Here is a 285534-nt window from a genome sequence, read left to right as displayed (position 1 = left end):
TAGAGAGATGACCCCTCAGACAGCTGGTTCAGGAACTCTGTGTACATACGCAAATCAAGCAACCAGATAGAAACCCCACTGGACTGAATAAAACCAAAAGAAAATAAAAACTATCTGATACACAGGAAAGAAACAGATTAAATTAGAATGCTATTTGGCCCTCAACAGAAAATACATGAAACTGACCCAAGGCTAAGGAAATCCTTGACTTGGTACAGACTCAGTGAACACAGCCTTGCCATCGAGAGAGGCTGTCACAGACAGACCTGGCTCCCAAGAGAAGACAGAGATGGAAACAGAGCTACACTTTCTAACTACCTACTAACTATACCAAAACATCAGAGACACATACTTCCCACGGATTACAAACAGCCAAAAAGACTTTGAGAACATGACAAATGACAAGAAAATCCAATATCTTCTGGGTGAACTACGGGAATGTGCAAACATAAGATTTGTAAACTGCGGCGACAAGAAAAGAACAACCACCGCGACACAACCACCATAAAGACTATAAAACATCAGCATACTTACGCTGCAATGTACAGAAGCCTTGTACAAAGACACTGTAGGCCTACTGCACTTGAAAGACAAAGTGCTCGCAAGTTGACAAGTTATTCAAAGATTGTCTTTGTGTATCTGCACAGCTACAATTGCTTAGCCTTAACGTACTGTACGTAATATTTTAACTCTCATTTTGTGTTGATTAGTATTGTTTTGCACAGGTGCTTTGGCAATGAAAATGTATATTTCCCATGCCATTAAAGCTCATTTGAATTGAATTGACAAAATGACATCATAGTGTTGTTGTTTATTGAGTATGTCATAGTCCGTTCCATATCATACATGTCGTACATAATATACATACATAAAGTATCTCCAGTGAACAGTCTTGTGCTCAATGGCAATATTATTATTGTCAGGACGTGGACTATGGCGCAGTTTCCTGCGTGGATTGCTTTTCCGAGATGCAAAACAATTTGACTGGACATCGGATGAAGGTAGATACAGGATTTAATCTCTAACTATAAAAAGAACAAACAAATGGCGCACACAAGGCGGAGATACAAACTTAGCTATGAGAACAAAAACTAACACTTAGACAGAAACTATGGACATGAAACAAAACTAACTTACTATGACGTGAAAAAACTAAACTTACGTGGCATGGCATGAAGCATAAACTATCGAATAAACAGGGCATGGTAATGACAATGTCGCCAGGAAGACCAACAGAAAATGACCGGCTTAAATAATAGTGACATGATTGGCAACAGGTGCGTGAGTCCAAACAAATGACAGGTGAAACTAATAAGTAACCATGGTGACCAAACAAGGGAGCGTAAACATGAACTAAAAGAGTTTTAAACAACCAGAAAATAACAAAACATAATCCAAACCCCAGAACATGACAGATCCCCCCTTAAAGGGGAACATTATCACAATTTCAGAAGGGTTAAACCATTAAAACTCAGTTCCCAGTGGCTTATTTTATTTTTCGAATAAAGTCATTTGAAGAGTCAAAGTGAGCTTGAGATCATTTGAATTGCTTGTGCTCTTAGAGTCCTTATTGAAACTGTTTATGTTGACAAAAGTGCAAAAAAAATATTTATTGTCTTATTGTTTCTAGGAGAGCTCAAACGTTGGCGTGAGGCGTCGCTATCAGTTTCATCTAGCACACCGCAGCTCTTTTCAGATGTGACTGTAAAAGCGTGGTGGAGATGGCAAGGCCACGAGGAGTCACGTCAGAAAGACGCCGCACTTCCCTCAGACAAAATGGATGATAAGGCGGATGAAAAAAAACAGCGGAGAGAGGATTAGAAATGTATAAGCTCTCCCGGGAAAAATGATGAAAGTCTGGGTAGCCGGGAAATGCAATCTGCGTCACGGCTTTGTAATCCTTTCACATTTACGTTTTCAGCCTCTTCCATTGTAAGAAGACACATTAATGATACGCTGGAACCCATTTATGTCCATATTACGTTGATAAGCTGTTGTCTAACACAGGGGTTCTTAACCTTTTTGACCTCGGGGCCCAACTTTGCCACGACAGAGGGGCCTCGGGCCTACAATATTAACACTGAATTCGTAATCTCACTTTTCATTTTAACCATATTCAATAATTATATCTAACCTACTTACAGTTTACAACCTTGTAAAATGATATGAAACCTTGTGTTAATCACAAAGATTATTATTTATTTAACACACAAACCTTATACTTATAGTACTTACCAAATATACTCCATAATAAGGGACTCCTAAATAACTGACAAAAAATACAATTAACGGTACATACAATTATGTTGTGCCACAATAAATAAACAAAAGTGATAATATAAATTTTTCTTAGCTAAACTGTCAATCAAATTAAAATGCAAAAAAACCCCACAGCTTTACCATTTTAGTCATAATTTTTGCACTTTTTTGGGGAATTTCGCCTATCATTCACAATCATTAAAAACAAAAACACGTCTTTTTTTTTCTTTTTTTTTTTACGATTTTAAAGATGATAAAAGAAACGCTTAAAAAATGCGGTTAATGGGAGTCACCCTTCAAAGCAACTTCAAAACCCTCCATCAACGTTTTATATACACACTGCAAGTATATATATAATGTAGTAACAGACACGTTCATAACAATATGTAATATGTACAATATTTACCACATTTTGATCATTTCCGGGACTGAATTTTTATCGCGCATTGATTTCTCTTTCCACAGCAGCGCATGTCTGACTTCTAGCAAGAATGTGTGTTCCTACTTCCGGAATCAAACACGAGTGTGTTTTCTAACCATGGCAGACTTGGTTACAGACAACGAAGACTACTATTTTTGGACAAATGAGGATTTACAACCTTATCTTTTTAAAGCTAAATATACTGCTGCTTAAACAAGCCAACACGAAGAAAGAGTGAGATGTTAGAGCAGACAGAAGCTAAGAGAGGGAGATGAAAGCGATTTTGAAGCTATAAATATGGAACTTGGAGACAAGCTATTTTGACATAAATGGATTGCTTACCGAAAATCAACAGGAAACGTCCCCAGCCAGCTGGACCAGACAAACAACTTTCCATCGAGTGAGTCACTTTAATATTGATCATGATACACTCACCCCGCCATGCGTGTTGTTACAACTACAGTACATACACTGTCTGGCTAGCTCAGCTGTGTACAAACAAAACACGAAATGTGGGCTAATACTTTACAGATACTGTAATATGATTGTTCATGTTTTTCAGTCTGTACAAATTGATGTTGTGTCGCATTGTTGTGCATTACAAACTAAAACGCGTTGTGTGCTGACGTAGAAGCTAGCTTATCTCTTGCTGTAGTTAGTTTTTGCGGCTAATACCGAAGCACGACGATGTGTTACTATACTAGAAAAAGAGTTCCTCAGTGTTCCTTCTTACAATAACAATGTCGTTACAGTTTGGTTATTATACAGTTTACGGAACGTAAATGAAGTGTTGTTGACGGTTTTTAAACACTTTTTTAAAGCGATTTAGAGGTAGAATTGATTGCTCCCATTAGGGACGGCGTGGCGCAGTGGAAGAGTGGCCGTGCGCAACCCGAGGGTCCCTGGTTCAATCCCCACCTAGTACCAACCTCGTCATGTCCGTTGTGTCCTGAGCAAGACACTTCACCCTTGCTCCTGATGGGTGCTGGTTAGCGCTTTGCATGGCAGCTCCCTCCATCAGTGTGTGGATGTGTGTGTGAATGGGTAAATGTGGAAGTAGTGTCAAAGCGCTTTGAGTACCTTGAAGGTAGAAAAGCGCTATACAAGTACAACCCATTTATCATTTATTTACATTGCTCACCACCTAGAACGAGCCGATGTTTATATGTTAAAATGCAAAAACAACAAAAACCTTTTGTCTTCTTGTCTCTCATAATGATTGTGAACGATAGGCAAAATTAAAAAAGAAAAAGTGCAGTTCCCCTTTAAGAAACTTCTCTGTGACTTTAGCTCCAGACTTCTTCTGTTTGTTTGAGATTGTCATTACTGCCACAAGTGGTGGAAAAGTGTATTACAACTGAGTATTTTTTCTGGCGGCCCTCTCGAGGGCGCTCGTGCCTCAACAATGGACATATTGCGATGACAATAACCCTTTGGTTAAGTACGTGGCAGAATCAATATCAATTGCTTGTTGGAACTCTTTCAAAATAAACTTAGATTTTTGTGTTCTTTAAACTTTAAATCTGATGATTAGCCCTCCCCGGATGTCCCTATGTGGTGTCAATTTACCCAAATTCCACCAATCTATTAGGCAAGGCCTAGCAACTTTGATCCAAAGCCTTTTGTCATTCATAAAACCCCAAGTTGATTTAATGTTACTGAATAAAAAGAAGCCTCAAAACATCTCAACTTTTGCTGCAACTTTCTGACAAAGGACGTGAACTCAGGCAATTTCGGCCACAACAATCACAAAAAAGGATGATACTGGATGATACACATACTGAATTACGTAAAATGCATACTTTATTACATTTTCTTTCCATGTTCCAAAGGTGAAGATGATTTATCGGAGTAAGAGCGCTGAAAGTAGTAACAAGAGTGAATTTTTAGCATATAATCAGCAAATAGTACATAAAATATTATGTTGACACACCCAGCACATTATATTGATTCAACAAAAATAAATCAATGAATAAATAAACAATTAAAATTAAAAACAAGTAATTTAGGTAACTGGACTGTGCTGAGAACCTAACCATAATTGTGGAATATTCAAAATAATATTCCAAGGCATGAGTAAAAACCCACAAAACAATGAAAGAGTAATTAACCACGGTAATGTCAGGCTTGCTACTGACAGTTTTGCCATGTTTGTGTTTTCCTGTGTTTGGCATTTTAAATCCTGTCCAGTGCTCTTATTTCTAATTTCTACTTACTGTGTTTTTGAATCACTTCCTGTCCCGGTGCTCTTGTTTTGTCAGTATTTCCTGTTAGGTCTCTGTGTTTCGAAGCACCTTCACTTTGTGTTCCATGTCCTGCCAGCCCACTTGATTCACATTAATTAGTTGTATTTAGTTTCACCTGGGTCCCTCCTTCTGTGCTGGATCATTCTACGTGTTAGACGGCTTCCTGTGCATCTCCCTGTTGCCAATGAATATACTTCTACCTGCACGTCGTCTGCAATTTCTGCATCCTTGGGGTCACGCTACAAGCAACGCTCACCAGATCGTGACAGGTAAATTGTTTTGTGTTTTTTATAATAAATGTAAAGTTTAGTCGAGATAATGAATACAGAACACAAATATGTAAAGAATATGTAAAAAAAAAAAAAAAAAGTTTCTGAAGGATTAAATGACTATATTTCATGGCTATGGTATTTATAGTAGTTTATTTCAAACAGTTACAATATGGCACATCACATATTTACATTTTCACATTTCAACATGTAGTGAAAAAGGGAGCACGAAGAAGCAGAGCTTATTTCCATTTCATAGCATTTCTTCCACACATTTGTTTGTTTACTTCCTGGACTCAATCTGTTACACAAACAAATTAAATAAAAAATTAATACATGTCACATTAATTAATATTTTTTCACTTAATTTGCTAAATATGTTTGAAATAATTTATAGTTTATGCCTCAAATATAAGGTTCAATATGTTTATCAGTGTTATTCTTATACTTTAACACGTTGGGCCTAAAGTACTGAAGGTTGGCGTGTATTAAAACATGCGCACACTTGATCTACTAAAAGTGTGGGTAAAGTGTCTTGCCCAAGGACACAACGGCAGTAACTAGGATGGCGGATACGGGGATCAAACCTGGAACCCTCAAGTTGCTGGCACGGCCGCTCTACCAACCGAGCTATACCGCCCCAACAATACTGTAAAGAGTAAATGCATGTATACTTATTTTGCACACGCAGTTTGATTTATCAAGAATAAAACTCAACTGCAAACGCTATTTTCCGTCTTTAATTAGCACGCCTGAAAAGTATGTGCAAACTGACACGCGGCTGTGAGAAAGGAGCTGATTGCCCTGCAGCTCCATCCTGCGTATGCTTGTCAACACAGATGGACTGTCAAACATAAAAATATCAGACATATCTATTCAGCAATATCATTTTATTATTTTAGCTACTGGATGACTTAAGTGACTGATTAAAACAAATTCAACTGATGCGTATTTGTCTGCTGGTGTTTTTTTTAGTTTTTTTCAGACATACATTTTTTTATACAGTATATAGAAGATATATTATCATATCTCCTATGTGGGGGAAAAAAACTTGCAATATGCATTTTCTTGCAGATCCTTTTTCACGTTGGCATAGTCTACCATAAGCGCATCTTTGTGCGCAAAAAAAATGAAAAGTGGTCTCAAAGTAGATGCATCGCAGGACTGCTTCTAAAATGCCCATAAAAAGTGATACATGTCTTCTGCTTGTTTGAAAACATGATAAAACGCAATAGGGAGGAGCATGAGAACATGAATGTGTATTAAATGATTGAGCATGTCCGTGGTCAAAACCAAAATGTACTTCATAGACCAAAAATTACTTCACATTCTCTACTGCTTGCTCATGTTACCATATCTGAGTTATTTTGCAGAAATATGGGGAAATAACTAAAAAATGACACTTCATTTACTAACCGTGTTACAAAAAACATCAGTCAGAATAATACATAATGTTTGATATAGAGAACATTCAAACACCAATTATGAAATCAAAAATATTGAAATTCAATGATTTGGTGCATTTGCAAACAGCTAAAGTTATGTACAAAGCAAACTATAACCTGCTACTCCAGAACGCACACCAATTATTCTCAACAAAAGAGAAATATTAACCTTAGAGGAAAATGTGGTTTTAAAACATTTGTATGCACGTACAACACTCGCTGAGCGCACCTCGGGACATGCCCACGGGCGTTCCCCTCCGGCTGTGGTCGCGTCGCCACGCCGCTGCAACCCCTCTGCAATCAACACACCTACCAGTGATGAGAGACCTGTCTACATAAGCCAGCGCGTCTTGCGTTCCAGTGCCAGAACGTAGCTACTCGTACCCGTACAGTAAGCCTTATTACGTCTCCAGCTTTTCTTGCATGTGCTTCCTCGCTCTTTGTGTTCTTCCCCCGTCGTGCTCATTGTGTCGTCATCCAGCTTCCCGTTGTCGAACTGTGTGTCTCGTCTTCCCGGACCCCCTCTGGACTCTCTGCTGCCTCTCTCGATCTCAACCTTATGTACACACTCCACACACATTTGATTATTACAATAATCACACTGCCAGCCAACGACGCCACTGTCTCTGTGCCGTCTCCTTCTCCCGCTGTACCGTTACAGAACTGATGTATTTAGAACATCATGATGTAGTCCTGGGTTCAATCCCGGGCTCGGGATCTTTCTGTGTGGAGTTTGCATGTTCTCCCCGTGACTGCGTGGGTTCCCTCCGGGTACTCCGGCTTCCTCCCACCTCCAAAGACATGCACCTGGGGATAGGTTGATGGGCAACACTCAATTGGCCCTAGTGTGTGAATGTGAGTGTGAATGTTGTCTGTTTATCTGTGTTGGCCCTGCGATGAGGTGGCGACTTATCCAGGGTGTACCCCGCCTTCCACCCGATTGTAGCTGAGATAGGATGGATGGATGGATGTAAATTGAGTACAAAATGAGAACAGGAAATATGTGTTAGTGATTGCTATGAAGAGAAAAAGGGGGAAGATTAGATAAGCCTTGCTTCTTTCATCTCTTGTTGTAAAGAAAATATGTGATGTATTATGTTGATACTGGATATATGTTCGAAAGAAATTTCAACCAACCAACCATGTAGTTCATGCAAAAACCTAATTTGAATAAGGCGGTCTGCATCACTTATGAATTGTACACAGTCTTAATAGATCACACGCAACACGCTCACTATTAGTACACGTAATTGTATAGTTTGCACACACTGTTGGCGTGTTAACAATTCAAAATAAGAGTCCCATTTTTGATCAAGTCCTGACAAAACAGAGGTTTGCACTAACCTGACTCTCACCAGATCCTTGTAGTTCGCTGAGCTCCACTCAAGGATCTGGGACTTCTCAGTAGAAAATGTATTTCAGAAGACTGGGCCTGTCATGTCTGTATTATCATGTTTTGTTTTAAGTCATGTTTTGTTTAGTTTCTGTCTTTTCACTCCCTTGTCTGGTCACCATAGCAACCATTAGTTTTCACCTGTCACGTCACGCACCTGTTTCACGTCTTGAGTCACGCACCTGTTTTCGTTAATCATGTCCGTAGTATTTAAGTTCAGTGTTTTTCAGTTTGTTTTTCTGACGACCTCGCACCCCATACCGCACCACATTTATGCTCTGTCCATGCCTCTAACCCTTATGATCCTTGCTGTCCCTTTTTCATGCCGGTTCCATGCCAAGTAAGTTTTTGTTTCTCAAGCCACAGTTAATGTTTTGTTTAATTGTTCATAGTTTCCGCCACTGTGCGTGCTTTTCATTTGTACTTTTTTGCTATAGTCTTTTGGTTTCATAGCTTATTCTCCGCCATTGTGCGCGCTTTTTGTTTGATCTTTTTTTAATAAATAAATCATGTACCTCCATTCCCGTCTCGCCCGTGCCAACTTTCCGCTGCATCCTGGAAAAGCAAACTCTCAAGATCAAGTCCTGACAGTAGGTCGTCAGCAGACCCGCTCTTCCGCACCTAAGTTGGCCGAGTTGGACATTCAGGACGAAGCTTCTTGGGAGGTGCTGCGCGCCATGGAGGCAGAGACGCTGCGCTTTTCCCCCAGGGAGCGCAGGGGGATGATGTGGGGGAATGAAGGCAAGCTGGTGCCGATCGGCGCGTCGCTCCCGTCCCGGAAACGTCGCCAAGGACGGGGAAAAACTTCCTCGAGCCAGCAGGACACGCCGCTCCCACAAGCCCCGCCCTCTCCGGGCGGAAGCAAGCAGCAGTCTGCCCGGCTTCCCCATGATGACATCACAGACCAGGATTTTTGTTTCAATACTTTTTCTTCAAATCACCCGCCTCCAGCTAAAAACTCTGCCATGTCTTTGATAAAGCATTATCAAAACATGTTTTTAGAAATCAGGTCTAGTCAGTCACAGCCATCCCAATTTCATGCCCCGCCCCCCAAGACTCATGCCCCGCCCCCCAAGACTCAAGTCCCGCCCCCGTCACAATTTTTTTCTTTTTTACCGCCCACACAACCCCAGGTGGGGGATAAAAAAACAAAACAATTTGGCCAAAATAAAGGGGACATTTCTGCCCTCCCCCGCCCACCCCTACAGAGAGGTCCAGACCGCAGGGAGCGCGTCTGGTATCCGCCCCTTGAGGGGGGGGCTGGGGTCGGGAGCTGTGTTGGTGGGGTGGCTCGGCATCACCATGCCAAGCCACAGCCTCCCTCACGGCCGCCATCACCAGTCCTCCGACCTGCCAAGCCGCAACCCCCAGCTAGGCCACCTCCACCTGCACCAAGGCTAGCACCTGTTGCCGCACCAGCTCCACCATGCCAAGTTCCTCGCCAAGCTCCGGTACCAGCTCCACGACGCCAAGCTCCGGTACCAGCTCCACGACGCCAAGCTCCGGTACCAGCTCCACGACGCCAAGCTCCGGTACCAGCTCAACAAGTCCAAGACCAAGACCCTCCACGCCAAGACCAAGACCCGCCATGCCAAGACCAAGACCAAGACCCGCCATGCCAAGACCAAGACCCGCCATGCCAAGACCAAGACCCGCCATGCCAAGACCAAGACCAAGACCCGCCATGCCAAGACCAAGGCCAAGACCAAGACCAAGACCCGCCATGCCAAGACCAAGACCAAGACCCGCCATGCCAAGACCAAGACCAAGACCAAGACCCGCCATGCCAAGACCAAGACCCGCCATGCCAAGACCAAGACCCGCCATGCCAAGACCAAGACCCACGCCAAGACCAAGACCTATACCAAGACCCACGCCGAGCTTCGCCGCCTGACGCGCCACGCCGAGCTTCGCCGCCTGACGCGCCACGCCGAGCTTCGCCGCCTGACTCACCACGCCAAGCCACGCCTGCCACAATGACGACGCGCCTGCCTCCTCGTCGGCCACGGATATGGCCGCTACCTGGTCGCCCGCCACGCCAAGTGCGCCCACCTCCCAGTCGGCCACGAATGTGGCCATTCCCTGGGCGCCCACCTCACCTGCTGCAGCGGCGTTCCACTCGCCGCCGCCACCTAACTCTGCCCCGGTGGATACGGGGACACGTGGTCTGGCGACCCACCGCCATGTCCCCCTCCCGCCCTCCCATGACTTTTGTTAAGTTTTTTTTCTTGGACATCTGGTATCTGTCCTTAAGGGAGGGGTTCTGTCATGTCTGTATTATCATGTTTTGTTTTAAGTCATGTTTTGTTTAGTTTCTGTCTTTTCACTCCCTTGTCTGGTCACCATAGCAACCATTAGTTTTCACCTGTCACGTCACGCACCTGTTTCACGTCTTGAGTCACGCACCTGTTTTCGTTAATCATGTCCGTAGTATTTAAGTTCAGTGTTTTTCAGTTTGTTTTTCTGACGACCTCGCACCCCATACCGCACCACATTTATGCTCTGTCCATGCCTCTAACCCTTATGATCCTTGCTGTCCCTTTTTCATGCCGGTTCCATGCCAAGTAAGTTTTTGTTTCTCAAGCCACAGTTAATGTTTTGTTTAATTGTTCATAGTTTCCGCCACTGTGCATGCTTTTCATTTGTACTTTTTTGCTATAGTCTTTTGGTTTCATAGCTTATTCTCCGCCATTGTGCGCGCTTTTTGTTTGATCTTTTTTTAATAAATAAATCATGTACCTCCATTCCCGTCTCGCCCGTGCCAACTTTCCGCTGCATCCTGGAAAAGCAAACTCTCAAGATCAAGTCCTGACAGGGCCTTGTAAAAAAAAATAATTGTATGTGATTGGATAAACCACTTGTCCGTTATCTTGAATGACGTGCTACTTCAACCACTCACATCGAAGTCAACCCATGACGCTGATGAAAGGGACGCTGGGTAATCCAAAACAGAACAGCCGACATATTGGATAACGACAGAGCGAAAAGTTAGAGAACTTTTACTGAAACAACGCAGCAATGTCATTTGTGCAAAGAAAATATGCAAATAAAAGCCTTCATTGGGAACAGCAAAAAAATATTGCACTCGTCCCATTTCCTTCACCACCAGTGGAGCGATTTGGTAAATCAAGCTCTTGCCAAACCCGGTCGGAAGAAGAGCCAAAACATCCTTGCCACCAATAAATGCCTTCAAAACCGTTCTCTGTTCATCTTTTAAATAATTAATATTCGATAGATTCGACAAAATAGTTGCAATAGCAGAATCAATGTCAGCACACGACTCCTCGCTGCGTGCCGCCATTGTTTGAATTAAAACAGTCGCTTGGACGCTTCGTCACATCTATGAAATCCCGCCCGGCGATCCTGATTGGTTCATTATGTTTTGCTATCTTGAAGGAGTTTGCAGATCCTTGTGTGGAGCTCAGCGAACTACAAGGATCTGGCGAGGGTTAGGTTTGCACCATCACCTAACAATAATAATAGTACACTTATTTTATACAACTTAATCATCTGCGTACAACACAGCTCTCCTCCAAAGATTGTCTCATTCCACAGGAAGAGTAGTCACCAACCAGTTAACTGTCCTATTGTTATGAAGGACGGTCAAATTTTACATCCATCCATCCATTTTCTACCGCTTATTCCCTTTGGGGTCGCGGGGGGCGCTGGAGCCTATCTCAGCTACAATCGGGCGGAAGGCGGGGTACACTCCGGACAAGTCACAACCTCATCGCAGGGCCAACACAGATAGACAGACAACATTCACACACTAGGGCCAATTTAGTGTTGCCAATCAACCTATCCCCAGGTGCATGTCTTTGGAGGTGGGAGGAAGCCGGAGTACCCGGAGGGAACCCACGCAGTCACGGGGAGAACATGCAAACTCCACACAGAAAGATCCCGAGCCCGGGATTGAACCCAAGACTACTCAGGACCTTTGTATTGTGGGCAGATGCACTAACCCCTCTTCCACCGTGCTGCCCCAAATTTTACATATATATATAATATTATACATATTTTATAATGTTGGTCTATTGTGACAACACAACAAGCAGACACAAGCAAACAATGGGAGAGAAAATGATGAATTCCAATGGTTGTTCTTTTGCTTTGGCGGAACCGAACCCGTTGATTTGTGTGCACGCCTCCTTCCTCCTCGCACATTTCCCAAACTAATTGTCTGGTGTCGCCGCAGTTCGTTCCGGCCTTTGCCAACTCCATTATTCTGGGAGCGCCTTCATCCCGTCAAAGATGCGTTATTAATTCAACATCCGCGCTAGCTGGAACACGTGTTGGCGTCGACACAAGACAAGCGTATTAATATCTCTGCTAACAAGATCCCGCCGTAATAAACAGCAGCTGCGTCCATGCATAAATAAAGGCGAATTGTCTCACTGAATGGCGGCGGATTCAAAGCAGTCAAATAGAACTCCTGGTTTATTTTGACAGACTAAATTATAACTCTGCTTCTTCGATGACGCGTACGCTACCTGGAGCGCTGGCAGCTGCGCTCGGTGAAAAAGACGCTTGCTTTTACATTCCACGCCCTTGGAGAAGGCGTGCGTGTGGTGAATGCGCTTGATAGCCGGTGAATGGAAGCTAAATGCGCCTCTTAAGCACCTGACTTCCCTCAAAGCGCATTTTAATGCTCCCATTTGTAGGAATTCAGAGGCGGTTGTTGAAGGCGCTCTTAAGCATGCGCACTAAAACTACACAGCAGATTGCCTTTCAATTCGACATGGAGGCACCGTGCTGATCTGCTGGAATGTAGCCAGGAAAGAAGAAGACATTTTTATAAGAGGTGTGGCTTAAACTCAGGTTTATGTCGGAACTCGCAAGGAAACACGACAACAGCAACGTTGAACGATATTCCAATGAGCTGAGATGTAATATGCATGCCCGGCCTCTAGGTGGCGAGGACGACAAAGGGCGTCTAATCAGAAGTCATCCTCTAATTTGCATAATTGAACATGATGTAAAACCGCTTGTGTGGGGAGGAGAAAACCTGCGCTTTTTGGTTTGTGTCATAAGAAATGTGCATTATTATCTCATTTTATAAACCAGGGGTCTCAGACACGCGGCCCGCGGGCCAATTGCGCCCCGCGAGACGTTATTTTGCGGCCCCCACCTTAATATGAAAGTTTAATGTTAGTGCGGCCCGCGAGCATACTTGCCAACCCTCACGATTTTCCCGGGGGACTCCCGAATTTCAGTGCCCCTCCTGAAAATCTCCCGGGGTAAACATTCTCCCGAATTCACGATTTTCACCTGGACAACATTATTAAGGGCGTGCTGTGATGGCACTGCCTTTAGTGTCCTCTACAACCTGTCGTCGGGTCTGCTTTTTCTCCATACAAACAGCATGCCAGCCCTGTATATTGTAGCCCGGAAGAGTTAGGGCTGCAAAGGATTCTGGGTATTTGTTCTGTTGTGTTTATGCTGTGTTATGGTGCGGATGTTCTCCCGAAATGTGTTTGTTATTTTTGTTTGGTGTGGGTTCACAGTGTGGCGCATATTTGTAACAGTGTTAAAGTTGTTTATACAGCCACCCTCAGTATCACCTGTATGGCTGTTGATCAAGTATGTCTTGCAGTCACGTGCGTATGTCTGTAGAAGCCGCATACAGACTGTGCCGGCACGCCATCCCGGCACGCCCTCAACATTGTTGTACAGGTGTAAATCGGGAGAGTAGTTGCCCCGGGAGATTTTCGGGAGGGGCACTGAAATTCTCTCCCCCTTTCCCGTTCGCGGCTAATTATGCTACCGTAATTGTAAACTCCACAGAGCCCCCCTACATAAATGTTATTAAATGTATTATTACTTAATTTTAGTACATTTATTATATAATCACTTAAGGGGGGCAGCTCGGTGGAACAGGGGTTAGTACGTGTGCCTCACAATACGAGGGTCCTGGGTTGGATCCTGGGCTCGAGATCTTTCTGTGTGGAGTTTGCATGTTCTCCCCGTGACTGTGTGGGTTCTTTCCGGGTACTCCGGCTTCCTCCCACCTCCAAAGACATGCACCTGGGGATAGGTTGATTGGCAACACTAAATTGACCCTAGTGTGTGAATGTGAGTGTGAATGTTGTCTGTCTATCTGTGTTGGTCCTGCGATGAGGTGGTGACTTGTCCATGGTGTATCCCGCCTTTCGCCCAAATGCAGCTGAGATAGGCTCCAGCACCCCCAGCCACCCCAAAAGGGACAAGCGGTATAAAATGGATGGATGGATCATTTAAGGGCATATATTAAACGCATGCTCACCTCACAGTGACTTCTAAAAACACACTCCTGTCACTTTCAGTCCTGTTACTCAAATGAGTCATCAAGTCAATACACTTATCTACTAAAATCCAAATAACACGCACCAAACGGTGTGTATAAAGTATACAATTGTTTGTACTATTAATGGGGGTGTTGCGTGTGATCTACTAAGACTGTGAGTACAATTGATAACAAGTGCATAAGTGGTGCAGCCCGCTTTATTTAAACGGAAACTATTATGAAAAAACAACTTCTCTTACCTATTGGTACCTGTTTTTGTGTATTTGGGAACTGCATAAGTCCCTAAAATGTCAAATGAAACCATGGAGGCATTGCAGAGATATTTATAAAACAATATTGCCTTCCTTAATACTTTCTCCAAACAAGCCGTTTGGAATTTGCCCAACTTGTGACATTTTTCCCAGTGGTGAAGTCAGCAGATAAACAGGATACATATCTACATATATGGTAAAGATTTACCCGAAGAGCTTTGTGCAAGTCTACCATTGTAGTCCGGCCTTGTTGTCAATACACTGCCACCTTTTCTCTATCCACTTGTTGTGGGGTATCCTGGCTCATATATGCAAATGCACCCTCCACTTTTGCCATTCCTAACTCAAATTAGCGCATAGTTCTCTTTTATCTGTCAGTATACTCCATATGGAAGCACTGAAAACTACAACAAGGCTGACAGGGAGCATACGCAGTCGAAATGGAGGCACGCAAAAATGATCGCCCACGAAACGGCACATCCTGAAGAGCCGGTCAGAAAGTGTCTTGAAGATGGTCTGTAAAACATTCAATACAAAATGTTGACTAAAGCAGTGTTTTTCAACCTTTTTGGAGCCAAAGCACATTTTTTGCGTTGGAAAAATACAGAGGCACATCACCAGCAGAAATCATTAAAAAACTAAACTCTGTTGACAGTAAAAAGTCGTTGTCGCAATTGTTGGGTATGACTTTAAACCATACCCAACCATGCATCACTATAGCTCTTGTCTCAAAGTAGGTGTACTGTCACCACCTGTCACATCACCCCCTGACTTATTTGGACATTTTTGCTGTTTTCCTGTGTCTAGTGTTTTAGTTCTTGTCTTGCGCTCCTATTTTAATGGCTTTTTCTCTTTTTTTGGTATTTTCCTGTAGCAGTTTCATGTCTTCCTTTGAGCGATATTTCCCGCATCTACTTTGTTTTAGCAATCAAGAATATTTCAGTTGTTTTCATCCATCTTTGTGGGGACATTGTTGATTGTCATGTCATGTTCGGATGTACATGGTGGATGCCTTCTTTGCTCCACAGTAAGTCTTTACTGTCGTCCAGCATTCTGTTTTTGTTTACTTTGAAGCCAGTTCAGTTTTAGTTTCGTTTTGCATAGCCTTCCCTAAGCTTCAATGCCTTTTCTTAGGGGCACTCACCTTTTTTGTTTATTTTCGGTTTAAGCATTAGACACCTTTTTACCTGCACGCTGCCTCCCGCTGTTCCCGACATCTACAAAGCAATTAGCTACCGGCTGCCACCTACTGATGTGGAAGAGTATTACACGGTTACTCTGCCGAGCTCTAGACAGCACCGACACTCAACAACAGCACATCATTTGCAGACTATAATTACTGGTTTGCAAAAAATATTTTTAACCCATATAGGTGAAATTAGATAATCTCCCACGGCACACCAGACTGTATCTCACGCGCGGCACAGTGGTTGAAAATGACTGAACTAAAGAACCACCATTACATAGGCCACAAGTACCGTATTTTTTGGACTATAAGTCGCAGTTTTTTTCATAGTTTATGAAAGTCGCATAATGTTTTTTTCCTTCTTTATTATGCATTTTCGGCAGGTGCGATTTATACTCAGGTGCGACTTATACTCCGAAAAATACGGTACGTGTTTTAAGTGTAAAAAAAATAATCATGTTATGACCCCTTTAAATTACGTTTTTGCATCTTCTAAGCGGCTTTCACAATGGAGACATTGATTTTCTGCATATATGTTATTATGTTCCTGGATGTGGTGTTTTACTATGTTTTGAACCATGCTGCGGACGATAATGCACCACTTTTTATGGGTATTTTAAAAGCAGTCCCCATCTACAATGGAACACACTTGTTTTAGTGCGTTGAAGGTTGTTTTGATGATGTCATTGGGGGAAACTCCTCTGCACTCTGCCCATAGTCAGCAGATCAGTCATACTGGAAATACGCAAACATGGGAAAGATGTGCTGTTTATCATTCACAATGCCTTTGTAAGACAAGAACATATACTGTATGTTTTTCTTTTTTTTTATGCATTTTAAATCGTAAATAAATGTTGGCGAAAGTCAGCTAACAATGGAGTCAACGGAGGCTCTTGTATCCTGCCCACAAAGCCTTCTAAATAACCACCCAAAAAGCGTTAATACTCTATTTACATGTTGTGACATGAATATCAACCAAGTATTAGTGACATTGTTATTATAAGCGCAAATGCAGACGGTCTATTTTTGATCACAGAGCGCTAAATAGCTTATGTTGCTATACTGAGCCGGCCCGTGAACTGCTGCTGCTTCGCCTCTGAGTTGGTGAATCATGGCTCTCAGCTGTATATTAGAAGTTTTTATCCATAAACCGAGAGTTGGTCAACTTTGACATTCAACTTAGACCTGGAGATGGCATGAAAGACACAAAAATATGCTCATTTAGTGTATATTTATGTTGCCAGTGCTTTAAGTTCTTCCTTGTTTATTTTCCAGTTTCTAAGAGCACTGAGCTTCTACACCAGGCTCTATTTGGTGATTAGGACACGCCTGCTGCCAATCCTAAACATACCCCTTTTTATGCTCGTTTCGCTGTTCATCCAGCGCAGGACCATTGTTCGCTCTGTGACCGTTTGCGTTCGTGTTAGCTTCATGATTGTTTTCATGCTATATTAAGAGCTACTAGTTTGCCTTATTGAAGGATTAAAAAATGTTTTTACCTGCAGGCTGCTTCATGCTCGTCATTCGCATCCAGGGAAACACGACAGTCACGACGACGCGACCGGAACGTAACAACCTTTTTGTTTTTTTTAACACTTTGTAGGGATTATGATTATTTCTTATTTTAAGCACGGACATCTCCTCAGTCGGCATCCCAGTGAGATTGTACAGTATGGGATTGTTCCTTTATGTTCATAGCTTGTATTTCTTGTTCAGCACTTAGCAATACTGCTACATGATGCTTAGTGTTTCACTAAAGCTGCGTCTGTTTAGCACAACTTCTAAAACTTGTAGCTCATCCTCCTTATATTCAGGCTCAAAACACAAAGTTTTGAATCATTTGTCCCAAATTAGTCTCTGTTGTCTCTCAAAAAGTGTGCTGCAAGTAGTTGGTTTGTTGTTGTTGAAGTAAACTGTGGTCCCCCCATGCACGTCACAGATCACGGGACAGCTCATGCTCATTATGCCTCGGTAATCTCTGTGAGATTTATTATTTTGATCATATCTATTTATTTACAAACTTTAATAAGTCTTCTGGTGTTATAAATCAGAACTATTTGATAATCGCTTTAATATAGTCAACGTGTTTTCCCATTGTACTGGTGCTTTAAGTCATCCAGCAGCTATAAAATAACAAAATTATATTGTTGAATAGACTATATGTCCAATATTTTCATTTTTGACAGTCTATATAGGTTGACAAGCCTACGAAGGACAGAGCTGCAACACAGTCGCCTCCTTTCTGCGCAACTGCCACGTCCTTTTGAGAAGTACAAAATAAAAACGCAATGAGCGGATGAGTGCATGAACATTATTTGCATATTCATGATGACAGACACACTAAATGGATTGTGCTCTTTATTTTGCTCACTTAAGAGACGCAATCTTCAGGACAAGCTTTGTCAATCAGCTCAGTGTGTGCTATCAAGTTTGCATATTTTTTAATACTGGAAAAACCTTTAGTAGATTAAGCCTATAGGGTGCATTTCAAGACCCCGGGGTACTTGAACTGCTCCACTTGGGGCAGGGTCTCCTCCCCAACCAGGAGATGGCACTCCCCCCTTTTCCGGGCAAGAACCATGGACTCGGACTTTGAAGTGCTGATTTTCATCCCAGTCGCTTCACATTTAGCTGCGAACTGATCCAGAGAGGGCTGAAGATCCTTGCTAGAAGAAGCCAGCAAGACCACATCATTCGCAAAAAGCAAAGACCTAAGCTTGCAGCCACCAAACCGGATCCCCTCAATGCCCTGACTGTCCTTGTCGCCCTCCCCAGCAGTCTGCCTTCGTCCCCGCGTCGACGAGCTATGCGTCTCGTCAGTCATAGCTTTCTTTGCTTTCCGGACTGCCTCTTCGATCCTCGACCCCCGCTTGGACACGGACCTCCTACGCCTCGCCATTCGCCCTGACCATCTGCCTGCCCCCATGGACTGCCTTCATGTCTTGTCCCTCCTCTCGAGTCAACACTAGGTAAAACACTCAGGTAATTACCCACACCTAGTCTAACACCACACACTCTTGGTTTTTGGTCACACTCCATTCTCTAGCCCAGTTTATTTATTTATATATATATATATATATATATATATATATATATATATATATATATATATATATATATATATATATATATATATATATATATATATATATATATATATATATATATGTATGTGTATATATATATATATATATATATATATATATATATATATGTGTGTGTGTGTGTGTATATATATATATATATATATATATATATATATATATATATATATATGTGTGTGTGTGTGTGTGTGTGTGTGTGTGTGTGTGTGTGTGTGTGTGTGTGTGTGTGTGTGTATATATATTTAGTATTGTGTATTATTATATGTATTGTGCATGTATATAATAAAACCTAGAGCAAAATCGGCTCCTTGTGTCTGTGCCGTCAACTCCCTACTGCAAAACATAACAATAATTGGTTCTGTACCTCAAAAAGGATCGCCCCTTGAAATTAATAAAAATCTATCTAATCCGTGCTTGGCAAAACATCACAATTTTAACATGTAACATGCCTTTTAAACAGAAAAACTAAACTTTTATATAATAAATATTGGTAATTTAAGGTACACCTATTCACCATTATTACCGGTAGTTGCTTAACATGCAAATTAGTAACATATTGGCTCTTAATTAGTCATTATTAAGTACTTATTAATGCCTTATTCTGCATTGCCTTATTATACAAGCAGGAAGCCATTAACTAAGTCTTCCCTAACCCCAACCCTAACCCTAACCCTTTGTTAATAAGCAACTAATTAATGGCGAATATGTTCCCCATACTAAAGTGTTACCCAAATATTATATACAATGCAGTATAATGTACTACTAACAACTACAGTAATTTTATGAAGTAATGTTACAATAGTATACTGCATTTGCCTTGGAGAGTGAACTTATACGGTATCTCCTTCCAGCTGTGTCTCTGGCAAACACACCATTAGCAGCTTTTGCATATTTTCGTGGATATATGTCGGCTGTCTTGAATTGCTTTAACATCCTTGGCTGGAATTAGACTCATTCTTCTTCAGTATGGTGCAGACTCGCAGTCATACACTGAAACAGATTCCCCAAGCCGGCTACACACTAGGTCATGTTTTTTTTTAGCATGCTACACTTCTTGGACTTTTTATAGAGAACGAAATGTCTTTTTTGCCACATTCATACCTGAGGATAAGAAGCTGCCCTCTATCAAAGTGTGTGTAATTAGTAGGCAGCTTATTATCCTTACACTGAATGTGGCCAAAAAAAAGATATTTCACTCTCTCCGAAACGTCACAAATGTATTTATTTCATGGCATCGCATAATTATGTACACACACAGTTGGTAATTTCCGAAGAAAGACGAAATGTTTGCTTAAATATTCAGCTTTGAGCTTAATTCATATTCAAAATTGACAGCATTAACAAACATTGTTATTCAAAATAGCATTCATCATTGGGGACAGTGTGCACTGCATATAGTACTAATGCAGTAGATGAGTGTTGCATGCATGTTCTTAAAGGCCTACTGAAATGCGATTTTCTTATTTAATTGGGGATAGCAGGTCCATTCTATGTGTCATACTTGATCATTTCGCGATATTGCCATATTTTTGCTGAAAGGATTTAGTAGAGAACATCGACGATAAAGTTCGCAACTTTTGGTCGCTGATAAAAAAGCCTTGCCTGTACCGGAAGTAGCAGACAAGTAGCGTGACGTCACAGGTTGTGGAGCTCCTCACATCTGCACATTGTTTACAATCATGGCCACCAGCAGCGAGAGCGATTCGGACCGAGAAAGCGACGATTTCCCCATTAATTTGAGCTAGGATGAAAGATTTGTGGATGAAGAAAGCGAGACTGAAGGACTAGAGGGCAGTGGGAGCGATTCAGATAAGGAAGATGCTGTGAGAGGCGCCGTGGCAGCCGTGGGCGTGGCAGGACCACTCGGCCAGGCCCAACCGCAACAAGGGATAGAGCCATACCACTTTGAACCCGACGCTGACGGTGACGGTCAGGAGGACGCTGCTGATATTGATGCTGGAGTAGCACACGACATAGATCGCCTTCAGAATACAGAATGGTAAAGTGTTATTTATTTATAGACTAGTTTTAGCTTGTGGCCTAGTCTTGCACTGTTACTGTTAGTGTTACAACTTACACCCCAGGCCTATCTATAGACTAAGTATCTATCATTGACACAATGTCAAACCTAATTAATTACCCATTATTTCTATGGGCCACAGCTCCATATACCGGCAATACTAAAAATATGCATGTAGACTAATAAGATCCACAACAAGACAATGATAATATTTATTAATAGCACATGTATGCAGATTGCAGGTGTCAATAATATGAATTGATTTACAAATATTATGAATATTTCTATTTCCAGGTGTACATGTCACAACTGTGTGAACATGGAGACAGTGGCTGAGTGTGCCTGCTGTCATGAGCTAGAGGCAGTGGCCAGGACAATGGAGCAGGAAGGGGTGGAGACGTGCATCATAGACCACCCTGGCTTTCAATCTGTGTGTCTGGATGAATGGGTGCTGCAGACAGCGTATTACGCCTACAAACAGCAATATGGCGTGCTGCAGCAACAGCAAAATGAGTGGGGCACTAATAAGTTTAAATCATTCTTTATTCTATCAACCTTTGGAAGATAAGTCAGAATGAGCACTTTCTTATCTTATTCTTATTCTGTGAAATGTACTGTGCTACAATGTACATGACATTATATATCATAGAAGTATTACATACATGGACTGTAGATGTCAACAATATTTACAATTTACTGCAACAGTAAATGACAAATGAATAGAATGCATGACAATGTCTTTTGCATCTCAGAACAGTGAGTCACTGTGTATCCATGTCCGGATAATAACAGGTGCCATAATTTGCTATCAACTATTTTGTACTTGCAGGCGGAGACGATACACAGCATATCGACAGTTTGTCCGCTTCTGCTGGGGATATCTGGGAAAGGAGATAAGGGTGGCACTACCAGCTTGTGTCGTACATAAGATTAGAACAACATTTCCATCGATGGACTACACGGCGTTCCAAGACGTGCAGTGACTGCAACAGAATCCACATGGCCACTGTAGTTAACGCTTAGCGAAGCGACTCCTGTGCTTGGCGATGTCTTCTTCCTTGTCTGGCTTCTCCAGTTCATCGCAGAGGAAGGGAGGCACATCCACGGTGACGCTGACTGGTGTTCTCTCGTCAGGGGTCTGTCTGCAGCCAGCAACAACCTCCCTGATCAAGTCATCTACGTAGCCTGCAAAATACAATTGTACATGTTCCTGCTCACAACATAATATACTCATGGAGAGTGAAACCTGACAGTATTATTATCATGATACAAAGTGTCGAGTGTTTACATGTTTTGTGTCCTCTACACTTACGGTATGTTGGCTCTGTCGCGATTTTCTTGACCACATGGCCCCCTGCTTTATACTTCGGGTAGCGTACTGCATAGCACTCAGCACCCGCTTGTGTAGTGGCTATAGGGCGGCTCGAGTTTTCATTCCAGTGCAGCCCACCCAGCAAGCAGGTTCCTAGGTGTGGTAACAGAATAATGTAATAATTAGACATCGTGTACTTTACTCAGCAGGGAGAACAGATACATTTGAACGTGTGTGTTTAATGATGTCATATAATTATATGCAAAAGTACTAAAGTATGGCACACACTAGTGACACTTAGATTAGTGTGGAAACATACCTGCACAGCATTCCGATGTATGAGAAGACATACATTTTCGGTGCGAACTGTATAAGATAAAAGACACTTTATTCAGTCATGCGTCCATACAATGTGTGTGTAAATTTATAAATTGTTTGTAAATTTGAATACAAATGTTTGTGTATTAAACTGTTTATAGTCAGCTATTAAAACTTGATCTCCTGCAATAATGAAGCTGTTTTGTTTTTAATTTTAACACCACGCCAGAATTGTTTGCAATCTTTCTCACCAAGATGCCTAGCCACTATGTTGGACCTCTAACATTCTCTTGCTTACACTGACTGTATCAAGGCTACATTTAGTATGCTCTAGTATTTTTCTCCCTGGCCCCCAAAGTCCTAGTGGCAGGTGGTAACCACCGACGCCACCTACAGGCGATCAGCCTGATTCTTACCTGTATGATAAGGCTATGGAACGCCTCCACCTTGGAAGTCTGGTGTTCACCCGACAGCATGGTGATATCTTTCAGCAGGGACTTGTTGTTGACCACCTCCTCCAGTTTCACTGCTGAGCGTGAACCTAAACATAAATTTAAAATAGAACAATGTTTCTACAAAAATGTTCCAGTCAACTTGAAAACTGTTTTTTTACTTACAAGTTTATCTGAATGTTTTGACTTTCAAAAGATGTGCAGGAAAATACTGCTAGTCCCTCACTGCTTTCGGGCAACTTATTTGCCTACTCACTTGGTTTGAGCCATTTCTTTTGCAGCCTTCTACCGTGCAGTTGTCCATGAGCACAATTTGGGAAGAAGTCGCCATGGTCCTTGTGGATGTTCTGAATGTGTCGCTCTACAGACTTCCACTTGGCAACCAGAAGTTCCCCCTCTCCAGGCTGTGTAGACACTGCTGCCCAGTAGAGGTGGTTGATTATACTTAGCACCCAGGGCTTCAGGTCTTCACAGTCCTTGAGCTTGAGGATGGCCTTCAGTTTCTTCCCGATGGCTACAAACAGAAAAAAGCAGAAATTTGTGGATTAAATACAATATCGCATTCATCTGATCACTAATATGTACACACTACTTCACAACTTGTCATGCATACAAATAATCCAAATAACATTTTGCAACATGCCAAGTGTCATAGCAGTGCCGTGTATTGGGCATGTTTTCGCGAATCCATTTAGCGATCTGTCTGTCTGTCTGTCACCAGCACCCCGACATCCAGGTCCCAGCTGATCAGCAGCTCCACCATCCTCTTCAGTCCTTCCATCTCCATATGGTAGCTGTCATGACATTCGTTGCTCTGAAATATATATAACAGAAAAGGAATGAGCAAAGAAAAAAATGAAAAATGGGCTTAGTATAAACTTAATGCAAGCTTGTGATTCATTGAAATGGTTAATGTTATTAGACAAATTTACTAGGATAATTCTGGAAAATCCCTTATCTGCTTATTGTGTTACTAGTGTTTTAGTGAGATTACCTGTATATGGTCGTACCTGTACAACCTGAAGGTCGAGAACCACATTGGCCTCAAGCTCCATTGTGGTGTAGGTACCGAACTTGGCGCTGTGACCAAGGACGAGTGGTCGGCCTTCCACCTGCAGCATGGTGAGGTGCGTCCGTTGCTGTGCCTCCCACACCTTTTTGATGGCTGGCTGCAGAATGAGCTCCTGGTGGTTGAAAAATGTTCTCTTCACATACGTGACCACTCCGATGCTGTTCAGCACTTGCAACACCTTGCCAGAAGATGCGCCAGCAAAGAGGATGCCAGCAGATAGCAGGATGTTGCCCACGGCATAAGGGCCAATGTTTGGCTGGCTGCTCCACCTACTCCTCTGGTCACATGATGCACATTGTATAGTCATGGTCAGCTGTGTACCGTTCAAATCCCAAGAAGGGCTTATGTCCTGGCTGCCACAGGCTGGACAGTGACACCACTTGACGAGACTCTGGAGGCACGACTCAAAGATGATGTACTTCAGTTCCTTGTGGCAGCCCTCTTCCCGCATCTTGGGAGTACGTGTGGGATCTGGCGACCCGTCAGATTGACACGGATCCGATGTCGATGACCCACTCGGCACATAGCTGACATCGGAAGAACCACTAACAGAAGGCACAGCGGGACTTGATGCTGGTCCTTCATCCATACTTGCCAACCTTGAGACCTCCGATTTCGGGAGGTGGGGGGGCGTGGTCAGGGTGGTGTGGGGGCGTGGTCGGGGCGGGGGCGTGGTTAAGAGGGGAGGAGTATATTTACAGCTAGAATTCACCAAGTCAAGTGTTTCCTATATATATATATATATATATATATATATATATATATATAGGAAATACTTGACTTTCAGTGAATTCTGGCTATACATATATATATATTTATTTTATTATATATATATATATATATATATATATATATATATATATATATATATAAAAATAAATAAGACAAATACTTGAATTTCAGTGTTCATTTGTTTACACATATACACACACATAACACTCATCTACTCATTGTTCAGTTAAGGGTTGAATTGTCCATCTTTGTTCTATTCTCTGTCACTATTTTTCTAACCATGCTGAACACCCTCTCTGATGATGCATTATGCTTCGTCCCCTTGTTGTGTGCGCAGTTGTGCACTGCACTCTCTAAAAGCCGTAGATGTTATTGTCACATATGCATGTACAGTAGATGGCAGTATTGTCCTGTTTAAGAGTGTCACAACATTGCTGTTTACGGCAGACAAACTGCTTTAAGGTAGACGAAAACGTGACTGCTGTTGTGTGTTGTTACCGCGCTGGGAGGACGTTAATGAAACTGCCTAACAATAAGCCCACATAAGAAACCAAAAACTCGCCCTCGATCATTCTACAGTTATAACGTGATTGGGCAGGCACGCTGTTTATATTGTTGAAAAGCGAAGTGAAAACAGGCTGTTGACATGTCACTCGGGTCCGCCTGAATTTCGGGAGATTTTCGGGAGAAAATTTGTCCCGGGAGGTTTTCGGGAGAGGCGCTGAATTTCGGGAGTCTCCCGGAAAATCCGGGAGGGTTGGCAAGTATGCCTTCATCAAACAATGCAGGAGGTGGTCGTAGCTTGCATTCCAGACGCGCTTGGAGTTGCTATGTTGGGCTGCATCTCGGGGCTGTCAGATAGAGCTGCTACATTTGACGATGGGGCTTCACTAACCCTGGCTGGCCGAGCTCTAACCCTCTCGAGGATCTCTGGGGTCACCTGGTGTCCTAGCAATGAAATAAAACACAAGTTGTTTTATATAATCTGTTAAAATTAAACTAGGATCACATACTAATTATTGTCTTTGAATCACCTAATTTATCTGTCTACTCTACTCTGCACAGGCAGCTGTGCAATGTGTACTGTGATGTGCAGAATCATGTTCATCACCGAAATAGACATACCCTTTGATCTATGATGTATTTTTCCTGTTTGGGTGCTCTTGCTACTAGTCATTGCCGTTGGGGCTGTCCCAATCGGTACCCAGTCCGTCTGGCATCCTTGTTCTCTTGTATTTCCCTGGAAATGGAGAAACATCCATCCATCCATCCATTTACTACCGCTTATTCCCTTCGGGGTCACGGGGGGTTCTGGAAACAGCTACATGTTATATGGATACCTCATTTACATAAATTATGAATAGTTTCTCTATTGGGCTTGAACTGTAATCCATTTGAACATTGATTTGGAAAACAAATCGAACCTGATCTTGATCGCCCTCCTCATCAGGCAAATCTAGTGCCATTGCCATTAGTTTATCCACCGCATCCGCCACTGATGCCGTAGTCGGCATTGTTCTGGCCATGATCTGATCTATTTGTCTGTAAATGTACAAATGTACAATACTATATATTATTGTCTATTGTAATCTATTGACAGTATTGACACTATTGACAGTAATGTCAGTAAATGTACGATACTTTATACTGCAGAAGAACTTGATTAGAACTTGAAGCAATAATTATATGTAGACTATTTTATTGTTAATTTATTTCATTGTTCATGGAGTAGTCTATGACTATGTCTGTGAGTATGACTATGGAAACTCGAAATCAAGATCCTTACCCTCTTCCTTTCCCTTTTGGCAAATGCAGACCTCATGTGCACGGTCTGTCCACTTGTGGAGGGAGTGGGGTGGTCTGAACTTGTCGAAGCACTGGCACTGGGAGCACTGACAGTGACACTGCCACTGATGCCTGGCCGTGGTCTGTTGAAAATAGTTGGCCCTGCACCTTTCTTCAGCACCAGTCGACGGGTGGTGGCGATGCCTATCTCTGCCCTTCGCAAGGGACCCTCTTCGAAACACGATCTTTCGAAATGATCGCTGCATAATACACTGTACGTTGTGTGTGTGGTCCAATCCAACCGTGTTCGCTTGACCTCTCTGTTCCATAGTAAAGCTTGACTGTCATCTTTCGGGAATGTAAACAATGAAACACCGGCTGTGTTTTTGTTGCTACAGCCGGCCGCAATACACCGCTTCCCACCTACAGCTTTCTTCTTTGCTGTCTCCATTGTTCATTGAACAAATTGCAAAAGATTCACCAACACAGATGTCCAGAATACTGTGGAATTTTGCGATGAAAACAGACGACTTAATAGCTGGCCACCATGCTGTCCCAAAATGTCCTCTACAATCCGTGACGTCACGCGCAGGCGTCATCATTCCGAAACGTTTTCAGCAGGATATTTCGGCGCGAAATTTAAAATTGCTCTTTAGTAAACTAACCCGGCCGTATTGGCATGTGTTGCAATGTTAAGATTTCATCATTGATATATAAACTATCAGACTGCGTGGTTGGTAGTAGTGGGTTTCAGTAGGCCTTTAATGTCAGTGTGCACTATAGAAGCTGACACCTCAGCAGCAACAACACAAGGCAGGTGTGGCAGGGGGTGAAGCACATCACCGGCTACAAATCTAACAACCTCGCTGTGGCTGACAGAGGCGCCTCGCTGGCGGAGGAACTGAACATCTTCTTCGCTCACTTCGAGGTGGAGTAACCGCATGCAGTCACATCACAACCCTCAACCCGTGACAGCGTCCTCATGTTGGAAGAACATGAGGTGCAGCGCACACTAAGGAGGGTGAACCCAAGGAAAGCTGCTGGACCGGATGGCGTACCTTGACGTGTACTCAAGACCTGTGCAGACCAGCTGTCTGTTGTTTTTATCAGGATTTTCAACCAGTCCTTGTCCCAGTACATCGTCCCACCCTGTCTAAAGGACTCTGTTATTGTCCCACTGCCAAAGAAATCTGCAGTAAACAGCCTGAATGATTACCGTCCAGTGGCACTTACACCAATCATTATGAAGTGCTTTGAAACTCTGGTTCGGGGGCACATCACCTCAAATCTGCCACCTGCATTGGACTCTCACCAGTTTGCGTACAGGGCCAACAGATCTACAGAGGATGCTATCGCAACAGCCCTCCACACTGCTCTGAGCCACCTAGAGCAGCAGGGGAGCTATGCAAGGCTACTTTTTGTTGATTTTAGCTCTGCGTTCAATACCATCCTCCCCCACAGACTGGTGCCCAAACTGACGGGGCTGGGACTGTCTTCCTGCATCTGCCACTGGATCCTGGACTTCCTGACAAATCGCTCTCAGAGGGTGAGAGTAGGCTCCCACCTCTCAACATCCATCAGCATCAGCACCGGCTCCCCCCAGGGCTGCGGGCTAAGCCCCGTACTCTAGACACTCTACACTCATGACTACACCACTGCTCATGCCAGCAACACCACTATTATATTTGCAGATGTGCAGCGGCTGACTGGGTGGTGTAGGGAAAACAACCTGGTCCTTAACACCACCAAGACGAAGGAGCTGATCATAGATTTCCGGAAGAAAAAAACAATAAACATCCAACCACTGTACATCAACGGGGACTATGTGGAAATGGTCTCTAACTTCAGGTTCCTGGGGATCCAGATCAAAGAAGACCTGTCGTAAAGTATGAACACGCGTGGCGAAGTTGGTAGAGTGGCCGTGCCAGCAATCGGAGGGTTGCTGGTTACTGGGGTTCAATCCCCACCTTCTACCATCCTAGTCACGTCCGTTGTGTCCTTGGGCAAGACACTTCACCCCTTGCTCCTGATGGCTGCTGGTTAGCGCCTTGCATGGCAATCAGTGTGTGAATGTGTGTGTGAATGGGTAAATGTGGAAATAGTGTCAAAGCGCTTTGAGTACCTTGAAGGTAGAAAAGCGCTATACAAGTATAACCCATTTATCATTTATTATAACACCTCAGTGACCATCAAAAAGGCACAGCAGAGACTTTACTTTCTGAGACTCCTCAAAAAGAACAACCTGTCACAAAAACTGCTTGTGTCCTTCTATCGCTGCTGAATAGAGAGTGTGCTGACATACTGCATGTGTGTATGGTATGCCAGCTGCACGGCAGCAGAGACAAATGCACTTCAGAGGGTCATAAAAAAACTGCCATGAAGATCACTGGCTGCTCTCTCCCCTCCCTAGATGAATTGTACAGTGCCAGGTGCCTCAAAAAGGCCCAAAACATCATAAGGGACCCAGCTCACCCTGGACATAAGCTTTTTGAACTGCTGCCCTCGGGCAGGAGATACAGGACAATAAAATGCCGGACAAACAGATTTAAGAACACTTTTTACCCGAGAGCAATGGTGTCGCTGAACACAAAACGACAATGACTGTGCATGTGAGCTGTGTGCTTGCTATTTTTATGTACTTTATGTATTTTTATCTATTTATCTATGTTCTTATGGTTTTATGTGTTATGAATTTGCACTAAATTAGTTTTGCTTACAATTGCGTTGTACAACGTACCATGACAATAAAGATATATTCTATTCCATTCTATTCTATATTCTATTTTTAAACATAATGAGTGCTCCTTGTACTTCAACAAAGTAAAAACGGCCTTGCTATCCTTCTTTTGTGACCTCCTCACTTGTGCTCCCCGCACCGCACTCCTCACATCTCCTTATCCTCTCGTCTCCACAACTACCCTCACTTACTCACATCCATCTCTTGAGTTCCCCACGTCCCCACTGCCCTTGTGGCGCCTGTATTCGCATTCAAGACAGTGTTTCTCCTTCTGACCAATAAGGCACTTCTGCAATTCTTTGTTTCGCTTATCACTTATTTTATTATGCAGGATTATCAGGTATTGTTTTAGTGGGGATTAGTACCAAATATTAAAATATGCTCTCTTACGGTACTCCGGTCGCAGTGGTAGTTGTGACTCCACAATGCAGGAGACAGCAGGCAGCGTGAATGTGAAGAGTATTTAATAGGGTGTAGCCGGAAAGTACACCAAACTAGCACAGGGAAAGCTGTACATCAAAAAATACAAATCCACAAATGCACAGAAAAGCTATGTATGAAAAAAATAAGCTTTTAGGAAGAGCTTACAGCAAACAAATGCTAAGCAATAATCTGAATACTACTATCCATGTTGGTTTGTAACTCCAAACAATGATCCCACACCGACTAAGAAGCAGTGGCGGGCCGTGCGTTTCCCACCTAGGCCTTCAGTGATGTCCGACTTCAATGATTACCTCTCAAAATACCATCATTGATGTCCCCACATGACCATTGCTGGAGAAATACTATACAGGAACACATTTACGCACTACTGGGCATTGTACAAAACAAGTAATTTTCTGGCGCATTTAAAAAATCAATAAACCCGCATCAGCAATTAAAACATACCTTGCTGGCCCTGACGGCCCACCACTGCTAAGAAGTGACACTGACTTTTAAAGGCCTCAGGAGATGCTTAACAGCAGGTGAGACAAATAATTGCTTATCACCTGCAGGAGATGAGAATGGCGCAAGGGTGAAGCTACTGCAGGACAACACAAATTGATCAAAAAGTAGGAACAAAATAAGATCGCAAAACAGGAAGTCAACCCAAGACACAGGAAACAACCAAAAACTAAACAAGTTTTGATTCATGGTGACAGGTCATGACACTCACCTCAGAGTGGCCCGTCAGTGTTCGTCTCACATGGCGTCGGTTCTTTGCTACCCCGGCTTGACCTCTTGAAGGGTCAGAACCCGATTAGAATAGTCCATTTGTGCTCCCGACCGACTCATCACTTTTATCAAGCGTGACGTCAGCCGCCACTAAAAGCAAAAACGACGCTGGAAGGTTAAAATTATTTTCTACGCGTGCGTGTGGGACAAAGTGGATTAAGACAGCCTCTTCTCACCCTGCAGGCATTTAATGTGTGCGAGTGTGTTTCACTTTGTTTATATATGCAAATGACAAAAGGAAGCCGCCCTACCCACACACACACACACACACACACACACACACACACACTTAGACAGTACTTAACGTAACACCTGCACCATCCTCGTGTTTGCAGCAATTCATCATCTCAGCCTGCCATCACTTCTAATTATGAAACCATTAGCCAACACACACACACACGCACACACTCAAAAGACCACCATCAAGGGGATCGACACTTTAGGTTGTGAGGTTGGTTTCATTGATACATTTAAGCGTCCAGTAGGGTATTATTAGTTAAGATGAGGAGGATCGAGATTGTTTGAGCCTGGAACAGATCATTTATATTCCCCATAGAATAAGAATGTCTCCCAATTGGACATAAATGTAGCATGATAGTTGTCACGCCACAACACTACATGCTCTCCACTTAGCGGCAGTAAAACAAGAAGTATAAGGCGTGCGCATGAATAAACATTACCCACGCTGAGTCGTAGTTTTTATTTATTCCTAAATTCCTCCTCCCTGCTGACTTGTTGAGGATGAGGTGCAATGCAGTAATTGCTTCCAACACTTTACTGCTCTCCATACATGTCTCTGAAGTATTGTGTCTGGCAGCACACACTTACACTTATGCTATTAGCTAGCGTTTTATAATGATGTACTTCAAAGTAGTCAGTGTACAACTTGTAGGAATCTACCATCTAAGCCAGAGGTGTCAAAGTCGTTTTCACTGAGGGCCACATCACAGTTATGTATGGCCCCAGAGTGTTACGTACGGCGGGGGAAGGGTTTATTGATACTGATGAATAGTTGGGGGTGTATGCTACTGTACTTTAATGCATACTTGCCAACCTTGAGACCTCCGAATTCGGGAGATGGGGCGGGGTTGAGGGGTGCGGGGTTTGGTGGGGTGTATATTGTAGTGCCCCGGAAGAGTTAGTACTGCAAGGGGTTCTGGGTATTTGTTCTGTTGTGTTTATGTTGTGTTACGGTGCGGATGTTCTCCCGAAATGTGTTTGTCATTCTTGTTTGGTGTGGGTTCACAGTGTGGCGCATATTTGTAACAGTGTTAAAGTTGTTCATACGGCCACCCTCAGTGTTACCTGTATGGCTGTTGATCAAGTATGATTTGCATTCGCTTGTGTGTGTGTAAAAGCCGCATATATTATGTGGCTGGGCCATCACACTGTTTGTATGGAGGAAAAGCAGACATGACGATAGGTTGTAGAGGACGCTGAAGGCAGTGCTTTTAAGGCACGCCCCTAATATTGTTGTCCGGGTGGAAATCGGGAGAAATTCGGGAGAATGGTGGCCCCGGGAGATTTTCGGGAGGGACACTGAAATTCGGGAGTCTCCCGGGAAAATCGGGAGGGTTGGCAAGTATGCTTTAATGGTGCAAGACAATGTGTAGAATTAATAGTGTAAATGTTACCAGAGTTTGTTGTATTGCGTGTTGGATGAATCCTTCGTCAGACCAAAGGAGCAAGCGAGAGGTCGGGTGCTAGAGAGAGGCAACGAGGTCTGTGTCCAATCAGGGGTCGAAGATCGAGGGAGGCAGTCCAAAATCCAGTGGGAAGTCGAGGCACACAGCTCGATCACGGGCAACCGAGGGAACACTACGAGGAACACAGAAGACATAAGACACGGGCACAGGGAAAGCACAGAGAGAGCAAGTACACAGAGGGAAGCCAGAGACGGAATACTTACTATGAAGAGTGAGCTACGTCCCGGCACTGGATCTTCGGATCCCCAGGTCTGCCCTCATCAGAGCCAGGTGCGCTGATTGATGATTGCCTGCAGCCGTGCAGGCGCGTGGGCGCGATGCGGGAAGAGCAAGCAGGGGCGTGTCCCAGCGCGCTTCTAGCGGAGGTGCAGGCCGCGCTTGTAGCAGATGACATGCAGGATTGCGCATGCGCCGTGACACAGAGGGCGGCTTACAACAGTGAATACTGTTATTACACAATTTTTTTATGCATTTTATTGGTAGATTTTTTTTTAACTAAAATGTAAAAAAAATATGGTAATTTGCAATAATTTCATCTCAAAATGTATTGTATATTACTGTATGTGGAACAACTGTACTGCTGTTTTTATGATTTAAAAAAAGCCAGCTCAGTTGTCAGAATTTTACTATAAAATTTACATTTGTTTTTTACTGTAAATAAAAAACTGCAATTTTACAGTACAATTTTGGCACTTGAGCTGCCAGTTTGTTTGTTTTTTTGTTGTTTTTTTTACCGCAAATCAACCACAGTTTATTAGTAAAAAAAAGTACTGTTTTTTTCCATATAGAGAAAAATGCTGTAAAAACCACAGTAAATTTCACAATATTACCATGAAATCTATTGCTCCTTTTACATTACACAATTTGATGGATAACTTGCTTTGAAATCATTTTTATTAGTATTTATTTCTATTTAAAAAAAAGGTTTCAATTAGACAATATTTAAGTTAACATAATTTGCGATTACATGGAGTACATCTTTTTTTTCCTCCCAAAATAGAACAAAAGAATACATTTAGTAAGAAAAGTTACAGTATTTGATTGATACATACTATTTCCAGGCTTTCGAGGGCCAAATAAAATGAAGTGGCGGGCCACATCTGGCCCCCGGGCCTTGTGTTTGATACCTGTGATCTAAGCGGGCGACCGCTCAAAATTAGTCAACACAGAGTCAAGATTGTCTAAATACATAGCATTATATGGTTGGGATAGGATAGAACACATGAAAACAAGAGGGAAACATTATAGAACACAAAGGACATAGCAACGAGCAAAATAATTGTCCATCCATCCATCCATTTTCTACCGTTTGTCCCTTTTGGGGTCGCGGGGGGCCGCTGGAGCCTATCTCAGCTGCATTCGGGCGGAAGGTGGGGTACCCCCTGGACAAGTCGCCACCTCATCGCAATTAATTTGCCAGCACTGGGAGGAAGCAGTGGTTCATTTCTGTGAAAGATACATTTCAACAATACATTTTAATGCAACAGCGTTGGTAAACGGTGACACATGCTAGTTTTATACTATAGAAAATAAACTTATATACAGTTGTGCAGTGGTGTGCCGTCAGGGCTAGCAAGGCCTTCTCTGCTGGCCTAACATAACCAGAAATCATGATCATAATGGGCGGCGTGGCGCAGTGGAAGAGTGGCCGTGCGCGATTCGAGGGTCCCTGGTTCAATCCTCACCTAGTACCAACCTCGTCATGTCCGTTGTGTCCTGAGCAAGACACTTCACCCTTGCTCCTGATGGGTGCTGGTTAGCGCCTTGCATGGCAGCTCCCTCCATCAGTGTGTGAATGTGTGTGTGAATGGGTAAATGTGGAAGTAGTGTCAAAGCGCTTTGAGTACCTTGAAGGTAGAAAAGCGCTATACAAGTACAACCCATTTATCATTTATAATTAAAGATACAATTATTTTTACATTTACTTTCCCTAAATATCTAAAAGTATTCATATTCTCTTCATGTCATATTATGCTCCTTCCAGTGCTGTTGTTTTTAGTTTTAGTTTGTATCCAATCAGAATTCAGCAAGCTTATGTTGCCATGCTGTAGCATATCTGCCGGAGGCCTTCAAAATCAACAATGCGGGCGTACGTGCACTGTAAGTGATCGGGGACATACAGGTGATAGACAGTTGTGATAGCCAATCAAATTACGAGTTGTTGTCAGTAAGGCCTTCTAGATGGCCTCACGTTGAACGTGACATTTACACGTCCTGTGATTGGATACTCACCGTTCGTGGATGAATTTGAGAACACAGAGATGAGAGACAGTTGCGATAGCCAATCAGATCACAAGTTGTTGACAGTAGCCTATCTAAGTAGCCTGATGTTAACGAGACTGTGATTGGATACTCACTTGTCATTCCAAAGTGAGTATCCAATCACAAGTTTCAATTTAGCAGGAAGCAGGAAGTGTTGCGCCGTAGCCGTACCGGGATAGTAGAGAAGGAGAACAAAACGTTGATTAGGTAGCAGATATATATTTGCAAGGCCATTTTCAAGAAGGATATTTAAAGAGAAACTACATCTTGTGAGACGATGTCGGCCAACCCCGGAAGCTAGCTCAGCTGTTCTGGCGATGAAATGGGTAAATGCTCGCCATTTCCACTCGAATAAGCCGACGACGAGGGGTACCATTGGCTTATACGGCGTTGAATAAATCATACTAATTGTGAGTTCAAATAACACTATATTGCCAAAAATATTTGACCACTCATCAAAATGATCCGAATCAGGTGTCCTAATCACTTGGCCCGGCCACACGTGTATAAACTCAAGCACTTAGGCATGGAGACTGTTTCTACAAACATTTGTGAAAGAATGGGCCGCTCTCAGGAGCTCAGTGATTTCCAGCGTGGAACTGTCATAGGATGCCACCTGTGCAACAAATCCAGTCGTGAAATTTCCTCACTCTTAAATATTCCAAAGTCAACTGTCGGCTTTATTATAAGAAAATGGAAGAGCTTAGGAACAACAGCAACTCAGCCACGAAGTGGTAGGCCACGTAAACTGACAGAGGGGTCAGTTGCTACAGAGCTCCAAACTTCATGTGACCTTCCAATTAGCCCACGTACAGTACGCAGACAGCTTCATGGAATGGGTTTCCATGGCCGAGCAGCTGTATCTAAGGCATACATCACCAAGTCCAATGCAAAGTGTTGGATGCAGTGGTGTAAAGCACATCACCACTGGATTCTAGAGGAATGGAGACGCGTTCTCTGGCATGATGAATCACGCTTTTCCATCTGGCAAACTGATGGATGAGTCTGGGTTTGGAGGTTGCTAGGAGAACGGTACATTTCGGACTGCATTGTGCCAAGTGTGAAATTTGGTGGAGGAGGAATTATGGTGTGGGGTTGTTTTTCAGGAGTTGGGCTTGGCCCCTTAGTTCCAGTGAAAGGGACTCTGAATGCTCCAGGATACCAAAACATTTTGGACAATTCCATGCTCCCAACCTTGTGGGAACATTTTGGAGCGGGCCCCTTCCTCTTCCTACATGACTGTGCACCAGTGCACAAAGCAAGGTCCATAAAGACATTGATGACAGAGTCTAGTGTGGATGAACTTGACTGGCCTGCACAGAGTCCTGACTTGAACCCGATAGAACACCTTTGGGATGAATTAGAACGGAGACTGAGAGCCAGTCCTTCTCGACCAACATCAGTGTGTGACCTCACCAATGCGCTTTTGGAAGAATGGTGGAAAATTCCTATAAACATACTGCGCAACCTTGTGGACAGCCTTCCCAGAAGAGTTAAAGCTGTAATAGCTGCAAAAGGTGGACCGACATCATATTGAACCCTATGGGTTAAGAATGGGATGGCACTTCAAGTTCATATGTGAGTCAAGGCAAGTGGCCAAATACTTTTGGCAATATAGTGTATGTTATTTTTTCACTTTTAATGTTTTTTGCCATTTTAATTTTGACAGTACCACATAAGATATGTTTTAATTGCTGTGACAACATGAAGCAAAGCATCATGCCCTCCGTTTGGAAAAGTGGGCCGCATGCTCGTTTATATTACAAAATGTCTGTCAAAGGACAAAACTATAGAAATTGATGTACTTTAGTCAGTGTAAAGCTTGTATATCGGTAAAGATTTACTGACTACTGAAAATAAGTCATCACATAGATATTGACTACATTTCTGACAACCGAAGCAAGTTGTAAAATAATTGTGTCTTGCCTACAAGCATGGCGGTAGTAATGTGCACGAGTGCTACCAGTAATTGTGTCTGGGGGGCTGCGGTTACTTTCTGGGAAATATAGATTTCATCATCGATTGTGACACATTGGAAAACTGGGTCGCTTCGTAGCACAATTTTAAAAGTACACGTTTTCTTTTCTCATGGAGCTCTGAAATGTCTGGGTGTGTGAAGATTGACTGCGAGCCGGCAACTGCACCCTGGAATACATCAGCTTGCTCATTGTTAGCAAAGCAAGCGTGGCCCGTGATAGCGAGTCCTAATGCGGCGTACCGTGTCCTAATTTTGGCATTAAACGGGGTGGCCGCCTGACGGCGCGCACTGATATCAGCAGGAGCTAATACCCAAATTGTCAGAGTAGAAATGAGGGATGGATTAATCAAGTATGGAAAAAGTAGTAGTTACGGAGTTTTAGAAAAAAAAGCTGTTTTCAGCAACACCCAAAAAAATAAATCACCAAGACTAGAATTTACACCAACTCTGCACTTGTAATAAAAGCTATGTAATATATCACAAACAACAACATAACATTGAGAATTGGGACAGTAACATATCTATGTGATGCTACATGCTAACATTACACTCACATAATAACAGCAACAGCATGCTCTTCGACTTCAGCAAAGCCCAAGAACGCTACTGCTCCGGAAGATGCAACAAAAATAGGTTTCTGGTCTCGATTTTGTCTTGGTTGGCCGTTCGCTAACATTCAAAGAAAGTCTAATACACACTCCACACATACGTACCGATGTACATATGTGTGTAATGTGTATTATATAAATAAAAAGACTCAGTTAGCAAGTGTAATGCTCAATCGGCCAGTTTGTAGTCAAGTGACAATGAACTGAAACACATTTAAGCAAGATGTGTTTTGCACACAAACCCGGCGCAATGGAGTGACGTCAGACTGCAACCGGAGACCTGTCAGTCACATGTATATCAGTGACAGCTGAACTGAATCGGACAGTGTGTCATAATAATGTTGGTCAGCTGAAACAAAAAATACAGATAGCAGTATCGCTAGTCCAGAATCTTCACGGTCTTGATGGACCGACGCAATTAGGAACCGGTACCAAAAAATACTGGTAATAGGTATACATCCCTAACCGGGACAACAATGCGATCCACAAGGCCAATGTACACCAATGAACAAGCCAGTATGGTGATACTCCGGGGACAAGAAGTCCTTCATAGATGACACGCACCAACCAGGTGTTCATAGCAGTTCCTTCTAAGCAGAGAAAGCAGCACTTGAAGCTGCCTTAACCTGGTTTAAGAGTAGAGACAATTGGATCTCAGCGACCATCGCCTGTGATTGCAAATCACTCGTTGAAGTCGTTGGTAACCCAAACCAGCAAGATGCAACTATAGTCTAGCTCCTAAACTCTGCCACTCAAATCGCCTCTACAAAGACACTGCAAATTGTCAGGGCACTTAAAAGCTTCAGGATAACGAGATGGCAGATGAAGAGGCAAAATTGGGGTGCCTTTTTCCCAATCTGCCGAGGTGGACCCGGATCCTTCAACTTGTAAGGCTGTAATCCAACGAGGAGATAAGCTCCTTCCAAGCCCTGTTTACATGCAACGCAACATCACAGAAGAAAGTATCCTAATGAAGGAGGACTTCACCCATCTCGTCCGATTTCGCAGCGGTCATCATCCAGCCCTTTGCAGATGGCTGCAACTCAGGGAAGTAAGACTCTGATATCTATCAACTCTGTGGAGAAAAGGTTGAATCTTCAAAGCATCTTTGGCTGAGATGTCCCGCTTTTTGAAACCTCTCGCCATCATGGGGGGATAGAAACATCCTTTAACTCCTACGCTTTCCACAGCCAGCAACAGTGCATCCGAGTTCCATCCTCAGGCGCCTGCGGTGATGCAACAGCAACAGCATGCTAGGTTAGCTTATTCGCTGAAGAAAAACTAAATGATCAAACTTAAAATTTCCATGTCTGTAACTGACAGATAGTTGGCAGAGCTCCTGGTGTCATTTTGAAACGTGTAGTGAAGCCTGGGGAATGTTTTTAGCCCAACTTTAGTGTTTTAGATTATTTTTTTAACGTATATTTTGCTTAAACAGTCAGGGGGCACATATTACTGTTAGAACTTCATTCAACTTAATCAAAAGGTCACATTGGTATTCATTTGAAATATGTAAAGCATTGAGACCTCTGTTTTCAATTCAAAAAGCCAGATGAAAAAGTATTTTTTACACAATAATGTCAATCCAATTATTCCAGACACCTGATATAGATATATATATATATATATATATATATATATATATATATATATATATATATATATATATATATATATATATATATATATATATAAACTAAATAAACATATAAGGACTCTTAACTTTAATAAAGACTCTTGTGGACACTCTTGTGATTTGGATAACATCAGACTGTCTGCCCCGCAGGATGAATTTTGAGTATCAGTCATAGACAATTTAGAGTGAAAACCTAAATTTGTTTTCACTCGCATACAAGACATTCTAACTTGGATTGTTTCCCTGGCTTCGAGACTCTCCCGAAGGACAGTGCGGCAAAGACACAACAAACTCCCTTCTTGTCTCTCATGGACACACACCTGTTGTTGTTGACTTTGGACTGACTAGCGGCTGCACAACATCAAGGCCGCGGAACAGAGACACGCGGCAGGCTTACACACACACATGTATCCATAAAAAACATACGCCACACACACATACCCCACGCCCCATCCAACGCCCTTAACGCGAATCCCTTAGGGGTGATGGACGGATGGGCAGAGCCTGAAGAGCTGCAGCCTCCCACCGTAGTCTCGTCTCCCTCCCCTCTGTTGGAAGTCTTGAGATGTATGTTGTAATATGTATATGTGCTTTGCTATGGAGGTTTTTTCCCACTCCAGACTGGGCCCCCTTAGGAGCCCAGTCTAGATTGTATTTTTTTACTCATCCTCCCCCAGCGTTTACCTTTTTCCCATCTTTTATGGGGCGCCTTGTGACGACCCATCAGCGTTCCTGTTGTGTAACCTTGTACACTGTTTGTTTGTCTAATCTTGAACGGGTTTGTTGCTGAAAACAAAGTTTTGTTGAACTTGTGCAATGACAATACAGACCTACCTACCTATCTTGTTGATGCAGACGGCGATGAGCGGAGAGTGAGGAGGGGAGAGGCCATCTTAAATTCAGTAGTGTTTCACACATTCTTTATTAAAGTGCTGACACATACAGCTGTTTTGGACCCCATGGTGGCTTACTTTGCAGTTGTACTTAATATAAAAAAAAAAAAACACGTACTTGATTTTTTTTGTTTGGCCCCTTAACTCCACAGGAAATAGTATAATAAGCATTCTGGGGCAAACCAGGCTTGCTGATGAGAGACGGCCTTCACCCTAACCAGGAAGGCGTTATCATCCTGTGTAAAAACATAGACTACTGTTTAAGTCACATTTGACTAACTACACTAGAGCAAGCCCGGTCACAGGCAATTACAGAGCCTGCTAGTCCGGGTGAGCAGTCAGAACTAGCCAGCACCAGGCTGGATAATTCCTGTACGCATAGCAATTTTCTTAGAATAATACACAACTCACATAATGTGTTTTCTGTTGTGAATGTGTCAGAGGTAGATATGCATTCTAATGAGGTGGCAAATCATAATGCGTTCAGTCGATCGCAGCATCAAGCAAACAATCTGAAAATTCCCGTCGTATCAATTCCTAGATATGGTCGAAACTATTTAAAGTGCACTACGTATAATAAACGCAACATTATTAATATTGCTACTACGGATAATTTAAACAAAAACTCGTCAAAACAGCCCAATACTTATAATATGGGCTTTTTAAACATAAGATCATTGTCTCCCAAAACGTTATTAGTTAATGAGGTCATTAGAGACAACAATCTTAACGTCATTGGTCTTAGCGAAACCTGGCTCAAACCAGACGATTTTTTTGCGCTAAATGAGGCATCTCCTCCTAACTATACGAAGGCGCATATTGCCCGTCCCCTCAAAAGGGGTGGGGGGGGTCGCACTAATATACAATGAAAACTTTAACCTTACCCCTAACCTAAATAATAAATACAAATCGTTTGAGGTGCTTACTATGAGGTCTGTCGCACCGCTACCTCTCGATATGGCTGTTATCTACCGCCCCCCAGGGCCCTACTCGGACTTTATCAATGAATTCTCAGAGTTCGTTGCTGATTTAGTGACGCACGCAGACAATATAATCATAATGGGGGACTTTAATATCCATATGAATACCCCATCGGACCCTCAGTGCGTGGCGCTCCAGACTATAATTGATAGCTGTGGTCTTACACAAATAATAAATGAACCTACGCATCGCAACGGTAATACGATAGATCTAGTGCTGGTCAGGGGTGTCACCACCTCCAAAGTTATGGTACTCCCGTATACTAAAGTAATGTCTGATCATTACCTTATAAAATTCGAAGTTCTGACTCATTGTCAACAAACTAATAATAATAATAACTGCTATAGCAGCCGCAACATTAATGCTGCCACAACAATGACTCTTGCTGACCTACTGCCTTCGGTAATGGCTCCATTGGGGGTTAAATCACCAAAATGATTCCCGGGCGCGGCCACCGCTGCTGCCCACTGCTCCCCTCACCTCCCAGGGGGTGATCAAAGGGTGATGGGTCAAATGCAGAGAATAATCTCGCCACACCTAGTGTGTGTGTGACAATCATTGGTACTTTAACTTTAACTTTTTAACCATTCCCAAATTATGTCGGCTCTATTGATAACCTAACTAACAACTTTGACAATGCCCTGCGCAAAACCATTGATAGTATAGCACCGCTAAAACAAAAAAGGGCCCCTAAAAGGCGCACCCCATGGTTTACAGAAGAAACCAGAGCTCATAAATTATCATGTAGAAAGTTGGAACGCAAATGGCGCGCGACCAAGCTTGAGGTTTTCCATCAAGCATGGAGTGATAGTTTAATATCGTATAAACGCATGCTTACCTTAGCTAAAGCTAAATATTACGCAAATCTCATCCGCCTCAACAAAAACGACCCTAAATTTTTGTTTAGTACAGTAGCATCGCTAACCCAACAAAGGACTCCTACCAATAGCTCCACCCACTCTGCAGATGACTTTATGAATTTCTTTAATAAGAAAATTGAACTCATTAGAAAGGAGATTAAAGACAACGCATCCCAGCTACAACTGGGTTCTATTAACACAGATACAACTGTATCTACGACGGATACTGCAATACAAAATAGTCTCTCTCTTTTTGATGAAATAACATTAGAGGAACTATTACGGCGTGTAAGTGGGATAAAACAAACTACATGTTTACTTGACCCACTTCCTGGGAAACTTATCAAGGAGCTTTTTGTATTATTAGGTCCATCAGTGCTAAATATTATAAACTTATCACTTTCCTCTGGCACTCTTCCCCTAGCATTCAAGAAAGCGGTTATTCATCCTCTGCTCAAAAGACCTAACCTTGATCCTGACCTCATGGTAAACTACCGACCGGTGTCCCACCTTCCCTTTATTTCGAAAATCCTCGAAAAAATTGTCGCACAGCAGCTAAATGAACACTTAGTGTCTAACAATCTCTGTGAACCTTTTCAATCCGGTTTCAGGGCAAATCACTCTACGGAGACAGCCCTCGCAAAAATGACTAATGATCTACTGCTAACGATGGATTCTGATGCGTCATCTATATTGCTGCTTCTTGATCTTAGCGCTGCTTTCGATACCGTCGATCATAATATTTTATTAGAGCGTATCAAAATACGTATTGGTATGTCAGACTTAGCTTTGTCGTGGTTTAACTCTTATCTTACTGACAGGATGCAGTTCGTCTCCCATAATAATGTGACCTCGGACTATGTTAAGGTAACGTGCGGAGTTCCTCAGGGTTCGGTTCTTGGCCCTGCACTCTACATGCCCCTAAAGCTGACCAACACGCTGGATTGTAGTCAGCTGGAGGCGTGTCTTAATGAAATTAAACAATGGATGTCCGCTAACTTCTTGCAACTCAGCGCCAAGAAAACGGAAATGCTGATTATCGGTCCTGCTAAACACAGACATTTATTTAATAATACCACCTTAACATTTGACAACCAAACAATTGCACAAGGCGAATCAGTAAAGAATCTGGGTATTATCTTCGACCCAACTCTCTCGTTTGAATCACACATTAAGAGTGTTACTAAAACGGCCTGCTTTCATCTCCGTAATATTGCTAAAATTCGTTCTATTTTATCCACTAGCGACGCTGAGATCATTATTCATGCGTTCGTTACGTCTCGTCTCGACTACTGTAGCGTATTATTTTCGGGTCTCCCTATGTCTAGCATTAAAAGATTACAATTGGTACAAAATGCGGCTGCTAGACTTTTGACAAGAACAAGAAAGTTTGATCATATTACGCCTATACTGGCTCACCTGCACTGGCTTCCTGTGCACTTAAGATGTGACTTTAAGGTTTTACTACTTACGTATAAAATACTACACGGTCTAGCTCCGTCCTATCTTGTCGATTGTATTGTACCATATGTCCCGGCAAGAAATCTGCGTTCAAAGAACTCCGGCTTATTAGTGATTCCCAGAACCCAAAAAAAGTCTGCGGGCTATAGAGCGTTTTCTATTCGGGCTCCAGTACTATGGAATGCCCTCCTGGTAACAATTAGAGATGCTACCTCAGTAGAAGCATTTAAGTCCCATCTTAAAACTCATATGTATACTCTAGCCTTTAAATAGCCCCCCTTTTAGACCAGTTGATCTGCCGTTTCTTTTCTTTTCTCCTCTGCTCCCCTCTTCCTTGTGGAGCGGGGGAGGGGGGGGGGGCACAGGTCCGGTGGCCATGGATGAAGTGCTGGCTGTCCAGAGTCGGGACCCGGGGTGGACCGCTCGCCTGTGCATCGGCTGGGAACATCTCTGCGCTGCTGACCCGTCTCCGCTCGGGATGGTGTCCTGCTGGCCCCACTATGGACTGGACTCTTACTATTATGTTGGATCCACTATGGACTGGACTCTCACAATATTATGTCAGACCCACTCGACATCCATTGCATTCGGTCTCCCCTAGAGGGGGGGGGGTTACCCACATATGCGGTCCTCTCCAAGGTTTCTCATAGTCATTCACATCGACGTCCCACTGGGGTGAGTTTTTCCTTGCCCTTATGTGGGCTTTGTACCGAGGATGTCGTTGTGGCTTGTGCAGCCCTTTGAGACACTTGTGATTTAGGGCTATATAAATAAACATTGATTGATTGATTGAGTGATGTGCAATGTTTGGCCATTCTTGAACTGAGACGGTATATACAAAAATGTTTGTTGGAAACTAAATCCTACGAAAAATAGTGCGTACAACAACCGAGGTCCTATCCTACTGTATATTATAGTGCTAGTACAAGTACACTGTATCAGCCGTAGCTATGTCTCTAATATTCTGACCTTCTCTAGACAATGGTTTATTCTAACGGTGTGCAAAAAGCTCTGCTGGTCATGTAACTTGTAGCGTCTCATCCAGCCATGACATTCCTCACCAGCTTACTCTCTGCCCCTGCGTCATGTGTCTCCTTCTCAGCCTCCGGCCTCATGCTCGGGTGACTTGCCTTCTCAGTCACTGGGGTGTTAGCCTGTGGTCTGGTTCAAATCAACAGGCATGTGATGTGTGGGTGGACAAGCACTGTCACTTCTTGTATTATTCATGAGTACATATGCTTTGCTCAGTTAATTATTTCCATACTAAAACGATGAAACTTTACACTTATGCACTTCACGTGTGTCCTCAGTTTTGCCTCATGCTAGCATGTCTTACAAAGACTTTTGAAAGCAGCCCATAGGGGGCACCACATATGTCAGAAGAGTGAAGTTCTCTGACAGTTAAATAACATCCTTGTTCTTGTTTGTAACGCAGAAATAAAACGTGAATGAAAAGTTCTTTACCTCCACCTCAGCTGCTCATTAAGGAGCACGGAGATGAAACGCATCATCAGCAGGTGACAGATGCCTGCCGCCATATTGCGGTCCTCATCGGCAGACGTGGTAGTGTGTAAATGACGACACGCGCTTGTGTGATTACTCTCTTCCCTTCCGAGGTAAAAATTAACTGTTGGCTGAGACGTGGCGTTGCGACACCAAACCAAGAGTTCGATGTCAACATTTTTGACAAGCACAGACATCATTATCCAACAATCCTTTGTGCTGAGATGTTTTATTGTTATAGAGGCTGAAGTAGCTAAAGGCACTTTTAAAGAATCAAACTCAAGAAAAAAATGCTCTCTGTGGGCTCACACATGATAGACCTTAATTCTGAAGTCTTTCTATGCTCATGAAGACATCTAACTCTTTGTTGCCGTGCCTTTTGCTTCAACCTGTGTGGAGGAAAAATAATGTCCACACCCAGCCACTACAAGGCATTTAGTTCATTAATAGTGCAACCGTTCTTATTTGTAGCCACGCCCCCATCGGGGCTGTGCCAGCAACTTTAGGGTTCCAAGTTCGAGCCCCGCTTCCGCCATCCAAGTCACTGCCGTTGTGTCCTTGGGCAATATACTTTACCCACCTGCTCCCAGTGCCACCCACACTGGTTTAAATGTAACTTAGATCAGTGTTTTTCAACCACTGTGACGTGAGATACAGTCATGTGTGCCGTGGGAGATTATCTAATTTCACCTATTTGGGTTAAAAATAGGGCAGCACGGTGATACAGGGGTTAGTGCATGTGCCTCACAATACGAAGGTCCTGAGCTAATTGATTTGTAGATGTCGGAAACAGCGGGAGGCAGCGTGCAGGTAAAAAGGTGTCTAATGCTTAAACCAAAAATAAACAAAAGTTGAGTACCTCTAAAAAAGGCATTGAAGCTTAGGGAAGGCTATGCAGAACGAAACTAAAACTGAACTGGTTACAAAGTAAACAAAAACAGAATGCTGGACAACAGCAAAGACTTACTGTGGAGCAAAGACGGCGTCCACAATGTACATCCGAACATGACATGACAATCAACAATGTACCCACAAAGAAGGATAAAAACATCTGAAATATACTTGATTGCTAAAACAAAGTAGATGCGGGAAATATCGCTCAAAGGAAAAAATGAAACTGCTACAGGAAGATACAAAAAAAGAGAAAAAGCCACCAAAATAGGAGCGCAAGACAAAAACTAAAACACTAGACACAGGAAAATAGCAAAAAACTCAAAATAAGTCACGGCGTGATGTGACAGGTGGTGACAGTACACCTGCTTTGAGACAAGAGCTATATTGATGCATGGTTGGTTATGGTTTAAAGTCATATCCAACAATTGCGACAATGACTTTTTACTGTGAACTGAGTTTTGTTTTTTAATGATTTCTGCTGGTGGTGTGCCTCCGGATTTTTTCAACGCAAAAATGGGCTTTGGCTCAAAAAAGGTTGAAAAACACTTACTTAGATAATGGGTTTCACTATGTAAAGCACTTTGAGTCACTAGAGAAAAGCACGATATAAATATAATTAACTTCACTTCACATTAACTGTTGTGACAGCACGTCGCCACTGGCAACAACAACAAAAAAACAGTTTGTCTTCATACTCGTAGTAAAGACGCTAAACAAAAATGGGGTATGTGGATCAAGAGAAAAACACACAGTCACTGTAGCAGTAACAGTTGTACAGTGGAAAAGCACAGTGTGACAGTTATCATCTATGTTCTTGTTTTGGCTTTAGGGTAAAATGTTGTGGTTTCTTTCTGGCACCATACCTCAAGTCCTTTAGTACCGAGCCCCTCTCGAAAGGAGTGCTTTAAGGTTTTTAAAGGCAACATTGAAAAAAATACGGTAGTCAAAGATTTACCGGTCGATCTATGTTCCCTTCCTCACCTATGGTAGTGATCTTTGGGTTATGAGCGAAAGGACAAGATCACGGGTACAAGCGGCCAAAATTAGTTTCCTCCGCCGGGTGGCGGGGCTCTCGGTTAGAGATAGGGTGAGAAGCTCTGCCATCCGGGAGGAGCTCAAAGTAAAGCCGCTGCTCCTCCACATCGAGAGGAGCCAGATGAGGTGCTTCGGGCATCTGGTCAGGATGCCACCCGAACGCCTCCCTTGGGAGGTGTTTAGGGCACGTCCGGCCGGTAGGAGGCCACGGGGAAGACCCAGGACACGTTGGGAAGACTATGTCTTCCGGCTGGCCTGGGAACGCCTCGGGATCCCCCTGGAGGAGCTGGACAAAGTGGCTGTGGAGAGGGAAGTGGGCATCCCTGCTTAGGTTGCGGCCCCGCAACCCGATCTCGGATAAGCGGAAGAAAATGGATGGATGGATTGATGGATGGATAGTCAAATATCTTCTTTGTGACAAGAGCATGCTGCTGTTTTTAAGAAATTACGACAAAAACGTCAAAGATCCTACATTACAATTATTTATATTTTTAAGGGCCTTTACTTAAAATAAACAGTCAGAGATCCTCTATGTGACAGGTGTGTACTGCTGTTTTGAAACAACTACAGCAAAATAAGCTAGTCAATGATCCTCTGTGACAGGAGTGCTCTGCGGTTGTTAAGAAACGACTTTAAGAACACAAGTCAGAGATCCTCTATATATATCCTCAGGAGGGCTCTGCTGTTTGGAAGCAATTACAACAAAAATGTTAGTCAAAGATCCTCTGTGACAGGAGTGCTCTGCTGTTTCAAAGCAACTGCATCAAAACATACTAGTCAAAGATTCTCTATATGTTACGGTGGCAAAAGCGTCAGCCAAAGATCTTCTATGTGACAGGAGCTCACTGCTGTTTTATACAAATGAGGGCAATGATAAAGATTCTACATTAGAAAAATGTTCTGATGTTTTTAAAGGGGAGCTGCACTTTTGGGGGGAATTTTGTGAATTTTCATTCACAATCCTTTTTTTTTTTTTTTAATGCATTCTAAATATTAAATGAATGCAAGTTTGCTTACAATGGAGCCTATGGGAGTCACTCTATTCTGCCTATAAAAGCCCCTAAAACACATCCAAACACCTCCATTAAGGTTTTATATGTGTGATGTAAGTATGTAATGTAGAAACGGGCACATTGATAATAACATTTAATATTTACGTATCTTGATAATTTTAAGCATACGCGGCGCATTCATTTCAAAAATGCATCGCAGCGTTAGCTTATTTTTCCCACTAGATCACTGATTACTGCTCACTGCAGACTTCATGAGAGCCAACAAGCATAATAAAACATCACTTACTGTACAATGTCTGCTGTCATTAGGATGCTAGCTGATAGAATATTGTTATATTCTCGTTTAGATGAAGAATGACTCACAATGGGATATTAACTTTCTTCGTAAAGAAAAGGGAGGTAGAGCCAAGCGTGTGTTCGCGTCATTCTTGCCATTCCCGGGTCTAAATTACATGTCAAATTGTACCAACTTGTTGGAATACGTCTTCAGCTTTCTTCGATCCAGGTGAGAGGCACGATTTTATGACCTACAATAAACTTCCACGAGCAGGGAAGCATACTTGCCAACCTTGAGACCTCCGATTTCGGGAGGTGGGGGGGGGGGGGGCGGCGTGGTCGGGGGTTGGTCGGGGGGCGTGGTTGGGGGCGGGGGTGTGGTTAAGAGGGGAGGGGTATATTTACAGCTAGAATTCCCCAATTCAAGTATTTCATATATATATATATATATATATATATATATATATATATATATATATATAAGAAATACTTGACTTTCAGTGAATTCTAGCTATACATATATATATATGTATCTTATTTTATATATATATATATATATATATATATATATATATATATATATATATATATATATATATATATATATATATAAAAGAAATACTTGAATTTCAGTGTTCATTTATTTACACATATACACACACATAACACTCATCTACTCATTGTTGAGTTAAGAGTTGAATTGTCCATCCTTGTTCTATTCTCTGTCACTATTTTTCTAACCATGCTGAACACCCTCTCTGATGATGCATTCTGCTTCGTCTCCTTGTTGTGTGCGCAGTTGTGCACTGCACTCTCTAAAAGCCGTAGATGGTATTGTCACATATGCATGTACAGTAGATGGCAGCATTGTCCTGTTTAAGAGTGTCACAACATTGCTGTTTACGGCAGACAAACTGCTTTACAGTAGACGAAAACGTGACTGCTGTTGTTGTGTGTTGTTACCGCGCTGGGAGGACGTTAATGAAACTGCCTAACAATAAACCCACATAAGAAACCAAGAACTCGCCCTCGATCATTCTACAGTTATAATGTGATTGGGCAGGCACGCTGTTTATATTGTGGGAAAGCGGACGTGAAAACAGGCTGTCGACATGTCACTCAGGTCCGCCTGAATTTCGGGAGATTTTCGGGAGAAAATTTGTCCCGGGAGGTTTTCGGGAGAGGTGCTGAATTTCGGGAGTCTCCCGGAAAATCCGGGAGGGTTGGCAAGTATACAGGGAAGCGAGGAAACAGCTGTCGATGATGTAAACACAGCAGCACAGACTGGTGATCAAGTCGCCACTATAAATAGTTTGTGTGCGTTAGCGCTTATAATAACAATATCACTAATACTTGGTTAATATATTCAAGTCACAAAATGTAAATGCAGTATTGTTGACGGTTTTTGGATGGTTATTTATTGGGTTTTATGGGCCGAATACAGGACCTCACATTGGCTTCGCTCAAGGCGGACTTTTATTTACGAGTTAGAATGCATTAAAAAAATACAACTATCGTCATGTCTTTCATAAGGATTTTGTGAACAATAGGCAAACTTTTACAAAAAGTGTAGTTCCCCTTGTTTTTAAGGCCCTTTACTTAAAAACAACAGTCAGAGACAGGACAGTCCAGGAGTGTGCTGTTGTTTTGAAGCAATTACAGCAAAAAGAGCTAGCCAAAGATCCTCTATATGGGACAAGAGTGTTTTGCTGTTTTGACAGGAGTGCTCTGCCACTTTGAAGCAACTTGAGGAGAAAACACTTGTCAAATATTCTCTAAATGAGCAAGTAGCAATAACGTCAGCCAGATATATTCTATGTGATAGGAGCATGTATATATGTGTGTATATATAACAGTGGCTTTCATTAGCTGCATCTTCCAAGTGTTTTTTTATCATCTTTAAAATCCTAATAAAAAAAGACATGTCAAATCAAATCAAATCAAGTTTTATTTGTAAAGCGCTTTTCATACATAAAAGAAATGCAACGCAAAGTGCTTTACAAAGTTAAAAACAATACCCCGCTGACCCATATCCCCCATTATCACATACGCACGGATACAGATACCAAACACAAACACATCCACACATCATACACACATATGCAACTATATGGACCAATGATTGCATGGCTGACTACAGAGGAGACATGTGAGTAAACACTATCACAGGAGCCATCTGCACCAGGAGGTCATCAGACCATGGCCACCAGGACGCTGACACAAAAGCGCCCCCACAAGCACGGCCGATAACCCCTGAGGCAGATGGCTCATCTGAGGAACGTTGGAAAATAAAAATGATAACACTTGTAAAATAGTAAGAACCATGTGTGGAGATAAAGAATAAAATACAAGTAAGACATATGAAGATTAATTGAGAAAAACAAAACAAAAAATAAATTAACAAAAAAAAAATTATTAAAAAAAATATACTAAAAAAAAATAAATATATATATATATATATATATATGTATATACATATATATTTTTTATTTTATTTTTTGTATTTTTTTTCTCAATTAATCTTCATATGTCTTACTTGTATTTTATTCTTATATATATATATAAGGGACGGCGTGGCGCAGTGGAAGAGTGGCCGTGCGCGACCCGAGGGTCCCTGGTTCAATCCCCACCTAGTACCAACCTCGTCATGTCCGTTGTGTCCTGAGCAAGACACTTCACCCTTGCTCCTGATGGGTGCTGGTAGCGCCTTGCATGGCAGCTCCCTCCATCAGTGTGTGAATGTGTGTGTGAATGGGTAAATGTGGAAGTAGTGTCAAAGCGCTTTGAGTACCTTGAAGGTAGAAAAGCGCTATACAAGTACAACCCATTTATCATTATCATTTATATATATATATATATATATATATATATATATACATATATATATACATATATACATATATTTATGTATGTATATATATATATATATATATATATATATATATATATATATATATATATATATATATATATATATATATACAGTAAATAAATAAATATAACTAAATAAAATATTGCATTACTAATAGGATAAAAAGTTAAATACAAATGACTTCAATAAAAAAATGTATATCAGGTAAAAGCCAAATCAAAAAGTTGGGTCTTAAGCCTCCTCTTAAAAACATGAATGTTCTCCGCAGCCCTGAGGTTTGATTGATTGAAACTTTTATTATGTGTTCTTGTCTCTCATGTTTGTGAAATTTCCCCCAAAAAATTTCCCCCAGAAAAGTGCAGTTCCCTTTTAATCATGCAATATGCACGGTTTAACAACGCAATTCATTTTGATTGTATGTGCTGTTCCTTAATTTATATTTATATACGTACGTGCATACATGAAGCCACGCCCCCTCCCTGCTTTACTTCCTCACTGATCGAAAGGTGATTGGCTGGTTTGTGCTGTCAGTCAGTGTCTGGTCCTGCCCTTTCTCATGCTTGCTCTGTTCAGCGTTGTCGGTCTTGTCGCCTCCAGTATGGACGACACACTTCAGCCGCTCCTTCTCAACTTTAAGTCGGCTCTTTTTTTAGCCTTCTCCCTCTTGTATGATCCGCGGGTGGACGTCTGAGCGGATTACGCCCGAGCCGAATTTGCCGTGATCTGAATTTCAGCCCAGAAAATATCTTTTTTTTTTTTTTTTTGTGTTTGTGGGAAGAAGAGCAACATGCCTGTCCCAACTCTGTTGCCTTTCACCGCCACTCCGAGTCGGAAGTCCGCCAGCCAGACCTCCTTCAGGTTGACGGAGAAATTCATCCTGCTTCTGGTCTTCAGCGGTTTTATCACGCTGTGTTTCGGAGCTATCTTCTTCCTGCCGGACTCCTCCAAGCTGCTCAGCGGAGTTTTCTTCCATTCGTCCGCGGTGGAGACCAACACTCGCACGGGTCTGGACGGCGTCGGTGAGCCCGGCGTGCCGGGAAGCGAGGAGAAGGTATTGGCCAAGATCAAGAAGGACCACGAAAAAGCTCTGCTGGAGGCCAAAGATACTCTTCAGAAACGTCCCGATGAAATCAAACAGGACATTTTGAAGGAGAAGGAGAAAGTTGCCAAGGAGAGTTTGGGTCAAGGTGGGAAGACGACCAATGATTTACCTTACATCGAGTACCGGCGGCCCCCGGGGGCCACTGGACACGAACCCCTGGACCCTGCCACAAAGGACAGACGGGGGAAAATCAAGCAGGTAAGACAGCGTCAACTTCACGCCGAACATCATGCTAGACCAGTGTTTTTCAACCACTGTGCCGCGGCACACTAGTGTGCCTTGAGATACAGTCTGGTATGCCGTGGGAGATTATCTAATTGCACCTATTTGGGTGAAATTTTTTTTTGCAAACCACTAATTATAGTCTGCAAATTATGTGTTCATTCATTGACCAGGTGTGAATGAATGATGGGTTCCCACTTCTCTGTGAGCGCTTTGAGTATCTAATAATAGAAAAGTGCGATATAAAATCGAATTCATTATGTGTTGTTGTTTAGTGTCGGCAGAGTAACCGTGTAATACTCTTTCATATCAGTAGGTGGCAGCCGGTAGCTAATTGCTTTGTAGATGTCGGGAACAGCGGGAGGCAGTGTGCAGGTAAAAATGTGTCTAATGCTTAAACCAGAAATAAACAAAAGGCGAGTGCCCCTAAAAAAAGGCATTGAGTTGAGCTGAGTTTGAGTTTATTGAAAACATTCATGCATACAACACGATACATCACAATTTCTAGTTTCTCTATTCAACATGTTCGAAAAGGAGTAAGAAGAAGCAGAGCTTATTTAATCCTACCCCTTTTCCTTTACATAGCATTTGCTAAAACTTTTGTTCACTTTCTGTTCTCAATTTATTCACAATTAACTCCATAAGTAATAACAATAACAATAAATAAATAAATAACACTTGGTGAAGTAAATTACATTTCATATGGTGAGATGAGTAAGATTATCTTCAAAATGAATGGATGGATGAGATAAAATCAGAATGTTTATCATGGGTCTTCTTCTTTGTACTTTGTAAACACTTTAAATTTTAAAAGTTTCTTGAAGTGGATAGTTCTTTGTTTGATTTCTTTGCTTAATCCATTCCATAATTTCATTCCACATACTGATATACTGAAGGTCTTAAGTGTTGTACGTGCGTACAAATATTTTAAATTAAATTGTTCTCTAAGATTATATTTCTCCTCTTTTGTTGAGAAGAATTGTTGTATACAGGTAAAAGCCAGTAAATTAGAATATTTTGAAAAACTTGATTTATTTCTGTAATTGCATTCAAAAGGTGTAACTTGTACATTATATTTATTCATTGCACACAGACTGATGCATTCAAATGTTTATTTCATTTAATTTTGATGATTTGAAGTGGCAACAAATGAAAATCCAAAATTCCGTGTGTCACAAAATTAGAATATTACTTAAGGCTAATACAAAAAAGGGATTTTTAGAAATGTTGGCCAACTGAAAAGTATGAAAATGAAAAATATGAGCATGTACAATACTCAATACTTGGTTGGAGCTCCTTTTGCCTCAATTACTGCGTTAATGCGGCGTGGCATGGAGTCGATGAGTTTCTGGCACTGCTCAGGTGTTATGAGAGCCCAGGTTGCTCTGATAGTGGCCTTCAACTCTTCTGCGTTTTTGGGTCTGGCATTCTGCATCTTCCTTTTCACAATACCCCACAGATTTTCTATGGGGCTAAGGTCAGGGGAGTTGGCGGGCCAATTTAGAACAGAAATACCATGGTCCGTAAACCAGGCACGGGTAGATTTTGCGCTGTGTGCAGGCGCCAAGTCCTGTTGGAACTTGAAATCTCCATCTCCATAGAGCAGGTCAGCAGCAGGAAGCATGAAGTGCTCTAAAACTTGCTGGTAGACGGCTGCGTTGACCCTGGATCTCAGGAAACAGAGTGGACCGACACCAGCAGATGACATGGCACCCCAAACCATCACTGATGGTGGAAACTTTACACTAGACTTCAGGCAACGTGGATCCTGTGCCTCTCCTGTCTTCCTCCAGACTCTGGGACCTCGATTTCCAAAGGAAATGCAAAATTTGCATGGTTGGGTGATGGTTTGGGGTGCCATGTCATCTGCTGGTGTCGGTCCACTCTGTTTCCTGAGATCCAGGGTCAACGCAGCCATCTACCAGCAAGTTTTAGAGCACTTCATGCTTCCTGCTGCTGACCTGCTCTATGGAGATGGAGATTTCAAGTTCCAACAGGACTTGGCGCCTGCACACAGCGCAAAATCTACCCGTGCCTGGTTTACGGACCATGGTATTTCTGTTCTAAATTGGCCCGCCAACTCCCCTGACCTTAGCCCCATAGAAAATCTGTGGGGTATTGTGAAAAGGAAGATGCAGAATGCCAGACCCAAAAACGCAGAAGAGTTGAAGGCCACTATCAGAGCAAGCTGGGCTCTCATAACACCTGAGCAGTGCCAGAAACTCATCGACTCCATGCCACGCCGCATTAACGCAGTAATTGAGGCAAAAGGAGCTCCAACCAAGTATTGAGTATTGTACATGCTCATATTTTTCATTTTCATACTTTTCAGTTGGCCAACATTTCTAAAAATCCCTTTTTTGTATTAGCCTTAAGTAATATTCTAATTTTGTGACACACGGAATTTTGGATTTTCATTTGTTGCCACTTCAAATCATCAAAATTAAATGAAATAAACATTTGAATGCATCAGTCTGTGTGCAATGAATAAATATAATGTACAAGTTACACCTTTTGAAAGCAATTACTGAAATAAATCAAGTTTTTCAAAATATTCTAATTTACTGGCTTTTACCTGTATTCTTGGGTAGCAGATTATAGTTTGCTCTGTGTTTAATTTTAGCTGTTTGCAAAGTCATTATGTCGTGGAATTTCAGTATTTTTGATTCAATAAATAAGGGGTTTGTATGTTCTCTATATCCAACATGATGTATTATTCTAACTGATCTTTTTTGTAACACCGTTAATGAATGAAGTGTAATTTTGTAGTTATTTCCCCATATTTCTACACAATAACTCAGATTTGGTAACACTAGTGAACAGTAGAGAATATGGACTGATTTTTGGTCTAGAACATCCATCCGTCCATCTTCTTCCGCTTATCCGAGGTCGGGTCGTGGGGGCAGCAGCCTAAGCAGGGAAACCCAGACTTCCCTCTCCCCAGCTACTTCATCCAGCTCTTCCCGAGGGATCTTCCCAACGTGTCCTGGGTCTTCCCCGTGGCCTCTTACCGGTCGGACGTGCCCTAAACACCTCCCTAGGGAGGCGTTCGGGTGGCATCCTGACCAGATGCCCGAACCACCTCATCTGGCTCCTCTCGATGTGGAGGAGCAGCGGCTTTACTTTGACCTCCTCCCGGATGGCAGACCTTCTCACTCTATCTCTAAGGGATAGCCCCGCCACCCGGCGGAGGAAACTAATTTCGGCCGCTTGTACCCGTGATCTTGTCCTTTCAGTCATAACCCAAAGATCATGACCATAGGTGAGGATGGGAACGCAGATCGACCGGTAAATTGAGAGCTTTGCCTTCCGGCTCTGCTCCTTCTTCACCACAATGGATCGATACAGCGTCCGCATTACTGAAGACGCCGCACCGATACGCCTGTCGATCTCACGATCCACTCTTCCCTCACTCGTGAACAAGACTCCGAGGTACTTGAACTCCTCTACTTGGGGCAGGGTCTCCTCCCCAACCCGGAGATGGCACTCCACCCTTTTCCGGGCGAGTACCATAGACTCGGACTTGGAAGTGCTGATTCTCATCCCAGTCCCTTCACACTCGGCTGAGAACCGATCCAGTGAGAGCTGAAGATCCTGGCCAGATGAAGCCATCAGGACCACATCATCTGCAGCCACCAAACCGGATCCCCTCAACGCCCTGACTACGCCTAGAAATTCTGTCCATAAAAGTCTAGGTCTAGAACATGTTTTGTTTTTTTCATTATTGACGTGTTTCTTGCTACTTTGTGTTGTATATTTTGTGTTGTATATGAAGCTTAGGGAAGGCTATGCAGAACAAAACTAAAACTGAACTGGCTACAAAGTAAACAAAAACAGAATGCTGGACAACAGCAAAGACTTACTGTGGAGCAAAGACGGCGTTCACAAAGTACATCCGAACATGACATGACAATCAACAATGTCCCCACAAATAAGGATAAAAACATCTGAAATATTCTTGATTGCTAAAACAAAGTAGATGCGGGAAATATCGCTTAAAGGAAGACATGAAACTGCCACAGGAAAATACCAAAAAAAGAGAAAAAGCCACCAAAATAGGAGCGCAAGACAAGAACTAAAACACTAGACACAGGACAACAGCAAAAAACTCAAAATAAGTCACGGCGTGATGTGACCGGTCGTGACAGTACACCTACTTTGAGACAAGAGCTATATTGATGCATGGTTGGTTATGTTTAAAGTAATATCCAACAATTGCGACAATTACTTTTTATTGTCAACTGAGTTTCGTTTTTTAATGATTTCTGCTGGTGGTGTGCCTCCGGATTTTTTCAACGCAAAAAATGTGCCTTGGCTCAAAAAAGGTTGAAAAACACTTTTCTAGACTATGGCAAATGAAGTGTGCATTTTTTTCTTTATTCCAATTTTTACTAAGTATTTACTATTTTATGCAAGCTACTACACATGTATTGTTTGATTCGACGGACACATCAAACCCCCAAAACTAGCGTAGAACAGAACCAGACCAGTCATAGGCGCCGATCCTACATGGGATTGATGGCAACTTTCAATCTTTAAAATCATTTTTGAAAAATCAATCTTGTTGTAGTTAATTTTGTGGCGAGTTTGGTCCGTTTTACAAAATAATAAAGACCTGAATCATATGGGATATTAACTTCACTGAACGTCTTTTTTTTACACACACACACACACACACACACACACACACACACACACACACACACACACACACACACACACACACACACACACCGAGCACCCATTGGCAGAAATGTAGATCGGCCCCTATGAGAGTTACCAGACCCATTCTTAATGGACCGCCTGTTGTGTGGAGTCATATCCGACCCACACATACCTGTACGAACTGTATACAGCATGGGTGTCAAACTCTGGCCCGCGGGCCAAATTTGGCCCACCGCGTAATTTCACTTGGCCCTTGAGGCGATATCAAATTAACACTAGAGCTGGCCCGCCGATTATATTCAGCGGCGGTGCCGCGGTAACACCGCATTCTACTTCTCATACCTGCCAACCCTCCTGGGAGACTCTCAATTTCAGTGCCCCTCCCAAAAATCGTCACGGCCGCTATTCACCCAGTCCAGCCACTGCTGGCCCAGTTACATAATGTGTGCGACTTCAGCACGCACACACACACACATGAATGCAAAGCATACTTGGCCAACAGTGATACAGGTTACACTGACGGTGCCCGTATAAATAATTTTAACACTGTTAGAAATATGCACCACACTGTGAATCCACACAAAACAAGAATGACAAACACATTTCGGGAGAACATCTGCACCGTAACACAACATAAACACAACAAAACAAATACCCAGAATCCCATGCAGCCCTAACTCTTCCGGGCTGCAATATACACCCCCGCCACCACCAAACCCCGCCCCCCCAACCCTGCTCACCTCAACCGACGCACAGGGGGGGGGGGGGGGTATATTGCAGCCCAGAAGAGTTAGGGCTGCATGGGATTCTGGGTATTTGTTTTGTTGTGTTTATGTTGTGTTACTGTGCGGATGTTCTCCCGAAATGTGTTTGGAATGTATGAAAAGCAGACGTGACGACAGCTCGTAGAGGACGATAAACGCAGTGCCTTTAAAGCACACCCCCAAGACTGTGGTCCGGGTGCAATACGAGACAGTGGTCCGGGTGGACTACGAGATATAATGACTGATGAACACCTTCGTTGGATAATGAAAGATGCCTCAGCTCAAAGCCTGAGCCCCGACATTAATGAACTAGCATCCAAAAAAAGATGGCAGGTATCTGGCTTGGGCACATCAGATTAGATCAGTGTGTTGCAAACTGAGCAGTTTAAAGTCCTGAATGGTTGGTTTATTCATTGTTATTTTATTTTCAAATTTATTAGCCTGTGGAAAAAGTTAATTTTGATATTTACCTCAGAAGGCTGCAAATAGAAAAGAGGCATTCAATTTTTATTTAAATTGTATTTGATATGCCATTGATATTTTGTAATTATTATTATTATTTGAAACTCGATTTTGCATGTCACTATAAAGTTATATAGCCTTGCTTGTTCAATATTCAATGCAAAACTTGTTTGGGTCCCTATTAAAAGTTTAATTTGTTCAACCTTGGCCCGCGGCTTTGTTCAGTTTTAAATTTTGGCCCACTCTGTATTTGAGTTTGACACCACTGGTATACAGGAAGACAATTAAACATGCTATTCAACCCAATTTAAAATGGATTACACTGACACAGCTTGTGGCCGAGTTGTGTCAGAAATCCACATAAAACATTTGAAAACGCCATCGATACCTTTCACGCTGACTGTTAGACCTGTGATATTAAATGTGTTCCATTCTTAGCCAGATTTGCTTGCGCTTCTTTCTCGACACCTCCATTTAATTACCGGGTATCAGCCTCAGGGGAAGGACGGAATTTTATCAAGTTCGTCTTCCTGTGTGTCATGTTTTATGGTGAGGCCTGTGCTGAGATGGTTTAGTTGTTTTAGACATGTGTTTACATGTTGGATTAAGGAATATCTCGTGGGTACTTTTGCACAATTCTATATGTTCAAAAAGGAGCAAGTAAAAATGAGTTGTTTAATCACCCTCTTCTCCATGCGTATTGCTGATAATTCATTAACATCATATATTTTATATGTTGACACAAATGTTCTGTTTGTTTTAATTTGCATTTTGTTCACATTGCGTTTAAAAGAAAGAAAGGTGTTAAAATGAATAATTCAATTTACAAGCTTATTAATTAGTTCTGTGACTTGGCTCTGTGGCTCTTAACTCAAAACACTTGTATCTCAAATCATCATATCCTACTGACATTAATTAGAATAATTTATGGATGCTTGCCCACACACCATAACGGCACAAGTTGTAACATGTAACATTCTATTTAAAAACAAAACAAAACAACAACGTTCTAGACAAGAAATATTGTATTAAAACCAATACAATAGAATGTGGTACTAACAACTACAGTAGTTTTATGAAGTAATGTCATTATAATGTACAGCATTTACCTTGGAAAGTGGGCTTTTTATGGTATCTCCTTTCAGCAGCTTCTCCATAGTTTCATGGATAAATGTCCACTGTTTATTTTAACATACGTGGCTGTAATTAGGCTCCTTATGCTTAAGTATGGTGCAGACAGTAATGCGCTCAAATTGCTTTGGCATGTTGGCGACACGCTTGGTCATGTTTTTTGATAATTTATTTTTTTAATTTAATGAATAGGCTCCAGCGCCCCCCGCGACCCCGAAGGGATTAAGCGGTAGAAAATGGATGGATGGATGGATCATCCACTTCTTCTTTTCAGCACTGTCCTTCACACACACTCTCTTCATTCCCATGGTTGGAAAAAAAACGTATGCCAATCTCTAGATATAAACTAGCGAGGATCTTGCAAGGTTCGCTGTGCCATTGCTACACCAACTGGATGCTTGTAACTAAAATTTTTGCTTGCAACTTAAAGCACAGCAATTAGCCGAGAGAGAGCTTTTCTCTTAAAACCCTCCTAATTTGGGGTAATATTCAATTTAGGAACCACTGTATCATTAAATGCCTACTGAAATGTGATTTTCTTATTTAAACGGGGATAGCAGGTCCATTCTATGTGTCATACTTGATCATTTCGCGATATTGCCATATTTTTGCTGAAAGGATTTAGTAGAGAACATCGACGGTAAAGTTCGCAACTTTTGGTCGCTGATAAAAAAGCCTTGCCTGTACCGGAAGTAGCAGACGAGTAGCGTGACGTCACAGGTTGTGGAGCGCCTCACATCTGCACATTGTTTACAATCATGGCCACCAGCAGCGAAAGCGATTCGGACCGAGAAAGCGACGATTTCTAAAAATTAATTTGAGCGAGGATGAAAGATTCGTGGATGAGGAAAGTGAGAGTGAAGGACTAGAGGGCAGTGGGAGCGATTCAGATAGGGAAGATGCTGTGAGAGGCGGGTGGGACCTGATATTCAGCTGGGAATGACTAAAACAGTAAATAAACACAAGACATATATATACTCTATTAGCCACAACACAACCAGGCTTATATTTAATATGCCACAAATGAATCCCGCATAACAAACACCTCCCCCCTCCCGTCCAAATGACCCGCCAATACAACTCAAACACCTGCACAACACACTCAATCCCACAGCCCAAAGTACCGTTCACCTCCCCAAAGTTCATACAGCACATATATTTCCCCAAAGTCCCCAAAGTTACGTACGTGACATGCACATAGCAGCACGCACGTACGGGCAAGCGGCTTCCAAATGTTTGGAAGCCGCAGCTGCATGCGTACTCACGGTACCGCGTCTGCGTATCCAATTCAAAGTCCTCCTGGTAAGAGTCTCTGTTGTCCCAGTTCTCCACAGGCCAATGGTAAAGCTTGACTGTCATCTTCCGGGAATGTAAACAATGAAACACCGGCTGTGTTATACGGCACAACAGTCAAGGGGTGCATTCTACGGTGGGGGTGCGTTATCCGCACAACACCTGCCGCAATACACCGCTTCCCACCTACAGCTTTCTTCTTTGCTGTCTCCATTGTTCATTGAACAAATTGCAAAAGATTCACCAACACAGATGTCCAGAATACTGTGGAATTTTGCGATGAAAACAGACGACTTAATAGCTGGCCACCATGCTGTCCCAAAATGTCCTCTACAATCCGTGACGTCACGCGCAGGCATCATACCGAGACGTTTTCAGCAGGATATTTCGCGTGAAATTTAAAATTGCACTTTAGTGTTGCAATGTTAAGATTTCATCATTGATATATAAACTTTCACACTGCGTGGTCGGTAGTAGTGGGTTTCAGTAGGCCTTTAAGGCAGTAGGAATTTAATAAATGGCAATGTATGCTTGTACTGTGTTAATAAAAAAGAAATAATAAAAAAGGTTAAAATAACTACTTTTTAAAAAAAATGTTGCCTATCATTCACGATCCCTGTGTAAAAAAATCACACCTTTTCTTTTTTTATGCATTTTAACTCATAAATAAACGCAAGCGAATGTCAGCTAACAAGGGATGAAACAGGATTCATGAAGTCATGAAGCCCTACGCAACAATCAAGTACATGTAGGGGAAACCCTGCCTCTGAGTTGGTAAAAGTTAATTCTAGATTATAAATCATGCAGCTCACCTGTATAGTAGGTTGTTGCTAAAAACAGAGAAGTTGGTTAACTTTGACATTCAACTTAGACCCGGAGATGGCGAGAAAGACTTGAAAAGACGCTCGTTTATGAACACTTTTTTTTTTTAACCTGCGTGAAGATTATGATTATTTCTTATTAAAAACAGGAATATATAAATATCCCATTAGTCTGCATCCCAGTGAGAGACAACAATGTAAACTAAGTGATTGTTTTTTTTTTATAATCATAGTTTGTATTTCTTGTGAGCAATACTGCTACTTGTTGGATCTGCTCATCAGTCAGCTTTTACAACTTGTAGCTCATCCTCCATTCAGGCTCAAAAATATAAGGTTCTGGATAATCTTTTGTCTTTGGCTCACATGAAGTCTGCCATGATTAGTAGTAGTTGTTGTTGATGGAAATAGCGAACGTTGTAATGCGTCTGTGAAATGAATGTGCTGCTGTATGCTTAAAATGACAAAAATACATAAATATTACATTTTATGAATGTCCTTATTGCATATATACTTACAGCATGTATACAGTATCAAACGTTAATGAAGGTTTTTAGAGGGCTATATATGCAGAATAGCGCAAATCCCATTACCTCCATTGTTAGCTGATTTTTCTTGGCATTTATTTAAGAATTTAAATGCATATAAAAAATAAAAATGTGTGCTTGTCTCACATAGGGATTGTGAATAATAGATGGAATTCCCAAAAAGTGCAGTTCCCCTTCAAGCCAGTGGTTACAGCAAACATTTCTGTAATTGTAGTGTCGATCCATGTTAAACAAAAGTGTCAAATAGTCCGAAATGTTCGCAGCGCCACAGAGACCTTTTTAAGTGAAGATCTCAACGGAAGTGACGAGAAAAAAAAACCCTCCTGAGTGGCAAAAACACATGCGGCTTGTGCAAAAAAATGTTTTGCTAACCAATATGTTGTTTTTGATGTACTATATAAAGGCATTTGTATCTGTATCAATTTCATGTTCATTGTTGGATTTGTGTGTGTGTTTGCGTGTATGTGTGTATATGCATTCCCCATGGTGTTTGATTGCAGTCAGTGTTGGAGTGTGTATCTGTGCACAGTACACTTGTGATGAAATCCTGTGGAAAGTACAAAAGGTGGTTTCAGTTGACAACTCCACAGGGACACATGGGAGCACAATAGGTCGTCCTTTGCACCGCGCAAGCCTGGACACATTTCCATACAGTGGAACCATTGAGGTTGACCTCTGAGTTGATAAATTTTGACCTCAGGAATTAATGGAAATGTAATTTATCAATTACATGGTTAAACTGTCTCTTTCTGGAATCTTTGTCAGCAATAGATGCAATGGTTTAATACTGTATAAGCATTTGTTAGTATAAAAATAAGTTAGGACAATAGTCAAAGTTGAACTCTGGTTCAAACTTTTTTGTGTAAAGGCACATTTTTCTAGAAAATGTTTATAATCGCCACATATTTACGACTGTCAGTACTTTAAACTTCAGTGGCTTGATGTTTTCTAAGCCAAAGTTAGGGTTTGAACTGGGATTTTGCTTCTATGCATTTAGCTTGTTTGCTTCAATGGCAATTGAAGAGCGACGAGGAAGATTGTTGTTGTTCAGTAATCTAATCAGAAGCAGAGTCAGATCCAGCTTTATTGGCCAAGTATGTTTAACAGACAATAAATCTGACTTTTAGACTATAACTACAGCAGTCACTTTTATTGACAATGTTGATCTGAAATTGGAGGAGAACATTAACGTCAAGCTAGCCAGGAAGCTTTGGAAGGGGAGGAGCGAGCTGTTTGTCAGAAATCTACATTTTTATAAATGTTTGCCATTCCACAATAGCTGCGATGTACTGGTTTTCATTGTAACGTCCACGTTGCGTTTTATTTCGCACTTTCCATCTATCTACCACTATAATTTTTAAAACAACAACAGCAGCCGCCAAGGACTGACTGAGGCTGTTTTTGTAAAGAGCACTGGTGACACGAATGGTCTTGCTGGGGGATATTTTGTTAAATCATCAAATATTAATAAAGCCAAAGAAACATCGCTCTTTTGGGGGGCAGTCCATTTTTCATCAGTTGACAGCAAGTGGGATTCTGTCTGGGTGCAGTATATTTATGATTGTGTTGCAAAATGGATAAGAGTGTTCATTAATTCATCAATACGAGGCTGGATGTCTTCATTTTATCAAGACATTTTGGACAAAACGCCCATACAACACTTTTGGAACGAACAAGAGTGGAGATGGCAAACTAACAGACCCTCTCTCTTGGGTCCAACATCAAGGACCTACGACCCCCACAATTGGAGCAGAATTTCCCCTAGACATAATCTAAAATCTGCGCAGATTCCGCATTTTTGCCACTTCCTGTCGCAATATTTTTGCCCATCTAGGGTATCTGTAATATCAAGTTGGATTAACACAAAGGAGTTTTAAGCAATTCCAAGACATTATCCTGAAGCCAACAGGAGCAGATAAATGGATTAGCATGGATATCACTCCCAGATTGGCGTGATTCATTGCGAGAATAAATCGCAAAGAAAGGTCACGTAGTTGTTCCAACTGGCGAGGCTGAATGTTGGTGTCACAGATGGTGAAATGTTAACAGGGATGAAGTTTGAAACACTGGTGTTAATAAAAGCTCAGATCAGCAATATTGGTTCAAATGTTTTTCACCTTCACTCAGCCACTTAGGTAACTTCTGCTCTAGGCACAGAAAAGGACAGAAATCACAATGAATGTAGCATTTACAGCGAGCTGCACCCTCACTAAAGAGATGTACAACCAATGAAAATACTGTTCTGGAAGTAGATTTTTTATTTTGCCTTTATTGCTCCTGCTAGATCAAAATGGCAGCTGGCTAATTTGTACATAATGACCACACCGATAAATGGAGCGTGTGGTCCATTATCATCCTATTGATGAGACCTACGTCCACAACAACCCTTTTTTTAGCTGATTCATTTATTTATGAATTATTTTATCATGTGATTTGGCTGTCTCCTTACGTTTTACATTGCCATGACAGCCGTGCTAATGTTTGAACCCATTTCCTCAGCGTATCAGCATATTGAGAACGAAATAGGCACTGACACTACCCATATCCACATAGGTTTTGTTTGTCAAAAATATATTTTGCCCTGTCAGTTCGATTACACATCGACATACAGGCTAACAGGCATATATTTCTCTCGTTAGCCTATATGTCGATGTGTCATTGACCGGGCTTGCATGCTAAAAGCATTACACTAGGATCTAAGTACCATCACACTAAGCATTCGTTGCACGAACATACTTGCTTTGTTTGACAAGATCATAGACAGTATTGGACAATATAGTTTACATACGAAATGTCCATTTCCATTTACAAGTAATAAGAAAACGTAAATGCCTGACTTAACTATCAAGTAGGAAATTAGCAAATTTGGCGTCGGATGAAAAAATATTCTCCGCTTTCAATCGTCTCCATCTTTCAAAGGCTTCCCCGATACAAATCCTTGTTTTGTTCCTGGCTTTGTCATGAATAAATTGAGAATCGTAATGACGCATTTAGATTTACTAAGGTCTGACATGTTTAGCAACATTACCAGTGGCAGTAGCCAGAAAAGAGGGCGGTGCCTAACTAGCAACCTGGATGTGACACACTCACTGACTTTCTAACTGGTCAAACGGTAGAGGGCGGGACATCGAAATGAAAACAATAACAAGATTTCAGGGCTGTAAATCTAATTTTTAAATGAGCATGTCCCGGCTGAACTACTGTTACCAGTTATAGAGCTATTCAAAAAGAACATGATTTATTAATGCCTTTTGACATATCAGGGCCATTTAATGATGACTTTACATGAAATTATTACATATGGCTCCTTTAATATTCAAAGGTAAAAAAGACATCTGGATCAATATTTGTAATGTGAATTTTATGCACGGTAGGTTCAGGATTTATTTGACATTTCTACCATTGCTCAATGCGCTGTACAAAACAACCACTGTAACTTTACGTGGTTTAGTCCATTTACCACAAATGTTCCTGTCACATTATGCATTTTTTTTAAATTATGCATGTTTTCTTTTTTCTAACAAATATTTTTTTTTCTCGTAATGCTAGCGACGCCATGCTCACGTTCATGTTTCGCTTTAAGATGTGCGTCGATAACAAAGTCTGTCACTGCAATACTAACTAATTACCTCAGTTTTGTCTAAAGGTCTGTCAAAGTTAGTTTAGTTTAGTTTATTAAGGATCCCCATTAGTCCACACCGCAGTGGAGACTATTCTTCCAGGGGCAAAGAGCACATCACTCTAACTATTATCACTCTGGCACGTGACGTGATCACTGTCTGTGCAATGTGTGCTGCCTTCAAAACAAACACCGTGTTTAATCTTCATTCATTTATGGTAACACAATCCTTTTAGTTTTTTGAACGGTTCTCACAGCCTAAAACTTCCATATGGAAAAAACTGGTTATTTTCTGTCTTGCAAACCAGGCCGAAACCATCTCTCTGTCATCTGTCACATCAACAGCAGCAACACAGTGTACATGCCAGGTCGTTACACTATAACTCCTTAAACAGATTTGGGATTTTTCTACTGTCATTAATTAAGAATGTTAATATATGGATATTAATCATGAAGTGCTGTTACTAGATTACAGAAATGCTCATAAAAAGATAATTTTAGAGACAGAAAGTTACAACTACTAACCTTTTTGGTGGCCTTGTGGTTAGAGTGTTCGCCCTGAGATCGGTAGGTCGTGAGTTCAAACCACGGCCGAGTCCTACCAAAGACTATAAAAATGGGACCCATTAGATCCATGCTTGACACTCAGCATCAAGGGTTGGGATTGGGGGTTAAATCACCAAAATGATTCCCGGGCGCGGCCACCGCTGCTACTCACTGCTCCCCTCACCTCCCAGGGGGTGATCAAGGGTGATGGCTCAAATGCAGAGAATAATGTCACCACACCTAGCGTGTTTGTGACAGTCATTGGTACTTTTACTTTTAACTTTAACAACAATGTACACTTTATCCCATGCTTATACCTCATTGTGCAACGTGACAATGTTTTAAGGGGAGCTAAATGTGATCTCTGAAAGGGGTACAAATTATTTCCAAAGAACGACCCCCACCCAGATATTCATCACTAATACAAAGCTCACGAAAAATATGATTTTATTTTGTCATTTTCATGGTTAGGTGGCCAAAATCACTTATATCAGAAAATAATCTCATGAAAATGACTGCTGTCATTTCATGTTCTCCCTGTGACTGCGTGGGTTCCCTCAGGGTTCTCCGGCTTCCTCCCACCGCCAAAAACATGCACCTGGGGATAGGTTGATTGGCAACACTAAATTTGCTCTAGTGTGTGAATGTGAGTGTGAATGCTGTCTGTCTATCTGTGTTGGCCCTGCGATGAGGTGGCGACTTGTCCAGGGTGTACCCCGCCTTCCGCCCGAATGCAGCTGAGATATGTTCCAGCACCCCCCGCAACCCCGAAAGGGACAAGCGGTAGAAAATGGATGGATGGATGGATTTGATTATTATTAAGTGGCAAAATCACTTATATTAGAAAATAATCTCATGAAAATGACTGCTGTCATTTGATTATTATAATAAAACATTTCATTCAACAAACAGGTTTGATGCTGGTGTAGCCGCAGTGTGCACGTCTGATGTTGTTCAACTGAGTGCTCTGGGAGTTTTTGTGTTTGCTCAGACACATGGAAAATTAGAGGGAAAATTGGTCATGAGCGTTTTTTTTGTATACCTCGGTCTTTGTGCTCATGCGTGTTTGCAAACAAACACACGGGAGTACAGTACAAATAAAAAGTTTGTCCATGAGGGTTCTTTGCCCCCACTATCCGAGCCTTTCATGTGTGGTAACTTTCCCGAAGAGCAGGGTTTTCCCTTTAATGTAATTGAATGTGGCGCACCGCCACACCTTGAAAATAGGTGGAGGTTTTTTAACGTAAAAACAAGTAAAGTAATTGGGGATGGGAATTGATAAGATTTTTCCGGTTTCGATTTTGCTTCACGATTTGGTTCCTTAACGGTTCTCTTATCGATTCCTATTTGGGAAAAATAAAGACAAAAAGGGGTGTATTTGTTATGATCCACTGCCCGGATCATATTTCTGTTTGGGTTTTCGGGTCACGTGTGTTTTCTGTTAGTCTTGGACTCATTTTGTTCCTGTCTGTGCACCTTTGAGTTGGTTACCATGGTTACATATTAATTCCACCTGCCGCTTGTGTTTCTGACGCGCACCTGTTGTTATCACTGACATTATTTAAGCCTGACTATTCCAGTCAGTCAGCCTGGTTTCTTTATTTGCGTCACGCGACTGCTACATAAGTTTTTGCTTGTCTCCTAGCCCCTGCTAAGTTTCAGTCTTTGCTAAGTTGTAGCCTTAGCTTCCGGTGCGCTCGGCACCTTTTCTGTCTGTTTGTTCCCTGTTTTGTACCTGTTTTGTGTTGTTTTATTATTAAATCAAGTGTTACCTGCAAGTCCTGTCCGGATTCGTCCTTTGCATCTTGGGAGACCAAAACCCCGCATCATCATGCGCCCTGATCGTGACAGTATTAGCATCAATTTTGTTAAGTTTAGAGGTAACATGACTTTACAAAACCTACAGTGAGGTCTCAAGAGGCACATATGTAGCATAGAAGAAAAAAAAAACTTATTTTTGTAAGTATAAGAAATTAATATTCTTCTGTAGAATTTAATCATGTGCAAATTACACAAGAATGTAACATTTAGTAACGTGATATTTACTTATTACATGCAAAGTGAGATATTATAAGCTTTATTGGTTCTAATTTTGATGATTTTGGTTTACAGTTTATGAAAACTTTGAATCCCAGAAAATTTAAGGTTTCAAAAACTTTAAAACATAATCAAATTATAACATAGGCTTGTTATATCTCACTTTGCATGTCAATTATGTATTATATACTTTTATATATATGTGTGTGGAAATGATGTGTGTGTATATATATGTATATATATATATATATATATATATATATATATATATATATATATATATACATACACACATATATATATATATATACATACACACATATATATATATATATACATACACACATATATATATATATACATACACACATATATATATATATACATATGTGTATATGGTTATATGTATATATGTGTATGTGTATGTATATATGTCTTTTATGTATATATATATATGTATATGTATGTGTGTGTGTACATCCATACATAAACATACATACATGTATATGTATACATGTGTGTGCAGATGTGTATATGTATATGTATATATTTGTTTACGTATATATATATATATATATATATATATATATATATATATATATGTATATGTGTGTATATATATATATATATATATGTGTGTGTGTGTGTGTGTGTGTGTGTGTGTGTGTGTGTGTGTGTGTGTGTGTGTGTGTGTGTGTGTGTGTGTGTGTGTGTACGTGTGGGTTTATTATTATATTCGGGCAAAAAGTATGTGCTCCAATCACTCTATCACAAAAAAATAAGAGTTTTACAAATTTTTGGAAACTCAAGACAGCCATGACATTATGTTCTTTACAAGTGTATGTAAACTTTTGATTGCGACTGTATATATATATATATATATATATATGTATATGTAACATTTTATTTTGTTGTTGTTTTTTTGAAGACAAAGCTTTGTGCTATTTTTGACTGATGTAAACATTTTTGTTTTGTCTAATTGTGCTTTATTGCTGTTTTTACAATTTTTGCTGTTTTTGTTGTAATGTGTCGAGCCAGTGACACACGAGTCACGGGTCACACTTTGGACATCTCTGCTGTAGAAGCTTACTGTTAATGGTCACTATATTCTAAATACTTGTGTTTATTTGTTCATCCTATGCGCGAGTCACACGGTTGTCTTACGTCACCGCTGGAAGTAGTAAAATCAGCTGTTCACCTGGCGGGTTTTTCCTGGGTGATAAAAGAGGGATGAACAGGGAAGTCCTTCTTTAGCTGCCACTTTGTTTTATCATATATTACTGCCTTTGCACATGTCAATGTTCACTTTTGTATATAAATCAACACAAATCCCTACTTTGGAACAATGCTCAAGGACTCAATTATTTGGCTTGTTAGCTTCCCGTCGCAGGCAAGCGATGATGGTTGTGGTTGAGGGAAGATTTGTTTGATGTTGGATGCTGGAAAATGTTCGATGCGTTGCAACAGTCAGCCTTAACGCATTGTTGCAGCTCTTTGATTTTTGTGCACGTCATGCCATGCGCGTGAAAGACGAGCGGGTGTGGGGAGCGTCGAATGCGAGGCTGAAAAGAAAGAAAGGAGGCGTGCGGGCTTGTTCATGGATTAAAATGCATGCCAGTGTGTGGGTCTGCTGATTACTCTCCGAGTGGGGGTGTTGCTGATGATATATAAATATTATGTTTCTAAGATTTTCGTGATCGACCTGTAGGGTCCCAAAGATTGACTAGTCGATCGTGATCGACGGGTTGGCGACCGCTGCTCTAAACACTTGAAAAATTCTTAAAGTACGTTGTACAATAAGCAGCAATAATTCAAAATGTGCCAAAATTATACAAAACATGTTACGGTAATACTAATTAATAACAGATTTAAAAAAATGATATATACATTTTTTCCCATCCATCCATTTTCTACCCCTTGTCCCTCTTGGGGTCGCGGGGGGTGCTGGAGCCTTTGAGCCTTTTAAAAGAAAATGATTTCAGATTGTTTAAATGATGCGATGACCGTGCCCATAACCACATCTCCACCGCTACAGGTATCTTGGAAAACTAGGGAAAACCTAGGGGATAAAGAGAATAAACATCTTGTTGCCAGCGCGTGCCGCGATCTTAGAATACAGCACTTGTGTTTGCTTCCTCCGAATCAAAGATTCTCCCAAGAGAGCCCGTCTTGGCGTCTCGCTCTCAGAAAGCCTCTGGAGGCGAGACCAGCGGGGGGTCACGATGAAAACCACAACTGATAAACGGGTATAATAAAGGCAGATAGAACTGCTCGCCACTGCTGCAAGGATGGTCTTATTTGACGCTATAATCTACCCTTTTTTATCTGCTTGCAATGTATTTGTGAGCTCCTGGGACTAGATACATTTTCGATCTGGTGTAGAATAAAATAAACACATACTTCAGTCTGGTTACGTATTAAAACGGTTTGGTGTTTCCATGTGGGCCTTTCTGCACGTGTATCCTACAAAAGGTTTTTAACCACTTTGCTAACCTTTTTTAAAGCCTGAATTGGAATTTCTCTATCAGCCTAACCTGGTTGTCCCATTTCTGTATCGAATATTTAACTAATTACCTCTGGCTTCTAGACTTACTCTTTCTTCTGTGTGTGTGTGTGTGTGTGTGTGTGTGTGTGTGTGTGTGTGTGTGTGTGTGTGTGTGTGTGTGTGTGTGTGTGTGTGTGTCTGCGTGCGTGTGTGTGTGTGTGCGCGCGTGTGTGCGTCAGAGTTACTGCTGAACCCTGAAAAGGCTCCGTTTAATCGTCTAATGGCTATAATAGCGTTGACTCCCTGCCGTATAGGGCCCTTGAGTGGTTTTAGTGAACTAAAAAACTAACATTCGTCTGTCACCAAGCTCGACTTCATGTGCACGACGTAAACCGATGGTTATTAGAACAATTTAGCAGGATTTTGGTCAAATGGTAAAATACCGTGTGATTATCAATGACTTACAGGCTTCTAATAAAAATTGCTCACCCTGTCTTGTTGATTTTTCCTGATTTGACCGTGGTATCTAAAATAGTTTCAGAAAAAAATTAATCGGGAATAATTTAAAATGTGTAACGTTTTTAACGTCCATCCATCCATCCATCCATCTTCTTCCGCTTATCCGAGGTCGGGTCGCGGGGGCAGCAGCCTAAGCAGGGAAGCCCAGACTTCCCTCTCCCCAGCCACTTCGTCCAGCGCTTCCTGTGGTACCCCGAGGCGTTCCCAGGCCAGCCGGGAGACATAGTCTTCCCAACGTGTCCTGGGTCTTCCCCGCGGCCTCCTACCGGTCGGACGTGCCCTAAACACTTCCCTAGGGAGGCGTTCGGGTGGCATCCTGACCAGATGCCCGAACCACCTCATCTGGCTCCTCTCGATGTGGAGGAGCAGCGGCTTTACTTTGAGCTCCCCCCGGATGGCAGAGCTTCTCACCCTATCTCTAAGGGAGAGCCCTGCCACCCGGCGGAGGAAACTCATTTCGGCCGCTTGTACCCGTGATCTTGTCCTTTCGGTCATAACCCAAAGCTCATGACCATAGGTGAGGATGGGAACGTAGATCGACCGGTAAATTGAGAGCTTTGCCTTCCGGCTCAGCTCCTTCTTCACCACAATGGATCGATACAGCGTCCGCATTACTGAAGACGCCGCACCGATCCGCCTGTCGATCTCACGATCCACTTTTCCCTCACTCGTGAACAAGACTCCAAGGTACTTGAACTCCTCCACTTGGAGCAAGATCTCCCCCCCAACCCGGAGATGGCACTCCACCCTTTTCCGGGCGAGAACCATGGACTCGGACTTGGAGGTGCTGATTCTCATCCCAGTCGCTTCACACTCAGCTGCGAACCGATCCAGTGAGAGCTGAAGATCCTGGCCAGATGAAGCCATCAGGACCACATCATCTGCAAAAAGCAGAGACCTAATCCTGCAGCCAGATCCCCTCAACGCCTTGACTGCGCCTAGAAATTCTGTCCATAAAAGTTATGAACAGAATCGGTGACAAAGGGCAGCCTTGGCGGAGTCCAACCCTCACTGGAAACGTGTCCGAATTACTACCGGCAATGCGGACCAAGCTCTGGCACTGATCATACAGGGAGCGGACTGCCACAATCAGACAGTCCGATACCCCATACTCTCTGAGCACTCCCCACAGGACTTCCCGAGGGACACGGTCGAATGCCTTCTCCAAGTCCACAAAACACATGTAGACTGGTTGGGCAAACTCCCATGCACCCTCAAGGACCCTGCCGAGAGTATAGAGCTGGTCCACAGTTCCACGACCAGGACGAAAACCACACTGTTCCTCCTGAATCCGAGGTTCGACTATCCGGCGTAGCCTTCTCTCCAGTACACCTGAATAGACCTTACCGGGAAGGCTGAGGAGTGTGATCCCACGATAGTTAGAACACACCCTCCGGTTCCCCTTCTTAAAGAGAGGAACCACCACCCCGGTCTGCCAATCCAGTGGTACCGCCCCCGATGTCCACGCGATGCTGCAGAGTCTTGTCAACCAAGACAGCCCCACAGCATCCAGAGCCTTAAGGAACTCCGGGCGGGTCTCATCTACCCCCAGGGCCTTGCCACCGAGGAGCTTTTTAACTACCTCAGCAACCTCAGCCCCAGAAATAGGAGAGCCCACCACAGACTCCCCAGGCACTGCTTCCTCATAGGAAGACGTGTTGGTGGGATTAAGGAGGTCTTCGAAGTATTCCCTCCACCGATCCACAACATCCGCAGTCGAGGTCAGCAGAACACCATCCTCGCCATACACGGTGTTGATAGTGCACTGCTTCCCCTTCCTGAGGCGGCGGATGGTGGTCCAGAATTGCTTCGAAGCCGTCCGGAAGTCGTTTTCCATGGCCTCACCGAACTCCTCCCATGTCCGAGTTTTTGCCTCTGCGACCGCTGAAGCCGCACACCGTTTGGCCTGTCGGTACTTGTCCGCTGCCTCAGGAGTCCTATGAGCCAAAAGAACCCGATAGGACTCCTTCTTCAGCTTGACGGCATCCCTCACCGCCGGTGTCCACCAACGGGTTCTAGGATTACCGCCACGACAAGCACCAACTACCTTGCGGCCACAGCTCCAATCAGCCGCCGGAACATGGTCCATTCGGACTCAATGTCCAGCACCTCCCTCGTGACATGTTCAAAGTTCTTCCGGAGGTGGGAATTGAAACTCTCTCTGACAGGAGACTCTGCCAGACATTCCCAGCAAACCCTCACAATGCGTTTGGGCCTGCCAGGTCTGTCCGGCATCCTCCCCCACCATCGCAGCCAACTCACCACCAGGTGGTGATCGGTAGAAAGCTCCGCCCCTCTCTTCACCCGAGTGTCCAAAACATGAGGCCGCAAATCCGATGACACAACTACAAAGTCGATCATGGAACTGCGGCCTAGGGTGTCCTGGTGCCAAGTGCACATATGGACACCCTTATGTTTGAACATGGTGTTCGTTATGGACAATCTGTGACGGGCACAAAAGTCCAATAACATAACACCGCTCGGGTTCAGATCCGGGCAGCCATTCTTCCCAATCACGCCTCTCCAGGTTTCACTGTCGCTGCCAACATGAGCATTGAAGTCCCCCAGTAGAACGAGGGAATCACCCGGGGGAGCACTCTCCAGTACTCCCTCGACTGAATCCAAAAAGGGTGGGTACTCTGAGCTGCGGTTTGGCGCGTAAGCGCAAACCACAGTCAGGACCCGTTCCCCCACCCGAAGGCGGAGGGAAGCTACCCTCTCGTCCACTGGGTTGAACTCCAACGTACAGGCTCTGAGCCGGGGGGAAACAAGAATTGCCACCCCAGCCCGTCGCCTCTCACTGCCGGCAAGGCCAGAGTTGAAGCGAGTCCAGCCCCTCTCGAGAGAACTGGTTCCAGAGCCCTTGCTGTGCGTCGAAGTGAGTCCGACTATATCTAGCCGGAACTTCTCCACCTCGCGCACTAGCTCAGGCTCCTTCCCCCCCAGCGAGGTGACGTTCCACGTCCCAAGAGCTAGCTTCTGTAGCCGAGGATCGGACCGCCAAGTGCCCTGCCTTCGGCCGCCGCCCAGCTCACATCGCACCCGACCTCTATGACCCCTGCTATGGGTGGTGAGCCCATTGGAGGGGGGACCCACGTTGCCTCTTCAGGCTGTGCCCGGCCGGGCCCCATGGGGACAGGCCCGGCCACCAGGCGCTCGCCATCGTGCCCCACCTCCGGGCCTGGCTCCAGAGGGGGGCCTCGGTGACCCGCGTCCGGGCAAGGGAAATCTGGGTTCCTTGCTTGTTTTCTTCATAGAGGTCTTCGAGCTGCTCTTTGTCTGATCCCTCACCTAGGACCAGTTTGTCTTGGGAGACCCTACCAGGGGGCATAAAGCCCCCGGACAACATAGCTCCTAGGATCATTGGGACACGCAAACTCCTCTACCACGTTAAGGTGGCAGCTCAGAGAGGAGACGTTTTTAAACGTAAAACAAAATAATAAATTGTGATATATAGGGGTGCCAGAAAAAAATATTCACATCGGAATCACGGTTCTTTTTTATGACGATTGTGAATTGATTGAAAATGCTTTTTTTTTTAGGGCGTACCTGCATTTAGTTTCCAAGAGACCAAGAGGAGCTTTTGAAACCTGTTTTGAAAAGGTTTTCTTTATCATCTTCAGGGTGTACCCCGCCTTCCGCCCGATTGTAGCTGAGATAGGCTCCAGCGCCCCCCGCGACCCCAAAGGGAATAAGCGGTAGAAAATGGATGGATGGAATATAAATTTGTTGAACCTATTGGTTAGCATGTAGGCTGATATATCTGGGTTTGACTCTCTGTTGGGTCATCACTGTCTATGCAGGATCCATGCACAGGAAGTCTATGAGAATGCACATGGATGTACACTACACAATCACAGTTATTGTGAATTTGATATTGATTTCTGTAAAAACCTGTGGTAGTCATCGTGTATGCAAGATATTAAAGGCCTTCTGAAACCCACTACTACCGACCACGCAGTCTGATAGTTTATATATCAATGATGAAATCTTAACATTGCAACACATGCCAATACGGCCGGGTTAGTTTACTAAAGTGCAATTTTAAATTTCGTGCGACATATCCTGCTGAAAACGTCTCGGTATGATGACATCAGCGCGTGACGTCGCGGATTGTAGAGGACATTTTGAGACAGCATTTGGGCCAGCTATTAAGTCGTCTGTTTCATCGCAAAATTCCACAGTATTCTGGACATCTGTGTTGGTGAATCTTTTGCAATTTGTTCAATGAACAATAGAGACAGCAAAGAAGAAAGCTGTAGGAGGGAAGCGTTGTATTGCGGCCGACTTCAGCAACACAAACACGGCCGGTGTTTCATTGTTTACATTCCCGAAAGATGACAGTCAATCTTTACCATTTGCCTGTGGAGAACTGGGACAACAGAGACTCTTACCAGGAGGACTTTGAGTTGGATACGCAGACACGGTACCGTGAGTACGCTTCCAAACATTTGATCGTTTACCCGTACGTGCGTGCCGCTATGTGCATGTCACTTACGTAACTTTGGGGACTTTGGGGAAATATATGTGCTGTATGAACTTTGGGGAGATGAACGGTACTTTGGGCTGTGGGATTGAGTGTGTTGTGCAGGTGTTTGAGTTGTATTGGCGGATTATATGGACGGGAGGGGGAGGTGTTTGTTATGCGGTATTAATTTGTGGCATATTAAATATAAGTCTGGTTGTGTTGTGGCTAATAGAGTATATATATGTCTTGTGTTTATTTACTGTTTTAGTCATTCCCAGCTGAATATCAGGTCCCACCCGCCTCTCACAGCATCTTCCCTATCTGAATCGCTCCCACTGACCTCTAGTCCTTAACTCTCACTTTCCTCATTCACGAATCTTTCATCCTCGCTCAAATTAATAGGGAAATCGTCTCAGCGCTCTCGCTGCTGGTGGCCATGATTGTAAACAATGTGCAGATGTGAGGAGCTCCACAACTTGTGACGTCACGCTACTCGTCTGCTACTTCCGGTACAGGCAAGGCTTTTTTTTTCAGCGACCAAAAGTTGCGAACTTTATCGTCGATGTTCTCTACTAAATCCTTTCAGCAAAAATATGGCAATATCGCGAAATGATCAAGTATGACACATAGAATGGACCTGCTATCTCTGCTTAAATAAGAAAATCGCATTTCAGTAGGCCTTTAACAACTGTAATAAAATGTGACTATATCAAAAAGGGGTAGGTGATTATAAGTAGTTTTACTTCTTCTTACTCCTTTTGAGCTCATGATGCTTCCGCTATGCAACTGTGTACACGCAACATTCTTGTTGCTTATGCTGAGTAAGGATATATATGTATTGTGTTTATTTTTTAGCTCAAATAAATCATCTGAACTGAACTGAGGATGTGAGGAAGCAGCTTACCACTTGATAATGTCAACATAGGCACGCAAGCTTTTGATCATGGTGCCGCTCGCTATATTTCATCTGCCTTAGCGCTTATAATAACAAGGTCACTAATACTTGGTTAATATTCAAGTCACAAAATGTAAATGAAGTTTTTTTTGTGGTTTTTTTATTTTTATTTTTTATTGGGTTTTACGGGCAAAATAGAGGACCTCCCATTGGCTCCGTTGTAAGCTGACTTTTTTTAACGTTTATTTACGAGTTAGAAAGCGTTAGAAAATATGTGCGTTGTCATGTCTCCCATAATGATTGTGAACGATAGGCTAAATTACAAAAAATATGCAGTTCCTCTTTAAAGCAGATCGTCTGAGCAGAGAAAAGTTTTGTCTCTTTAACATAATCATTGTGTATACATGGTACTACAGTTCACCTGACTGACGTTACAAGTGACAATCATGGGTAGACTGGATCAAAAAATTGTCCCTGGACTTTTTGATCCAGACTGGCCCACTACAATCCACTTGCAGATATTGTTCCTAATCACCCAATTGATGTACATATCACAAAACTCTTAATATGACCACGGTGCTGAACAATATCCCTTTACATTCTGGAGCTGTGAATAAACTAATGATAACTACAGTGTAATGTTGTCCCGATACCAATATTTACCAAACATATACCAAAATGTATTTCGATACTTTTCGGTACTTTTCGATACTTTTCTAAATAAATGGGACCACAAAAAAATCGCATTATTGGCTTTATTTTAACAAAAATTTATACGGTACATTAAACACATGTTTGTTATTGCAAGTTTGTCCTTAAATAAAATAGTGAACATACAAGACAACTTGTCTTTTAGTAGTAGGTAAGCAAACAGAGGCTCCTAATTTAGCTGCTGACGTATGCAGTAACATATTGTGTCATTTTCCATTCTAATTTTTTATCAAAATTATTAAGGACAATTGGTAGTAAATTAATTATTAATCTACTTGTTCATTTACAGTCAATATCTGCTTACTTTCTCTTTCAACATGTTCTATCTAAGCTTCTGTTAAAATGTAATAATCACTTATTCTTCTGTTGTTTGGATGCTCTACATTAGTTTTAGATGATACCACACATTTGGGTATCAATCTGATACCAAGTCGTTACAGGATCATACATTGGTCATATTAAAAGTCCTCATGTGTCCAGGGACGTATTTACTGAGTTTATAAACATAATATAATTTTTTTTTTTTAAACGAAAGTCTCCCAACCGGCGTGGCCCAGTTGGGAGCGTGACCGTGCAACCTGAGGGTTCCTCGTTCAATCCCCACCTTTTACCAACCTCGTCACGTCCGTTGTTTCCTTGAGCAAGACACTTCACCCTTGCTCCTGATGGGTTGTGGTTAGAGCCTTGCATGGCAGCTCCCACCATCAGTGTGTGAATGTGTGTGTGAATGGGTGACTGTGGAAATAGTGTCAAAGCGCTTTGAGTACCTTGAAGGTAGAAAAGCGCTATACAAGTATAACCCATTTTGTGATGCTAAAAAATATCGATGTAATCATAGTAGTATCGACTAGATACGCTCCTGTACCTGGTATTATTACAGTGGATGTTAGGTGTTGATCCACCCATGGCATTTGTTTACATTCAGGAACGGCGACATTAGCGGTGACGCCGTTGAGCTACGGTGTGTAGTGAAGCATGTTTAGCTATTCCTCGTCCTGCAGGGATGATACTTTATTTGTCGCCTTGGAGGCAAGGATTAGTGATTTAGAAGTAGCTACAACACTGCAGACGGCCGATAGACTTTAGCCGCTAACTGGCTGGCCATGTCTTAAAGCAGCTCTTTCTGAGGGCGTTTCAGTGTTATAACTTCACCTTTTTCGTTAGTTTTTAAGCCAAAATGCGTCCATTTTCCCTTTTCTGTCTACACACTGTGTCTGCTTGTAAGTACTCCGTGATTGTGCGCTGCCGAACATGCTCGTCTGCTCGTAAACTAGCAATGTCATGACAAGACGACGACGTGAGGGCGGGCGGACTGGGGAACCGGTACTTTTTAGAGGCGGTATAGTACCAAATGTGATTCATTGGTATCGTGGTACTATACTAACAACGGTATACTGTACAACCCTACTACCGTGGGTTGCTTACTTGTTCTTAAAAATGTACTGGAGCAATTGCCCATCCATCCATTTTATACCGTTTGTCGGGGGGTGCTGGAGCCTATCTCAGCTGCATTCGGGCGGAAGGCGGGGTACACCCTAGATAAGTCGCCACCTCATCGCAGGGCCAACACAGATAGACAGACAACATTCACACTCTACGGCCTGGAGCAATTGATTTAAGATTTATCACTCACCCATACAAAACACATTGCATCAAGCGTGTAGATCTGCAATGTGGTGTTATTTGAGGTAAATATTAAATAGGATTTAAATGGTTAATTTTAGCAGTCTGTATCACTAAAACTTTTCTTCTTAATCTCTTCATTTCCCTGCACCACCACCAAATTCTCTCATTTTTGTTTTTCATGTGTTGTTTCTCTCTGCACTGCGCACATGGAATGATCACCATTAAAGATGATTGGACAAGGAAGGGCTAAAACATGTGTGAGCGGGACTTCTAGGCCTCTGTCACTTCTCATTGGGCCATTTCGCCAAAGAGCCTTGACAGACAATACATGGACTGAGCCGATCAATCAACACCTTTCTGTCGCTGTTGTCTGTCGGACTAGAGCAGGGGTCGACAACCCGCGTCTGTCGCTGTTGTCTGTCGGACTAGAGCAGGGGTCGGCAACCTGCGGCTCTTTGACCACTCTGATGCGGCTCAGCTGCATACTTGCCGACCCTCCCGATTTTTCCGGGAGACTTCCGGATTTCAGTGCCTCTCTCGGAAATCTCCCGGGGCAAACATTCTCCGATTTTCCCCCGGACAATGATATTGAGGGCGGGCCGTGATGGCACTGCGTTTAGCGTCCTCTACAACCTGTCGTCGCGCCCACTTTTTCACCATACAAACAGTGTGCCGGCCCAGTCACAAGTTGTATGCGGCCTCTGCTTACACACGTAAGTGACAGCAAGGCATACTTGGTCAACAGCCATACTGGTCACACAGAGGGTGGCGATATAAACAACTTTAACACTCTTACTAATATGCGCCACACTGTGAACCCACACCAAACAAGAATGACAAACACATTTCGGGAGAACATACGCACCGTAACACAACATAAACACAACAGAACAAATACCCAGAATCCCATGCATCCCTAACTCTTCCGGGCTACATTATACACCCCCACTACCACCAAACCCCGCCCACCTCAACCAACGCACGGAGGGGGGGTTGATGTGTGGGGGGGCAGGGTTTGGTGGTAGCGGGGGTGTATAATGTAGCCCGGAAGAGTTAGGGATGCATGGGATTCTGGGTATTTGTTCTGTTGTGTTTATGTTGTGTTACGGTGCGGATGTTCTCCCGAAATGTGTTTGTCATTCTTGTTTGGTGTGGGTTCACATTGTGGCGCATATTAGTAAGAGTGTTAAAGTTGTTTATATCGCCACCCTCGATGTGATCTGTATGGCTGTTGACTAAGTATGACTTGCAGTCACTCATGTGTGTCTGCAGGAGCCGCATATAACATGTAACTGGGCTGGCACGCTGTTTGTACAGGTTGTAGAGGGCGCTAAATGCAGTGCCATCACGGCACGCCCTTATTATTGTTGTTTGGGTGAAAATCAGCAGACATTCGAGAGAAAAGTCGCCCTGAAATTCGTGAGTCTCCCGGAAAAATCGGGACGGTTGGCAAATATGATGCTGTCAAGCGCCATTCATATAAAACTTGCGGCCCGCACTAACGTTAAATTTTCATATTAAGGTGCGGGCCGCATGTCTGAGACCCCTGGTTTATACATAGCACAAAGCAAAAATTAACTTTGTATGCATTGTTATTTCATTTTAAATTTCAAGAGTTTTGTGGCTCCCATTGTTTTCTTTAATTTGTGAAACGGGTCAAAATGGCTCTTTGAGTGGTAAAGGTTGCCGACCCCTGGACTAGAGTGTCGAGAGAGGGAGATGTAGCAAGCTCCGAATGAACAAAGATCGCTTATTGAGAGAGAATTGTCTACCGCACAGTGATTTACAGCACACACTATGTCTTACACAAAGTATATTTGCAGTCAGTCATATCATCATCTTTCTGTCACTCTAAAAAATAGAGGACATGGCATCGGTGTCAATGGTAGTTACGGCCATGGACATTGTTATTGCATCAAAACACATTATGAATATATGCATTGCCTGGAAGCAAAAGCAACGTCTGTTTACATCAATGTGAATTGTCGCAGCAACACTTTGCGGAAAGTCACAGTGGGTCCTGGATGGCCCATTGGTTGCGCGCTTATGTGAGAGGGTGTTGGTGGTTTAAGTAGGTCTCACTAGGGGAAATGTTCTCTTTCCACATCTTATGTGTGCTGCCCTCTGGCTTGCAGGGCGCTACATACACTTAAATACATACATAAACTTTCTAAGTGACTGATGGGGTTATTCTGTGTGTGTTCTTATGGCATTTGACTAGGGCTGCAACAACTAATCGATTAAATAGATTAAAATCGATTACAAAAATAGTTGGCGATTAATTTAGTCATCGATTCGTTGGATCTATGCTATGCGCATGCGCAGAGGCTACTTTTTTTTTTTTTTTTTTTTTTTTTTAACCTTTATTTATTAACTGCAACATTTACAAACAGCTGAGAAACAATAATCAAAATAATAGGGGTGTAACGGTACGTGTATTTGTATCGAACCGTTTCGGTACGTGGGTTTCGTTTCGGTGCGGAAGTGTACAGAACGAGTTTCCACACGGACATATTAATTAGCGTACTGCACGTTGTGTAAACGATACTCAAAATGCCGGACATTTCAGGCATTTATGAAACTCCGCCCTGACAGCCCCGCAAAAGAGGACATGTCCGGTGGAAAGAGGACGTATGGTCAGTCTATCCTAGCCCGTTAGCTGCTAGCATGCTAGCAAAAGAGGACTAGCAGCGATCGGTTTCACCGGACGTGAAACCGATCGCAGCTAGCATGCTAGCAGCAGCGACCGGGCTAGGATAGACTGACCATACGTCCTCTTTTCACCGGACATGTCCTCTTTTGCGGCGCTGTCAGGGCGGAGTTTCTTAAATGCCTCAAATGTCCGACATTTTGAGTTAGGGTTGCGTGTGTTTTTAATGTACGTTCAGGGTTAAGAAGGGGTTAAAAACAAAACAAATTGTGCGTGCAGCAGCATTGGTGAGGGAGGGGCAGAGACAGAGAGAGTGAGAGAGTTATGATAAACGCGCATGCGTCGCCAGGCTCTGCTTTTTATCCATAGATTTATCACATTTAATTTTTATTATCTATAGCAGGGGTGTCAAAAGTGTGCATTTTTGTAACATTTTCCTTGTTTTATTTGGCAAGTTGAAAGAACATGGCGCCAGTATGCTGTTTTTTTTCAATAAAATACTGGAAAGGATAGAAATGTAGTTTGTCTCTTTTATCCGATTATTAATTGAAGTAATAATCGACAGATTAATCGATTATCAAATGAATCGTTAGTTGCAGCCCTACATTTGACCAGTTGAGTTGTAGCCCAGAATGATCCCCAGCAATCCACACGGCCCGCAAGTCAATTGGAGGACGCTGCTTCATTACAGCCTATACAGCGTGTCCCTCCAGTTAGATACTGCTCTTAATGTATCGCCTCTTTGCTTCACTCGCGTTCATGCATAGTCATCGAGCATTGATTCAGAAAGGCCTGCAGCAAGATTAATTGTATTTAGTGTTTGTAGTTTAAAGCCAGAGCGAGACTTTGAGAGTGAATGGGTAACCCTACGAGTCTATAAAGCCAAACGTGAGCATGTGAGCCTGAATGTGCTCAGAAACGTTCTCATTAATTCTATCGATTTTACAGTCTCCATTGTCATTTCAATAAAAAAACATTTACACTCATATGTTGTTGGGCTTACAGTCCATCTTAATTCCTATTCGGTGCCTACATTCAATTGATCCATAGCAATCCTATTTAATATTAATGTATCATTACATTCATTCAACTCCTGAAGCAAACCGCATGTGCGTGTAAACAACTACTGTACAGTGTACCCCAAAGACTGGCAATCAATTTGGGCGCCGGGAGCTTGGCCAAGGGTGCGGGGGGAGCGTGGCCGTGTTTTAGAAAAATGTTTTTGAGCCTTTAAAAATTGTATACATACATTTAAAGACAAATACAGTATGTGTTAATCGCTATTAGTGTCAACATATATTTTTCTTCTTACATTATATTGTTTTACTGTATTTTTCCATTGTTGCCCAATATAAAGGGTTTCCCTCAGCTTGCCAATATACATGTGCTGATGGGGGCGTGGCTATGGGTGTAGTCATTATGACGTTGTCATACAATTTGCATAATTGGCGATGATGCATATCTTTTCTTTAAAAAGGCTTAAAAGGTTACACATAGATACATTTAAAAACAAATCTGTTATTTGTATTACCATATATGTTTCTAATATCGTTTTGCTCTATTTCGTAATTATTGCTGCTTATTATACAATGTACTTTGTTGAGATTTTTGTTTATTTCTTGTACCGTATTTTCCGCACCATAAGGCGCCCTGGGTTATAAGCCGCGCCTTCAATGAACGGCATATTTCAAAACTTTGTCCACCTATAAGCCGCCCCGTGTTGTAAGCCGCATCTAACTGCGCTAAAGGAATGTCAAAAAAAACAGTCAAATAGGTCAGTCAAACTTTAATAAAATATTAAAACCAGCGTGATGTGGGCGCGCATGGAATCGTATATCAACATGGACGGAGCTGCGTGAAAAAAGCCACCCGGCCTCTTCGCGTAAACTTAAACTTACCTTAACCACTCGCTCATCTTTTCTTCATCCATCCCTTCGAGTTAGCTTTTATGATGACGCCGGCTGGAAAGTTCTCTTTTGGCAAGGTCTTCCTTTTGAATATCACCATGGGTGGAAGTTTCTGGCCATTAGCATGGCAAGCTAGAACCACAGTGAAGGATGACTTCTCATTCCCTGTGGTGCGAATATTCACCGTACGTGCTCCCGTTGTATCCACAGTGCGGTTCACAGGAATATCAAAAGTCAGTGGAACCTCGTCCATGTTGATAATGTTCTCTGGCCGGATCTTTTTTTCAGCTATCTTGTTTTTACAATATGCACGGAAAGTAGCCAGCTTTTCTTGAAAGTCTTTAGGCAGTTGCTGTGAAATAGTAATCCGTGTGCGGATGGAGAGATTGCGTCTTTTCATGAACCGGATCCCTGTCGCTTAGTAGGAGCCATTTTGTGGTCTTTACAGATGTAAACACACAAAGGAAATGAAACGTACGGTAATATCCGCGCGCTTTTTCTTCTTCTACGCGGGCGGGTGGTTGCTTACAGTAGAAGAAGAAGCGCTTCCTGTTCTATGGGGGCGGGTGCTTACCTTGGCGGTTGCTTGCGTAGAAGAAGAAGCACTTCCTCTTCTACGGGGAAAAAAGATGGCGGCTGTTTACCGTAGTTGCGAGACCGAAACTTTATGAAAATGAATCTTAATATTAATCCATGTATAAAGCGCACCGGGTTAAAAGCCGCACTGTCAGCTTTTGAGTAAATTTGTGGTTTTTAGGTGCGGCTAATAGTGCAGAAAATACGGTAACTTCTTCAATCGATTTAGTGACTTTTTCTTTATTTAAAATAACTAGTTATTAGAAACTGTACTCGTGTTTCGAGTCTCTTTACTTCTGTCGCTCAATGTCTGCGACGAACAGCGAGAGATGCAGCAAGCCTGACGTCACACTTGCTTTGCACTGCAGCTCCAACTGCATTTTCTCTCCTTAAAAGCTGCAACTGTCCTTCATATTTGCACATTGCGTCTTTAGTGTGTTGTGGAACATAATTGCCAGAAGATTGCCGGGTGGGCTGCCACAAGTATATGAATGTATAACAAACACTGAACTACATGAATGTCAGTGTGCACTTAACTATTTGCGTTGCTTATGCTAACATAGGTGTGTCTTGCACAGTCATGTAAAAACAAAATACACCCAGTGATGTCCCAAACCGCTTCACACAATACAGTGCAATTTAAGCCACGTACTGTGTCGCATGTGCTATTACTTTACTGACAAATACACCATATTGTTATGCTGTTATTAAACCCCAAAGTTCGGATTGACTTGAAAAGGTTTACATAGTTTGACAAAAACCGCCATAACTTAAAGATGTTGAGCCTAATCACCAGGAAATTTGGTTCATACCTCAAGGGGACAAACTAGAACGTGTATAAAATTTGCAATATTGGTAAAAAACATGGCCTTCATCCTGCAAAACATCTTGGTAGGGTGCAAGGACGACTACAGGTAATTATCCATAAATCATTATTTGTCTAATGATGATAAAACTTAGAGGATACTTGTATTATATGTGTGTTTGCATATCTTCCAAAGCATTTCTCTTGTGCCTTTGTGCTCACTTTGGGGTGTTTCGATGCATGCAAGTTTGGCAGGTGATTTCGTTTTAAACGTTTAGGATTTAATGTTTTAAGTGCTCAACGTGCGGAATTAAAATTAAATAGCACATTATGGTTTCGTGTCTGGCTGCCTTTGCTCCTGCAAACTCCGCAAGAGAGGTGATTTGAAAGGTGCCCGCCCCTCGCCCACTTGTAGTGGTTTAACACTCACTAATACAAACATGTTCAGATTTATTCTACGATTAACTGAATAAAACCAGTCTCTTTGAGATCATAGCCGTTTTTTGTGTATTCAGATGACTTTAAACTGATAGACATCCATGACCTAAAACACTCGGGCAGTAAGACTCTGCACACCGTTAAAATATTTTTATTTAAAGCTCCTCTACTTGTTTTTACAACCAAACGTAAATGACTGAACAGGAATAGGAGGGTACTTTTCGCCCAACACAACAAAAACCTTGTGGTGATCTAGAGGTGTCTGAATATGTGCTAAATATAGCGATAAAGTTGCTAAATTGGCAAAGCGCACAGTACCGAGGATGTCGTTGTGGCTTGTACAGCCCTTTGAGACACTTGTGATTTAGGGCTATATAAATAAACATTGATTGATTGATTGATTGATATGAGGTGTGTTAAAGCAGAGTGACGATGCCATGCTGATTTTGATCTACTGTACGGAAATGGAACAACAAGCTACATTCACACATTCCTAACATTCCTATTTGTTTGTGAATTAAATTAATACGTAGCGCTGTTGGCAACACAATCCCTCTTGCTCTGTCTTCTTATTCACTCAATGACCAGATGTGTTATAATTTGTTTATGAACGAGGGCTAATTTTTTGCACCCAAAATGTATCTGTGGTGAACCACCACATATAAATTTATGTATGGGAAACACCAGTTTAGGTTTGAAGTATTCAGTAGAACTCTTCTATTGAAATTGTCTGTTTTACTGTGCTTTCAGTGTGTTTTTTGTCGTGTCGAGTGTAAGAGTCACAACTTTATTGCAAACCTTTTTAAGAGTGTGGTCACTAGAAGTGTCTTCTCTGCAGAGAAGTAAATAAAACAATGCATCTTGCCTCAGACAACACATTCACATTGCCTGTTGCATCATTAGCAGTGCATAGCGAGGCTGCAGGATTACGAGCGTCCCTCCCCATTGCTGACACTGACAGTGATGTATGCCAAGAGGCGCGACCCCCCCACCCCATCGAGTGAATGCAAGCATGTAAAATCCACGATGCGGGGTCGCCAATGACCGAGCCTTGTGCGTTTGTCGCCGCTGTTGGATTAGTGAGGCGAGGCGATGCCATTTGTCTTGTCTCGCTTGCGGCTAACAAACACGGCTAGCTCATTGGCATTCAAGAGGTTATCCATTACATTGTGTGTAGCACCGAAGAGTGCACATATTTAAAAGTGCTCATAAAACCAAGGCAAACTGTAAAACTTTAATTTGTTAGGATTTTAAAACTCAGGCTTTATCAAATATGTATTGATAAAAGAAAAGATGATTCATCTCCCGTTTTTTTTCCTTTCATTTGGACATATGCTTTCTTCCAAAGGTCAGTTTCTCTCCTCTTTGATACTTACAACATCGTCTGAGGATTTCTTCTCTGCACGTCAACAAGTGGCAACTACAAGGTTTTGCATTTTGGGACAAACAAGCTCTGAAATACTTGAGCTGGTTTTGATTTGAAGCCCCTCAAGGGTTTGTCTTGGGGTGGATATGTTATGCCTGCTGATGACATTGCAGAATTAAATGGTCTGGGATATTCAATATTCCTGTGTCCCGAATACTTCAGGGGTCATGGCCAGTTGATTTTCTTTCTCAAATTCAATTCAGTCTAATACCACGATCCAGCGGCTGTCAATCACATAGTCAATTTATTTTTCAATCTGCCCGTGCATGTGAGAGCTACTTTTTTGGCATTGCAAGGCATCCTTGCATATTTTATAACGTAAAGAGGACCGCGTAATCTCATGCTGGGAAGGCTTGATGTTTGGGGTACCGAGTTGCACAAGCTAAAGCTCATGGCTTGTTATTGCATTTGCATTTTTTTCGAGTGTAATTAGCATCTGAGTTGTTGGAGTCGCAGATAGTTGCGTGGTCAGCAAACAGCGCTTGCCTCTGGGCATAACGCGATGGAGAGCTGAAAAGATGCAGTACAGAGGCAGACTTTGTGTGAAATCAGCCAGAACGTAAGTCAGAATGCACCTTTAGTAGAAAAAGCACACAGTGGTACCTCAACTTATAGGTATTTTGAGATACAAGCTGTCTTTTGGCTTTTTGTTGCTTTAAGTTACGAGCATAATTTGAGTTATGAGCCTTCCCGCCGGTTCTGACATGGAGAGTGAGATAAGCTGCAGCACTCGGTACATGTACATGCACTAAATTATTCCGATTTCTCAAATAGTTTGGCCCTAAATAAGCATTCTACAACCCAAGATAACACCGTAATACGATTGTGTTCGGTTTTTGAAAAGTCGGAATCACACACCTGGATTTTGCGATTGGAAGCCAGATCTCTTGAGGGGGACCTTTCGTGTAGCGCACGCGCCAGTCTCAACGGGCGAGATATAACCCAGAAGCAGATACCATTCAATAAAAACAGCAATAATTGCAATGAAGAGGAGACTGTTTATTTGCTTCACAAATTAAAATAAGATAATATTTTCAAGTGCATCGGTGGGAGAAAAAAAAGAGATTTATTTAAGAAGGTGCACTTCAAACTGATTAACAATAACTCTTTATTTCACACAACTAATACGATAGTCCAGAAAAATAGCAACCTTCATCTGGAACAGTATCAGTCGGGCACAAACGGTCTTTTCCATCGGATTTAAAACTCCTTCCATCAATCCACAAAGCCGTTGCTGCCTTATGAATGAACTTTGAGACATTCAAAAGTTTTGTTTGAAAGATTCTCGCTTCAAAAATTCCTTCGAAAAAACATTGCTGCGATACATTGTAGGTACTAGCATCATGTTTGTAGCGCAATCCAAGATCATTTCCTAATGCTGTTTGCAATTTAAAATCAGCATAGACATTAGAGACATAGTATTTGTAATCTGAGTCAATATTACAGCGGACATCACAACAGAGCTCGGCTGTTAAGTTGTTAGGAGCCACAGTTGCCTAGTGTGATGTCAAAGGTCAACCGGAAAAGCAATACTAAAAGGAAATAAGCGCCCCCCCAGTGTATGGGAGGCACACAGCGTATGACCAATAGTCACATTAGAGAGAGTGCATGGACACTTGGACTTCACACATAGGTGTGAAAATACAAAACAAACAAACTATTTGAGAAATCAGACTAATTTAACAACAATAGCAACCATCATCATCATCAAACTCTCTTTTCCTTAGGATTTAGAACTCCTTCCTTCAATCCACAGAGCTTTTGAATGAATGTCGAGACATTTGAAGTAATATTTGTAATATGTGCCAATATTACAGTAGACATCAGGTACAACAAGCACTACATTTCCATGCACTGAATTAGTCTGATTCTCAAATATTTTTTTTTAATTGTATTTTCACACCTATTTGTGAAGTCCTAGTGTCCATGAACAGTCTATAATGCGACTATTGGTCATACACCGTGTGCCTCCTGTACACTGGGGGGCGCTTATTTCCTTTTAACATGTCCTGGGTCTTCCCTATGGCCTCCTACCGGTCCGACGTGTCCTAAACACTTCCCCAGCAAGGCGTCTGGATGGCATCCTGACCAGATGCGCGAACCACCTCATCTGGCTCCTCTCGATGTGGAGGAGCGGCGGCTTTTCTTTGAGCTCCTCCCGGATGAGAGCGCTTCTCACCCTATCTCTAAGGAAGAGCCCCGCCACCCCACGGAGGAAACTCATTTCGGCCACTTGTACCCGTGATTTCGTCCTTTCGGTCATAACCCAAATTTGTGAAGTAAATAAACAGTCTTCTCTTCATTACAAATGTTGCTTATGTTTTTATTGAATGGTTTCTGCTTCCGAGTTGTATATCCCACGTGTTGAGACTGGCGCATGCGTTACACGAAGGGTCCCCTGTGGCGGCACACACCCCCTCGGGAGATCTGGGTTTCAATCGCATAATTCAGGCGTGTTACTTACATTTTTTAAAAAACACAAACACGATCTGATTAAGGAGTTTCTATGGGTTGTAGGATACTTATTTAGAGCCAAACTATTTGAAAAAGCGCACTAATTTAGTGCATGGACACGTACTGAAGGACTGTGCTGTTGACTTGTATGGACTCCGCAGATGCCTTGTTTTGTTATGATGTCATAAATCAACAGGAAAAGTGATACATAGCACAATCCGCGCTAAAAGGAAAAGGGCACTCCCCAGTGTACATGAGGCCAATAGTCGCATTAGAGAGTTGGCATGGACACTGGGACTTCACATGTAGGTGTGAAAATACAAAGAACCAAACTATTTGAGAAATCAGACTAATGTAGTGCATGGAATTGTACTCACTGTCAGCAGCCAGCCTCCGAGAAATGCAGCCACAAACGTCCAAATGACAAACATTTAACCATGAAAATATGGAGTTGCTGCTGATGCTGTGTTTGCCGTATTTTAATTTGTTCTGTCTCCTGACTCAGCAAACTGGACGGTCGAGCATTACCTTTGGTAAACAGACATACATATTGCTTCCTGTTAGGGATGTAACAGTAAACGGTACAATGATAAACCGTGATAAAAGTCCAGATGGTTAGTAATACTGTTTACAATTTTAATTATCGAAAAAACTTCACTTATTAATGCATTTTAGGCAACAATTCCTGGAAACAAAGTCGCCGCATGTGCATCAGCGCCGTTTTACTCGACAAAATATGGTGGAGATATCACGGACCTTGCTCCAGGAGATTTTTCTTTGAATTAAACGGAGCTGAACGCTTCGTTTCACTTTATTTCCCTCACTTCACTTCCTTCCATACTGTAGAATCTCGGCTGTTAGATGGCGAGTGTGACAATATTGCAGACTGACGCATTTGTGTCACATAAAAATATACAGCAGAGGAGAAAAATATTTGAAGTTGCTTTCATTTCCTCAACACAGTGTCCTGCTGTGACTGAGAGTTAATGACAAGAGGGAACATGCAGCAGGCGATGTGTAGGGAACGCCACAACTTGTTTATAAAGTCTTGCCGTTTGTTTACTGGGATTGTCACTCCTCCTTTATTTAACTGCTAACTTTGTCAGTTTTCCAATGATATCAATACTATCTAAAATGTTTTGTCATCTCATCGAATTGAACGCAGGCTGTGAAGTATCAACACGCTGAGGTATGAAGATTGTGTATTGGATGCTGGAGGTATCACTCCTGTTTATTTTTGTTGGCCAAACTGTTGCACTGTACCACATGGAGAAGAACAAAGCTTGTTTATTAGATGTTATCTTCATTAGCCAAACTGCTTTGTGTTTTATATTGTTATCAAAAAGTAAACACCATGTTTTTTTTACATTCCTTGTGGGTTTATATTACTTAAAAAAACATTCATGTGACATAGCATTTTGTTTAAATATGGTGTATTGTTAATTTCTCTACGACATATTTCTGCTCAGACTAATGAATCTGTCCTGATACAGCAAATTAACATAATTAAAAAAAAAAAACTTCTTCTATCAAAATGTAAAAATAAAGATAACGGCATTATGTAATGAGAAAAAGCTGACACGTTGATACTATTAATGAACAAAAACACAAATATTTGTCTTTAAATATATGGATAACATTTCCACGACAGAGTGAATTTGTAAACAGCTACAATTATACACAAAGCAAACTATGACCTGCTACTAAAGAACGTACAACAGTTCTTCTCAACAAAAGGGAAGAAATATAACCTTAGAGAAAAATGTAATCAAAAACATTTGTATGCACGTACAACACTTAATCAATCAATCAATGTTTATTTATATAGCCCTAAATCACAAGTGTCTCAAAGGGCTGCACAAGCCACAACGACATCCTCGGTACAAAGCCCACATAAGGGCAAGGAAAAACTCACCCCAGTGGGACGTCGATGTGAATGACTATGAGAAACCTTGGAGAGGACCGCATATGTGGGTAAACCCCCCCCCCTCTAGGGGAGACCGAAAGCAATGGATGTCGAGTGGGTCTGACATAATATTGTGAGAGTCCAGTCCATAGTGGATCCAACATAATAGTAAGAGTCCAGTCCATAGTGGGGCCAGCAGGACACCATCCCGAGCGGAGACGGGTCAGCAGCGCAGAGATGTTCCCAGCCGATGCACAGGCAAGCGGTCCACCCCGGGTCCCGACTCTGGACAGCCAGCACTTCATCCATGGCCACCGGACCTGTGCCCCCCCCCCTCCACAAGGAAAAGGGGAGCAGAGGAGAAAAGAAAAGAAACGGCAGATCAACTGGTCTAAAAGGGGGGCTATTTAAAGGCTAGAGTATACAAATGAGTTTTAAGATGGGACTTAAATGCTTCTACTGAGGTAGCATCTCTAATTGTTACCGGGAGGGCATTCCATAGTACTGGAGCCCGAATAGAAAACGCTCTACAGCCCGCATACTTTTTTTGGGCTCTGGGAATCACTAATAAGCCGGAGTTCTTTGAACGCAGATTTCTTGCCGGGACATATGGTACAATGCAATCGACAAGATAGGACGGAGCTAGACCGTGTAGTATTTTATACGTAAGTAGTAAAACCTTAAAGTCACATCTTAAGTGCACAGGAAGCCAGTGCAGGTGAGCCAGTATAGGCGTAATATGATCAAACTTTTTTGTTCTTGTCAAAAGTCTAGCAGCCGCATTTTGTACCAATTGTAGTCTTTTAATGCTAGACATAGGGAGACCCGAAAATAATACATTACAGTAGTCGAGACGAGACGTAACGAACGCATGAATAATGATCTCAGCGTCGCTAGTGGATAAAATAGAACAGATTTTAGCGATATTACGGAGATGAAAGAAGGCCGTTTTAGTAACACTCTTAATGTGTGACTCAAAGGAGAGAGTTGGGTTGAAAATAATACCCAGATTCTTTACTGATTCGCCTTGTTTAATTGTTTGGTTGTCAAATGTTAAGGTGGTATTATTAAATAAATGTCGGTGTTTAGCAGGAACGATAATCGGCATTTCCGTTTTCTTGGCGTTGAGTTGCAAGAAGTTAGCGGACATCCATTGTTTAATTTCATTAAGACACGCCTCCAGCTGACTACAATCCGGCGTGTTGGTCAGCTTTAGGGGCATGTAGAGTTGGGTGTCATCAGCATAACAATGAAAGCTAACACCGACTATTTTCATTTATCAGGTTATGTTTTCTAACCCTAACCCACTTAAGACCTTTAGTATATCAGTACGTGGAATTCAATTATGTAATGTATTAAGCAAAGAAATCAAACAACGTACTAATATGATCCATTTCAAGAAACTCTTCAAACTTAAAGTGTTTACAAAGTACAAAAAGGAAGAACCATGATAATCATTCTGAATGTATTGATAATCTTATTTATCTCACCATACCTTATTTTTTTTATGTTATTACTTATGGAGTATATTGTGAATACATTTAGAACAGGAATTAAACAAAAGTTTTAGCAACTGCTATGTAATGGAAAGGAAGCGCTGCTTCTTCCTACTCCTTTTCGAACATGTTGAAAAGAAAAAATGGAAATTGTGATGTATCATGTGATATGCATGCATGTTCGAAATTAACTCAAACTCAACTCAATGTTTATCTATAGCCTTTTTATTAGATATTCCAAATTACATGATTTCGTCACATTCACACCCAACCCCGTTACTGTTTTACCCGACGTAATGAATAATCGTGATTAATAATCGTGTTTTCAATATTGATAAAAATAATCCTAAATATTATTTTGGCCATAATCGAGCAGCCATATGTTTAAGACTAGATTTCATATAAGAACACTATTTTTATCTACAGGTATAGGGACAAACCGTGTAGTTACGTCTTCGGTAATAATGATAACCGTGATCATTTTGATCACAATAACTGTGATAAGAAATGTTCATACCGTGACATCCCTACTTCCTGTCAACTCTGACCTCTCCGGTCCGTCACTCAAAGACGAGACATCCGTGTGAAATATAAACAATGATATCCCAGTTCCTATTGTTAAAACGATGGAGAAGCAGTCCTGAGGAGACATTTACAGAAGTCAGCTCCCTAATACTGAACAGTATTACATTATTTCATAAAACCACTGTAGTTTGTAGTTACATAACTTTGCTGTTATGTTTTTCACACAGTATTTCTTATCTAAAAGTTTTTTGTCTTTTTTAAAAGGCATGGTACATGTTTGTAGTGAAACGAAATGTGCTCATAAGTTGAGGTACCACTATCCGCTAGGGATTGGCACAACATTTGATCGTCACTACTTCGGAGCAATCAGAGCAGTCATTTAATTAGGTTTGTTGCCAAGCTGCCGAATAATGCAAAAAAAGTAGCTACAACATAGATTAGTGGCAAGTATTTGGAGCATGGTTCTCAATGATGATAAAGTTGCCATGCCAATATGACTGCATCCCTCCTTTGTTCATGCATCTTTTCAGCTGCTGACTGCCACCAGTTTGCATTCAACTGCAAGAACACAATAATGATCTTTCCTGGTTAGATGCCTATGACTATTTTCATTTATCAGGTTATGTTTTCTCATCGCATTGTATCGATCTCAACTGGACTGTTCAGATTGTCTAAATAGACATTTCGCCTCTCATCCGTGCACTTCATCAGTTCATGCTCACACACTTGGATAGAAAAACTAGTCTGATTCTTAGTTAGCTTAGACTCGCTGATTGCCATCTCTTTCTCTTAAGCCATTCACTTTCCTCTTTTGTTCCAACAATTCAGTGGGAAAACAGGTTTTCATTCAATTTTCTGTGATTCCAAATGAATCTAAAACCTTTTCAAATTGAAATTTGTCTAAAGGTTATAGTAACCACTTTTCCTGGTTGTCAGTGGATCGATCCCTCGAATGGATAATATTGTGGCAACTTTTACAATTGTTGCAAAGTTTTCAGGTTTATTTTTTCAATAACATTGCACCGGCCTAATTAGATAATATTTAGAAAAACAAATGGCTTCAGTCAGACGGAAGGAATTGAGAGAAGAAAACAGTACCTGTTGTTCGCCTTATCATTTTCTTTACAGGACCACACATAATCTGTCCATGGTCCTCACATGGTCAGCGGTTACATGTTCTTACATGTGACTGTGGTGCAATAATGTTATTTTACTGGGGTGCATTTTCTGAGGACTTTCCCGACTAGATAATGTGGGGCGGTATAGCTCGGTTGGTAGAGTGGCCGTGCCAGCAACTTGAGGGTTCCAAGTTCGATCCCAACTTCTGCCGTCCTTGTCACTGCTGTTGTGTCCTTGGGCAAGACACTTTACCCGCCTGCTCCCAGTGCCACCCACATTGGTTTAAGTGTAACTTAGATATTAGGTTTCACTATGTAAAGCGCTTTGAGTCATTAGAGAAAAGCGCTATATAAATATAATTCACTTCACTTAGTGTGATGTTGCCCCGTTGAAAAGTGTTTGTCAATTGTAGACTTTCATTTGCTGTTCAACACATTGAACTCAGTAGCAAATGAGAGATTACATCACAAGTCAACATCTCTGTCAATATAAACAAAGTGAGGACGCAGGTTGATGATTTCGACCAATGTCGCGACACATTTGATAGATTAGACAGTGGGTGTGTGGGTTTGAGCGCTGCTCAGGGATACATTAAATTGGCGAAAAAGGGAGAATATTGGCCAAAATGTGCAGGGAAGTTGCGCGGACCGACAAAACTACAATGTCGTAAATAATTAATATAAATTGGTTTAATTTGCGGGAATTATTGGGATCATAACGTTGTGACATCCTGGAGGGTAAGGTTGATGAAGTTTCTCTTCATTGTCCATACCTAAACCGATTCAACCGTGTTAGATTAACTGAGTGCACTTCAGTAGAGTTTCTTTATTGAGTCTGTCAGATGTGGTCTGATTCAGACGTTGACAGAACAGTTAGAGTACTGACACACAAAAGCCATGTCAAATAGCTAGCGTCAGTCAAGGACGACTGTTGCGTTGCATGCTCGTCCCCGTTGATGCCAAAACGTTGCACATAAGAAGAGACTTGACCGAGTGTGTCACTGGCCTAGTTTGGGGTTTGAGCTGCAGTTTTGTTGCGGTCTTCTCTTTGTAGCCAGGTTGTGTGTTGTGGCCAGCCTACTTACCCTAGAAGTACACAAGCTAAATAATTCAGGCAGTATTTTTCAGTCAGTGTGTAGTTGACGCTGGGAATTATTCACACTTTTATACTGCTGGTCACTCATTTGCATTAACACAAGTTGTGGTGTTTGAACCATTGATGTGACTTTCATGTGCTGGAAATGCAGACAAATTGTTGTTGGCATATGAAAATCCAACAAGAGATGTGATATTTGCTTACAGAACAAGTGTGTATATGATTAATCATGCAAAGCTACTCTCAGGGAGTCCCACACAAAAAACAGAGTTGGGAATTAGCATAATATGCCCTTTAAATTCTATTTGACTGTGAGCTTCAAATTGTACGGATGCAACTGTAATGCAAATTATGAAATAATTACAGCTTGGACTATCCTGGTATTTTCAGGAAATGCAGTTGCCTAAAACTTAATGAAATATTGCAGCAACATAACTGTCCTTATTGAATGTGTGGCTTAATTGATCAGGAGTGGAGCGAATCTAATTCTATCAGCCTTAAGATGTGGCATAATTAGTGTATTATCACACCTTTAACTGTCATCCATAATCAAATAATAGACAAAGGTGCATGAAATTAACGAGCCAACACATTAAAAGAGCTGTGTGTGTTGGGTTGAAATAGTGGACCGGTGTTTTGACAAGTGGACAAAGCTTACAGCCCTGATTGATGGCATTAATGTATTGATCTTCATCGGCATTAAGTGATTGGATCGACAGTTGCGGCCATCAAGTTAATGACACCCAGCTGTCGCTTCAGCAAGGATCATTGTGCAGCTCTACTACAGGGTTTTAGCCCTCAGATGCTACTGGACACAATACTAAAACAATCTTCTTGTGGTTAGCAGAAATTCCGAAGATTGATTGACAAAACATTGTAGTTTATGTGAGCTATGTGACAGAATTAAATTCCCTTTTGCAAGCATTGCTCTTTGTTTTTCGTTTATAGAAGGTGCAAAACACCTGAGCTAGCTGTGGTCAAAAGCCAAATCATTGCGTGCTTGGTGCCACTTGTCATTATTTTCTAATTCTGTCATTATTTTCAAATTCTGTTCGATGTCCATGATCACTCATTTATCTATGTCAAAGCCAGAATTTTACTACAATACAGTAGTACAACACTTGATTCCGCAAAATGATACGTGGGAAAACAAAGTAGTTTATTTCGCAAAATGTTTGGCAGTAGGATAAGAGAGACTGTATAGGAAAACTGTGGCAACATTTTGGTGAAAGTTTTTGTCAAAAACTGAATCATACGTAAAGCGGACCTTATGAAAACCGAGGTACCACTGTATCTGACAACAGATGGCTGAAGTCGCCTTCCAGCAAACTATTATTTCAACCGTCCTGAGGCTTTTAGCGATTATAGTCATTAGGAAATCATAGTTTTTACAATTTTCAGTAGATCTTTCACAAACTGTCTTTTCCATGCAACAACATTCTTTGTTTTTTAAACGTATCACTTCACAGCGATTTTACAACTACAGTAGTCTGCAGAGAGAAAACAATTGGGAATTGTTGCTTAGTTTGATTTAAAAATTTACTCTGCCTCCAAGCAATTCCTAGCAACTTTCCAGATGTTCCCTCAGTCCAGCCAAGTCAAAATTCCCTTAATTTGAATAGAGCACAGCATGTCTTTTCTGTCTGCTGCTCATTCGCTATAGACGAATGAGTGATGACGCCGAGCCTGGTCCGGACGCCTCTCTCTGCGCACGACTAGTGGGCGTAATGGAGGGAGGGAGTGAAAAATCAATGTGTCTTTCACAAAGTCTTCATTAGTTTGCTTTTTGTCAAGTAGGTAGGTCAGACCCAATTGGTCTGCTTCCGACATGTGAGACAAAGGTCAAATCAATACTGTTGTGTGTGGTCTGATACAGTAGCACAATAGAGACCCAGCTAAGCATTTTTTTGTTGATTGTTGTGGCCTAAGAGGTTTTTTTTAGGACATGGAGGCAAAAGTTGCGACATTTTGAGGATTAATTTTTTTCAATAACGTTGAATCAACTTGTGTTTTTAGGAATTTGTATCAAGGTTTTAAGTGTTTCCAGTGTTTCAGTGCCAATATACTTCTGGCGGTGGAGGCATGGCTAAAGGCCTAGTGAATATGAGGTCATCATAAAATTAGCATAATTGGTGATGATGCTTATACAGTATTTTCTTTAAAAGGCTAAACATTTTTTATATATATATTTAAAAACAAATCTGTGTTATAAGTATTAACATATGATATGATTATGATGATGATGAACACAGGCTGCACTATATTCTGCATTCCTTGAATGTTGGAGTTTAGTTTGCCACATATGTAAGCAGTTCTTTGAACTAGAGATGGAAAAAAAACTTGAGGTGGTTTATTGATTTTTTTTCCACAATGAAGTCACGGTAAAACTAAGTAAAGTACATTAATATACACAAAGTACACATACATGTAGGACTCACGTTAAATTAATATGAAGGTTTGCTCTAATACTGCTAGCTTAATGCTAACAAACAATGGACCAGCTCATTTATAAGCTAATGCAAATTAGCAGAACGAACTTGTACATCCATTAATTTTTTATACCGCTTATCCTCATTAGGTTCGCGGGGGTAAGCTTGAGCTTATCCCAGCTGACTTAATGGTCGCAGGGCATATTTAGACAAACAATCATTCACACTCACATTCATACCAGTAGACAATTTAGAGTCTCCAATGAACCTACTGTAACTAGCATATTTTTTTGGAATGTGTAAGAAAGCTACTGTCGATAGTTATTTAAAATTTAGGGTGGTTTCACAGACTTGAACAACATATGCATAAATTAACTGGAAATACCTATCTAGTGAATGTTTTTTTCTCCTTACTTTTGCAGAGGGCCAACTCCGTTCCAGGGTCAATCAGGTGCACGACTTGCTGTATGTAGAGCTTATGTTTACAGGCGATTCAGATAATAATAATAATAATAATAATAATAATAATGGATTAGATTTATATAGCGCTTTCCTAGGCACTCAAAGCGCTTCACAGATAAGTGAGAACCCATCATTCATTCACACCTGGTGGTGGTAAGCTACATTTGTAGCTTACCACCAGCTGCCCTGGGGTAGACTGACGGAAGCGTGGGTGCCAGTTCGCACCTACGGCTCCTCCGACCACCACCCATCATTCATCATTCATTCACCAGTGTGAGCGGCATTCGGGGCGACGGTGAAATGTCTTGCCAAGGACACAACAGCAGTGATTTGGATGGCAAGAGGCAGGAAGTGAACCTGCAACCCTCAAGTTTCTGGCACGGCTGCTCTACCCACCACGCCATGCCGCCCAGATGCATGTTTCTCAAAATAAAACAGGAACATTTTAATTAAAGCTAATAGTGCGTAAATAATTGACCATATGTATTAGAGACCGACCAATATGTTTTTTCAGGGCTGATACCAATTATTAGTAGTCAAAAAGGCCGATAACTGATATTAAGAGCAGATATCCTTTTGCAGTATATGTTAGCTAACAATAATAGTATACGTCAGTAAACAGCTGGACAAGGCTTTATGTCAGGGGTGTCAAACGTACGGCCCATCGACCCACGGACAGGTTTAATATGGCCCACGGTCCGTGAGATGAGGTTGTGAAGTATAAAGATAAGCTGCAATTTTTAGAAAAAGAAACTGCTGTTCTAAATGTGTCCACAGAATGTTGCAATAACAATTCTGTTAGGCTGTTTATACCGGGGCCAAGCAAGAGGTGCACAGTAAAGTGTGGCTGAGGCTCATTCCCCTCGACATAGATGAAACCTAAAACCTGCTGTTATGTCTTCTGCTTCAAATATATCGTGCATTGACATCCTCATTGCCCCAAAATGTCTCTGTCAAAAAAGAGAAAAGTGTACACAGAGTGTAACTCAACCCTCTTGGATAGTTTCTACCTCCGCTTGTATGATTTGTTGAGTTGGCATAGGATTAATACTTGGAAATTACAAATGAGGTATTTGATAGCTCGAAGAGTTTTTATTATTTATTATCTATTTTTTGCCTGGGTTCACTCCGGGTACTCCGACTTCCTCCCACCTCCATAGACATGCACTTCGGAATAGGCTGATTGACAAAACTAAATTGGCCCTAATGTCTAAATGTGAGTGGGAATGGTTGTCTATCTCTGTTGGTCCTGCGACAAAGTGGCCAAATGTAACAATTATTTCATAGCCTGAACTCAAACAAAAGTTCTCTACTTCACAATAACTCACCATCTACTCAATAGTATAGCAGTTTATGGATTTAATACATTATAAGGTTTCCTTGTGAGGAACCCTAAAATATTGCGAACATTAAAGTAAAAACAATGCTGTGCTCCTTAACGTAGTTAATAGTTGAGAAATTTTTCAAGCTGGCTAACATAATTTTTGCCCTGCTGTTACAGAAAGTATGAGAATGTGTGAGCTGCTGTTTGTTCTTCTTTACTTATTATATAATAAGCTCCTATTCGTCAAGATATTTCCAATAGGTTTGTATTTTTGGTAGAGATATATTTTCTGTCGTCTTCAAGTCCATCTATCACTGTCGCGTTGTTGTCTTATTAAGTCACGAAACATGAAACTCACGGCACCCCTTTAACGAGGGAAAACAAACAAAACAGGATCAGGAAAGAAGGACAAACCGGATTTCCCGGCAATTTTATAAAAGTTTTAACAGGTATGCAGAGGAGACATAGAAAAGAAAGAAAGGGAGGGTGTGGCCACGTAAGCGCCGCTGTGGAAGCAGCTGAGCAGACCGGTATAGAATTCTCACAAGAACTTAAATAAATGCCTTGTCAGATATCAAAACATACTTGGGGAGAATTATTGACAATAAGATTTTTTATTCTTAAATAATATAACACTGCCATTCGTTTGTGCTACGTTTTTGCTGGTTAGTGCTGCAAAAATGGTTTGTCTAGCCCTTGTATTGCTTATTTATTTTGGTACTACAGACACTATTTCGTTTTCAGTTTAATTTTGGTACAGTAGTTCATTTTGGTGCTATTTATGTTGCTAAAAAATGCACAATTGTATTATTTTTTTATGCTATAAACTTTTTCGATCTTAAAAGGGAACTGCACTTTTTCTGGAATTTTGCCTATTGTTCACAATCATTATGAGAGACAAGGACATACGTCTTTTCTTTTTTTTTTAAACGATTTTAAAGATAATAAAAAAAACGCTTGGAAGATGTGGCTAATTGGAGTCACCATTGTAGCCTTCAAAGCCCTCTAAGACAACTTCACAACCCTCCATCAACAATTTGTATACACACTGTAAGTATATACTGTATATAATGGAGTAACAGACACAAACATAACAATATGTAATATGTTCAAGGGTTACCTTAGGGTAACCTTTGAACCCTAACCCTACCTCGACACAAAGCTGCAAAATGGGGAATTTGGAGACACGCTACTTCAACATAAATGGCGTGCTTACCCCAAATACACCAGAAAAAACGTCCCCAACCAGCTGGACCCAAGAGACAACTGTCCATCGACTAAGTCACACTTTATATCGACCATGATACACACAGCACGTCATGTGTCATGACAGACAGCAGTGTCTAGCTAGCTGTGTACAAACAAAATATGAATTTCAGGCTAATACTTTACGTATACTGTAATATGACTGTTCATGTTTTTCAGTCAGTACAGATTGGTGTCTTATCGCATTGTGTTGTGCATTACAAACTCAAAACGTGTTTCGTGCTGACGTAGAAGCTATCTTATCTCTTGCCGTAGTTATCTTTTACGGCTAATACCGAAGCACGTCAATGTGTTACTAAGCGAGAAAGAGAGTTCCTCAGTGTTCACTCTTACAATAACAATGTCGCTACAGTTTATAATTATACAGGCTACGGAACGGTGACGGAAATGGTGACGGTTTTTGAATGCAATTTTAAAGAGCTTTAGCAGTAGAATTGTTTGCTACCATTAGCTGCATTACTTGATACCAAGAACGAGACGATTTTTACATGTTAGAATGCAAGAAAAACCCCAAAACCTTTTGTTTTCTTGTCTCTCATCAGAATTGTGAACGATAGACACAATTCCCAAAAAAGTGCTGTTCCCCTTTGAATGTTATTTGTTTAATTTCAGATATATTTTTGATGAATATGAATATACACGTTTATAACCATATCATACCATACCGCCATCAAAGGAGTTTAACGTACCAATTTAAGAAAAACAAGTAAATAAGAGAGAGGAAGATTTTTTTTTTTTTCTTAAATCGGGTACCCATTACATTTCCCAGGGACCCTCTCAAATTGCTCCCTGTAGGTCCCTGGGACTCACCTATACCTATCAAACTCATCTATTTATGTGTATTTCACATTGTTTTCTGTATGCAAAATTATAATTATTCTCTATAAAAACATCAATTGTATTTACATGATGTCTTATGAGGAAATTCAGATTATTCAGATTTCGTACGATTGGGTTTTTGGAACCCTTTGAAAACCGAGGTATCATTGTACTGATATTGACAGACATATTGGATAAAGGATCAAGCCAATGATGAGCATTATTCATCCAAAGTACAAACGGAATTACTTGAAACAGATCCTCTATGCAGCGCGACGAGTCAAGTTCAATTAAAAAAAAAACATACATAATAGCTGCTCATAATAGCCAAGTCAAGGCTTTCTTCTAACATCTTTGTGGGCAATAATCGCGTCCCTGCCGGAGTGTTGGTTTACTACCACAAAACTTTTTTTTTTAACTAAACAGACATTGCGGGCTATAGATTTTTTTAACGCTTTTCTATTTCATCATCATGTGCCCCCTTCCCTCCCCAGTCAGCCGTCAGCTAATATTGATCAGTGTGTAATGTTGCTTCGCAGGTAGCCTCGTCTTGTCTGCACCGCTAAACTCCAATCAGCTAGCTGGGATTTGAAATTCTTGTTGCACCCCCCCACCATTTCTAAACCTCCTCGCCATTGGGCGGTATTGGCTCGTTAAAATGTATGATTGTTTACAAAGACTTTGATATCGCCCTGCGTGTCCCTTTGACTGATAAGTGTGGATTATGGATACTCGTGAGCTCCAGTCGTTGTTAAAGAGATATGATACTGAAGTGTATTACAAGTGACGACGATGCACTTTAATCTCTTGTCTGTCATGGTCTTTGTCCTTTGTAACGTGCCCAAGCAGTGCTGGGCCATTGTTCTTGTAAAGGGAAAAAAAGAGTATTATTACATTTTTATTGCTCATCGAGTTCATGTTTCAAGTGAACTGTTAGCATGAAGTCATTAATGCCATTAGCGTTGCAATGACCCGCATGGGGGGGATCATATTGTAGTTACCGAGCACGTCTTAAGGGAGGCTATAACCACAATTGCACAGATTGCAGTAATCAGTGCATGAATGCAAAACATGTCAAACCAGAGCCCCCAGTAGAGCACATACTACTATACTACATACTTTATCAAGGCAATCTTCTTATATTCTCTGGCAGATAATGTGTTTATAGGCAAGGGCTATCCAGTGTCAACAAATGTATCTGTGGCCGGCCTTCACAATTAAATTCATTTATCGGAAACACTATCTTCCACTCCTGCAGGTGGTGATGATGCATTTTGCACACATTAAAACAGAACAGTTACGCTGTTTGATAAAAGTTGTAATCACAAAATAACTAATTGGTGAAGTGGATTTTAATTTATGCTGCTAACTGGTACTACAAACTAATTCTGCTACAAACAGGTAAAATCTATCGAGTCATGTTTGCCCTTTAACTCTTGATTAAGGTAATAAACAAAAAGTACTGTAAAGTACATGTTGAAAGCTCAATGAAATTAAACCAAAACATTTGAAAAACATATATAGCTTCTTAAGGAGCACAGAACTTTCAAGACCTCGGCAAATCTTGCAAGAGATGTATCAAAGGATTGCATTATTATTCTTTTTGTCTGACTTATATCATAGTTAGTCTATTTTTACACTTGTATGACAGTTAGGCGTTAAAAACAATTCACTCTGATGTTACACCTCTGTCATTTTTCTATAAAATTGAGAAACAGCATGCAGCGACTAATTATGCCAGATTATGCACTTCAGTAGCCAAGCTTAAATTTTCGATTTTCGAATAGCACCTTGGAGGGCTGGGCGATATGGCCTTTTATTAATATATCAATATTTTTAGGCCATGTCACGATACACGATATATATCTCGATATTTTGCCTTAGCCTTGAATGAACACTTGATGCATATAATCACACCAGTATAATGATTCTATGTGTCTACATTAAAATATTCTTGTTCATACTGCATTAATATATGCTCATTTTAAACTTTCATGCAGAGAGAGAAATCACAACTAAGTCAATTTACCAAAACTGTATTTATTAAACAGTGGCAAACACATACATGTAATTTCAAAACAGAAAGTGCAAGATTGTCAGAGACCTTTTTGAAACAAGCTATTAGTGCACTTGTGTGCATGATGTCACTAAGATGACATATCAAAACAACACTAAATTAAAGTGCACTTTTCGTACAGAACGCCACTACAATAGTTTAAAACAAATAAAGTACACTTTTGTGCATGATGTCACACAAGATATTTCAATAACTGTCAAATAAAAATTAGCTGCATAATAGGAAATCAAATAGTGTATGTCCTTCGCTATGTGGTAGGTTCCTGCGGACGTTATCTCCTTCTGTTTTTGATTTTTTTTTTCATACGGTGTTGATCTGGAAATGGAAGACGCCAGGCTCAATTGGGTCAGTGCAGGTTAGCATTTTGTTGGCTATGGCACCGGCTGGAGATGTTGACATGCAGAGTTTCAAGCACTCTTCATTCTCTAGCGGGTGACTTTTCAAATGATGCTACAAATTAGTAGTGCTTCTACTTTTTGTAGAAGCACTACTTTTTGCTTTTGCCGCATACTTTACATATCACGGTTGTCTGTTCAACATCTTCCCGCTTGAAGCCGAAAACCGCCAGCAGACGATGGACCCCGTGCTGTTTTTCTTGGGAATTAATTATTCTTCCTCCATGTGTTACCAGATTCGCACCTTCTCTCTCTCATATTACCACTCTTAGACTTAGACTTAGACTTAAACTTCCTTTTTATTGTCATTCAAATTTGAACTTTACAGCACAGATAAGAACGAAATTTCGTTACATAAGCTCATGGTAGTGCAGGATAAAAAAAAAAGCAATAAGGTGCATATATAAATAATAAATATATATAAATAATATATAAATATATATATATATATATATATATATATATATATATATATATATATATATATATATAAAATAAATCAATATATATATAATATATATGAATAAATAAATAGATTACTGTACAGATAAATATATTGCACTTTTTCACATGCGTCCACATTTATGGATGTATGTTATATTGTCTTTTTTATTCCAGCGAGGTAATCCATTTTGGGGGGAGTTGAGGGGATAATTTAATTTAATTATGGTGCGTTCAAGAGTCTTACGGCCTGAGGGAAGAAGCTGTTACAGAACCTGGAGGTTCTGCTTTGGAGGCTGCGGAACCTCTTTCTAGAGTCCAGCAGTGAAAACAGTCCTTGGTGGGGGTGGGAGGAGTCTTTGCACCACCTGCCACAGCTAACGATACCCGTAGCTAGCCATAGGTAGCTAGCTGCTACCTCTCTGCTCGGCGAGGGCGTTTGACGTTGCACGCACAACAGTATGTGACATATGTAAGAAGGTGCGCTTGTTTTAACTCTGTGAGAAGGAGAGACAAGAAAGAGCGAAAAAAGCCTGGAGTGTAATGCCCGCATCAAAAAGCAACTGTGTGACAACGTATACTCGAATACTCGCGATATAGTCATTTTCTCCATCGCACAGAGACAAACCCGTGATATGTCGAGTATATTCGATATATCGCCCAGCCCTAGCACCTTGAGAGCCGCACCACGCATGCGCAGTGATCCGTTCGCAAATTGCAATGAGGGCCTCTTTCTGGACCTAACGCACAGGTGACACACATGTTCAAAATGTAAGGCCTTTTTGTGACAATATGCAATGTTTCTGATGTTTTTAAGTGGCAAAGCTGGAAATGGTGCACATGGGTAACGTTAGCTTCGGCAGTTTTTGACTGGCAGTATCATAGCCGAGTAAGCTGCCATTACTCCTTTGAAGTAGAGGCAGCATGGTTCAGGTGGTAGATTGGTTGTCTGTCAACCTGAAGGTTGCTGATTCGATCCTCAGTTTGCCTGAGACTATGTCGAATTATCCTTGGGCAAGATACTGAACCCCAAGTTGTTCCTGATGCTGCGCCATCAGTAGGTGGTCGCAATGTCAAAGCGATTTGAGTAAGGCTGAAACGACGCGTCGACGTAGTCGACGTCATCGGTTACGTAAATACGTCGATGTCGTTTTTATGCTTCGACGCGTCGCATATTTACGTCACACTGCCGTCATGGCGGAGCGCAAAGCAGATGATGCGAGCGGTGCGAGCGAGGGAAAAAAAGCACGCCAAAAGTCGTCAAAAGTGTGGGAGTATTTCAATAAACGGCCTAATAATGTTGTAGCGGTGAACAGCTGTCTCGTCAGCTGAAGCGCGAGCTCGCAACCGTGGCTGTTTAGCAACTAGCCAAACCCCACTTAATAAAATTATATTTTATCTTAGAGCACATCCGCATCCCTATTCACCTAGGCAACCCCAGGAAATGTATATAATTCGGCATTATTTCGGCCAGTCGGCTTATAAAATCAGAGCCGATCAGTTTACGTTCACGCGCAGGTATAACGCGGCGCGCTCCTGTCTCATCTGCTGGTGCGCGAGCCCGGTAATTAGACCGCTGTGTCAAATCAAGGAGTACAAAAGACGCCAGCGCAGAGTGGAAAAAGGTTTAGTTCATTACAGATAACCAAGAGTTGTACCAAAAGTATGTAAGATTTAATATTTCTCTTCGTGGGTGTGGCGCACCTGTTGCGCTGGTGAGATGGGGGGGGGGTTGTGTGCATGTAGCGTGCTTAGTCTGGAGGCTAAATACACACAGTGTGTTATGTAACTGTTGTTTAGTGTTGATATTCTTTGCTTAGTTTGATAAATGTTGGAGCAGTTTGCTTCATCAGGAGGGTGAAGTCGCTCAATTTAAAGTGTTGGATTTAACTGTGTTGGTGAGGGCATAGAAAAAGGGGCATTTTTCTACCAGTAGACAGCGTTTAAGATTGAGTGTTTCACTGCTAAATTAATAATATATTTATATTGAATATGGATTTTAAATATGTATCTAAATAGGTGGTTAATTGGTTAGGTATTTATGTATTTGCATATTGGGTTTTCTGTTGCATTTATCTATTGTGTTTCTGGTGTTAAATGTATTTTATATGTATCTTGGTGCATTTATGTTGAGACAATTTATTTAAAATCTGTTTTAACTTAAAGGGAAAAGATGTGTCCATTTTCTTGCACTTGTTTAATGGTTAAGAGTTTGATAGCCTAATTAATAGTTGTAAATTATGGGATTGATAATTGATTGATTTTTTACAGCATGTTAATCTTGTGGTGTTTTGTCCTTAAAGGTTTTTCACCTACTAAAGAAGCTAAAGGCTACTAAAGGCTACTAAAGACAGCTAATGACAGCTAAAGAAACTAAAGTCTATTAACACTGCTAAAGACTGCTAAAAAGACTAAAGAAGAAAAAAGAAGCTGTTTCTTGGTTGGAAAAACTGTTGCAAACTAAAGGAAAATAAAAGGAAAAAGTAACTACGGTCTGGTCTTTTGAGTGAAATCCAGAAGCCACATTCAGCATTGGTACATCCCTTCAAGTGTGGGATAAGCACAGCGAAAAAAGCAAAACACTTGACAGTTGTTGTATGCACACTGTGTCGAGCGGAAATGGCCTATCATAGCAGCACAACGGCTATGAAGGAACATTTGAAAAGAAAACACCCGACAGCATTCTTGCCATCACCATCAACTAGTCAATCGTCCGCGTGAGTATACGTTGTCATCATTACACAAAATCATGAATGTGTCATTTGTATCTGCGTTGTAAATTCATAAACTAAAACACTGTTTCGCTCTGAGAGGCGCGTTTGGCGTGCCTGTTCAGTGTTTACAAAGACGCGCTCCTCTTTAACGCTAACGTTAATTAGTTGTGCAAATACCTTTTACAACATTAACAGTTACATATACTATGTACAAACCAACAATTAACTTTCACTATAATCATACTATCATTGTTGTGTTATTAAGCAAAATAAGCAATACTTTTACTTTTGTTGAAATGTTTACACTGTTACAGAATATTTCGTTTTGCACTTTTTTGTATTGGATGTTTATCTTTATTTTTGCACATTTTAAAGCAAAATAAGCAATACTTTTACTTTAGAAATGCTTATACTATTACTCAGTGGCCTAGTGGTTAGAGTGTCCGTCCTGAGATCGGTAGGTTGGGAGTTCAAACCCCGGCCGAGTCATACCAAAGGCTATAAAAATGGGACCCATTACCTCCCTGCTTGGCACTCAGCATCAAGGGTTGGAATTGGGGGTTAAATCACCAAAATGATTCCCGGGCGCAGCCACCGCTGCTGCCCACTGCTCCCCTCACCTCCCAGGGGGTGATCAAGGGTGATGGGTCAAATGCAGAGAATAATTTCGCCACACCTAGTGTGTGTGTGACAATCATTGGTACTTTAACTTTAACTTTAATATTAAGATTTGCACTGGATGTTTACTTTTATATTTGCACATTAAAAAGCAAATAAGCTACTTTTAATTTTGTTAAATGTTAAAAGTTTTAAATGTTTACATTGTTACAGAATATTTTGTCATGTTGTTGTCAATGTTGACTGAGTGGCCATACTTTTTTTTTTGTATATAAAAGTCATGCCTTTTGAAAAAACTAGCCAACATTTATTTTTTCATCTTCATTTTAAATAAAAAAAATAATCGGTAAAAGGAAAAATAATCTATAGATTAATCGAAAAAAATAATCTATAGATTAACCGATTAATCGAAAAAAATAATCTATAGATTAATCGATGGAAAAATAATCGTTAGCTGCAGCCTTAGATTTGAGCATTTTGAAGGTAGAAAAGCGCTGTGCAAATATAATCCATTTATTTAGAAAGTGGTGTTTTTTTAATCTGGATTTTGATTCCAGCAGTGAGTTGAATTTTGCAAGGTAGGCAGTGGGGTGCATGAACCATAAGGAAAGATGGGAATTGTGCCTTTAGTGAGTGGGAGCTTACTCTATGTATCAGTCTGTTATAGCGTTGTACAGCGTACCGGTACTGGTTTAGTATCGCGGTGCTAATGAATCAAAAACGGTACTATACTCCCTGTGAAAATTGGCGGTTCCCGGGCATGACGGTGCATCGTCACGTCATGACTAGGGATGATGTTTGATCAAAAATTATCGACTTAGAGCCTATTAATCGAATCCTCTTATCGAACCGATTCCTTATCAATTCTCTTATCGAGTCCAGATAGGTTGTTGTATATGGAAAAAAACACAATATTTGGTTTAACAAATCACTTCACATTCTCTACTGCTCACTACTATAGTATTACCATATCTGAGTTATTGTGCAGAAATGTGGGGAAATAACTACAAATGTGCGCTACATTCGTTAAAGGGGAACATTATCACAATTTCAGACGGGTTAAAACCATTAAAAATCAGTTCCCAGTGGCTTATTTTATTTTTCGAAGTTTTTTTCAAAATTTTACCCATCACGCAATATCCCTAAAAAAAGCTTCAAAGTGCCTGATTTTAACCATCGTTATATACACCCGTCCATTTTCCTGTGACGTCACATAGTGATGCCAACACAAACAAACATGGCGCATAGAACAGCAAGCTATAGCGACATTAGCTCGGATTCAGACTCGGATTTCAGAGGCTTAAGCGATTCAACAGATTACGCATGTATTGAAACGGATGGTTGTAGTGTGGAGGCAGGTAGCGAAAACGAAATTGAAGAAGAAACTGAAGCTATTGAGCCATATCGGTTTGAACCGTATGCAAGCGAAACCGACGAAAACGACACGACAGCCAGCGACACGGGAGGAAGCGAGGACGAATTCGGCGATCACCTTCTAACCAGCGATTGCTATGTGTTTGTTTGGCATTAAAGGAAACTAACAACTATGAACTAGGTTTACAGCATATGAAATACATTTGGCAACAACATGCACTTTGAGAGTGCAGACAGCCCAATTTTCATCAATTAATATATTCTGTAGACATACCCTCATCCGCACTCTTTTCCTGAAAGCTGATCTGTCCAGTTTTGGAGTTGATGTCAGCAGGCCAGGGAAGCTAGGGTCGATATTCTTCTCTTGATCATCTTCGGTGGCATAAGGGACGGTGTGAGCCAAGACATCCAGGGGGTTTAGCTCGCTCGTCTGCGGGAACAAACTGCCGCCATTGCTTGCCGTGCTACCGAGGTCCTTTGTCCCTGAATTGCTCACACACTCCGGCAGATTCAATGGGGGTCTAGCGGCAGATTTCTTTGACTTTATCGTTGGAAATGCATCTGCTTTGAGTGTCGCAGGATATCCACACATTCTTGCCATCTCTGTCGTAGCATAGCTTTCGTCGGTAAAGTGTGCGGAACAAACGTCCAATTTCTTGCCACTTTCGCATCTTTGGGCCACTGGTGCAACTTGAATCCGTCCTAGTTCGTGTTGTTACACCCTCCGACAACACACCGACGAGGCATGATGTCTCCAAGGTACGGAAAACAGTCGAAAAAACGGAAAATAACAGCTGATTTGACTCGGTGTTTGAGAAAATGGCGGATTGCTTCCCGATGTGACATCACGTTGTGACGTCATCGCTCCGAGAGCGAATAATAGAAAGGCGTTTAATTGGCCAAAATTCACCCATTTAGAGTTCGGAAATCGGTTAAAAAAAAATATGGTCTTTTTTCTGCAACATCAAGGTATATATTGACGCTTACATAGGTCTGGTGATAATGTTCCCCTTTAACCGTGTTACAAAAAAGATCAATTAGACTGATACATAATGTTGGATATAAGGAACAAATAAACACTTTATTTATTGAGTCAAAAATATTAAAGTTTGATGATTTGGTAAAATTGCAAACAGCTAAAATGATGTGGAATTAAATCATGGAATGGATTAAGTAAAGAAGTTAAACATTGTACTGATATGATCCAGTTTAAGAGGTTGTTCAAATGAATAGTGCTTACAAAGTACAAAGAAGAAGAATTATGAGAAATACTTTCAACCTTATTGAAAATAAGATATTCTTCATCTCAGTATATTAATAATGACTGAATTAATTAATGACATATTACAAAACTGTTGTATATACTAATTCACATATATCTTACCGCAACTGGTAAGGCTCTGGCTAATTTGTTAGCTGCTTTACCAGTCCTAGTGAGTACATATTGCAAATTGATGCTAAATTGTGCTTCATTTCCAGCTTAGCTAGTTCATCAGAATTAACATCAGAAACACTGCATATTGTCACAAAGCGACATTTCATTTTGAACATTTGTCACCTGCGTGCTAGGAACACCTGCAGAGCTGGATGCCATCATTGCAGTTTGCAAGCGGATTACTGCGCATGTGCAGTGCTCACAGTGCTCCGCAGAAATCTAAATATTGCTGAGCTGTCAGGATTCCATGCCCCTTGCACACGCTTCACACTAGAAAAATGGCAAAGTCTGAATCTAAAAAAAAAAGGAAATGAATCCAACAAAGAAAGATGTGAAACTGGAGGAAACGGTTAACATTTTTGAAAGAGTAAAAAAAAAAGATTTAAATTGGAAAAAAAACAGACGCTCAAATATCCAAATATATGAAAGTTAAAAATTAAAGTAAAGAGTTATACGTGTAAATCAAAATTACTCAAACTGAAAAGAAATTGTGTGCACTTATTTTAGTTTTAAATATACTGATGTATTTTTCACAATTCAACATCAAACTTTGGGTTTCAAATACATTTCTTCAAGTACAAAACGTTTGGCCCTAATTTAGCTCCATAGTAGGCTCCAGTGCCCCCCGCGACCCTGAAGGGATTAAGCGGTAGAAAATGGATGGATGGATGGATAGTTGAGTTTCGTTCTGTGCGGAATAATTCCTAACACCAAGACATGTCTTCAGGGTGTCTCATGAGTACTGCTCCCTGATACAAGCGTGGCAGCTGCAGCCGTCATGATAACACTTACTTTCCTGTCTGTAACCGCACCACAATGCAACACTGACCCAAAATAAGGTGGTTAATTCCACAGGATCAAGACTTGAGACAGGCAGGGGGGACGATACCGTCCATCGTATCGCGATGGGGGTAAAGATGTGAGGAGACAAGGTGGAAAAATGCGTCAGTGCCATGGTTTTCTTTTTTTCAAACAATCAGCAGGTCCAAGGGGGAGTGTTGTAAGCACAAATGTCAACGCTGTTGTAGGCTGAACCTCATGTTGGTTTGTATGCCCTTGAATGCACTATGGAAATCCCCCCGCCCAAAGTCTCCACAGCGGAACTATGCTTGTCCAACTGTCACGCTCTCTAGTCCTTAAAGTACCAGTAGAGTGGAAAAACAAGTTGCTTCTATATTGAAGCTATTATCATATACATCTAAATTATGACACCAAAACACTTCCAAAGTCTGCGTATAAATAGATATGATCAAAATAGTATCAATCTAACAGAGATTTCCGAGTCATTTTGAGAGTTAATGAGGAAGCCAGTCACGTGATCCGTGATGTAGCGTTACGAACCACAGATCTCTTCCCCATAAACAACAATACTAATCAAGCAGACTTTATGACAGCCAACAACAATTACTTTGGGAAAAATTATGATCCAGAACCTTATTATTTTGAGCCCAAACACAAGGGCACGGAGCAAAAAGTTTTAGAAGCCGAGTGCTAAACAGATGCAGCTTTATTGTAATATGATAGCATCAGCAGCATGGCTAGGTGCTAAACATATAAACTAACCATAATCAACTATATTAAAACAAACACTTACTGTACAATTTGTACTCTTGCTGGGATGCCGACAGACAGGACGATCACATAATCCCTTTTAGATGAAGATTTAATTGCAATACTCACAAAGAGTTAAAAAGAAGTCGTGGCAACTTGTGTCTATTTCACCATCGCGGGGTATATGAAAGTCGACCAGCATGTCGGTCCATGGCCACATTTGTCTACTACCAGGAGATGCATGAATGATGATCTCGAACATGGGTGTCAAACTCTGGCCCCCGGGCCAAATTTGGCCAGCCGTGTAATTTCACTTGGCCCTTGAGGCGATGAAATTAAAACTAGAGCTGGCCCGCCGATTATATTCAGCAGCGGTGCCGTGGTAACACCGCATTCACCGCTAATTCTCATACTTGCCAACCCTCCCGGGAGAGTACCAGATTTCAGTGCCCGTCCCGAAAATCGTCACATCCGCTTCACATCCACTTTTCATCCAGTCCGTGTGCTGGCCCAGTCACATAATATGTGCCGCTTCTGCACGCACACTAAAGTCAATGCAACGCATACTTGATCAACAACGATACAATTTACACTGAGGGTTGCCGTATAAACAACTTTAAGTTTTGTTAGAAATATACGCCACACTGAGAACCCACACCAAACAAGAATGACAAACACATTTTGGGAGAACATCCGTACTGTAACACAACATAAACACAACAGAACAAATACCCAGAACCCTTTGCAGCACTAACTCTTCCGGGAGCTACAAGGTGGGGCGGGGTTTGGTGGTAGCGGGGGTGTATATTGTAGCGTGTTTATACGGGCACCCTCAGTGTGACCTGTATCGCTGTTGAACAAGTATGCGTTGCATTCCCGTGTGTGTGTGTTCATACAGAAGCCGCACATATCTTGTGACTGGGCCGGCACGTTGTTAGAATGGATGAAAAGCAGACGTGGCGACAGCTCATAGCGGACGTTAAAGGCAGAGTCTTAAAGGCACGCCCCCAAGACTGTGGTCCGGGTGGGCTACGAGATATAATGACTAATGAACACCTTCGTTCGATAATGAAGGTTGCCTCAGCTCAAAGCCTGAGCCCCGACATTAATGAACTAAGCTCTAAAGGTTAGTTAACCGAAAAGTTCGCAAGCAGACCGATTTGTAAATCGAGGTTAAGAAATAAAGAAGCTTAAAACATTGCCATGCAGCAATATGAATACTATTGATTTTTACAACATGCAATGTACATAATATCAGAAGCTTTTATCCAGGTAGAAATATCACAGATTACATTACCAAACATCTTTGACAATCAAAGCATGATTGTAACAATCCACTTTTTGTGTTATTAATGTGTGAAACTGGTATCTGAACATGGAAGTGTAGCTACTCCTCTGAATGCAAGTGTTCGTAAAGCAGGAATACACATTTTTTATTCCAACAAAATACTAAATCCGGCAAGACGCCAACGCACTGCAGGTATTTCTTTTTAATTTTCATTAATAGTGTGTTTGTTCTTTTTGTTTAAAAAGCATAATGTTTATAACATTTCATTTAAGCAAATTATTTTTTCAGTCATAGTGTTAAAACTTGAAAATTATGTGTCTATGATACATGTATTAATGATGAAATATTATATCTGTGATTAATCTAAATTAATTTTGAGTTAACTCTGAACATTGCGATTAATCGCAAATAAATATTTTAATCGTTGGACAGCTCTAATATGTAAACATCTAAATATATTTATATACAAGGCTTCCCCTTAATGTAATTGAATGTGGCGAGCTGCCACGGCCTTTTCATTACAGCCACACCTTGAAAATAAGTGTTTTTGGGTTGGACTCTCTGGGTGGCTGGGGCCGTACTCTGGCTCCCACACACACTGGGAGTCAGATATATATTGTACATACAAATACACATACTCACATACACACCGTTATTCATACATACATACATAGGTACCTACGCTCCCACATACATACACAAATACAGTACATACCTACATACTCAAAGTTCGTACATCCACACGCACATTCACTGTACAAACATACATATACACATACTGTACATATACATTCACTGTACAAACATACATATTGTACATATACATTCACTGTACAAACATACATATACACATACTGTACATATACATTCACTGTCCAAACATACATATACACATACTGTACATATACATTCACTGTACAAACATACATATACACATACTGTACATATACAAGTACATGTACATACATACACTCATGCACATAATCACGTTTCATCAAACATATATTAACGTTGTTGCCCTCGGGGAAACTGGGTAACACATGGCACACTGACAAAGCTTAACCTATTGTTACTATAACAATCTACAAGGTTAATATAGGTTGCTTTTCTTTCTTCCCTCCATTTTTCGGTATTCATTTTTTATCCCTAGTTATCATTACATACAGGTAAAAGCCAGTAAATTAGAATATTTTGAAAAACTTGATTTATTTCAGTAATTGCATTCAAAAGGTGTAACTTGTACATTATATTTATTCATTGCACACAGACTGATGCATTCAAATGTTTATTTCATTTAATTTTGATGATTTGAAGTGGCAACAAATGAAAATCCAAAATTCTGTGTGTCACAAAATTAGAATATTACTTAAGGCTAATACAAAAAAGGGATTTTTAGAAATGTTGGCCAACTGAAAAGTATGAAAATGAAAAATATGAGCATGTACAATACTCAATACTTGGTTGGAGCTCCTTTTGCCTCAATTACTGCGTTAATGCGGCATGGCATGGAGTCGATGAGTTTCTGGCACTGCTCAGGTGTTATGAGAGCCCAGGTTGCTCTGATAGTGGCCTTCAACTCTTCTGCGTTTTTGGGTCTGGCATTCTGCATCTTCCTTTTCACAATACCCCACAGATTTTCTATGGGGCTAAGGTCAGGGGAGTTGGCGGGCCAATTTAGAACAGAAATACCATGGTCTGTAAACCAGGCACGGGTAGATTTTGCGCTGTGTGCAGGCGCCAAGTCCTGTTGGAACTTGAAATCTCCATCTCCATAGAGCAGGTCAGCAGCAGGAAGCATGAAGTGCTCTAAAACTTGCTGGTAGACGGCTGCGTTGACCCTGGATCTCAGGAAACAGAGTGGACCGACACCAGCAGATGACATGGCACCCCAAACCATCACTGATGGTGGAAACTTTACACTAGACTTCAGGCAACGTGGATCCTGTGCCTCTCCTGTCTTCCTCCAGACTCTGGGACCTCGATTTCCAAAGGAAATGCAAAATTTGCTTTCGTCAGAAAACATGACTTTGGACCACTCAGCAGCAGTCCAGCTCTTTTTTTCCTTAGCCCAGGTGAGACGCTTTGCGCGCTGTTTCTTGGTCAACAGTGGCTTGACACGAGGTATGCGGCAGTTGAAACCCATGTCTTTCAAGCGTCTCTTGGTGGTGGATCTTGAAGCACTGACTCCAGCAGCTGTCCACTCCTTCTGAATCTCCCCCACATTTTTGAATGGGTTTTTTTTCACAATCTTGACCAGGGTGCGGTGATCCCTATCGCTTGTACACTTTTTCTGACCACAGTTTTTCCTTCCATTTGCCTCTCCATTAATGTGTTTGGACACAGAGCTCTGAGAACAGCCAGCCTCTTCAGCAATAACCTTTTGTGTCTTTCCCTCCTTGTGCAATGTGTCGATGGTTGCCTTTTGGACAGCTGTCAAATCTGAAGTCTTCCCCATGTTTGTGTAGGCTTCAGAACTGGACTGAGAGACCATTTAAAGCCCTTTGCAGGTGTTTTGAGTTAATCAGCTGATTAGTTTGTGGCACCAGGTGTCTTCAAAATTTAACCCTTACACAATATTCTAATTTTGTGACACACGGAATTTTGGATTTTCATTTGTTGCCACTTCAAATCATCAAAATTAAATGAAATAAACATTTGAATGCATCAGTCTGTGTGCAATGAATAAATATAATGTACAAGTTACACCTTTTGAATGCAATTACTGAAATAAATCAAGTTTTTCAAAATATTCTAATTTACTGGCTTTTACCTGTATATGTATTGTTGCATTTGAACAACTGTATTGTGGATAATAGAGGAAAATTGTTGGTATTGTACATTATCAATAGCGCTATTTGTAATGCTCCATTTGTAGTGTAAAAATGCTCATTGTCATTTCTGTATTATTATTTATTTCGCTAACTGCTTCTTTGCTATCACTTTTACCATCATATTTGTACATATCGTATGTGCTGATGTTGCTCTATTGTTGTTGTTGTTGTTGTTGTTATTGTTGTGTTTGCTGTTGTTGTTTTTGTGTGTGTGTCTAATCCCCCTCTTGTCCCCACAATTTCCCCCTCTGTCTACCTTTTTTTCTCTTTCTATCCCCTCCTGCTCCGGCCCGGCTGCACCAAATGATAATATAAATACATTTAATAAAGTCAAATACAAATAAGGCAACAAGAGAAGTATCCTGCACTTCTCTTTTGTAAAGTAAATCTGAACAGCCGATATGGACATCTACATCAACTATATGATTTGCCTGAGAAGCTGGACAGGACCAAAAAAAAAAAGAAAATAAGTGGGTTATTTTACGTGAAAACAAATGAAAGGAATGTAATATATATTGTATCCCCCAGAAGAAATCACACAAAGTCTGACTATATAAACAGCATAATTTCAACAGGTTTTAACTCTTGTGCGAACACTTTTGTCTCTGTGAATCCCCACTTCCCCAGACACACAACAACACTTCCTCATTCTCCGCCAACCACCTTTCAGGCACGACCGGTGTGTTTGCAAACATGGGAAAAACTGACATCAAATCCAAACCACACAAGCATAAAACACTGACACCAGGCGAGCAATGATGATCATAGACTCGTGGTTGAGGGGACAGTTGTTTGATGTTGAATGCTTGAAAATGTCCGATGCATTGCAACAATCAGCTTTAATGCATTGTTGCAGCTCGATGATTTTTGAGCAAGTCATGCCGCGTCCTTTTGCGAGACAAGCTGGTATAATGTGTGGCCGTGCACTCGAGGTTGAAGAGAGCGAGGCAGAGGCGTGCTGGCATGTTCAGGGATTACTTGCTTGCCTGTTGGCTGGTCTGTTGGTCATTCTCCATGTGGGGGTGTCACTGATGTCATATTAATACTTAATTTTTTTAATATTACAAGTGGTAGAAAATGGATGGATGGTTGGATTTTCACGATCAACCGGTAGAGTCCCAAAGATCGACTGGTTGGCGACACACCTGCTGTAAATTAATATTGGTTCCAAATATTGGTCATCGGCCTCCTTCACCACTAATAATTGGTATCGTATTGGCCCTGAAAAAAACATATTGGTCTATCTTTGAATTGCCCTGTGTACGAAGCTGTATAAATAAAACAGGTCCTGCGTCTGACTGATGGCAAAACAGCTGGTTTGTGGACACATTTCCTGTTAAAGTTAAAAAAGTACCAATGATTGTCACACACACACTAGGTTTGGTGAAATGATCCTCTGCATTTGAGCAGTGAGCAGCAGCGGTGGCCACGCCCGGGAATCATTTTGGTGATTTAGCCCCCAATTCCAACCTTTGAAGCTGAGTGCCAAGCAGGGAGGCAATGGGTGCCATTTTTATAGTCTTTGGCATGACTCGGTTGGGGTTTGAACTCACAACCTACCGATCTCAGGGCGGACACTCTGTGGAATAAGAAAATCTTGGGAGGAACTGTTGGGGAATTGCTTTTAGCAGACGATATCCATATCCAGAATTTGGACGTGACGGGTAAAGAATGTTAAAATGTTGCTCTACAGTTTGACCTTGGAACGGATTTCTAGTACTGAGTGCGAAGAGCATTGTTCTTCCCCTCTTAATGCTAATTTAGCTTTTATTACAGCCTCCACACGCTCAGCTTCACGTTACCTCTTCATGTTGTACAAGTGCACTTGTCAATCGGGCAAATTGCGTTTCTGCCGCTTTGTCACCGAGCGCAGGTCTGCACCGGCGAGACAAGTATTCATTTCGGCGCCATTAGACAGAGCGCTTTGTGCCACCAGGTTACTAGCCGCATTTGCGCTTTCGTACGTGTAATTATACAGCACAGCAATGGGTAATGTGCATAGGTGTGGCAGAATTCTCTGGCAACTTCATCTGCACCATGCTTAGGAAGGCTTTCCATGTCGGCAACAGAATTAGAGGCCATTTGTGACGGCAGCTGACAGGACTAGGATTGTTTGGCGGACAAGTGCCACAGAGAGATGACAAGCCTTTTAAGTACCGGCAGCTAAATCTACGATAAATCCAATTGTTCGAACGACACAACACAGTGGGACCTCAAAACTCAAATACAATTTATTGCTGGAAGCTGTTCAATCTTTGCTATTTTTGTTTCGAACTATTAAATAATGCAAGTTGAATACATCCGAATTTGGCGGTCATATGATAGTCACTATGCACCTGGGGATAGGTTGATTGCCACCACTAAATTCCCCATAGTGTGTGAATGTTAGTGTGAATGTTGTCTATCTGTGTTGGCCCTGCGATGAGGGGGAGACTTGTCCAGGGTGTACACCGCCTTCTGCCCGAGTGCAGCTGGGATAGGCTCCAGCCCCCCACGACCCTGAAAGGGACAAGCGGTAGAAAATGGAAGAATGGATGTAAAAGCACTATGCACAATATACCACTATAAAGTTAAAGTTAAAGTACCAATGATTGTCACACACACACTAGGTGTGGTGAGATTATCCTCTTATATGCAAGTAGGCCTGGGTCGATATCGGATAAGTCAATAAACCGACGATAAATTAACATTAAGTCGGTAAGTTTTCTAGCGTCGATAAATTGACATGTGCATACTTCAAGAGCATTCACGCTTTTCATCGGTTTCAGCAGCTGTACGTTAGTGTCATAGCGGAATGAAAAGGAGGTGAAATTAGGGCTGCAACAACTAATTAATTAAATCGATTATAAAAATAGTTGGCGATTAATTTAGTCATCGATTCGTTGGATCTATGCTATGCGCATGCGCAGAGGCAATTTAAAACTTTTTTTTTTTTGAATTTTTTATTTTTTTTAAATAAACCTTTATTTATAAACTGCAACATGTACAAACAGCTGAGAAACAATAATCAAATTAAGTATGGTGCCAGTATGCTATATTTTTTCAATAAAATACTGGAAAGGATAGAAATGTAGTTTGTCTCTGTTATCCGATTATTAATCGATTAATCGAAGTAATAATCGACAGATTAATCGATTATCAAATTAATTGTTAGTTGCAGCCCTAGGTGAAATCATTACCCTTTTTGATTGGCTCTTGGCCTGCCCGCAAGTATCACACCATGCAACAAGTTAGCCATGTTCAACACATGTAGCAGCTAACATGGACAAAATGATCACAGAATCAAATACCATTGCACCAATGTGGGAATGTTTCAGTTTTAACTTTGGGAACAAGATGAGCCTATCAACACCGAGAAGCCAGTTTGTAGAGTGGGCGCAAATTCAACAAACCTGCACGCCCACTTGAAGCACAACCACCCAAAAGTCCACACTCACTTCCCGTTTGGTTAAAAAAAAGTCAGTGTGTCAACAAAACAGCGCTAAAGGGTGTGCGTCTCACAGAAAATATGCTTAAATACATCACCAAAGGCATGCTGCCATTTAATACTGTTGAAATGTTAGACAGACATTTGTCATGTTGTCATGTTATGTTGGTGTTTCCTCGCTTGGAATCTGCCAGACCTAAGTTTGTTTTGCATATGACCTGTTAACACGTTTGCTTAAACTGCAGTGTTTATATTGTTACTCTGCACCAGTTTAGTATTGTACAACTCTACCTCTGCCTACATGTTCAATATTGAAATGTGCGTCTTTATTTGTTAATACTTAACTTAGCCATGTTATTTGTTTTGATTGTGCCCTCACCCACTCCTTAACATATTTTATTGCTTTTGGTTCTGATTTTTATTCAAATGAAAAATGTTGCTAATAAAGTAAATTTTATTGTTATTATTTATTTGTTTTATATAACTTGGAGTTTTAAAAGTACCATTTACATTTTACATCTACATTCCAATTACCATGTTAAAATATGCAAGAATATAAATGTATTGCATGAGGTGGCGACTTGTCCAGGGTGTACCCCGCCTTAGCTGAGATAGGCTCCAGCGCCCCCCGCGACCCCGAAGGGAATAAGCGGTAGAAAATGGATGGATGGAGGATATATATGCATTATTATTATGTATTATTACATCATTGGTTATCTGGTCTCAAAACATAACGGCAATAATTTGTAGTTCAATGTATCGTCAAGCAAATGTTATCAACCCAGGCCTTTATACAGGTTTTATAAAGCCTATGGCTAGCGGTAGTGTCAAGGGGAGGCCAGAGCTTGAAAACCCTCTTCCCCTCTTCTAAAACAGTGTACTACTATTGTTTAGAGATGTGGAACGGCACTACAAGCTCGACCTGTTAGTGTGAATGCTAATTACATTTTTTAGTAAAATAATCTTCTTAAATTTCGCGCAATTTTTATTTTTTTATTTACTATTTTTGACTGTGCACTTGCCTGCATTGTTGCACTTCTATGAAAATAAACCATGTCATATATTTCATATTAATTTTTTACTACTGAAACATGAAACGCAAAATACATTTGTTGAAGAATACAAATGAACTTTCTTCTCGAGCTTCTTTTTGTGGCTTTTTATGTCACAAGTAAAGCTGGTAAAAAAAAAAAAATATATATATATATATATATATATATATATATATATATATATATATATATATATATATATATATATATATATATATAAATCTGTTACAAATCATCTATTACTTATTGGAATCCTTTGGTTTTTACCCTCAATGTCCTCCTGCGTCCAAAGCCTTATATCCTTAATTTGTAAACATTAACAAAAACGACAAAAAAAAGATTTGGTCATTAACTGATAATACCATTGGTATCAACAACCAGTTCAGTGGCCTTGTGGTTAGAGTGTCCGCCCTGAGACTGGAATGTTGTGAGTTCAAACCCCGGCCGAGTGATACGAAAGACTATAAAAATGGGACCCATTACCTCCCTGCTTGGCACTCAGCATCAAGGGTTGGAATTGGGGGTTGAATCTCTAAATGATTCCCGAGCACGGCACACACTGCTGCTCACTGCTCCCCTCACCTCCCAGGGGTGAACATGGGGATGGTTCAAATGCAGAGGACAAATTTCACCACACCCAGTGTGTGTGTGACGATCGTTGGGACTTTAACTTTAACTTTAACTTTAACTACCCAATTAAAGATCGATCAGTCGTCCTTCCCTTTACCTGTATGCAACAGAGAAGCCCCACAGTTGTTGTCACATTGTCACATGGGCCAAATCTATCCCAAGAATGACACCAAGTCCGCATTGTGAGTTCCGTTAAAATAAACTTGGAAAACAATAGCATTTTTGCAGGAAAACACAATAGCTCTGTCATATGTGATGATAATCTTTCATCCTCTCTCATTTACCAAGAAAAATTTATTGCTATAGATCTCTCTCAAAAGTTCACAAATTCTGTTATCGTGCAGGGGTAAATGTGTTGGAACATAAATTAATGTTTAAGATGTCACAAACACTTTTCAAGCGTAAAACATAGACAGAACATATCTGCAACGTGTGGATGGTAGAGCAGGAAGCAGACAATAAGGAAGACTACAATTATAATTAATTATTACAGTACAATAATTTGACAATGAGCTGTGAGAATGTGATTTTACTGCCATATGATGTCTAATTGTAATACTGTGTAGCATAAAACGAGGAAAATGGATGGGTGGATGGATCTTTGTTTCAACTTTTGTTGAAGTCCTGTGTTTTGTTTAGTTAAGGTCACAAAGAAGACTAAAGCATTGATAACACTTTCATAAAATCACAAGTTGATTCATCCATCCATTTTCTACTGCTTTTTCCCGCTCGGGGTCGTGTAGGGGCTGGAGCCTATCCCAGCTGTATTCGGGCGGAAGGCAGTGTGTACCCTGGACAAGTCGCCACCTCATCGCAGGGCCAACACAAATAGAAAGACAAGCAATAACGCTCACATTTACACACTAGGGCCAATTTAGTGTTGCCAATCAAATAGGCCTCATAACATCGCAACTTATTTCACAGCTTTCTGAAAAAGCTGACGGTCACATTTTAGGCCGCTATGATCACAAAAATAAGCCAGCAAAATATCAGTGCACTGACAGTAATAGACATTATTGCAAGTTTTGTTTTAAATATATCTTCATCATTCAGCTAAGCATCTTATTTTGGACTTATCTCTGGTCAGCTTTTTTTTTCAGTCTACGTCGAGCATTATGTTTACTTTTGATGACACATAGCTTGATCAAAAGGAATTCATAATAAGCATCTCTCTGCTAATATGTACTTGTCTGCATTTATGCATCAGTGTTACAACACATAACAATTCAACAAAAACGTTAGAGCTGATATTTATACATGACCTGGCCAACAACACTTCAACTGTTCCTTGACATGAAATTACTTTTTAATTTGGCAGGTAGCTGCTACTTAAACAAATTTGTACCATTAATTGTTTAGTGTTGGAATGATTTTACTGTGTATATTGAGTGTTTAACACACGCATGTTAGCATTTTTGTGGCGATAAAAATGTTGTTTGACCTCAGAGACCAGTTCAGTTACAGTGCAAACAGGGTCAACGATCCTTCAACCTTTGAACGGCTGTTAATGATTTGCATGGTACTTTTTGTTTGCGCTGTACGATCATCTGTGGACATGTCTTTTTAGGAGGTGGATTAGTAAACTTTTGAATCGAGCCAGGCATTATCTTTGCTTTGTTGGCTCACATTTATTTCCATGCCATAAGAAGGATTCCTGGCATGCTGCATCAACAAGACGCCTCCAGACTTCAAAAGAGAAGTGATGGTAACCACTGTATAATCATTAGTGTTTTCTACTGTGGACCAGAGTAAATAAACAAAAATAAACGTAAGCTTATCTCTTTAAACCAGATGTCTTAATCAAATGCTGATATTTGGCCATTAACTGTTATTTGGTATCGCATTGGTAAACTTGTTAATGTTTTCACAGTTTGAATTTCAATCAACATCATTGCAGCACGACAGCATGTTACTTGCTAGTGGATTCAGTATCAAAGAAAAAAGCAACATGGTACAGTGACCTGTCAATTTAAAAAAGGGTTAGACCACATAATCATGCAATACAGTTGGATTGTATGTTTATTTTGCTACAACTTATATATGGTACAACAGGTTAGTCTGTAGTTTATTTGTAAAGCCACCATGCAGTGCATGTATTAAGAGGGGAAAGAGCAAACACAGTGATATCAGATACTGGCCACAGTTGGAGAGCCTGGACGACAGAACTTGGGGATTGGTAGAGTGAGAGGAGAGAGAGATACTGCAAATAGGGTTGGGACTAAACGCTGTACCTTAAAGAGGATTTATTATGCAAAACCAACTTTTCTCACGTATTAGTACCTGGTTTTGTGTATTTTGGATCCGCATAAGTCCCTAAAACCCCAACATCAAACCATGGAAGCATGGCAGAGATATTTGAAAAATAACCTTCCTCCATACTTCCTCCAAACGAGCTGTTTGAAATTTGCCCCATTTGTGACATTTTCCCCATTGGTAACGTCAGCAAATATCTCCATATATAGTAAAGTTTTACCCGAAGAGCTTTGCTCGAGTCCGCCATTTTAGTTCGACATTGTAGGGGTGTTGAACTCATTTTTACCAAGGGCCCCTTTCGCAATTTTGGCTGCCCTCAGAGGGCCGCTTATAACCGTGAATATTTTATGAATATAAATGTATTGGGATTCACTTAATGGTATTATTATACATTTGCCCAAGCATTTGATTGTTATATATGTTTTTCATACACTGTAAAATATTCTAATTTTGAAGCAAAAAACTGGCAGCTTTACAACATACAGTGTATTACTGTAAATGGAAAAGAGTTGCTATAGTTTTTTACAGTAAAATTCTGAGAATTGAGCTGCCAGTTTTTTTTACCGTTAAATTTATTGCCATTTTTACAGTGTACGATGTGATGGCTAACTACATTTGAAATGATAAGTAAAGCAGATATTTATTATTTTATTTTATTACTAATAAGTTTGAAATATATGATAGTATATTTGTTGCATTATTAGTTAATATTAAATGTTTCAAAATATGCAATTGCATGCAATACACATGGGTTATATTTTATATAGCGCCTTTCTAAGCACCCAACGCACTTTACACTGATGGTAAGCTACATTTGTAGCCTCAGCTTCCCTTGGGTAAGCCATATAAAAATATAATGAATCTATGTAAACAGAAATAAAGCTAAAGAAACTGGAAATGAAGCTGTACAAATTAGGGCTGCAACTAACGATTAATTTGATAATCGATTAATCTGTCGATTATTACTTCGATTAATACTCGGATAAAAGAGACAAACTACATTTATATCCTTTCCAGTATTTTATTGGAAAAAAAAACAGCATACTGGCGCCATGTTCTTTCAACTTGCCAAATAAAACAAGGAACATTTTACAAAAATGCACACTTTTGACACCCCTGCTATAGATAATAAAAAATTAAATCTGATAAATCTATTGATAAAAAGCAGAGCCTGACGACACATGCGCGTTTATCACAACTCTCTCGCTCTCTCTGTCTCTCCCCCTCCCTCACGAATGCTGCTGCGCGCACAATTTGTTTTGTTTTTAACCTTTTTAACCCTGAACGTACATTGAAAAGACACGCAACCCTAACTCAAAATGCCGGACATTTGAGGCATTTAAGAAACAAGCCCGGACAGCCCCGCAAAAGAGGACATTTCCGGTGAAAAGAGGACGTAATGTCAGGACTAACATGCTAGCAGCGACCGGTTTCACCGGACATGTCCTCTTTTGCTAGCATGCTAGCAGCTAACCGGCTACGATAGACTGACCATGCGTCCTCTTTTCACGGACATGTCCTCTTTTGCGGAGCTGTCAGGGCGAAGTTTCTTAAATGCCTCAAATGTCCGGCATTTTGAGTATCGTTTACACAACGTGCAGTACGCCATTTAATATGTCTGTGTGGAAACTCGTTTGGTACACCTCCGCACCGAACCGAAACCCCCGTACCGAAACGGGTCGATACAAATACATGTACCGTTACACCCCTATTATTTTGATTTTGTTTCTCAGCTGTTTGTAAATGTTGCAGTTTATAAGTAAAGGTTAAAAAAAAAATACAAAAAAAACATAGCCTCAGCGCATGCGCATAGCATAGATCCAACGAATCGATGACTAAATTAATCGCCAACTATTTTTATAATCGATTTTAATCGATGTAATCGATTAGTTGATGCAGCCCTAGTACAAATTTAAATGAAGCTATAGAAACACATGTAGCAATGGAAATTGACATGTTGCTTTAGAAACAGGAATGCAATTTAAAAAACTGAAAATTATGCTGTAGAAACTACAAATTAAGCTATAGAAATAGAAATTAAGCTATCGAAACGGAAATGAAGCTATAGAAACTGGAAATTGTGCTATAGAAACGAAAATGAGAACCACAACATTACCGGTCTATCAGACTGTCTTTCCCCGGGGTTTATTGAACGGATGTTAGCCAGCCATTGTGTCTTCCTGGTGTGGTTTCCGTTACATATTTTATAGGTTTCTGGTCTTGGTATGGAATGGATTTTATTGGCTACATTTCTCCATAAAGAATAACAGTGCAATTTATGTTAAAGAGGTAATATCATTATTTTTTTCTACATTTAAAACACACTAGTTATTAACAAATTGCCCGAATGCAGCTGAGATGGGCTGCAGAACCCCCGCGACCCCGAACGAGACAATCAGTAGAAAATGGATGGATGGATGGATAGTTATTAACAAATTGTAATTTATAACCAACCACCCACACCATTTCAAAATCTCCCCGAACCAGTCCCAATCGTTTGTGCTACGTTTGTGCTGGTGTGTGTTGCAAACATTTTTGCTGGGTAAGAATATTAAAAAATTATAACAGTTAGACAAAAAATGCTTGCAGCATAAACCAGCACAAACATAGCACAAACAAGTGGGACAAGTTTGGGGTGATTTGGACAAGGTCTGGGGCTGGAAGACATCCCTAGTCAGAAAATGTATTTTAGAATAACTTAAAAACCATAAGGGCACAATCAAAAATGTTTGTAGCACATACGTAGACCAAACGATAGGGTGAGGGGGGGAACTTCACACAGGTTCCTTACATGTTCCTTACATGGTTAGTGTTGGCCGCCTGGAACCGTGTCACATCTTTTAGCTCAGAGCAAATTAGCATGTCTGAAATAGCTTGGGCAAGCAAGTCCTGATAGCTGCGGTCAACCTGCAGAATCCTGAGCTGTTAATCCAATTAGAGGCAGAACATGGAGATGCTGACCATGAAGCCAGTAACAGGAATTTTTCGCCATCAGTAGCAGTTGAATTTTTTCTCTCAATTAGCGCTTTGCACCTCATTGTGTGATGTTTTAATCATGATTTCTCCGCTGAGGCCACACTTTCCACATTTTATGGAAATATGCTTGTTGGAGCCACAACAATAGTACAGCTGTACCTCTGTTTTTGTTATTAATCCTTTCCGTAAAGTCCAGCAACAACTGAATTGTCCAAAAACCCAAAGCAATTTCTCCCATAAGAAATAAAAAAAAAATCTAATAAATGTTTCAGACACCCAAAAATATTTTTGGAGAGAATAGGTTTAGATGCAAAAAAAAATAAATAAATAAATAATACATTTAAGTGGGGTGTATTGTTGACTCAGTTATTTTCAGTTCATTTTCATCTTTTCCTGATATGACCTTCTTCAGGCTGCAGATTGGCTAAAATGACCTCGGGTTTGAGACTAATGCACTACCTGTTGCTGAAGCACCGACATGACCAAGAGCGCTGTGGGTGATTTGTAAAAAGTATGAAGAGGGGGGAAGACAGAGAGATTTTCTGCGCACATGCAAATTTATCCTGATGCTCATGCAGTGTGACAGACTCTTCAATCACAGAGGGTCTTTGCTAGGTTGCATCACGCGAGCTAAATAGCTGATGATTTCATGCGCTACTCATAGTTATGTGCCGCACTGTGTTGGAGTGTAGCAGAGGATTAATTAGCAGTGAATGCCCATACTATATGTTTATCACGCCTCACTTTATACACATAATGGATGATGGATTAGCACAATATCAGGTCTTTAAGTCTAGGTTCAGTACTAGCAATTAGCATTTAAGACAGGTACCAGCACCTGGCAAGGTGGAAAACATTCACATATAAAGCTTCTTCATCTGCTAATACAGACGCACAACAAATTTAGAAGAACAAAAGTGTGCATAAGCTCCCCTGCACATCAGATAGACAGCTTCCGCACCGTTTAAACCCGCTAATTAAAGCTAGCGAGCCTGCTAATTACAGCTCTTTGCTGCGTGTCACCTAGCTAGACGTGCTCTAACGCTCTCCACTGCAACACTGGCGGAGGTCGAGAGCTCCCTTGTCGGCTCCTTCGGAATCGCTGCCACGCAGACCTGTCACGCTATCTTGCGTTAAAAGTGAGCAGTCACGTTCACAGCACGCCAAGAGATTAGAATTGGACATCTGAGTATGGATTGATACATTTAGATGCAAACAATATCCTGGTTAAGGTTCATATTCTCATTAAGACATAACCTGTTTGCATCCTCAAGCATAAGAAGATTTCTGTTTGCATGTTGATATATTGTTCAAAATAATGCCATGACATCAAAATTAAATACACTTATAGGGAGGGGGTTTCGGCCAAAAAGATGGACTCCAAAGACAAAATTTTCAGTTTACAAAATTGTGTGCTGCTTGTTGCAGTTGAGTTTTTATCCTTAAGCCCAAACTGGACTTAAGCCTGTGCGGGTCATCTAGTCAGTGATATTTCATTTTACTTGAGCTCTCCCAAGCTGCTCTTATCTTTGTTTGTGCAGCCACTGTGTGACAGGTGAGAAGCTAGTAGAGCTGAAAATGAGATTTCTAAGCTGGTTGGCACCGCCTGACTGACTGCGTGAGGGGCGGACATCTAGCAGGTGTCTCGCTGATAGAAGGACCCGTGAGTCCAACTGGTGTCTGCACTGGCCACTTATAGCTGGCTCATTCCCACTAATTACCAGCGAATGACACATGGGTGTGCTTTTTTTGTGTAGAGTGTTGTTGTGTATGACAAGAAAGGTGCTGTTGTCGAGCGACTAGAGGAGGGGCGAAGGCTGAAGGGTTTTGGCGGGTCTTATCCACAGGCCTGCTACAGGAAGCTGTGGAAGGATGCTGGAGAAGCAGGATTAGCGTTTGAGATGAGCGTTCATGGCAGCCAAATGCTGCGATGAAAATAACAGGGAATATTGGCGCCTCAGCAGAACTGGGTGGCTGCTTGGGTTTGGCTTTTAGCAGAGTTGAGCTAATTAATCTACCAGCCATCATAATTAGCATTTGAATTGGTCATTTAGCGCCCCCATTCTGGAAACATCCTATTACCAAGTCAATCTCGCCGAAATTTAGCAATGTCACTGCTCACATTTATGAAAATATACTGTAATATTGAAGCAGACCTGTACACTGCAACAGATTTACTCGCATATGCGCCTAAAAGTATATTGTGCAACTCGGAAAAAAAGTAGCACCCGTGCAAATACAAATTTAAACCATACATTCTCATTTTGCTTTTAAAATACATCCATAAAAGTATATCAAATAGAGTAAGACCTGGGGAAAAAAACATTGTTGTCATCGAACCATACAGCTGCCATGTCAACCTATTTTCTCACTGGCACCCGTCGATGGCGGACACTCCCTTTTCCTCTCCCTATTTCTCTTGTCTGCTTCTTTGTTTTGTTTTGTCTTAACTTTCTTGTTGCCTCTGTTTGCTTTGCTTTCTAAAATCGAAACATGCCTCTAGGGATGATGTTCGAAAACCGGTTCTCCCGATTGTTCAATAAGAAAAGAACAGATTCTATGGATTCAAATGCCTTTTTGAGAAACGGTTCCCGTTATCGAAACCACTATAGTAAAGAAAAAGGTTTGGTTCTGTATTCGAATCCCTGGGAACCAATCCTGTGTCACAGGAAATGTCCTGTGGCACGTCACAGGAAATGACGTAGCTCAGTCATTCGGCGGCAGATACAGAAGCAGCAACAACAATGGACCGGAAAAAACGCTCCAAGGCATGGCTTCACTTTACTAAGAAATACGACGAGGAAACGGCTATCTGCAATTATTGCCAGGCTTCTCTTTCCTGTAAGGGGAGCAGTACAACAAACATGTTGAAACATGTTCAGGCCTAAGCATAGTCTGTGGCTAACGGTAACGTTAACGTTAGCCTTTTTGTATGTGTCTGATAACGTTAACGGTATCTTGTAGCCTACACCACCACTCCAGAGTTTGCAGGTCTGTCTAATAAACTAGTGCTTGCAAGATGTGAATTAAGATAATGTTAACGTTATCCTATTTCAGATGATGACATTCATGACAACCAGAATGACCAGGGCAGTGTTTGCTCTGTTTATTTTATTTTTTTCTTAAAAAATAAAACTGAGCTTTAGTTAACCCAAGTATTGTGTGTTTTTTTCCATATACAGCAACCTATCTGGATTCGATAAGGAATCGGCTCGATAAGAGGATTCGATAATGGCATCGAAATTGATAATTTCTTAACAAACATCATCCCTACATAGCATCGAAATTGACAAGATCTCGGTTTCGGGGCAACCTGCCTGTCTTGACGAAGTGGTTATAGCTGGACACTCGACAAACTCTTGGGAGGAGAAGTGCTGCATGCCTGGCAACCCTTTCAGTCGAGAACATTGAAAATATCTACCTATTTGGAATTATGGCAACAGGACATCTGCTGATTGGAGTAAGGGTTGCTCCGGTTTGTCGACAAATTGGAAGATGCTGGCAGCCTTCAAAGTACACTAAAGCTGCCACAAATGATTGGAGGTTAAGGATAATAACATTTTTAATATGCATTACTTTCAATTAAATAAATGAAGCTGCTTATTTCACAGAATTGTGTAGTTCTTAATAATTAACATCAACATCATAATATATAGTCTTAATAATAATAATAACAATGTCTGATTTTTCATGCCAGAAAAAAACAGTAAATTCCAGTAGTACATTCAAAAAGAACCAATGCTCAGGCTAAGTGTTCCTTTTGCCCACAATGACGGTAACATGTTGGGGTTTCATATTATTTAGTGTACAGCCATAAGTGTTTACCTTATGGGGTTTTCATTCATGTTAAAGTATCAGTCTAATGGAAAAGCAAGTTGACTTGATTTGCAGAATTGTGTTTCATTGTATTCATTAATTCATATCCAATTATATTTCCAATCCGCAAAGTTTGTAAAAATACCGTCTAGACATCACAAAATACCACATTTTAAGACGGCCATTTTGAATATTCCGCTCCAAATGTCTCCGGCAATTTCCATAGATTTGGGATCTGAAGATATCACAAGGGGAACCCCTCTGCACTCTGCCCAAATCAGCCATACTGGAAATATGCAAAAATTAGAAAGAGATGTGCTGTCGATCAGTCACAATCCCTATATAAGATATGAACACATAAGTTTTTCCTTTTTTTATAATGCATTCTGAGTTGCAAATAAATAAATAAAAAGTCAGCTAACAATTGAATCAATCTTGGCTCTCTAATCCGCCCACAAAGCTCTTTAAATAACCATCCCAAACCTGCCAACAATACTCTATTTACTTATTGTGACCTGAATATTACCATATTGTTATAATAAGTGCTAACGCAGACAAGTGTGCATTGATTAAAAACTAGTTTATGCTGCTGTACTTTTGTGCCAAAAGTTGATTCCTATTGCGGGAGCGTGCAGTACTTGCGTAACCTGTACTGCTGTGGCTTTGTCTGTCGACAGCGGATTACTACGTGTGACACAAACACTTTATATTCATGTAACAATATCTGTTATAAACTAATTACAGTAACTCTTTAGTGTTGATATCAGCTAATATCAGGATACTTCAACAGGTAAACAGTACAGTAGATACTTTATTTTGTATATGTAATACTCCGAAGAGTATTCTAGTGAATTATGCACAGATGAGATGTCAATTTCAAAATATTAGTTTGAATCAATTTTTGGTAACAACTATGTGGTCGTTTGGGTAGATTTAAGCTTTTTACTGGGTACTTCAACAAGTAAACAGTACAGTAAGTACTTTATTTTGATATTTCAACAGTCAATTTTATTGTCAATTTTTCACATGTACAAGACATACAAGGAATCAAAATTACGTTTTCAGCACAGTCCCACTCAAGACAGAACAGGACCGCTGATGGGTCAGCCTACTTCCGGCGCCCCTTAAGGAATATATGTAATATTCCTAAGGGTATTCAAGTAAAGTATTCACAGATGCGATGTGTCTGTGTCAAAATATTACTTTGAATCACTTTTTGGCTGGCAAGAATACATTTAATAAATAATGTAATTAGATTAATTCATCAAAACACTTTATAAATATTGTTTATGTGCATGAACAAAGAACAGTTACAATTGTATGTAGCTTTTAAACAAGAAATAGGCTTCAGCACATCGACATCGGATCAACAACAATACTTTATGATCTCATTAACCACTACGCCACCTACTCAGTGACATAGTGGTTAGAGTGTCCGCCCTGACATCGGTAGGTTGTGAGTTCAAACCCCGGCCGAGCCATACAAAGACTATAAAAATGGGACCCATTACATCCCTGCTTGGCACTCAGCATCAAAGGTTGGAATTAGGGGTTAAATCACCAAAAATATTTCCCGGGCGCAGGCACTGCTGCTGCTCACTGCCCCCCTCACCTCCCAGGGGGTGATCAAGGGTGATGCAGAGAATAATTTCGCCACACCTAGTGTGTGTGACAATCATTGGTACTTTAACTTTAACTGATTACGATAAAAAAGGCAAACTGTCATTTTTTGGAAACACTTAAGAGTTAAATAACTAAAATACATATCGTTACGATAACCACAAATATAAAGTGTTTGTCTCACACGTAGTAATCCGTTGTGGACAGACTAGTGCAGATTCAGCTAATCAATTTTTGGCACAACACCGGTCAGTGTCCTGCTGCTGCTGCATCGCGTCTCGTCAAAGTTATTCTAGATCATAAATCATGCCTCTCAACCGGATAAAAGGTCAATTTAGCCATAAACCTAGAAGTTGTTTATCTGTGAAATTCAATGTATATCCGTAGATGGAGACGGACACGACAACTGAAGGTGGTGTCTGCTGGCAGCAACTTTTCCTTTTAACCCTTTGTGTGGATTATAAATAATTCTTCATCCAAACGGAAAGATAAAAACATTCTATCAGATAGATAGATAGATAGATAGATAGATAGATAGTACTAGTCATCATCGCAGTGAGAGCAGACATTGGTAGAGTGGCCGTGCCAGCAACTTGAGGGTTCCAGGTTCGATCCCCGCTTCCGCCATCCTAGTCACTACCGTTGTGTCCTTGGGCAAGACACTTTACCCACCTGCTCCCAGTGCCAGCCACACTGGTTTAAATGTAACTTAGATATTGGGTTTCACTATGTAAAAGCCCTTTGAGTCACTAGAGAAACACGTTATATAAATTTAATTCACTTCACATTGTAGCAGCGATCGTTTTATTATGTTTGTAGTTTATACATCTTGTTTAGCACTTAGCAATTCTGCTACATGATGCTTAGTGTGTGTGTGAATGGGTGAATGTGGAAAATAGTGTCAAAGCGCTTTGAGTTCCTTAAAAAAGGTAGAAAAGCGCTATACAAGTACAACACATTTACCATTTACCATTTACCATTTAGTGTTCCACTAAAGCTGGATCTGTTTTAACACACAGCTTCTAAAATGTGTAGCTCATCCTCCTTATATCCAGGCTTAAAAATATAAGGCTCTGGATCATAAGTTTTCCCAAAGTAATCGTTGTTGGCTCTCAAAGTTTGCATGATTTGCATTGTTGTTGTTGGCGAAGAGAACGATGGTCCCCCTGAGTTCGTCACAGATCACGTGACTGGCTTGCTCTTTATCTCTCAAGATGGCTCAGGAATCTCCGTGAGATTTGTAATGTTTTAAACTTATCAATCTATTTACTTGCGAAATTTGTAAGTTGTTCTGTGTTTTAAATAATATGTATGTATATATATATATATATATATATATATATGTATGTGTGGGAAAAAAATCACAAGACTATTTCATCTCTACAGGCCTGTTTCATGAGGGGGGGTACCCTCAATCATCAGGAGATTTTAATGGGAGCATTCGCATACCATGGTTTATATAGGGCACAGAGTGGGTGGGTACAGGCTGGCCTAGGGGCGTGGTGATTGGCTCATGTGTTACCTAGGAGGTGTTTCCGTCTATGGCGGCATGTTGTTACAATTTCGCTGCGCTTGTTGAGGGATGACAGGTCTGGACGGTAAATAATAAACAGTTTCTCTTTCAAGCATAGGTTGCATCTTTTATTACCACTATTGTAAGGTGTGCTGGATGCAAGAATTTGCCATGTTATTGAATATTCAACATTATTGTCTTTGAGGTCCCAAATGTGTTTGCTGAGTTCTGTGGTATTTCGCAGGTTTTTGTTCCTGAAAGAAGCCTTGTGATTGTTCCATCTGGTTTTGAATTCACCCTCGGTTAATCCTACATATGTGTCGGATGTGTTAATGTCCTTGCGTATTACCTTAGATTGGTAGACAACTGATGTTTGTAAGCACCCCCCGTTGAGGGGGCAATCAGGTTTCTTTCGACAGTTACATGCTTTGTTGGTTTTGGAGTCGCTCTGACTGGGGGTCGACGGCTCATTTGCAATTGTTTTGTTGTGGTTTGAGATGATTTGTCGTATATTGTTCATGCAGCTGTAGCTCAATTTAATGTTGTTCTTGTTGAATACTTTTCTTAGGTTGTTGTCTTTGGGAAAGTGTTTGTCAATCAGATTGAGGAATTTGTGTCCAATGTTCGTTGAGACGTTTTTGCTGTATGGGGGGTTGTACCAGATGATGTCGTTTCGTTTTCTGTTCTTTTTTGGCTGGTTTCCTGGCGTGGGTTCATAGGTGAGGGTGAAATTGTATCCGCTTTCATCAAGGGCTTTTTGGTACGGGGGGGTTGCTTGGTCAAATTCAGCTTTGCTAGATGACAGCATCGATAGCCTTTTATTGATTCCGGTAGGTATTCTTTTCGTGGTGGTGGGTGGGTGGTTGCTGTCATGGTGCACGTATTGGAGTGTTGTGTTGGGTTTCGTGAATGGTTGGTAGCTGTTATTTCTCAGGTTGAAAGTGACGTCAAGGGAGTTGACGGTTTGCTTGTTGGCTTCAATCGTGATCCGTAGGCCGTTCTCTTTGAAAATTTGGCATATGCACTTCTTGGTATTCTCGCTGCTCCTTGGCGAGGCGCGACACACTGCCAGTCCGTCATCACGGTAAATACCAAGGTTCAGATTGAGGCTAGCGAGCTGGGAGAGGAGGAAACTCCCAACGAGTTCACACGTTTCTGCTCCGTCAAAACTTCCCATAGTGACGTCAAATGTTGCATTGTTCTTTTTTTGCCATGGTGTACTGTTGTGGATGAGAATGGAGTTTTTTGCGTGGATGATGATGTTTCTTTCGTTGCCTGTGATTGAGTCGTAGTCTGAGGCGAAGTCTAGTGCTTGAGTCAGTAGGTCTTGCGTGATGGAAGGGTAAAATTCCTCGATATCAAAGGAGATAAAGTTGTGCTGTTGTTTGTCTTGGATGTTGTTGAACCATTTGATTACTGCTGCTGTATTTCTCCATTGGTTGAGTGGTGTTTTGTCCTTGATTTTTGTGTTGACTCTGTATATATATATGATAATAGATTCAATATAAAGGCAACTTGTTTTTTCATTAGACTGGTTCTTTTAACTAGCGTCGTCGAGTGGGTTAGAGAAACCTGCAAAACCCGCGCACATCGTCGCCTTGTGTCGCTAAATATGAAAAGTGTGTTACATGTTATATGTTGAGAGTTTATTGTATTTTATGCTTTCACACATTTATCAAACTTTCTTACTTTAGTTGAGCTCTTCCAACTTCTTCATTTAGTGCACTAGGCTTTGAGGAGTTGGAGACGTTCGCACATCTGGATTACAGGCTGCTGTGTGCGTTAGATTTCACTCCTGTTTGGCCTGGTGATGCTTTGTGTTGTATAGCACTGTACTGTGTATGGGTCATATGAGGCAGAAATAAACCCACCACTGGTCAAAGAAGCCGTACTGACATGAAAATTGCGCAGAGGAAAGTGTGGTCCTGGCGCATATCAATCAATCAGTTAATCAAACTTTACTTGTATAGCCCTTAATCACAAATGTCTCAAAGGGCTGCACAAACCACAACAACATCCTCAACTCAGATCCCATCTCAGGTCAAGAAAAAACTCAACCCAATGGGAACAACGTGAAACCCTGGAAGTCACCGCAGATGTGGTGCCTTTCCCCCCCGGTGCAATGGATGCCGAGTGGATATGGTTAATAATGTGAGAGTCCAGTCCATAGTTGGGCCAGCAGGGGATCCTCTAGCAAGTAGACACGTCGGTGCGCCGAGACGTCACCAAATGATGCTTAAAGAGAGATCCACCTGGGGTCCCGACTTCATAAGATGGTGCCGCTGTAGTGGCTGCTGTTGGCAGGAGCTCTGTGCTCTTGTGTCATCCTTTGTGTTTCCCTCTTGTTTTCATGTGTTATTATATATATATATATATATATATATATATATATATATATATATATATATATATATATATATATATATATATATACATATTGTTTTGCCTTTTTGTTCGGGACCCTTTGGGACTGTGCGACAAGGGGAGGCACTTTTGTGACTTCTGTGGTGCTTTTTTGTGGACTTCTGGATCTGCCTTCCGAGAGCCTTTTGGCCATGGAGACCAGCTGCTGGGTCTCTGCCACACCAGAGTCCGTTAAGAGGGACTGGAGGAGATGTGGATGAAGAGACAGGGCTGCGGAGCTAGCACTGAGCGCCGGGACGGACAAGCTTAACTTGGCTGAATGAGCAGATATCGGATACCTCGGTCTTCTTAGACGTATCCTCGCTCATCCATGCGGACTGGACACTGGCCGAGGGTTACTGGGCGGCCGAGGGTGGAGTCGGCTCTCTTGGTTGCTTTGTTGGGTCTGCTCCTGTCTCTGGCCATGCTCCCTCCACCCCAGCAGACGATGGTGTGGAACACCACAGAGGCCACCACAGTGTATATGTATATTTTACTTTTTATTCATAGCTATATGTAGAAGTGGCTGGTTGCATCAGCTCTGCTCTTTTAATGTCTTTAATGTCCTTTGGTTTCTTTGATGTTTGATGTTTCCCTCTTACACACATGTAAGAGGAATGTGTGCTATGGCTATGAGTTGTTTTTTTCCCTTGGCCTCAGTCTGGACCCCCTCTCCAGGGGCCCAGGCTTAGACCAATTTTTTTTCTTCTCACCCCCCCATTGTTTACCTGTTTCTCACCTTTTTTGTAAGGGGCGCCGGAAGTTGGCAGACCCGTCAGCGATCCTGTTCTGTCTCCCTGTAATGTTTGTCTGATCTTGAATGGGATTGTGCTGAAATTTTTTAATTCCCCTCAGGGATTAATAAAGTATTTCTGATTCTGATTCGGATTCTGATAATGTGAAAAACCAGTCCATTGGAAGGCCAGCAGGGGATCATCTGAATAGAGACAAGTCAGCAGCGCAGAGACGTCACCAACCGATGCATAGAACAGTGGTCCACCCCGGGTCCCGACTTGGAACAGCTAGCGCGTCCTCCGTGGAGGCTGATCCATGGTCACTTGATAACCTCTCCCCGCAGGAGAGGGGGGCAGAGCAGAAAAGGGAGCGATTTTCTTATTTAAACGGGGATAGCAGGTCCATTCTATGTGTCATACTTGATCATTTTGCGATATTGCCATATTTTTGCTGAAAGGATTTAGTAGAGAACATCGACGATAAAGTTTGCAACTTTTGGTCGCTGATAAAAAAGCCTTGCCTGTACTGGAAGTAGCAGACGATATGCGCGTGACGTCACAGGTTGTGGAGCTCCTCACATCTGCACATTGTTTACAATCATAGCCACCAGCAGCGAGAGCGATTTGGACCGAGAAAGCGACGATTTCCCCATTAATTTGAGCGAGGATGAAAGATTTGTGGATGAGGAAAGTGAGAGTGAAGGACTAGAGGGCAGTGGGAGCGATTCAGATAGGGAAGATGCTGTGAGAGGCGGGTGGGACCTGATATTCAGCTGGGAATGACTAAAACAGTAAATAAACACAAGACATATATATACTCTATTAGCCACAACACAACCAGGCTTATATTTAATATGCCACAAATGAATAAATGGGTTGTACTTGTATAGCGCTTTTCTACCTTCAAGGTACTCAAAGCGCTTTGACACTACTTCCACATTTACCCATTCACACACACATTCACACACTGATGGAGGGAGCTGCCATGCAAGGCGCTAACCAGCACCCATCAGGAGCAAGGGTGAAGTGTCTTGCTCAGGACACAACGGACATGACGAGGTTGGTACTAGGTGGGGATTGAACCAGGGACCCTCGGGTTGCGCACGGCCACTCTTCCACTGTGCCACGCAGTGGGAGAGTTACGTACGTGACATGCACATAGCGGCACGCACGTACGGGCAAGCGATCGAATGTTTGGAAGCCGCAGCTGCATGCGTACTCACGGTACCGCGTCTGCGTATCCAACTCAAAGTCCTCCTGGTAAGAGTCTCTGTTGTCCCAGTTCTCCACAGGCCAATGATAAAGCTTGACTGTCATCTTCCGGGAATGTAAACAATGAAACACCGGCTGTGTTATCCGGCACAACAGTCAGGGGGTGCATTCTACGGCGGGGGTGCGTTATCCAGCACAACACCTGCCGCAATACACCGCTTCCCACCTACAGCTTTCTTCTTTGCTGTCTCCATTGTTCATTGAACAAATTGCAAAAGATTCACCAACACAGATGTCCAGAATACTGTGGAATTTTGCGATGAAAACAGACGACTTAATAGCTGGCCACCATGCTGTCCCAAAATGTCCTCTACAATCCGTGACGTCACGCGCAGGCGTCATCATACCGAGACGTGTTGGTCAGGTCTAGGGGCATGTAGAGTTGGGTGGCATCAGCATAACAGTGAAAGCTAACACCGTATTTGCGTATGATGTCACCTAGCGGGAGCATGTTGATACTGAAGAGTGCCGGGCCAAGAACTAAACCCTGTGGAACTCTGCACGTTACCTTAACATACTCCGAAGTTACGTTGTTATGGGAGACGCACTGCATACTGTCAGTAAGATAGTCGTTAAACCAACAAAAGGCCCAGTCTGACATACCAATACGTGTTTTGAAACGTTCTAATAGAATGTTATGATCAACGGTATCCAAAGCAGCGCTGAGATCATGTAGCAGCAACATGGATGACGCATCGCCATCCACAGTTAGCAATAGATCATTAATCATTTTTGCAAGGGGCACACAGCCAAACAGGTTGGCAACGGGTGCCGTCGTAAAATTCCTGCCCTGATGAGTGCAGATGTGTGTTGCTGTGTACGTTGTTTGAGTGTTAATAATAAAATGGTGTTATTGAGGACATCATATTGCTCTTAATTTTTTTCTGTGCTACTAAATACAAACCCCGTTTCCATATGAGTTGGGAAATTGTGGTAGATGTAAATATAAACAGAATACAATGATTTGCAAATCCTTTTCAACTCATATTCAATTGAATGCACTACAAAGACAAGATATTTGATGTTCAACCTCATAAACTTTTTTTTTTTTTTTTGCAAATAATAATTAACTTAGAATTTCATGGCTGCAACACGTGCCAAAGTAGTTGGGAAAGGGCATGTTCACCACTGTGTTACATGGCCTTTCCTTTTAACAACACTCAGTAAACGTTTGGGAACTGAGGAGACACATTTTTGAAGCTTCTCAGGTGGAATTCTTTCCCATTCTTGCTTGATGTACAGCTTAAGTTGTTCAACAGTCCGGGGGTCTCCATTGTGGTATTTTAGGCTTCATAATGCGCCACACATTTTCAATGGGAGACAGGTCTGGACTACAGGCAGACCAGTCTAGTACCCGCACTCTTTTACTATGAAGCCACGTTGGTGTAACACGTGGCTTGGCATTGTATTGCTGAAATAAGCAGGGGCGTCCATGGTAACGTTAATTGGATGGCAACATATGTTGCTCCGAAACCTGTATGTACCTTTCAGCATTAATGGCGCCTTCACAGATGTGTAAGTTACCCATGTCTTGGGCACTAATACACCCCCATACCATCACAGATGCTGGCTTTTCAACTTTGCGCCTATCACAATTCGGATGGTTCTTTTCCTCTTTGGTCCGGAGGACACGATGTCCACAGTTTCCAAAAACAATTTGAAATGTGGACTCATCAGACCACAGAACACTTTTCCAGTTTGTATCAGTCCATCTTAGATGAGCTCAGGCCCAGCGAAGCCGACGGCGTTTCTGGGTATTGTTGATAAACGGTTTTCGCCTTGCAGAGGAGAGTTTTAACTTGCACTTACAGATGTAGCAACCAACTGTAGTTACTGACAGTGAGTTTCTGAAGTGTTAATGAGCCCATGTGGCTATATCCTTTACACACTGATGTCGCTTGTTGATGCAGTACAGCTTGAGGGATCGAAGGTCACGGTCTTAGCTGATTACGTGCAGTGATTTCTCCAGATTCTCTGAACCCTTTCATGACATTACGGACCGTAGATGGTGAAATCCCTAAATTCCTTGCAATAGCTGGTTGAGAAAGGTTTTTCTTAAACTGTTCAACAATTTGCTCACGCATTTGTTGACAAAGTGGTGACCCTCGCCCCATCCTTGTTTGTGAATGACTGAGCATTTCATGGAATCTACTTTTATACCCAATCATGGCACCCACCTGTTCCCAATGTGCCTGTTCACATGTGGGATGTTCCAAATAAGTGTTTGATGAGCATTCCTCAACTTTATCAGTATTTATTGCCACCTTTCCCAACTTCTTTGTCACGTGTTTCTGGCATCAAATTCTAAAGTTAATGATTACTTGCAAAAAAAAAACGTTTATCAGTTTGAACATCAAATATGTTGTCTTTGTAGCATATTCAATTGAATATGAGTTGAAATTGATTTGCAAATCATTGTATTCCGTTTATATTTACATCTAACACAATTTCCCAACTAATATGGAAACGGGGTTTGTATTTTCATTCATGAGCCACTGTGCTTCTAATGAAAAAGCTAAGCGTACAGCCCTGTCAAGTATGACTAAAGTTTACAGAATAAATAAGAAATATCCTCCTGAGAAACAGCGGTGTCTGCAGTGCACATTTGTGTTCTGCATAAAAGGACTAATTTTTGTGTACAATTTGTAGCTCTGACAGAAGACGACGCTGACTCTTTAAGAGGGTATGCAGTAAATCAGAGGTCCCCAACCACCGGGCCGTGGCCCGGTATCGGTCCGTTGACCGATTGGTACCGGGCCGCACAAGAAATTAAAAAAATTAAAAAATTAAAATTATTTAATTTTTTAAATTTTTTATTAAATCAACATAAAAAACACAATATATACATTATATATCAATATAGATCAATACAGTCGGCAGGGATACAGTCCGTAAGCACACATGATTGTACCCCCCCCCCCCTCTCGGTCCGTGGGACATATTTTCAAGCGTTGACCGGTCCGCAGCTACAAAAAGGTTGGGGACCACTGCAGTAAATGATTCAACTTATATGCTTTTGTGTTTTTGGCTGATGCAACTTTTAGAACAGGTGTCCTCAAATTAGATTTGTCCAAAGGCCTGAATTTTTCTCCTCAGACCGTCTGGGAGTGATGAATTGTTTCAAACGGATTGGCTAATTAAAATGTTATACATATATTATTTTAAGACTAATCCTTGTGTTATAGTTAACTTATTTGTAGCAATGTCATGCCAGGGATACACAAATCTACTCAAATCTTGGAGGCCCACAATTTTTTTGTCAAGAGGTCCATTTAGTTAGGTCAGGTTGCAGGAATCCTACTTGCAACTTCATCTGTTGATTTTAGTGCATTTATTTCTGTTGTTCACATTTCTAAATGTTGTGGGAATGCGTCTTTAAAATGCCTGTGCTTTGTCTTATAATGCAATTTTAAATTAGACATCTTCATAACAACAATAGTCTCGTGGCTTATTAAGTGCAGATCTTTTGCGCATTGGAGGGATAATAAATGCAAATGATTCAGTCCAATGTTATTGGAATTACCAATTTTCATTGTCCACTTTTCTTTAGGGACTGATCCATTTCCGGTGCACGGGCCGCTTATTGCTTAGATTCAAAATTACGTCACGTCCGGCTCATTGAATGCGCACGGTGGTCAAACCAGGGTCTGTTCTCAATGGGTTCTAGGCGCCATTTAGCCTTTTTCAAAGAACAATTTTCTATGCTTGCGTTGATTTTGGCTGTACAAACCGTTTAAATCACGAAAAGATTAAATGTTAAAGGTCCTCGAGAGGTAATCAAGCATAGTGCAAGATTTTAAGAAAGACTACGACAAAAGTATCACACATTCCAGTCCAAGGGAGCAAAGCCGAAGAATGCACGAGTTTGCAGTTACCACTCCGTTAAAAGTTTGTTTGATACACTTTTAATGTTTAGTGTTTCTTATTTAAGTATTACCTTGATATTATTTTTATTTCTTAAGTCACATTTTTGCTACTAGTCTTCCGTAAAGCACCAAGCACCGACAAGTTTAATAATTAAAAAAAATCAAATGTGAGCAACACCTAAAAGAGTTAAGCTTTTACCAAATGTAACAATCATAAATGAAGCTTTCAGCACATACACAAAGTTGACATTTATAGTTATATTTCGGTAAAGATGAGGAAAAGCTTACATACTCGTAAATGGTGAGTGCAACAAGGGCAGGCAACAAACATGGCAGTAGACACATAGTTAAATCATGAAATGCAACCTTACCCGAGCAAAAAACGATGCATGATGTCCTTGACCCAGCCACACACAAAGAAGTTGTAGACCTCCATGCTTTTCCAAGTTTTCACCTTATTGTTGTGTAGAATGGTGTCTGGAGCACATGATAATTCCATGTGTTTGGGAACTCTACTGACAAATAATCCTTTATCATTCAACAAATCTTTTTTTGATAAAGTATAGGGATCTATTCCATTGCATTGTTGGATTTTTTGCTCATATCTGCTTTTTGCCGGAATATATGGGCCCCTTTTGTACTCTGTGCGCGCCATGCTTGCTGTACAACAGCCATCTTAGCTTGGTTGACCACCACTGGTTTTCACTTCCAGAAATCACTTGTTGGAATACAAGCAATTGAGGGGACCTGCCATAGAAAGTTTTAACAGGGAAACGTATCAATTTGAGGCCTTTATTGACAATTTAGGAATCATGCTGCGACTGGAAAACACAACGAAATTGTTGTTGTGTGCATGCCAGACCAGTTACACACAAAGGTACTCTCTTCCAAACACTGTGACGCTGATTCATTTAATTAATTGTCATGTAAACCTGCACGAATGGGATCAACATTAAACGTTTAACGTTAAAATAGTCAGTTTCTAAGATTACCTAATGGGCCACAAATAGTACCACCTTTAAAATGTTGACACATTTAACAGGAGTGAATGAGACTGTAAGTATCTAACTTGACCACTAGGTAGAGCAGCAACACTCTTAATGGTGCTTTCATCAGCTTGTCTATTTGAATAGGAAACACAATCAAAAAGATGTACAGTAGGATTTATTATGTTGGGTCTACAACATATGCATCTCTAGTTCCGCCTGAGTTGCTCTTCATAACTACTCTCATCACATCTTCCTCCTCCTCCTTGCCGACAGATGATGAAACACGCGTGGGACAGCTACAGACGTTACGCCTGGGGTTCCAATGAGCTGCGGCCCGTCTCCAAGCAAGGCCACTCCAGCAATCTGTTTGGTGAGTCCACACACGCACGTGCACACACGCACACGAAACCACATGCACTCACACATGCATACGAAAACACACACACGCACACACAGAGGGATTGATGTGGCGTGGCTGCCACCAGCAGCCTTGGCCTTTTAGATTAGCAGTCAAATTGGCCGTCATTTAGAGCCATCCATCTATGGATGCTTCTAAATGTCAACGTTATCATATATTCATATTGGGGGCAGCTGTCTGCGCCAGTCCTGCTAATGAGGGCGAAGACGGCGCTAGGGGTTGCTGTCTCATTGTGTTTTGCTCAGCACCCAGCCACATTTTTGCCCCTCAAGATGGATAATTGACCGAATCTGTCATCCGAGCATCGAATAGATCTTTGTTGTTATACAGGATGCTAGAAAGGCATAAACACGACAATCATACCATAATTTAATGGACTAGCCGTTAAACACGCAGTGTGTTGTTGTTCCTGCGCCTAGCCTTGAGAAGTGGGGACAAAAAGTTCCGTGGCTTAAATGGGAACTGAACTTTTTTTGGAATTCACAATCCCTCTGTGAGACAAGAACACAAATGCTTTTTTTTTTTTTTATTAATTCCAATTTGTAGTACATGGTGGCTCACAATAAAGCTAATGGGAGCCATCTATTGCACCCATGAAGTCCTCTAAACACACATCGAAATATCGCCAACAATATTCCATTTACATGTCGTGACCTGCATATTAACCGTGTATTAGCGATATTGTTATTAAAAGTGTCAGCGCTGAGGAACTACTTTTAGTGGTGCCTTGATCACAGAGATATAACTGGCTTATGCAGCTATTGACATACTGAGCCAGTAAGCTGCTGTATCACCTCTGAGTTGGTCAAAGTTAAGTTAATTCTAAATTCTAAATCAAACATCTCACTTGTTTAGTAGAAGGTTGTTGCCATAAGCAGAGATGTTGCTCAACTTTGACATTCAATTTCAGGGTTTCCACGGGTCATTAAAAAGCATTAAAAGTCGTTAAATAGAAGCATTAAATTTGATGTCCAGAGGTATTTAAAAAAATCATGCAATTGTAGGCGGGGACCCATAGTGAATAAGTCAATTCATAGAACGATAAATGAAAATGAACTTTATAACTTTGCGTCATCAATAAATTGCTATGTCCATGTGTTTCTTTCTTTGTCTCTGGCTTTCAAACTGGATACAGAGGTGTCACTCTGTGCATCGCTTTGTTAGCACCTAGCATGTGTATTCGACAGTGGAATTACAGTACATAAACCTCTTGTCAGTCATCCACAATCTTTGTCTCGGCAGGAGCAGGCGGGACCCACTTTTACTTTTACTAATTTTCTTCCACACGTTTTTGGTTTCCTGTGAGAAGTAGTGGTAACGACACTCACTTCAATGTTAGAGTTGGAAGTAATCGTTTTAATACAACAGTCACATTTAACGTGCACATTGCTTCAAAACCGTAGGACAAGACGTTCGCGAAGGAGGGCCATGTGAACCCCGGATATGACGTCGTAACAAGTTGACCCATCACAGATCTTTTTTTTCTCTTAACTTTATTTCAACAACAATACGACACACACATTTTAAACAATCAGAACATACAAGTAAAATATGTAAAGTAAAATTACTTTCTGTATAATTTTCAATCAGTAATTAAGACATTGAAACAGAACTACCACACGGAACGAATACACAGAAAAACACAAAACGTGCAAGGTATGGCAAAAGAAAATGGAACAAAAAAACTAAAATCATAATTTTATAATTTTTCTTGATGGAAATGGTTTTTATAATGTCTTTTAGAGTGTGGGAAGTTTTCATGACCTTTTAGTTGTCTTCGTGACCATAAGTGAACACTGGTTAACGCCTGTCGATGGTAAAACCAGAGAGGCCGACTGCAGTGTGTACAAAAAGACCTCCACACTTTGCTAAATGGGCATCAACGTGGTGAAATCACACATGCTATTAGCTAATCACAGGTCGGTGATTAAAGGCAGGCAGCAGTCAACACTGTCAAATTTCTTTGGGCATGACCAACAAAGCAACTTCTGCTGTTTGAAATAAATGAACATAGAAATAGACCCTCACATGTAACAGTCTTGTGAGTCAATTCTAATTTGTTACAGATTAACAGTTAATGTAAACTTTTCAACTATTCAAGATTATCATTTTATAATGCTTACAATTTTGTCTATACAGACAATTGTAAGCTTTTGACTATATATAATAACTATCTGCAGTAGGACATGGGCAGTACATTCATTTTAGGTGGCATTAAAAATCAAAGCAATAAATTAGACTTGCTGATACCTGCAGAAACCTTGTATTTACTCCCAAAAACATGGCAAGGAAGACACAAGACGTTCGTTTGTTCCCATTGTCCCAATTTGTTTTTTTTTAACTTGAGGGAAAATTATGATTAATTCATCATCTAAACGGGGATCACAAGTCTTGTGCTGAAAGATATAAACATCCCATCCCACAGCATCCCACTGAAATAAGACATTGTACAGTAAGTCATTGTTTTACTATGTGTGTAGTTTATATATCGTGTTAAGCACTTAGCAATAATGCTCCATGATACTTTGTGTTTCTTTAAAGCTGGACCTGCTTAGCACACAACTTCTAAAACTTGTAGCTCATCTTCCTTATATTCAGGCTAAAAAATATAAGGTTCTGGAGCATCTTTTGTCCCAAAGTAGTCGTTGTTGGCTCCCATGAAGTCTGCCATGCTAATGCCTTTACATAACATTGCACACTGTGCATATAGATGTTTGTATGTTTATAATTGTCTTTATTCAAGACTGTGCATGATATGCTTGTAGTCTTGGATGAGTGGACATATTAACTCACTGTGCTGGCATTATGTGATCAGCGAAGGCTTGTCCGTGTAAAAAAGTTTACAACAGCTAAATGACCTTGCAGAAAGTGTATCATTCTATAATGTCGTAAAATAACCATTGGCATACAACTCCGCTCATAATTGTGTAATATATTGTTAAAGTTCATTTGGTGTTGAACACTTCTTTGACATAAAGTTTTGGGAAAAAGGCCAAACCCCCTCATTATGTCAAATTCCAAATTAATTTGCTTCAACGATGGCTTTCTCCTATCAGGTCAGCTTCTTGTAAATTCCGTCCGCTGTTTCCATTACTGGAAGTTATAATGTGTGCGGGTAGTGCAGTGAGAGAGGAAAGCATTAGCCAGCATACTAATTGTTAGCGTAGCCTGATCGAATCGGATGCTTCCTGCTCTCCTCCATTGAGGTCTCTGCAAATAGAAAATACATTCCCTTATTCATGGTAAAGAGCAGCAGCACTTTATACAAAGTCAATTAATCTTTATGCTTCATTTTAACCAAACGTTTTGGGAAGACACACTCCAAAATCTTGTAGAAAGTCTTCCCAGAAGAGTGGAAGCTGTTCTAGTTGCAAAGTGGGAAACATATCAGTATTTGCCTACTGATTTAGAATATGTTATTAGTCCTGTAGTATTCATATATTATTTGCACTTGGCATTGTGCTAGCTTTAATTTATGTGCATTTATTGGTTAAATGAGGGACGCAAACATCTGATGAAACTTCTCAGCCATCCAAGAGGTTGTCTGTCTCCTCAAAGTGATCTTAAATAATGTTTGACAAGTGCAAAGATGTTAAAGAGCAATATTAATAGAAGCGCTAGATTTGTTCAAAGTGAAAAAAAGCGTTTGATTTAAGTCCCTTCTGGAGTCTGATTGCTCTTTTTTTTTTAAACTCATCCAGCGTCTACTGGATTGTCATGCAGCATGCTTCTATAAATATATCTGGGATGGTTTGGACACATTGGACTCAGTATAGAGTAACTGTAGTAACTGTGGGATTGTACACTAGTGCTGAGAATGTCAGGAAAACACGATGTACAATGCATTGCTCACATCACAGGTCAATCGCGGAAGGTGTGTCAGTGCTAGCCAGGCATTAAAAAAAAATTGACCTAAAAATTTGCGATCATCAATCTTCATTATGATGTCACTTTCGTCACTTGATTGGCATACACGGCACCCAAGGATCTTCTGAAATGACGCTGTCTGCTGCGAGCTCAGTATTAAGGAAAAAACGACCGGCAGGAAGGCGAGAAACACTTTTTATTTCAACAGACTGTGCCGCCATACCTGCTGTCAAAAGCCTGAAGACCAACCGCACAGTTCATGTTTTCACAATAAAAGTGCTGCTTAATCCTGCCTGCGCTAACAAAATAGCGAAAGCTAGTGCACACAAGCTAGCAAGCTACGGAGTTTGCCGTTAATGTATTTCTTGTTTACCATACGAGTATGGAAGCTGGGCAAATAAGATGCCATATACCAACTACTTTCATGTGGTATTGGACAGAAAAGTTTTTTCTCCTTCACAATGTAAATTCGAAAATGTAAAAGTTAACAGCACTACTGTAAATCCGGTCTGATTCCAATCAATGCAAGTGAACATAATAAGGTAATATACCAACTTATGTTCTTGTTCTCCTGAAAGAAAGGAATTTCTATGTTAAACGTGCTTGTATTTTTAATAAACACTTTTAACATGTTAACAAAAAACTGTTTCATAAATAAATAAATCAAAGACAATTATATATAAATTATATTCTAAATTGTATATATACATACTATATATAATATATATGTGTATATGTGTATATATGTAAATATATACTATATATATAAATACGATATATGTATTTATAGTATATATGTATACATACTATATATATATTTATACTATATATGTATATATACTATATATGTGTATATATGTAAATATGTACTATATATATGTATATATATATATATATATATATATATATATATATATACTATATATATTTATATTTATACTATATATATGTGTATATATATATACTATATGTATATATGTGTGTGTATATGTATGTATATGTATGTATATATATATACTGTATATATATATATGTATATAGGTTGTGAGTTCAAACCCCGGCCGAGTCATACCAAAGATAAAAATGGGACCCATTACCTCCCTCTTTGGCACTCAGCATCAAGGCTTGAAATTGGGGGTTAAATCACCAAAAATGATTCCCGGGCGCGGCCACCGCTGCTGCTCACTGCTCCCCTCACCTCCCAGGGGGTGAACAAGGGTGATGGGTCAAATGCAGGAAATAATTTTGCCACACCTAGTGTGTGTGTGTGTGACAATCATTGGTACTTTAACTTTTTTAACTTAATATATGTATATATATATACAAACCCTGTTTCCATATGAGTTGGGAAATTGTGTTAGATGTAGATATAAACGGAATACAATGATTTGCAAATCATTTTCAACCTATATTCAGTTGAATATGCTACAAAGACAACATTTTCAATGTCTCCCATTGAAAATGTGTGGCGCATTATGAAGCCTAAAATACCACAACGGAGACCCCCGGACTGTTGAACAACTTAAGCTGTACATCAAGCAAGAATGGTAAAGAATTCCACCTGAGAAGCTTAAAAAATGTGTCTCCTCAGTTCCCAAACGTTTACTGAGTGTTGTTAAAAGGAAAGGCCATGTAACACAGTGGTGAACATGCCCTTTCCCAACTACTTTGGCACGTGTTGCAGCCATGAAATTCTAAGTAAATTATTTTTTGCAAAGAAAAAATAAAGTTTATGAGTTTGAACATTAACATTGAATATCTTGTCTTTGTAGTGCATTCAATTGAATATGGGTTGAAAAGGATTTGCAAATCATTGTATTCCGTTTATATTTACATCCAACACAATTTTCCAACTCGTATGGAAACGGGGTTTGTATGTACAGTATGTATGTACATACATGTGTATATATATATATATATATATATATATATATATATATATATATATATGTATATGTATATATATATGTATATATCAATGTATATGTGTGTATATATGTGTATATATATATATATATGTATATATGTATATGTATATATATATATATGTATATATATGTGTATATATTAGATTAGATAGTACTTTACTGATCAATTTATATATATATTTATATATTTATATATTTATATATATATATATATATATATATATATATATATATATATATATATATATATATATAAATTGATAATTTATATATATATATATATATATATATATATATATATATATATATATATATATATATATAAATTGATCAGTAAAGTACTATCTAATCTAATATATACACATATATATACATATATATATATATACATATACATATATACATATACATATATATATATATATACACATATATACACACATATACATTGATATATACATATATATATATACATATACATATATACATATATATATATATATATATATACACATGTATGTACATACATACTGTACATACAAACCCCGTTTCCATACGAGTTGGAAAATTGTGTTGGATGTAAATATAAACGGAATACAATGATTTGCAAATCCTTTTCAACCCATATTCAATTGAATGCACTACAAAGACAAGATATTCAATGTTAATGTTCAAACTCATAAACTTTATTTTTTCTTGTCTTAATAAGGTTATCCAAAAAATAGTGCTCGATACCGTAGTAGAGCGCAATATATGTATGTGTGGGAAAAAAAATCACAAGACTACTTCATCTCTACAGGCCTGTTTCATGAGGGGGTTCCCTCAATCATCAGGAGATTTTAATGGGAGCATTCACATACCATGGTTTATATAGGGCACAGAGTGGGTGGGTACAGGCTGGTGTAGGGGCGTGGTGATTGGCTCATGTGTTACCTAGGAGGTGTTTCCGTCTGTGGCGGCATGCTGATACAATTTCGCTGCGTTTATTGAGGGATGACAGGTCTGGACGGTATATGATAAACAGTTTCTCTTTCAAGCATAGGTTGCATCTTTTATTACCATTATTGAAAGGTGTGCTGGATGCAAGAATTTGCCATGTTATTGAATATTCAACATTATTGTCTTTGAGGTCCCAAATGTGTTTGCTGAGTTCTGTGGTATTCCGCATGTTTTGGTTCCTGAAAGAAGCCTTGTGATTGTTCCATCTGGTTTTAAACTCTCCCTCGGTTAATCCTACATATGTGTCGGATGTGTTAATGTCCTTGCGTGTTACCTTAGATTGGTAGACAACTGATGTTTGTAAGCACCCCCCGTTGAGAGGGCAATCAGGTTTCTTGCGACAGTTGCAGCCTTTGTTGGTTTTGGGGTCGCTCTGTCTGGGGGCCGACGGCTCATTTGCAATTGTTTTGTTGTGGTTTGAGATAATTTGTCGTATATTGTTCATACAGCTGTAGCTCAATTTAATGTTGTTCTTGTTGAATACTTTTCTTAGGCTGTTGCCTTTGGGAAAGTGTTTGTCAATCAGAGTGAGGAATTTGTGGCCAATGTTGGTTGAGACGTTTTTGCTGTATGGGGGGTTGTACCAGATGATGTTGTTTCATTTTCTGTTCTTTTTTGGTTGGTTTCCTGGCGTGGGTTCATAGGTGAGGGTGAAATTGTATCCGCTTTCATCAAGGGCTTTTTGGTACGGGGGGGTTGCTTGGTCAAATTCAGCTTTGCTAGATGACAGCATCGATAGCCTTTTATTAATTCCGGTAGGTATTCTTTTCGTGGTGGTGGGTGGGTGGTTGCTGTCATGGTGCACGTATTGGAGTGTTGTGTTGGATTTCGTGAATGGTTGGTAGCTGTTATTTCTCAGGTTGAAAGTGACGTCGAGGAAGTTGACGGTTTGCTTGTTGGCTTCAATCGTGATCCGTAGGCCGTTCTCTTTGAAAATTTGGCATATGCGCTTCGTGGTATTCTCGCTGCTCCTTGGCGAGGCGCGGCACACTGCCAGTCCGTCATCACGGTAAATACCAAGGTTCAGGTTGAGGCTAGCGAGCTGGGAGAGGAGGTAACTCCCAACGAGTTCACACGTTTCTGCTCCGTCAAAACTTCCCATAGTGACGTCAAATGTTGCATTGTTCTTTTTTTGCCATGGTGTACTGTTGTGGATGAGAATGGAGTTTTTTGCGTGGATGATGATGTTTCTTTCGTTGCCTGTGATTGAGTCGTAGTCTGAGGCGAAGTCTAGTGCTTGAGTCAGTAGGTCTTGCGTGATGGAAGGGTAAAATTCTTCGATATCGAAGGAGATAAAGTTGTGCTGTTGTTTGTCTTGGATGTTGTTGAACCATTTGATTACTGCTGCTGTATTTCTCCATTGGTTGAGTGGTGTTTTGTCCTTGAAGTGGAACATACTTCACTTCCTGCTTTATCTTTGGCTCCACGCCCCCACATTGCGGACCCATGCTGTACTTAGGATTCTGGGATATGTAGTTTATTTTCAGACCCGACAAATAAAAAAACTACACAACAAGTTTTCGTTTGATGCCGTCACGCGTCACGGCATTATTAAGAAGATTTTGAAACCGTAATACCGCGGTATCTACAAAACCATTACATCCCTAATGAATGAATAAATATTTTTACATATTTTAGCCGAATGGGACCATAGGCGGCTGATATACCATTACAAAAGATTTTGTAAATGTTTATTTACATACTTAAATTTTTTTCCAAACGGTGCCATTGTAAGTTAATAATACTAACAGACACTTGTAAATGTTTTAGCATATTCGCTAATGCTGACAACGCTAGCTTGATTACAATACGATAGCACTTTCAAATATGCATGAAAATACTCCTACAGACATCACACATGGGATGGTTTAGTAAGTATAAATCGCTTTAGTTATATTGTAAAACTTACAAACGTTGCTTGGAGTGATGAATGAAGAACCCTTTTGAGCAGGAATGCTATGGGCGAATATACTTATATACTTACTAATATACTCGTCCAAAATATGTATTAATATATATATATATATATATGGTGTCATAGCACAAAAAAATAACACACCTTTAGAATGTATCTGTCAGCGTAATATGAAAACAATTTGTTGAATATAAAACATTATGGCCATTAGCAAAGAAAGATCCATAAATTAGCTGTACTGTTTCATTAGCCACAGGCATTTAAGGCTTTGGAGTAGTAAGTAAAGTAGCGGTTTATAGTCCGAAAAATACGGTAAACAAATTTCACGTAACAAACTGTTATAGACAACTCGATAGAGTTCATAAACAAGGAATCCCAAGCATTAGTGACTCTGATTCTGTCCTTTTGTCTTGAATATGACTGCAAAATAGACCATCATGAAGCGAAACGAAGTTACAAGTTACAGCACTTTGATTGATTGATTGATTGATTGATTGATTGATTGATTGATTGAGAAGTTGATTGACATTTTAAAGAATTGAATCCATTTAATGCTTTATAAAGGCAAATAGATGGCACAAAAAGCCAAAAGGCTTGTTTCCATTGTGGTCCATTAAATATTCATCACATTTGATGCATTCAATAATAAAAGATATATAACCTGTAACATGTATATAAAAATTACGTTACATTTTTTTAAACATTTTGTATATATACCGTATTTTTCGGAGTATAAGTCGCTCTGGAGTATAAGTCGCACCGGCCGAAAATGCATAATACAAACCCCGTTTCCATATGACTTGGGAAATTGTGTTAGATATAAATATAAACGGAATACAATGATTTGCAAATCATTTTCAACCCATATTCAGTTGAATATGCTACAAAGACGACATATTTGATGTTCAAACTGATAAACTTTTTTTTTTTTTATATACACTATGTACATGACGCTATATACATGACTATGCACATGTGTGCAAAACCGAATGAGAAAATATATATACACTAGTCTATAACCACATATAAACCTGTTTGATGCTTCGAAGAGTTGCTGGGGATCAATTTTGGTTCTGATCAGGTAGAGGTTGAGCTGAGCCATGATTTTATGGCAGTTTTAAAATTTAGTAGGGAAGTTTAATAAAGAAAGTTAAAAAAAACTATTCAATTTAAGAAATAACTTGCAAAGTATGCTGTGGCTTTAAACTCCTTCCTCAATAATTTAATGAAGCTAAAAGTGATGTCTATGATACACGTATCCATTTCATTCATCAACTATACGCATTTTGCATTGTTTTCTGTTGGTAAAACTGTCATTTTTCTCTATAAAATGTTTTGTGTTCATATATTTGGGCGTCTGGACTGGAATAATTTGGTCTACTATGCATCACTTCTGATGGGAAAAAGTGCTCTGGTTTGCGTATGATTCAGTCTCTGTTGGAACTTGTAGAACGAAAATCAATGTCCCGCTGCAAAACTGTGTTAGTTATTATGGCAGTCTTTCACTTGCATGTTCTTTGTCTGCTGGTATTTGTTCATGAACTGAGGCCAGGCGCAACACTCCTCTGTCACATCATCAAACGTCTCTTGGCTGATTTCTTTTCCATATTTCATCTGGATCCCTGTATGGCTTTTTTTTGCTCGATCATCTACAGAGACAGCCAGAAAAACCTGTGCCCAAAGTACAGGAGTTAGAATGATGGGAGTCCTCCCTTCATTGTGTCATTCCGTCGGCATCTTTTTCCTTTTGCTACGATAAACACATTAGAGCTACCATACTTTTGTTCATTGGAGAAAAAATAGCAACAGACTTCTGTGCTCCAGATGCCTTTTAGAAGGAACCCTGTGGCTCTTTGTGGTCAAGTCCCTTTCATTGTAAAACAAACAGTAGCTGGATGTTCTAATGTAATCCATTTTTCATCCCTGGAATGCCGATGAGGACAAACTGCCCTAATAAGAGTGCAGTGACAGCAAGATCAGACTTGGAATAAAACACGCATTTCATGTTAGCTGCATTGAGATAATTAAAATCAAAGAAATAACATAATGTAAGAAACAGGAGGAAGTTAGCATTTTTGCAGACAGCTTTGTTGTTTTGTTAGCCACTCTTTGAGCAGTCTTGTGGACATGTATAATGTTAGCCTCTTTTGAGTCCTTCATTTATTCAACTATTCTTTATATATAAATAATCAATTTACAAACTTTATTAACATTACTATTACACATTTTTATATTATTTTTCAGCCCTGTAAGAAAATGGTAACCCGGTATATTTTAATACAGGAAGTGAACAAGCTATCAGGAAGTTTTGAGACATAAAGGAGAGGTAGGATTGTAAAAGCTCTGCTTCTTTCCTACTGATATTTGTACATGCTGCATTGTGCATGTATAAAAGTGGGGAAATTTCTAATTTGACTTGTAATTCTCTAACGCAGTATTTCTTAAACTTTTTTCACCAAGTGCCACCTCAGAACAAACTTGGCTCTCCAAGTACCACCTTAATCACCAGCATTAAAATACAGTAGCGTTGAAGGGCTAAGTATTCATTAGAATCAGAATCAGAAATACTTTATTAATCCCTGAGGCGAAATTAAGATTTTCAGCACAATCCCATTCAAGATCAGACAAACATTACAGGGAGACAGAACAGAATTGCTGACGGGTCTGCCAACTTCCAGCGCCCCTTACAAAAAAAGGTGAGATACAGGTAAACAATGAGGTGGTTTGGGGGGTGAGAAAAAAAACAACAACAACAAAAAAAAAAAACCAAGGCAGTGGTTTCATTTAACAAGTGTATTTATTATTTTTGGTCACTGTAGCATTACACACAGTTTAGACAGTAACCGTGTGTTTGAATATAGAAAAATAAAACACTTAACTTTAATCAAATGATTCTTTGGCGTACCATTAAATAGAGCCTGCATACCACAAGTGGTACACATACCACGGTTTAAGAATCAGTGCTCTAATGTTTGAAGTAAAGCATTATCATATACAACTTTTAAGAAACATTTGAAAACTTCTCTTTTTAGAAAAGCTGTTAGTTAATGCACCTTTTAACTATGAATTATAATCCACTTTGTATCCTTTTTATGTTGTTTTAACTGAATTACTGTTTTACTTTACTTATGTTTTGTACACCGCTTTGTGATTTTATCTGTGAAAATCGCTTTATAAATTAAATGTACTTACTTACTTACTTACTTACAGTGGTACCTCAGTTTTTAATAATTTGTTCCAAAAGGTCTGACTAAAACTAAATCATACAAAAACCGAAGCAACATTTTCCCATAACAAATAATATAAATTCAATAAATGTGTTCCAGAAACCCAAAAATATAAACATAAAACACTTTTTAGAGGATATGTATATTTTTGGGGCACTGCATATACCACACAGGTAATCAGACTAAGCTGTTCCATGCAGTCTTTGTCTGCATGATAATTGAGATGCCATACGAAAACTGGTGCACAATTTTGACAAAAAATTTAGTCGAAAAACAAATCAGATGAAAAGTGGGGCTAACAAAAACCAAGGTACCACTGTAGCAACATTTTGGAGCAGGTTAGTCCTAGGTTAGTGACCAAACTACATACTGTACATTAGGGCTGGGCGATATGGCCTTTTTTTAATATCGCGATATTTTAAGGCCATATCGTGATACACAATATATATCTCGATATTTTGCCTTAGCCTTGAATGAACACTTGATGCATATAATCACAGCAGTATGATGATTCTATGTGTCTACATTAAAACATTCTTCTTCATACTGCATTAATATATGCTACTTTTAAACTTTCATGCAGAGAAGGAAATCACAACTAAAAAAAATCAAAAATTTTTTCATACGGTGTTGATCTGGAAATGTTTGCCTCGGTATTTTAATGGTGTGGACGTGTGGCACCAAACGGTGATATTGACGTGTGGAGTAAGCCCTCTTCATTCTCTAGCAGGAGAATTTATAAATAATGCTACATATTAGCAGTGTAGCCGAGTGTCCTGGGTTCGCCTATACAGTGTACTTATCTAATAAAATAATAAACGGGAGACATTAGAGCAGGTTCGGTAGCCACCGCTTCTTTAATGTCGACATCACACACCTCCTTCCACAACCACACACACCCTAGGTCACAGCCCTACGGCAACAACTCTGGAGGGACAAAACTCCTCCTCCTTACCTAACACACTCCGGTAACTTGGGACACCCTGAACTGTTTGTTACAGCAGTAATGCTACTTTTTATAGCAACGCTTTTGCCCCACACTTGACAAATTACGGTTTTCTGTTCGACATATTCCCACTTGAATCCAAACCACCGCCAGACGATGGACCCCCTGCTGTTTTTTGGGGGGAATTCATTACTCCTCCATTTGTTACCAGATTCGCACCTTCTTTCTCTTGTATTAGCGCTCGCACCGCTCCGCTAGCATCACAGCTAACGTTAGCCATGCTGCTACCTCTCTGCTCGGGGAGGGCGTATACGTATGTGACGTATGTCGTGAAAGTATGTGACGTGTGTAAGAAGGTGCGCTTGCTGTCTGTGAGAAGGAGAGACCGGAAAGTGCGAGGAGAACCTGTAGTGTAATGCCAGCAGCTAAAAGCAACTGCGTAAGACATACTTGCCAACCTTAAGACCTCCGATTTCGGGAGGTGGGGAGTGGGGGGCGTGGTCGGGGGTGGGGCGGGTGGCGTGGTTGGGGGCATGGTTAAGATATATATATATATATATATATATAAGAAATACTTGACTTTCAGTGAATTCTAGCTATATATATATATATTTTTTTTATTACATATATATATATATAAATAAATAAAAGAAATACTTGAATTTCAGTGTTCATTTATTTACACATATACACACACATAACACTCATCTACTCATTGTTGAGTTAAGGGTTGAATTGTCCATCCTTGTTCTATTCTCTGTCACTTTTTCAGAACACACGCATTATACAAATATACATTATAAAATCAATAAGAAAACGGGAGCTCTAATTTGGGAGTCTGAATTAGGATCAGAAGTTCCTATATAAACATTGCGCACTCACGTCGCCTTTTTGTATTGATTACTGCAGCTGTGCACTGGATTCATTCACAAATACAAACTACAACTCACAAACACTTTAGAGTTAGGCTCCACCATCAGAATGTGTACTTAAACTTATAAAGATCACATGGATATTATTCAGTGAGTTGATTCACCAAAACTAACCTGTTATACAGGAGGAAAAAGCACACAGGACGTTTCAATTGTTCACAGACTGGTCGCGCTCATCAGAAGGACAAGACACTTCCGGTTTGCAGGTGATAGCATTCAATTGGGAAGAAACGCCCTACTGCCCCCTACTGACCAACGTGAATACTGATAAATGTGTAATGACAGCTCCAAAAATGAATTCAAACCACAAAATAAAATAAATAAATCAACACAAAAATGTGACACATTATGGAAGAACTCGCCCTCGATCATTAGCTGTTTATATTGTGGGAAAGCGGACGTGTGAACAGGCTGTCAACACGAAACTCAGGTCCACCTGAATTTCGGGAGATTTTCGGGAGAAAATATGTCCCGGGAGGTTTTCGGGAGAGGCGCTGAATTTCGGGAGTCTCCCGGAAAATTCGGGAGGGTTGGCAAGTATGGCGTAAGAACGTATACTCGATATCACGATATAGTCATTTTCTATATCGCACAGAGACAACCCCGCGATATATCGCGTATATCGATAAATCGCCCAGCCCTACTGTACATACACTAGGACTTGGGCCCAGTTTATTTGGTCAACCCTTTACTGAACCATAAGTCTTCAAAGTGACAGGAATACTTCTTGTACAGTATGTCAGGGCTAAATATCAATAAATGTACTGTTTTGAATGTTTTGTTAGTGCTATAATGACCATATGTAACCTGAATGTGCGGCACAAACCTACACCTATGCCTAGGTGTTTGTGGACTGTGGAGGCCCAGAGGGTGATATTTTGTGTTTGTTAGCTATCCCCCATCAGGTCGCATCCGTTTAAGCATAGCTTTGTTCTGATGGCATGTAAGTAACAGTAGCAGTGACAGGCAGCGGTTTGTATTGCAGTTTGACATGGATGTCAAACTCCCATCGGAAAATAAGTCAAATTTCAAGTTCGACTGCAACATTTAAGCTGGCAGGCTTGCGTGTACCTCTGCTGCTTGCTTTGTCTTGGCCAAAAACCTTCACTATTGAACAGCATTTGAATCTCATCTTTGGAGACATGCGCTGTCACAAGCAGCACAAAGAAATGATATCCATAGATCAAGAAAACTCAATGTTTTAGCCTTTTTTCCCCTCTTCTTATTCCCAGACAGGTAATTTACTCAGTTATGTCATTCAACATTGAGTCCGGGATCTCGGCTGCAGCACGGCATTGTGTGTCCGAATCCGATATTCAATCTGTGTAATTGAGATAGATGGCGTAATTCTACCATGGCCTTCCCTCAAGTTTTCACGCCAGGTGTGTGAGGAGGAGGCTGAAGGGAAATGAGGTGAACACACACTCATCTCCTTATCTTACATCATGCAACCTTTGAGTAAATACTAATATTAACCTAATTAAGCCGCACACATCACACCGCAGGATGTATTGTTGATCTCGTATATTCATGAGTAAAAAATCACTTTCGCTGAGCTCACTCTTGGTGACTGCCTCTCTGTAAGCATTGTGCACATTTGGGGTCTCCAATGGGCAGCTTGTAAATCGACACATAATTTTGAGGAGCTAATAATCGGGTCAAAGAATATTTGCTAACTAGTTTTTATAACTGTTCTATTTAGACATAATTCAGTTCAGTTCAGTTCACTTTCAGTTTATTTCGAACATACATACAATACAATGTAATTCATCACATATTTCCAGTTGTTTCATTACAGCACGTCCAAAAAGGAGTAGGAAGAAGCTGATCTTATTTAATCCTACCCCTTTTCATACCATAGCAATTTTATCCTATTTCCTTGTTCTCTGTAACATAACTGTGAACAAATAAATGATGAATAAATAATATACCATAGTAAGTAAACAAATATTAAATACATAAATAATCTTTGTCTCAATTAAAAAAAAAAAAAAGGGTTCAAGATACATCCATCCATCCATTTTCTACCGCTTGTCCCGTTCGGGGTGTTCATCATAATTATTGTTCTGTGTACTTTGTGAACACTTGTAGTTTGAACATTCTCTTAAACTGAATCATATTGGTGCTTTGTTTTATTTCTTTGGTTAATCCATTCCATAATTTAATTCCACATACTGATATGCTAAAGGTTTTAAGTGTTGTACGAGCTTACAAATGTTTTAAATTAGATTTTCCTCTAATGTTATGTTTCTCCATTTTTGTTGAGAAGATTTGTTGTATAATCTTGGGTAGCAGGTTATAGTTTGCTTTATACATAATTTTAGCTGTTTGCAAATGCACCAAATCGTTGAATTTCAATAATTGTGATTCAATAAATAAAGGGTTTGTTTTTTCTCTATATCCAAAATTATGTAATATTCTGATTGATCTTTTTTGTAACACCGTTAGTGAATGAAGTGCACATTTATAGTTGTTTCCCCATTTTTCTGCACAATAACTCAGATATGGTAACACTAACGAACAGGAAAGAATATGAAGTGATTTCTGGTCCAGAACATGTTTTGCTTTATTCATTATTGACGTGTTTCTTGCCACTTTATGTTGTATATTTTTTACATGAGATTTTCAATTCATTTTATTATCTATTATTACACCCAAAAATGTGTTTTCTTTTACCCTTTCAATATTTACTCTGTCTATTTGTATTTGTATTTTACTTTCTCATCTACTGTTACCAAATAGCATTATTTTAGTTTTACTGAGATTCAAAGATAGTCAGTTTTTGTCAAACCATCTTTTTAATTTGTTCATTTCTTCCGTTATTGTTTCTTATTATCTTCTGTGTGTTCTCTCCTGAACAAAACACAGTTGTGTCATCTGCAAATAATACAAATGTTAAGTCCTTTGTAAGTTTTTAAATGTCATTTATATAGAGATTGAACAATTTTGGTCCAAGTATTGATCCCTGAGGTACGCCACAAAATATTTTCAGCTCTGTAGAAGTGTGTTCGCCTATCTTCACGTATTGCTTCTTGTTGGTTAAGTAGCTTCTAATCCAGTTCAATATCAACCCTCTGATTCCATACCGTTCTAATTTGTTTATTAAGATGCTATGATTAATTGTGTCAAATGCTTTTGTTAAATCCATAAACACTGCAGCAGCACATTTTTTGCTATCTATTGCATAATGTCTTGTTAATGACAAAATAGCATACACTTTTCAGTGTATGCTATTGCTCCGACTGTTGGCAAAGGGTTGTGCAAGGTCTCCCGGCTAAGGCCACACATTGATGATGATGATGATGATGATGATGATGATGATGATGATGATGATGATGCCTACACACATTGACATACTGTTTGAGTGGAAATCTGCTTCAGAAATAAATTACAATTTAAATGCTGCCAGACATTTCTTCCTGAAAACCACTGCTATCTGCAGTGGACATTGGTTTTTAGTTTATGTCTTTTGTCAGAGAAAGTAAGAAAATAATAGCCTGGTCATGCAAAAAGAAAATGTCCACTGCATTGGACGCTGATTTGGATTGTGGTTGTGGTTTAAAACATTTTAAATGTTTGAAAGACTTGCTTCCATACCTGGGATAGAGTTGTCCTTTCAAGTTTAATGATCATTAGACAACCCGTTTGATGGACAATTTAGTTGCTAAATCCCTCTCAGACCGCTGCAAATATGTTCTGTCTGATGGTGGCCATTTTGTTTAACAAACCTAGCTCATATTTTACACACATATGCTTGTCAGTCCCTTGAAGGTGGGTTTGAATGTAACTGTGATTTATTTCAAATCAATCCTACATATATCCATCAGAATTAGACCATAAACAAATGTTCACGCTGGTTGTCAGGATGATATTGTGGCCAAACAGCACAATTTGTGTTTCATCTGACATCACATGGACAAAGATAAGACCTTCAGGAGGAAAGTTATGTGGTCAGATGAAATAAAAATATAGCTGTTTGGCCACAATACCCAGCAATATGTTTGGAGGAGAAAAGGTGAAGCCTTTAATACCAGGAACACCATCCCTATCGTCAAGCATGTTGGTGGTAGTATTATGCTCTGGGTCTGTTTTGCTGCCAATGGAACTGGTGCTTTACAGAGAGTAAATGGGACAATGAAAAAAGAGGATTACCTCCAAATTTTTCAGGACAACCTAAAATCATCAGGGTGTTCCAACAGGACAATGACGCCAAACACATGTCAAAATTGGTAAAGTAATGGCAAAATCAGGCTACAATTAAGATTTTAGAATGGCCTTCCCAAAGTCCTGACTTAAACGTGTTTACAATGCTGAAGAAACAAGTGCATGTCAGAAAACCAACAAATTTAGCTGAACTGCACCAATTTTGTCAAGAGGAGTGGTCAAAAATTCAACCAGAAGCTTGTGGATGGCTACCAAAAGTGCCTTTTTGCAGTGAAACTTGCCAAGGGAAATGTAACCAAATATTAACATTGCTGTATGTATACTTTTGACCCAGCAGATTTGGTCACATTTTTAGTAGACCCATAATAAATTCATAAAAGAACCAAACTTCATGAATGTTTTTTTTGACCAAGTATGTGCTCCAATCACTCTATCACAAAAAATTAAGAGTTGTAGAAATTATTGGAAACTCAAGACAGCCATGACATTATGTTTTTTACAAGTGTATGTAAACTTTTGACCACAATATGGGTTTCAATGTTGGTGTTTAATAACAGCACCACATTGTGGTGTATTTGTATTTGTTGAAATGGCACAGATAGCTTTTAAACCCAGCCTTGGTCTTTTTTGTTTGGTGCGCATCAGGTTTGGGATAACATTCACCCTTAATGGTAAATGGTCTGTATTTATATAGCGCTTTTCTATACTTGGAATGATACTCAAAGTGCTTTACATTGTACATCACATTCACTCATTCACACACTGATGGTGGAAGCTGCCATGCAAGGTGCTAAACCCCGACCTAACAAGAGCAATTAAGGGTTCAGTGTCTTGCTTTGGGACACCTCAACATGAGTTCTTCAGGCCAGAATCAAACCGGTTACCCTACAAGAGGGCCACTCTAACCACTGAGCCATGCCACCCAATCAAAGAAACCAAAGTATCAGAGCAGACGTTCAAACAGAAGGAACACACTGTTTTTTTTTTTACGCATTTAGTGGAACCTCGTTGATGCTTGGGTATTTGGGAGCAACAGAAGCACAGAGGTTAACAGACTGCATTTGTGCGCTTTCTGCCAACAATAACATGATTAGCCAACGGCTGAGCCATCACTTTCACTTTCCCCTCAAACCACTTATTGATGACCTCTCAAAATGTACAGCAGCCTGGTTGCCATATGGAAGTCATCACCGGCCGCACCAAGGACACTGGGAAGTGAGGTTAAAGATTAGACTTCAGAGTTTCAGTTAACAAGACAAAATTGAACACTTGGAACGAGAGCAGCGACAGTCTTTTTAATATTAGTGACAATTTTGACTGCTGAGTCAGGACGCAGCGCACAGCATTCATTTGTCTTCACCTTATAAAGCCGGAGAGAGGTTATGTCTACACACAAGTTATCTTTGAAAGGTATGAGGCCACAGAGAATGAGGAGGAAAATAACAGGAAGCAGGCATGAAACTGAGAGGAACTTCTGACACAATACTTTGTACTCTATGACAACCATGACCAAACATTGCACTTCTGATTTAAGCCTCGTCAGACAAAAAGTCAATATTAACACAAAGGGACCTCTAAAGTCCAATACTGCTGACGTAGCACTGATCATAATTTAGAGTCAATTTCATGCCAGTTATCAAAGTGAACACACTGTAAACGTGGTTATCTTCTTTATGCAATTGCGTGACAGATAAGAATGCTATAAAAATGAGATTCTTGAGGCACACCTGCAACTACAGTACAATTAATTAGAATCCAAATCAGCTTTATTGACCAGGTATGTTTAACACACAAGGAATTTGATTCAAGAAGAATGTTTGAAAAGTTTTATTATGGTCGTATCTCTTTACCTTGGAAAGTTTTTTTTTTATATAGCTTTCTGAAAATGTTTAAAAATACAAAAACAAACTAAGGAATTACATGTACATAAATATTTACAGCCTTTGCTCAATACTTTGTTGATGCACCTGCAATTACAGCCTCAGATATTTTGGGATGGGATGGGAAGCATTGGTGCACAGACATTTTCAGATATTTTGGCTGTGTGCTTTGAGTGGTTGTCCTGCTGAAAGATGAACCGAGAGTGTCCGAGTTCAAGAGCAGTCTGGAGCAGGTTTTCATCCAGGATGTCTCTGTACATTGCTGCATTCATCTTTCCCTAGGTCCTAACTAGTCTCCCAGTTCTTGCCACTGAAAAACATCCCCACAGCATGATGCTGCCACCACCATCACTGTAGGGATGGTATTGGCCTGGTGATGAACGGTGCCTGGTTTCCTCCAAACATGATGCCTGGCATTCACGCCAAAGAGTTCAATATTTGTCTCATCAGACCAGAGAATTATGTTTCTCATGGTATAAGTCTTTTGGGTGCAGTTTGGCTATCTCCAGGCGGGCTGCCATGTGCTTTTTACTAAGGAATGGCTTCCATCTGGCCAGATTGGTGGATTGCTGCAGAGATGGTTGTCCTTCTGTAAGGTACTCCTCTCTCCACATAGGAATGCTGTAGCTCTGACAAATCATCAGATTATTGGTCACCTGCCTGACGAGGGCCCTTCTCCACCGATCGTTCAGTTTAGACGGCCGGCCATCTCTAAGAAGAGTCCTGGTGGTTCCAGACTTTTGTGCTTATTGGAACCTTCAAGGCAGCACATATTTTTCTGTACCATTACCCAGATTTGGGCCTCAAAACAATCCTGTCGTGGAGGTCTACAGACAAATCCTTTGACTTCATTCTTGGTTTGTACTCTGCCATGCATTGTCAAGGGTGGGACCATACATATAGACAGGTGACGAATCATGTCTAATCAACTGAATTTATGACAGGTAGACTCCAATTAAGCTGTAGGAACATCTCAGGATGATTACTTGCAACAGGATGCCCTTGACCACAATTTTGAGTTTCATGAATATGTATGTACCTGTGATTTCTTAGTTTTTTTACTTTTAACAAATTTGCAAGTATCTCTAAAAATAACTCACATTGTCATTATGTGGTACTGTGTAGAGTTGAGGATAAAAAGTAATTGATTGCATTTTGGAATAAGGCTGTAACATAAGAAAAAGTGAAGCACTTTGAATACTTTCCGAATGCACTGTAGGCGGGGCCGACATAACCGAGGGGTGGCCATGGGAGTGAGGGGGTTTTGCACCCACCTCAAACCTCAACACTTCCTTTGCCCCTGTCCAAAAACACAGTTTTAAGAAATAAAAATATCATGATTTTTCTAAACAGAACAGCAACAATGCAAAAACTTCACCCATTTTACAAATAATTGTGTTCATGAATACATCTCCTGTAATAGAAGCCAGTCGAGTCCAGTCCTGGCGATCTGGGAGACTGCCTGTGTTCAGTTCAATACAATAAAAACAATGCAGTCCAGAGAGAGAGCTGGGGAGAGAGAGAAAACAAGTACACAATCGCTAGACGAGGCTGAACTGTTTGTCATTGACAGCTATGAACACCAGGCTTACCCAGGTAAGCCTGTGAATTAAGGTGGCCTTGACTGTAGGAGCATTTGTTCTTAAATACAAACAAATCAAAGCGCAACCGGCGTCCCAAAATGGATTGTCTTTCACTGTACAGTATATACTTCTGAGGAGCAGCGTCCTCTACAGTGGTCATTTGTGCAATGAATAAAACAGGGCTATATTTTTCGAAAATTTATTGGGATGCACTTTTCTTTTCAAGTTGATACCAATAACGTCCTGCTTCTCAAGACTGCTATCGATGACCAATTACTTACTTATGTCTATTTTTTTTAATAAATTCAGATTTAACTTTAGTTTGTGCACATCTGCAAGTATGAAAAACTCAAACAACTACCTGAAGAGTTGTGCTGACTAAAGACAGAATTCTTAACAGTAGTAAAGTGCACAGATTTGGATCACACTTTCGCCCTTGGGTCATCTCTGCCTAACTTTTGCACTTTTCAAACGGCACCGCAATACGAAACAAGCCCCCTTGGTTTTCTGAAGTGCAGTTTTGTTAAGCCTGTAGCTGGCGTTCTTATGGTTACGTGGCTGTATGCCATGCATTTATTGATACAAGCGTCACATAGTAATTACCATAGTGGCACAGACTGAGGCAGCTCGGTTGCCCCTTCTACTATGGTCTTTAGTGTTTTAGAGGCTCACATATACTGGCCAAATTGTACAACAAGAGCCATTATCTGATTACTTTAGAATATTTATGTTTTGACCAAAAAACAAAAAGACTCGCTGACCTTTTCTCTAGTGGCGGCGATCCAGTAAACAAAAGAGTGTGATGTTTTGTCATGCACTATAAATATGTAGCGTTTCCTTTCTGAAAGCCAGCTGCTCACTGAGATGAGGAAGTACAAAAGGCCATCGCAGATTGAGTCACATTTCATGTGACCTATAGTTGCCAGCTTACTTCTGCAATGCGAGAGCGCGGCGTCGTTGTGGAGGAGATAGCCGTGAAAAGACGATGAGCTCGGCGTGACCCGTGGCCTGAGGGCCTGGACTACACCATGAAGATGATGTCATTGCCACGCTTGATGATGCTCACCTCTTGTCACAACACAGAGCCCACCTAATTACCTAAACAGTTAAGTTAGAGTGGCGCAAGAAAGCTTTACACAAAGTGGTGAATTGTGATTAATCATATTTGGCGACTTGTCCAGGGTGTACCCCGCCTTCCGCCCGATTGTAGCTGAGACAGGCTCCAGCGCCCCCCGCGACCCCAAAGGGAATAAGCGGTAGAAAATGGATGGATGGATATTGTTTGCAGAATGCAGACTCATTGACTTATGGTACTTTTAAATAATGTCCCTGAGGTTTTTCTGAACCTCATGTAAAATTTGAGGAGATTTTTGTCTTCATCTTTACATAAAAAAGAGACCCCATTTCTGTTGTGTCATCCTTCGGTGCCTCCGTAAACAAACAGAGAATACAATGACTTTATGTGGGAATGGAAGCTATCGTTTTTAAGAGAAAGTAAATATGAATGCATCAGCAGGAAGAGAGATGACTTCACAGAAACAGCAGTGCTACAGTTGTGTTTTCTCTTTGCAGCATGCTATGCCTTTGCAGGATAAAAGAAAAACAAGCTGGTATTAGTATTCAGGTCAGTGTCTCAGCCATCTGTATCACTCTTATGGACACTCAGTGGGAAACAGGAGGAGCATTGAGGGGGAAGGAAGCACGCTGACATGACAATAGAAACCAGAAAAAAAGCCTCTTCACCTCCTCGTGCGCCTCCAGAGGTGTCAGTGCTGTTATATTGTACCTAGAAAGGACAAGTCACATGCTTGAAGGAGTATTGTGCAGACAATCGGCACAGGCTGGGCGACTAATGATCCTCGGCCGTGGAGGCGGTAGATAATCAAGCCGGAACATGACCCTCTTGGGAGGATTTCATCGTGTTAGTAATCAATCAATATACAAATCAATCTGTCAGATAGGTTCTGTTTGTTCCTCTTATCACTTTTCATATAATCATAATCAAACACAGAACAAGAACAAGTGCCTTATATGGTATCTCAAGGAAATAATACATTTGTAGGGACAGCGTGGCGAAGTTGGTAGAGTGGCCGTGCCAGCAATCGGAGGGTTGCTGGTTGCTGGGGTTCAATCCCCACCTTCTACCATCCTAGTCACGTCCGTTGCAAGACACTTCACCCTTGCTCCTGATGGGTGCTGGTTAGCGCCTTGCATGGCAGCTCCCGCCATCAGTGTGTGAATGTGTGTGTGAATGGGTGAATGTGGAAATACTGTCAAAGCGCTTTGAGTACCTTGAAGGTAGAAAAGCGCTATACAAGTAGAACCCATTTATCATTTATTTATTTATTAGTTGGGGAACGGTTAAAAAAAACACACTCTAGATTTTATCACGGTTTTTTGACACAGTTTTGGGTATGTTACGGTGTAAGTTGTTGTTATCGGTCATATCCATCCATCCATCCATTTTCTATCTCAGCTGCATTCGGGCTGAAGGCGGGGTACACCCTGGACAAGTCACCATCTCATTGCAGGGCCAACACAGATAGACCGACAACATTCACACTCACATTCACACACTAGGGACCATTTAGTGTTGCCAATCAACCTATCCCCAGGTGCATGTCTTCCAATAATCCACTCTTATCATTTATTAGTTGTGGTCCTGGGTTTGATTCCCGGTCTCGGGGTCTTTCTGTGTGGAGCTAGCATGTTCTCCCTGTGACTGGGTGGGTTTCCTCCGTGCACTCTGTCTTCCTCCCACCTCCAAAGACATGCACCTGGGGATAGGCTGATTGGCAACACTAATTTGGCCCTGGTGTGTGAATGTTAGTGTGAGTGTTGTCTGTCTATCTGTGATGAGGTGGCGACTTGTCCAGGGTGTACCCTGCTTTCAGCCCAAATGTAGCTGGGATAGCTATCTGATCACGCAACGAACATTATATTAATACATACTGTGTTACCATTTTTGGGGGTAAAAATAAATTTTAAAATGACACATGATTTCAAAGCAAATTATCTGTCAATTTTTACGTTAAAAAAAAAATCTAAAAATCAAATATATAGAAAATTTTCAAATATCATGAGGCGATTAAATATTAATTGTCATATATATTCACTGTTACAAACGGCCGTCTAAGAGTAGCCATAACTGTGGTGTGGCCCTCAATGAAAACAAAGTTTGTCAGCCGTGTGCGAGACCATTCCGAATACATTTCTAGTGACTTAATAGAGTCCCTTCATGTTTATCCTGCAGGAAGTATCAAAGGAGCGACCATCGTGGACGCTCTGGACACACTTTACATCATGGAAATGTTTGAGGAGTTCGATGCCGCCACTGACTGGGTGGAGAAGAACCTCGACTTCAATGTGGTGAGCAAGCGTGTGTGTGTGTGTGTGTGTGTGTGTGTGTGTGTGTGTGTGTGTGTGTGTGTGTGTGTGTGTGTGTGTGTGTGTGTGTGTGTGTGTGTGTGTGTGTGTGTGTGTGTGTGTGTGTGTTTGTGTGTGCGTGCTATTGTGATTATCAAGTAAATAGATGTAGCAAAAGGTAATGAACCCCCTGCCGTGAGCCATGATTCCGTCAATAAAGGCCGGAATCATTGATCTAAACGTAGAGAAGTCCGACCTTCATTTGCATGCCTGCTGCCTAATGAATGTCAAAGACGCGTGAAATGTTTGCGTCGCTTTTCCACAGATGGGACGAAAGCAAGTCTAAAGATGCGCGACGGCGTTCAACAAGCGAGGAGGTGAAAGTCACAAATAATTTAGCAGTTTGCTGCCCAAATGAAGACAGAATGTCTTTTGTGGAGTCATGCCTCACCTGAATGTTAAACACTTTGCAACACTGCAGTCCAAGCGCTTTGTTCTGCCGCTCGCGCGCTAGTCTAATGCATGCGGAGAATTGTCATCACATCCGATTGTTATTATTATTATTATCAAAGCAACGTTCATTGTTTGCTGTCAGCAGGTTATGTAAACATGTGACAAAGACAGTATTTGTTGTTTGTCATTCAGTCGGAGATCACTTACTTTCAAGGTTCTTATGAAGTGGGTATAGTACATGATAAAGTAACACACACAGCTAAAAGACAAGACAAAAACAATGAAAAAATAAAAGTCGCTACCAGGGACCCGTTTCATTGTAAGTTCTATGAAGCCCTTGATGCAATATTTGCTGCATCTGTGTATGTTTACAGAAGAGCAGTTGCTGTCTTCTGACACTTTTATCAAATAAATCAAATATACTTGGTCACACTTAAATTGCTGAGAAATATGCGTACAACATTAGGCATTTTCTAAGATATCCACTTATTTGTGGTGGCTTACTGCATGTACTTTTGGACCGCCACAGAGGATTTGAAATCCGTTTTTTTGCTGTGTCCGCCCTCACACACAAACACATTATAATGGGACTGACAGAGTAGCTTGTTGGTCCAACTTTGTACAGAAGACATTGCAACTCTGCTTCATAAAACAACTCATGCGCACATACCACAGCAGACTCGGTCACGCATTATAACACATTTGCTATTATAGTGATATGTACCTTGTGCAATTAGTGCACACTTACATGCAACCCAGGAAACATCATGAACATGTTTTTTATAATCCTCTATGCATGTTTATAAGAGGCATGCACAAGCGCCTTCTGCTGCACAAAATGGCACCGACACTCGTACATTTAAAACACTTCCTTGTGGTCTAGATAATATGTATTGGATATGCTGTGTTGTAAATGTTGCTCCACAGTCACATTTATTGCCTACTTTCTGCGCACAGTATGTCTGCAAGTTGTTCGTCTGGAGGTGTTCCCAGATTGCAAACAAAACCACGCCACACCTTCTCCAAAAGTCTCATAATTTATTTTCTGAAAATATACCTCGTTATATACATCTCTTAAAAACAAACGTCCCCGTTATTTTTTTTCAGACACGGTCGAAAACAAACTTTACAAACATTATGTAGATTTACCCAGTCACAACATTAGGTACACCTGCACAATCTGATCGATACAGAGTTGCATAAAAAAGCTGTATTTTGCTGCATTGATGTCACTTCATGGCGCACGCCGGTGTTATTGTGCGCATGCAAAGATTAGATGAAAATAATAATTTTATCCTATCTTTTCTTGTGTTTCCTCAAACTCAATTGGCCACATATAGAGCTCCTCCCCATCTGGCTGATAACTTTACTTAATTTAGCAGACTGCAAAACCCCGCGGGCAGAGGCATGCAAAACTGCGTGCAAGCTCATGCCCAAATGCATGAAGCTTATGCTTTGACGCGTTGGCATTGTTCAACACGAATGTCCAACAGTGTAACAACATTTACTGTATTAGTCAGAAAAGATTAAAAACATCATAGGGGAAACACTGTAAGGTACACCTGTACAATCCATGTTAGTGCATTATAATTTGTAAATATTACTTATTTTTGTAGTTGGCAATATACTGACAGCTGTTTATAGTACTTTAGTCACTACATTCACAATAATAAAGAAAATAGCATAAGAGGTCTCAAGTCATGTTTCATTGGGTGGCCAATTATAGCAGAGTTAGGTTTTAGCTGTTTTGCTGATCGCCAATCAGGCACAAACTTTTTTTTTATCATTAATTTACAACGCATAGATTAGTTAGTTTCTTATATTGAGTCCTGAACTAGAAAAGTTCAGATTCAGACTAGTTATCCAAAGAAGTTATAAAGTGTCATTATACTTTTTGGATGCTTCTGCTTGTAAAATAATTTTGTATTCGTTTTTTTTATGGGGGTTTTTAGCCGGGGATTAATTAGCAACACAATCCAACTTCTCAATCAGTAATTTGAGGAAAAACATTGGTTTTTTTTCAAGCATTTAATTTGTTTTCGCAGAACTGAGAGTATTGTCTTATCTGAGTGTGACAGTATGGAGCTGTCAGTTATTAAAAAAAAGCTGCATTGTTTCTCTGCTCTGCAAACTTCACATCAGAGTTATTGTTTATTATTTGAATGCCAACAATTTTCCTACAGCAGCAGGAAATGCAACTCTTACTGATGAGCGTATTGTCTCTCTGCAGAATGCCGAAGTGTCTGTCTTCGAGGTGAACATCCGCTTCGTCGGAGGTCTGCTGTCGGCATACTACCTGTCTGGGAAAGAGGTAAGAATCAATCAAAGCCACATTAGCTGGTTTGCAAGCCATGTGAAAATACATCAAATGGAAGAGAGAGTGATTTTTTAAATTTATAGATGAAAAACCACTTGGCAAAAGCAGGAGATTTCTCTTTTAAATATCAATTCCTTACCTTTGTCGAATTTTACTTCGAAGGTGATGACTTTTTTTTTTTTTTGACGCACTGCCACAAAATTGATTTATTGTCTCAATGTAGCGATGCTAAACTTTGTATTCTACATAGTCCCCAACATGTGACCAGTTCCTAAGCGAGTCTCGTTTTAACGGATCAAACCACTTACGTCTAAACTTAAGTTTTTCAGTAGTTTATGGGAGTGTGTCATGACCAGGAGATGTCGTAATGCGACATAAACTGAGCACCCTTCTACTTGCACACTGACGACAGTATGCATGCCAAGCCAGTCAGTGGCAGTGTCACTTCTTAACTATGTTCCCTGTTTGAAATAGTTGTTTTTAAAAAACATCCACTTTCAGACAACAGTGTTTCTTATACATGCATTTATTTGTGGCAACCATCCACAAACAGATTTGCTGCTACCTGTTAAACCCTTACCATAAATACATTATAATGGGACTGTGTGTAGCTTGTAACAACTGTGTATTGAGATAGAATCATAACTTTGCTTTACCACACCGCATATGAACCTAAGCCCTCATGTATAAATGGTGTGTACGCACAAAAACCATGGTGTGCACTCTTTTTAACTGCAAAGTTCAAATGTATCAAGAGTGAAATGAAAATGTGTAGTGTCTCACACCAACATCATGGCTGGCATACGTACATTTCTACATCCTGTTGATCATTTGATCATTTGTTGTAATGAACAAATGTGAAAACAATTACTCCTCGGTTTAAGTGATGTGCACATTAAAAAGAAGGAGCAAATCAATACTGTTAAAACCAATGACTGCTTTAAGAGTATTATAACACTTTGTAAATAGTGCAATACGAAAAGAACATGTTTTCAGAGACAGAGAGGATGCACTGTGTTTCAATTGTCATTTACTCAATATAACAGCGGTTGTAATATTTGGCCTGGAAACTGCCGGGTAATGTTTGTTGGTGTGAATGCTCTGTGGTTGTGGGCTTGTGTTCAAACCCCAGTTAGGCATATTTTAACTTTTGTTTTTCGATTTGGCGGGGAATTGTGGCGGTGATAAAAATCCCTCATTCTTCTCCATATCCCAGGAAGTTTACCATATTTTAAATGCAAATGTTCTGTGCCAGTCCCTCGAGATGAGCCATGCCAATCGTGCGGGACGAAATTATCCTAAATGATGCGCAAATGCAATTAACAAGTACATTGTAGCGATGTGGCCTGGGTGAAGGCATTGTTTGTTCATTCTGAGTAACCGCATGGTTGGGAACAGACTACAAACTGCCACTGTGTGCGATCTAATCCCTGGGATGCGCATTGAGCATGTGTCCCCCAAATTCTATATCCTGTCTTCACAGCATCATTACGAGTCTGTGCTTAGAGTAAGGGGCTTGCTGTTTTTCACTGGTTAAACTACATCATCGCTTTTGTTTTGTTTTTTATACCGTCTTTCACATTGTCTTGAGGTTTTCTGATCATGCAGAGAGGGGAATCCCAGGCGCATGGCTAATTAAAATATGATTTACATATTTAAATGAGGGCATGGACAGGGAGGAGCCAGATTCCAAAATCTGCGCTCAATTCCACGTTGACTGGGATGTAAAATGGAAATGTGCTTAGATTTGTGCGTACAAGCACTTTTATACATCTAAATCTTTTGTGTGTACGTCTTCTGGGTTTGAGCATACGCCATGCTTCAATAAGAAATCCATGCAAGAATGAGAAAATTAAGTAGGAGTAATCAGTGTTGACAATTTACCCACTTTTTAAAAATATTTAGCAAATTTTCAGACCCCTCTTTCTACAGTAGATAGAAACTCGTTTTACTGAACACTGACATTAAAGCACATATTGCTCTTCTCAACGGGCAGCAAATTTAAAAAGTACCCACAGGCTTGTGGCACAAAAATAATGCAAAAATATAACATAAGACAGTTTGTATTCGAAAACAAACATTTTTTTGGCTCAATTATTGTCCATAAAAATGACACTCGTCAGCAAAAAAGGCCTTTTGTAAGAAGAAAAAAATTGAAACTTTGATGCTAATAACACAAAGCTGACATGCAGGCTGTTTTTATGTATAGAGGGGTTCGGATTTTTCCCGGAAGTGCATGCCGAAATCCAATTTGAAGGGCGAGCGTCATCGTTCACGATAGCTCTACACTAGGGCTGCAACAACTAATCGATTAAATCGATTATAAAAATAGTTGGCAATTAATTTAGTCATCGATTCGTTGGGTCTATGCTATGCTATGCGCATGCGCAGAGGCGATTCTTTTTTTAATATTTAAAAAAATATATATATATATATATATATATATATATATATTTTTTTTTTAATTTTATTTTTTTTTATTTTTTTTAATAAACCTTTATTTTATAAACTACAACATGTACAAACAGCTGAGAAACATTAATCAAAATAAGTATGGTGCCAGTATGCTGTTTTTTTTCCAATAAAATACTGGAAAGGATAGAAATGTAGTTTGTCTCTTTTATCCGATTATTAATAGATTAATCGAAGTAATAATCGACAGATGAATCGATTATCAAATCAATCGTTAGTTGCAGCCCTACTCTACACGTAATATTTCAGAACTATTCAGTGGAAAATAACATTGCGCTGGCTGTGGAACGATAGAGAAATACTGTGAGTCATTAGATAAATGATAAATGATAAATGGGTTCATTCACACACTGATGGCGGGAGCTGCGATGCAAGATAAAACATCTCTTTGTCATTATAAGGAGCAAACAGCCGTAATTCGATGCAAGGATCCGTACAATATCGACAAGTCGAAGTGGAGTAGAAACCGTGCACATCTTCCTCGATGTTTTAAACCCAAACTTTGTGAACCACTTCATTACTACTACATTTTAAATTATAAAAGTATAGAATGCTAAGACCACTTTGTCTGTAGATGCGTTTGTGACGTTTTTGTTTATCTGTATAAACCCAGTGGACTCTGTGTCATCAAGCCAGGCTGGACCAATGCAGTCACAGAAATGATCCGACCCAAGTTTCACACCCTAGATAATCACAGATAATCAATCTAAGGTCATTTAGCCGACTGTGACTGTAAGGCAGGATTGGGAGAATGATGTTCTCATGATGCTTCACTTTTGATTTATGTGGAGGCTACAGTCCTGATAAGAGAAGTGAGTACCATTATCATCAATTCAACTACCATTAAAGTTCTTTGACCAAGCACATCAAGTTAATGCAAAGTGGGGCCGTTATTTATTTTAGATTAAGTTTTACTTACAAAATGTTCTTAATTACCGGAAATGATCCCAATAAACACAAAGTCGTCAGCACCTCACATCTCGTATGATTGTAGCAGCCCATGCTCGCCCGTTTTCTCTTCTCCTTGTCCAGAAATTACCTTAGAAATTCGAGAACAGCTAATTGTATTCTTCCCACCTCGATTGCGACAGTTAACAACAGCACACGTTGTGGGTATTATGAATATTGCTGGTTAAATGAATGCCGGCCTTAGTCAAGTCACTTTTGGAATGTAACTTCCGCCCTTCAATATGGATACCATATGCATTGTGGGAAATATAAGAACATTTGATCCCCTCTATAAAACTTCTTGTGAAAGAGGTAATATTATTTTTTTGTTACCAAACAAATAATATCAATATGGCAATGCCTCATCCTTTGAAGCAAAATAATTAAAAAGTTAGTTCAATTAAGTTAAGTTTAAAGAATACCTTCTGCCGACTAAAAATTGTAATGATTCTCCAAGTGGACGATTGAATACGTCTTGGTTGCCATTGAAACACTAATATATTATTTACTTAAGATAAAACACGCTGAGTCTAAGAATATCTCTCTTGTAAAGAGACAAAACAATAACACATTTTTCAACCAGCACACGGAAAAGGTTTTGCAAAACCCAACTGGTGCTGCAATCCAATCTGGTTACGTGTCAGTGTAAAAAGACTGACAAGTTAAAAGAAATGTTGCAAAGACTCACCACTATTATCTCCTCCGTCATTCAAGACTTTTTACTCACAACCTCTGAAATCCGTCATCCATCCATCCATCCATTTTCAACCGCTTGTCCCTTTCGGTGTCGCGGGGGGTGCTGGAGCCTATCTCAGCTGCATTCGGGCTGAAGGCGGGGTACACCCTGGACAAGTCGCCACCTCATCACAGGGCCAACACAGATAGACAGACAACATTCACACTCACATTCACACACTAGGGACCATTTAGTGTTGCCAATCAACCGATATTACTCACATTTTACATTGTATTGTTATAAAAATAGGCTATTGGCCAAAAGGACGAGCAGTAATGCCGCACACGACACAAAGTATTCTGCACTTTTGTTACACTCTGACTTGAATGCGATTTTTCCACATCCATCCATCCATTTACTACCAAATCAGCTTCATTCCCTAAAAACGATGGAGTAAAGGATTTCTACTGGGCTTCTCGCCCTGCTGTGAATGTGTATCAGCGTGTGTACGTGCTTGTATGCGAGTGCACGGTAACAAGAGGCTGAGAACGTGACACTATCAGGCTTTTACCCTGATCTCGCGCCACGCTGCCAATGTGAGTTTTTCCCCTCATCTAGCCTTTATATTCTCTCCCTCTTAATAATATGCGTCTGTTCCTAATTAATTATAAGTTTGCGCTGAAGAATCAATAGCTTTGTGGTCTGCAAATCCCCTGCTAGAGAGCTTTTTAAAGCCTCGCGGCTATGGTGCAGGTTTTGCGAAAAAGAGGCTAAATCACAAGAGACTCGGCTGCAGCCTTGATTGTCAGTGTTGTTCTCCCTTTAAGTTGCGGCGTCTTCACTGAGCCAACAGAGCCTTCATTAGCACCACTCCCGACCTGGAAAAAGAACAAGAAAAAAACAAATTTCATGCTCAGTCAGACTGTCAGAGCTCCAACACTTAGATCACACTTGTGAAGCAGCATTTTCTCTTTATCATCCGCGACTCAGCACCACAAGTCTCTGCTCACATTAACTCCGCTGTTTTAGAGTCATTTTTTTCTACCTCATAAAATATACATTGCAACACGGAGAAAGTTATGTAATGTACACTGACGCAACTCTTGTTTAATTTACTTCAATTTAACGTTAATACCAGAAAATTACAACAAAAGCAATGTAATGATATGGTTAATTTGTTTCGGAAATGCTCAACACGTTTTTTTGTTTTTTTTGGCTCCAGTTATGAAAATGTTAGATTTTTTTTATGAATAATTCTTACTTTGCAGAAATGTATTGACCACGGTCAGGCTCGTATCGAAGTAACTATCTAACCGATAAACGAGGGTTTACAGTTATTTTTTTCCAAAATGTCAGCTGAAAGAGATTCGTACATAGCCAAAACAATTTTTCCGATACGAAAAGAACTACCGTATTTTTTGGAGTATAAGTCGCACCGGAGTATAAGTCGCACCTGGCGAAAATGCAAGGAAAAAAACATATATAAATCGCACTGGAGCCCGGCCAAACTTTGAAAAAAACTGCAACTTATAGTCCGAAAAATACGGCAAATCTAATTTAATAGGATCTAAACACCTACAAATATTACCAAAACACACATTTGTAGGGATAGGGTTTTCATGCAGAAAGAGGGAAAGGGGAGGATATATTTACCTTAGTACTTTGCTACTTTCAATAGTTTTTCTCACCTTCTTTGTCAAAGTGCTGGTACTCGCAACTTCGTTTGGCCCCATGGCGGCTTATTTTGCAGTCATACTCAATAACAAAAAGCACACAGACTGAGTCACCAATTTGTGGCATTCTTTGTTTGTGTACCCGATTCTGCGAAATGATCAATGCCAACAAATGAGTTTGTTCGGCACAATATCAACTGAGATGAGATACAAAACTTTTGTATATTGTGTGTGTGTTTATATGCAAGTTTACTTTTTGTTACACTTGTATGACAGTAAGTAGTGATTAAATATGGAGCCTGAAGCAGATCATATTTGTGTTAATAATTTCCTACAGGAAGCAACTAACGTCATACAAGGGATTTTTGAACTTTTGAACTTTAGTTCTACTATACACAGTAGATCCCTGCCTATTTGTGACTCGGTATTTGCTACCCCACAGATGTCTTCCCAACATAATATTTTTTTTATAATAAGATTTTATTTGAGGAATACCCATTCACATTTTACAAACCCCGTTTCAATATGAGTTGGGAAATTGTGTTAGATGTAAATATAAACGGAATACAATGATTTGCAAATCCTTTTCAACCCATATTCAATTGAATGCACTACAAAGACAAGCTATTTGATGCTCAAACTCATAAACTTAATTTTTTTTTTTTGCAAATAATAATTAACTTAGAATTTCATGGCTGCAACACGTGCCAAAGTAGTTGGGAAAGGGCACGTTCACCACTGTGTTACATGGCCTTTCCTTTTAACAACACTCAGTAAACGTTTGGGAACTGAGGAGACACATTTTTGAAGCTTCTCAGGTGGAATTCTTTCCCATTCTTGCTTGATGTACAGCTTAAGTTGTTCAACAGTCCGGGGGTCTCCGTTGTGGTATTTTAGGCTTCATAATGCGCCACACATTTTCAATGGGAGACAGTACTGGACTACAGGCAGGCCAGTCTAGTCTAGTACCCGCACTCTTTTACTATGAAGCCACATTGATGTAACACGTGGCTTGGCATTGTCTTGCTGAAATAAGCAGGGGCGTCCATGGTAACGTTGCTTGGATGGCAACATATGTTGCTCCAAAACCTGTATGTACCTTTCAGCATTAATGGCGCCTTCACAGATGTGTAAGTTACCCATGCCTTGGGCACTAATACACCCCCATACCATCACAGATGCTGGCTTTTCAACTTTGCGCTTATAACAATCCAGATGGTTCTATTCCTCTTTGGTCCGGGAGGACACGACGTCCACAGTTTCCAAAAACAATTTGAAATGTGGACTCGTCAGACCACAGAACACTTTTCCACTTTGTACCAGTCCATCTTAGATGAGCTCAGGCCCAGCGAAGCCGACGGGGTTTCTGGGTGTTGTTGATAAACGGTTTCCGCCTTGCATAGGAGAGTTTTAATTTGCACTTACAGATGTAGCGACCAACTGTAGTTACTGACAGTGGGTTTCTGAAGTGTTCCTGAACCCATGTGGGGATATCCTTTACACACTGATGTCGCTTGTTGATGCAGTACAGCCTGAGGGATCAAAGGTCACGGGCTTAGCTGCTTACGTGCAGTAATTTCTCCAGATTCTCTGAACCCTTTGATGATATTACGGACCGTAGATGGTGAAATCCCTAAATTCCTTGCAATAGTTGGTTGAGAAAGATTTTTCTTAAACTGTTCAACAATTTGCTCACGCATTTGTTGACAAAGTGGTGACCCTTGCCCCATCCTTGTTTGTGAATGACTGAGCATTTCATGGAATCTACTTTTTTCCCAATCATGGCACCCACCTGTTCCCAATTTGCCTGTTCACCTGTGGGATGATCCAAATAAGTGTTTGATGAGCATTCCTCAACTTTACCAGTATTTATTGCCACCTTTCCCAACTTCTTTGTCACGTGTTGCTGGCATCAAATTCTAAAGTTAATGATTATTTGCAAATGTTTATCAGTTTGAACATCAAATATGTTGTCTTTGTAGCATATTCAACTGAATATGGGTTGAAAATGATTTGCAAATCATTATATTCCGTTTATATTTACATCTAACACAATTTCCCAACTCATATGGAAACGGGGTTTGTATTTTGCAGAAACCCCATCTCATCCACTTTAAGTTGTAATGATTTATAAATAAGTGATAATTAGCATAATGCACAACATAACAAGCTAGTCGAGGGACTCAGTGGCCTACAGAACCTTTGGTTGTTGATTTGACAACTCGTCTAAAAGCTAGACTGACTCAATTCCATATGTTCTTTTATTGATCATCTTTCATTATCAATAATCCGTCGTGAATATCAATTAATGAAACTTTTTTTGTAAAGCATTTTCATACTTATAAAATGTTGTACAAAATGCTTTTCATTTAAAACATTTAAAAAACAGGGTCTCCCGCCCTCATTACATAATCCCAGGTTGAAAGAGTCAGCCACCATCATCCTAAACCCCCTTTTCCCTCTACCACATGTGCACACATAATAAAAGTAATGTAAAAACATATGTGTACCTATACATTAAATACTTTAAATGTATTTAAAAAGTGTCAGAGGCATATTGTAGGGTTAAAAAATACGCATTTTAGGACTTTTAATGGCTGCAGCCATTATTCCCAGCTTTTCACCATTCAAGTGAGGTCTCGGGACGTAACCCTTAACTTTTTTATTTATTTATTTATTTTTTACCAGCGAAAGTAAGTATGAGCCAATGTGAGATGCAACAACAAGCGCCTGTGTGCTTTAAAAAAACTTTGAGTGCTTTAACAATAAATACATTGTTCTGATCAAATTAAATTGTCTCAGACAAGAAGTCAGCGCCATCATACTAAATAAACTTTCACGCCACTGCAGTAGTGTTGAAAAAGACTTTTATTTTTTTAAGTGCTGTGAAAAGCTGTTAAATTTAGACTTCCAACAACGTGACCCACATCTCGATACACAGGGAATGAATAATAATAATTTTAGAGGCAGCTTGATTGGCGTTCAGAATGAGGACAAAAAGCTCTTCACGGGGAACAGTGCAGGTAGCAGATTATTTGAATGTGTAATGGTCTCGCTGTGAAAAACACTGGGCGCTAACTGTGACTCGTTATCATTTCTCAGCAGTCACTCATAACTGCTTTCTTTTTTCCTCCGTTTTTTTCTTTAATGAGCCAATCATTGCAGCACTCAAAAGTCTTCACATGCCTTCCTCCTCCGAGTCCAGGTCCTTAGAGAAGACACGGCTTATTGGTGACTTTCTCTGTGGCTCTTTCTCACTGCCGGTCCGCCAAGTGATGGTTGGCATAAAGACGCTACCATGTTAACTGACGATGTGGACAAAGACAATTATGTTTAAAGAGTAAACTGCGTTTTTTTGAAGGAAGCCACTGTTGTAATTGCATTCACAAAACTTTGTTAGCTCTTGCTGTTTAACTTCCAAAGGCTTTTATCTAATTAGTTTAGCCTTTTGCTAGGATTAAGATCTTGATATATTTAGCTGGTAGGTGTTTGACGTGTTGGCCTTATAAATACAATATCAGTCACTAGTATTAGTATTGGATGAAATCTACTGTATATTGTCCACATACAAATAAAGGATTCATAGCCTATTAGCCTAATCTTCTGCTATTATTCAGGTCTTGTTCCAGTTAGCAGCTTCTGTTAGGTTTTTGGCTTGTTGGCCTTATAAATACAATACCAGTCACTAGTATAGTACTAGTACAGTGGATACGAGTGCCCCAGCTTACACGTTTTTCAGTATATGAGTTGTCTCTCGGCTAATTGTTAGGCTTTAGGTTACGAGCCTCCCCACCGCTAGTTGGCGTAGCGAATGTCACAGTGAACCCCGTAACATCCGACCAAAACATCTGGTCTTACTGGCTAGCAATAGTTTATAGCAAAATATCAAAACAACTTTGTTTTTCTGACCATGGGAACGAAGAAAGTGAGGAAGAAGGACAGTGCTGAACAGAAATGGATGATATTAATTGAAAAAAGAAAATAAATCATGAAATACATGACCGACCGTGTAGCCAACTAGCAGTTGGAGCGTAGCACTGCTAGTCTGCACTATACTAAAGCAGAATTAGTCAATAACGCTAGCCAAGGACATTGAAATAATATATAAACGGCAAACATTTAACCGTGGAAATATGGATAGGCTGCTGATTGTGTGTTTGACAAAGAAGCCATTTGAAGTAGAAGTCCACTCTCCAAGGTATATGTTGTTCATTAGTATTACATTACATCATAAAACTACTTCAGTTTATTCTATTATATTGTTTTTCATACGAAGTTCCTTACCTACAAGTTTGTTTTCCTTTTAAAAAGCCTATTACATGTTTTTGCACAGATTACATTTATTTAAATTCATTTCAATGAACCACGCTGTTGCCCAATATGAGTGTGTTGAAGTACAAACCGGGTAACAGAACCAGTTACACACTGACCTATATTGTCTGAATGCAAATAACGACCTTTTAGCTTTTTAGCCTATCTTTCTGCTATCATTCAGGTCTTAATTAAGTTGGCAGTATCTGCTAGGTTTTTGGTTTTTATCCTCAAAAACAATTTGGGTACTTGTATCAATTAGAACCAAACAGCTGTCATGTCCAAAAAGTGATTTAGTGCTTTTTAGTCTTATTATCTTAACCTTCTGCTATCCTTCAGATCTTGATCCATTTAGCAGGTTCAGTTTTTGTCTTGTTGGCCCTATGAACACAATCTTGGTTACTCGTCTTTGTCAGATACAAAGAGATGTAGTGTCCCATCTGTAATGTACCTTTTAGCCTTTAACAAGCTAAAAGGTTTTGATGCAGCCATTAACAGTCGTTTTTCTCTGTAATTAGTCAGAACTGAAAATACTATATTCCAAAGCCCATTAAATGTCTTTTAGCTTATTAGTTCATGGCTTCAGGTCTTGCTATGTTTTTGTTCGCCAGTATTAGTCGGAACCATACGTGTTTATTGTCCAAATCACAATTAAAAACGTTGTTTGTGTCCCTGGGATATTATTCACGGTCCGGTATTAATGTTGGCTTGTGGTTAAGGGATAATAAGATAGAAATGTGGTGAAGCTTCTGGCTTCTTGCATAGACCAAAATTGTAGACGGCCCCCAGCAAAGAAAGAAAGACACGTGTGAAGAGCCCTAATGTGACGATGCCAGCATTTCCTGATGGCTTGCCTTCATTGTAGGATTTCATATAAACCAATCAGATCTCTGGATGCTCATCTGCATGCACACAAGCCTAGCTGTTGCTATGTTTGGAACAGAGTATAAATAACTTTCCCTTGCCCAATAATCCCCATACTGTAAGACAAAAAGCAAAATACATAAAACCCAAGAAAACTCTAAAAGTGCAGTGAGAAATTCTGCGATGTGAGAACACAAACAAGAAGTAATAACCTAAAAACCTTGAGGAGAGTGTTGCTGGCCAGCTCTGAGCTAGTGACTCAGCTGATGGAAAACAGGAAGTGAGGGAGTGCAGACACAAAGATGATAACATTTTACAGGAGACTTGTAGGAATTACAGAGGGTGACAAAAGTCCTCATAAAATGTCACTTCATCCCCCTCTATACTGATGGTATTCAGCATTAGCTTGACAAAAAAGTGGCTTTCCTAAAACATGTTTGGCTGACACAAAATGCAAGCTTGTATTTAGCTTCTGGAACGTGTCACTGTCCTTGTTTAGGTTGCAGCCTATCAATTTTGGCCCCTTCAGCTCAACATTGATCGGACTGTCCAAATTTTCTTGTTGCCGTAAACAAATCAACTCTCTGGCAAAATTCCAACTTGCGCATGAGAGGAACTCAAATTATTAGAAAGTGCTTTACTGTATAGATAATGCAGTTTTACACAATTGTGTACTGTAACCAAAGTATGGCAGCCATCTTTGTTCTCTGTTTTCTTCGCCTGAAGCGGATAGAGAGGCAAATTGGTTGAAACTTTGCAGATTTTACTTCGCAAAAATGCTTAAAAATACTTTGTCATCTTTAAAATATTTGCAAGGGCCCTATGATACCAATGCTTTTTTAATCACATTGTAGTCCCTTAATTGCATTGAATTTGTCTCTGACCATGTGTTACAGAAAGTTTAAGTGAAAATTTAGTTTACACTTAGCTATATTTTTATAGTTTTGTGCATTGCTTAAGGGCACCAATTTGTATATTTTTGTGGTTTGTTTACGATTCAGATCATAAGTTAAGCATGTTTCTGTCTGTTGTATAGGCAAAGCTGAACTAATAGTTTGTCATCACTAGGGATGGGTACCTTGCACATTTCACACAAATTCCCGGTACTCAACGGTGCCAATTTTGGTTGTTTAATATGTTAATAAATGTTAATTGATCAATGATATCATCTCTTTTATTCAACATTTAACGGTTATAAGAAACAGTTAATGATTATTACTGGTGTCCAGTTCTTTTGTTTTCTTACACTTCTGAGTCCCATTTGCAAGTATTATATAGTAGATTTAGCATGCAATTGCAACAAGATGTTTTGGCAGTAGTGTATGTTACGTTGTGTTGCCTTAGCCAAGAAGTTGACTTTGCCATTAAGCTGAATGTGCCCGTAAAACCAGCTATTTGATTGTAACGTGCATCTAAGTTGTAGATTTCATTATAAACGTGGAGGTGTTGAAATCGCCTCGTAAAATCACTAATGTTAATCAATAGCATGTCTATAGCATATCATCATTGTCAAGTCTGCAACCGCACGTGACATCTCATGCACCAAAGGTATCAACAAATGGTACTGTTTAATTTTATGTGAATCGGTACCCGGTAGTACCTTTTAAAAATACCAAATTTAGTACCCATCCATCCCTAGTCATCACAGCCGCAAAACATCATAATTTGCAGATGCTTTCGACCAAGAAAGTAACACAATATCTGTCAAGCATTGGCCCAAAAAACGGTGTTGATTATCTGTCGTAATCCCTCATTGTTTGTCGCTTTTTGTTTGTAGTCAGATCACAATGCACATTTTTAAAATCATAAACCTGACTGAAAATGAAAGCTGTATCACTGTCACAAAGCTCCCCTCTGTGGCGTTGGCGGCCAGGCAGGTCCTGCTACAAACAGCCAACGAAAAGAGCGATGTGGGATGTGCTGCAAGGAGCCGATAGTCAGCTTCTATCTTCTAACCTCAGGAAATCCCATTCACTCGGTGAGAAAATTGGCTTTGCTGCCAGGTGGCACCGAGGTAAAACAGCCATCCCGCGATCGTCTGTTTCCTCCTGCTGTTGGCCGCGTCAATGTGCTGCTTCTGATGACAAGCAAAGAGCCTTAAACCTACACACACACACACACACACACGCACACACACACACACACGCGCGCTCGCATGCATTGAAGGAGAGATTCCTTACAGAGTGTGGACAATTAATTTGCAGGATATCTTTCTTAATCTCCGTTCAGCCGGTCAAATCTATCCTGGCCAGAGGGAGTTCAGTTTCACAGCGAAGGAGGATTAAGAAATGGGATGACTTGTGTCAAGCCGATATGACGTTTACTCTTCCATTAGAACACCTAGTATTAAGTGAAGAAATTGTATTTGCTGTTCTTGCTACTTTGCAGCTGGAACAGTGCAATGTTCTGTGAAAACTTTCTACAAGAATATGGAGTACGTCTGTCAGGATTTGGTCCGTTTTGGAGGTCATGACTCATGAGTCAAATCCAAAATTGGATTAACTAATTAATAAAGGTGTGTCCTTTAGTTACAAGTAGTGCTGGGTGGTATGAACCAAAACTGATACCGCTGTATTTTTAGTTTGAATACCGGGATCCGATATATATACCGGTATTTTAAAGCAAAACGTTCAAAGTGCTAAGCATTGCCTCAGTGTTTTATGGCTAGATAACCAGTGTTGAGAGCACTCATAGTATTTTTGTTGTAAGCAGTAACATAACGTGTCTTTAAAAGTAATAAGGACAAGCGGTAGAAAATGGATGGATGGAATTTAGCTGTTACTAGGGCTGGGCGATATGGATGAAAAAGTATATCTCGATATATTTTTACTTAAACCTGATATTCGATATGTATATCGATATATTTTCCGGTGAAAGTATACATATAAAGATGTTCATTTTTGAGCGAGATTCACTGAAATTTAAGTGAATGAGAACTGTAATGTAAACAGTCAGTGGCACTTTTATTAACCCAGTTAGTCAAGATGGGTATTAACAGCACAGAAAATAAACTGTTTAAGTAGCACAGAATTGCATAACATAAATAAAACAGCAAATATTATTTCTACGTAAAATAAATAACATAGCTGTGCAAATAATACAAAATGTACCAAACTCAGATAAAAAATAAATGTGCAGGCAGGCACTTGAATTCCCAGTCGACGATGTAATGGACTGTCACACATGTACGGTTCTGGTCAGCGCCAAGTAAGTGACTTGACTTAATTGTGCGGCTATGATCTTCCTCACTTCGGCACATATTTGCCAACCTTGAGACCTCCGATTTCGGGAGGTAGGGGCTGGGGGGGAGGGGGGCGTGTTCGGGGGTGGGCAGGGGGCGTGGTTGGGGTCGGGGGCGTGGTTAAGAGGGGAGGAGTATATTTACAGCTAGAATTCACCAAGTCAAGTATTTCATATATATATATATATATATATATATATATATAAGAAATACTCAAGTATTTCATATATATATACAGTATATATATATATATATTAGGGATGTCCCGATCCAGGTTTTTGCACTTCCGATCCGATACCGATATTGTTTTTGCACTTCCGATCTGATACCGATACTGACCGATAATGGCCTATCCGAGCATGTATTAAAGTTTAAAGTTATTTAGCCTACTTAGTTGTCAGAATCATGTTGAAAAGGGTTTTAGTACTCTTGATAACAACTAGCCAGCTGAATTAAGTGAGTTTGAATAATACACAATGGTTGGTAACAAGAAACTGACCTGTTTATTCAAGGATAAACACAAAATAGACAAAATTATACATGACAAACAGAAATGGCATCATTGAACTAGGGCTGGGCGATATGGCCTTTTTTTAATATTGCGATATTTTAAGGCCAAATTGCGATACACGATATATATATCGATATTTTGCCTTAGCCTTGAATGAACACTTGATGCATATAATCACAGCAGTATGATGATTCTATGTGTTTTGATTGATTGATTGAGACTTTTATTAGTAGGTTGCACAGTGAAGTACATATTCCGTACAATTGACCACTAAATGGTAACACCCGAATAAGTTTTTCAACTTGTTTAAGTCGGGGTCCACTTAAATTGATTCATGATGCAGATATATACTATCAGATATATACTATCATCATAATACAGTCATCACACAAGATAATCACATTGAATTATTTACATTATTTATAATCCAGGGTGTGGAGGGGGGTGCCGGATGTAAGTGTCAAAAAGACAGCCAAAAGAGTTTGATATGAGAATAAATCTAAAGTTAAAATATAGGGTAGAAATGCATCCATTTGCAGGAAATGTAGTCTTGATTTTCAACATTTTCTTTCAAGGCTTGCATGTCTACATTAAAACATTCTTCTTCATACTGCATTAATGTATGCTACTTTTAAACTTTCATGCAGAGAAGGAAATCACAACTAAAAAAATCACTAATTTTTTCATACGGTGTTGATCTGGAAATTTTTGCCTCGGCATTTTGATGGTGTGGACGTGTGGCACCGAATGGAGATAAGCGTCTCGACAGACGTTATGATATTTGAACAATGATGACGAAAACTGTTTTCTCTGTCGTGTCCGTGTGTCGAAAATTGTTATGCGCTTATTTTTTTATTTGATTTTGTGCGTGGCATATAAATGCTATGCGCAGAGGACGTTTAAACAGTGCGCAATTGCACAAGCGCGCACCTTAGAGAGAATGTTGGTCACACGGCTGCGCTAGCATCACAGCTAACGTTAGCCATGCTGCTACCTCTCTGCTCGGGGAGGACGTATACGTATGTGACGTATGACGTGACAGTATGTGACGTGTGTAAGAAGGTGCACTTGCTGTCTGTGAGAAGCACAGACACAGAAAAGAGTGAGAAGAGCCTGTCGTGTAATGCCAGCAGCTAAAAGCAACTGCGTTCGAATCCACAGACCTGTGGATGTGTTGAAGGTGTGCTGGAAAATGCGGAACGGAAATTATGGAGCAGCAGAAAAGTGGAATGTACTATTTAAAACGGTGCGTTGGAATACACGGAGCGGAGTTTTTTTTTTTTTAACTGGATCTGAATCGGCATTTTCCCATGCCTTGCCGATACGCATTTTTTTGCAAATATCGGCGGCCGATCCGATCCAAATATCGGATCGGGACATCCCTAATATATATATATATTAAATACTTGACTTTCAGTGAATTCTAGCTATATATATATATATATGTATTTTATTTTTTATATATATATATATATATATATATATATATATATAATATATATATATATATACATATATATATATATATATATATATATATATATATATATATATATATATAATATATATATATATATACATATATATATATATATATATATATATAAAATAAATACTTGAATTTCAGTGTTCATTTATTTACACATATACACACACATAACACTAATCTACTCATTGTTGAGTTAAGGGTTGAATTGTCCATCCTTGCTCTATCACTATCTTTCTAACCATGCTGAACATCCTCTCTGATGATGCATTGCTGTGTGGCACGCACAAAAGTGCTTTCATCAAAACATTTCATGGCCCAAAACTGGTCAATCCTTGTTTCCTGAGGAAGATCTTAACTGCCAAGCACTTGGTAGTCCACTACTTCTTCCCGGAGGCTATCCAGGTCCAATTGCAGCTGCATCGTCGACGTCGCCATGGCTGTATCTTCCTCGTTCTTCTGCTTCATCTCCTTGTTGTGTGCGCAGTTGTGCACTGCACTCTCTAAAAGCCCTAGATGTTATTGTAACATATGCATGTACAGTAGAGGGCAGTATTGTCCTGTTTAAGAGTGTCACAACATTGCTGTTTACGGCAGACGAACTGCTTTACGGTAGACAAAAACGTGACTGCTGTTGTTGTGTGTTGTTGCCGCACTGGGAGGACGTTAATGAAACTGCCTAACAATAAACCCACATAAGAAACCAAGAACTCGCCCCCGATCATTCTACAGTTATAACGTGTTTGGGCAGGCACGCTGTTTATATTGTGGGAAAGCGGACGTGAAAACAGGCTGTCGACACGTCACTCAGGTCCGCATGGAGCTGGAGGGGGCGTGGCCTCCAGCTCCGCCTGAATTTCGGGAGAAAATTTGTCCCGGGAGGTTTTCGGGAGAGGCGCTGAATTTCGGGAGTCTCCCGGAAAATCCGGGAGCGTTGGCAAGTATGCTTCGGCATACATTTTTGGCAGCATTTCTCGTGCAACTCGAGAACAGTTTTGATTTGAGCTTACATGGTAAACAACTCAAAATTAATGTTTTATCCAGACGCATACACTTGTCCAAATGTGGCCAAGTATACGCATTGTGGGTTTTCTGGACATCGTCTACATCGCTAAAAGAAACATCTAAAGAAGAGAATCCCTCTGCCATCTTCCACTAGTTTTTTTAATATATAAATCCCTCTTTTTTTTCTCCGACTCTCTCGTCGTCATTTGGGATGTCTGTTGTGATTTCCCTTCTTGGTTCGGTGACCCGTCCTATCTTGCCTCTGATAGGCCTGTCCCTAATATTTTGCCATAATCTTAACCAGTCGTGACTCATCATAGTAAACAACCAACCAATCATGGATGTTCTTATACGTGCAAGCACGTCTTGGAAGTAGGAAGGTTTAGTAGCCCATGGAGTTTTGCGAGGGAGTGAGAAGCAGGGGAGAACAAAGGAACACAACAAATAAGCGGCGTTTGGTCATTTTAACATGAAATAAATTATATCGATATTACGATATTTTCTTAATTCATCTTGTTTAAAAATATATCGATATACCTGTATCTTACAAACTCGATATATCGCCCAGCCCTAGCCGTTACTATGTCAAACTAATTCTCGTTCATTTTGTTTTTGAATGTTAGGTTTATATCCTCACGCTTGTGCGCGGAATAGACGGAGCTTCTACTCGCCATACTTGCCAACCCTCCCGGATTTTCCGGGAGACTCCCGAAATTCAGCGCCTCTCCCGAAAACCTCCCGGGACAAATTCAGGCGGACCTGAGTGACGTGTCGACAGCCTGTTTTCAAGTCCGCTTTCCCACAATATAAACAGCATGCCTGCCCAATCACGTTATAACTGTAGAATGATCGAGGGCGAGTTCTTAGTTTCTTATGTGGGTTTATTGTTAGGCAGTTTCATTAACGTCCTCCCAGCGCGGCAACAACACACAACAACAGCAGTCACGTTTTCGTCTACCGTAAAGCAGTTCATCTGCCGTAAACAGCAATGTTGTGACACTCTTAAACAGGACAATACTGCCATCTACTATGCATGCATATGTGACAATAACATCTACGGCTTTTAGAGAGTGCAGTGCACAACTGCGCACCTAACAAGGAGACGAAGCAGAATGCATCATCAGAGAGGGTGTTCAGCATGGTTAGAAAAATAGTGACAGAGAATAGAACAAGGATGGACAATTCAACCCTTAACTCAACAATGAGTAGATGAGTGTTATGTGTGTGTATATGTGTAAATAAATGAACACTGAAATTCAAGTATTTGTCTTATTTATATATATATATATATATATATATATATATATATATATATATATATATATATATATATATATATATATATATATATATATATATATATAGCTAGAATTCACTGACAGTCAAGTATTTCTTATATATATATATACCGGTATGTATATATATATATATATATATATATATATATATATATATATATATATGAAATACCTGACTTGGTTAATTCTAGCTGTAAATATACTCCTCCCCTCTTAACCACGCCCCCCGACCACTCCAACATCAAAGGACATTAAAGACATTAAAAGAGCAGAGCTGATGCAACCAGCCACTTCTACACACAGCTATGAATAAAAAGTAAAAGAAACATATACACTGTGGTGGCCTCTGCGGTGTTATAATGATAAATGGGTTATACTTGTATAGCGCTTTTCTACCTTCAAGGTACTCAAAGCGCTTTGACAGTATTTCCACATTTACCCATTCACACACACATTCACACACTGATGGCGGGAGCTGCCATGCAAGGCGCTAACCAGCAGCCATCAGGAGCAAGGGGTGAAGTGTCTTGCCCAAGGACACAACAGACGTGACTAGGATGGTAGAAGGTAAGGATTGAACCCCAGTAACCAGCAACCCTCCGATTGCTGGCACAGCCACTCTACCAACACCATCGTCTGCTGGGGTGGAAGGAGCATGGCCAGAGACAGGAGCAGACCCAACAAAGCAACCAAGAGAGCCGACACCACTCTCGGCCGCCCACTAACTCAGCCAGTGTCCAGTTCGCATGGATGAGCGAGGATGCGTCTAAGGAGACCGAGGTGTCCGATACCTGCTCATTCAGCCAAGACACTGTGAAGCTTGTCTGTCCCGGCACTCAGCGCTAGCTCCGCAGCCCTGTCTCTTCATCCACATCTCCACCAGTCTCTCCAAACAGACTCTGGTGTGGCAGAGACCCAGCAGCTGGTCTCCATGGCCAAAAGGCTCCCGGGAGGCAGATCCAGAGTCCACAAAAAAGCACCGCAGAAGTCATGAAAGTGCCACCCATTGTCACGCAGTCCCAAAGGGTCCCGAACCATCCATCCATCCATTTTCTACCGCTTATTCCCTTTTGGGGTCGCGGGGGGCGCTGGAGCCTATCTCAGCTACAATCGGGCGGAAGGCGGGGTACACCCTGGACAAGTCGCCATCTCAAGGCAAAAAAATATATATATTAGGGGTGTAACGGTACGTGTTTTGTATTGAACCGTTTCGATACGGGGGTTCCGGTTCGGTTCAGAGGTGTACCGAACGAGTTTCCACACGAACATATGAAGTAGCCGCCTAAGCTAAAGTCTTAACAAGCTGCTCCGCTTCCTTCTGCCTCTGTCTCCTACACAGCACCCAGCATTGTCCCACCCACACAACCATCTGATTGGTTAGAACTATAGCGGTAACAGCCAATCAGCAGTACGTATTCAGAGCGCATGGATTCAGTGCTTCTGCGGTGGGGTTAGCAGATAGGTGTTTAGCAGGTGAGCATAAGGCAGCGGACTCTCCCAAAATTAAAATAAACACCTCCCAGTCAACTACTAGTAACATCACTATGAGCCCGTAGACGTTCTAGAAACAAACTGAAGCTCAGCTCGCTCGCAGCCCTGGCTTGAGGTGAAGGCCAATTAGCTTTTAGCGTAACGTTAGCTCATTTTGCGGTGTGTGTGTGTGTGTGTTAGCTCATTGTGCGGTGTGTGTGTGCATGTGTGTGTGTGTGCGTGTGTGTGTGATAAAAATCAACTACAGGCTTCCCAAATGCTGTAATAAATTAAGCATGATGAGTTCACTTGAAACTGTTTAATGTTGCACTTTTTATATGTAGAAGAAAAGTTTTATCATTTTATTTAATCTGAGCAGCAACTTGAGGCAGTTTAATGTTGATTAACGTGGGCAGAATTATTATAGTGTTCCCAATGTTGAAAGGATAAAGCCATTGTTTACAAATTTGGTAAATAAATAACCAAAAAATGTATATTTTGTTGGTTTTCTTACTGTACCGAAAATGAACCGAACCGTGACCTCTGAACCGAGGTACGTACCGAACCGAAATGTTTGTGTACCATTACACCCCTAATATATATAAATAATAACACATGAAAACAAGATGGAAACACAAAAGGATGACACAAGAGCACAGAGCTCCTGCCAACAGCAGCCACTACAGCGGCGCCATCTTGGGAAAAAAATACATTAGAGAAGTCAGTGTACAGCTTTATATTTCAGTGCAAATCAACAAACCGCTGATATTGTCGAAATAGCAAACAACACAATTGAGTGGCAAGATAGTTTGTCTTGCCGACAGTTGAGCATGGTGGTGCAAGTGTCATGGTCCGAGACTGCACAAGTGCAGCCCACACCTGGTCAGCCCTTTAGCTTCATTAGCAAGGCATGTGAGGTGTGTTTGAACTCCTTATCATGTTGAAAAACTGCCATGCGGCCCAGTTTCTACTTTACAATGCCACTGTGGATGTCTCAATTAACCACAGCTTCCTAGTGCTGGTAGCACTTACGCACTTTCCGTTATGTTGACTATAGGCAAGACACAATTATCTTGCTGTTGCCAGCTATTTAGACAATTGTTTGCTGACTTCTTTTTTAATGGATAATACATCTATACTGCTTAACAAGCTGTACACTGACTCCTCTGAAGTATACCCAAGGTTACTTCCTATACTATAAAGTTATAGGATTGCACTCACTTTTTTATTAGCCACATCAATAGCATCTTTGCAGCATCAAGCAGAAGTATATAGTTGAAATGTAGTGACCGCAAGCATCAAGTTACTCCTAATCTTGTTGCTAATGTCCCAGTCATTGCAGGCCACAGATGTTCTTCATCTAAGATGTCAGATGTAATGGGATTAGCCCACCAAGCACGAGGCAGACTGGCGCTGCATGGAAATGATAATAATCCACATACAAACACAATTACCATTCTGGTAAACTGTGACGTAAAACGCTGTCGGCTTTCACAGCATCAGGGTGAGGATGTACACAAGGAACTGGCAAGAAAAGATTTTGGGGATTTATTAATATTTATTAAATGCATAAACAAATAACAGTTGATATTGTACATAGCTTTAAAACAAGAAAGAGGTCTTAGCTTATCAGCATCGGATGAACAATAGTTCTTTACAATCACATTAATAGCACAGAAATTACCAACTCTTTCGGACACGATAAAGGCTTAAATAACTTCAAACACATAACCACGAATATAAGTGATGTAATGTAATGGAAAAAAAATTCCAAATGGGGTCACCAACGCGTGAGTATTCTTTGTTGGGACACACAATCCATAATAATACGAGGCCAAATGGACTAGCTTGTTACACACAGAGATTAGCCCTACAATAACTAACACAGTATACAAAAATGTCCCCCAAAACCCGAATCATACTAAAAGTTTGTTGAACCAAAACCGAGGTACTACTGTACTTCTTGATTTGCTTTGTAACACAAAGTATTGTGTTTTTTATTATTGTGTATGTGCCCCTATGTTGAAAAGGTTTGGACACCCCTGCATAAAAAGTTAGGTCATGGTTGTAAATAAAAGAAACAATCAGAAATAAGTTTTGTTTTTTTGTAACCCTGATCTTGTTCCGTTTAACCTTGGCAGCTTTGTTTTTGTGTAAGAATCATTATTAGAATGAATGGCTTCAGGAGTCATTTGCTTGAAAGAAGCCTGTGCTGTAAATCTGAGGAACTATTTGTATTTATTTTTTAATTTGCTCAAAACAATGGTAGCAGTTTTATATAAGAATCATGTTGCTGACAATCACAGTTATTTGGCTCATGTCATCATAATATTTTATTGTTATAAGAGATTAAATCTATCTGCACAAGGCTAAATCAATAATCACTTAGGCTGTATTTGGAGTATTAAATCCCTCTGTTATTGATATGAAATACTGCATTTTAATCACAATAATATATTTCCAGATTATTACTGACATAGTCTCTAATCACTTAAATATATCAGACAACACTGACTGGACGCTTCAGCCACAGGGTCAAACTTATTATGTTTTTTATACACGACCCTGAATTTTCCTCGCAACAATATTTGAGGCCTTTTCTATTTCCACTTATTGGCCAGAAGGGGGCGAGCTGCCACCCAATCAAAATGCAGAAAAAATGCAAAGTGAAAGAACAAGATCAGTGGCAAAAAAAAATGACAGAAATACCACTATAACGTAACGGTATTGGTAGTAGAGCATTGTAAACCTAATACAAGTATATGTATATGCTGTGATAATGCTGATATAAAAAGAAGCATTTTAGCAATTTAAAAGATTTTCAATTGATACTCAAAAAAAAAAATTCTCACTTATTAGTCCATTATGTATAGCCTTTAGTGCTCATCTATTATAAACTTTGCACAAATTACTATATTATCACATGTGTTCTTGTTATGATCCGCTGCCCGGATCATAGTTTGTTTGTTTTCTCGTCACATGTGTTTTCAGGACCTTGAGTTCCGTTTGTTTCTGTTGCCATGACGGCAGATTGTATACACCTGCCTCTGGTTAGTGTCCGGGACGCGCACCTGTTGCCCGGGCGCTAATCAGAGGGCTATTTAGTCTTTGCCCTGGCCTCACTCGGTCTGGCTTCCTAGTTTGTTCCCATACAACTGATAACGACTACTTAGATTTCATGCTATGCTATTTTTGCCTGCTAGTTCCCACGCTAGTCCTTTTGTTTTGCCTTTTGTGCTATGTGCATGTCTTTTGTTTGTTCATCGAATGATTTATATTTTAAATAAATCATTTTCCTACCTGCAAGCTGTGTCCGAAGCCGTCTGCATCCTTGGGAGAACCACACCCGCATCACGATGCGACCAAGTCGTTACATGTTCTTAGTGGTTTAATCCTATAAATAATGTTTTTGCACACTTCTCAATGTGTTATCAACTGTAAGATAAGCAAAACAGACTAAACTGCACCTTGTTTTTGTTTTGCAAAATTATGTTACATAAAGGGTAACTGCACTTTTTGGGGAATTTTGCCTATCCACATTTCCTTTGTGAGACAAGAACACACGTCTTTCTCTTTGCTGTGCCTTATAAATAGTGAAAAACTGCAGGCATAAATCGGTGAACAATGCAGGAAATGGGGATACAATCTTTTCTGCCTATAAAGCCCTTTAAAAAGCTCCAACAATGTTTTATTACATGCTGGGAATATGTATGTAATGTAGTTACAGCCACTTCTATGATAACATGTAATATTTAAAGTAATTCTGTCATTTCAAGCATTACCGCAATTTTTTCCTTGGTGCATTAATTTCACAGAGAGCATAGCAACACACGCGTTTTCCGTCAACAAAAAACAACTACCTCTAGTTATGGCAGACTTTGTGAGAGCCAACGATGACTAATTTGGGACAAGTGATGATCCAGAACTTATATCTTTTTTAGCCTGAATATACAGAAGAGCAGCTGCAAGTATGAGCAGTTGGGTGCTCAGCAGATCCAGCAATGGTGAAACACAAAATCATCATGTAGCATGAGTGCTAAGTGCTAAGAAATACAAAATAAGAACATAACAAAACAGTCATTTACAATCCCCACTCTCACTGGCATGCCGACCAATGGGATCTTTGTATCTTTCAGCACAATACTTGCGCTCCCTGTTCAGCTGCTGAATTCATCATAATTTTCACTCATCAGATAAAAAATGGTGGGATGAAATGAGTATCTTGTCGTGTCTTCCTTTTGCAGTTCCCCTTTAAGTATTTACATTTATTTAATTATTGGTTGTGTTTAAATCCTCTGTAATACCAATGACAAAACCCCTTTAATTGCATACCGTAGACCGAAAGACTTGCACCAGTGTAATGATTTGAAGACTAGCTCGCACTCGCTTCCAAGCTGCTCCAGTAAACGCTCCGATTAAAAAGCTTGCACTTTTTTTCCACCGCCATGAACAGTGAAATGTCAAGCGTTTCCGCATAGTCTGCTCGCTTTTTAAGCCTCAACTCTCGTCAGCATTGTGTAAACGTGGCATTAGAGCGCAATCAGCCTCAACTCTGCTCAGTGCCGTGAAAAGAGCCAGGGTCTCCCCCGGCCAGGCCCGAGGGCTGCAAGCTTTACCCATCAAGCTACTCTGTGAATACGGCTAAGAGCCGGCAGCCTAGCGAGAAGCCGGGTTGTTGGTGTCTTCCTGCTTGGCTTTTTTGCCTAAGACCGTGAAATGGCCCTGGCAGGAATAAATTGAGCCTGTTGGCGAATAAATGCAGCCTTTTTTGCGCTGTGTGATTGTTGTTCATTGCCGTCAGGAACATTAAACACCAGGAACTATGCGGACACTGCTGGTTAACTTTGTCACTTTCACTCACCACTGCATCATACACTACCGGTACTCACAAAACCTTGGGGATATTAGACTTCTGGGTATAATGTCAGGATGAACCTAAAATGCACTTCAACCTCTACAGGTAAACTTAATTTAGCGTTACCTTCTCTATACTTTTGAACGCACAAGTCCAACTGTTCAATGTTTCAGGACGGCGTGGCGAAGTTGGTAGAGTGGCCGTGCCAGCAATCGGAGGGTTGCTGGTTACTGGGGTTCAATCCCCACCTTCTACCATCCTAGTCACGTCCGTTGTGTCCTTGGGCAAGACACTTCACCCCTTGCTCCTGATGGCTGCTGGTTAGCGCCTTGCATGGCAGCTCCCGCCATCAGTGTGTGAATGTGTGTGTGAATGTGGAAATACTGTCAAAGCGCTTTGAGTACCTTGAAGGTAGAAAAGCGCTATACAAGTATAACCCATTTATCATTTATTATTTACTTTTTGCACAACTTGTTGTTCTCTAATGAGGAGCTGAATGGCAATATCCACAACAGTTGTGTCACCAATTAATGTCCTGGTTCAATAAGAATTGGTATTTAAACAGTCCTCTTCATCAAGTCTTTGAATAGTCATCCAGGCCATTGTGTTCTCAGGGCATTGACTCGATCGCAATTAGACTTGTCGAATTGCCGTAGAGTGCAATTTGCCTGTCATTCCAGTTGCTTCTTCAATTGTCACACTGTTGTGTGTATGTTTTTATGTCACCTTTTATGTTCTTGTTTTTATGTATGGCAGCTACATTGCACTTTAGCCCAAGGCAAATTTCCCTGTGGGACAATAAATTCTGATTCTGATTCATGCTCATGACTTGGTAGAACAGCTCTAGTCTAAGGGAATGGTGCAGGATACAACATATTTATCTTCTTAGGTAGAGAGACATGCTCTACCAAGAATGGTTTCACTCTTGAGTGGTGCAAAATGACAGTAGTCATGATACACAGGGCATGTGACCTCTGCAAGCCGTACAGTGGAACAGACGTTGGGGTGGAATCATGGCCATTAGTATGACACACTTTCATGTGCAAGTATATAGCATGCAGTTAGTTGCATGCATGTTTCATGTATGAATGTATATACTGTATATTAGGGCTGTCTAATGATTAAAAATTCAATTGCGATAATCAGTTTGTTTACTGTTAACTCAAAATTAATCTCGACTAATCGCAGATAAATATTATTTTTTGACATTAATAAGTGTACCCTAGACAGATAATGTTCAAGTTTATATTACCATGACTCGACAATTAGTTTGTTTCAATTAAATGTTTTTTAAACATTAAGCTTGTTTTAACAGCTCAACACAAAAATGACAAACACGCTTTTAATGACAATTAAAAGAAAATACTTGTAGTGTGTTGGTGTCTTGCCAAATTTTGTATTTTGTAGGAATACATCATTGGTATCCCAGCTGTAGAAGCACTTGCATTCAGAGGAGAGGAGCTACACCATTTTTGGATATCAGTTTCACGCATTAATAACACAAAATGAGGATTGTTACGATCATGGTTAGATTGTCAAAGATGTTTGGTAATGTAACCTGTGATATTTCTACCTGAATAAATGCTTCTGATATTCTGTACATTACATGTTGTAAATTTAATGGTATTCATATCTCAGCATGACAATTACTTAACTTTCTGTATTTATTAATAAAATGTAATATTCAGCCTGCTAAACATTTTGGAATTGCGGACTATCGATCAAAACAGGTTATAAAAAAATACACAACCAATGAATCTGCCAGAAAAAAATTATGTAGGTAGAAATAACACACATTACAAAAGATCTTGGACAAAGCATGATCCTAATGTAAGACAATTTTTCATACCGTCTTTTTTTCTGCTGAGCTTTGTGTTTCCACCACATTTTACAGTTCAGGGTAGTTTATACAAATCAGGCTGATGACACATGGAAGAGTGTTTTAGTATTTTTCTACACTGATACCATGTAAATAAATAGACAATATTAGGTCAGAGTTATTTTACTAAAAAGTAAGTAAATACAATGCAAATCAACAATATCCAAAACGATATGAATTAAAATAATATGTGTAATAGATAAATAAAATAAATAAATAAAAAATAAGTGCATTGAATTGTTCATAAAAAGTCAGTTTTTTTCCGCAATCTCCAACACTCAAGTCGTCCTCTCAGGAAATTAGGAATTCATGAGGGTCAGGCAATTCCTTTTAGTCTATTTCAGCTGTATTTCAGGTGACTACCTCTGGAAGCTCATCGAGAGAATGCCAAGAGTGTGCAAAGTAGTAAACAGAGCAAAGGGTGGCTATTTTGAAGAAACTAGAATATAAAACATGTCTTCAGTTATTTCACCTTTTTTTGTTAAGTACATAACTCCACGTGTTCATTCATAGTTTTGATGCGTTCAGTATGTATGTAAATAAAAATAAAGAAAACGCATTGAATGAGAAAGTGTGTCCAAACTTTTGGCCTGTACTATATATATATATATATATATATATATATATATATATATATATATATATATATATATATATATATATATATATATATATATATATATATACATACACAGTATATGCTTGGAAATATTCTTTGCCATGAATGTGTCCGTCTAGTCTTACGTCACGCCCTCCAAAGTCGTTATACTGTAAATGTTGTACATATTACACACTGATACTTAGTTGTTTCATTATCAAATTTGAAGGTGTTAAAATCACCATGTAAAATCATTAATGCTAATCAGTAGCATGTATATTGAAAAGCCATTGTAAATTACCATCAAGCTAGTGCATTTTGAAAAAGTGGAGACTTACTTTATATTACATACCCATACCATACTAACTTTATTTATTTAAAAACAACCACAGTTGAAAAACAAAGGGCTGTACACCACATACAAAAACATATAACAGTAAAGTACAGGTAAAGGACAGTCTAAACAAATAATTTAAAACAGATGTTAAATATATATATTAAAAAAAATATGAGATAAAAAACATTATCTTAAGAACAATCAGTCAGATAAAAGGTGGTTCAAAAAGTTAAAAGCAGTTCAAAGTGTCATGCTGAATTAAAAGACAGTGATTAAAAGTAAAAGGTTTTAAGAAGGGTCTTAAAAGTGGACAAAGAAGGGGCCTGTCTCACATGAAGAGGGAGGTTGTTCCAGAGTTTGGGACCCGCAACAGAAAAGGCCATGTCCCCTCTGAGCTTGATTTGGGTACCTCCAGGAGCAGCTGATCAGCTGACCTGAGGGACCATGTAGAGCAGGGGTGTCAAACTCAAATACAGAGTGGGCCAAAATTTAAAACTGAACAAAGCCGCGGGCCAAGGTTGAACAAATTAACCTTTTAATAGGGACCCAAACAAGTTTTGCATTGAATATTGAACAAGCAAGGCTTATATAACTTTATAGTGACATGCAAAATCGAGTTTCAAATAATAATAATAATAATTAAAAAATATCAATGGCATATCAAATACATCCAATCAATACTTCCAAAGACATGCACCTGGGGATAAATTGATTGGCAACACTAAATTGGCCCTAGTGTGTGGATGTGAGTGTGAATGTTGTCTGTCTATCTGTGTTGGCCCTGCGATGAGGTGGCGACTTGTCCAGGGTGTACCCCGCCTTCCGCCCGATTGTAGTTGAGATAGGCTCCAGCGCCCCCCGCGACCCCAAAGGGAATAAGCGGTAGAAAATGGAAATGGATATCAAATACAATTTAAATAAAAATATAATGCCTCTTTTCTATTTGCAGCCTTCTGAGGTAAATATCAACATTAACTTTTTCCACAGGCTAATAAATTAGAAAATAAAATAACAATGAATAAACCAACCATTCAGGACTTTAAACTGCTCAGTTTGCAACACACTGATCTAATCTGATGTGCCCAAGCCAGATACCTGCCATCTTTTCTTGGATGCTAGTTCATTAATGTCGGGGCTCAGGCTTTGAGCTGAGGCATCTTTCATTATCGAACGAAGATGTTCATCAGTCATTATATCTCGTCCACCCGGACCACAGTCTTGTGGGCGTGCCTTTAAGGCACTGCGTTTATCGTCCTCCACGAGCTGTCATCACGTCTGCTTTTCATCCATTCCAAAAACGCGCCGGCCCGATCACAAAATATGTGCGACTTCAGCACGCACACACACGTAAATGCATTGCATACTTGGCCAACAGCGATACAGGTTACACTGACGGTGCCCGTATAAATGACTTTAACACTGTTAGAAATATGCGCCACACTGTGAATCCACACCAAACAAGAATGACAAACACATTTCGGGAGAACATCCGCACCGTAACACAACATAAACACAACAAAACAAATACCCAGAATCCTATGCAGCCCTAACTCTTCCGGGCTGCAATATACACCCCCGCTACCACCAAAACCCCTCCATACAGCCCGAAGAGTTAGGGCTGCATGGGATTCTGGGTATTTGTTTTGTTGTGTTTATGTTGTGTTACGGTGCGGATGTCCTCCCGAAATGTGTTTGTCATTCTTGCTTGGTGTGGATTCACAGTGTGGCGCATATTTCTAGCAGTGTTAAAGTTATTTATACGGGCACCGTCAGTGTAACCTGTATCGCTGTTGGCCAAGTATGCATGGCATTCACGTGTGTGTGCGTGCTGAAGCCGCACATATTATGTGACTGGGCCAGTATTTGCTGGACTGGGTGAAAAGCGGACGTGACGATTTTTGGGAGGGGCACTGAAATTTGAGAGTCTCCCGGGAGGGTTGGCAAGTATGAGAATTAGCGGTGAATGCGGTGTTACCGCGGCACCGCCGCTGAATATAATCGGCGGGCCAGCGCTAATGTTAATTTGATATCGCCTCAAGGGCCAGATTTGGCCCGCGGGCCAGAGTTTGACACCCATGATGTAGAGGCATAGGGGTGGAGCAGCTCAGGGAGGTAAGTTGGGGCAAGACCATGTAAGGATTTAAAAACAAATACAATTATTAAAAAAATATTATTCAGGCGTTTTATGTCAGGCATACTTGCTTTGTTGGCATTGAAAATTGCAACATTACCTAAAGGCATTTTGACTGAGTCCACTCTGAATGCTGCTTGAGCGATTGTTACCTCATTAAGTGTTTTAGCCGGCTTGACAATTGCAACATTACCTAGAAGCAGTTCTATTGAGTCCGCTCTGAGTGCTGCTTGAGTAATTGTTTCCTCACCAAGTGTTTTAGCCGCCTTGAAAATTGCAACGTTACCTTGAGATAGTTTGGCTGAGTGCTGCTTGAGTGATTGTTTCCTTACCAAATGTTTTTAGTCAGCATTTAGTCTGCAACTGGACTTGACGTCACAAGCAACAAAGGTATTGAAATATGGCACCATTTGATTTTTTGCTTGAATCGATACCCAGTAGTACTGATGGAATTTGGTCGGGGCCCATAAAAATACAAAACTGGAAACCCATCCATAGTGACCTTTTTTACCCAGAATATTACTAAGTACAAGGTTAAAGGTAACTTTTTTGTCAGTACTATAATATTATTTATAAAATGTACAAACAATTGAAATTACATTATTTAAAGATCCATGGTGCTACAGTAAGATAAAATATAAAAATAAACAATGCAAACGTCTTCATTTGACCACATAGTTGTCAGTATGCAGCAGTACATTTTGAAGCTCTTTAAAGTTTTACAGTTGTACGCAACTGTAAACTTCTGTATAACCACAATACAGCGCCTTGGACAGGGGTGTCCAAAGTGCGTCCCAGAGGGCATTTTTGGCCTGCTGCTCATTTTTTAGTGGCTCTCAGCCTATTTAAAAAAAATAAAAATAATGTCATTATTAACGTGACGTATTATTAGATAATTATGTTGTGCAATTGCTAGGGTTTGACTGTTTGTTTTAGCACAAAATAGGCATGGGTGGATTTTGATTAAACTTTCAGCAAATGTCAGAAATGGGTTGATTAGATTTTGGGCTTGATCAAGATCATTTCTACTATGTTACTTTACGTTTACAAAATAAGCTTTAACTTCTCTCTCTCTCTCAGTGTGTGTGTGTGTGTGTGTGTGTGTGTGTGTGTGTGTGTGTGTGTGTGTGTGTGTGTGTGTGTGTGTGTGTGTGTGACAACAGGGTTCACTCCCTTTCTTTTATTCAAAGTTGTGGGCACACTTTGTTTAAACCTTCGGGAATAGTCAGAAATGGGATACGAAAGTCCCGAGTAGTCCTGAGTTCAATCCCGGGCTCGGGATCTTTCTGTGTGGAGTTTGCATGTTCTCCCCGTGACTGCGTGGGTTCCATCTGGGTACTGCGGCTTCCTCCCACCTCCAAAGACATGCACCTGGGGATAGATTGATTGGCAACACTAAAATTGGCCCTAGTGTGTGAATGTGAATGTGAATGTTGTCTGTCTATCTGTGTTGGCCCTGTGATGAGGTGGCGACTTGTCCAGAGTGTGCACCGCCTTCAGCCCGAATGCAGCTGAGATAGGCTCCAGCACCCCCCGCGGCCCCGAAAGGAACAAGCGGTAGAAAATGGATGGGTATAGGAACAAGTGATGAGATTTTGGGGGTGTTCTGGATCCCAGTCTCGATTCGGGACTTTTTGTTTTATTGAAGTTTTTTTTCTAGATTGATTGTATTTTGAATTTTTTGACTACATTGGATTTGTTTTAGCATCTGTAATGCACAAAATGGATCAAAGTGCCCCCCTACGAGCCTTCCATGTTTCTATATGTAGAAAAAGTTTGGAGCCCCTCCACCTACCCTGCACTAAAATGCTTGCTCTTGTATTATACCTCATTAGAATGTGTTCATGTTACTGTTGCTTGTTAGCAATCAAAAAATATTATTTGCATTTTTACAGGCGAGTTGTGGCTTTTCTCCCGGAACAAATTATCATTTTATAGCCAATTTTAGTGCCCCTGTCAACAGGAGGGACAGTTTTCATAGCACGTTTGTTTGTTGGTGAGTGGGGTATAGCCAAAACTAGTTAACCGGTTTTGATGAAACTCGTTAGAAGGAAGAAGAATGGGCCAAGAAAGAAGTTTTTGTTTTGCTTATTTAAGTTTTTCCTGAATTTGACTTTTAATGCATACTAACATTATATAGATTCGCCTTTACTTGGTTTACAGTGACTCTTTTAGAGGACAAGGAGTGTTCCCTGCAGGTCATTGTTCAATATTAATGTCCAGCGCCCTCTCTGGGCCTTTATAGTCAGTACCAGAGTGAGCTTACTGTACACTTGCCTAGATCAGCTTTTTCATTATTTGTGTACTGTTACCGTACATACTCTATCTGTTCATGTCTTATATATACACTTTCGTCCAAAAGGTCTAACCAAACATGCTTCCACAGATAAACTGCCCTAACCGATCTTGGTTTAACTTGTGAAAAACTAACATCACTATTTCTTAAACCATAGCTGACTTTGCCGTCTTTCTCCGTCCCACCAGCTGTCAGCTGAAAACAAGCTGTCACAGACCTGTGTGACACATTTTCCGACAAGGTGGCTGTTTCGCTGTTGGCAAACGTTTTTTTAAGATTTTTCGGGCTTTCTCGAAGTGAGACAAGATGACATCTTTCAAGTGAGTGTTAATCAAAATCCTCCAGCGGTGGAGGCAAATGCTAATTTCATTGCTTTCACATGGGAGTTTTGTTTTTCTGGTGGTTCTTTGAAAAAATCTCTGCGGGACAGCCTAACTTTTGAGCTAGTCACCGACGCTCTTCACCGCAATGCTACGCTTAGCCTTTGCCTTTAACAGCATGACTTAACGGTAAGATAGCGACGCATTTACGTGAACAACGATAATTAATATTCACAGTGAAACCTTGCAACCATACAGGGTCGTACGATTCACAATTTGAACATTGTATATTTTTGGAAAGATATGCTTTAGAAGTTGCATACAATTTCGTAATTCACACCCGATCACAAAATAGCTTTTTTGGGGGGTTTTTAAGCTTTTTTGATTCCAAAAGTCTAAGCAGCCAAAAGGGAAAAATAAGTATAGACTAGGGTTGTCCCGATACCAATATTATGGTACCAATAACAAAATGTATTTTGATGCTAAAATAAAGGGTACCACAAAAAAATGTCATTATCACACATTAAACATATGTTTCTTATTGCACTCAAAGAACAATGTTGGCATGAAATTAGATCGTGAACATACTAGACAACTTCTCTTTTAGTAGTAAGTAGGCAAAGGTTACAAAGGCTCCTAATTTGGCTGCTGACGTAAATATGCAGTAACATATTGTGTCATTTCTCATTCTATTATTTTGTCAAAATTATGAGGGACAATCAGTAGAAAATGGATAGATTATTAATTTACATGTTCATATACTGTTAATATCTGCTTAATTTCTGTTTTAGCATGTTCTATCTACACTTCTGTTAAAATGTAATAAGTACTTATTCTTTTGTTGTTTGGATACTTTACATTAGTTTCGGGTTATGCTACAAAATTGGGTATTGATCTATACCAAGTAGTTACAGGGTCATACATTGGTCATACATAAAGTTCTTCTGTGTCCAAGGACATATGTTTTGCATTTACAAACAATAAAAAATGACAAAAGATTTTGTGATAATAAAAAAATATTGATGTATTGATCATCATCTTGTTGACTGATTGTAGTATCGACTCGATACAGCTCTTGTACTCTGTATCGGTACCAATGTTTCCCCTCGATCATGGTGCATCGCCACAGCAATATGAAAGTCGCCATACCTTAAAAAACAAATTGAATACATTGTATGAATGGATCAATATTGCTGAACATTTACACACTTTTGACTAGTGATGCTCTGAATATTCGGCCACAGAAAAACTATGATCATCCGTAAGCAAAGCACCTACACGGCCGCTTCGCCCACATCTTGGCTCAGAGTGGGGTGGCTGCTCCTCCAATTACGGCACGCGCATAGCCCTGCTTTGCACTCCAACCAGACAGACCTAACCATTGGAGGTTAATTTGTGTCTTTATTTTGACAACTTTTTGTGACACTGAATTTATGTAACCTAATTTTTGGCATTTGAATTTTGTGAACTTATTTTTTTACATCAAATTATGCTGACAATTTCAGTTTAAAAAATTGGTAACAAAATTTAGTGTACAAAATACCACATCGAGAGGAGCCAGATGAGGTGGTTCGGGCATCTGGTCAGGATGCCACCCGAGCGCCTCCCTAGGGAGGTGTTTAGGGCACGTCTGACCGGTAGGAGGCCACGGGGAAGACCCAGGACACGTTGGGAAGACTATGTCTCCCGGCTGGCCTGGGAACGCCTCGGGATCCCCCGGGAGGAGCTGGACGAAGTGGCTGGGGAGAGGGAAGTCTGGGCTTCCCTGCTTAGGCTGCTGCCCCCGCGACCCGACCTCGGATAAGCGGAAGAAGATGGATGGATGGATAAAAAAAGTCAGTGCAAGACTCAATTCCGGTAAATTAAGACTAAAGCAATCGATCCTGTGTCAGAACCATCCATAAAAGTGGTAAGTTTGAGTTACGTGACATGGGTCTTGCAAAACAGCAAAAAAGTTAGTTAACTGGGGTACATTGGAATATTACCTGTACAACATAATAAACATTTCAAAGCGGTCCGTTGGATATTTCCAAACGACAGAAATGATTCCAATGGTGAGAATCTGCCCTTTTGAGTGACATACGGGTTACTACGGTAACCATAGAAACTACGTCACAGCAGCTCAATGAGGAAGAGGCACAAAGCAGAGTGGGCGGGGTTTGTTTTCAAAGCAACAAGCCTGAGACACAAGTGTCAGGCAGAGACAGATTTCTACAACAAAGTTTTGCCGAAAGGTGGTATTATATTGAATATGTGAAAGTTTTTTTACTCTTTGCGGTAATGTTTCGCTGTGTTTGTTGCATCTTTGTTGTTCTTGCTCCATTATAAAGGACATTGATCAAGGAGGTGGTCATAGAGGAGCAATGTTTATTTGTTCTCAATATTCATTGTTTTATTGTTCATAGTTAATATTGTAAATCCCACGTTCTGTATTTTCATGTACATTCTGAGTGTCAAATAAATCTAAAATTTAATTCAGTTTTTGAGATGGTCTGTTGGGTTTTTAGTATTAATCATTTGTGTTTGTGAGTGAGTGTTTGTCCCATTGTGTGATCAGCCTTTATCCTTTTTTGCAGAATCTTTGCTTTATTTCACTAATGCATAGCAACTCTACATTGTTCAAAGTTTTCATAAAAAGGGATCCAAGCATATACAGCAATTACATGGCCTGGCAGCATGTAGTGCTGTATTTCCTGCCTCTTTGTAAGACCTATGTCATGTGACTTCAAACTTGACACCTCATTAGCGAGTTCTGAGACAGGATCGATTGATTCAGTCCTAATTTACCAAAAGTGGGTCTTGCGTTTTGAAGCAGCGATTTTTTCTGCACTGAATTCTTTTACACTGAATCTTTACAAACTGAATTTTTAAACACTGAATTTTCAGACACTGAATTTTTATACACTGAATTATAAAACATATATATTTTTTAATAAACGCAACCAAATGTATTTTTACTGAAATTGTCAGCATAATTTGATGTAAAAAAAATTCAGTTCACAAAATTTAAATACCAAAAATTCAGTTACATAAACTCAGTGTCAAAAAAAGGCTTTCAAAATAAAGACACAAATAAACCTCTAAACATTAGAGCCAACAACGAAAATGCGGGCTCCCGGGGACGAAGGATTACTACGGAAAACAGCGAATTTGGACTTGCAAAGCAGACTATCAGTTATTGTCCGCGATGTATGTCGAGCGAGTACTCAACATCTAGTTTTGAACTCCATAATTATTGTGAAGACATGAAGTGGTTGCGGCCGTCAAGTACGACCGCCAATTTCAGCCTACAAGCACAGTGTCCTGACCGGATATCTAGATCCCTAGATTGATTGTTGTAAAATGTTATTTATCACATTGTTTACTTTCACACGTCCATTAAAGATATGATTCATGAATGATGGCTCAAGTGTGATTCACTACAATAGGGCCAGTCTAACAGCTGCTGATGGTGAGGCAAGCAAGGTTTACTGTTAAAAGCAATATGGTAATAGGCTACATTGAAACAAAGGGTAAGAATACATTTCCAGGTCAGAGGTAACTATGACACGCGCATTTTTTTTCGCGCATGCGTACTAGGTCGCGTTGCGCTGGCGGACGGAGGGAGGATGGGGTCTTAAAAGGTGGCATTATGTGTGTGTGGACAAGGATAAGGTTAGGTGGGATATAGCTTGGATAACCTTAGTGTACAAGCGGCCTAAGACTGCAAGACAGCTTCCTCTAAAATGTCCTCCAAAGAGTGGTCAAATATATACTTTTGTGTTTACATTTAATTGACTTAATATGCGTGAGGATGCATTAAACTTTTGTACAGATTCAGCTACTTTCGTGACAGCTGACACAACTTTTTCTCATTCATTCGGAGTAAAAAGTGGGTTGTTCCACTGTAGCGAATCTTGACACTCATTGGATAAATGTTTAGCCTTGTCCCTCCCACGGACACTGAGTGTCTTTAAAAATGAATGAGAAGTGAGCATGGCCTGGACGCCGGGCCACGCTCACTTGATATTTTGTCTGAGGCTGAATCCTTTTTTGATTGACAGCAAAATGAGCGAATCAGCAATCTTGAAAGATAAAACACTGCCAGCGTATTTTTCAATTTTCATTCCGTTGTTTCTGTTGATATGAAGAATTTTACTATCTTTTGAGTGAAGTTTTCTTTGTAAAATGAAGCATCTTTATATTGTTTCTATGTAATTAAAGACTGTACTCATGTTTAGAGTGTAGCTGAAAGTTAGCTTCTTAAAAGACCAGCAGCCACCACTGGGATACGGCCTGTGTTACATTGTCCTATAATAACAATTATAAGGAGCAAGACAATAAAAGAAAAACTATGTTAATACTCATTACTAGTAACAAAGATGTGTTTTTAAATGTATGTACCTTTTTTGTCATTTTTTAAAGAAAATAGATGGATCATCAACTGTTATGCAAATTATATGATGTCATATTGACCACGCTCCTCGCCACACCCCCACCTCCACAACTATATTGGCAAGCTGGGGGAAACCATGGTTCCAATCAATATTTGTATAGGTGCACCTGTTTGTTTACATTTGCTGTTAGCGGTTAGCTATTGTGTCCTCCTACGGTGTGTAGTGAACCATGTTCCTCATCTTGCAGTGATGATACTTGTAAAAAAAAACGTAGTTTATTTGTTGTCATGGCAGCGAGGATTAGTGATTTGGAAGTAGCGATAACACACTGTGTGGACGGACGTTAGCCGCTTACTAGCTAACTACTAGCTGGCTAACTACCTAGCTATGTTTTAAAGCACCGCTTGAAGTAGCGCCATCTTTAATGTTACATTTAAAGCCAAAATACGTCTATTCTCTCTTGTGTCTTTGCACTGTTTCTGCTTGAAAGTGGTCTGTGCGTGTGTTAATGTTGACTCACAACATGCGCCTTGGCGTGGCATCAGGCGCATGAAAATGAAAGGTACCAGAATTCTTCAAATGCAGTATAGTGAAGTGAAGTGAATTATATTTATATAGTGAATTATATTTATATAGCGCTTTTCTCTAGTGACTCAAAGCGCTTTACATAGTGAAACCCAATATCTAAGTTACATTTAAACCAGTGTGGGTGGCACTGGGAGCAGATGGGTAAAGTGTCTTGCCCAAGGACACAACAGCAGTGACTAGGATGGCAGAAGCGGGGATCGAACCTGGAACCCTCAAGTTGCTGGCACGGCCACTCTATCAACCGAGCTATACCGCCCCAAGTATAGTACCTATTTATTCATTAGTATTGCGGTACTTTATTAGTACCAGTATATCGCACAACCCTAGTGTAGATCTATGTATTTACCGTCTACTATTAACAGTACTTAGTAATAAAATGTTAACATGTTTGTGCAGTCATAAAAGGTTTCTTTTGCATGCCAGACCTTTGCGCCGATTCATGATTGGTTGTGTCTCTGCAGAATGGCTGTGGGTTTTGATTTTAGCTGTTGATTATTGTCTTTTTGATTGGCTATTAAATTAATTGTAACTTGCACCGCAACGTCAAAGCCCCCCTTCGTACTCTCCTCACGGAACTCTTAAACACCTCTCTCTTCCACGGAGGTAGCACTTCGCGATGTAAATGGTCGTTTTTCCTCTCTGCTAAACAGCTGACTGTTAAAAATGTGCAGAGTCAGCAGGCAAGCATTCCAAAAGAGAGGCAAAGAGAATATTATTTGGACTTGAAAGTTCATCGTGTGCGTGTGTGTGCGTGCGGGCATAGGTGGATTAATGAACGGGCCTACCGGGCCCAGGCCCAGGGGGCCAGAGGCCCCAAGGGGCCAGGCCAACTTGGCCCCGCGGCCGCGACGCATGCAAAACTACTTTTGCAAAAATAATAATCTTAGGCCCCAAGGGGCCAGGCCAACTTGGCCCCGCGGCCATGATCCATAGAGGGTCAGAGGCCCCAAGGGGCCAGGTCAACTTGGCCCCGCGGCCGCGACCCACAGAGAGCCAGAGGCCCCAAGGGGCCAGGCCAACATGGCCCCGCGGCCATGATCCATAGACGGTCAGAGGCCCCAAGGGGCCAGGTCAACTTGGCCCCGCGGCCACGACCCACAGAGGGTCATAGGCCCCAAAGGGCCAGGCCAACTTGGCCCCGCGGCTGCGACCCACAGAAGGCCAGAGGCCCCAAGGGGACAGGTCAACTTGGCCCCGCGGCCACGATCCATAGAGGGTAAGAGGCCCCAACGGGCCAGGTCAACTTGGCCCCGCGGCCGCGACCCACAGAGGGCCTGAGGCCCCAAGGGGTCAGGCCAACTGGCCCCGCGGCCACGATCCATAGAGGGCCAGAGGCCCCGAGGGGTCATGCCAACTTGGCCCCGATCCATAGAGGGTCAGAGGCCCCAAGGGGCCAGGCCAACTTGGCCCCGCGGCCACGATCCACAGAGGGCCAGAGGCTCTCAATCATTATTATCAAAGCTAATTCTCAAATTGGATCACACAACCTCACTCACATATTCTTTATCAATTATTAAAGGTTGTTTCTGAATTTTGATCACAGAACTTAATGCAAATATTCTTGATTGATTGGCAAAGCTCATTCTCAAATTTTGATTACACAACCTTACTCTGACAAATTATCATTATCAAAAAGCTCTATCTCGAATTTGGATCACAGAATCTCACTCAAGTATTCTTAGCTGTGCCCCTCCCCCATCGAGTCTTTCATAAACCGGTCTGTTCTTTTAGAATCTCCTCATTTGGTACTTTGAACTCGTGAGTGACTGCTCAAAATTTGGTTTCCTTTCCCTCAGTTCAGACTCAGAGATAATTTGAAATCATTCCACAAGAAGTTTAACGCGCACACACACACGACACACACACACTTGAGTTGAGCATTACTTGGAAATTCGTATATTTTCCATTTTGCTGTTATTATCAGCATCTTCCCATTTTGTCCTTTTCTTTCAAAAAAGTTTACAGTCTGACATTTGTCACTGCTGTCAGTTAATAACTTTTTGGTCTTTGACCCATTTTGTCATTTTCTCGATTCGATCGTCACTGACCACTCTCTCCTGTCTGGCAGACATCGTTGCTGCCATCATAGCCAGCAAGCTGCCTGCAGATAGCAACATTTTGGTGTCCTTTGTGAAAATATTTAGAAAGTAGACAAAAGTACACAAAGTTGTACAACTATTATCTTTATGATCTTTTTTTTTGTTTGTTTGTTTCTCTGTTACTGTGTGTGGCCAATTAAGCGACTTTTGGCCATACCTGGCTGGTGACATTTAGCGACTTTCTGGTTGTTGTTAAAATTAATAATAGCAACAGTTCTCTTCATCTTAATGCAATTTATTGTGTCTGTCTCTCCACATTTTGCCATTAGGTACTTTGAGCTCTTGTTGGTCAGTCACTCTAAGGTACATTGTTGCTGCCATCATAGCTAGCAAGCTGCCTGCAGATAGCGACATTTTGGTGTCCTTTGAGAAATATTAAGAAAGAAGACAAAAGTACAAGACATTGTACGATTACTATCTTTTTAAAAATTATTTGTTTCACTGTCAGTGTGATTGAGCGACTTTACCGCTAGATTTCGCGTCTTTTGGCCATACCTGGCTAGCGACTGAAAACATCATTTAGCGACTTTTTGGTTGTGAAGATAAGTGGTAAAAGCAGATCTGCCTGTTGGTCTTGCCACATTTTGCCATTTGGTACTTTGCACTCTTGTTGGTCACTCCAAGGCATTTGTCCCTGCCTTCAGCTAGTCACTTGGCTCTTTTGGAATTTATTTCACTGTAATTGGCTCTCTCTTTCTCCTCAGTACAAATCAGTCTGTTCCCTTGCCATTCATCACTGACCACTCCGCTCTCCTGTCTGTCAGACATTGTTGCTGCATGCAGATAGCTTGGGGTCCTTAGTGAAAATATCAGAAGAGAAAAGTACACAATTATCTTAATCATCTTTTTTTATTCACTGTCAGTCCTTCAGTGAGTCCCAGTGTGTTGGCGATTAAGCAACGTTGGCATTCGATTTAGAGACTTTTGGCCATACATGACTGGCGACTCAAAACGTCATCTAGTGACTTTCGCTGTCTGAGTTTAGCATTGATTGGAAATCTGTTATCAGTTCTTATAGAAATCAGCTGATTTCTGCTTTTGACTGTTAATGCTAGATTGCTAGTTTTGAAAATTGCATCACTCACACACACACACACACACACACACACACACACACACACACACACACACATAGTTGGTTAAGCTGTTGTGATAGGCAAAGAGCCAATGTGCACAGAAAGAAGGGAAATATGGATCATAAACGTCTAAGTGGAGGAGCTAGGAAAAAAATTCAGCAAGAAAAGAAAAAAAAGGAATCAGTTTTACTTGAGAGTGTTCCAAATATCTCCAGCTTCTTCAGTACAAAGACATCTGCTGAAAGCAATTCTATAAATGCTACTGCAAATTCAGCTAAGGTTAGCAATGCACCTGAGCTAGCATGTAGCTCCCAAGATCCTGAGACCACTACAAGTGTACGCACTGAACCAAATGCTTCGGATGCTAATGATTCAACCAACTCAGCAGTAGCCAGTTGCTCGGATGAATGTGAGGTCACTGCACCTCTGGACAGCATAGAAAATGAGTTGAATCTTTCTTCAACACCATCTACAGTGACAACTCTACCTAGTGATCCCGCTAAATGGGCTGATACCCTCACTGAGTCAATGAAGGAAGTTCTTATTCAAAGAGGTGCAAAATCATTTCACAACCGTCACAGCCATTATCCAGCTTCTGTGAGGAACAGTGGGCTAGGAGGCAAAACCCGATGCCTAAACAATGAACATTTTACTTCACACCTGCCCAATGGACAACGAGTACAAAGAGAGTGGATGATGTACTCTCCCTCTACTGGTAATGTTTACTGCTTTGCATGCAAACTGTTTTCCCCAAAAACGCATTCTTTTGTGACAGGCTATTGTGATTGGAAACACTCAGAAAGATTTGGTGAACATGAGCGAAGTGCTGAGCACATAACCTGCATGCAAGCAGTCTTGAACCGCGCCACAGGTGCCACAGTTGATGCAGACCTGTTCAAACAGTTTCAGGCAGAGAGCAGCTATTGGAGGCAGGTGTTACAAAGAGTTGTTGCAGTCATTAAATTCCTTGCAGAAAGGGGCCTTGCATTTAGGGGTAAAAATGAATCGTTAGGGTCTCCTCTCAATGGGAACTACCTTGGTATTCTGGAGGTCCTGGCTGAATTTGATCCCTTTCTAAAGGATCACATCAGAAAGTTTGGGCAGATGGGTCAAGGTAATACCTCATATCTGTCCTCCACCATTTGTGAGGAATTCATTGAATTGATGGGTGCAAAAACCAAACAGGCTATAGCAGATGAACTGCAAGCAAGCAAATACTACTCTATCATTGTGGATTCAACCCCAGATTTATCTCATGTGGACCAATTGACATTCATATTCCGTTTTGTTAGCAAAGAGGGCAGTGTTGTTGAACGCTTTGTGGGTTTTGAGCCCATTACTAGCCATACAGGTGAAAGTTTGGCTAACTGTGTCATGTCTGTGTTGGAAAATCTAGGGTTAGAGCTGTCAAATTGCAGGGGGCAGGCTTATGATAATGCCAGCAACATGTCAGGGAGGTATAATGGGTTGCAGGCTCACTTAAAGAAAAGCAACCCATTAATACACTATATTCCATGTGCAGCTCACTCTTTGAATTTGGTGGGAGTCAACAGCATTGACAGATGTGGAAATGAAGTCTCTAAGTATTTTGACTTGATTCAGTCTATTTACAACTTCACAACTGCATCCACACACCGATGGGACAGGGTATTTGGCAATTCCAACATAGATCTCACACTTAAAGCTTTATCCAACACGCGTTGGAGTTGCCGTGCAGAATCTACCAAAGCACTGTGGCAGAACTACAGTAAAATAAGAGCAGCACTACAGGGTATTTCCACTGATGACACAGAGAAACGAGACACACAAACTGAAGCTGACAGTCTAGTGCGGAAGCTGGATTCACTTGAGATGGCCTTCATGGCAGGCTTTTGGGACACTGTTCTGTCCAGATTTCAGGCCACAAGTCTGCAACTTCAAAAAGCAGACATGGACCTTGGTACAGCAGTTAGATTGCTGGAATCTCTGTGCACCTTTGTTCTCTCCCAAAGAGATCTATTTGATCATTTTGAGCAGAAAGCCTTAAACATGTTGGGTGGCACCCCATCTTACAGGGCTGAACGGACGAAGAAACGTAAAAAGTTTGCTGATGAATCAGCATCCCCAGATGTTGTGCTTGAGGGAAGGCAACTTTTTCAAATAGAGACATTTATTGCCTCTATTGATCAACTGAGTTCAAGCCTTAATCACCGTCTGGAGGCCTACAAACATCTGAACAATTTGTTCAGTGTCCTTTTCTCTTTGGATACAGAGTCCAATGCTTCAGTCCTTCACAAGGCCAAGATTCTCACTGAATCATACTCATCTGACCTCAATGAAAGTCTTGGACAGGAGCTTATACAGTTCAAATCTTTTATACAGCTCAACAACACTGATGAGGAGAGGACCCCTTCAGGACTGCTCAAAACAATAATACATTTTGGACTACAGCCTACGTTTCCTAATACATACATTGCGCTACAGATTTTTCACACTCTACCAGTCAGTAACTGTGAGGGAGAACGCTCATTCTCTCTTTTGTCAAGAGTCAAAAATGAGCTGCGCACAAGAATGACTCAGAAAAGATTAAATGCGTTATCTCTAATGGCAATTGAGAGTGAGCTGACAAGAGAGTTGGACTTCAATGATGTGGTGGATGATTTTGCGAAATTGAAAGCACGAAAGAAACCCCTTGCTTAAAGGTGCACTGTGTAAGATTTTTAGGTTGTTATTTCCAGAATTCACCCATTCACTAATGTTAGGCTACCTGTTTTCATGAATACTTACCACCACCATAAAATTCTAAGTATCCATTATGACTGGGAGAATTGCACTTTCGCCATTTCTGGGAACTGTCTGTCACCTGGATTCTGAAGATAGGATTGACTTTAGGCAGAAACTTGGTGCTTTCTCTGGCAAACTGAACCTCAAGCTTCATTCTCTGCAGCTTTGCATTCTTGTTCAGACTTTCATCGACAAGGAACTTTTCAACTTCCCCACTATCGTGAAGGGGCCACCAAAAGATTTCAGTGTGTCCAGCATGTCTAGTCTCTTCTTCTCCTATCTTTGAGCCATCTCTTGTTTCTCGTCAGCCCAACTCTCGAATTTTGCCTTCATGAGTTTACTCCAGTTGAGTTCAACCTCTCTTTTTGCTTGTGCTGCTGCCTTGAAACCTCTGAAGCTCCTGGCTCTTCTGTAAAATTATTGACCTATTGACTGCGTTCAGTGTGCCCAACTTCTTCAGTCTGTAGTCCACCTTGCCACATTGTCTCTCCATCCCAATGTTGTGCACAGGGGTGCCATCAATGTTACTAGCCTGTTCACTGACAGGGTCCATTGGGAAGGTCTCCTCATCCATCCCATAGTCCATCCTCTGCCTGGCCAGGACAGTCTTCAGATGGGGCAGCATGAGATCTGTCAGCTGCTTCACTTCATCCAAGTATTCGGCAGCCACGTCTGACACTGAGTTCAGGACATGTCCAGTGCCTGTCCAGCCACTATAGCATTCTTGCTGTCTACATCCAGATCCACCATGAAACTCTGTAGCACTTGCTCCATCTTCATATCGGCCTCCGCCAACCGCATCACTTTATTCATGGCACTGCTGAAGCCCAGTGTAGTGTGGGTGCCACAAAAGATCTGCCCTGCTGGTTTTTCCAAGTTGTTCATCTCTGCCAACAGCTTTGAAAAGCCTTTGTTGTGCTCTGTGCTGTCAGTCATATGTGCATCTACAAGTTTATAAACATCCTCCACATTGACTCCTCTGACCGACGCCAGTATTTCGAACCCCATATCCACTTGCATTTCTATGTCCTCAGTGGTCTCTCGGTGAATGGGTAAGACAGGCAGAGGAAATGGGCTATCTTGACCTGCATGCAGCCCTTGTACCATGAACTGGCCTACACCTTTCTTTGTGGTGCTCTCCGATGCATGTGTTATCATTTTACCTTTCTCCTTCTCCTCCTCAAGCTTTCCCACAAAATAGATACAGACTTTGAGCCTCAATTTGCTGCACAGCTGCCGTTATGCCAAAGTGTTTTCCTAAGCTATTATTTTATTTTTAATGATAGAAGGGAGGAAAAGGGGGCAAAAATCATGTCCAATTTAGTTTTTTGGGTGGGGTGGGGGGTTTATTTCATGATAGGTACCAACTTCCAATACATAATATCTCTCAAATGACCCAATGCACCATCACTGAAGTGGGCGTAATCATTTTCCAAAATTTTTATTTTTAGGCCATTTATTCCCTCCCCCTACCTGTGTCTGTGTGAAACCTGTGCTTGTCTGTGTGGTATACCTAATAGTGTGTGTGCAGTATGTGCACTCTTCTGTACAGTACAGTGTGCATGTCTGTTCACAGTATAGAGTATTTCTTGCATAGTGCGTGCGTGTGTGTGCGCGTGCACGCGCGGGGTTGAGGGGCCAAGACCATGTCAGGCCCAGGGGGCCAAAATTTCTTAATCCGCCCCTGCGTGCGGGTGTGCCTGTTCGCTACCATTGAGGCTAAATGCTGATTTGGATATATCCGCCGGGGTTGTTTTTTATACCAAAATGCTTTTGCGTCTCTGGTCCATGCACTTGGCAGTTTGCGCACCATGACTTGTGTTTAGGAAAGTGGGGGCGCTGCATCGCAGCTGGAGGGAGATGTCTTTTAGACGCTGAGGTCGAGCAAAGTGCATGCATGCTCATGCATTATTTACCTCTGTAAGACAGCAACAACAAGTCTGTAGGCAGTTGATTGAAATAAGACCAAACATTTTTAATTTGTGGAACAGTTTGAGTCGAACCAGTGTGCCATGTATGCACAAACATGGATTATTTAAAAAAAAAATTTAAATGCATTTTTTCCTATGTATTTGGCACTCCTGTCCACACGCAAATGCAGGTTCTTGTCACAGTGGAGGGTTTCAAAAACACCATGTTCAGTGTTTGGTGTGGATGGGTAAAACTCAGCTTTTGGATGATTCTTTCATGTTTTGAACCTTACTTAACAAAATACTATGAAGTTATTGACTTACAAGCAGACATGGGTGATTAAGAAACATTCATAATGTTTCTTGGGCGCTGCCATGTAAGTGTGCGTTTATTTTAAAGATGATATACATATCATTGTACTTATAACATATTGATGAACAGAGGCTTTTTAAATGATTTAATTAATTTGAATTGATGGCCTTGGCTGCTTTTTTGGGCTTCTGGACAAAAATAGGACAAACTGTACATGACAGCCTGTGCATGTGTTTTTAGATGGACAGAGATATTTTTTTAAGGCTTTGGGAAGTGAGGTTTACTTACCGTACTGTTGCACAGCCAAAAAAATTAGGATTAAATGTTTTCTAGTGACTGTCTAGGGGTAAAATGTTTTAACATTATTTGAATGTATTTTTACAACTAAGGCTTTACTAGTTCACTGCCTGAACAGTTTGTGGTAGTGATTGAAAGTAAACATGAAAATAACAAGAAATAGTATTGCAGGTTTGCAATTCTTAAAATAAAAGGTTGTACTATTGTACTTCTTTTTGCTAGAAACAATCAGTTCATGTTTTTGAGTAAAAATCAATGCTGGCTGATATTTTTGCAGGGATATAAAAACGATTCTGGCAAAACGGTATTTGAGTGAGACATTCAAATGACAATCATGCTAAATATGAGCAAGTGTCTATCTCATCTTACTATTGTGGTAAATGTTGCATAGATGGGAGAGAAAAATACTCCCAGTTGTGTTTGATTCGAGTCTGGCTGCAGTAACACATGTGGAGTAAAGCCTTTATCTCTTTTCACGCGAGGCCTTCAGCTGACTTCTGCGTTACTTCTAATTACGGCCTGCTTGTCTTAAGGCACTGCCGCTTTCTTCTCTACTTTCGCGCCTGAAGCCAGTTAATAAATCCGCAGAGAGAGAGAGACTTTGACCGAGGGTGGAGAGAAGAACGAGAGCAACCATTGACACAACCGAGGGCTTCCTGAGGGCTGAAAGCTGCGTTGTCTGTGTGTGTGTCTGTGTGCGGGTTGCATCTCACTTCTAGCTCATTCAGTCTGACACAGTCATCCTCTCATCCGTATCCTTCCACATCCAAGCACACTTCAGCCGCTTGGTTTCATTGACCACAGAGGTCACTTTCATACACTGGAACTCGTTAGATGGTGTACCTAATGCAGTGGCCAGTGAAACACATCACTTTGTGTGTCTGTTGCTTTCATACTAATGAGCTGTGTTGTCCTCGACAAAGTGTGTGTCTCCAACGAGCGCTGTTGTGTACTTCAGCCTATTTGCTGAAGAAAAGTCACGTCTGTATCTGACTGACAGACAGTTGGCAGAGCACCGTGCTGTATTTTAAGATGTGCAGCGAAGCCTGAGGAAGTAGGTTTTTTCTTTCAACTTCAAAAGCAGGTATTTGAGTGACATTTTCTTATCTCAAAAGTGGAGCAAACAAATAAGGGTGATGATTTATCTTGTTTGATGCTCATTAACAGGCTTTAGGTACACTTGTTATTGTTTAAACATCATTAAAAAGTAAATTGTATGATAATAATTTAAATACAAATGATGTTTCAAGATGATAAATAATTTCAAAGAGGCGTCATGAACCTGCAGGTCGTATAACTGAAAAAGGTCTGAGAGGAAGGAATAGAAGAGTTCTGAAGTGTCGTAGATCCTATTGTCGTCTGGACCTGGAGGGAGGTCACCATGAGGCACGGTGATGTGATTCATCTTAGTTAGCGAGCTGTCCTGGAAAACTCTCTGTGGGCTGCAACACGTAACCACACACACACACACACACACACACACACACACACAGTGGCAGTGTCGGGAAATGTATAAAACTAAACAACCACATCACCACATCAAAGGTTATTAGGCGAGACAAACATTTAGGTACACAAACCTGATATTTGATGATGTGAATATTAGTTGTTCTTTAAACTGTTATAAATGTGTTTTCTGCATGATTATTATTTTTTTGAACATTACTTCAGTAAAAATCTTTACATTTGTTTCTTGATTATTTAGCATACCTGCCAACTACTCCGGTTTTCCCGTAATTAGTACGGTTTTCATCAACCTATTCCGGGTTACGGTTGCAGTGATAAAAAATACGGTTTTTCATTAATTAAAAAAAAATATTTAAAAAAAAGTTTTATTCACGAAATCGCGTAACAACAATGACAATCGACACTGCTTCCCGTAACTTCCTATCGAGCCATTCCGAATGCCATGCGCGAGGCTATTTATAGCACCGCTGCCAAGCACGAGGCCATTGTTTCCAAACGAGCGAACGATCATGGAATCAGCCGGAGAAAAATCGCATACGAGTCTTAAACTGAAAAGAAAACTGCAGTCAGTCCGTGAAGAATATTCAAAAGCCTATCCGGAAATAATTATCCGTTCCAAAAAGGGTGAAAACTACGTGAATTGCACCTTGTGCAGACAAGATTTTTCGATCGGACATGGAGGAATTAGCGATGTAAAAGACCACGTTGGGACAAAAAAACACAAGTCTAATGCCGTTGCTAGCGATACAAGTGGAAAACTTTCAACGTTTTTCGTCGCCCAAACAGATTCTTTGGATGTGATAAATGCCGAAGTTTTATTTACGGAGGCAATAATTGAGCAAACAAAAAGGTAATGACACCAATGTTATCTATTGGAATTGTTTAGTACTGTTATACTGTTAAAAGTGTTTATACTATTTATGCTTTCAAGTCCAAGTTGAAGAAATCTTGTTAAATGTTGAGAGCATAACTACCAAAATACAGAAGTATGTCCTTAATATTTTTGCAGTGCTATTTCTGTTGAAAAGTTAAAATGATTACATTAGAGATGTGATGTGCCACTTTTCAAGTGTCTGATGGCTTAAATTAATTTTCATTAATTTTTCATATTTTGAATTCTTTTGAAAGGCTTACAAAAAAACTACATTTGAATTGTAATTCCATGCTATTGACAGGACTATTAATTTTAATGAAGTTAGCTTACCATGTTTACAGTATGATAATTGTGATAGAAATGTGAATTTTAGGCACAGAATATTTTTTACAATTGAACAAGGCAGTAGATTATACAAGCTTGGACAGAAAGTTAATAATGACACCATTTTTTTTTTTAATGGAATTGTTTAGTACTGTTTTACCATTTGTTTACTGTAAAAAGTGTTTATACTGTTTATACTTTCAATTAACAAATTGAAGTCTTGTGAAAGGTTGACAGGATAACTGGCATTAACTGTCAAAATAATTTCAAACTATTGAAGTTATCTTACAGAATAAACATGTCAATCAACCCATATGATTTTTGCTGTAATATTTTTGTTTTGAAAAGTCACTGTGACTGATAGAAAAGTGATGGTTTTAGCAACATTTTAACCTGTCTGAATGCTAATAATCATTTTGTGTTGGGGGGCGAAGCCTGAACCCCCCACCAGGACTTTGTCCTGGACCTACCGGGGCCTGCGGCCCCTGGACCCTGGCTACTAGGTTTTTCTGATTTCAAAAGTTGGCAGGTATGATATAGAGTAGGGGTGCAACGATTAGTCGATAAATGTCGCCAAAAAAAACTGCCGTCAACAATAGTCGTGGCGTCATCACTCGTGTTTTTCCGGGCGGAAGCAGATCCACGCCACTACTTGCAAAAACATGGCCAATGAAAACATTTAAAGTATGAGAACTTTTCCTCCTGTTTTTGTTAAAGAAGTGTACACAAACACACACTGAGACAGACATCAGGCACCAATGCGGTGGTATCATAAGATTAAACATACAATCTATTAAATAGCTAACATGTAAAAAAAATAATAAATGATACAATTCTATACATTGAGTCTATAAGAGTGCTAAATCTTCCAAGAGTTGATCAATAGTCACTATACCACTGTGCGGCATTTTTAAACATCATCGCAGAATGATTATTTCCTTTTTAAAGAAGTTAGATATGGTGTTATGTTGTTTGTTTTTATTGCTGCTAATTTATTGGTTTTTATATACCTAAACAAGGTTTTTAGTAGCACTTTGTCTTTCCTTGGACAGCATTTTAATAATAATTTTAATGTTTGTAACAGCTGAATGAGCAGTACAGTTACAACAATATAAATGGATATGTCCAAATGAATTAGTCTTCTTTGTTGTTCATAAGCACATGCCTTAAAACACTGAGAATACATTTAAAAGTCAATGAAAAAGTTAGAGCCATTAAATAGATGTTAAATTTATAATCCGCCTAATCGGACTAATAAGGACTCTTCTGTAGTTACACGCTCACTGTGGAACCTACATGTTCACTTGTTTGTTTTAAGAGCTTACTTCGGACTTAAACAATGACTACCGGTACTTTAGTACTGGACAACGGAGCCTATGCTGCAACTAATGACTATCAAAATAGTTGTTAGTTGCAGCCCTAATATAGCTTGCAAGAAGAAGTTCATATAAGGCTGCCAATATAGACATTCCAGTCTGCTTAGTGCGTATGCGAACTTACCAGATTTTGTATAATTTTGTGGGCGGTCTTATTAACATGCCTCCACTTCGACTACATCTTCTCCTCATCAACCATGTTGTAGTTTTAAGCACTTCCATAGCTTGTGCACTGACAGATATAAGTTAAAACGAGGGTTGTACGGTATATCGGTACTAATTAAGTATCGCGATACTAATCAATTGAAATCGGTACTATACCACCTTTGAAAAATACCGGTACCACTGTTTCATCTGAATGCCGCTGTGTGGCGGTGACTACAGAGCCGAGACACATGATGTTGAGTGTGTCAAAATGTACACACAAAGTGCATACAGAAATAACATCTTGGTGGGGAAGAATGGCAAAAAACGGTAATTCTACTGGTTAATAAAGAGGGTGCGTGAAGCGCAATATGGAAGTATTTGGGCTTCGAAACTAACAATAAATGTGACGCTTTAAACAGGGAGTGCAAGTGCTGTGTTACACCTTGTCGACTCCCAGATCATCCAACCGAGAAGCACAGGGGAGACCTTACCTCCAGGGCCGATGTTTTGTCGGGGGTAACACCTTTCACTTTACCCGGCAATGGGTCCGTAAAGCTCCACTCTTTGTTTGGAATGACGAGGCTGTCGATTAGTTACAACTTGGTCACTTTATTTATAATTTCCACAGGGCACACCCGGACATCCACCATGTTATTAACACTCCTCCACATGCAACCGCTACCTCTCTTTACTTGCCCACCCCACATACTGCCATTCTTAAAGGAGCATACACACACTTACGCTACTCTCATAACAGCTGCTTTAAAACACGACTCGCCAAATGTGGCGATTAGTATTACCACCTTTGCTTCAAACTTAAGTAAACGTTTAAATAATAAGCATTCAGATCTGCACAAGGTGTTATAAAGTGTGACAGGTATAATGTAGTTGTTACACCTTTGCAGCTGTTCGGCTCTCACGCAGACCTCAGTCGAGGAGCACAGGGCAAACGTTTTTGTCGGGGTTAACAGCCTTCACTTTACCCAGCAATGGGTCTGCTAAGCTCCGCTTTCCGGTCAGAATTCGAGGCCGCCGATTCGTGACAATCTGGTTGCTTTATTATTAGTTTTGCAGGACAAAACTGGACCTGTTGTCATGTGAAATTCTGTATCTCTGAAATATTTTGTATCCCCTGTCACGGGAGCGCGCATGGGGGCGGAGCTCAATTCCTTGCTCAGACAGCGGCAACACTTCCGTGTTATTAGCGGTGTCATTGATATGGATGTGGATTATTAAGTTCATGATTTGTTGTTGGCGTAACATGTGACATTTCTACCCGAATAAATGCTTTTGATCATCTGTACATTAAGTGTTGTACTTGTATTCACATCGTTGCACAAGCTTCTCTATTGTGTACGGTATAATGCAGCAAAGAGGTTGGTCAGCCTGCAATTTTCTGTAAATTACATTAATAACATCCTGTAAATTGGTTTATTATCTATTTCATCTTCTGACAGATTAAAAAATAACACCAATATAATGGGAACAAACACTATAGAGTAGACTCAATTCCATGTTAAAAAAACAACTACATTATGCCAGAAAATGTGTGTCCCACGTACGTCTATTTTTCTCAAACTATGTACTAACATCATGTGGATTATATGTACAGACTTGGCTTTGTACAAAACAGGAGAATTTGGACTCATTCTATAAATGACAGAAATAAGTTAGTAGGGGATACATAATATTTCAGCATATTTCTGTGCTGCCAAAAAACGTGTCCCCCTTCTATTTTCCTCAATTGATGTACTAACTTCATGTGGTTTATTCAGGACATACTTAGCATCATCTACTACAAAACTTGTGAATTTGGACTCATTTTATTAATCACAATTAGTAGGGGATACATAATATTTTAAGCATATTTCTGTACTGACATCTCTCTACTGCGCAGTGTACTCTCTCGCCCACTCACTCACTGACGTCACTAAGCCAACACATTGCCATTCTCACAAACACACACGCTACTCTAATACATTTTACTAGCTCCCCTGCTGTGCATATGTAGATACATAGACGTGCACACAGTGGCTTGGCTTAATGCCAAATATTAGCGGAGTTAAGACCGCCCAATTAGCGTCAACTAATGCAAGTGAAATGACTACATATTTCTACCAAATTCTTACAATTTGTGTTTTGTCTTTAATAAATGTGTTTTACCTGCTAAATGGCTTATCTGTGTACATGTATCCATAGTTTAGTTTTTAGTACTTAATTAATAATTATATTTTTCTTAAAGCACAGACCAGGAGTGGCAACTATAAATCATGAATAATTTAATATAATGTCAGCAAAACTTTCTGTTCTATTCTAACCTAATCCTTGATTATGGCAGACTATATGTAATATGGAAAATTGTAAATTGTTATTTGGGTGCAACAAGACAAGTCCAATGTGTTTAATGCCTTTTAATTTATATTTTAACATTGTAAAATTGTTCTTTGACTGTGAGTGTTTAATATAGTGTAAGATTTTCTGTTAAAATAAAGCCAATATTGACGTTTTTCGTAGTTCTCTTTATTTGGAAAAGTATCGAAAAGTATCTATATACATTTGGTACCGGTACTAAATTATTGGTATCGGGACAACCTGAGTTCAAACTATACACTACTTTTGACTAGAAATGGCAACAGCGCAGATTGCATGCGCATGTACGAGCCAGTCTGCCACACAACAAGAAGATAGAGAAAAAGAAGGCGCTTATTGACTACATTGGTGGACTCATGCACTTCGGGTAAATTTCAACCATATATGGAGACATCCGCTGACGTCACAATTGGGGCAAATTCCAAACGGCTCGTTGGTTGGAAGTAAGAAGGAAAGCAAGATTGTTTTATAAATATCTCTGCTATGCCTCCATGGTTTTGATTTTAAATTTTCGGGACTTAAGCAGATTACAAATACACAAAGACAGGTACCAATTGGTAAGAAAAATTGGTTTTGCATAATAGGTACCCTTTAATTGACCCTGATATAAGACGCAGACTTCCAACCCACCTTCTCAATAAAAATACCCTCTGAGCAGGCTTGGAGAATTAGAACTTATCTAGAAGGGGCCGAGAAGGACATAATCATAAATAGGATGGGGTTTTTTATGAGCTACATGCATTTTCTCATCGTTTATTATTAGCTCTGAGAAGGTCATCTAAAAGTGCATCCAGACAGTAAAGTAGAATGATCCTCTAAATGTCTGCTGGAGAGAAACAGACAGTACAAGTAAGAAATACATATAAAAAGTGACACACAGTGATTCAGGTCATAGAATGTGGACCACTAGACAGAGAGAGATACTGGTGGACATTTAAAACCCGCTGAGATAAGTGATTAACAGACCAGGAATGAAGAATGTGTCCTACTTCTAGTTCTTTACGGAATTTTTTTGGCCATTCCTGTGTTTGCCATCCACTAAGTCATTACAAGTCATATTATTAATTAGAATTCTATGACTCTCACATGAGCAGGGTTGATGCATGCATTATGTAAGCGCATCAATAGCACCGTGATGATGGAAGCCATTTGTCTTGATTGATTTTGAGTAAATTGACCAGTTAATGATCAATTAACCCATTTTAATCTTAGTGTGAGAAGCCCCTTTGGAATGTTCTGAACTCCTAATTTAATGTTGCATTGTTCTGCCTGGAAGACGAGTGCCACAGGTGACATCATGTTCTTCATTAAGACAATAAGTTAATAGGTAGGCTCAATTGATACCATTATTATTGTGATCAGAATTACCACATATATCACTATTATTAACATCATTTGGTTAGTTAAAATTCGCAGAAATAATGTCCACACTTTGACCATAGTCGTCTTTTCTCGGTACAAACATCTCGATCACTATCAATTCATGACATGATGTAATCTTGGTATAACGATAAATGCAATAATTTTGATATACAGTCATACCTCGGTTTTCTTTCGTAATCCATTCCAAAAAGTTCAGACAAAGACTGACTCGTACGAAAACCGAAGCAATTTTTGCCCTTAAGAAATCAAATGAATCTGTTCCAGAAACCCAAAGAGTGAGGTGAGGCAGGAGTTATGTAGAAATATTAACTAGGCTTAAAGTACCAGTAGAGTGGAAAAACAAGTTGACTTTATATGCTTATTTCATTGTATCCATTAAATCATATCCAATTGTATTTCCAATCCGCAAAGTTTGTGAAAACACTGTTTGAACATCACAAAATGCCACAAATTCAGTCAGCCATTTTGAATATTGCGCTCTGAATACCTTTGGCTATTTTTGGAAATTGTAGTAATGCATCTGCACTCTGACAATTTTACCAAATCAGTCATACTGGAAAAACGCAAAATTTAGAAACAGATGTGTTCATCATACACAATCCTTATGCAAGACAAGAACACGTGCTTGGCTTTTTTTATGCATTCAAAATCGTAAATTAATAGCTAACAATTGATTCAACAGATCAAGGGTCCTCTGTTGCGCTTATTATACTCTCTCTAAAAACATCCAGAATCTGCCAACAATATTCCATTTAAATGTTGTGACTTGAAAATAACCAAATATGACTGATATTGGTATTATAAGCACCAATGCAGACAGACTATTTTAGCGGTGAATTGATAGCAGTGAGCTATTGCTAGCTTACGCTGCTTTTGTTGACACACTGAGCCAATGGCTTCTTCTGCTTCGTCTCAAACTCGCTAAAAGTAAATTCTAGATGATCATTTATGCACCTATCACCTGGTAGTAGACAAATGTGGCCTTGGTCTGACAGGCTGGTGGACTTTGACATCCTCAGAGATGGCGAAATAGAACCCACAAGACGCTTCCTGCAGGAACTTTTTTATACCCTTTGAGGATTGCGATTGAATCTTTATCCAAACGGAATTATGTGAGCGTCCTGTCGGTCAGCATCCCAGCGAGAGTGGAAATATTACAGTAAGTGTTTGTTTTATTCCAGTTTATTTAGTTATTGTTAGTCTGTACGTTAAACACCTAGCAATGCTGCGGATGCTAATGTCGCAATGGAACTGCATCCATCACTTGGCTTCTAAAACTTATTGCTAATCCTCTTTGTGTTCAGGCTCAAAAATATAAGGCCCTGGATCATTATTTTTGCAAAAGTAACAGTTGTTGGCTCTCACTAAATCTGCTTGATTAGCACTGCTGTTGATAGGGAAGGGATCTTTGGATCCTAGCGCGACGTCACGCGATCACGCAACTGGCTTCCTCATTATCTCTCAAAGTGGCTCAGGAGTCTCCGTGAGATTGACACAATTTTGATCATATCTATTTATTCGCAAACTTTGGAAGTATTTTGGTGTTGTATATAATAATAGCTTCAATATAGAGGCAACATGTTTTTCCACTCTCCTGGTACTTTAAAAGGGAACAGCACTTTTTTGGGAATTTTGTTAATCGTTCACAACCATTGTAAAAGACATGACGACAGATGTATTTTTTAATGCATTTTAACTCGTATATAAAAGTCCACTCACAAAGGAGCCATTGGGAGGTCCTCTATTCCGCCCGTCAGCTGCTTTCTCGCTTCACTGCTCGTAGAAGTTTATTGTAAAACATAATTCATGCATCTCACCTGGATAGTAGAAAATGAGGATGTAATCCGACAACTTGGTACACTTTGACAGCCAATTTAGACCCGGATATGGCAACAACAAAAAAACGACATGAAAAGACGCTTGATTCCACCCCCCTTTTCTTCGCAAAGATTATGAGTCATTCTTCATCCAAATAGGAATAGTGTCACATTTGTGGAAGTGGAGGCTTGGTGAGGAGGATCCAATTGCAGGGACGCAAGGTGAAGAAACACGGTTATTTCAACAACAAGGAAAAGACATACGACGATCGACACAAAGACAGGACAACAAACAGAGAACTAAATGCACTGACTAATTAGAAAACTGAATACACCTGGACTAAACACAAGTAGAAGAAGAGAACGTATTGGAGGAAAGCAGGGCCAGGGCGAGAGACAGGTGTAACCAATAACACAAACAAGCACATGGGGAACAAAACTAGACTTAAACATAGGAAGAATAACACTAAACATAAACCAAGTCATGACCCGGGCAATGGGTCATGACACATAAAACCAGATTCTATCAGTCGACATCCTAATGACAGCAGACCATGTACAGTAAGTGATGTTTTATTATGTTTGTTGGGTCACATGAAGTCTGCAGTGAGTTTTAAGTAGTGATGTAGTTGAAATAAAACGTTGTGATTCGTATGTGATTCCACGTATTCCTAAAATACCGTACTTTCCAGGCCATACGGCGCACAGCCGATGAGCGGGTCTAATCAGGTCTATATTCATACAAAAGGCACACCGGATTAAAAGGCGCATTAAAGAGGTCATATTATGATTTTTTTCTAAATTGAAAACACTTTCTTGTGATGTACATAACATGTAATGGTGGTTTTTTTCAAATGTTGCAAAGATTATGTTTTACAGACCATCTACAAGTCGTCTTCTGACCGTCGCTTCAGGATGCATCGTTTTGTGGGTGGTCTTATTTACATGGCTCACCTTCGACAGCGTCTTCTCCCCGTCATCTTTGTTATAGCGGTGTCAAGGACGGGAGTGGAAGAAGTGTCAAAAGATGGAGCTAACTGTTTTAATGACATTCAGACTTTACTTAAATCAATAACGGAGCAGCATATCCTCATCCGTTGCTCACGAGTGCAATAACAACGCCGGAAATGTGTCCCGTGAAAAACCGTCCCCCTCTCTAATAACAAAATTTCCTTGGGTGAATAATGTTAACTCAATACACAGTTAAGTTTCAGCGCTTTCATGGCCAGTTTACTGACAGATATAAGTAAGAACTTTACACTACTTTATATTAGAAATGACAACAGCAGAGAATTAATGCCTCATAACAAGAAGATAGAAAAAAGAAGAAGCTTATCGACTACGGCGTCGGTACCGACTACAAAGGCGGACGCGCGCAAATTTTCAGGACTTATGCAGCTAACTGTTTAAATGACATTCAGACTTTACATAAATCAATAACAGAGCAGCATCTTCTCATCCGTAACTCACTAGTGCAACAACACCGAAAATGGGTCCCGTGAAAAACCGTCCTACCGGAACTCTCTATAAGTAAAGTTTTGTGGTTGAATTATGTAAACCCACTACACAGGTAGTTTTTAGCATTTTCATAGCAAGATATAAGTTCAAACTTTACGCTACCTTTTATTATAAATGGCAACATGGGATAATTATTGCCCCTTAAAAAGAAGATAGAGAAAAAGAAGAAGCTTATTGACTATGGCGTCGCCGCACGCACATTTTCAGGACTTATGCAGATCCAAAATACATATCAGCAGGTACCAGAAGGTAAGAAAAGTTGGTTTTGCATGATATTGCGAAACAAAATGCCAGATAATGTCTGCTAATACAGTGGTCCCCAACCTTTTTGTAACTGCGGACCGGTCAACGCTTGAAAATTTGTCCCACGGACCGGGGGGGGATTATTTTTGTGTTTTTACGGACTGTATCCCTGCAGCCTGTATTGATCTATATTGATATATAATGTAGGAACCAGAAATATTAATAACAGAAAGAAACAACCCTTTTGTGCGAATGAGTGTAAATGGGGGAGGGAGGTTTTTTGGGTTGGTGCACTAATTGTAAGTGTATCTTGTGTTTTTTATGTTGATTTAATAAATATATATATATATATATATATATATATATATATATATATTATAATTCTTGTGCGGCCCAATACCAATCGATCCACGGACCGGTACCGGGCCGCGGCCCGGTGGTTGGGGACCACTGTGCTAATAGGTGCCATTTTGTGGTTCTTATACACACACCATATTTATACCTGTATGTTGAAGAGTACGTCTGACTACTGTAGCCGTAATGCTCTGACAATCCATCAATCGGCTTCATAGCTTACCAAAGTCGTACTAAAAACATTTTGACAGATTTTTGAGCGCCAAGTTTAATGTTCTATATTCTCAATGGAACATTTAACGTTTTGGTGTTATTTACTGGCGTCATATTGCAGTCTACACGTATCTCTTATGTGTGACTGCCATCTACTGGTCACACTTATCATTACACCATGTACCAAATAAAATAGCTTTGAGGTCGGTAAGCACAACCAGAATTATTCTTAACATTAGTCACACCGGGTTATAAGGCGCACTGTCGATTTTTGAGAAAATGAAAGGATTTTAAGTGTGCCTTGTAGTTCGAAAATTACGGTACGTAAATATAAAAGGTTATTATGAATTTTACCCATTACTACATTACATATATACACACAGCATGTATATAAAACCTTAATGAAGGTGTTTAAATGTTTTTTTAAGGGTTTTATAGGCAGAATAGAGCGGCTCTCATAGTCTCCAATGTAAGCGGACTTTTGATCACATTTATTTAGTATTTAGAAAGAGAAAAAACATGTGTTCTTGTCTTACATAAGGACTGCGAATGATTGTCAAAATTCCAAAAATTCCTTTAAGCAACCAAGGGTTTTAGTTGGGTGACCATGTTTACTAAGAAATAAATATTAAAGAAGGCCTTTCAACAACCATCATGTGTACAAATCTTCTCCTGTCTACACTTTAGTGAAACAAATGTTATGTTTAACTGCTTAGTTAGCATCTAACCTGCCAGATGGTTTGTGCTGATGAGGCTTTTTAACTTTCTTCGGAAATTACCCCGACTGCTGAGGCCATGTGGCGTTTCCTTCATCTGCATCACTCCTTGCTTCTTTTAAAGACAATCTGGTACCTCCTCTCTCATTTTGGAAGCAAACTCTCTTGCTCTCACTGGATAAATGGTTTGTCCTCATCGTTTCTGAACTTGTAAGAAGCTTTGGGTTTGTCCCTGGTGTGATAACCTCACCCCTGTCCCAAGGATTGATGAATGCACTCACATGTTCTGTCACGATGTTGTTTCTTCACCTCGTAGATGTTTTCACACCAGCGTTCAGGTGTGAAATGGGATGATCAACATGAGATTTTATTTTTTACTAATGATATCAGTCCACCGGCATCACGCTTGCGTGCACCTCACTTTCTGTATAATTCATTTGCTTATTAAAGCTCGTTGGCACTTTGCTTGATGGCCTTGGACACGGGGCGTATTTAATTTATTCTTCTGTGCATTCCTGAAAGTGTTTTTATTCTCCCCTGCAGTGTGCTCCCCGTGTTATTAAAGGCATTAATCACTGGGCTCTGACGCCTTGTTACAATACAGCTCCACAGTGCGTACACACACACACACTTACTCACCTATCACTGTGGGGTAATTTGGCATCAACAGTGCCAGCTTGGCGTGAAAAGAGCAGAAAGTCATGTCAGAAAGTCATTTGAATGAAAAAGCAAGAATCTATAAGCTGGCATTGACTTTTGCATCTAGACTGTTTGGCCATTTGTCTAAGAGGCAGCAAGCAGCGCGTCTATACATTTTTAACACTATATATGACTGTGTGGCCTTGCACCAGGACACAAATAATGCCTTCAGAGCAAAAACCAAATGTGTGGGTATGTGGGGATGTGCCACTCTGTTGTTGACAAGATACCTCTTGAGCTTTGCTGCTTCACTCATCTTTAACTCATCCTTCCACCCTGCAGAGATGCCTACAAGTCAATGCTGCTGATGATACATGACCCAATGAATCACACACTGCTTGCTTGTCGGGGGCTAACAGACAACGGAACATTTGAGGGGGAGGTCTAAACTTTTTACAGCAAGGGCCGCATTTATTGGTACATTGGTTTTCGTACCGATCGAATTCCATCAGTATTAACGGATATTTATTGACGTAAACTCAAACGCACCATATTCATACCATTGTTGCACATGACGTCATGTCCGTTTGTAGACTAAACACTAGCCCAAACAGTAAGTGTTTGGTAAGAACAATACTTATAGTGTAGAGACTTTGTAGGGCACACCATTAGACTAGACTGGCTTCCTGGCAGTCTAGTCACCCAGCCTTTACACTACTGCCATCTAACGTCTTGGAATTTCAACTGCATGCAAAGTCTACTATAATACTACTTGCAAGTGAAACTTTACATTAAAATTATATTTTACTAATAAACAATAGTACTAAATATTGGTACTGGAGATGGCGTGACGCGGTGGGTAGCGCAGCCATGCCAGGAACTGGAGGGTTCCAGGTTCGATCCCCGCCTCTGCCATCCAAGTCACTGCCGTTGTGTCCTTGAGAAAAACATTTCACCCTTGCTACCGTAGGCGCAAATTGTTTCCGTCAGTCTACCCCAGGGCAGCTGTGGCTGCAAATGTAGCTTACCACCACCATTGTGAATGTGGAGTGAATGAATGATGGATTCTCACTCCTCTGTGAGCGCTTTGAGTGGCTAGTGTATAGAAAAGCGCTATATAAATGTAGTCCATTATTATTATTACTCTTTGTATTACTTCAAATGTGAATGGTACCCATCTCTAATAATCTGTCACTGTTGCACCCTTGTCCTTGAAATGTGGAGATTGTGCATGTATTTTCATTAAAACGTTGGTCAAATTCCAAAACGGAGGACTGCAGAGAATGCTGGTTCTTCCCCTTAGGTGTCTTTTAAGCAGGAATAATACATTTCTCTCTTTTTCATTTTCAGGTTTTCCGTAGGAAGGCAGTGGAACTAGGTGAAAAGTTGCTTCCAGCCTTCAAAACGCCCACTGGCGTCCCATGGGCTCTGCTGAACCTCAAAAGGTAAGGTGTTTTCCCAGTGTGGTCCACTATGGTGACTGCTGGTTTGTTTGTATGCCTTGAACGTTTCAGAAATATAGTGGTGGTGATCTAAAGCAACATACATTGAGCCAAGTTACATGAGAGCAGGGGTCGGCTACCTGCGGCTCTCGAGCCACATGCAGCTCTTTGGCGCTGCCCTAGTGGCTCTCTGGAGCTTTTTCAAAAATGTATAAAATGTAAAAAAGATGGGATTTTTTTTTTAAATAAATAAATGATAAATGGGTTGTACTTGTATAGCGCTTTTCTACCTTTAAGGTACTCAAAGCGCTTTGACACTACTTCCACATTTACCCATTCACACACACTGATGGAGGGAGCTGCCATGCAAGGCGCTACCAGCACCCATCAGGAGCAAGGGTGAAGTGTCTTGCTCAGGACACAACGGACATGACGAGGTTGGTACTAGGTGGGGATTGAACCAGGGACCCTCGGGTCGCGCACGGCCATTCTTCCACTGCGCCACGCCGTCCCTAATGATTTTTAACATGCTTTCTGCAGGAAGACAAACATGACATGTTTTCCAACGTTGTTAAAATATGTAGAATAAGTATATAATTGTAACATTTCTGTCAACAAAGATTTGCGTCAGCCTGCGACACGCATGTTTTTAAGCATAGCGAGGTGCCAGGCAGTTGGCTGTTGCAATCAAAACCAATACCTGTGCCTGAACATGAACTACATCAAATCCAAACACCCCACCCGCCAGATAAGATCTTGCAGTCCCGCATGAATATTAAAGTTACATTTTATCAATGTTGAGAGGTTGTCCAGTGATGTCCGAAAACAGAAGTCACATTAAATGGGTAAGAACACAATTTTGTCAAAGGCACATATTTAGTAACACATTTACTGTTTTTATAAAGTGATTTTTGATATTTGTCAGGATATATTTAGAATGACACATAGGGATATTATTGTGTTGTGATGCTCAGGTCCGATCGGCTGCGTTGTATTGTGTGTGTCAAAAGAGAAGAGAATGCTGCTGTGTTTTGCACTGACTTTAAAGCTTAGAATGCACAAATTATTGTATGAAATAAAATAACCGTGATTAAACATTTACAGGAAAACTGATATTGTGTACATACCGGTCAAAAAAATTACTGAGTTTTTCATCTTATTGTGTTGCGTCCAGAAGAAGTCAGAAAGTACGACACTCTTTTTAACTTTTATTGCCAATGTTGTGCCTCTCTCTCTTCATCTTCATCTTCAACCGCTTATCCGGAATCAGGCCAATAGGTTCAATTCCGACACATATTCTTTCTCGTGCGCACACATCTTTTTCTCTCACCCACAACACTTCTCATTCTCCACCTCTTACAAACACTTCTGAACTCTGAACATGACCATACAGATTTACACCAGCATGCCGTTATAACAGTTTTGTTCATTTACAATTACATGATAGCTTTCTCTTGCCCCATGTCCCGAACGACTGAATAGCGTTGCAAATAATAATAGCGTCCTTTGCCATGTCTCGTTTAGAAGTTGCACAGTCCATATTCACGAAGGTATTTTCCTCTGTTTATTAAAACGTCCATTAAAAGTAAACTGATGATTGTGAATGATTAGTTCTAGTGTAGACAAATATGTCCATGTTGTGGTTCAGTGGTTGTCGTCTATCATCTTGCTTCACAGGAAAGAAATACAGAATCTAGTCAACAACGGCTGCAGTTGCTCCTTTTGGAGACACTGCCCCTTAGTGTTTTGGAAGAGAATTACTCAAAACAAAAATGATATCCAAAATCTGATTTCTTTATTGTATTTCTATAATTTCATCACTGCAATGAAACACAATACACTCATATCGCAATAGAAATTCAACTTAAAGCACCATCCTAAAGCAGGGTCGTCATGTGATGCATTATTCTCTCCAGGGCACACTGCGGGGAAAATAAACATTCAATCATGAATGCTTATTATGTATTTGTAGCGTACATAGTCATTTTGATAGTAGGCTAATATAGACACTTACAGCCTTCATTAAAAAGACTTATATAAGGATTTTATTTTTTTCGCGGCTCCAGACAGATTTGTTTTTAGTTTTTTTGGTCGAATATTTAAACATTTTGGGTGGCCGACAACTGCAATTAGAGTAATCTCGTGACACAACACCAAACAAAATGGCACAAAACAAATTAATCAGGATATTGCAATGTTGTGATTCCACCAATTCTCTCAAATGCAACCAATCCCCACAGATTATGCAAAACCTTGCAAATGTGCTCCAACCCCACAACATCTCTCTTTTGTGATTGTGTAATTTGTCTCGAAATAATACTCAAACACGCACAGCAGCTGTCTAATCCAGAGGTAGGTAACCTATGCCTCGATGTGGTTCTTTTGATAACTGCATATGGCTTTCAGATAAATCTTAGCGATTTTAAAACATTCTCAAGCATTTTAATTCATCCATCCATCCATGCTCTGCCACTTGAGTTCAGGCCAGGGTTTGGCTTCATCTACCTGCAAGACTTGAGCCAATCACAGCTACTCATGTGTGGCCAAGATTTAAATATTCAGCTAAATAGTACAGTATATGTGGATAAAACATTTTTGAAAAGAAGATGGCGAAAAGAAGAAAAAGTACGGTAGATTTCAGGACACACAGTATGTGCAGAGAAATTTGCCTTTGTGGAGAAAGCAGGTTTTTTGGCGTGTCAAATTTGCAATGATAACATTTTCTCAATGAAACGGTCAAATTTGGAGCGACAAATTGACACGTTGCATTAAAGGTAAGACGTAAAAAGTATTTGATTTTGTATTGGTTTGCTTCAGTACAACAACGTTATTATGAAGAATACATTTAGACTCATTATACCATGAAATTGTTTATCTTAAAATGCACACCGTTAGTTGTATTCAGTGTTATAAAATATCACATGGCTCTCTCAGAAATACATTTTAAAATATTTAGGTTTAATGACTCTCTCAGCCAAAAATGTTCCGGTTCTCGGTCTAACCAATCAAATCCCTGATCACTTCCTGAATAAAGCCTATTTTAACCATTTTTTCATGCTGTGTTGGTGAGATGCTTTTCATAATTGTTATTAAGTACTTATTCTTCAACAAAGAAGTAGTACCGTATATTGTTTGGATTTTACTGATGTCACGTCCGGCTCACTTCCCACCCAATAAATATGTGTGGTGGTCAAGCTAGCTCTGTTTTCAATGGGTACGAGGCGCCATTTAGCCTTTCTCAAAGAAAAAATTACTTATGCTTTTGTTGTTTTCGGCTGTACGAATCGTTCAAATCGCGGAAAGGATAAACGTTTCCTCAGAGTTCCTTGAGAGATCATCAAAAAGTGCAGAAGAGTGCAAGATTTTACGAAACACCAACGAGAAAAGCATGCAGCTCACACTCCAGTCCAAGAGAGCAGAGTAGAAGAGCGTATGGGTTTGCAGTGATCACTTCTTTAAAGGTTTGTTTGATATGCTTTTAGCGTTTATTATTTCCCATTTAGGTATTATCTTGATGTTATTTGTATTTCTCAAACACGTTTGCTACGAGTGTTTCGAAAAGCGCGCAAATGTGAGCAAAACCTTAGTTAAGCTTTTACCAAAGGCAACAATCATATATGAAGCTTTGAGCACATACACAATGTTGACATCTATAGTTATATTTTAATAAAGACGGGGAAAAACAGCATGTGCAAACATATCAGTAGACACAAAGTTAAATCATGAAATGCAACCTACCCGAGCAAAAACTATGCATGTTTATCTGGGGAAAGTCTTGATACCAATTTCCTTGACCCAGCACACAAACAAATTGTAGACCTTCATGCTTTTCCAAGTTTCCATCTGTTTTGATGTGTAGAATGGCGTCTGGAGCACACTAGTTCATAGGGTATAGGGATCTATTCCATTGCATAGTTTGATTTTTTTGCTCGTATCTGCTTTTTGCAGGAAGATGTAGGCCTCTTTTGTACTCAGATAATTTGCGCGCTTCTTGCTGTACAACAGCTATCTTAGCTTGGTTGATCACCACTGGTTTTCACTTCCGGGGAAGAAAGCCTGTGTCGAAATACAAACAATACTGTAAACTCAAATAACATTTAGGTAAAGTACCAGTAGATTGGAAAAACAAGTTGTGCCTATATTGAAGCTATTATCATATATATCTGATGTATGACCCCGAAAGACTTACAAGGTAGGCGAGTAAATAGATATGGTCAAAATAGTATCAATCTCGTAGATTCCCGAGCCAATTTGAGAGATAATGAGCGAGCCAGACATGTCATCGCATGACGTCGAGATAGGGACCACAGATCCCTTCATCACCAACAACAATGCAAATCATGCAGACTTTGTGAGAACCAACAACGATTACTTGGGGAAAATTATGATCCAGAAACGTATACTGTTGACCCTAATTATAAGGACGATGAGCTACAAGTTTTAGAAGCTGTGCTAAACAGGTCCAGCTTTAGTGAAACACTATAGCATCATGTAGCAGTATTGCTAAGTGCTAAACAAGAAATACAAACATAATAAAAGAATAGCTTACTGTACGATGTCTGCTCTTACTTCGATGACGACTGATAGGATGTCCATATCTTCCCGTTTACATGAAGAATTAATCATGATGTACACAACAAGTTAACAAGGACAAGTTTCCCTGCAGACACTGTCTTCGGTTGTGTGTGTTTGTGTCAATCTCCAGGTATTCATTGAATGTTACAGATCAAGAACTTCTACATTTATGGCTAAATCCTCCTAATATCCAGATGAGAGGCATGATTTTTTTTTTAATTGGTTCTTCTGCGTTAGCGCTTATAATAACAACATTGCTAATATTTGGTTAATATTCAGGTCACAGTATGTATATAGAGTATTGTTGGCGGGTTTTGGAATGTTCTTTCGAGGGTTTCCTGGGCGAAATAGAGAGCCCTCATTGACTAGAATGTTAGTGGACTTTTTATGTATTTATTTATTTACGACTTAGAATGCATAAAAAAAGAAAAGCATATGTTTTCATGTCTTATATAGAGATTGTGAATGAAAGACAGCACATCTCTGTCTAATTTTTGCGTATTTCCAGTATGACTGATCTGATACTATAGTCAGAGTGCAGAAGTGTTAGTCCAGTGATGTCAATCTACAGAAATTACCGAACACGTTCAGAGCCTAATATTCAAAATGGCTGACTGAATGTGAGGCATTTTGTGATGTTTAGACAGTATTTTCATATACTTTGTGGATTTTAAATACAATTGGATATGGTTTAATGAATACAATGAAACACAATTACGCGTATAAAGTCAACTTGTTTTTCCACTCTACTGATACTTTAAGCATCCTGTGTAACAGTGTGGTGTCATACTAGACTTTGCTTGTCTTCGTTTCCATTGTTTTCTCAAACTATACTTTATTAGTTCACATTTCATTGCGTCAATGTAATCTCCATAGTTTATGAAGTAAAAGAACCGACCCATAATTCATAGATAAATGAGTTACCTATTATTCCTACCAGGCTTGCTGCTTTTGTTCCACTCTTTTTTGCAACTACACCGAATGAAGAGAGCCCGGGTCTTCCATTTTGGCTCTTTGGCTCTATTCGCTCCCCTGCTCCCTCCCGTCACCGGAGGGAACCACGACACGCCACAGTTTGTCAGCCGTTAATTAAAAACCTGGTCGTCATGGGGATAAACGTGCCGTAACAAATAAAAATGTTCTCTGTTTACACGGGCAAGCGAACTCTGGATTGAGAAACACCCCAGGAGGAAGAGTAGGAGGTTGGAGGGGAGTTACGTCTCCACATGAGGACGCTCCTGAGAGGATTTGATTTAAAGGGAATTGCAGGTGTGTCCTAATGACTGCCTGCATTCACACTGTTGTTAGATGGAGGTGACATTGAGAGTTGAATCAGTGTGTTCAGAAGAGGATGCTCTACTTGCTGTTGGTCCTTGACACACATAGTAGGAAAGTGTAAGAAACAAAGACACTTCTTTTTCCATCCTCATCTTTTTATTGCTCCCTACTGAATTCCTACCTTGTCTTTCCTGGGCTGCTTCATTGTTCCCAGATTGACCCAGTATCTTCATTATAAGTAACAAGAAAATCTACGAGTTCCTGTTGTTTATTGTACAACTTACCAACAATAAAACATGGCACAGACTTTAGTCCTAGATCTGGTGTGCCCAAGGTCCTGATTTGCATTTGTGGCCCACAGCTCTTTTTCTATCGAGCCGTGGTATTTTGTAAGGACAAAATTAAACATGACCTCACAACAGAATAATTACAAACTATTTGCTATGTCAACTATATCACAAAGCTGTGTCAAATATATTTAACGACATAGTGAATTTAGATTTTTGTTGCCTTGGTTTTAGCAAAATAAAAGCTGAAGAATATCAAACTTGAAAAACACTCAGGGCACAGACCTCCACCAGGCCCTATCTCACATTGTAAATAATTCCCCCCCAAAAAATCCTAAATCCAGACAGTGTTTCGAATCGCTCGCAAAATGTAATTATTTGTTCCAAATGCCTTTTAACTTTTTGAGTTATTTATAGCGTAATGTAATAAACCGAGTGAACCCTATCCACTCTCTTTATCTCTTACCCTTTTTACACTTCAACGGTTCCAGTGCCGGTTCGGAGCAGGATATCAGAGCTTATGTTTTTTATTGTTAAGGCACCAGAGGATGCCCCCCACATTGGAGTTGTTTTCTAGCTCCTTTCTAGCACCTGAGGGTGGATGTTGAGCTGTTAGCATACAAACATGAAGTTGAGCCTCATAACAAAGGTACCAAAATAGAAATGATCAGGATCACCCCCAAAATATAATCACTTGTTCCTATTCCATGCCTGAAATTTCCTGAAAGCTTCATGAAATCCACTTTTAACTTTTTGGGATATGTTAGATAAGTTATGTAACTGACAGACACATCCTGGCGATCACACAATCTCCTGGCGGGGGTAATCGGTGGCCCCCAGATACTTTTTTTTTGTCATCGTGCAGGCTGTTGATGGAAAATGTTTGGACACCCTTGTCTTAGATTGTGTTTTCCAAGTTATTGGTTGTTCCGAGGGTCAAATGTAAAGCAGTAACTCTAAAGTCAAACAAAGACGGGGACAAGAGAAAAATGTATACAAGTTTGTACAATTGGCATACGTATGCACATAATTGAAGAAAAAAAGGCTATAAAATGTTCTCCATATATTTGAAGGCAAACCTTTATTATTATTAGTTATCAGTATCAACATGTCAGCTTTTGTTAATAAAATATGCATATTTGGTCTATTTTTCTGTTTTTGTTTGGGTTTTTTGTTTGTTTTGTTATTCTATTTCTACAATGTGCCACAGGCTCATTAAAAAACAAGCCGCGCTCCACGAATGTCCCTCAGGTCACACTTTTCACATCCTTGGTTTACTCCACCGGTATGTCAAGCTGGCCTGCATGTCAGGAGTAAATTTAAGGTGAAAAAAATCTGAATACAAATACATTTACCGTATTTTCCGCACTATAAGGCGCACCGGATTATTAGCCGCACCTTCAATGAATGGCATATTTCATAACTTTGTCCACCAATAAGCCGCCCCGGACTATAAGCCGCGCCTACGCTGCGCTAAAGGGAATGTCAAAAAAACAGTCAGATAGGTCAGTCAAACTTTAATAATATATTAAAAACCAGCGTTCTAACAACTCTGTTCACTCCCAAAATGTACGCAAATGTGCAATCACAAACATAGTAAAATTCAAAATAGTGCAGAGCAATAGCAACATAATGTTGCTCGAACGTTAATGTCACAACACACAAAATAAACATAGCGCTCACTTTCTGAAGTTATTCTTCATTCGTAAATCCTTCGTCTTCGGTGTCCGAAGTGAAAAGTTGGGCAAATTTACGATCCACTGGCAGATGTTGGCGTCGTCTGGCGCTGCCTCCTCGTCTTAGTGAAGGTGTGTTCGCCTTCTGTCATCCATTGTTCCCACGCAGTTAGCAGTCTAGCTTCGAATGCCCTGTTGACACCAATATCTAGCGGCTGGAGGTCTTTTGTCAATCCACCCGGAATGACGGCGAGTATTGAATTAAGCGCGTAAGCGTGTCTCTCAATGTGCTGTTATGAGCTAGCAAATATAACAACTACACTACCCAGCATGCAACGATAGTTACGAGCATGCGCGGTAGCCCTGAGAAGCGTTGTTGTATGCTGGGAGTTAGAATGTGGTTATGAGCACGCTGTGAGTAAACGTTGAGAACTCAGTTAACACGCTTCGTCTGCATTATTTATAATTAGACAGACAACACACTTAATAGGAGCCATTTTGGGGTCTTTACATAAACACACAAATGGAAATGAAACGTCACATATCCCAGCATGCACCGCGCGCTTCTTCGTCATCCACTGTTCCCACGCAGTTAGCAGTCTAGCTTCGAATGCCCTGTTGACACCAATATCTAGCGGCTGGAGGTCTTTTGTCAATCCACCCGGAATGACGGCGAGTATTGAATTAAGCGCGTAAGCGTGTCTCTTAATGTGCTGTTATGAGCTAGCAAATATAACAACTACACTACCCAGCATGCAACGATAGTTACGAGCATGCGCGGTAGCCCTGAGAAGCGTTGTATGCTGGGAGTTAGAATGTGGTTATGAGCACGCTGTGAGTAAACGTTGAGAACTCAGTTAACACGCCTCGTCTGCATTATTTATAATTAGACAGACAACACACTTAATAGGAGCCATTTTGGGGTCTTTACATAAACACACAAATGGAAATGAAACGTCACATATCCCAGCATGCACCGCGCGCTTCTTCTACGGGGAAAAAAGATGGCGGCTGTTTACCGTAGTTGCGAGACCGAAACTTTATGAAAATGAATCTTAATATTTATCCATATATAAAGCACACCGGGTTATAAGGCGCACTGTCAGCTTTTGAGAAAATTTGTGGTTTTTAGGTGCGCCTTATAGTGCGGAAAATACGGGTATGTAGAGAGGTCTTTATGCTTGCTAAATACAGTGACAAACTCGCTAAATTTGTAACACTGATCTCCCCTGCTACATCATTGTATTCCCTGGCAGACCAGGTGCATAAGAGCTGTGTTAATAAGCAGTGTTTTGATGCATAACGCCACCTTACAGGCAATGCAATAATCTATTTGCAGTAATTTATTGTGTTGATTGTGTTGGAAACACTGGCTTGTATAGAGTAGGGCTGGGCGATACGTCGAGTTTGTAAGATGTATCGATATATTTTTAAACAAGATATGAATTAAGAAAATATCGTAATATTGATATAATTTATTTCATGTTAAAATTACCAAACGCCGCTTATTTGTTGTATTCCTTGTTCTCCCCCGCCCCCCTTCCATGGGCAACTAAACCCCTCCCCTTTCTCCTTCCAAGACCTGCTTGCACGTATAAGAACATCCATGATCGGTTGGTTGTTTACTATGATGAATCACGATTGGTTAAGGACAGGCCAATCAGAGGCAAGATAGGACTGGCCATCGAACCAGGAAGGGAAATCACAACAGACATCCCAAATGACGACGAAAGAGTCGAAAAAGAGAAAAGATAATTTTCAAGATTTATATATTAAAAAAACTAGTGGAAGATGGCAGATGGATTCTCTTACTTATATTGTTCTTTTAGCGATGTAGACGATGTCCAGGAAACCCACAATGTGTCTACTTGGCCACATTTAGACAAATGTCTGCATCTGGATAAAACATTAATTTGAGTTGTTTACCTAGTAAGTCCAAATCAAAACTGTTCTGGAGTATCCAAGCCGGGCATATTTTGCACAAGAAATGCTGCCAAAAATGTATGCCCAGGAAGATCATAGCCACACAATTAAGCAGAGGTGTGGACTCGAGTCACATGACTTGGACTCGAGTCAGACTCGAGTCATGAATTTGATGACTTTAGACTCGACTTGACAAAATGTAAAAAGACTTGCAACTCGACTTAGACTTTAACATCAATGACTTGTGACTTCACTTGGACTTGAGCCTTTTGAATTTACATGACTTGACATGACTTGCTACTTTCCCCAAAACCCAAAGATGAAAAAGTTATTCGGGAGCGCTCCGTATTTTTCATCGTGTACTTGTCTATCAGCGTGTGTCAGCTGGTGTGGTCTCAGTACAACAGCCAATCAAATTAGATCTACTTTGTTTTCATCACACAGCATTCATCCAATCAAATTGCAGGACAACCAACGAAGAAGACATGTCCAAACCACACGCCAGTGAACAAAAAATGATACCTAAAATAATTTTGTTTGGGTATAAAAATTACGAGGTGGTCAACACAAAACGGTTTGCAGTATGCAACACATGCGGTTCGAAAATTACTGATGGAGAGGCAACAACGTACTTCCAACTTCGTCCGGCATTTGCAGTTGCACAAAGAACGGTAAGTTTTGAATGTAAGATAACGTTTATTGGCTAAGTAACGTGACTTTTATTTGCTGTGTAGTTAAATCAGTGAGGCTGTAAACTCACTGCTAACGTTATAACGTTATTGCAAACACGGGAATCTGTTGCAGTTCACTACCTTATTCATACTTTTTGTTCAGTGATTTTTTTTAAGCAGGGTTACGTTAGTCAATATATCACACGTAACGTTAGACGGCGGTCAGCAGCACCGCGTATTTTAGCCACCTAAAAAAAGACAAAAATAGTAAAATAAAGGTCAGTTAAAATGTATACTATATTATGAATATGTGTACCGTTTTAGCTAGCTTTCTGACATACTGTTGGTTGTTTACCTCAGTGGTCCCCAACCACCGGGCCGCGGCCCGGTACTGGTCCGTGGATCGATTGGTATCGGGCCGCACAAGAAATACTTTTTTTTTTTTTCTTTTTTTAATTAAATCAACATAAAAAACACAAGATACACTTTCAAGTAGTGCACCAACCCAAAACAACTCTCTCCCCCCTTTTGTTCTGGGCATTGAACATGAAGACTCTTCCTTCACTGTTCCGAGTGGCCATGAGAGTCTTGGCAGTGCCTGCCTCCAGTGCTCCAGTGGAGCGAGTTTTCAGCCATGGTGGCATCATACTACGCCCCCATCGTGCACAAATGACTGACAGACTCTTGGCTAATTTGGTCTTTTGCAAATGCAATGCAGCATAGGGCCCTGACATATAAAAAGTACAACTTTTTTGTTATGTTCACGTATATGTCATGTTTTTTCAATGTTAACACTTTTGTACAAATAAGTACATTTGCACTTTATTTTTCAATGTGTTTGTTCTGTAAAGGAATGAGTTAATGTTTAAAATGACTGGTTAATAGTGCTATTATAAAGTGCAATGTCAGCACAATTTTCTTTCCTGCAATTTAAAATGCACTTGTTTTAATAAATAAATACAGCGTTTGAAAAGCATACACAATCTGTGTTAATATATTAGTCTGTGGCAGGGCCGGCCCGAGGCATAGGCCGTATAGGCAAATGCTAAGGGCGCCGTCCATCAGGGGGCGCCACGCCAGTGCCACAAATGTTGGAGAGAAGAAAAAAAAAGTTGGTACTATTATTTCTAAATACAAAAATTAATCCCATGTTAATTAAAATGCAAAGTAAAGCCTATTTAATAGAAATATTATTTGTTACAACATTACCCCCCCCCCCCCCCCCCCCCCTAAATTGTTATGGAAAATAATAATGTAATGTTAGCTAATTACATTCCTCAGGGACATTTGTATTAGATCTTTTAAGCAGGTGTTTTTTTGTTTACATTGTTATTGCCTTCTGGTTAGCTAATGTTTGCCCTGCAGGTAATAGTCACTTGTCCACCCCTTTATATATTAGGTGTAGTTGTAAGTAAAAAAAAAAAGGTCAAAGACAAAGCTATTCGGTTTCTTGTGAGTATATACCCTTCACTGCCGATGTGGGGGGGCGCCACCTAAAATCTTGCCTAGGGCGCCAGATTGGTTAGGGCCGGGCCTGGTCTGTGGTTAAAAGGACTTGAAAGGACTCGAAACTCAAAATGCAGGACTTAGGACTTGACTTGAGACTTTCCAGTCTTGACTTTGGACTTGACTCGGGGCTTGCCTGTCTTGACTCGGGACTTGACTCGGACTTGAGGGCAAAGACTTGAGACTTACTTGTGACTTGCAAAACAATGACTTGGTCCCACCTCTGCAATCAAGTCAAGTCACTTACTTGGCGCTGACCAGAACCGTGTGTGTGACAGTCCATTACATCGCCGACTGGGAATTAAAAAGTGCCTGCCTGCAAATGTATTTTTTTTTATCTGAGTTTGATACATTTTGTATTATTTGCACAACCATGTTATTTATTTTTGCATAGAAAGAATATATTTTTTAAATGTTTTATGTTATGTTAGGGCTGGGCGATATGGCCTTTTTTTAATATCTCGATACTTTTAGGCCATATCTCGATATTTTGCCTTAGCCTTGAATGAACACCTGATACATATATTCACAGCAGTATGATGATTCTATGTGTCTACATTAAAACATTCTTGTTCATACTGCATTAATGTATGCTCATTTTAAACTTTCATGCAGAGAGGGAAATCACAACTATGTCAATTTAGCAAAACTGTATTTATTAAACAGTTACTAAGCAGTGGCACAAACATTCATGTCATTTCCAAAACAGAAAGTGCAAGATTGTCAGAGACATTTTAAAACAAGCTGTAAGTGCACTTTTGTGCATGATGACACACAAGATATTTCAATAAGTGTCACATAAAAATGAGCTGCATATCAAATAGTATATGTTCTACGGTGTTGATGTAGAAATAGTTGCTTCAGCATTTAGTTGGTGTGGCACCGAACGGAGATGTTGACATGTAAAGACATATTCCCGCTTGAAGCCAAACCACCGCCAGACGATGGACCCCGTGCTGTTTTTCTTGGGAATTAATTATTCCTCCATTTGTTACCAGATTTGCACCTTCTTTCTCTCGTATTACAACTCGCACCACACCGTTAGCTGTTAGCATCACAGCTAACATTACCATGGCGCTACCTCCCGCTCCGCGGGAGCGTGTGACGTTGCTCACGTGACAGTATGTGACATGTGTAAGAAGGTGCGCTTGTTTTAAGTCTCTGTGAGAAGGAGAGACAGGAAAGAGTGAGAAAAGCATGCAGTTTAATGCGCCGCAGCTTAAAGCAACTGCGTGAGAACGTATACTCGAATATCACGATATAGTCATTTTCTATATCGATATATCGCCCAGCCCTATGTTATGTAATTATGTACTACTTAAACAGTTTATTTTCTGTGCTGTTAATACCCATCTTGACTAACTAGGTTAATAAAAGTGCCACTGACTATTTACAGTACAGTTGTCATTCAGTTCAATTTCACTGAATATCGCTCAAAAATGAATATCTTTATATGTATACTTTCACCGAAAAATATATCGAATATCGAGTTTAAGTAAAAATATATCAGATATACTTTTTCGTCCATATCACCCAGCCCTAGTATATAGTATACATTTGCTATGCACTATGATAGTGAATCATCTCACAGCCAGTATTGTCTTAATAGCTGGAAACACAAATGAGTAGCTCGATAATCGTGTCTGATCTGATGGTGGTAGTGTCACAGTGCGGGGGCTGCATGAGTGCCCCCGACGTTGGTAAGCTATGGTTAACTGAGGAAAAGATACATTGCTCATGTACTGTGACATTGTGACCCAGAAACTGTGCTGGAAGGCAGTTTTCCAATATAAGGAGCCCAAACAAGTGTCTCCTCTAGACCTTAACACCATTGAAAAATATTGTTCAGTGAGAGGTTCTTCACCCCTAATGGTGGATCAGCAGGAAAGCTTGACAGCAGACTCCTTAACAAGCTTCATCTGTGCTATCCTATAAGCGTCTGTAACTCTGTGGTACGCTCCTTAGCCACTCAGACATTGATTTGCACTAAATGAGAGAATAACGCTGCTTATATCAGATTGACTTGTCATATTGATCCACCACCACTCGGCCCCTGTCAGACACAAGAACATTTGTCCATTATTTTTAAGTCGAAATGGTCGACACCACTGACAAGTTCTCTCTTGTGTGGAGAAAGAAATGCGGAAAGTCTTAAGTGTGTGTCTGTGTGGCCTCCTGCAGTGTTAGCTAGCGCTGGGTTGGGGAAAATGAATGACGTCTGCTTATGAAAAGTATTCAGCAACCGTTATCTGCTGCAGCCAGTGTGTCCTACAGCTCCTCTATTAACATTCAGCCTGATAAAGAGCTTTGCGAGTTCACTGCACTACACATTAATTCACTGGCATGCAGCATTCTTTGACAGCCTCCACCCTCTCACCCCTGTCATTTCACTTTGAGTTTGGTTGCCTGGATACATATTCATCCCCGAATACGCTGTATGGACTTTTAAATAATGGGACATGCGTCTTATTTAATGAACAAATTATTCGGCTGTTGCACTTAGCTGTCCCTGAATCGACATTTTGTACAACTGTATGCTATTTCTGTCAGAGTTTGAATGTTCTTTTGCATTCTGGATCAATTCAACAAGGCTGCGATGAAGTTAGTTAGTTCACGCTCTCTCTTTCAAAAGCCACTGTAAAAAGTGTCAGTTTATTTGACAGATTTGCTCCTTCAGCTGCAGCTCAGCTCAAAGGCTAAAGCAATCAATGCTAAGCTCCCGGGGTCTCGCTGTTTGATTAATAGGCCTAGACGCTGAGTGGCTCCATTAGTGCGGCCTAGTGGGCTAGTCATCCTGGCTTGACCCACTTGAGCGTCGCTCTGTCCCACCGTGGACGTGGTAAGAAAGTGTTCTGCTTAATGAAGAGTGATTACATTAACATTTTTCTGGTGTGTTTATTTATTACAAAAAGTAGAATAAAAGTTTGTTCGTAGAAAAATATCATCACAATAAGTGACAGGTATTCAGATAAACCTTTATGGACAGAATTTCTAGGCGCAGTCAGGGCGTTGAGGGGATCTGGTTTGGTGGCTGCAGGATTAGGTCACTGCTATTTGCAGATGATGTGGTCCTGATGGCTTCCTCCGGCCAAGATCTTCAGCTCTCACTGGATCGGTTCGCAGCCGAGTGTGAAGCGACTGGGATGGGAATCAGCACCTCCAAGTCCGAGTCCATGGTTCTCTCCCGGAAAAGGGTGGAGTGCCATCTCCGGGTTGGGGAGGAGATCTTGCCCCAAGTGGAGGAGTTCAAGTACCTCGGAGTTTTGTTCACGAGTGGGGGAAGAGTGGATCGTGAGATCGACAGGCGGATCGGTGCGGCGTCTTCAGTAATGCGGACGCTGTATCGATCCGTTGTGGTGAAGAAGGAGCTGAGCCGGAAGGCAAAGCTCTCGATTTACCGGTCGATCTACGTTCCCATCCTCACCTATGGTCATGAGCTTTGGGTCATGACCGAAAGGACACGATCACGGGTACAAGCGGCCGAAATGAGTTTCCTCCGCCGAGTGGCGGGGCTCTCCCTTAGAGATAGGGTGAGAAGCTCTGTCATTCGGGGGGAGCTCAAAGTAAAGCCGCTGCTCCTCCACATCGAGAGGAGCCAGATGAGGTGGTTCGGGCATCTGGTCAGGATGCCACCTGAACGCCTCCCTAGGAAGGTGTTTCGGGCACGTCCGACCGGTAGGAGGCCACGGGGAAGACCCAGGACACGCTGGGAAGACTATCTCTCCCAGCTGGCCTGGGAACGCCTCGGGATCCCCCGGGAGGAGCTGGACGAAGTGGCTGGGGAGAGGGAAGTCTGGGCTTCCCTGCTTAAGCTGCTGCCCCCGCGACCCGACCTCGGATAAGCGGAAGAAGATGGATGGATGGATGGATGGATATTCAGATAAACCTTTCTAATAATGTTTATTTTAGTTTTTACACTCGTTTCAGCATTTAAATGTATCCATCCAGTCATATCTATTTATCTGGGTCTGAGTGGGGCGAGCATCAGTCTCCATAGATCAACCCAGAAATCAAGGTCTCTTCTCAACATGAAGGAGCAACATCATGACTCAGATCCCCTCACGTTTGACAGAGCTCCTCAACTTATCTTTAAGAATACATTTAGGATCCCTGCAGAGAAAAGTATTTTCGGACAACACAATTTTGTCTTTTCAATCACTACTTATGTTTCATATCTCAAGATTTAGATTTAAAGGACAAAGAACAGGTCACCCACCATCTACTTCCGGCCCAACAAATTGATCCTAATGTTTCTACAACAGTAGGTGGTAGGTCTACAGAGGGTATATCTTGGCACCGGGCCCTGGTGTCCCACATCCGGGTGATGTGTGTTGTTGGGTCCTCTAAATCACTGTTAATCTGACCAGTCATCTCGAGACTGTTTGACATTGGAGACCCTATCAGCGACATATAGACCTGGAAAACATAACTGCTAAGATCACTCAGGCACTCAGCAGTGGAATGTTGGTCATTCTTCAACCTCTTAGTTCCACAGTTACCCACAAACGGACAAACTCTATAAAGTGCTGACATGCCACTTTATACATGTTGACAAACCTAATGTTGTCCTTTTACTCAAAGTGTGGCAAAGCACTGTCATGCGGCCACAGGCTCCGGGCGCCATGATTTAAAGCCTCTAATTAAGTCACTGTGAACTGTGAATCCATCGCAATTCACATTTTCTCCCTTCCTTGCCTCGAGGAGGCGAAGAAGGAGGGCCGCAATAGATTTCAACACAGGGAGAAAGAGCTATGGAGGGAATAAAAGAGGCTGCGGCATGGAAGCAGAAAATATATCTGGGCCAACGTCTGCGCTTCATCTGAGCACATAGCGCACTTGAAGGGTAGAGCGGGGAGCGCCTTTGCAACGACGCGCCAGAGGAGCCGGGAGACGCCGCATCCTTTTACGATTTACTAATTTATGGAGATGGGACGCCCGCTCTGTTTTTCCAGGTTGGCGCGCCGCACCAAAGCATTACGTTCGCCGCGGGGCATCACATCATTGGGCCGTGATTGGTCATTTCACAGCCGGAGAGGAAACGACTCTCGGTGTGGGAGCTTGACAGGAAGGTGGTCACAAAGAACAGACAAGAAAAGCGAGGAGGCTAGAATATGTCCTCCACGTGGAGTGGATGTCAGGCCAGTGTTCCACTTGAATGTGACTCTTACAGGTCATGAGCCTCAATTTACAGACTGGCTAGCACATAGGGACTGATTTACTAAAGGGTTGCGTGTACTAAAACACATGCAAACTTGATAGCCCACGCAAAGTTGATTGACTAAACGTGTGGAATGATTAAAACGAATTCAACTGATGAGTTTTGGTGTCTTTTAGTATTTTTTTTAATGTTGATAGTTTTTTTTCCATAGTATATATCATTAACATATCCAAAAAACTTCTGGAAGTATGCATTTTTTTGCATCTTGAGCACAGTAATTTCAGCCTCTCAAAAAGCACCAAAAAGTGGTTTCAATGCAGAAGGACTGGACGACTGTTCCTAAAATGCCCATAAAAAGTGGTAGACATGTCCTGCCTGTTTGAAAACATTGCAAAACACCACATGTACAGTAAATGATTGAGTGTTTCCGTGGTGATGCCCTGTATAGTACACAGAAAATCCGCCACTATTTATTGCACACGCAGTGTTAGTAAATCACACGCAACACGCCCACTTACAGTGCACGCTACTTAATGGATTGTCTCGCGCAGTGTTTTTCAACCACTGTGCCGCGGCCGTGAGATACAGTCAGGTGTGCCGTTGGAGATGATCTATCCATCCATCCATCTTCTTCCGCTTATCTGAGGTCGGGTCGCGGGGGAAGCAGCCAAAGCAGGGAAGCCCAGACTTCCCTCTTCGTCCAGCTTCTCTCGGGGGATCCCGAGGCGTTCCCAGGCCAGCCGGGAGAGACAGTCTTCCCAACGTGTCCTGGGTCTTCCCCGTGGCCTCTTACCGGTCGGACGTGCCCGAAACACCTCCCGAGGGAGGCGTTCGGGTGGCATCCTGACCAGATGCCCGAACCACCTCATCTGGCTTCTCTCGATGTGGAGGAGCAGCGGCTTTACTTTGAGCTCCTCCCGGATGACAGAGCTTCTCACCCTATCTCTAAGCGAGAGCCTCGCCACCCGGCGAAGGAAGCTCATTTCGGCTGCTTGTACCCGTTTGGCGCGTAAGCGCAAACAACAGTCAGGACCCGTTCCCCTATCCAAAGGCGGAGGGAAGCTACCCTCTCGTCCACTCGGTTGAACTCCAACGTGCAGGCTCTGAGCCGGGGGGGCAACAAGAATTGCCACCCCAGCCCGTCGCCTCTCACTGCTGTCAACGCCAGAGTGGAAGAGAGTCCAGCCCCTCTCAAGAGAACTTGTTCCAGAGCCCTTGCTGTGCGTTGAAGTGAGTCCGACTATATCTAGCCGGAACTTCTCCACCTCGCGCACTAGCTCAGGCTCCTTCGCCCACACCGAGGTAACGTTCCACGTCCCAAGAGCTAGCTTATGTAGCCGAGGGTCGGACCGCCAAGCGCCCTTTGGCTGCCGCCCAGCTCACATTGCACCCGACCTCTATGGCCCTTGCTATGGGTGGTGAGCCCATTGGAGGGGGGACCCACGTTGCCTCTTCGGGCTGTGCCCGGCCGGGCCCGATGGGGACAGGCCCGGCCACCAGGCGCTCGCCATCGTGCCCCACCTCCGGGCCTGGCTCCAGAGGGGGCCCCCGGTGACCCGCGTCCTTGACGAGGGAAATCTGGGTCCTTCGTTTATATTTTTCATAGAGGTCTTCGAGCTGCTCTTTGTCTGATCCCTCACCTAGGACCAGTTTGTCTTGGGAGACCCTACCAGGGGGCATAAAGCCCCCGGACAACATAGCTCCTAGAATCATTGGGACACGCAAACTCCTCCACCACGATAAGGTGGCAGCTCAGAGAGGAGGGAGATTATCTAATTTCACCTATTTGGGTTAAAAATATTTTTTGCAAACCAGTAATGATAAATAAATAAATGATAAATGGGTTGTACTTGTATAGCGCTTTTCTACCTTCAAGGTACTCAAAGCGCTTTGACACTACTTCCACATTTACCCATTCACACACACATTCACACACTGATGAAGGGAGCTGCCATGCAAGGCGCTAACCAGCACCCATCAGGAGCAAGGGTGAAGTGTCTTGCTCAGGACACAACGGACATGATGAGGTTGGTACTAGGTGGTGATGTGTTATTGTTGAGTGTCGGTGCTGTCTAGAGCTCGGGAGAGTAACCGTGTAATACTCTTCCATATCAGTAGGTGGCACCCGGTAGCTAATTGCTTTGTAGATGTCGGAAACAGCTGGAGGCAACGTGAAGGTAAAAAAGTGTCTAATGCTTAAACCAAAAATAAACAAAAGGTGAGTGCCATCTAAAAAAAGTCATTGAGGCTTAGGGAAGTCTATGCTGAACGAAACTAAAACCAAACTGGCTACAAAGTAAACAAAAACAGAATGCTGGACGACAGCAAAGACTTACTGTGGAGCAAAGATGGCGTCCACAATGTACATCTGAACATGACATGACAATCAACAATGTCCCCACAAAGAAGGATAAAAACAACTGAAATATTATTGTTTGCTAAAACGAAGGAGATGCAGAAAATATCGCTCAAAGGAAGACATGAAACTGCCACAGGAAAATACCAAAAAAAGAGAAAAAGCCACCAAAATAGGAACGCAATACAAGAACTAAAACACTAGACACAGGAAAACAGCAAAAAAATGCAAAATAAGTCACGGCGTTTTGTGACAGGTCGTGACAGTACACCTACTTTGAGACAAGAGCTATAGTGATGCATGCTTGGTTATGGTTTAAAGTCATATCCAACAATTGCGACAACGACTTTTTACTGTCAACTGAGTTTCGTTTTTTAATGATTTCTGCTGGTGGTGTGCCTCCGCATTTTTTCAACACAAAAAACGTGCCTTGGCTCAAAAAAGGTTGAAAAACACTGGTATAGCGCATGGTATTTGGATCTTAGTGAATGATGCCTTAAGTGTCTAGATGGTCAAAGTTTTTAACAATGATAAGACTGACACAGCCTGTGGCACATTGTAGAAATAAACACACAAAAAACAGCAAAAATGGAACAATACAACAAAAAAGAGGCTGAAATGCTGATACTGTTAACTAATAATACAATGATTTAATTGTATAACTTTTTTATTTCAACCTTTTTTTTAAATGCCATGCATCATTACCAATAATAGGCAACGATGTCATCATACCCAATGGAATATACTGGAAACCTGTGGTAAACACTGGTTATTATAGTCACGTGATTGTTGACCTGAGCCATGTTGTACTGAACAGCTAGGACAGAGAAGTGTGTAGCAATAAGCTGCGCTTATATCCTCTTTAAAACCAAAAAGTTATTTTTCTTTTCTTTTACTGAACATGGTTAACAAAAAGTGTATTTTCTCCAGTAGATGTACAGTATGAGCTCTCGCTAACATCCCCCATGTGTTTCCCCTCCGCGTAAGCGACAAGGAAAACCCTTACCTCCTCAGTGTTGACCGGTGATACAAGCTCACTCCAGGAGGTGACTTTTTTTTCACCAGAGATACAACGTTCTCTCTTCTGTAAAAAAAAAAAAAAAAATTACAAAAAAAAATGTTCTACAAAAGTCTCGCCTTAAGTATTATGTAATTTCTGTTACAGAAAGACCCCAGTGGCTGTGCAAACACACTCAATGCTTAAAATAGCTGTTAATTAGGTTCACTAGTACATAGTGTGTCTTAATTGAGTCTTTGGATTGTCGCATTGTTACCAAAACTGCTCTGTTTTAGTGTATTCATGTGTGTGAAATAATTTTTACTGGCTCGATCCATCACTGTGACCAGTTGTTTACATTAAAACAGTACTTTAGAGTCTGAGAAGGTTATTTTGAGCTTCCTTGGTTGCAGTTTGACACCAACTGAACCTCTACTGTCTCTAGAAAACCTGAAATACACCCAAAATATTATAACCCAGCTTCTGTCGTGTTCATTTTCATGTGTGTTACATTTGTTATGTGTGTGCAGTGGAATTGGCCGAAACTGGCCGTGGGCGTCTGGTGGCAGCAGCATCCTGGCAGAGTACGGAACGCTGCATCTGGAGTTTGTGCACCTCAGCAAACTGTCGGAAAACCCCGATTTCGCTCAGAAGGTAGGAGAAAGGAGCATCTGCTTTGGATTTGAATTGTCTCATTTACTAGCGTGTAGTGATGGGTCAAACAATACTGAAGCCTTGATGACTCATCAAACACAAGGCGGGATTCTAGCTGTGTCTCAATTCGTCGGCCGCATCCTTCCAAGGACCCAGCCCACACGGTAGAGGAAGTGTGGGTCCTGGAGTGAGTCTTCCAGCCGCAGCTGGAGCGATGTGAATTGGGATGGTTTAGCCTTCGTAAAACATCCTGGTTATGCCACATGTTCAAGTTCTTACGCTTGTGATATTGCTGTCAGATCAACAAAGTGGAGAAAAAAAAACAAAGGAAAGACAGACCTAACAAATGATTAAATTATGACACAAAAGTTGTTTTGGATTTATCATGTTTGTGTGCTGCTGTCGGCAGATGTATCTTCTGCAAAGAGAGAAAGCTTGTAATTTTAAATGTAATATAGTGATCTACCTTATTACTTTCTACTGTAACAAACCTAATTTTGAAAGCACAAATTGGCCTTTAATATTCTGTAGATTTCAGCAAAAATAGATTGTTAGGATATCTACAAGTTATATATGAAATTATTTATTATTATTTATGCATTAATTCATCCTTAATCTTAACTGAAGGGACCGTTATTTCTACATATATAAAACAAGGAAACACATTTTAAAGTTCCATCCATCCATCTTCCGCTCATCCGAGGTCGGGTCGCGGGGGCAGCAGCCTAAGCAGGGAAGCCAAGACTTGCCTCTCCCCTCTTTGTCCAGCTCCTCCCGGGGGATCCCGAGGCGTTCCCAGGCCAGCCGGGAGAGATAGTTTTCCCAACGTGTCCTGGGTCTTCCCCGTGGCCTCCTACAGGTCGGACGTGCCCTAAACACCTCCCGAGGGATGCGTTCGGGTGGCATCCTGACCAGATGCCCGAACCACCTCATCTGGCAGCGGCTTTACTTTGATCTCCCCCCGGATGGCAGAGCTTCTCACCCTATCTCTAAGGGAGAGCCTCGCCACCCAGCGGAGGAAACTCATTTCGGCCGTTTGTACCCGTGATCTTGTCCCTTCGGTCATAACCCAAAGCTCATGACCCAGGGTGACGATGGAAACGTAGATCGACCGGTAAATTGAGAGCTTTGCCTTCCGGCTCAGCTCCTTCTTCAGCACAACGGATCGATACAGCGTCCGCATTACTGAAGACGCCGCACCGATCAGCCTGTCGATCTCACGATCCACTCTTCCCTCACTTGTGAACAAGACTGCGAGGTACTTGAACTCCTCCACTTGGGGCAGGATCTCCTCCCCAACCCGGAGATGGCACTCCACCCTTTTCCGGGCGAGAACCATGGACTCGGACTTGGAGGTGCTGATTCTCATCCCAGTCGCTTCACACTCAGCTGCGAACCGATCCAGTGAGAGCTGAAGATCCTGGCCAGATGAAGCCATCAGGACCAAATCATCTGCAAAAAGCAGAGACCTAATCCTGCAGCCACCAAACCGGATCCCCTCAACGCCCTGACTGCGCCTAGAAATTCTGTCCATAAAAGTTATGAACACAATCGGTGACAAATGGCAGCCTTGGCAACTTTGCAAACCCATTTGATGATAGCTCAGAAACACGTTGGAGACAATCAAGTAATGTTCCAGAAAGACAGATGTCTTCATGGTCTTTCTTTTTGGAATACATACAGTAACATCACACAGTCTTGTATTTTAACACAAATTTAAGTAACTCATGTCACACCCAAGCTTTATGGTAGGTATGGTTGTAATTTTGCCTCATCCTTCACTTTAAGCGTGAGTGAAGAATGCACTCCCAACCTGATAAGACCGGATAAATCAAAAAGAGGAAGAGATGATACAGTATTATCTGCTCACAGATGGTACCTGCTGGTTGTTCGAACACACTGCAGCCAGTCCTGGATAGTCCCACTCCCCAATGCTTCAGTCACTTGCAGGATTCTCACAGGAATGAGGCACAAATACAACCTTACCTACTGTAAAGGTCTGGTGTTAGATGTTTTAAATGAATAAAAAAAGTAGGGCTGGGCGATATGGACGAAAAAGTATATTTTTTACTTAAACTCGATATTCGATATATATCTCGATATATTTTCGGGTGAAAGTATACATATAAAAATATTAATTTTTGAGCGAAATTCAGTGAAATTGAAGTGAATGACATCTGTACTGTAAACAGTCAGTGGCACTTTTATTAACCTAGTTAGTCAGCACAAAAAAAGAAACTGTTTAGGTAGCATAACATAAATAAAATAGAAAAATATTATTTCTACATAAAATAAATGACATAGCTGTGCAAATAATACAACATGTGTCAAACTCCGATAAAAAATATATATTTGCAGGCAGGCACTTTGTGATTTCCCTTCCTGGTTAGATGACCCGCTCTATCTTGCCTCTGATTGGCCTGTCCCTAACCAATCGGGACTCATCATAGTAAACAAACAACCAACCAATCATGGATGTTCTTATACGTGCAAGCACGTCTTGGAAGGAGGAAGGGGAGGGGTTTAGTAGCCCATGTAGGGGGGCGGGGGAGAACAAGGAACACAACAAATAAGCGGTGTTTGGTAATTTTAACATGAAATAAATTATATTATATCGATATTACGATGGGTTTTTTTGGCAGCACGGTGGAACAGGGGTTAGTGCATGTAGTTCTGAGTTCAATCCCGGGCTCGGGATCTTTCTGTGTGGAGTTTACATGTTCTCCCCGTGACTGCGTGGGTTCCCTCCGAGTACTCCGGCTTCCTCCCACCTCCAAAGACATGCACCTGGGGATAGGTTGATTGGCAACACTAAATTGGCCCTAGTGTGCGAATGTGAGTGTGAATGTTGTCTGTCTATCTGTGTTGGCCCTGCGATGAGGTGGCGACTTGTCCAGGGTGTACTCCGCCTTCCACCCGAGTGCATCTGAGATGGGCTCCAGCTCCCCCCGCCACCCCAAAAGGGACAGGTGATAGAAAATGGATGGATGGATGGATGGATTACGATAATTTCTTAATTCATATCTTGTTTAAAAATATATTGATATATCTTACAATCTCGATATATCGCCCAGCCCTAAAAGAAAGCTGTATTTACGTTTCAAAGTCGCTCTTAGCGTAGCATTGTCATGTTGAAAATACTTTTAAGAGCTGAGCGTGCAGATGATCTTGGGATATAAAAGGGTGCGAAGGATACTCCACATGTACACTTGGTGCTAATGGGAGAAAAGGACACACTCGTTGGTCGGATTCAAAGGACACTTGTAGCTGTCCCTCGATGCCTCGATGTGTGTGTCACTTTAAGGAAAAAAAACATCTCACTAGGCCTGGGGCGATTACCAATAAGTCGATTAATCGGACGATCAATGAAAATAAACTCGATAAGTTTGCCGGCATCAATAAATTGCCATGTCCGTCTGTTTATTTTCTTTATCTCTCGCTTCCAAACAAGGTACAAGAGAATTCACTCTCTGCAGCACTCAGCACCTGAGCTCATTAAAAAAAATGAAAAATAAACATGTATTGCATTCGAAAGGGTGCCTTGCATTATTATTATTATATATTATAATTACATTAGTGCTTAGTTTGGTCTCAAAATAATGACAATAATTTTTGTTTATCAGCAATCATTTGTAGGACAATATATTGTCCAGCAAAGTGTGTTATCAGCCCAGGCCTACATGTGACTGATACAGCTGCTGTGAAGCACCAAACTGTGTTTATCAGGAAGCATTTATTTCGCTCACGAGTGACACTTGTACTAAATGAAGTCGGAGGTGCGGCGTGCTGCGTTTGACCTCGGTTTTTTTTCTCAATCTTCAAACTGAATCCATCCATCCATCCATTTTCTACCGCTTGTCACTTTTGGGGTAGCGGGGGGTGCTGGAGCCTATCTCAGCTGGAACTAAGAAAAAAAAACAATAATGAAGTAAAAAGAAAAATCTGGAAGTCTGAGATCATTTCAAGTAAGGTTAATGTTTTCTTTTCTTGATTACGATTTGGCTTCATTGACCACAGGGTCTGACCTTTATCATAATCAGCTTTATAGGCCAAGTATGTTTAACACACAAGGAATTTGACTTAATAGACTGTTCTCGCTGTTCAATGCAAGAAACAAAGAAAAACATAACAATTATTAAACACCAACGCAGTATGAGTGCAGTGCCAATACAGCTTGTGAGTGTGCCATACACTCACTGAGGCATCATTTACCCATCAGTACTAGTGTGTATGTTTTCCCAGTTGGACTGTCTTTGGCTGTTTTTTTTTCCAGGTAATGAAAATCCGCAAAGTTCTGAATCGCTTGGATAAACCACATGGACTGTACCCCAACTACCTGAACCCAAACAGTGGCCAGTGGGGTCAGCGTAAGTGCACCTCACCTCTCTTACTTGCATGGTTGTGTTGCTTCTTGAGGAGCCAAGTTGTAAAGTAGATCCCGATATTCACAGGGGTTATTTTCCGACACCCTCAGCAAAAGGCAAACACAATGAATAATGGACACACACACAAAGCCCTAAAAATACCTGTTTAATATACCACTTATGAGCACATTGTGTTCCACGACTACGCTCGTTGAGTAACGCATATCTTAAAGCAATCCCACCGTTGAAATGAATTCAAATCATTGTAATTTGTGCTTTGCCCTCCCAAAACACTACAAAAAAGAAATGTAAGAAAACAAGATATTGGACAGCACAATCATCCGTATTAGTTCAGTGTTAAATGATAGATTTAAAAAGAATTACATTTATCATTCAACAAATTTAACATTTATTAACAACAAAACGTGGTACCATTGAGTACCGGTTTTAATTCCCAGTAACAGGGATTTGGTACTGTATCAATATGAATGTGAAAGGTACCCTAATCACTATAAAAATACACATCTCAGTAAATCGTTTATACCAATTTTTACGTTTTGAGCACTCTTGTTTAAATGATAGAAATTTAGTTGTATTATGATTTTTTTCCTACATTTAAAACATTTTGTGCAATGTTTTTATACAGACCATTTTCAAGCCACTTTCTGCCTGTCTTTTCTGAGTGCGCCGTTTTGTGGACGGTCTTATTTACGTGCTGGAGGCCTCCTCCATGCCACGCCTCCTTTGACTGCGTCTCCACCCCATCAGCCATGTTGTAGTTTTTATGTACTTCTATTAGAGATGCGCGGATAGGCAATTATTTCATCCGCAACCGCATCAGAAAGTCGTCAACCATCCGCAATCCACCCGATCTAACATTTGATCAGAACCGCATCCGCCCACCATCCGCCCGCACCCGCCCGTTGTTATATATCTAATATAGACGATGCAAGGCATTAGTGAGGTTATAAAGCTTTTGCCTGTTAAAGAAAGGAGACTGATCCAATGCAGCAAAGACATTCGCGTGCCACGCTGTCACGACCCAGAGGCACACCAGTGCGCAATCATATGGGAGCCGCGCTGAGCGCACCTCCAAGCGCGTCTCGCTGCCGGCGACGGCCGAGTATATGGGCCCGACGCTCCAGCGCCATCCATTTTCAGGGCTAGTTGATTCGGCAGGTGGGTTGTTACACACTCCTTAGCGGGTTCCAACTTCCATGGCCACCGTCCTAGCTGCTGTCTATATCAACCAGGGTGAGCCCCACCCCTTTCGTGAGCGCACTGCGCGCGGAGTGACCCCTGTTACGCGCCCCCGGCAACAGGGGTGGCGGGCAGGTAAGCTGCGCGGGCGGAGCGCGCGGAGTGACCCCTGTTACGAGCCCCCGGCCACGGGGGTGGCGGGCAGGTAAGCTGCTTACCTGCTGCGCGTGACGCCGGCCGCGGCGAAGGCGGACGAGGCGGGGTGTCGGTGCGGTGGGCGCGGTGGTGACCCTGGACGTGCGTCGGGCCCTTCTCGCGGATCGCCTCAGCTACGGCTCCCGGTGGGGCCCTCTCGGGGGAAGGGGCCTCGGTCCCGGACCCCGGCGAGGCGTCGGGGGCCTTCTCCGCTCCGTAAAAGTGTCCATCTCTTTTTCTTTTTTTTTTTCTTTTGTGGCATATGCAGCAGGTGCCTGCTCGTTTTTCGTATGTGGGTAACAACATTTAACTATGTATATATATTTCCGAATTGGTTTAACTGCCACCCGCCTGAATCTATTTAAAATCTAATTTTTTTTAATTTCAACCGCCCGACCCGACCCGACCCGCGGATAAAATCTAATTTTTTTAAATTTCATCCGCCCGATCCGCGGATAATCCGCGGACTCCGCGGTTGTGCCCGCAAACCGCGCATCTCTAACTTCTATATTGAGTCTACTGACGTTACACTGATGTTACAACTATATGCTACTTTTTATTAGAAATGGCAACAGTGGAATTGTCTGCAGAATGCTGTGCCAGCAACTTACAGATAGATAAATATTATCAGGTTCTCAATTTTATTTCAAATTCTCTCCCCTCAGGTGGGCAAGACATACAATAATTGAGAAATACTGCTTTACCTGCAGCACCTGAATAGCATCCTAACTAGAAATCAATGTATTGAGCATAATATGCAGTTTGTGTCTTTACTAGACTAGAAACGCTTTATCACAGTGGATTAAATCAAGTGTATAATCTATTAATTTAACATTGGATTCATTTCAAGAGTTAATTTTTGCTTCAGTGCCATAGAAAGCTTTACATCAACAGTGTAACTTTCTTAAAAATGCTGATATTTGTTTTATTTTTCCACTTATAACTTCTTAGAGTTTTCATGGTTCAGACAGAACACTCATTTTGTTCAAGGCGTAATTTTTTTTAATTTTTTATTTTAATTGCCATATGTAATAATTTCATGTCAAGTCATCATTATATGGCCCTGATATGTCAAAAGGCATTAATAAATCATAATTTTAATTCAAATACCTTTATAACTGGTAACGGTAGTTGCTGAACTGCCATTATCAGGATATGCTCATTTCAAAATAAGATTTACAGCCCCGAATTATTGTTATTGTTTTCATTTCGATGCCTTGCCCTCGACTGTTTGACCAATTAGAAAGTCTCTGACCTTTGTAAATCTAAAAGGCGTCGTTACGATTCGCAACTTATTCATGACAAAGCCAGGAACAAAACAAGGATTTGTATTGGCGATGCCTTTGAAAGATGGAGACCAGTGAAGGCGGAGAAGATTTTTTCATCTGACGCCAAACTTGCTAATTTCCTCCTTGATATGTAAGTAAGGCATTTACGTTTTCTTATTACTTATAATAAATGGAATTGGACATTTCGTATGTAAACTATATTGTCCAATACAGTTTATGACCTTGTCTAACAAAGCTTGTATGTTCGTGCAACGAATGCTTAGCATTCTAGCCCGGTCAATGACACATCGTCATACAAGCTAACGGGGGAAATATATGCCCGTTAGCCTGTATGTTGATGTGTCATCCAACTGACAGGACAAAATATATCTTCGACAAGTAAAATCTATGTGAATATGGGTAGTGTCAATGCCTATTTCGTTCTCAATATGCTGATACGCTGAGGAAATGGGTTCCAACATTAGCACGGCTAATTGCGGTTTCTGGTACTGTATGTGCATCAAACACATATGAGGTGGTATTTGCTTGGCACAATATAATGCATTACATGTAATGATTTTCTACTGTATTGACATGGTAGTAGGCTATATGATTTATGCGTAACGTGGTTTTTGCGTAATGTGGGTTGGCTCATAGAATCGCACTCTGCCCTAAAAGATGGTGATGTGCGTAAATGGAAGATAATGCAGTGCGTCAGGTTGGATGTAACATGGAGTTATTCTGAACGAAATGTGGCGGTAATTTTACTGTTAGCCTTAGCTTGCCATCAAAGTAGGCCTATGCGATATATAATATATTATTATATATAATTTTTTCGATGGTGGTCCGTGCGGTCAAACTAGACATTTTAGCAGGGTAATGCCAACAATCGGACGAAAATATTGCTCGTAACTTTACAAATACATTTGGCTAATCGACATCAGTAAAATGGGGCATAATTACTTAGTAAACCATCTTGCAAGAAGCATAAACAAGAGAAACCTACAGCGTAGGACTCGTCGATTGCCATTTGAAGTTCTTTGGAGTAGGATTCGGATTCGGCTGCGTATCTGGCAACCTCAGTCATTGAGAGTGGGAGGGGACTACAGAATGTTGACCGTGATTGCAGTACGATTCCTGGCCAATTTACTACTTATGGCTCCTTTAACTATATTCACATAAAGTAGTTTGAGTTGTTTTTGCCTGTTGTTGATAGCGAAAGCTGTGTCTGAAGCTTAAATGTGGACGTGCGCCTCTTTATCACATCTTATTTTCACATTAAAATATTCTTCACAACTGCATCTGTTGTAATTATTAGCATTTGGTCCAGTCATTTATGTAAATATATTTGGATGTTAGATTCGTAAAAAGTGACTTTCAACAGCAAAACAAGCGGCTTTAATGGCCATTTTCCTCCAGAAAGTCATTATGTAATTGTGATGAAAACGCATTTGCTGCATAATTTATGACCTGGGGGGTGTCTTGGTGAAAAAAAAGACGTCCATCCTCCACAAGAATGTGCATCCTGACAGCTGCAACAGATGCAGCAAGTGGCTTTTAAAAAGCATATTTCTTTGTATGTTCTACAATTATTGTCATAAAGCTCTATTAAAAGCATCTGTCGCTCTTCTTCACTCTTTTGTCACGAGAGTGTTACTTTCACATCCCTCTTAAAAGATTACAATAGAGTAAAAATGTAATTTAGTGTTCAAAGTTGTTATAATGTATGTATACAGCAGTGCTTCTAAATTATTTTCTGTTACCCCCCAGGGAAAATAAACTATTTTGCGCCGCCCCACTCTCCACCGTGGCTATAAATAGTATAATTTGTCTATATAATTGTTATAATTGCACCCCTGCATAACATTGTCAGTTTATTAACATTAAAGGAAACGACACACCGGCATTTCCTCGTCTCCCACCGTGGGGCCCGCCCCACTATATGAGAAGGACTGGTATATAGTAACAGTATATTTTAATAAATACATATGGATACATATATGTGTGTATATATATATATACAGAAATATATATATATATATATATATATATCACACACCTCGCCAAATGTGGCGATTAGTATTACCACCTTTGCTTCAAGCTTCGATAAATATTTAAATAATGAACATTCAGATCTGCACAAGGAGTTATAGAGGTTGACAGGTAATAATGTAATTGTTACACCTGTCCTGCTGTTCGCTCCGGTGCAGACCGTAGTGGAGGAGCGCAGGGGGGACGTTCCCTTCAGGTCACTTTACCCTGCAATTGGTCTGCTATAACCCGCTTTCCGGTCAGAATTTGAGACCGCCGATTTGCGACAATCTGGTTGCTTTATTATTAGTTTTGAAAGACACAACTGGACCCATTCATCACTTTACTGCGCAGTGCACGCGCTCCCTCTCTCTCTTTACTCGCCCACTCACTGACGTAACTCAGCCAACACGTTGACATTCTCGCAAACACATACTGTACGCTACTCTCATAAGTTAACAGCTCCTCTGTTGTGCACATGTAGATACATAACATACGTAGATACGTAGACGCGCACACAGCTGTTTGGCTTGATGCCAAATATTAGCGGAGTTAAGACCGTCCATCCAACATCAATTAGTGAAAATAAAATGTCTGAATTTGGTAACAAATTGCTACCATTTATGTTTTATCTTTAACAGATGTGTGTTTTACCTGCTACATGGCTTATCTCGGTACATTTAACCATAGTTTTGTTTTTAGTACTTATTAATAATTGTTTTTTTCTTAAAGCACATACCGGGATTGGCAACCATAAATCATGAAGCATTTAATATAATGTAAATAAAGCTTTTTTTTATCATATTCTAACCTAATCTTTGATTATGGCAGACTATATGTAATATGGAAAATTGTAAATTGTTCTTTGAGTGCAACAGGAAAAACACGATGTGTTTAATGCTTTTAATTTATATATTAACTTTCTAAAATTGTTCTTTGAGTGCAATAGGAAACATATGTTCTTTGTATTGCAAGATTTTCTGTTAAAATAAAGCCAAAATTGACACTATTTTGTAGTACCTTTTATTTGGAAAAGTATCGATATACATGTTGGTACCGGTACCAAATTATTGATATCAGGATAACCCTAATATATATATACATATATGTATATATGTATATACATATATAATGTGTGTATGTATGTATATGTATATATATATATATATATATATATATATATATACAAACCCCGTTTCCATTTGAGTTGGGAAATTGTGTTAGATGTGAATATAAACGGAATACAATGATTTGCAAATCCTTTTCAACCCATATTCAATTGAATGCACTACAAAGACAACTTTTTTTTTTTTTGCAAATAATAATTAACTTAGAATTTCATGGCTGCAACACATGCCAAAGTAGTTGGGAAAGGGCATGTTCACCACTGTGTTACATGGCCTTTCCTTTTAACAACACTCAGTAAACGTTTGGGAACTGAGGAGACACATTTTTTAAGCTTATCAGGTGGAATTCTTTCCCAATCTTGCTTGATGTACAGCTTAAGTTGTTCAACAGTCCGGGGGTCTCCGTTGTGGTATTTTAGGCTTCATAATGCGCCACACATTTTCAATGGGAGACAGGTCTGGACTACAGGCAGGCCAGTCTAGTACCTGCACTCTTTTACTATGAAGCCACGTTGATGTAACACGTGGCTTGGCATTGTCTTGCTGAAATAAGCAGGGGCGTCCGTTGTAACGTTGCTTGGATGGCAACATATGTTGCTCCAAAACCTGTATGTACCTTTCACAGATGTGTAAGTTACCCATGTCTTGGGCACTAATACACCCCCATACCATCACAGATGCTGGCTTTTCAACTTTGTGCCTATAACAATCCGAATGGTTCTTTTTCTCTTTGGTCCGGAGGACACGACATCCACAGTTTCCAAAAACAATTTGAAATGTGGACTCGTCAGACCACAGAACACTTTTCCACTTTGTATCAGTCCATCTTAGATGAGCTCAGGCCCAGCGAAGCCGACGGCGTTTCTGGGTGTTGTTGATCAACGGTTTTCGCCTTGCATAGGATAGTTTTAACTTGCACTTACAGATGTAGCGACCAACTGTAGTTACTGACAGTGGGTTTCTGAAGTGTTCCTGAGCCCATGTGGTGATATCCTTTACACACTGATGTCGCTTGTTGATGCTGTCCAGTCTGAGGGATCGAAGGTCATGGGCTTAGCTGCTTACGTGCAGTGATTTCTCCAGATTCTCTGAACCCTTTGATGATATTACGGACCGTAGATGGTGAAATCCCTCAATTCCTTGCAATAGCTGGTTGAGAAAGGTTTTTCTTAAACTTTTCAACAATTTGCTCACGCATTTGTTGACAAAGTGGTGACCCTCGACCCATCCTTGTTTGTGAATGACTGAGCATTTCATGGAATCTACTTTTATACCCAATCATGGCACCCACCTGTTCCCAATTTGCCTGTTCACCTGTGGGATGTTCCAAATAAGTGTTTGATGAGCATTCCTCAACTTTATCAGTATTTATTGCCACATTTCCCAACTTCTTTGTCACGTGTTGCTGGCATCAAATTCTAAAGTTAATGATTATTTGCAACAACAAAAAAAGTTTATCAGTTTGAACATCAAATATGTTGTCTTTGTAGCATTTTCAACTGAATATGGGTTGAAAATGATTTGCAAATCATTGTATTCCGTTTATATTTACATCTAACACAATTTCCCAACTCATATGGAAACGTGGTTTGTATATATATATATATATATATATATATATATATATATATATATATATATATATATATATATATATATATATATATATATGTGTGTGTGTTAGAGCTGCAACAACTAATCGATTAAATCTATTAAAATCGATTATAAAAATAGTTGGCGATTAATTTAGTCAGCGATTCGTTGGATCTATGCTATGCGCATGCGCAGAGGCTACTTTTTTTTCTTTTTTTTATAAACTGCAACATTTACAAACAGCTGAGAAACAATAATCAAAATAAAAATGGTGCCAGAATGCTGTTTTTTTTTTCAATAAAATACTGGAAAGGATAGAAATGTAGTTTGTCTCTTTTATCCGATTATTAATCGATTAATCGAAGTAATAATCGACAGATTAATCGATCATCAAATTAGTTGTTAGTTGCAGACTAATATATATATGTATAAATACAGTACACATGTGTATATATATTGGCATTGTCAGACATTACAAAACAAGTTTATTAGAACATGATCCCGTAATTGTGCTGACAATGCAAACGAGTCCAACTTGCCAATTCATCGGTGCACAAAAATTGAAAAGGCCTTTTCTCACAGCCCATTGTATTAAATATATAGAGCATGAAATTAATCAAATTGAATAATATGATATAAATAAATACAAATAAAGTAATAAATTCGTTTCCTATACATTTATTTCCCATACATTTATTTATAGTGAAGTATTTTGGCCACTCTACCATGAAAATACATACCGCTCTTCTCAACCAGCTGCAAGTGTTGCCATTGGCCCCTTCTCTATCTAAGCGCTATCACAGGTGACTCATTTGTGTTTGCAACATTTAAAAAAGGACAAAAAGTTGCAACAAGAGAAAGTTAATTCTTAGTTACAAACATATTTACTTAGCTCTCTAAGTGACTGTTTGCAACCTTTATGCTGCTACATAGGGGGCACACATTTTGTAATGTGTTGCAAGATTTATATCCTGCCCTCTTTCGGTTTTGAGCACATAAACCAGCCCTGCATGACAGACACGTGCACGCATTAGTTATGTTTGTTGTCAGCTAATGATGGTAATTTGCCAAATTTTTGCGACTATCGGTAGCTATCATTGAATATATATATTTTATGGCATTGGTGTCCAAACTTTTTGACTTTGGGGCCGCATTGGGCTACAAAGATTTGGTCGAGGGCTGAAAGCCAACTGCATGTAAAGAAACAATATATATGTGTGTGTGTGTGTGTGTATATATATATATATACAGTATATATATATAGATATATAGATAGATAGATAGATATATATATATATGTGTAGATATATATAGATAGATAGATAGATATATATATATGTATATATATATATATATATATATATATATATATATATATATATATATATATATATATATATATATATATATATATATATATATGGATGGATGGATGGATGGATGGATGGATGGATGGATGGATAGATAGATACTATATGGATAGACTATATATATATATATATATATACAGTCGTGGTCAAAAGTTTGCATACACTTGTGAAGGACATAATGTCATGGCTGTGTTGAGTTTTCCAATAATTTCTAATGATTTTTTTGTGATAGAGGGATTGGAGCACATACTTCTTTGTCACAAAAAACATTCATGAAGTTTGGTTCTTTTATGAATTTATTATGGGTCTACTGAAAATGTGGCCATATATATATAACCTATACATATATATATACATATATATCCTATACATATGTGTACATATTATATACATTTATTGGATATATAATTGGATATTAAGAGTATGTGAAAGTTTGACTTCAACCTGGTTTACTTCTGTGACGACCTCCTAAAAGTTTTGTAATCAATCAGAAATATCAAGCAGCTAAAATGCGCCAAACATGGATAAGTGAGGGAGTGTTTTGTATTTTTCTCATCATGCTTTGTAATGGATGTAAACTAGTTTAATTTTAAATTTTTTATAGTGAATCTATGTTTTTTAGTACATATCCACAAAGTTAAATGACCATGTCTGTTGACTTTTTTTGAGTAGTTTTTTTTTTTTTTTTTTTTTTTTGCACCATGACTGAGGGAAGGTTGTTTGCATTGGGGAATATAAGTAAATGCTGCGCAGATCACCAATTGTAGCAAAAAAAAGGCAATGACCAGGAAAACCTTATACTGTCCACTCGATGGGGACAAAAGAGGTGCAAAATAAATATTAGAATACTAAAATAAAGGCAATTTCCCTGTGGGCAAGATTCCTTATTAAACTCATGACGTCTCGCGGGCTGTAGTTTGGACACCCAGGTTCTATTATGACAACAACATGACTGTAAATTGTTAGTTGCTTCGCTTTTCTTGTATGTAGACGTGTACTGTATGTATGAGACCGCTTTGAATAATAGCCATTAACCACAGCATTTTTACTCGGGCCGACAAACAATTTTTATTCAATATGATTACTAATTAGGATAAATGTATAGACTTTTTTTTGTTTTAATATGTTGTTTTAAACCACTGATTTTAACATAAGCTAGTTAGCGGTGGTTTTCTTGTTATATAATTCCATCCATCCATTTTCTACCGCTTGTCTCTTTTGGGGTCGCGGGGGGTGCTGGAGCCTTTCTCAGCTGCATTCGGGCGGAAGGCGGGATACACCCTGGACAAGTCGCCATCTCATCACAGGGCTGTTATATAATTTGGTTTGAAAAATGTATGTACCGGTATGTATATTGGACGATATTGTTCTGACCCAAAATAACTCAGTGTTAAACATTAGAAGAGGTTTAAAGCAGGGGTGTCAAACTCAAATACAGAGTGGGCCAAAATTTAAAACTGAACAAAGCCGCAGGCCAAGGTTGAACAAATTAACATTTTAATAGGGACCCAAACAAGTTTTGCATTGAATATTGAACAAGCAAGGCTTATATAACTTTATGGTAACATGCAAAATCGAGTTTCAAATACTAATAATAATAATTCAAAAATATCAATGGCATATCAAATAAAATGTAAAGAAAAATTGAATGCCTCTTTTCTATTTGCAGCCTTCTGAGGTAAATATCAAAATAAACTTTTTCCACAGGCTAATAATAAATTTGAAAATAAAATAACAATAATGAATGAATCAAACATTCAAGCCTTGAAGTAGCAAGAGAAAGTGCATGAATAAAACGTTAATTATTGCTCAGTTTGCTACACTGATTTGCTTTAACACTGAATATGGAACAAGCAACGCTTATATAACTTAATAGTGCAAAATCAACTTTCAAAAAACAAACGAAAAAACATCAATGGTATATTAAATAAAATGTAAATAAAAAATGGAATGCCTCTTTTCTATTTGCAGCCTTCTGAGGTAAATATCAACATTAACTTTTTCCACAGGCTAATACATTTGAAAATAAAATAATGAATAAATCAACCATTCAGGCCTTTTTACTGCTCAGTTTGCGACACACTGATCTAATCTGATGTGCCCAAGCCAGATACCTGGCATCTTTTCTGGGATGCTAGTTCATTAATGTCGGGGCTCAGGTGAGCGGGGTTTGGTGGTAGCGGGGGGTGTATATTGTAGCGTCCCGGAAGAGTTAGTGCTGAAAGGGGTTCTGGGTATTTGTTCTGTTGTGTTTATGTTGTGTTACGGTGCGGATGTTCTCCCGAAATGTGTTTGTCATTCTTTTTTGGCTGTGGTTTCACAGTGTGGCGCATATTTGTAACAGTGTTAAAGTTGTTTATGCGGCCACCCTCAGTGTGACCTGAATGGCTGTTGATCAAGTATGAATTGCATTCACTTATGTGTGTGTAGAAGCCACATATATCATGTGACAGGGACCGGCACGCTGTTTGTATGGAGGAAAAGCAGACGTGACGACGGGTTGTAGAGGACGCTAAAGGCAGTGCCTTTAAGGCACGCCCCCAATATTGTTGTCCGGGTGGAAATCGGGAGAAATTCGGGAGAATGGTTGCCCCGGGAGACTTTCGAGAGGGGCACTGAAAATCGTGAGGGTTGGCAAGTATGAGTATTGGCGGTGAATGCGGTGTTACAGCGGCACCGCCGCTGTATAATATCGGCGGGCCAGCTCTAATGTTAATTTGATATTGCCTCAAGGGCCAAATGAAATTACACGGCGGGCCAGAGTTTGACACCCATGGTTTAAATTATTATTTAAAATTAATATTGAAAAATTGATAATGTTGAGTTTGGTTTGCTCCCACCCTTTGACCCTCATTTTATCACGCTCATTAAGCTGCAATGCACAACACGTTTATTTTCTATAAATAAATAAAAAAGACGTCCTTCCAGAACACAAAGATATCTTATCTTTTTAAACAGTACTAATACGCACAATTTCATGTGCAACATGTATCTCAGAGCAAATTCTAAGAAACCTATGAGCAGTGACAGGATAACTTGTGTAAACATGAGTGCTGTCAAAACTAGTTTCTTAAGATTAATCACACTTTTGACTTTGGATTAATCTCAATTAATCACAGTGAATTACTTGTTGACATAATTTGAATTAGCATTAAAAGAGACCCCAATATTTTGACAAAAATGCAATTTTATTGTCAGAATATCATATAAGAACATGTTTAAATGTTTTACTTGAATGCCTATCATTAAACATGCTTGATATATATGCATGAGGACGACAATCAGCAAGGTCAAAACATACATACTGTTGCGTTTGGACCAGTTGTTCCTCCCAGGGAATTCAAGTCACAAGTCGCTCCCAAGCTCTTTAGGACACTTAAAGCTGAGTAGAAAAACCACCAGAGACAGAATAGGTATTTTGTAATATATTTGCAAAGCTTTGCATATACATTGAGACCAGTCCAGCATAGAACATTCAATCGCGCCGCCAAGATGGTCTGCCCCCCCTTGAAAAACCCTCTCCCCTCTTAAGTCCCTCTCCCTCCCACCCTCGCAGTCTTGTCCCTCCAGCCAAAACACATGCCCATTGTCCTCCGCACCTGGACATAAGGCTAGATAAGAGAAAGGAGTATCTCTCTTTCTTACATTCCTCACTCAAGGTTTAAGCACACAGTATGTTGCAGACAACCAAAAGACCACAATTGGAAGAAAAACACTAGCTGTTTTGTAATATGATTAAAGAAATGAAAAGAAGTAACACTTAAATACGGATATATGTAAATATCTGCCTCCGACAATACACATACACACACACACACACACACACACACACACACACACACACACACACACTCACACACAGTAAGTGAATATTACCACTACACAGGTGGATGTAAGTGTGACCCAGCAGTGTATCATCTTCATTGTTGTGTTGCAGATTACGTGTCTGTGGGCGGTATGGGTGACAGCTTTTACGAGTACCTGCTCAAAGCCTGGCTCATGTCTGACAGGACTGATGAGGAGGCTAAGAAGATGTACTATGATGCCCTGCAGGTAACAAACACACACGCACTCGTCAACACACACGTTTATAAACACACTTGTCGCACATTAATGTCACCTAAAGGTCCCCCATTATACAAAAATGACTTTTTAATGATGTTCTAGCAGTAATAAGTGTTTTAAGAGCCTGTCAATGAGCACCAAACGTCAGAAAAATCTATAATTTTCCTCACTCGTTTGCTCCACTTTTGAGAGAAGAGGCGCTCAATTGCTTGTTTTTCGTGAAAAACGTCCTTCCTCATATACCTGCCTAATTTCTAGCTGGACCCTTCACCAAACAAAAGCAGGCTTCACTACTCATCCTACAATAAAGCAAGGAGCGCTGCCATCTATCAGTCAGCAAGCTGCAGATGTGGGTGCTGTACGCTATACCTGCAGCAAATATGCTAACCAAGCGTGATGTTTTTGTTTAAATGTGACTGTAATGTTAGCAATGTTGCTAAGGATTGTGTCTTCATGTCCTACTCATTATTATTATGTTATTGTATGTGATATTCTGTACAGGTGAATCTAAAAAAAAATTAGAATATCGTGCGACGGTTCGTTTGTACCAGCAATTATATTTACAAAGGGAAGTTAATATATGATGTAGGCTAATAACATGCAACTCAAAATATGTCAAGTCTTTTTTTTATATAATTGGACTAATCACAGGTTATGAAAAAGTTGAATTGAAAATCTCAGGAAATTTTGGGTTTTCAAAAACTGTAAAAACTGATCATCAAAATTGTAACACAAAAAGGCTTAACATATCCCACTTTGCATGTTATAAGTTTATATCACTTATTAGTTCCACAAATTTTAAATGTTTTGGGTTTCACCTGTATGGCGTCTACTACAGTGGACAAGTGCAGATTTACATTGTATACAGTACGTAAAAAGTTGCATATCTTGGAAACACACTGTCGGAGATAGGCGTGGACAAACATAGCTCATTAGCATGAGCTACTGTTATTACCAGCATCAAGGATGCTTTTTGTATTACACAATTCCAAAACACTACTGTGGCACCTCTGATACTTACTTAAAATTGTTATAATATAAACTGTATTAACCTTTGAGATGTTTCATTGTAAGTTAATTTGCAGTTTCTGTTCAGTGTAAAAAAAAAAAGAAGAGGTTGAGTGATTGTTTGTTAGGCAATGTCGTCTTACAGTGCATCCGAAAAGTATTCACAGCGCTTGCTTTTTTCCACATTTACATGTTACAGCCTTATTACAAAATGGAATAAATTCATTTTTGGCCTCAAAATTCTCCACACCATACCCCCTAATGACAAGGTGAAAACGTTTTTGATTTTTTGTTTTGTGGGTTTTTTTGTTTTTTTTTAGAATGTTTAGCAAATGTATTAAAAGTAAAAAACGATTAAATCACATGAACATAAGACCTCAAACGTGAGGTCCGGTGCATCCTGTTTCAACTGATCATCCTTGAAATGTTCCTACAGTTTAATTGGTTTCCACCTGTGGTAAATTCACTTGGTTGGACATGTTAATTGGAAAAGCACACACCGGTCTATATATAAGGTCCCACACTTGGCAGTGCATGTCAGAGCACAAACCAAGAATAGAGTCGAAGAAATTGGCTGTAGACTGCCAAGACAGGAATGTCTCGAGGCACAAAACTAGGGAAGGGGACAGAAAAATATCTGCCGCCTTGAATGTCCCAATGAGCACTGTGGCCTCATCCATCCATCCATCCATTTTCTACCGCTTGTCCCTTTCGGGGTCGCGGGGGTGCTGGAGCCTATCTCAGCTGCATTCGGGCGGTAGGCGGGGTACACCCTGGACAAGTCTCCACCTCATCACAGGGCCAACACAGATAGACAGACAACATTCACACTCACATTCACACACTAGGGCCAAATTAGTGTTGCCAATCAACCTATCCCCAGGTGCATGTCTTTGGAGGTGGGAGAAAGCCGGAATACCCGGAGGAAACCCACGCAGTCACGGGGAGAACATGCAAACTCCACACAGAAAGATCCAGAGCCCAGGATTGAACCCAGGACCTTCAATCATCCATAATTGGAAGAAGTTTGGAACCACCAGGACTCTTCTATAGCTGGCTGGCTGGCTGTCTAAACTGAGCGATCAAGGTAAAAGGGCCCAAGTCAGGGAGGTGACCAAGAACCAGATGGTCACTCTGTCAGAGCGACGGCATTCCTTTGTTGAGAGAAGAACTTTACAGAAGGAAAACCATGTCTGCAGTAAACCACCAATCAGGCCTGTATGGTACAGTGGCCGGATGGAAACCATTCCTTTGTAAAAAGAAACACAATTCTCTGGTCTGATGAGACAAAGATTGAACTCTTTGGCGTGAATGCCAGGCATCATGTTTGGAGGAAACCAGGCACCACCACTGATCTCCAGGCCAATACCATCCCTACAGTGAAGCGTCATGGCGGCAGCATCATGCTGTGGGGATGGTTTTCAGTGCCATGAACTGATCAATCAAAATAGAGGGAAATATGAATGCAGCAATGTACAGAGACATTCTGGATGAAAACCTGCTCCAGACTGCTCTTGAACTCAGAATAGTGACAGTTCATCTTTCAGCAGGACAACGACCCTAAGCAAACAGCCAAGATATCAAAGGAATATATTCAGGACAACTCTAAATGTCCTTGAACGGTCCAGACTGGAGCCCAGACTTGGATCCGATTGAACATCTCTGGAGAGATTTGAAAATGGCTGTGCACCGACGCTTCCCATCCAACCTGATGGAGCTTAAGAGGTGCGGTAAAGAAGAATTAGTGAGACTGCCCAAAGATAGGTATACCAAGATTATAGCATCGTATTCAAAAAGACTTGAGGCTGTAATTGCTGCCAAAGGTGCATCAACAAAGTATTGAGCAAAAGGTCTGAATACTTACATACATGTGATTTCTTACTTTATTTTGATATTTGAAAAAAAAAATTGAAAAAAACTTCCAAAAAAAACGTTCTGACATTGTCATTATGGGGTATTGTGTGTAGAATTTTGAGGACAAAAATGAATTTATTACATTTTTGAGTAAGGCTGTAACATAACAAAATGTGGGAAAAAGTGAAGCGCTGGGAATAGTTTTCGAATGCACTGTATACTCTAGCACGGTCAGTGTTCCTGTGCTGACGGATTCTGGGAGACATTGAGTCGGAGCAGATGGCGTCGTGCTAGCGTTGCGACGCGCACATTCATACACACACACATACACACACACACACACTTATACACATACACGCTTGCATGAGAAGATAAATCCGAGTAATCTGCTCAAGCATCTGATGGCACACAGACAAATAACACACACACTCTTGGGGCGTCAAACACAACTCGGGTGTGTGGCGTTGTGTAAGATGCTACTCGACGACTTGAATGCAACATTAATCTTGCGGTGGATACTTTACCCATAATCCTCCTTGAGTTTGTGGATTAAAAGTAATTTATTTCTGGAGAAGATGAGAGTCACTTGGTGCGAATGACAACGACATGTCCTTAGTTTAGGAGCCTTCTTAATATATAATAATTCAATAAATAAATTGTGAAATATTTAAATTGACTTTGTTTAACATGTTCAAACTTAAGACCAATTTATTTGTTCAGGCTTTTAATGAGCTACTTTTGGACTGCTAAGATTTGTGTGTTATCTTGGCCTTTTATTTTATGTGTAATGTCTGATATTTGAACTGTGTTGTGAAGCACTTTGTGGCTTTTTGTCTGTGAAATGTGCTATATAAATAAATGTGCTTTACTTACTTACTAAATCATGAAATCATTAATTGTGAAATATTCAATTCAATCATGAAATAAATAAATACATTTTTAAATCATGAAATAGTTCAATTCTGAAATAATTACATCATGAAATGATTAAACTCATCAAATAATGAAATACTTCATTAAATTGTGAAATAATAAAATGCGAAATAATTCATTAAATAAATTATTAAATCATTAAATTTTATTATACATCAATATACTGACATATTTAATAACACTTATGTAATTCGAATTATAATTAATTAATGACGCATTTAAGTATTTATTTGAATATGTATGTATTCTTTTAATTTTATCTCATTTGACCCTCCATATCTTTAAATTGTACAGTAGAATAGAATGCCTTTATTGCCACATTGAGATTAGCGATTAGAGCTATATATACTATTATACCTTTCACTGTATTTGTTTTGGTATGAACACTATGAATGAATGAATTAATTATTTATTTCAAACAAACATGTGAATACTACATTACACTTGATGATGAAAACCCTTTGTATGTTTAAAAGGGAGTAGGAAGAAGCATTAGCTGATTGATTCCTACCCCTTCTCCATTTAGTACCTAGTACTATGTTATTTCACTTCCTGTGTTCCTTTTTTTCTTTTTCTTTTCTTTTTTAATACTCTCAACCAAAGACAACAATCACCAACAAACAACCACACCATAACTGATTGTGTCAAAATAGATATAATATAAATACCGTATTTTTCGGAGTATAAGTCGCACCGGAGTATAAGTCGCACCTGCCGAAAATGCATAATAAAGAAGGAAAAAAACATATATAAGTCGCACTGGAGCCCGGCCAAACTATGAAAAAAACTGCAACTTATAGTCCGAAAAATACGGTAGTAAGTTTTGCAAAAAGTGAGGACCTTTGTGTTTGTCATACCCCTCTTCTTCCCTGTACTTAGTGAATACCATCTGTTTGTATCGCTGTTTGAATTTGCTTCTGGAGTGTAAACATTTAAATAGCAACATTCTAGGTGAGCTTTATCGCTGAAGAAATTTTTTTAGCGCTTACATCTGCAGCTGAATGACAGAGGTCATTTTAGGATGTGCAGTGAAGCCTGTGGAAGGCAGTTTTTAGTTCAAGACGTCATGAAAACCCGCAACTTGAAAAGTTGATGGTTTGAGCGCCTCTTCTCTTGCTGCGTTAATATTGTCTCCCAATTGAGGGAGCTGATATATTTTTGTCGGGTTTAGTTCTCACAAACAGGTCGTAGTGATACATCAATAAAAAGTCACTCTTTGCAGAGAATTTGATCTCAGGTCTTTCCCTGTGTCCTTCACAGGCCATCGAGACCAACCTGATTAGGAAGTCCAGCGGCGGGCTGACGTACATCGCCGAGTGGAAGGGGGGCCTGCTGGAGCACAAGATGGGTCACCTGGCCTGCTTTGCGGGCGGCATGATTGCACTCGGAGCTGACGGGGCGCCAGGTGACAAGACGGGCCACCAGATGGAGCAGGCCGCCGAGATCGCGCGAACCTGTCACGAGTCTTACTCTAGAACTGGTAACTCGAGACCATAAAGACTTCTCATCTCAACTTACGCTTACATTATGGTTTCTGCTTTGCTTCTCCTTTAGCATTAAAGCTGGGCCCGGAGGCGTTCCGCTTCGACGGAGGTGTGGAGGCCATCGCCACTCGACAGAATGAGAAATATTTCATCCTGCGTCCCGAGGTCATCGAAACCTACATGTACATGTGGAGGTTCACCCACGACCCAAAGTATAGGGACTGGGGCTGGGAGGCCGTCCAGGTGAGGATAAGAGCTATGTCAGAGCGACGTCAGCTAACACAGAAGCATTTAGTTTCCCATGATTGTGCAGCCTGAAGGCAATCACAGATTTATAACAGCAGAGAGTTCCCCTGCAGGCCTTGGAGGAGCACTGCAAGTTGGAAGGCGGCTACAGCGGCATCAGGGACGTCTACGTTTCTACGCCCAACTATGACGACGTGCAGCAGAGCTTCTTCCTGGCGGAGACGCTCAAGTGAGATGCGCGCACACACATTTAGTGCAATGACGTGCAATCGGAGCTTTAAGATAAATGTGAAAATCCTAAAATATAAAGTGCATCCAGAAAGTATTAACAGCGCTTCACTTTTTGTTGTTACAGCATTATTCCAAAATTGAATACATTCATGTTTGTCCTCAAAATTCTGCACACAAATAACCAATAATGACAATGTAAAAAGGTTTCAAAATTTCCAAAATTGAACAAATTAATTTTTGTCCTCAAAAGTCTGCACACAAATAACCAATAATGACAATGTAAAAAAAGTTTTTTTTTTGTTTGTTTTTTTGAAAAGTTATTAAAAAATAAGAAAACACATGTACATAAGTAATTACACCCCTTGGCAGCAATTACAGCCTCAAGTCTGTAATTGCGCTTGGCACACCTATCTTTGGGCCGTTTTTTCCCATTCTGCTTTGCAGCACCTAGGTTCATGATACATTGGCAGCTTCTATTACTATAGTTGGTGTTGAAATAAAAACTAGAAATAACTTGGAAACATGGTAACTCAAATATATTGGTATGTTGTTATTGTGCTTTTTCTTATTTAGTTTCCTTTTTTATTAACTTAGAATGTTAATAAAACGTTTATTTGGTTTTAAGTACAGATTCTTTAAAACTGTCAGATTAAAAACAATATAAAAAAAAATGCTGATATTAATGGATATCAGATTATTTTTATTTTGCCATATCGCCCAGCCCTATAAAATGGGATAATCTGCTTGAAATAATCACAAATAAGGAAGCAACAGCACACACAAATTTGTAACGCAACAATATTTCCTCCTCAAAGTCCAGTGTCTAGCGATCCAATAATCCACTGGCCAGTGTTAATCCACTCCAAACAATGACAAATTGAAGTAATATAATAATCCATGAAGTTGCTCAGAAGCAAGACAACCCGCTGACAGGTCTCTAGTTGCCGCCTGACACACTCCATCGCGTCATGTTTGAGTGGCATCAAAACACATCTTGTTTAACTGCACACCCACTTAATATGCTAATTTATTGTATTTATTTATATGACGTATTTTATATGATATAAATTATGATGTACAGTACCATGTAAAAGGTCTGTGCTCTGCCTACATAACTATTATTTCCATCTGAGTGTAATTGTGATGAATAGAACCACAATGCTGGATCTGAGTGGTCTTCACAAGATGATGACAATGCACCTTGCACTGTGAACACAGCTGACTTGTTTAAGTCTTAAAAAGCAGCTGTTGATAAAATACTTGCCTACTGTGAGATGTTACATGATGTTAACCTCTTGTGCCAATACATATTGTAATAAAAATGCATTTTTTGACATCTTTGTTTACTCCAATTCCATATAGTACCAATAAATACCGGTATTAATAAGGAATATCAATAAGGGTATGAAATAAAAAAAATCCTAACGATAGACATCCCTATCTGTGACATAACAAAATGTCGAAAAAGTAAAGCGCGGTGAATACTTTCCGGATGCACTGTAAGTCAAAAGTCAGTAGCATGAGGAGCTTTTAGAACCGGTTTTGATATATTTGATATACCACATAATATATAGCGAGAATTGTTTTGAATCGAGAATTGTGTTGAATCGACTCGTCACCCCAAAAATTGGAATCGAATTGATTCGCAAGCTGTAAGTCCCTAATTTGCATGTTATCTGGGGATTGCTATGATATGCTGTGATGCATTTACCTGCGTTACAGTCGTCAGTTTTTTATCTGTGATCTGCAACTAGGAATGTAACGGTATGCACTAATAATGATAGATGTGGTAAAACTCCCGACGGATAATATTACCCTTTTAAATTAAATTATCGAAAAAAACATCCATCCATCAATTTTCTACCGCTTGTCCTTTTCGGGGTCTCAGCTGCATTCGGGCGGAAGGCGGTGTACACCCTGGACAAGTCGCCACCGTGATTGATAAATGCACTTTGATAAACTTACTCACTAAATGCTAACATGAACACAAGAGACATTAACGTCTTTCTATAAAGACATTGCTGTCTGAGCAACTAAGCTATTTAATTGTGGTCATTAAACCTACAAGCTGTACTTTTCTAGTGTCTCTCAGATTGATGGTTAAATACTCAAGAGGAATACGAGACAGGGGTGTTTTTACGGTGTGTTCGAGGACCCCCAAACTGAGTAGGACACCACAACGGCCGCCAGAAATAATAATAATAATGAATTATGTTTGTTACGCACTTCTCATTTAAATGAATCTTAAAATGCAACAGTAAAAACTATTATTAAAACAGATAAAATAGTAAGGCTAAAACTACATAAGACAAACAAAATAGTGGGTTTTCTAACAGTGTCATTTATTTTAGTTATTTAAAAAAAAATAACTTGCAGAAAATATTTTAGTGTGTCTAAGTACTTTTTCAGCACATTCAACAAAACTGCGATATTAAAGATAACTTTGATCACAATAAGCGTGATATGAAGTGTTCACATGGTTCCATTCCTACCTGCAAGTCAGCCATTTCTGTTTGAATGGACTCAATGTGTTGCTGTTGTCTGCGTGTGGGCCAGGTATCTCTACCTGCTTTTCTCCGATGACGACCACATTCCCTTCGACCACTGGGTCTTCAACACAGAGGCCCACCCTCTGCCCGTCATCAGGAGCCAGCAGACGGAGCAAAACAACGAGGTGGAGTAGCAAGAACCTTGGACCTGGTAGACCTGAGCCAACATTTGGAATTTCTCCCTTTGGTTTTTTAAATGGATCAAAGTGGTCTTTCACTTCGGTTTGTCTTCTGTTGGATATTTCACCCTCCCAAGGGGGTCCAATGTTTTCTTGAGGCGTGGCGACTGCGGCAGATGTGAAGCCAACGCGAACCTCCAAAACATTTTTTTAAAGGAGGAAGCCATCTTTGTTTACACCCCGTCTTCTCCTCCTTCTGCCGTACCGTGTCAGTATCGATGGGGAACGACACATTTGTCGTTTGGCCTTCAAGACGGATATTAGACCTTTCTATGAAAAAAAGGATGTCTTTTAAGAAGGAGGCGTGGCTTGGGATTTGTAGCCCAACCCCCTCACAACCTGCCGGTAACGACACATCCTGTGATCGTGTTTACAAGAAGACGCCATCTTCACTCAGCGTGCGATTTTACGTTAAGCAAATGTATCCACGGATAACTGCTGATGCGGCTACTTTCACAATGCTTGTCAAAAGACAAAAACCAACACTTGAGGGCGGGGGTGTCCAAACCACATACAGAAAAAAGGATTTCATATTCTCCACTTTTTTTTAATTCAAATCAAAGTACCTATAGAAGTTGAATATTTCTGTAGCTGACAAAGCACATAAATATTCATGATATCATTGTAATCATTTTTATTTAACTTTTTTCTGAACTTTTTGTTTTCTTTGCAGGCCTTTTGTCGTTATTTTTAACCTTCTTATACAGTTAAAATTGTAACTTTAAAATATCAAAGTGGTCCCTGCGTCCTTTGATGTTTAGTATCTGGCCGTCTGTGGAGTATGTTTGGACACCCCCGAGTTACACCCAAAGACCTCGATGCCCAGCGAGGTACGCAGTGGTCGTCTACCCTGCATCGTGATGTAATGTGTTCCTAATGTTTTGGCCACTAACATCAACATATTTTCCTCCGTTTGACTACTTGTTGGTTTTAGTCTTTTTATTGAAGGAAAACTTCATTGTGCTCTTTTTTTTTGTCCTACAAATTCCAGTTTGAGTAACAGTACCCACTTGTTATTTTTTTTTGCCATTTTTGTTTTGGGATGCCGGTCTTCTTATTTAGGAGGTCTTTCTCCTCTATGAAGAGACACACACACATGCAGGAAGCCATAATGTCCTGTTCTTGTAGTTCTGCTTCTCTCCACTGGGGGGTGCCACATTACTCGCCAGATGTTGGTTGTTTTTTGTGCCTTCGCTTAGAAAGTTGCTGCGCGAACTACAGCTGCTGATCATTAGCGCTACTGTAGCTTTACGAGAAAGAATGCTCCCAAAACAAAACACAACATTCATCTTCGCGTGGTAGTTGGTGAAGCCTAGTGGCGAACTTGAAACGTGCAGCTGATGTGTTGAGGCCAGTATTGAAAAGGTGTACAACACTGACATCTGGTGGTAGTAAGGCTGCATTACAGTGGATCATGTCATGTATTTCTTTGAAGGCACTATCAAATGTGTTTACACTAGAAAACACGTCCTGAACTCGTTAGATCCTGTGATCATTCTCGAAATAAACACTTTGTGTTTTTAGTGCAATGTTTGCACCACCAGGGGGCAGCAGAGGACCAATAATAGAAGCAAAATTATAACAATACGCATAAATGATAATTTTGATCTTAACGGCGGGCTTTTTGTTTTGTTTTCCATTTGAATATACCTAATGAACGGGATCATTTCACTTGTTTGCGTCATCCGTTTTGTTAATAATGTGATTGACGAGATTGTAACCGACGATTCATTTGTGTCGACTTTTTGTTTGTGTCCATGCAATGATGCTTTTATTGTGGTAATTTATTCAGGACGTGTTGTTGGTGTTGCAGCACCGCAAACCGACCACCAGGGGTGCTCTTGCTGCGCTCTACGCAGTACCAATGTGATCATTTAAGGAATTAGTAGCGTTAGCAGCACAAATAACATGTTGGTTAAAAGTGACGGCAGGAACAAGTGAGGAGTAAAAAAAAGTCGTGAATGTACTGTCAAATGTTTTCCTTTCATCTCAGAGCACAAATAAGAACTTTTTGGTCTTCTCGTTTTTTAATCTTTTTCTTCGCCATTCGTTGTCCTCTGTCAGACAGCGACCTCTACTGTTCATACAAGAAATGAAACATCTTCCCTCACTTTTTCAAGGCGTTCACGTTTCAACTCAAAGTCGCTTTAATTCGTTTATCATTAATAGATTTGATGCTTTTAGCGTTGATGATCATTTAAGTTAGTGAAGTTAACTTTAATTATAGTTAATTAATATAAATATATATTTTATAAATGTAGTTTAGAAAATATGTGTAATTTAAAAGACAAATTGGAAACATGCATATGACATTCATTTTTGAAGTACCTTTTTTCTCTAATTTTGTTTTAGAGGAAATATAACTTTTGTTTATTAGTAAGGAATATTTTGTAAAGTCTTTATTTTATTGTCATAAGACAATTTTTTCTGTTAAATTAATGAATACATTATGTTGATGTGACAACAATCATTCCAATTCCCATAGTTATGTTTTTGTTTGGTCTTCATATGCAATATTGTTCATTTATGGGCAAATGTGTGTGTGTTATTATTATGATTATTGTGAATATCATGGCGAATTATTGTAAATATTATGTAGTGGCACAGAGGCCACTGGACATTTCTATAAAGATCTTAAGTGGATTCAAATGAGATTAATGAGCTGGAGACTTTTTAATAAACTATATTTGTTACACTTCTATTGTGAATTTAAAAAAAAAAGACCTTTTATGATGTGGATTTGTGTTTTTATTTCATTCAAACCAAACCAAACCTTAAAGGAAATTATGCCGTTAATTTTCTTGATAAAAATTCGACTTTCCCCGGTGATTAAATGACTTGTGATCATGTTTGAGGTAATGCAAATTTAAACCACCAGAGGGCGGCACATCACCAGTGTTTCTGTACAACAGTTGTTAATTATGCACACTTTGTTGGATTTGGTTTTTTGGGTCACCTATTTGTTGATTTATGTAGGATTTTGTTAATCTTCCAGCATGTGTCACATCTTTTCATTTTAGTCGTTTGAATGTGACACCTAAAGGGACAAGAGGTAGAAAATTGATGTCACTGTTGTTGTTTGAAGTCCTTTCAAATGCAGGAGAAACAAAGAAGCTTTTGAAGCCGTGAACAAATTCCACACGGCTGATTAGTACAACATAAGATGTCTGTTCTCGATTTAATTATTTTGCTGGTATTCCGACACGTGCCTTCTTCCCGGAAGTGAAAACCAGTGGTGGTCAAGCAAGCCAAGATGGCTGCGGAACAGCAAGCCGTGCACAAACTGACTACAGAAGATGATTAAATCTTCCTCCAGAAAATGTAGCTATGCAATGGAATAGATGCCTGTACTTTGTCAAAACAAGATGTGTCGAGTGATATCAAGGATTGCGTCGGTCGTGTACCCAGACATATTGAACTTTTGTGCTCCAGACGCCATTCTACACGATAAAACAGATTAAAACTTGGAAAAGCATGAATATCTACAACTTCTTTGTGTGTGGCTGAGTCAAGGAAGTTGGTATCAAGACTCTCCCGGTTAAATATAAAGTTAAAGTCCCAACAATAGTCACACACACACTAGGTGTGGTGAAATTATCCTCTGCAGTTAACCCATCCCATTGTTCCACTTCCTTGAAGGTGACGGGAGCAGTGAGCAGCAGCGGTGGCCGCGCTCGGGAATCATTTTGGTGATCCATCCATCCATCCATTTTCTACCGCTTGTCCCTTAAGGAACCTATCTCAGCTGCATTCGGGCAGACAAGTCGCCACCTCATCACAGGGCCAACACAGATAGACAGACAACACTCACACTCTATGGCCAATTTAGTGTTGCCATTTTGGTGATTCAACCCCCAATTCCAACCCTTGATGCTGAGTGCCAAGCAGGGAGGTAATGGGTCCCATTTTTATAGTCTTTGGTATGACTCGGCCAGGGTTTGAACTCACGACCTTCCAGTATCAGAGCAGACACTCTAACCACAAGGCCACTGAGCTCGACTAACCCTAATCCTAATTGTTTTTTGGTAAAATCTTGCACTATTCTATGGAAGTAGAATTGTCTCACATCAACTTATATATATATTAATATGCGCTATGGCTGCAGTGCTTTCTGCTGGTTGTTCAGAGGAGTGTGTAGGTCACATTTATTTGTGCATCTGGTTTGTGGGAGGAATGTCTCATCGACACAAAAGCAAAAAAGCGATCCACATATGCAAATTCAATACAAATACAAAATCAAGCATATTTATTTTCTAATCTCAAAAATATATTTACAAATACACGTTTATTTATACAAATTCTTGATTTATTTGTAAGTCACATTTTTATATTTATAAATTTTATTTGTATATATTTTCAAATCTCAAAAATATATTTACAAATACGCGTTTATTTATACAAATTATTTATTTGTATATGACATTTGTATTTGTATATTTATTAATAAATGCATATGTATTAATATCATATTGATATAAATTGGCCCTAGTGTGTGAATGTGAGTGTGAATGTTGTCTGTCTATCTGTGTTGGCCCTGCGATGAGGTGGCGACTTGTCCAGGGTGTACCCCGCCTTCCGCCCGATTGTCGCTGAGATAGGCTCCAGCTCCCCCCGCGACCCCGAAGGGAATAAGCGGTAGAAATGGATGGATATATATATATTGATGTGAGACAATTCTACTTCCATACTATTCCGCCCTTTTTGATTACTTTTTGAGAAACTCTGAAGAACATTTATCCTTTCCGCGATTTGAACGATTCGTACAGCCAAAAACAACACAAGCATTGGGCATTTTTTCATAGAGAAAAAATATACTCGGCTAAATGGCGCCAAGTATCAAAATAGAAGGAACTCTTGACATGTTTTGACGACATTGTTCTTCTTCGTCTTCTTCTGTTGTTGGTCAGGGTCACTCACAGATGAGGATGTTGAAAAGATACACTGTGCGTGTGCAATCTACCATATGACCAACCTCCTAGCATTATACGGACAATAAAGTATGTGTATGTAACTACATACAGTATATCTACTATGTGTATATATGTATAAGTCTAAATGTCAAACATAAATTATAAATACAAATGTCTTACAAAGTGCAAAGCTAAATATTCATAAAATATGTAAAACTCCCACTGTATTTTTTTTAGATTTAACATTTACATATATGTTCAAAGGGGAACTGCACTTTTTTTTTAAATTTTGCCTATTGTTCACAATCATTATGAAAGACATGACGACAGATGTTATTTATTTTGTTTTTTTGCATTCTAAATATTAAATACATTTGTTTAAAAGTCAGCCTATGGGAGCCGTGCTATTCCGCTTATAAAGTATTTAAGCAAACATCCAAACACCTCCATTAAGGTTTTATATACATGGTGTAAGTATATATGCAATGTAGTAACGGGTACATTTATAATAACAGCGAGCCAACAATATAATTAAATATCACTTACTGTACAATGTCTGCTCTCATTAGGATACCGACTGCTAGGATATATTTATTTATTCCCATTTAGATGAAGAATGACTCATAATCCTCACAAAGAAACGGGGCGGGTCGGGCTGAGGAGAGACCAAGCGTCTTTTTGTGTCGTTCTGGCCAGCTTTGGGACCTAAATGGCTGTCAAAGTGTACCAACTTGTGGGAATAAGTCCTCAGACCTCTTCTGTACAGGTGAGATGCATGATTTATTATCCACAATAAACTTCCATAAACTCCCTTGACAAACAGGTCCTAGGTGAGGGACCAGACAAAGACCAGCTCAAAGACAACTATGAAGAGACATAATAAAGTATCAAGGTTTCCCTCACCCGGACGCGGGTCACCGGGGGCACCCCTCTGGAGCCAGGTCTGGATGTGGGTCTCGATGGCGAGCACCTGGTGGCCGAGGCTTCCCCCATCCACAGCCCTAAGAGGCATCGTGGGTCCCCCCTCCAATGGGCTCACCACCCATAGGGCGGGGCCATAGAAGTCAAGTGCCATGTGAGCTGGGCGGAAGCCAAAGGAAGGGCCCTTGGCGGTCTGATCCTCGGCTACAGAAGCTAGCTCTTGGGACGTGGAACGTCACTTCGCTGGGGGGAAGGAGTCTGAGCTGGTGTGCGAGGTGGAGAAGTTCCGGCTGGATCTAGTCTCACCTGGATGCACAGCAAGGGCTCTGGAACCAGTCCTCTCAAGAGTGGCTAGACTCTCTTCCACTCAGGTGTTGCAATCAGTGAGAGGCGACGGGCGGGGGTGTTTATACTTGCTGCCCCGCAGCTCAGAGCCTGTACATTAGAGTTCAACCCAGTAGACGAGAGGGTAGTTTCCCTCCGCCTCTGGGTGTGAGGACGGGTCCTGACTGTTGTTTGTGCTTATACACCAAACAGAGTCCCTGGAGGGAGAACCGGAGAGGGCTCCCCCAGGTGATTCCAGGGGTGGTTGGGAGAAACGGTTGCCCTGATCTGAACCAGAGTTCTATCCATCCATTTTCTTACGCTTGTCCCTTATGGGGTAGCGGGGGGGCGCTGGAGCCTATCTCAGCTGCACACGGGCATGAAACAGAGTTGTGTTTTTATTCTTGGACTTTTGTGTCCATAACGAACACCATGTTCAAACATAAGGGTGTCCATATGGGCACTTGGCACCAGGACACCCTATGCCGCAGTTCGATGATCGACTTTGTGGTTGTATCATCGGATTTGCAGTCCCCAGTCTAGTACCTGCACTCTTTTACTATGAATCCACACTGTTGTAACACGTGGCTTCACATTGTCTTGCTAAAATAAGCAGGGGCGTCCATGATAACGTTGCTTGGATGGCAACATATGTTGCTCCAAAACCTGTATGTACCTTTCAGCATTAATGGTGCCTTCACAGATGTGTAAGTTACCCATGCCTGGGCACTAATGCTCACCCATACCATCACAGAGCCTGGCTTTCGAATTTTGCAATCGGATGGTTCTTTTCCCCTTTGTTCTGAAGGACACGACGTCCACAGTTTCCAAAAACAATTTGTAATGTGGACTCGTCAGATCACAGAACACTTTTCCACTTTGCATCAGTCCATCTTAGATGAGCTTGGACCCAGCAAAGCCGGCGGCGTTTCTGGGTGTTTTTGATAAATGGCTTTCACTTTGCAGAGTACAGTTTTAACTTGCACTTACAGATGTAGCGGCAAACTGTAGTTACTGACAGTGGTTTTCTGAAGTGTTCCTGAGTCCATGTGGTGATATCCTTTACACACTGATGTCTGTTTTTGCTGCAGTACCGCCTGAGGGATCCAAGGTCCGTAATATAATCGCTTATGTGCAGTGATTTCTCCAGATTCTCGGAACATTTTGATGATATTACAGACCTTAAATGGTAAAATCCCTAAATTCCTTGCAATAGCTCGTTGAGAAATGTTGTTCTTAAACTGTTCAAAAATTTGTTCAGGCATTTGTTCGCCACATCCTTGTTTGTGAATGACTGAGCATTTTATAGATGCTGCTTTTATACCCAATCATGGCACCCACCTGTTCCCAATTAGCCTGTTCACCTGTGGGATGTTCCAAATAAGTGTTTGATGAGCATTCCTCAAATTTCTCAGTCTTTTTTGCCACTTGTGCCAGCTTTTTTGAAACATGGTGCTGACATCAAATTTCAAATAACAAAGTTTTTCAGTTTGAACTTTAAATATCTTGCCTTTGCAGTCTATTCAATTTAATATAAGTTGAAAAGGATTTGCAAATCATTGTATTCTG

The 285534-nt window shown here is 40.5% G+C and overlaps 2 protein-coding genes across 3 annotated transcripts; one reads left to right on the top strand and one right to left on the bottom strand.

The window, feature by feature from the left end:
• Positions 1-21252: 21252 nt before the first annotated feature.
• LOC133576535 (uncharacterized) lies at positions 21253-24553 on the bottom strand. Of its 2 annotated transcripts, none has more exons than XM_061929835.2 (6): positions 23970-24553; positions 23125-23773; positions 22924-23048; positions 22509-22555; positions 22190-22342; positions 21253-22062 (listed from the first exon to the last, which is right to left on the bottom strand). In XM_061929835.2, exons 1-2 carry the CDS (start codon positions 24480-24482, stop codon positions 23651-23653), a joined length of 636 nt encoding a protein of 211 aa, XP_061785819.2. In that variant the 5' UTR covers positions 24483-24553; the 3' UTR covers positions 21253-22062; positions 22190-22342; positions 22509-22555; positions 22924-23048; positions 23125-23650. The 2 variants fall into 2 exon arrangements, with proteins under 2 accessions (XP_061785819.2, XP_061785818.2); XM_061929834.2 differs by having other exon boundaries at positions 23216-23773.
• Positions 24554-51042: 26489 nt separating this feature from the next.
• On the top strand, positions 51043-277807 carry man1a1 (mannosidase, alpha, class 1A, member 1). Its single transcript, XM_061929641.2, has 12 exons — positions 51043-51778; positions 142635-142731; positions 167474-167589; positions 170270-170350; positions 230941-231035; positions 251990-252113; positions 256387-256480; positions 269199-269314; positions 274382-274601; positions 274676-274848; positions 274965-275080; positions 277639-277807. The coding sequence occupies exons 1-12, from the start codon at positions 51266-51268 to the stop codon at positions 277763-277765; spliced, it is 1872 nt and encodes a 623-aa protein (XP_061785625.2). The 5' UTR covers positions 51043-51265; the 3' UTR covers positions 277766-277807.
• Positions 277808-285534: the final 7727 nt, after the last annotated feature.

This window comes from Nerophis lumbriciformis, linkage group LG34 (genome assembly GCF_033978685.3).
Source record: "Nerophis lumbriciformis linkage group LG34, RoL_Nlum_v2.1, whole genome shotgun sequence".
Taxonomy (NCBI): domain Eukaryota; kingdom Metazoa; phylum Chordata; class Actinopteri; order Syngnathiformes; family Syngnathidae; genus Nerophis; species Nerophis lumbriciformis.
This window is presented reverse-complemented; position numbering and strand designations above follow the sequence as displayed.

What these genes read in the sequence shown, in the direction of transcription:
- LOC133576535 (XM_061929835.2), bottom strand. Translation starts at nt 24,482, where the DNA reads ATGCGGGAAGAGGGCTGCCACAAGGAACTGAAGTACATCATCTTTGAG. An exon ending in TCGACCTTCAGGTTGTACAG is followed by an intron (nt 23,774 to 23,969) that starts GTACGACCATAT and finishes TATATATTTCAG; the next exon opens with AGCAACGAATGTCATGACAG.
- man1a1 (XM_061929641.2), top strand. Translation starts at nt 51,266, where the DNA reads ATGCCTGTCCCAACTCTGTTGCCTTTCACCGCCACTCCGAGTCGGAAG. An exon ending in AGAACCTCGACTTCAATGTG is followed by an intron (nt 167,590 to 170,269) that starts GTGAGCAAGCGT and finishes GTCTCTCTGCAG; the next exon opens with AATGCCGAAGTGTCTGTCTT. An exon ending in CGAGTCTTACTCTAGAACTG is followed by an intron (nt 274,602 to 274,675) that starts GTAACTCGAGAC and finishes CTTCTCCTTTAG; the next exon opens with CATTAAAGCTGGGCCCGGAG.